We start from the raw sequence: 283057 nt of genomic DNA, 5'->3' as shown, positions 1-283057 counted from the left end.
TGTTTAAAGGAATTTACTATAGATTTCCCTTATCTCCTTGCTTTATTCGGACTTTTCCCTAGGTATGCCTTTAACTGTTGCCTCTTGCTGTCTTTGGGGTGGATCTGCTTCTCCTTCCTGGCCCCAAAGCAGTGATGCTCAGCACAGCCCTGTCTGCAGCTCCCTCTTGCAGCATAGGAGGGCAAGAGTGAGCTGCCAGGCGCCAGTCCCCAGCCTGGTGGATGCTCCTACTTCTGACAGGCTGTTTTCTTCCTTCCTATTTGCATCTGCTGTGTTTCTCCTCTGAGACAGACCTACTGTGCAACATTAAAGAGTGTTTTAAAGGAAAGGGAGGGCAAGGAGTACAGTGTGAGGTAGTTATGCTGCAGAAAGAGATGTTGCACAGGCAAAATTAGGCATGAGATTGGGGAGCACAGAGTGGCAATCCCCTTGGGGGGCACATGAGGATGTGAAATGGTAACATGGTGGCCTTGTGTGCACCCTCTTTCTGCCTCACATCATCCCCACAAGAGTTTTGTGGTGCCAATGCCTGCAGAGCATTCCCAAATACAGAGAGAGCATGTTTTATGTTTTGCGTTTTGTTGCAGTCCAGGATGGAAGGGGATTTGTTTCTCTTTATGCTACTACAAATAGCTTGCAGACTCTGTGCAAGTCTTCATGCCTTCGTTTTCCCATCCCTGAAACAGCTAGACTGAGTGTGCCCACATAGGAGAGACCCATCAGCCTCTGTATTTCACTGCGTCTTAGTGCTGGTGGCCTGTGCAAGTTGGTTGCACCAGCACATCACATGTGTCTGGGTGGCTGCTGGGGGCAGGCACCAGTGCAGATCAACCTCCTTGAGGGTGTGGTGGAGGCAGGTTGTGGTCAAATCTCTTTTTAGCTCCTGCCAGAGCAGCAGGGATACCCTGCACATGGGGGTGGTGGTGAGCACATCTTAACAGTTGGGTCTCTGATGCAGAGCAAGAGAGACACCTGGCAGTGACTCACCTGGGACAGGGTTCGGTGAGCAGCCTGATGGGATTTCTTTGCTGCAAGTCCCTGTGTCCTTCAAGGAGGGGAGCAGTACGTTCTGCACTGGTCTGTGAGCTAAGGCTGGGAGGAGTGTGGACACCTAGGAGCGGGCACCTAGTTTGGTGTGCCCGATCATTGCATTTACCCTGGTTTGTGGTGGTCTCCTGCCTCCATGTAGGTTGAGGTTTTGGCTGGTGTTACGACTCTTCTTCTGACGCTGTCTGTCTGTCCCCCTTGATCAGGTGTCTCCAGAGAAATGCCGTTTTGCCATAGGCCGAATCCTCAGTGAGGGAGATGCAAAGCCATCAGAAGAGCAAGTCAAGCGGTTCCAGAAGTATGGCTTCAAGATCTTCTCCTTTCCTGCCCCCAGCCATGTGGTCATGGCAACCTTCCCATTCACTACACCATTGTCCATCCATCTAGCAATCAACCGTGTTCACCCAGCCCTTGACACCTACATCAAGGTAAGCAAGCATGGCATGAAGAGCTCTGCATGTGTTCAGTGGACTGTCAGAAGCTTCTCATGCTGACAGCTGATGGGGCTGCTCTGACATGTCATGTCTTCATGTCTTCCCTTGGGCACTGCCATCAAGATCTCCTCCTTTTGCAATCTGGCAGGTTTTTCCCCAGCAGGGATGTCCTCCCATTCACTCCATAGGTGCAGGGGTGTCTTTTCTGATGTTTTGTGTTGACAAGAAGCAAGTTCTCATCTGATGGCTTGCTTCTTTCCTCCTTAACGCAGAGATAAAAGATGCTATTCTCCTTGAGCGTCTTACTTGTTGTTAGGATCTGGCAGGCATGTACCTCTTTGGTGTAATGCATTGTGCCAGGAGATTTCTGTTTCAAGTGCCAGCCTCACCAGTGGGGCAGCTGTTTTCTGCAGGAGTGGGAGGAAAAGTTAGAAACTTTCTGGTCCATGAGCTTAGGAAGACTTTGTTTCAAGCAATGCATTGGAATTTGTGGCCCTTGGTCGATGCTGGGCAGCTGTGGGCTGTTTACCCTTACCCTGAGCAGAGCAGGTGGCCATCCCCACTGCTTCTTGTCTTTTTGATGCCAGCTCTGCTGTTTTGCTCCAGCTGCCAGAGCAGCTGCAGCAAGGGTGTTCCCAGGCAGCACATCAGACATTGGTATCTCCAGGTCCAGGCTTTCTAGAGAGTGAGGATGGTCCTGGCCAGCTGGGCGATGCAGGGAAGGGATGTGACCATCCTTCCTAGTGGAGAGGATGCTGGGGAGGGGCCTGTGCTCAGCCCCTGGCTGATCTGGCTGTCAAGTTCTGCTGCTTTCGTTTGTTCATGTTGAAACACACTATTTATAAACTTGCTTTTCCTGGCGAAACTCCCAGCCCTGTGGGGGAACTGTGTGAATCCTGCAGCCTGTGCTGTGCCGCAGGATGACTACCCGGTGCCAACCCCAGAGCTTCAGTCAGGGACTCTTTGTCGACCCTCTTGCACACCCCAGCCTTAGGGAGCTGCCTGCTAGTAGCCCGCAGAGGCATGTTAACACTGGAAGTGGGTGGGACCTCTGCTGCTCGTGTCCCCCTAGTGCTGGAGAACTGGTGGAGAGCAGAACCAGTTCCCCATTATCTTCGTTCCATACTCTCCACGTCTCTCCCTGGAGCTCAGTTTTGGTGCAGGGGGTGTTGGGCCCTTCTGCCAGCCCTGAAGTGGATGTGTGGGAATACGGGGAAGGGGCTGGCACTAGTGGGAGCATCAGGTTGGCTGTGGGAGTGCTCGGTTTCATGGGGCTGGAACTGCCTTACTTGGGGAAAGGTCCTGGTGAGCACATCTGTCGCATGAGAGATGGGGGTTGTCGGAGCTAAAAAGGGAGCTATGGGTTGCTCTGGGAGTACCTTGGGAGGGGAGCTGATTTTGAGTTAAAATAAAGAACTGAAATCGTATGGGAATGCAGTGCCCAGGGCCATGTGCAGAGGGAGGGGACATGTTTTGATCTCTGCCTCAGTCCCTGAAGCACGTGTCAGGGTGTGTGCATCCATCCCCAAGTCCTGCAGCAGAGTGTTTCCTCTCTGCCCATGTTAGACTGACTGCGGGGTTGCCTTGCCAGTGTAGGGCAGAGGGGAGCAAGTACTGCAGGTCCCTGCACACTGCACCCTGGGGATGTTCTGGCTTCCTCTGATGTGGTGTGTGGGTCTTTGGAGGCTGTTTGCAGCTGTGCCACCAGCAACCCTGTGGCTTCTCCTCTAGGCTGGACCATCTGCATCCCTGGGGCTCTGCTGGCACTTCACAGGGCGGAGAGATGGGGAAGGAAATAGGGGGGGAAACTTTCATGGAAACAGGTGACCTATGCCCGCTTGGTGGTGGGAATGGTGGTTGCCATGGAGACAGCTTCTTCAAATAGCATCCTTCATCCCACCCCCGATGCCCGGCTCCCTTAAGCAACCCGAGACAGCAGTGAGACAGATTTGCTTTATTTATTTCATGCTGTGCCTCTTTTGAGAAGGGTGCTGTTAAAAAGAGCCACAGGTCAGGCCTACTGGGTGTCCCCCACTGCCCTCCCACCCCAGTAGCAGCAGGGAGGAAATGGGTGGGATGGCAAAAGTCAGGAGGCATGAAAGAGGACTCAGTAGCAGAAGTGGAATGCCAGCTTCAGTGGAGAGGAGTTAGCTGAAGTGGAGGGAGGATGCATGGCTGCCTGTCACAGGAAGGAGGTGTGGGAGAGCGGGATGGAGAGGGAGGAGGAGGAGGCAGGGAGAGGAGTGGAATATAGGGAGGGAGGGTGGAGAAAGCTTTGGAGATGCTGAAAAATAGGGGAGGGGAATGGGAGGAGGAGGAGGGACTGGAGGGGACCTGTGGGGTGAAAGAGTGTCCTATTTTGGACCCTTATTTTTTGACCTGTTTTCAGCTTAGAAAGTTCTCCAACATGTCACTATTGCAAATGGATGCTTTATTTCAGCAGTGTTCTTACTGCTGTGGTGTAGAGATGTCTGGTGAAGATCTTGCCCTCTGCCACAGACCCCCACCCCCCTTGTGAGTTTGGTCTGAGCCAGGTAACAGTGACTGCAAACACTTTCCACTGTCCCTTAATGGAGTTGTTGTTTCTTCATTAAAAGTGGAAAATTATAGACTCAGAATAGTTAGGGTTGGAAAGGACTTTAAGATCATACAGTTCCAACCCCCCTGCCATGGGCAGGGACACCTCACACTAAACCATATCACCCAATGCTTCATCCAACCTGGCCTTGAACACTGCCAGGGATGGAGCATTCACAGCTTCCCTGGGCAACCCATTCCAGTACCTCACCACCCTAACAGTAAAGAGCTTCCTCCTTATATCCAATCTAAACTTCCCTTGTTTAAGTTTTAACCGGTTACCCCTTGTCCTGTCACTACAGTCCCTAATGAAGAGTTCAAAATTGTACCAAGTCCTGCGTCTTCTGAATTTGAATGAACGTCAGGGATCTGGTTATCAGTCAAGCCTGCAGTCCCCACACAAATAAATCACGCTTGCCAACAGGATCTGACAGCTGTAAACATGTGTTGGTTGGCATTAATTATGTCAGTCTTTGCTTCCTGGTGATGTGGTCTGGTTGCAGCCATCCGTTTCTTTTGCCTTGGCTCTGCCTTTGCTGACCAGCCTGTGCTTGCCCGAGTCAGCTGTTTACCCATTTTAATATTGGCAAGCAAAGGCTGCTGTCTCTCCTGGGACTCTGTAGCATCTCCAGCTGGCCAGAGATCACCCTTTGACATGCAAACAGCTTGTCAACCGGGATTTCTGTGTGTTTTAAATGTGTGTTATCTTCTCATGGAAGAACAAACATTTCATCTGGATCCTCTGCCCATGTTGTCTGCCTTTGACCTAATGCTATTGCAGAAATACTCACTGAACACTCCTTCTTTCCTGGTGACACCACCAAGATTTCCCCCAGCTGATGTGGCTGAGATCTGTGCCATCCTTCAGACTGTCCTTTTCCACCCAGCAACCCAAACAGCTTCTTAATGTAAACAGCTTTCTGTCTGTAGAGGACTGGGAACCTATGCATGGTCCTTTACAGCAGCCAAGCTTTGGTGCCCAGTGCCCATGGCTACACCATGTCCTTCCCTTCCTGCTCCCCTGATCACACTGCCATGGCTGCTGGCTTTGCTCAGAGCTGTTGATCTCTCGGCTGTTATAAATGAAGGTCTGTGGAGCTGTGTTCCTGTCCCAGGTGGTTTGTACTTTAAAGGCAAAACCATGGAACAATCTTTTTGCTTGACTGTGTCGGGGGCTGGGATCAGGGATTGGCAGCCAGTAAAACAGCTGCAAAGAGGGCTCAATTACTGGGATGTTTTCCCCTTAAATTATTTCACCTGGCTGATCTAGTTTGTTTTGGGCTCTGTGCAAGCGGTCCAGCTGCAGTCTGAGTGCATGTGAGACCCTATTGCAGCAGCAGCAGCTCCAGCCCATCAGCTGCTGCCCAGGGTTTTCCTCTGGGCATGCAGGAAGTACGACAGAGACTCAGCCCTCTCTGCAGTGCTATTTTTCAACCATAGCCATGCTCATCCTCATGAACTCCTTTGGTCTCCTGTGAGCTCTGGGGAGTGCTGCCAAGGCCACTCAGAGTTCTATGTCCATCTCCCCATGGAGGGTGAGGAGCAGGATACCTTTATCCAGGACTTATATCACCACCAATTTGGGACTTTGCTTCCTTCAATGTCTCATCATGTGGGCCTTCTAGATGACCTTCTCCCTTCTTGCACCAGTGGGTCACCCTGCAGAATATGGTTGTGGCTTTCTGGGAGCTGGAGCTCTCCATCTTTCTCCTTCCCTCTTCCTATGCCCCAAGGTGACCATGGGGATCAGTCTGTGGATGCTTTAGAGAGGCTTGGGGTGTTGGCAAGAAAGGCCTTTAGTTTTAGCTCATATGCATTTGAATATAGGTCTGTAGAGTTCCCAGGAAGACTGTTAAGCAATCCTCACGAATCAAATAAAAACAGGGTGAAGGGGAAAAGAAAAGCCCTTGAGAGTCATAGAGGAGTTGTCGTGTCTAACTCGTATTGATGGCAAAGATGAGAGCAAAGCTGACAGTGTGACAGGCTGCAGTGCTGTGGGCTGGCAGGGGCTTGGGGTAAGGATATAGACTCTGGGTAAAGTGTTTTGGGAGCCCTTCTATCTTCATGGGCCCCAAGCTAGGCTGTAGGTTGGGTCATACATGGCTTCTGCACTGCAGATGGACCTCACTGGTACCTGGTGCCCACCGGTTGTGTACCTTGGGGCTACAGCAGCAGCAGGTTAGGACTGTCCCAGCAGTTGTCCCTCACATAGCTCTGGTGTGGCATAGCTGCAGACTGGTGGCATCTCCAGTAGGATGGGGATGTGGCTGATGATGGGAAGCCCTGGGGAGGGGTGGATGCTTGGGGTGGTTGGTGCAGGCTCCTGGTGGAGGGTGGGAGTGTTTCCCTTTCTAGAGTTTGGGGTTTTTTTCCACTTTTGTACAGCTTTTTTTACCTCGGCTGGTCTGACTCAGAGCAGGCGGCTGATGACAAGCCATCTCCCTGGTGTTGCCCACTCGTGATAGCCAGCCAGCAACAGGGTTTGGAAATGAGGGGGAAGGAACAAGACCCATCCTACTTGTTTTCCCCTCTTAGAAACAAAATCCAACTTAAATGCTGCTCTGGCTTGTTTTATCCCATGACCAAGGAAGCCCTGAACGGTGTTGTCTTCCTTGCCAGTCACTCATGGTCATAAGTGCTACACAGTGGATTGAATTCTCTCTTCTCCCTTAGGAACCCTGTGGAAGTGTTGGCTGTTTGCAGTCTGCTCCTCCAAAGGGCAGTGGAGCACAGCCTGATGCTTGCAGCATCTCCCTGCATCCAGGGAAACTGAGGCACAGGGGATGTCACATCCAATCTGCCACATGCTGCTGAGGTCTGGTCTTCCACCTCTCCTCATGGCCACAGGAAGAAGAGAGAGCAGAAAAGGGCACTGTCAAAGATGGCTTTGGGCAATTGTTTCTGATTGTCTGGGGGCTGGTGGGCACTGGGAAATGTGATGGTGTGCATTGAGTACATCACACTCCCTCCTCTTGCTTAGGCTTTACACACCCTGTGTCTGCTGCCAGTAAAAGAGGTGATGTAAGTAGATAAGATTTTTGCCTTATTTTAGGGGAAGACAGTTTAAGGATGGGAGTCTCAGCAAGCTAGAAGTCTCTCCTTACTCGTCCCCTGGTTGATGTAGAGGATGAGTTTTGGAGTAACTTGGCCAGCAGTGTTGGAGGATACCCATGGCTGGTGTGTGCTCTCTGCCAGGAGCCAGTGAACCTCTTGATCTTGAGCTTGGCAGGAGGAGCTGGCAGTGGGTGGCACAGCACTGCTTCGGCCTGAACCTCTCTGGAAGGTGACATGCAACTGCGGGGACCAGAGGGAGACACCAAGGTGTCTCTGCATGGGCTTGGCGCCTTAACAGACACATTCATCTCCTGTTGACCTGCACTGACAGCTGGTTTTCGGCAGTCTCTCTCCAGCAAGGCTGCCTGCTTCCTGCTGGTTGGCAACCCCCAGGTGCGTGTCACATCACATCAGTTTGCATGTTCACAGGGACTTCTGCTTGTTAAATGTTTTCAGCAACAAAACCCTCTGAAGAAGTTTCAGTGCTGCGAATGCAAGTGACCTCACAGTACATGGAGGGGAGGACAGGATGCCCACAAGGTCAGGATGGATGCTGAGCCAGGTGGAAGGGATTTTTTTGGTGGACAATGTTATTTAACTTCATAGGGACTTTTGGACTCAGCTTGGGGTTGGCTCATGCAGCAGAGTGGATCCGTTTAACCTGTGTCTGCAGGGAATCGTGCTCCTCCTGTGCTGCTAATGGAACATATGGGGATCCAGGGCTCTGCGTCATGTCTCCTGCCACTCACAGCAGGCATTCCTGCTTTCCCACTTCTCTAGAGGAATTTGGCAGCCCCAGGTCAGTACTCATCAGCTGTCAGTTTTTCCCTGGTCCTTGGGGGCTGGCGGTGACTTAGCACTGGCCATGCTTCATGCTTAGTTCTCAGCTGCCCTTATGTAGCCAGACTTGTTCTGGGTATGTCAGTGTGTGCTGGTTGGTGTGTGTGCTACCTGCTGCCCTGCTGCCCTGTGCTTCCGAGCACCTTCCTTCTTGCAAGCACATGGCTTCTGTTTCAGCTCTGCTGTTCAGCTGCATGGGGGCAGGTGTAAAACCACAGCTCTGGCGGCAGCCCTGATTTGAGCAGAAAAGAGGTTTTCTGACCTGCTTTGAGCTTCTGTAATTAAAAAGGCTCTTTCCCTCCCTCTGCAGCTTCTTTCTTGTGTGAAATCACCAGGTTTTTCCCCAACGTCTTGTTGACTGTGCAGGTGCCTGTGCCAGCAGCAGGCAGAGAAGTTCCTATCCCAGGGAATTGGTGGTGTGGGAGGCAGGCTTCCGGCCACCGTGGCCTCCCCAGTTCTAACTGTGATCAGAGAATGAGAACAGCCCAGGTTGGAAGGGACCTGGAAAGATACCTGGACCAACCCTCTGTGGGAAAGGGAGCCTGGATGAGGTTATCTAGCACCCAGTTGCATCCTGAAAGCCTCTGGCAATGGGAACTCTACCACATCCCTGGGGAAGCTGTTCCAGCTGGCAGTTCAGCCCTGGGCCTCTGCCATCGTGGGTGCTTTCCTGTGACATCCAGCATTTTGATCCTATTACCATCCCAGCTCCTTTTCCAGGAGCATTTCCAAAGGCAGCTCCTGGAAGGAGAGCAAGCTTCAAGCGTCTGCCTTCCCGTGCATGCCAAACCATGCAGGCATTCCCGATGGCTCAATGGCTAAAAGCCTGGCTCAGTGCTGCCTGCCAGCCAGGGGTCCTGCCCTCCGTCCTGGGAGTGAGTGGGAAGCCACCTTGCTCTGCTCTGGAAAACTGGGCTTTGCAGCCCGGTAACAGCTTACCCAACCTTGCAAAATTGTCAGAGATGAATCTGCTCAGGCACAAAGATTTGCTCCCTCTTCGCCTTTGCAGCGAGGATTAATGATCACTGAGGAAGCTGGGCTTCTTTCATATGGCTGTCCAAGGGAGAGAGAGAACCAGAATGGTTTGCCTTGGGCAAGGAGGGAGAGTAAAATACTACAGTGCTTTTCTGTCAGATCTCTTTATTGACTCAATCTGTACGTGTGCTCTTCCCCAATGTATTTATAGAGAATCCCAGAGGATGCAGCTGGCTCAAAAGGTTTTCTTTGTCATGTGTTGGAGATGGGTCCAGTGCTCTCAGAGACACCATCCCAAAACTTGGGGTCTTCCCTCTTTGCCACAGTCAATTAATAAGAGGATGAGATTGATCCTCCTCTTTGCAACTATTTTAGCAGGGTCCTAATGAGATTTTTCTGAGCTGGTTCTTCCCCGTAGCCCTCTGAGCCAGACCTTGCCAGCTGTGCTGGGCTTGAGAAACAGCAAAATGAACCTGATCAAATGCGAAACAGCTTCTTAAAAACACTGCTCTTTTCCAGCAAGCGCTGCTGGCCCAGTTTCCCTGGCTGTGAAGCTCCCACTTTGAAACCTGTGGAGCAGGGAGATAATACATTTGAAAGCAGTGGCATTTTTACCTCCAGAAAAAGAACCATTGTGCTATGACTAACTTGCACTTTTTCGATTCTTGTTAGATATAAAATGGGAGGAAAGGCCCTGCTTCAGGGAGGGCTGGAGAATGAAAACATAACATTTTCTCTTCTGCACTGAGTCAAAATATGGATGGATGAGTTGCGAGGTTGGGTGATGATCAGATCACAGGGATGAAAGAACAAAATTGGTTCTTGCTCCTTCCTGTGCCAAGAGCTTATGTGCTGTGGGTGAGATGCAGGCGTTGGGGCTGCATTGATGGCTGGAGCACCAGAGAGGCAGCCAAACACAGCTGTTTGCTCTAAAGCAGGGGTCATGCTTAAAGTCCTCAGGGTTTCCTCTTTTGACAGGGATATATATATATATATAAAAGATATATATAAACCCCTGCTGTCTCTGCTTGCCTGCAGCAGCTGCTGCCCTTCAGATGCTGTTCAAGTTGATGCTGCAGTGACTGGTAGCCTTGGGCAGAGGCAGCAGGATGGAGGTGTCTGAGCTGCCAGTCCTGTGACCATGGCAGGTGTGAAGGTCTGTGGGGCTGTTGACATCTTGGGGAGGCTTTCATGGGCTCAGCATGTGGTTTTCTTCTGGTCATGCTGTTGCCTGGTGGCCGGCGCTCTGCCTGCACCCATAGGGACCCACAGAGCAGACACAAGGTATGGAGAGGTACAATGGTTCGCTGCAGACTGATGTACAACTGGCACATCCCGTTCTGCTTTGAGGAGCAAACACCTGCTGCTGAACCCTGTTGTCCTGACAAGCTGCAGAAAATCATGCTGCCAAATCCTGGCCCTCTTGAACTCCTCTGGATTTACCAGGCTGGCTTCATCTTTGTGATCTCCAGCTGCCTCTGCCATTGCAGGGCTCCAGAGCAGCTTGTAGCCTGGTCTGTGAGCTCCTTGAAAACGGAAGGTCAAGCTGTGCTTAAGTCTTGGCTTAGTGGCTTTTGGAGAGTGCATGGGAGCCCTCAGCTCCAGGACTCCTTTTGTCCCGTTTCTTTTTCAGCATGTGGCAGCTTATTCCAGCCTCTGTTCAGCCAAACTGGGGAAAATCAGAGCCTTTAATAGAAACGTTAGCAGATGTAACTCCATCACTCATGCCTTGGAGCTGTCAGGGATGACTCCAGGTTAGAACTGCCTGCAGGCAGCTGATGGAGGCCTGCAGCCTGGTGGGGATGTCCAAGCTTCCTGTGCTGCTTCTGTTACACTATCCTGGGCAAGCTTCAAGCCATGGCGAGGCTCTTTGCCTTCGTGTGGGTAGTCATCTGTCACCTCTCCTCTTCACCTGATCACACAGGAGTGAGAAAAGGCATTTGTTCCCTGCTGTCAGACCACAGTGGGCTTAGGAGGAAGCAGCCCCCTGGAGAGCAGCTTAGGGATGAGTCAGTATTTGTCCTCTGTCCTCTTGAGCTGGCTTCTCTCACAGTCTGGTGCAGTGTCTGGCATTGGTAAGAGACCAAAGGTATCTCTTATCCTCAAGAGTGGATCAGCATCTGATAGACCAGTGCCTCCAGGTGTGCTAAGTCAGCATCCCATTTTTTTGTGCCCTGCCCACCTGACATTTATCTTTCCTGGGTTTCTTGATGCTCTGGTGAGTGTGAGGACATGGAGGCTCATACCTGACTTAAGTAGATGTATTTCTGCTGGGTTTGTTGGAGATACATTCTCCCTTACATAGGTCTCTCTGCCCTGCCAGGGCTGGTAGGACAGCTGCGGCTGTAATGTGAGAAAGGATGCGCCTCCAACCTGGAGGAGAGGAGCAAATGTGAAAGATGATGATGGAGAGCCCCATCTTCTGAGTAGCAATAAGAAACTAGAAAGAGGTTTCTGTGCTGACTTGGAGCAGAGCCTGGGTACAGCTTTTGGGACAGGATCAGATTCCCATGGCCACTGTGGCCACTTTCTCCAGAGCTCATCTTTTACAGGGGTTCAAAATATGGATCTCCTGGCCTGTGTGCAGAGGGGGAGCTGGGGAAGGCTTTACAAGGCCTTCAGGTTTGTGAGAGCAGCCCAGCAGCAGCAGAGAGCCTGAGCTCTACTCCAGTTTGCACCAAGGCAGCATTCAAATGGTGGCCAGTAGCCCCAGAAGAGACGGGAGTCCTGAGCTAGCACAAAGAGGGATGAGACTCACAGCCAGCTCCTCTGGCACTGGGACAGTAAAACAGGACCCTGGGTCCACAAAATGGAGTCACTGATGGCACTCGGGGTGTGTTTCTCTTCCAGGTCACTGACGTCTGGATTTTGCACATTTACATTTTGCATGGCTGTGTTCCTCCTAAAGCTCAGCGAGGCTCTGCCGCTCTGAGGCTGAACTCCAAATTAAATGACACCAAACAGTATGGCTTTACATTTCAAAGGGTCTGAGGGAGCAGAAGGATACTGGGAGTTTCTGGGGCTGTGGAGTAATTGGTGTGATTATTTTTTGGCGGCTTGTACAATGACCACCAGGTGCTTGCTCCACAGATGGACGGTTTTACTTATTCCTCTTCTGCTAATGTGAGGAATGTTAACGATGCCACAGGGATGAAGGGGGTGATGGAGCTCAGTGCACTGCCGAGAGCACGTTAGTAACCGCTCTGCATCCCTGGCTCTAGCTGCTTATCACAGTGATATCCTATGGATGGGCACATCACAAGACCCCTGGAAACTTCTGCATCTGCCCCTCCTGCCTTCCACACACCACAAACCAGAGGATTTCTCTGTAAAGCTGTTAAGAGTCCATTTCTCTTATATTTGCAGCTCTATGAGGTGGATCCTAAGGCAAAAGTGCTGTTGAAGGTCAAGGACAGACCTTTAAGGCAGCTGGGAGAGTGTCTGGGAGTCTCTGTCCCAGTGTGTGGCACTGGAGGCTGTTGCCTTTCAGATGAAACCTGAAGGGGTGTCTTGGCCCATGGGGGATGAAGAGAATGTGCTGTGGCTCTTCACAGAGCTTGCCTGTCCACAGCTGCCTGCCAGCTTCATGCATTTCCTGATGGGCTCTGTTCCCACTCTGCGGGATTGTAAGGCACCCCAGGAAGGCTGGAGGGAGGGAAACCATGGCCTCGTCCCCACTGTGGGCACTGGCATTTTCTCTCTGCTACTGAATGGCTGGTTGGCTCCTCTGGGTTTTATTTCTCTGGGAGCTGATGGCAGCTCTTTGAGATGCAGAAAGGTAGATATTTATCATCTGCTGTGGCCAGCTGCTCTTCTTTTCATGCTGTGCAGATACACAGCTTGGGGTAACGTCCGCCCAGCAGTACAGTAACCAGACCGTGAGTTAGCAAAAGCTTGTCAAGAGGTCAGTGCTGGAGAAAGACTTGCTGTGGTACTTCTCTAATGAGCAGTTCAGGAGATGAGCAAAGCAGAAGTAGCTGCTGTGGCTGCAGGAGCTGCCTGATGCTGTGGGCTTGCAGCTATCGGCCCCTGTGTTCTTGCATCCTCCTTCTCTCATGTGCATCTCTAAGTGCCATGGTCACTTGTCCCTCTCTTGCTTGGTTCCTGCCTCTTTGAGAAGCCCCTGCCTGTATCTCCCATCAGTTATCTTGCAAAGCTGTGTCTCCCAGTGGGAGCTGCTATGGGACCTGAGCATTGGCTCAGCTCTGGCTTTGTCCAAACCTCTGCTTTCCTGCTAGCCTGAACCCAGCTGCCTTCCTGGGATGGGACTACAATGGCACAGAGCAGAGTCCGCTCCCTGCCCATGATGAGCTGCAGCTGCTTGGAGAACGGTGGATGGGGACAGAGGTACAGAGATGCTTCTCCAAAGTCCTCTCCATCCTCCAGGTATTATGAGGGAGGGCACCATGGTGCTGGGAAGAGGAGGGGTGTCCTCTGAGTCTTGGGGGACACTGATGAGGATCTGGGGAAGCTCCAGTGGCTGCAGCATTGGCTGATGTGCTGCTGTTGATGATGCTGTGCAGGGCTGTAAATGGTTTGAGGTACCCAGGAGCACAGAGCAGTGGTGGAGATGGAGACATGGGTCCCTGGCAGGGAAAGGCCTGGAAAGCTGAGTGGCACCTTGTGTATCTGGAGCTTTCCCAGCTCATGCAGCACCTCTGCACACAGGACCTGGAAAGCATCTGGCTTATGGAAGGGCAGAGTCAGGCTTGGCTCCATCCTTGCCTAATTCACTTTGATTTCATCTCGTTATTGATCTGCACGGTCAAGCTCACAATCCTGTGCTGGTAGAGAAGCAGTTACCAGACTGCAAAGGTTTCTGAAAGCAGCTGCTCCCGTCCCCTGCTGCCTCTGTTGTCAGCAGAAGAGCCTGGCTTTGGAGGTGCTCGGCTCATGTCCCTGCGGCACTGCCAGCCATTGCCTCCCCAGCACACCGCAGGGCTGTGCTCAGCAGGTGTGCTCCTCTCCAGGCCAAGGTAATGAGCCCCCTGGGGCCCTGTGCTGGGGTCCCTACTGGGCTGAGGAGGAGGAGATGAAGGCTGCAGAGGAAAGGCCCTCCCCCACCTCAGCTCCCCATGGCTGCTGTGCCAGGGTGGGTGGAAAGGTAGGTCAACACATACAGCCGCTGCAATGGCATGTTCTGGCTTGAGGACATCTGGAACTGTCCTGAGGTTCTTGATGACTTTGCCTGCTGCTGCTTCTTCACTTCCCTTCCAGCTCCTTGCCTGTGCCTGTGTTTCCACCTCTTCCCGCATTGCAGACAGCCTGCCCATCATTTTGCCTTTGCTTTCTGCCCGCCAGCACTGTTAGTTTGCACTGGGGATTTCCTTGGGCGAATTGTTACTGCCGGCAGGCAGCGTGCAGTGACTGGAGGCTCCAGGGTTTCATTCACCAAGCTCACCAGTGGGAGTCATCACCACACTGGGGCTCACCAGGGTTGGAGCTCTTTGCCCTTTGCCTCGCTGCACTTCTTGGGGTAGAGGTGCAAGCTCTTGGACGTGGGGGTTTGAAGGCAGCTTTCCTGGAAGCCTGCAGGGAACTGCCTCTTGTTCGTTTGCAAAGATTCATAAAGATGCTTGTCCTGGGCTCTGGCTTCGTTTTAAAACAGAGGGTTGTTGCTTCCCAGGAAAGGGAAGGAGGAGCAGTGAACCAGGGGTGAACAGTGGTCTATGGATGAGTGTCCTGCAGTGGAGAGCCCAAGAAATACCAATGCCACCTGAAGCAAGCTTCGAGGACACAAAGCCTTTCTACACCGTGGCTTCACTTAGCTGATAGCTTGGAAGATCCTTCTGTCCTGGAAACTTGCTTTCTGCCATTAGATTTGCTGATGTGCTGTACTGGAGATACACTGATGGATGTCATGTTCATCTTTTCCATTCCTCCTCAGCAAACCAGACTGAAAACCTGCTTAGACTTCCTCTGTGCTGGCTTTCCTTGCCTTTTAAATGAGGCCAGTAAGCCCAAAAACTAAGTCCCTGTTAGTGGGGAGGGAAGGATTATTTTGTCTGGGAATCAGGCATTTGCATAGCAGCTTTGCTCCAGGCTGCTGGTGGCTTTATCTGTGTAAGTTCAGCAAGGTTACGTTCTTCAGCTTCCCTTTTCAACTTTCTCAGCTGCAAAGGGATGGTGTGAGGCTGAGTTTAGCTCATCGTGAAATATATTCCAAGCAGACTGGGAGCTGGGGGCGTTGCAGGAAGACAAGGTTGTACAAGGAGGTAGGAAGGGACAGGAGGCTGTTTATTCCACTGTGCCATTTTCTTACTGGGGGCATTAATGTGACACGTGTCCTGAATTTGTTCTGGTGATAAACATGCTGTGGAAGAGCAGCTAGAGATGCCCACGGTCCTGGGAGGATGGCTTGTGGAGGCAAAGAACAAGACAAAATGGCTGAGACTGGGGGCCCAAGATCTCCCATGTGCTGAGGGCATCAGGTACTCCTGCTCTGTCTCTGTTGATTTGATTTTACCACACAAGGGTTTCATCACAGGACCTGTTACTGGTGAGGGGGTGTGTGACAAGGTTGGGAATGACAAACCTTCACTGGACGTCCCTGTTGCAGAATGGCAAGTACTCAAGCAAGTGGTGACCTGCAGAAAAAGCCATCAGGGTGGGTTGGGAATGTCCACCTGGATGGGGAGCCCTCCAGGTTCTCAGCTATGAGTTAGCCATGGAATATCTTCCACCACAAGAAACGACCTGTTGTTGGTTGACCTAGAGAGAAGTTGTACTCCAGGTTAGGGCTTACTTTCCCTGCAAGCAGCCTAATGAAGACCCATGTTTCAAAGAGGCTTTTTTTACCTGCATAATGCCCCACATAGTGTGGGAGGCTGCAGTGTGGTGGGCTGCCTGACCAAGGTGGGATGGGCAGGAGAACATTGTGGGTGATTGCTTTCTGAAAGGCCCTTCCTTGACAAGAGGCAGAGAAATTGCTATAGCTGCTGTTCCTGGCAGCCTTGCTGAGGCAACAGAGCAGGCAAAGTGATTTAGCATTGCTCCAGCCATCCGTGATGGCAGAGATCATTGCATCAACCTCTTCAGCTTTGCGATTAATGCTGAAGAAGCATCCCCTGAGAGCTGGAAGGAGAGTGTTGGTCCCCAGAGATCCGCACTCCAAAGCAGAAGCAGCCCTCTCCAGCTGCCATCCTTCTCTCCTGCAGTCTCATCCACCTCCTTTTGTGCATGGCTGTTGACCGACACCATGGAGATCCTAGGGACAGAAACCCAGAGCTGGTTCCTCAGGGGAGGAGAGATTATGTGGGTTTACATGGATTTCTTGTCTTTTAATGAAAATCCAGTGTTTGAGCTTCTGGAGTGGTTAAAACCAAAGTCCCTTTCAGAGGGTTGGTGTGTGGCAATGATGGGGAAAAGAGGAAGGGATGTGTTTGGGGTCGGTAGGAGGAAGAGTGTGAGAATATATCACAGAGCTCTGGGAAGCTGGTTGGAACCATCTTCCCAGCTGGCTTTGTTTACCTATGGTGAGTACAGGGAGCTAGACAGAACAGGAGATGTGGAAAGCACAGAGATTTTAGGAAAATCAATGGGTTTTTGTAATGCGAAAGTTTGTTTCACTTCTGAAAGTCTCTGCTTCAGGACTAATGAGTGCCAGATAACCATGACACCAGGGGGGAACCAAGCCCCATGAATTATGTGTTTGCACCATCTGCTCCTTGTTCTGCAGGTAATGTTCCTGTAGCTGAGGGCAGTAAAATATGTCCCTGGAAGTACATGGATTAACATACCTGAGCATGTCTGGGCTGGCAGCCTTGTCCGGGGTTTGTCCTTCCCCCACGAGGCTTTGGCTGCCCCTGGCTACTTTCTGGAAGGTCTTCTTTTGCTGAGACTTGCTGTCCGCCTCATCTCTGAAGATGGGGAATGCTCTTGTATGTGCCGCAGGCTTTCTCTTTCAGCTCAAGTGGGTGCTGGAATCGGAGCAGGTCTGGAGCACATCTGCGCCTGTAGTGAGACAGGGCTGGAGCTTAGACCCTTTCACTTGAGGACAGGATGGATTCTCCATCTTCATGCCAGAGAGGAGAAAAGTGTTCATGACTCTCACAGCAGTATCCAGCAGCAACCTGGGAGCCTGTGCCTGGTCCTCATCAGCCTTTTCGGGACATTCCCACCAACCAACCTGAGTTCATTCCTTCGCCTCTGGGTTTGGCTGTGCCTGACAGCTCCTGCAGCCAGGCAACCGGGCCCGGGGAGTGCAGGCAGGCAGGAAAGGTGTAAATTGCATGGCGGGCTGCCTTAACCAAGGTGAAAATGAAAACTCGGCAGCTATCTCCCAGCCTGGCATTTCGCAGCTCCCACGGCCCAAATGTGCTCCCTCTCACCACTGTGGAGGGGATCTTGGGGGCTGCTTTACACCTGCCTGTCCTGCAGCCATGCCACTGCCATGGTGACAGGGCAGTGTCCTGGTTGCAGGCAGGATGGGGCCCACTGTGGGAAGCAGGGAATGTGCTGGTGCAGAGGGAAGGGGGTGATGTTTATGGATGCTGGAGGTGCTAATTGCTGGGCACTGTATTTTGCTATCTAGAGGATCTGCCATCTTTTGGTGAGGCTGTTGTTGCTGTATTGTTGGTTCATTTTTCCTGCTGGCTGATGGAAACAGCCTTTTCTTGCTTGCAGTAACATCACCTTCTGTTTCTGACACACCTCGCAGCCCAGAGGATTTGAAAGTAAAGTGCACGTGCGTGGGAGCAGCCTCACCATCTCTGAAATGTGAGTTTCTCCAGTCTGGGAAGCAGCAGCTGTTTTGCAGCTCGTGGCAGCCTGGTGTTCATGGCTGTGCTGTGCGCTGGAGCTGGCTCCAAGTGCTGACAGTGCCAGGACACAGGGGCTGCAGGCTCCGCATGCACCCTGCTTGGTCTGCGAGCTGAGGTGTTGGGATTTCCTTGATGCTTGAGGTATTGCTGGTGTAAAGCACATCTGCCTTCCCCTCCCTCCAAAGCTTGTCCTCCCTTCTACCCAAACTGTCTCTTGACCCGGTTGTTCCTTCTCAGCCCCTGCCTGGCTCCTGCCCCTTGGTGAGCAGCCCCCGGCACCCAGACTTCATCCCTGTCACCCGTGGTCAGGCTGCGGCTTGGCAGGGAGGACCAGAATCACAAAAGAAGTTGGGTTCAAGGGACCTTCAAAGATCATACAGCCCAAACCCCTGCCGTGGGCAGGGAAGTTGTTCGGTAGACCAGGTAGCTTAAAGCCCCATCCAGCCTAACCTTGAATGCTTCCAGGGATGTGGCATCCACAGCTTCTCTCAGCAGTGCAATCCAGTGTCTCACCATCCTCATCACAAGATACTTCTTCCCTATGTGCAATCTAAACCCACCCTTTTTTGGTTTAAAACCATTGCTCCTGTCACTGCAGGCCCTTCTAAAATCTCTGTCTTTTACAAGCCCTCTTTGAGTATTGAAAAGCTGGAATAAACTCTCCCTGGAGCCTTCTCTTCTTCAGGCTGAATAACCACAGGTCTCTCAGCCTTTCTCCATAGCAGAGGTGTTCCAGCTCTTGGACCATTTCCATGGACTCCTCTAGACCTCCTCTGACAGCTTTACAACTGTTTTGTGCTGGGGACCCCAAACCTGGGGTTTCACAAGAGCAAAGAAGAGGGGAGCATTCCTCCCTCAACCCACTGCTTGTGGTGCAGAGCAGGAGACACTTGGCTTTCTGAGCTGAGGTCCGCATTGAAACCGAGTTTGAAATCTGGGAAGGAAGAAGTGCCTTTATGGTTTTTTGCTTCTATCTGCTCGGACCTGGGGCCGAAGTGGTGTTTAACCTCAAGCTGCTGTCTGGGCAAGGAGGAATGGAAACAGGGACACCAGCAGTGGGATGGCCCAGCAAGGAGTCTGCCCCCTGGCTGAACTGGGAGAGTGTGGAGGGGAGCTGTGTGCTGTGCAAACTGAATTGCAAAGCCTCTCTGCACTTACCTAGCGCTTGTGTTCTAAGATAAGCGGAGATGACACACCGGGTGTGGAGCGTGTGTGGAAGCGAGGAGGATGTGGCACACAGTGTGCTCCCTCCGGGCCTAGCTGGTGGCTCAGTTTCAGCTCTTAATTTTAGCAACTGATTTTAGGGCCCTTCGGCACCACGCAGTTTTGTTGTTTCTTTAAAATCCATAGGAGTGAAGCGTTCGACCCCTTTACTGGGAGGAGGAGAGGATGGATGCATCTGTTTGTCTGTCTGGAAGCAAGATGTGGGGGAGTCATGTTGTCTGAGCAGGCAGGAGGTGCTGCTGGGTCCCCTGAGGGTCCCCCTCAGGCGGCACAGGGAGGTTTGTGGCTGTGAGGGTGTGATGATGCTCTGGCTGGTTGCCCTGGGGGATGCTGGTGAGACCCCTGCAAACAGCAACCCCAGCAATGGGCACAAGCCCCCTCTGTGTTCCTTCTGGTGTGGCAGCAGAATAAATGGAGACTGGGAGCCCTGGTGCAACAGGGGGATGGAGGGATGTCCCTAAGCACTCCCCATTGTTCCCCCAGGGCAGGACCCAGACACCCCTCTGTATCACCAATGTATAACAAATCATACTTGAGACTGTCAGTTCAATTCAGTAGCAGGGTGGACCTGGCTGTAACCCAGTGGTGGGCTGATCCTGCTCTCCAGCTGCCTAGAGAAAATCTCCCTGTGTGGCTTACGTCCTGCAGCGTCACAGGATGAGGATGGAGCCGGCCCTGTATGACTGGCACCCTTCTGCTTCACTGCAATGGCAGTGGCATATCCCATTGCCATAAAGGCAGAGGCAAGTGGCAGCAACAGGCATGTTGTGCTAAACTCATGTTCATATGGCCACTGATAAACAACCCATTCTCTTTGAGTCTGGGTTCCCTACTGGGGCAGGCTTGGGCCATGTGCTCATCAGTTCCCTCTGGGAAGCTGTTCTCTCAACTGGAACTGTGCAGAGAGAAGTTGAGGCTTAGGCTGAATCCTGCACCACTGCTTTCCTGGTGGCTGGCATGTTTCATCCAGTTACAGCTGTTCAGCAGCTTAACCATCACCCATGAGCCATGCCAGGAGATCTTGGTGATGGGCTGGGGGAGGCCTATGGGACCAGAGGGCTTGTGGCCAGAAGCAGAGTGAGGAGCAGCTGCCTCCCCACGGTCTTCTCAGCAACCCTAAAAGTGTTTTGGGGCTGACAGTAGGCTTGGCTGGAATCTGAGTGCCAGCATGACTGGGCACGGTGAAAATCCTGAGAGCATCAGCAAGGCTTATTTGCTTGTCTCCTAACAGGATGAATTCTTCCAGCAGTGGGAGATGAAGTAGATCAAGTTGGTGGCATTTGAATTCCTGAGCAGATGAGCCTGACAGAGTGACAAATCCAGTCCCTGCAATGCCCCAGCTTGCCTTTTGCTCCTGGCAGGCGCCAAGGGGCACAGCATGGCATGAGCATCCCAGCACCCCCTTCCATTTTGGCACAACTCTGCTGGGATTTTAATGACTGCAGACTGTATTGGAGTTGTCTTGTCGTGTGACCCACAGCCCTGGAACTGTTCTCTTGCCTGCACAGGAAAGCAGGGGCATCTTCCCTCCAGGAGGCTGTGCCCAAACTGATCCGTGGGCAGGCGATGGGGTCTGTTCCTTAACAGACAAGCAGGGAAAGTCTGAAACCCTGGTTTGGTGCATAGTCCTTGTTCTTTCTGATTCAAGAGACATGGGGATGCTCGGTTCATAGAGGGATGAGGCCAGCCTGGAGAAATTCCTGCAGGGAGTCAGGGTGGTGGTGATCTGGAAACAACCCAGGGGTGAAGACTGGGCACAGTGCTGTTTCACCTGGGAAAGAGGAGTGCAAGAGTCTTCCCCTACATAAACCCTTGTTTCCAAGAGGTTGGTGAGCAGCACCGCACCATGGCCCTCAGATAGGCCAAGAAGGAGTTGGCTTCATGGGAAGCCACGGGTCTGACATAGCAGAATTATGCTGCAGCTGCTGTGCATGTCAGGACTGAGCTGTTGGGCTCTGGATGTATTGGTCTTTGCTGTGTATGTGTAGTTTGACTGTATAGATTACATGCAATAAATCCTATGCTTTGGGTGCTTGCTGAAGAGTCCTGCATAGAAATAAGCTTTGTGTGCTGCCGCTTCTGTCTTTGCTGCCATAGGAAAGGCAGCCTTCTGGCAGAAGCTGAGAATGGAGGTGGCACAGCATGACCCTGTGAAGGAGTAAGTCCCCTTCTCTGCCCTACTTACTGAGTCCTGCTGGCCTAGCCAGAAGCCTGGCCCTGACGTTATTGGCATCCCACTGTTCACCTCTCACTGAGCTCCTCCGCCCGTGTGAGACCGCATTTGAGGATGCTCCATCCTCATTGACTGGAGGGCTCTGCCTTGCAAACTCCACATCCACCTTGCTGCTCCATCTGTTGCCTTAGCTGCACAGTGAGCAAGGGGCTTCCTTCTCAGCTGCAGAGAGATTTATTGCCTGTTGAGTGTCTGTTGGTTTGCCATGTTGTTGAGCTTTTGCTAATTTACTCTCTTTACATCTTCACCTTTGGATTCTGCTCTCCAGTCTCTCCGGGTTGTTCCTTTCCTTGCAGCAGCCTTGCAGCCTTTCTCCCCATCAGGATAACCTTAAGCCTGCTCTATCCTATGCTGACACCCACCTCTTGGTTGCACTTTGCTGCATATCTGCTTGTGCTTACCTGGCCTCTGCCTGCCTCCTGATCTCCTTTGGGATGATCACAAGGATGATCTCCCTTGCATCCGCTTTGGATTATCTCCTTATGCATTTTGTTTAATGATTCCCCCCTATCATTTTCTGTTGCCCTGGCTCCCCATCTCATCGACTCTGCCCTTTCCACAAGTCTTTATGCAGCCTCATTCCTTTGGTCCCAAACCAGATGGGACAGCATTTCCAGCTGCCACCTTGAGTGTGAAGCAGCATTGTGGAAGTCGCTATTATGACTGTGTGATTGGAAGAGGAGTTGTAGCAGCCTAGATAAATTGTGGGGAGAGGGTATGTCCCAGATCTGCTCTGTAGGAATCCCAGAGTGGACTTTGGGAAGTCAGTCCTGGAGGCCAGACTGAGCCTCCAAGAGGTTTTAAACTGGTTAGAGACCTCATATTAATTTAGTGAAGGTCTCTGCTCTAAGATCCTTTGAGTTGTCCCTGTCTGCATGAAGTGGTTGAGGGCCAGCTGGATGCATCCAGAAAACCTGCAAATCTTTGAGATGCCCGTCTCTGGTATGTGTTGCAGGAACCTAAAATAACAAACTGAGCTGAAGATTGGCTGATGGGTTGGTAGAGCAAGGGGCAGAGCAGTGTGGAGGGTTCTTGTCTGCGTTGTTGCTGCAAAAGCAGGAGTGAGATGAGCCGCCTCTGCTCTGCTGCTAAAAACAACCCAGCTTGTTTTTATTTAATACAGTTTTGATCTGTGTGTGTTAGTGTTTCACCTGCCTGCAAATGGGAATTCCAGGCTCCAAGCACCTCAGAAGCCTGCCTGTGTCCCTGTATATCTCTGTGGCACCGGGCTCACAAATGGGGCTTCTCCTTGGTTGGAGGAGGGACTCTGCTGAAATTCAGGCTCAAGGACTTTGGGACGGGTAAAGTTTCTTCTGGGGTTTGTGTTTCTGCCGCTGTGATGCCACTGGGTAAACTGGAGCCCCACAGGGACGGATCTGTAGGCTTCCCAGGGAAAATAGACCTGAAAATGGCTCACGTGGGGTTTTCTCCCTGCCTTGTGTGTGCAGCATCCTCTCAGCAAGGAGGTGGCTCTCCAGGTGGCCTGGCCAGCAGCACCAGGGGAGAGAGTTGGCATTGGCTCTTCTCTGTTGTAGATTCTGCCCAGTGCTGGCATTTGACTGGGAAATAAATAGTTCAGAATCGACTTGGTCCATTCCCAAGGGTGAAGAGGGTCAGGAATGAGCAGGTTTTTGTAAGGTCATGATTGATGTGTACATAAAGCTTGTCGTCGGAGAGGGCTCACCACTGTCTTCAGAGAGTTGTGGAGGAATGGGGACCTTGCTGAAGGATGTCTGGGCAAGCCATGCCAGGGAGGAGGATAAGGAGAGCTGTGGTAGGGAGGAGGAAAAGGAGGATAGTCAGGGCAGGGAGGAGAGGAGGATAATCAGTGTGGTTGTGGGGTTGACAGAAGCTGTCAGCGACTGGAAAAAGGGAAAGAAATAAGAAGAAATCCCCCTGAAGAGACACTGCCTTTTCACCTGGCTTATACAGCTGCCCCCCTGCCAGCAAGCAGCAAGTGGGCAGGCGGGGAGGGGGTGACACAACGGGCTCAGCTGCTCCAAAGCACAGCACTGGCACCCCGAGAGCCCCCCCAGCCCACATCTCACCGTGGGGCACACGGCCAGGGGGGATGTGCCTCCATCACAGGGCCCTGGCAGGCAGGGGAGGCTCAGTATCTTGGGGGGGGGGGGAGGGAAGGTGGAGTGAGGAGAGAGGAGGGGGAGTTGTCTGAAATGCCAGGAATTCATCTCCCACTCCCCCTGCTCTGAGAGGAGCTGCATGAGCTGTCAGCTCTGGATTATATTAATTAGCAGAGAAGTGCTACGCCTGCTCATGGGGCCGTGCTGCCAGGAAGAGCCGGACTTGGCAGGTCCATGCGAAGCAGCTGCCGGGCTCCCCAAAACCCCTCGCTGCAGCCTAAATGAGCACACCAAAACCAAAGCTGAGCCTCCCTAGGGCTTTGGCATCTCCTCCTTGAGCCCAGCTGGTTGGTCACCCCCAGGGCTGAACATTGAGGTTGTGACAGGGAGAGCAGCGCTGCAGTTTCAGAATGGGACCCACCGCTCCCCAGCGAGCCCCCTTGTCCACAGTGAAACAGATCAGCCTGCAGTGCTGCTGGTCCATGTGGTGGGGGGCTGCTGGGATGGGGAGTGATGGCACATCCCTGACCCTGCTGTCTTTCAGGAAAGGAAGCTGTGTGCCCACCCTCGAATCGAGATCTACAAGGAGGACCGCATCTACTTTGTGTGTCCCCTTGCCCGCCAAGGGGACTTCTACGTGCCTGAAATGAAAGAACTGGAGAGGAAGAGCAGGGCTGCTGCAGCTGAGGCCGAGGATGCCCAGACAGACATCACAGGTACCTGTAGCTTGCACATGTCTTGAATTGGTGTCAGCCCTCCCAAAGGTGGGGGTTCTGGTGCCCCTGGTGCTGCTGCCTGGCTGGGCAGAGAGGGGCTGACCAGCACCCACCTGGCACCCAAACACTGAGTCTTGGCACACCTCTTTCCTCACCCCAGACTGAGATAGGATCTTGTCCCTAAGGTGTCACACCACCTTGGGGAGCACTCAGACCCTCCTTCACCCTGTCAGGCGAAGGCAAGCTGCAGCGAGCTGATGGCCCACTGTTGTCAGAGCAGAGCTCGATCTCGCAGCTTTTGGTCGTAGCTGGGCTTGTTTTTCTCCTTGTCATATATGTCTTCCTGATCTCATCTTCATCTGTTACATATTGGGATTGCAAAGAGCTTAAATACCAGGTTGCTGTAGCTGGTGGTGGAGTTGCCCAATAGCATCTGCTCGGCAAGATCTGTTGGAGTCTGTATGTATTCATACAGGAAGGGACCACAATGGCTGTAGGCGCAGAACAGCAGTGCTATAGTAACCCAAAATGCTAGTTGCTGTCACCAGCCCACGTACTCACATGTCTGCAAGATGTGGGAGCCAGCTAGCCAAACATTCCCGGGCACTCAAATGGGGTGGGGGCAGCCACCTCCTCCTGCCCCATGGGTCCCCCATGCTTGTGTAACAGGCATGAAAAAACCGTGCCAGCTCTCCCTGCATCCCTGGGAGTTTGATGGTTTGTTTTAACACATCTTCAGGTTTGGGTTGCTTTAATTCTTAATTGCATGCGGCGTAAAAGCAAGTCTGGGAATCACTTTCCTGGAGCTCTGGAGTCCATTTACTGCTGCAATGAAAAGTCTTAATTGGAGCAGTTTCCCAGCGCTTTGGGATCCCGTGTTTTCATGGTGCTCACTCAGCTCTTTCCCTTTTTGTCAGCCTTCCCCTGGGATGCCACCGCCAGCATGCCTGTGATGGGGGAGTGCCCTTCCCTGCTGGAAGAAGAGCAAGGAAGGTCTTCCCAGTTTTAGACAGCAAATGATAGTGGACTTTCTCATGTACAAGACTGTGGGCTGGGTTCCCCAGTAGCAGCTCTGGGTCAGATCCTCCACCACCCCTCCTAGTCACATAGATGAGCTTCTGTCAGTGCAGCCTGATGCAGTGTCATCTGCTGAGTCTGCACAAACCAGCGTAAAATAATAACAGCTGTGAGAGGTTGGTCTTGCCTCTGAGACTAAAGAGTTGAGCTTGAATGTTGCACTGTGATCACCATTCGTACTGGGCATGGTAGCAGAACCAGGTCCTTGCTTCAGCCACTGGAGATGGCCAAGGACTCCCAGTGAGTGTCCTTGTCCCGCTGCCTCTGGCCTGCTGATGCTGGGATCTCGGTTGCCAGTGGTGCTGCTTTAGCCACAGCGATCGAGTGGCCATTGAACTTTCCCAGTTAAAGCAGCAGGGTCACAGTCAGGAGGTGAGGTGGGAGAGGATAGCTCTCCATCTTGCCACCAAAGTCCTGGGTGGGTTTTCTGAGCCTTGGTGCAAGAGGAGAAGCCAGTGGAGGGGGCAGCTGGTGGATCCCCCCTTGCCCAGCTGCTCGCTGGTGACACCTTGAAGGAGAAGCCTTGAAGATGATGCCTTATGGATTGAGACTTATCCTCCCTTCTCAGGTATTTTTTTGTGCTGGGATCTGTGCAACTATTTCTGAGCTGGAGGAAGAGAAAACCACAATCTCTTTTCACAACTTTTTTAGTCTCGAGCAAGCTCAGCTTAGCCACAGCACGATAGCCAAAAGATCTTCATGACCCAGAAGATCCTGGGGTGTCTGTGACAGCTTCCAAATTTGCTTCCATCAGATGGAAGGTGGGCACCACAATGTCCCCATCTACTTCTCAGTGCAGTCTCCCATCAAATCCAATTGCATGGATTGGCGTTATTTCTTGATCCACCTCAGCTCTGCCAGTGTTTCAAGTGGTCCTGCCCTGACAGGCTCAAGCAGTGCTGGGATGCTCCTGGGAAGAGGGGGGGTCTCCCCTGTGGCACTTGACTCCTCTGGCAGTGTCTGAGCTCTGCAAATCCAGACATGGGGCTCTGGCTCCCTGCTGTCTCACAGGGCAAGTGAGGGGACTGGGGAGGTGCTGAGCCCCTTTTTCTCTCCATGAGGCAGCTGAGGATGCTTTACATGCAGCAGCCTTGGGCTCTCACTCCTGATGTGGCAGCAGCTGGAGCCTGCTCTCCCCCTGAAATACTGAAAAAAGCTAGCACTGGGCATATGATCTCAGAGTGATCATCATCATTATCAGTGCTCCATGTGGACACAGCACCTTTCAGTCATGGCTCATGAAACTCCCTGCCAGCAGCTGTATTGTGCTTTCCTTGAGTTAAACTTCAGGGGTTCCCAGCAGAAGGCACTGCTGTTTCTTCTTGCCTGTTGTTGTGGCTGGTGCCAAACAGTACCAATATTGGGTGTGTAAGGAAAGCTTGGATTTGTTTTCTTGAGCTTCCTGACCTTGGAGTGCATCTCTCCATTCTGACTGTCACCTGCTGTCCTTGCTCCTGAGCTTACTCTGTGAGGTGCTGGGTGCCCGTGGCTCTGAGCAAAGCCAGTGGCCACAGAGGCTGCAGGACATGATCCAGGCTCTCTGCTTTCTGCTGCACACAGAGCAGGATTGTGGCAGCTCTGCTGAGGACAGAAACACTCAATACACAAGGAAAGGGCCGGGGGCTGCGGCTGCCTCCGCTCCAGTTCCATCCCTTTGCCATCATCAGGTTCATCAGAAAGACGGGAAGCGTTTTCAGAAGGCAGCTGACAGGTCTCCAGGGGGGCAGTGTCAATCGCGATTAGTTGTTTTGTACTTAATTATTTGCTGGGGCTTTGACACCAGCATGGGCTCAGCGGGCCCCTGCTCCCGGCTCGCACTCAGCACTCTGCTCTCCTGAATGACCCCACTGGGGCACATGGAAAGTGAAAGCAAACAAAATCAGCCTCTTAACATGAGCTTGCTGGCATGAACACAGATGGTTTCTAAGCACATGGCTCTGCCTGTAGTCTCAGGTGCACATTTTCTTGGAGCTGAGTCTGTCCAACAACTTTCAGGTGCAGCCAGTGGCATCACCCACTGAGCCCCTGTGCCATGGTGGGCATCTTCCCTGATGTGCTCTGCCTCATCCCCACTTGCTTCTGTCTCCAAAGAGCCCTGCCAAGGAGGGGCTCAGTGTGCAGCTCCTGCTGTGCCTTCCTGCTGTTCTGCCTGTGCCAGCCCCTCTCCTGATGGCTTATGTGAGATTCAGCAAGCACAGAGGAGCTATTCCCCTCCTGGCAGCACACTGATCTATTATTTAGGGGCAGTGGAGATTAGTATTTGATTGAACAGGGGGTAAGAAAGGCCCTGTGTGTGCCAAGAGGGGAGTGACGCTTTGGCATCACTGTCATACTGGGACAATGCAGTCCTTCTCAGGGGGATCCAGGGATGCCCATACGTGGGATGCCACAAGGCTGAGCTGTTGGCAGTGGCCAGCTCCCTGCTGGGCTTGTTAGCAGCATGGGGTGAGTGGTTCCTGTTTCACCCACCCATGGCTGCTCTTTTGGTGTTGGTTGCTTAGCTTTTCTTCCTAGGAAGCTCTGGCCTTTGGGGGCTCCTCAACACCTCTGCAGGACCACATCTCAGGCTGTGCCTCTTCTTCCCAATTAAAACTTCCCAGGTCCCACACTCCTGCTGAGTGAAGGTGAAGGGGGATGGCTGCACTGTCTTTGGGGGAGCAGAGCAGGGAAAGGGCTCCACAGGGTGGCTGGTACCTCACTACACACCAGAGGGAAGAGCCATGCTGGATCTGGCTGCTGGGCTGGCTTCTGGTGCAAGAACCGGCCTTAGAAAGTGGGATGCAGGGTTGGACAGCAGCTTGCTGATGGAGCAGGTAAGGTGCCTGGAGCAGGATGGAGAAGTGGGTGCAAGGGCTGCTGGAAATCTTTGTGCCCAGATAAGAGCTGAACCCCTGCTTATCCACAAGACACTTTCCAGTGAGGCTCTGGTTGCCCTCTTGGACCCCCACCATCATCCCTGGCCAGGCTGGGTTGGCTGTGCTAGAGCCAGCTTTGTCCGGTGTGGAGGAGAACGAGGATGCTGAAATGGACACATTTGCCAGCTGAGGCTGCTCAAACACAATCAGAAGTGACAGAGCAGTGAAAAAGTGCCTGGCTGAAAGGAAACAGGACTCGATTTATTGTCGCCCTTGGAGCAAGGGAGAGGGAGGTGGCTGTAGAGGGGAGGACAATAGTGCTTTTCTGCAGTGATGGATCAAAGCAGCGTGTAGGTCAGCTCCATCCCTGTCTTTTGCTTCCTGAGCTGCTGCTCCTCCCCTCAGGAGCATCTTTGCTTTGTGTCATGGAGTTATGTGACAGCTTACCAGCTGAAGTGGTCCCCAGGGTAACAAGGGAGGGTGATGGACAGGCAGAGCAGGGCTTGGGTGGTCAGAGTCACTCTTGTCCCAGGTTTCAGAGGGAGGCAAGATAACCGTGAATGATGTAAGCTGTCATGAAGCCATGGTGGGAATGTGCCTTTGTCACCTCAGGCCACCAATGTGGCCAAATCAGATCTTTTTCTTTTTGAGATCGCTGCCAGAGACCTTGCAAACCCTTAGTTGGCTTCAAGGATAAGGACCTTGAGGGCTCCCCTTCATCCCCTGTAGCTGTCTGCCTTCCCAGAGGCTCCCTGCTGACCCACTGCCCTGCCAAGGTCCTGCCAGGTGGAACAGCGTCTCCCACTTCTCTGCCACTCATCCAGTGGCCACCATGCCTTTCAGCAAGCACTTTGCCTGCAGTGTGCAGAACATCCTTTTTAACTTAGAGTAAATGTAGTTTCCGTGTTGAGATGCTCCCGGATGCTGCAGCAAAGACAGTGCATGTCGGTGGGTGATGGGTCTTTTCTCCTTTTTGGGGGGAATCATCAGGCATCACTTGGGTGGGTGGCCCTGGGCTTGGCTTGTGCCAACTGCTGAAGGGGTTGCATGCCATGGCCAAGGAAAGGGTACTCCTCTCCAGGTGTTCACCAGGCAGGATAAAGCCAATAGGCCATACAGGCAGGATGAAGCAGGGAGTACGCTGCTTCTGTGGGTCTTTCCCAGCTGCTCCTTGTCCTGCCACCACTACTTGGTCCTCTCTGAATGGCTGTCGCTCAGCCAGCAGGACTGTGGGATGATGCCACTCAGAGGACTGCCATTTACCAGCAGTTCTGCTGACAGCTGCCCAGGCCAGGGAAAAAAACATCAAAAAAGGGGATTTAAGGGTGTTCAGAATGAAAGTTCCCTCCCTGGTGGGTCTCCTCCAGGAGGTTGGTGGCTGCAGGAGGCTGGAGATGTCTGCAGGAGCCCTGTGCCAGTGGCTGGGGATGGAGCCATGCTGGCAGGAGTCACCTCTCCTCTCTCACTTTGGTTGTAACTATCCTCTTTGCCACCTCCTGACCCCACTGGCAACAAGCTGCTGGTCCTCCACCAGTGCTGCTGCCAACCAGGACTCCTTGTTTCCCTCCTGGTTCAGGGCATGATCCTCAGGAGGCATGTCCACCATGGATGAAGCCTCAAGGGAAGTAGAGAAGGCCAGCATCTGCTTCCCAATGGTGCAAGGCAGGCAGAGTGGAATGGGGAGGTGATGAAGGAGCCCACCCAGTGTTTACTGCCACTGTCATAATTAGCAACATGGATCTGTGATGTCATAATCAGTGATGTGGATCTGTGATGTCATAATTAACAGTGAATAATGTTTGACAGGAAGGTTTGTCTCCCAGCTGGTTGCTCTGGCAACAGCACCGAGCTGCTGGTCTCAATCTGACTCTCTCATTGTCAACTCCTTCCTTGTGTTCCCGATGGAGCTAACAAGGCCAGGAGCCAGGGAATGGGAAGGTGGGCTGAGGGCTTTGCCCGGGCAGCCCCTGGAGGGGTCAGCCATGAGAGGGGCTGTGGGTGGCAGCTGGGTGATGTGGGGAAGTGCCCAGCAGTGCCACCTGCTGCTGTCCTGCCAGCTCCCACAGTGCTGCAGGAGCTGGCGGCTGCAGGGCAGCCATGCAGGCAGCAGGAGTGGGTTGTAGGAGATGTTGAGGGCCTGTTAGGATGCCCTGGCAGGAGGCTGGACATACACTGGCCTGTGGTGAGAGCACATCTGAGGACCTGCCCATGTGCCACCATCCCCTTGGGTGCTCCAGCAGTGCTGCAGCTTCCAATCACCCTTGCAGCACAGCATCCCACTCCTTGCTTTGTTCCTAGTGCTGTGACAGGGGGAGGGTTATCATTCACCCCCCAGGCTGGGCATTCTCCCTAAGGAAGGGCTTGCCAGGTCCTCCATGTGTGCACAGAAATCAGCAGTGGGGCTGCTGCAGATCAGGGGTTGTTTGTGCCAGCTTGAAGGTGCCCTGATATCAGGGAGCTGCTTGAGTCCAGCTCCTGCTTATCTTAGTATGGTCACTTTTAGAGGCCCAGGAGGTAACAAGAGGTAGGAGCTGGTCTCCACTGTGACCTGAGGTCTTTGAGGTTTCTGGTGGTTTCAAAGGCTGTGTCACCCTATCCCAGCCTCATCTTCCCAACAGCATTCACTCCCTCCCCTTCTCTCTCCATCCCAGGGGCCGACACCCTGAGTGAGGCGAGCTCCGTCAGCATAGAGGCCACAACTGACAGCAGAGACACCTCAGTGGCCACCTCCATCCTGCTGCCATTCCCAGCCAGCCGTGGCCGGGAGGAGGCAGACAACCGCAGCGAGCACAGCTACAGTGAGTCGGGAGCCAGCGGTTCCTCCTTTGAGGAGCTGGACCTGGAGGTCACCGTGGATGGGGAAGGAGCCCCAGGCCTGCTGCCCGACGCAGGCTACGCAGGCAGCCAGGAGGCCACAGACAAGTGGACCAAGGAGCCCATCGCTGCTGAGAGAGGAGAAGAGTGATGTGGAGACCTGGCTGCCTCACCTTCCAACCGGGTCTGAGCTACTGGGAAACAGTTGCTTTTCCCATCTCCTTCCTCTCCAGCCAAGAGATTTCAGTTGCTGATTTCCTTCAAGACCCACTCTCCCTCTTTGCAGAAAGGGTGTTAGGCCATTTCAGGGATGCCGGGAGGTAGGGGGGTCTCCTGCAGTGCCTGGTGGTGCAGGGTGGGTGCAGGCTGGGGGCAGTGAAATGCATTTGCTGTTTGTGTGTCTCTAGATGCGTTGTATATTCCTTGCAGGAGTTTTGGGGGGGTGGTAATGGATGGCAGAGGTGTCCCCCAGCATCTCTGCTGGTGCCCCTCTCACCCAAAGCTTCTCTCTGCCGCACTGCCACACATTTTCTAGCACCAAAGAGCCGTGAGTAGGATTGGATTTGATCCCCTCTTCTCTTCCCCTTGCTGAAAAATGGAAACATCCTGTGTAAACCTGGTCTTCCTGACACTGCCACGGGCACTTTCTGGGGTCTGTAATAAAGTGGATGCTTTTCCTCACTGGTGGCCGGTGGCGTTGCTGACTGCCTCTTGGCCCATCATGGGGGGAGCAGGCTGTGGGTAGAGGCTGTGGTGGGTTGCACCCCACATCCTCCAGCTGAGCTGGGGAGTGTTCTGAGGGCTCTGCATCCCATGAGCAAGCATACTCACACTTGCTCCATGCATGGGCAACACAGCAGGCCCACGGGGACCATCCCCAGCTCTGCAGGCTGCAGGGTGAGCAGGGAAGAGTCCCAGTGATGAGCTGAGTTGGGCTTGAAGGAGGTGGCATCCTCGCTCCTTTTGGGAACCTGACAAAAGGAAAGCCAGTAAAGACAGGTCCTGGGCTGCTGGTGGGCCTGGCACCACTGTGCTTCTCCTGCCTGTGCAGTGCCTCCCTGGCATCCCATCTTTCTGGTCTTGCAGCCATGGGTTGCAGACAGAGGGCTGCCCAGGCTGGTCCCAAGTCTCTGTCCCACAGCTGGGGACAAAGGAGGGATGCTCACAGTGCCCTGCAGCAATGCTGGGTGCCAGAGCACTTCACCAGGCTGGCAGAGCTCAACCCCTGCTCCAGGAATCCCAGTGCCTCTTGCAACCAGATGTGGTGGCCCAAAACCAGGGGTTGGGATGGTGGTTCTAGGGACAGAGGAGGCCTGGCTGTTCCTCCATGGTGGGGACATGTCCTCCCTGGCTTGGGAAGGTCATGATTAGTCCTCAGCCAGTGATTGACATGAAATTGTTCATAAATATTTTGTGCTCTGAGTGATAAAATATTAAATTCCTCCAGCCCACATGGAAAAATATTGCTCTTCACAGTGTTTATCTTTGTTGCCAGTTATTACAAAACTGCCAAGCCCCCTGAAATATTGATGTCTGGCTGAGGCTCCAGGGGGTTGGAGCCAGGCAGCAGATCCTAATGCCACTTGTCCCCCAACCCCACCAAAAATGGGGGCCGGGGAGGCTTTGCCATCATCCTCCCTCAGCAGCCAGAGGATGCAGCCGGTGATGGGGCTCATGCCAGGTCCCATTTGGCAGGGACAAGGGGCGGCACCAGTGCAGCATCCTCCAGTGTAGCATGCCTCCAGCGCTGCCTGGCTCACTGTCCTGCCTCGGGCAGCAGTGCCGAGGTCCTCCAACCCCAGTGCCCCACTCCATCTGTGCTAAGGGTCTTGAAAGGAGATAGGATGTTGGGGTCTGGGGTCCTGGTACTATGGGACCTGGGGCACCTTGTCACAGATCAGGACTGCTGGGAGGGGCAGACTGGGTCTGACTCTTCCTGCTGTGCCGTAACCCCCAGCCTACAAGCACAGCAGCTGGCAGTGGGGAAACTGAGGCACGGGGTGGTGACCCAGAACACCCCTGACCCCTGCCCATCCCTGTGGGTTCTTGTGTCATCCCCTGTCCCATTCTTGTCCCCGAGTCAGGAGCTCTCTGGGACAGCTGGGACACCAGCACAGGGTGGACACAGCATGGTGGGATCCTGGGCAGCCAAATGGCTCCAGAGGTTTGGACAAGTGGTGGAGACCTGGGACACCTAATCCAGCCTCTGCTCCTGCCTTCAGATTGTCCATAGCCTTGTGCCCCAGCGTGGTCCTTGGGCCGATGGTGAGTGCCTGGGGACTGTGAGGAGGTCCGGTGGGCAGTGGGGTGATGCTGCAGCTTGAGGAGACTACAAGGGCTTTGGAGAACAGGGTCCGGGGGAGGGGGGTGTCAGGAGGGGGAACAGCCTCAGGGGCATCAGGTCGTGGCTGTAGAGCAGGACGAAAGTTGGGACCCCCCTTGCTGGGCTGGGACAGGGCTGAGGAAGCAGGAGCTGAGCTGAGCTGTGCTGTGCTGGCTCCTGCCTGCTCTGGCCATGCTCTGCCTCTGCCCAGCCTGGATCTGGCTGAGTTCTGTCTGTGCCCTGGCTCTGTCTGGTCATCTGTTGCCTGAATGTGGCCGTGCTTTGCCTGTACCTGCCTTCTCTGGCCGTGTCCTACCTGTGCCCTGCCCGTGCCCTGCCTCAATCCCTCTATGTCCTCCCAAGCGCCTCCAGCCTCCGGTATTACCGGTGCCTTGCCCGGCGGTGCCGGGAGCCGGCGGGGGACAGGCGGAACGGCCCCGGGGTGCCGGTACCCGGCGGGCCGGGGCGGGGCGGGGGCCGGGGCCGGGAGGAGGGCGGAGCGGCTCCGCTCAGCTGGGGCTGGCGGAGTGTCAGAGGCGGCGGCGGGAGCTGCAGCTCGGAGGCAGCCGCTGCACCGGCACCGGCACCGGCTCTGGCACCGGCTCTGGCTCTGGCTCTGGCTCTGGCTCTGGCTCTCGGCACCGGCACCGGCTCCGGCTCTCGGCACCGCGCTCGGGGCCCAGGTAAGGGCTGCGCTCCCACCCTGGCACTGCCGTGCTCTCGGGAAGTGTCGTGCCCCGGCATCCCCAGAGCGCCGCTGCCCTGGGCGACCGGCGAGCCCCGGCAGCCGTCGGGACCGCAGCCCCGGGAGCCCCGCTTCGGGCACTGGCAGCGGCGGGGCCGGGGGTGTGGGGGAACACCGAGGTGGGTCCCCGTGGCTCTCAAGACGCCGGCCCCGGGCAGGGTCTGCAGCCGTCACCGGGGAGGGAAGGGGGTTGCTGCCCTGCCCTGCCGCTGCCCTACGAGTCCCTCCTCCGGCTGATCCAGGCCGAGGAGAGCAGCGGCTTGCTGGGAGCAGCCGGACCCCCGGGAGGGTTTGGGATGGGATTTGGGGTGGGTGGGCTGAAGCCGTGAGCGGTGGGGCGCTGCAGTGGGGCAGGTTCCCCTCAGCTCCTCTCGCTTTCACCTCCCTGACTCCCCGCACTCTCACCAGAGCAGCCGAATAGCCACAGCAATGGTGGGCATTGTGACAAGCGCCCTGGGAAAGGCTGTTTGACCCACAGGGCTCGCAGGCCGTGGGGCAGAAGGGAGGAGTAGGGGTCCTGGCAGAGCTTGGTGGTAGTGGGGCTTCCGGAGACCCCCAGTGGAGGTGGTGATGGCAGCTCGTGAAGCCGGGCTCACCTAGCATCCTGCCAGCACTCTCTCCGTGCCCCATGCCACCCCTAAGGGTGCTGGTGTCAGAGGGTCAGGTCTCCTGGCAGGTGTAGGTGGGGGGCATGTAGGAGCATCGGCACATTCTCACCCATCCTACTCACCGATGCTTTCTGGAGGGGAGGCTGCCAGCAGAAGCCTTCCTGCCACAACATGGCCTTTGGGCTGGACTTCGCTGTGCCCTGCCCTGTGCTTCACTTGTCCTGATGTTCTCCAGGTGTTGCATCCTCCCCTGGTGCCATGCTAACCCAGCTGATGGCTGCAACCCTTCAGGGCTCACTCAGGGTGCGTGATGCTTTGCCCTTTTGGGAGAGCTTTACCTTTTGTCTGGCAGGTGCTGCCAGCTGCCCCAGAAGAGCTGGACCCCAAGGAGCTGGGCTCCTGGTGCTGCTGGCATCCTGTGCTGGGCTCCTGATGTGTTCCATCAATAATCCATATGCCTCCAGCCTCTTTCCTGCTTGAGGAAGCCTTGGGTCCCTCAAAAGCACTGATTGCCAGAAATAAGAAAGAGACCCTTCCGTGGTCTCTTCCCCAAACTTCAACGTGGGGGTCAGGTAGAGATTCCCTGAGCTGGATGGGGACTCACTGCAGGCAGGCAGCATCCAGGGCAGGTGCTTTGGGTCATGTAGCAGGAGGAGGTCTGTGTGCCCCTCCCCACCCACCCTGCTGTGCTCCATGTCCAATGTCTGCCCACATGCCCAGGGCATCACTGCCAGCTCCAGCTTGTGGAAGGCTCCTCCAGACAGGCATTGCCTGTCCAGGAGCAGCACAAGGCCATCGAGGGCTGTCCTGCTCCTGCTTATGCAGAGCAGCCTCAGTACCAGCTGCAGGGAGGTACAGGGAGGCAGCACCCTCCAGCATCACCCCATCTCCCACCCATGTGTTCCCATGAACACCCTCCTCTGCCAGGCTGCAGGTGAGCCCCAGGACCTGCCGTGGCACTGGCACTTTTCCATGCTGGAGCAGCCTGAGCTTTCTGGGCTGTCATGGGGTATCCTTCTCCCATGGCTCCCAAAACACCAGCTCTGTGGGATTCCAGCAGGCAGCTTCAAATGGGAAACAAACCTCTCTCGTGGCTTGGGAAAAGACAACTGCTCTCCAAGGGGACAGCATCTCCTGCCAAAACAAGGCCTGCCTGCTGCAAAAGCCTTTGATTCCCCCGCGCCTCCGTGCGTTCTGCAGAGGGAGTCAGCAAACCTGGCTCTTACTTTACTGGAATCTCTGAATTTAGTACACGGGGAAGGAAGGGGCGGTGGTGAGAGAACAGGCTCGAAGGCACCGCGGCTGCTGGAGCCCACCCTGCACATCACTGCAGGAGGATGGAGCCAGCAGCATGTCCCTGCTCTGGCCTCGGTGCCATGGCCAGCGCTGAGGTCAGTGCCAAGGCAGGTGGGCTCTGGGAATGTGGAATGGGGATTAAAATACAGCAGTGGCCAGGTGCTGGGGACACAGTGGGCTCATGGCCGGTGGCTTTTGGCTGGAGGTTGGGAGCTGTTGGCACCGCTCAGGCTGCTGCATGGGTCAGGGACTCGGCTTGGAGCTGACCCTGCTCCTGGTGATATCCCTGCCAAGGTGACCACCCTGGCTACTTACCTGCCTCGACACTGTAGGGGCCAGGAAGCTGCCCCCTGGCAGGCAGCTCAGCCCTGTGCTGCCACAGGAATCAGCTCTGTGCACCCCTGCCCATGCCAGTGCATCCCAAGCAGTGCTGTAAGGACCAGTCCCTGCGCCTCTGCTTGTCCCTGGAGTTTGTGCCACTCGAGGGTGTCCTGGGTCACTGCGGGAGCTGTCACATCCACACATCTGCTCAGCTCACCCTTCTGTGGGGGGACCCTTCCCAAGGGAAACCTGATACAGGTTCCAACCTGGACACAGGGCTGGGGGGCAAGGACAAGCCCAAGCCCTTGCTTGCACATGCAGCCCTGGCACTGTCCCTGGGGATAGGCCCAGTCCCATCTTGCAGCCTAAAGACCCAGTGCTTTTTCCTTTACGTTTCCAGGTGCTGAGGGCTGTGCTGGGCTGGCAGGACACCACCCAATGCCTGCAGACAGCCTGCCCTGTCCTTGACAGGTGACAGCGGGTTCCAACGCACCCCATGGCAGTCCCCTCGGCCGCCTGGCTGTGGCTGATGCACCTGGCCACCTGCCTGGCTGCTGGGCACGGCATGGCTGGCAAGAAGGAGATCAGCATGGATGGGGACCTGGTGATTGGGGGCCTCTTCCCTGTCCATGAGAAGGGAGTGGGGAGTGAAGACTGTGGCAAGATCAATGAGCACCGGGGCATCCAGCGCCTGGAGGCCATGCTCTTTGCTCTGGATGAGATCAACAAGGACAGGAGCATCCTGCCCGGGGTGAAGCTGGGTGCCCACATCCTCGACACATGCTCCAAGGACACCTATGCCCTTGAGCAGTCCCTCGACTTCGTCCGTGCCTCCCTCACCAAGGTGGATGGCTCTGAGCACATCTGCCCCGATGGCTCCTATGCTGTTCATGAGGACGTGCCCACTGCCATCACCGGAGTTATCGGTGGCTCCTACAGCGACGTTTCCATTCAGGTACCCTGGGAAGAGGGGCTCGGATGGGGCTGGGGGGCTGGTGGGAATGGCAGCAGGTGGGTTAGAACCCTGGTAGCAGTGCAGTGATGACACTGCAAGTGTGGCACGGGGATGCTCTCACATCCCTCGCAGTGATGCTGTGCCCCTTTCTGCAGTGGGGAAGGAATGGCAGCCTGGCACCTGAGGGGGACATTTCTCTGCTACTATGGGGGACCTGCAGCCCTGATGGTGGCCAGGATCCCCTTGGGAGCTGTGGGAAGCCCCCCATCCGCTATAAGCCATGGGAGCTAAGCTGGTGGATCTGTCTCATGTAGGGACAGGGCTTTATTTCCCTCTTGGGGTTATGGCAGCAGGCACAGCTCCTCAGCCCAGGATAACCTCAATGCTCAGGTCACAGCCCTCGGTGCCCCCATGCTGCCGCTTCCCTCGGCGCCGCCAGTGGGTTTGAATGGTGCGAGCTGCCTCCCGGCAGCGCTGGTACCGGACCCTGGCCTGCCTCATCCTGGCACAGGACTGAAGGAGGACAATGGCCTTCTCCTGCCTCACGTACTGTGCCAGCAGCCGCAGGCGCCGCTCCTCCCGCCGGCAGGTGATCGCACGGTGCCACCAGGCCTGGATGGCTGTGGCTGCACCATGGATGTCCCAGCCCCTCCTGACCGGCACAGTGCTGGGGGGAGAGTCTGCTGCGGTGTCCTGGCACCCAGGGGGTGGCTGTCCCTCGGGTCTGTTATGGGGCAGGAGCAGGGTTCGCCTCATCTCCAGTCCCTGTGTGTCCTGTCCTGTGTGGAATGGATGGATGTCTGAGTGCAGGGTATGCCCTGGCATGGCAATGGCACTCCTGATGTCAGAATGGTGCCAGGGACACTGGGGTGGGGGTGTGGGAACACTGATCCTGGCAGGCAGAGCTGCCCATTGGGAAGGGCACTGTTCCCTCTGCCCCCCAGCCCAGCCCTGCAAGGTGCAGGCAGCTGTGAGGGGCACCCTTCTGAAAGGCTCAGGCTATGGCTATGGCTATATGGCCAGAGCAGAGGGCCACCATCCTCATGTCCCCATGGGAACAGGCACCCTGGGTGGGGTGCAGCTCAGTACCCAAAACCATGGCTCTGTAGATCCAGGGCCTTTGGCAGGGAAAAGAGCATCCTCTGAGGATGCAGGCAGCCAGCAGAGCCAGCCGAGTCCTCGGGGGTGCTGCTGGGCCATGTGCTTGCTAGGATTTAACAAGTCTCCAATGCATGTCACACCATGTCTGCTGGTCCCCAGAGTCCCCACATCCTCCAGGCTGTAGGGCAAAGGAAGCTGGGGCCAGGTGATGGATGCAGTGTGCTGGTCCAGTCCATGTGGTGCATGTCCCTTCCCTTGATGGAGGACCCGGTGTGCACCCATGGCTGAGGACACCATTCTGACCGCAGGCAGGCAGGTGGTGGCATGGGCAGCCCATAGCCAGCCAGGGAGTGTGAGCAGTGCCAGGGTGGCACAGTGGGCTGGCAGATCCCATCGTGCAGCGAGGCCAGGCAGCAGCATTGCTGTGCTCGGGGCCTTCTTGCCATCAGGGGCTTCTGTCATGGAGAGCATTTGTCCATGTTCATTGAGCCACATCTGTCGCCTCAGGAGCAGTGAGATGTGGGCAGGCTCCCTGGCATGCCCAAGCCCCTTCCTTGCTGCTCTAAGAGCCTGGGTTTTTAATGGCCTCCTTAGCAGGGCTCTTTTCCCATTTGAAGCTAACAAGGACTTCTGCTAAGTAGATGGAAGGTGTCAGTCCTGCTTGGGCTCCCAAGGGGGCATGTGAAATGAGCACGTGTGAGGGCTCAGGCAGCCTTGTGAAGGTGTGTTCATCCATCTGTCTGCAAACCAGCATCTTCCAGGTGTGGGAGGCTGCTCATCAGCCCCATGGTGGTGCTTGGAAGCACCATTTGGTGTTGGGCAGGGGTCCCTCTGGTGAGAATGTCCCATGTTTTGAGGCATTCGCTTCTCCTCCCCCATGCAGGTGGCCAACCTGCTGCGGCTCTTCCAGATCCCACAGATCAGCTACGCCTCCACCAGCGCCAAGCTCAGTGACAAGTCCCGCTACGACTACTTTGCCCGCACTGTCCCTCCAGACTTCTACCAAGCCAAAGCCATGGCAGAGATCCTCCGCTTCTTCAACTGGACCTATGTCTCCACCGTGGCCTCAGAGGGTGACTATGGGGAGACAGGGATTGAGGCCTTTGAGCAAGAAGCCCGCATGCGCAACATCTGCATCGCCACCTCGGAGAAGGTGGGACGCTCCATGAACAAGAAGAGCTACGACAGTGTGGTCCGGGCTCTGCAGCAGAAGCCCAATGCCAGGGTGGTTGTGCTGTTCACCCGGAGCGAAGATGCCCGGGAGCTGCTGGCAGCTGCCCAGAGAGCCAATGTGTCCTTCATGTGGGTGGCCAGTGATGGATGGGGGGCCCTGGAGAGCGTGGTGGCTGGGAACGAAGCGGTGGCAGAGGGCGCCATCACCATTGAACTGGCAGCCTACCCCATTAAGGAGTTTGCTGCCTATTTCCGTAACCTTCACCCCTACAATAACAGCCGAAATCCCTGGTTTCGGGAGTTTTGGGAGCAGAAGTTCAAGTGCAGCTTCCACACACAGGACTGTAGCTGGTACTCCCTCAAGACAGGCAAGTTTGAGCCAGAGTCCAAGATCACATTCGTGGTCAACGCAGTCTACGCCATGGCTCACTCTCTCCACAACATGCACCAGGCACTGTGCCCCAACACCACCAAGCTCTGTGATGCCATGAAGCCTGTCAATGGCAAGAGGTTCTACAAGGACTTTATGCTCAATGTTAATTTTGATGGTGAGTCCAGAGATGGAGATGGAGTTTGGCTGCCTGACTGGAAAGGGGCAGGCTGTGGGGCAAGGAAGAGACCCAAATTTGACCCAAGACCCTCCAAGTCCTCCAGCTTTCCCCCACCTGGGGACCTCTGTGCCATGGGCTGTGATTGTCCCAGGATGACAACAGCCCACTGTCTATGCTGGGAGGCAAACCAGGCCTTCTGTCCCTGTTGTAGAGAAGTTGGTGGCCAAATCCATCATGCTTTAGCTAGGTGAGATCAGTCCCACAAGGGACCCTCTGAGAACATGGGTCCTCAGAGACTTCACTTGCAAGCATTGTGATTATTCACATTTCAGGGATTAAACTGGAGGGATACCCTTGATCAGGAACCCACACAGTTTGGGATGAACTAGAAGAGTGTCCTCTGTGACTTGGGTTGAGCCCAGCTACTCTGGTGTCACTGACAGGCCCAGAGACTGCAAATCCCCACTTTGCCCCTGCAGATCTGGCTGAGGCTGCTGAGCTGTTAGGCACATGAGGAGGCAGTTCTCCATCTTTGCTTTCCGGCTCCTAACATGTGCAAGGGCAGCAAGTATGAGAGTGAAGGCAGGGAACAGTGACCATCTCCCCTTCTCCTCCCTCTAGCTCCATTCAGGCCAGCAGACACCGAGAGTGTTGTTCGATTTGATCGCTATGGTGATGGGATCGGGCGCTACAACATCTTCAACTATCACCACATGGATGGGCGGTATCAGTACCAGAAGGTGGGCTACTGGGCTGAGGGGCTTATCCTCAACACCAGCCTCATCCCATGGGCTGAGACATCCATCCCTGTCTCCCAGTGCAGCGACCCCTGCAAGAAGAACGAGATAAAGAGCATGCAGCCCGGAGACATATGCTGCTGGATCTGCATCCCCTGCCAGCCCTATGAGTACTTGCTGGATGAGTTCACCTGCATGGATTGCGGTCTTGGTTATTGGCCCAATGAGACTCTGAATGGCTGCTATGAGTTGCCCCAAGAGTACATCCGCTGGAAAGATGCCTGGGCCATTGGTCCTGTCACTATCTCTTGCCTGGGTTTTATCTCCACACTCTTTGTTTTTGGAGTCTTCATGAAGAACAATGACACTCCCATCGTGAAGGCCTCTGGCCGGGAGCTCTGCTACATCCTCTTGACTGGGGTCCTCATGTGCTATAGCATGACCTTCATCTTCATTGCAAAGCCCTCCACTGAGGTGTGCACACTCCGGCGCCTGGGGCTGGGCACATCCTTCGCTGTCTGCTATTCAGCCCTCTTGACCAAGACAAATCGCATTGCCAGGATCTTCAGTGGGGTGAAGGAGGGGGTCCAGCGTCCCCGGTTCATAAGCCCCACATCACAGGTAGTCATCTGCATGGCCCTCATCTCTTGCCAGCTGATCATTGTCATCATCTGGCTGCTGGTGGAAACCCCTGGCACCGGCAAGGAGACGGAGCCTGACAAGAGGTACATCGTCACCCTCAAGTGCAACAACCGTGACTCCAACATGCTCATTTCGCTCACCTACAATGTCCTCTTGATTGTCCTCTGCACGGTCTATGCCTTCAAGACGCGAAAATGCCCTGAAAACTTCAATGAGGCCAAATTTATCGGGTTCACCATGTACACAACCTGCATCATCTGGCTGGCCTTCCTGCCCATCTTCTACGTGACCTCCAGCGACTATCGTGTAAGAGCCTGAGTTTTAGGGGGCTTTAACAGGGCTTGATCTAAGTGGTCATGACCACTTGGGCCCCATGGGGTTTGTGACTAGAGACTGCATGGGCCTGGAGAAGGGTCTTAAACTACAGGCTTGGTGATGGTCACCTCTGCACTGGGGAGTTTGGGACCAGGTGAAGTATGGCTGAAGGGGCAATGAGTCCTGGGGAGAAGGCACCAACCGCCCCTTGACAGACTGTTTGCTAGGGTGAGGATGGAAAATGGACCTGAGACCTCCAGAGACCCCTGACCTGACCACAGAGGAGTGATTTCCATCCTTCAGCCTTGCAACATGAGGGCATGAGAATGCCCCATGCCTGTACAAACACTCCCCTGAGCAGGGCGTGCAGGCCAGCCTCAGGGCCAGCATAGTGCCTGGGGAGCTGAGCAGGGACAGGGGAGCACAGGGCACACCATGCAGCACCTCAACCCGCCTGGCAAGGCAAGACGTGCCTGCCAAGCCTGGAGGACTTGGGGGGGGCAGCCGTAGTTGGGGGTTCTAGAGAGGACCTATGCTCCTCGGTGGGAGCGGGCACTGGGGTGGGGGTGCTGGGCTCTGGCCCTGGCCACTGCCCCAAAGCAGCTTATTGGCAGGGCAAGGGGTGCTGCTCAGGGTTCAGGGGCAGCATGACCCCATCAGGGCAGTGCCCATCCTCTGCTGTGGGTCCACCCCGATGGAAGGACTTGGTGTGGGGTGGGATTGTCCCTGTGGGGTGCAGACAGCAGCCCCTACCTGATGGGGCTGGCTGGTGCTACAGTGAAGGCTCCATCCTGCCCCTCTCTGGGCAGAGGGCTGGTGGCAGGAGCACCTGATGCCCACCCCTGTCTCCAGGTCCAGACCACCACGATGTGCATCTCAGTGAGCCTCAGCGGCACCGTGGTCCTTGGCTGCCTCTTCACCCCCAAGCTTCACATCATACTCTTCCAGCCGCAGAAGAATGTGGCCACCCACCGTGTGGGCACTGCTCGGTTCAGCGTGGCAGCCGCCAGCTCCAGCCAGTCCCAGGGTGAGCATGGTGGGGTTGGGGAAGGGCTGGGTGGCAGCACCCCCATCCTGGAGGGGGCAAGAGCACCCCAGCATGAGCCCCTGAAGGAAAGTGGGGTGCAGGGTAGGGTGTGGCTGAAAATGGGAGTGTGAAGGATGCTGTGTTCCCTATAGCGATGCGCTATAGCTCATCCCTGTCCCAGTCTCTCACCTCCCATGCCTGCAAGCCCCAAGGCTGCAGAACGTCCTGCCAGGGGGAATACTGTGCCATGGGGCCTGTCGTTGCCGTGAGGGGACATGGTCACCCCAAATACTCGCCATCCCACCCTGAGGGATGCAGATCCCCAAGCACCCATCTCCCACTGGAGTGGGATACCCTGAGGGTGGGTTGCTGGTGCCAGATCCCAACCTGCCCCTAACTGATTCCTTCATTGCCAGGCTCTGCCTCACAGTATGTGCCCACAGTGTGCAACGGCCGTGAGGTGGTGGACTCCACAACATCATCCTTGTGAAGGACAGGGGGACCAGGCCGTGGTGCGGCCACCCTGCATCCGGCTCCCTCCTCAAGGACAGCAGTGCCTGCAACACAGTACAGACTGACCAGGTGCCAGAGGCAGGCAGGAGGCTCAGCCCCTGCCCCAGCACAAGCTACGCATTCCATGTGTTGGGTCATGGTACGTGTCACCCTTCCCTTGCATTTGAACCACATTACGTGTCCCCTGCACTAAGCCATGGTGAACATCCCCAGTCTCCTGCACTGAGCCATGGAAAACATACCAAGTACTTGAACTGAACCATGATGTATGTGCCCCTGCCACTTGCACTGAGACATGGTGCACATCCCTCCAAGTTACCTGCACTGAGCCATTGTGCACCCCTACATCCCCTGCACTGAGCCATGGTGAGTGTCCCCCACATCCCTTGCACTGAGCTGTAGGGCACATCCCTGTATCTGCACCCAGCTGCGGTGCCAGCCCTGCTCCACATCCCTCGCACTGAGCCACAGTGCACAACTCAACTGTCTCTCCAAGCCCTATTGCAAGTCACACTTCCTCGGGCTGCACTTCCTGCTCCGTCCACTGCAAGCCCTGTGCTAGCGTACACTGCTCTCACCCCATCACCCACCCTGCTTTGCTGCTCCAGGACCTTATCCAGCCATGCCCCATGCCACCCTTGCCCCAGCACTTTGCAGCTTCACCTTTTCCTCCTCGCTTTTGGCCCCAGGAAAGCTGCTGAGCGCTACTGGGCTGGGCCCAAGCTCCCTCTATCCCTCCTCTCATTGTATGGGGTGCTGCTCCCGACCTTCCTGGGAGAAAAGGCAGGAGTAGGGACGAATGCCCACTGCCCCTGTACCCCCAAGAGCCACGGGGGGGCTGGCAGCAGCTGAGGACAAGTAATGGGACCCAGATATTTGAGCCCAAACAAGTTTTTAAGAGTAGATTTATTCTGTGAACAAGAGTGTGACCTTTCCTTTTGTAACTTATGTAAATAAAGTGGGTTTGTTGTTTGTTTTTTTAATGGACTCTTCCAGAGCTCAGGTATGACTGACCTGAGGGAAGAGGATAGACCCTCGCAGAGGGCAGAGCCACAGCACACTATGGGGAGCAGCAGGGTAAGGGGCTATGCGACACCCCTCTCTGACATGCTGCTGTCCCAAGGAAGGTGGCTGCATGAAGAACACAGGGCACAGCTCCAGGGACAGTGGTTTAAGGACCTGGCTCCAGCCATACTAAGAGCTGTCAGGGCCTTCTGAGCTGGGAACTGTGGTCCTCCGTTTCAGTGGGATGATGCAGATGCTGTTTTTGGCTTCTTTGATTCTCCACCACCGGCCAAGCCTACAGATGAAAGAAATGGGGGTCACCCTGAGCCAAGCACTGTAGGAAGTGGGGCTGCAGCCCTGGGTAGTGCTGGCCAGGGGAGACAGTACCGGTGCTCCTGCCCAATGCCAGCCACCAGGAAGTCACCTGCTGCGGAGAACTTGAGGCTGTTGACAAAACCCACCTGGAGGGAACAAGGCAGGTGAGGGGCTCCCACAGCCTCCTTCTGCCACTCAGGCAGGGGAACCCCCACGAGAGGACACCACTCCCCCCCAGCATCCCCAACCTCCCCATCCATACTAAGGGGATGTCCCAGAGAGGCTCCAGCTTCCGAAATCCCTCACTGCACTTCCAGAGTTTCACGCTGGTGCTGTGGGAGCCTGGGGCAGAGAGATGAGACTGTCATGCAACCCAGCTAGGCACAGGAGCAAGATGTCTCCACACACACCCTCCCCAAACCCCTGTTCCAAAGCAGCTGCCGCACACCTGTAGCCAGGAGATCACTGTTGCGCAGGGCGGCCACCGCTGAGATCCAGTATGGCTGCTGCAGGCCCTGGGCATCCTGCATGCCATGTGCCTGCCGGGCCAGGGCCAGTGGCTTCTTCTTTGTCCCACTCCACAGAGCAACAGAGCTGCCAGGAGGGCAGAGTGAGGGTGCTGAGTGGGGGCACTGCCCGCCCTGCCCTCAGCACCATCCTGGGCCTGTGCTCACCCATCATCAGCTCCCGATACCATGTGCTCCTCATTGATGAGCTGGATGCAGTCGATGGAGCCCCTGTGAACAAAAGAGGCAACTGCTATCAGTTATGAGCATGCTCTGGGATTGCATTTAGGAGACAAGGGCTCACTGGGGCATCAGCATCCCCAGTGTGCTGCTGCCTGCCCCAGACCTACTCCTGCCCCAGACCTACTGGTGCCCACAGAACACGAGCTGCGACTCCTCAGGGATCTTCCAGAGCCTCACGGTGCCATCCCGTCCCCCTGCCGTCACACAGCACTCCCGACTCAGGCTGTCCAGCCCCGTGATAACATCCTGGTGCCCAAACCTGCAGGAGATTGCAAAGAGCTGCTGGAGCATGGCCCTTTGCAGCCTTGCTTCTCCTGGGGCTGCTGGCGCATCCCAAGGCAGCAGGGTCAGTGGGGTTCCAACCCAGGTCTTACAGCGTCTCTATATAAGCATTTTCCGACACATTCCAGACCTTTACACAGCGGTCGTGGGAGGCACTGTACAGCTGGTGCGTGCCCTTCCGGAATGACAGGCCCTACAGACAGATGGATGGACATGGACATGCCAGGAAGAACACGGCTGCCCAGCCCTGCAGGGAGGGTTGTGATGCCCCTCACTCACTGAGACAGCGTCCCGGTGCCCAGTGAAGATGTGCAAGCGCTTGCAGGTAGCTGCGTCCCAGATCATGATCAGCTTGTTCCTGTCTCCTGTGGCCTGGCAGACAGCAGAGAATGCCCAATGCCTGCCTCTTGCGGACCCACAGCCCACCCCAGCCTCCATTCCTTCGCCCATGTGGCTCCCAGGGACCCACTCTTGACTCCAGTGGGCGAAGGGGCTGCTTTTACCCAGCGAAGTACATCCAGGCATAAGACACTTCCCCCCAGGACTGCAAGAGGGATGCACTCTCCACAGCCACTTTTCTGTGCCACACAGCAATGCCAGCCCCTTCTCCCCGTACCAGGTACTTGCCATCTGATGAGATGGCCATGCAGAGGACATGGGACGCGTGGCCCATGTGACGCTCCTCAGTGCCCTTCTTGCCCCCGGGCACCACGCACAGCTTCTTCCCACTCTCCACCTCCCCTGCAGGTAAGGGATCATTGTCATCCCATGGGAACCTCTCACAGAGTCCAAAGAGATACACGTGCACATCCACAGATGGGACAAGGGCCAAGCCACCTCTGTGGGCACCTATGGCCCTGCTGCTGTGGGAAGAGCCAGTCACAGCCCCAAGGGAACACTTGCATTTGATGAGGGAGCCATCCTTGGAAGCAGAGAAGATGAACCTGTCATCTGGAGAGATGACCAGGCAGGTGACGGACAGGTGGTGTCCCCGAAACACACGGATGCTGGCTGGATCCGGAGGCTGCACCTACAAGGGGAACAGGATGTAAACTGGGCTGCCCTGACCCCTTCACCAAGCACAGTACCCGAGCACGGCACCCTCCCTTCCTCAGGGTGCCAGCAGCTGGAACTGCTGGTGGGAGAAGGGCTCTGGTGCCATAGCCAGCACAGCACCTCGGGCTGCCAGCCAGGACCATGCCCAAGTGTCCCTCCAAGCCCGCATTTACACTCCGGTAACCCCGTGCTGAGCACTTACATCCTTGGCGACCAGGCGCTGCAGCCGGCCCTTCTGCTCGAGCTGCGGAATAAGCGGGAGCTCAGCGGAGGCGGCCCCGGCCCCTCAGCCATCCGTCACCGGGACGGAGGGGCCGCTCCCTGCTCACCACGTCCTCCTGCAGCCGGTCGCCGATGAGATCCTGCTGGGCCTCCTCCTCCTCCGCAAGCGCCTCTTCTGCAGCGGACACAGTCCCTATGAGCCGCACTCAGCCCCCGGGGCCGCCCGGCCGCAGCACTGACACCGCGCGGGACTCACCGTGCTGGCGGAGCTGCTCCAGGTAAAGCTTGGCCAGGCGCAGCTTCTTCTCCTGCGGCGTTTCCTCCACCTCCTCCTCCGCCTCCTCCCGCCGCCGCCGTCCGTGCAACGGGCTGCGGGGACACGCGTGAGCACCAGCACCCCCCGGCACAGCTCCCTCCTCGGCGCAGCCCTCACCCTTCCGTCTCGGAATCGCTGGACACCTCCTCGTCGAGCGGCCGCCCGCCAGCCGCCCGCGGCCTCCCCTCGGCGCCCGACACCTGCGGGTCGGAACGGGGCGATCAACGGGAGGGAGCCGGGACGGGAGCGCCGCCCCCCGCCCGGGCGGCCCCTCCGCGCCCGCCCCTCACCGCCGCCCGCGGCCGCGCTGCCGCCCCAAGCGGGGCCTTGGCTCTCCTGCCGCCCGCCGGAGCCGCCATGCTGCCGCCGCACGTGGCACCGCCGCCCCGCTGTCCACCCGCGGCCAGACCACGCCCCCGGCTGCGCGCTGGAGGCAGGCGCGCAGGAAGCGCGCAGGAAGCGCGCAGGAAGCGCGCAGCAGCGCCGGTGCCGGGCCCCCTGCAGCCCCGCCTGCCCCGGCAGCGCCGCCCCGCGGCCGCACTCCGTAGTGCTAGTGCCGAGCAGCTCCCCGGCGGTAGGCCCCTCCGGTGTGCTCCCACGGCCAAGGGACCGGCGCAAGGGAGAGCAGCCCGGTTGGCTGCGAGCGAGTTAGAACGGTCAGTGAACGGCCAGGAGCGGTCAGGAACGGCCAGGAACGGTCAGTCCCCCGCCGCGGAGCTGAGGGAGGCCAGCGCTGCCTTCTCTGCCGCCGGGACCTGCCCAGCGACAGCGCAACACAGCCCACGTACCCCACTGATGGAGGCAGTGTGGCAGGTAACTGCATGGCGCAGCCTCTGGTGCCGTCACGGAGTTTTCTCGCAGTAACTGACATCTTCTGGACTTGTTCTGCCAGTGCATTCATCTGATGGCCGACTGCATAAACAATACCTTAATACATTATATGATGGCACCGAGGGTGCTGCCAGAGGCAGAGCAGGGAGCGGGGCAGTGATGGCGTCAGTCCTGAAGCCGGTCAAGAATGGGCCCATCATTGAGGGGATGGGTGACGGGTCAGTGATGGATCAGTGATGGATCAGTGATGGGGTGGGGGCAGTGATCAGCTGGGTGATGCCGTTCAGGTTTGTGCACCTCGAGTGGGTGCAGCGTGGACTGCAGTGATGGGGGATGCAGTCTGGGTGCCGTGGCAGGGGCTGCTGACAGTAGGCCATGTCCTGCAGCGTGGCTGCCGCTCTTCCCACTGGGCAGGCTGGGGAAACTGAGGCACACGCGGCTGGATGGGCTGGGCGAGTATGGGAGGGCGCCCTGCAGTGTGCTGCTGGTGGGGTGGGCAGCCAGGTTCACGTGTTGGTGTGCCAGAAGGTGGCACAGCACAGCAGAGCACAGCACAGCACAGCAGAGCACAGCAGAGCACAGCACAGCAGAGCACAGCACAGCACAGCAGAGCACAGCACAGCACAGCAGAGCACAGCAGAGCACAGCACAGCAGAGCACAGCAGAGCACAGCACAGCAGAGCACAGCACCTCGGCAGTGCCTGACACGGGGCACGTGTCCTGCTTGCCCCTCGCAGCAATGGGCTGTGGACAGGCGGGTCCCCCACATCCCACTGCTGCTGCTGCCCTGCTGCTGTGCACTCACCGCCCCTCAGCCGGAAGCCCTTGTGCAGCAGGGAAATTGTGACATCGTCACCATCACAGGAACATGGTGGGATGATTTCCACTATTGGGGTGCTGCGGTGGATGTCTGCAGGCTCTTCAGAAGGGATAGGGAGGGAAGAAGAGGTGGTGGGGTTGTGTTGTATGTCAGGGACTGCCTCGACTGCCTCCACCTCAGTGTTGTGAGTGAGAAGGCTGAATGTTTGTGGGTGAAGATGAGGGGGAAGGCCAACCAAGCTGGTCACTGCCATAGAAGATAATAAAAAGTACTTCTACAAGTACATTAGCAATAAAAGGAGGACTCAGGAGAACCTCCATCCTCTACTGGATACCAGGAAAACTTCAATGGGTCAGTGATGGATCAGTGATGTGGGTGTTAGTGATCAGGTGGGTGATGCCGTTCAGGTTTGTGCACCTCGTGGGGGTTCACTGTGGGTTGCAGTGATGGGAGATGCAGTCTGGTTTGGGTGCTGTGGCAGGGGGTGCCATGTGGGGCTCTGAGCAGATGTGTCATTCACCCTGGGGAAGCAGAACCAGGCCCTGTGGTTGGCCATGAGCCTGGGCTACTTCCTGCCGCGCAGGCACCGAGGGTGCAGGAGCCGACAGCAGCAGGCAGGGTGAGTGTGAGCATGGGCAGCAGCAGGCAGGGTGGGCAGCAGGAAGGGAAGGCAGCCGGTAGTAGGGGCAGCAAGCAGGGTGAGTGTGAGCATGGGCAGCAGCAGGCAGGGTGGGCAGCAGGAAGGGAAGGCAGCCGGTAGTTGCGGCAGCAGGCAGGGTGAGTGTGAGCATGGGCAGCAGCAGGCAGGGTGGGCAGCAGCAGGCAGGGTGGGCAGCAGGAAGGGAAGGCAGCCGGTAGTAGGGGCAGCAGGCAGGGTGAATGTGAGCATGGGCAGCAGCAGGCAGGGTGGGCAGCCTCTGGGCTGGGGCTGGAGAGGGGCAGGCAGAGTGGGGAACTGGGCACCAGGGTGGGGGAAGCTTGGTGGGACACCACAGACAGAAGTGGCAGGAGGCCAGACATGAGGGGGGCTCCCCCTGGCACTGAAGGCCCCCCAGGGTGCAGGCGCTGCTGGTGGGGTCCCCGGTGTGGGTTTGCTGAGCAGACAAAAAGCATCCCCTGCCTGAGGGTGCTGAGGGGGTCTCTGGTGCTGCCTGGTCCCAAACCAGGCAGGATAGAGGCTGGGGTGGGAGCCAGAGTTCTTCGGCCTGGAGGGTGACTTTGGGGACATCCTGAAAGTGGGGGGGAGCAGGGCCAGGCCCTCCCCACCTCCAAGAGGGGAAGTGGAGCGGGTTGCTCATCCCCAGCTAACACAGCAGTGGGGCAGTTCCTCCTGCCCCCTGTGGCTTCTCTTTGCAAGAGGAACGACCACCAGGCTGGGAGAGGGGTTCCCACAGCACACAGGTTGTAGGAGGGGGTTTGTGACCCCTCAGAGGCTGACAGGGCCCAGCCCAGAGCCCCACATGCCACTTTCCTGCTGCAGTGCTGTCATTCACCCTCAGACCTGCCGTTAACCCCCTGAACCCATCCTGCTGTGAGCTGGGGCCAGAGTGGGCTGGGGGAAACACCCCCTCTGTCCCCTACTGCCTCTGAGCTGTGGTCTGTTGGTCTCCCACCAGTGAGAAGAATGGGCTCCGTGTCAGAGGAGCTCACCCTGGTCCCCCTGCACCGGAGGCCAGAGCTGCTGGAGGCCTGTGCTGAGCTGCTGCACGAGGAGTGGGGAAGGAGCCGGGCATCGCGGCTCCACACGCTCCAGCGCTCCTCAGACTCCTTCCCCACCTGCCTGCTGCTGCTGCGGAGCCAGGGCAGCGCCGAGGGCCCCTGCCAGCTCGTGGGCCACGTCCGGCTCTCCCGCGTGGCCACCCGGCCCCACAGCCTCTTTGTGGAGAGCGTGGTGGTGGCCAGGGCGCTGCGGGGCCAGGGCTACGGGCGGAAACTGATGGAGGCCACGGAGCAGTGGGCCCGGGCCCGGGGCTTCGGCTGCCTGCACCTCACCACCCACGACAAGCAGCACTTCTACGCACATCTGGGCTTTGTCCTGGGTGAGCCGGTGCAGAGCGTGGCCTTCCTCAGCCCCAACATACCCGCTGAGCTGCTGCGGCTCTTCTCCACCCATCCTGGTGCCGACACCAGCACCAGGCCGAGCCTGCCTCCTGCCCTTCCACCTCCCGTCTCGTCCCCCGCTGCTCCCACACCACCCGCCCCGCCGCCGAATGTGATCTGGGCAAGGGGGGTCCTGGCTGAGGGCAATGGGAGCAGCCTGCTGGAGACCCCCCACCGCGATGCCAAAGGGCTGCCCATCTTCTGGATGAAGAAGGACATTTGAGGGGCCCGGGCTCTGAGCTGGTGATTAAAGCAGTGCGAGCAGGAGCTGCCCACCCTGGTACTGCCTGGCTGCTGCTGTTCTTCAGGTCTGGCACCAGCTCCCCCAGCCTCCCCAGCACCACTGCTGGGGTGGGTGCTGGTGGGGAGGTGGTCCCACACCCTGCCCTGACTGCACATTGGTTCTGCTCCCACCAGGCCCCCAGCTCGCCTGGCTGGGGCCCTGGGACTGCCACTATGGCAAGGAGCCAGCCCCATCTGTCCTCTGAGGGTATGACCAGTCCCAACAGCTCTGCACAGTCCCACCAGTGTGTCCTGCACCCATCAGTCTCACTGTGGGGCAGCTGGGGCTGACAGTAGGCCATGTCCTGCAGCGTGGCTGCCACTCTTCCCACTGGGCAGGCTGGGGAAACACGTGGCTGGATGAGGAGTATGGGAGGGTGCCCTGCAGTGTGCTGCTGGAGGGGTGGGCAGCCAGGCCCCCCCACCCGCAGCTGGTAGCAGCAAGGGCCAGAGACATGGCATTGGAAGGTCAGCGAGCGTCTGGGCTGCGCCAGGGGATTAGCGATGTCCTTGCTGTGTCACTGGGCCTGTTCTGTGCCTAATCCCTCACCCCAGTGACTGGCCGACACTGGGCACCTCGCTCCCTCCAGCGCTGCCCTGATTCAGGGTACAGAGTTTCTGCTCTGAGTCCACCATGGTTCTTGGGGGACTCAGTCTCTCACCAGGTGCCTCGCCTGGGTAGGCTCTGCTATGAAATGGGGGAGAAGGGATCTCACTAGTTGATATAAATATCTCAAAGGTGGTGCCAGGAGGGTGGTGCCAAATCTTTGTAGTGGTCCCCAGTGACAGGACATGGAGCAATGGCCGTAAATTGAAACACAAGAAGTTTCACAAGAATTTTCAACTTGGGAAAGAACTTCTTTACATCGTGTGTGGCGAAGCACTGGAACAGGCTGCCCAGTGATGTGGAGTCTCCCTCTCTGGAGACATTCAAAACCTGCCTGGACGTACTCCTGCATAACCTGCTCTAGGTGGTACTGCCTTGGCAGGCAGTTCAGGCTGGATGACCTCCAGAGACCCTTCCAACCCCAATGATTCTGTGCCTTGCTACAGACAGGGGTATGAGCCAGCAGCGAAACTGATGTCCTGGGGTTGGTGGCTTGTATCAGAACTGCAGCTGTGGTGCAGGCAGGGCTCTGGGCACCAGGGCACAGCAGGCTGAAGTGCCCACTGGCGGCACTGAGGCAGTAGGTGTCCAAAACCCCCATGTTTCTGGGTTCCATGGGATTCTGGGGCTTGCAGCATGCCCCTGTGGGACAGCTTGGCCCATGTGGCAAATCTAGCCCACATGCCAGAGCGACAGTGTCAGCATGAGCAGGGTACTCGTGCATGGCACTGTGCCCAACTGATTTCCTTTCCCCACAGGGTGCTGGCCCAGCAGGATGGTGCTGGAGCTGGTGGTGTGGGCCTGCCTGGTGCTGGGCCCAGCAGGTGGGGAGAGCCCGGCAGCAGAGCCTGTGGTGGGTGCTCAGCCTTTCGCAGTGGTGTGGAACGTCCCCACCAGTCGCTGCCAGCACCACTTTGGCATGGGGCTGCCCCTTGGCAACTATGGAATCGTGGAGAACCAGGATGGCCGCTTTGCTGGCCAAAACATGACCATCTTCTACAAGAACAAGTTTGGCCTGTACCCCTACCTGTCGCAGCAGGGCATACCCCACAATGGGGGCATCCCCCAGCGGGTCCCCCTCAGGGTCCACCTCGCCAAGGTGGCTGGGGACATCCGTGACCTCCTGCACCCCACTTTTCATGGCCTGGCTGTGGTGGACTGGGAGGAGTGGAGGCCTCTCTGGACCCAGAACTGGGGGAACAAGCGGATGTACCGGGCAGCCTCAGAGCAGTGGGTGCAGGACCAGCATGGCCTCCTGCCGCGGCGATGGCAGCGGCGGCTGGCGCGGCGGCAGTTTGAGCGGGCAGCACAGGCTCTGATGGAGGAGACACTGCTGCTGGGCCGGACCCTGCGCCCAGGGGGGCTCTGGGGTTTCTACCGCTTCCCTGACTGCCTCAACGGCAACTGGGCCAAGGTGGCCAACTACACCGGGCAGTGCCGTGCCGCAGACGTGCAACGCAATGACCGCCTGCGCTGGCTCTGGGCTGCCTCGACCGCTCTCTACCCCAGCATCTACCTGCCACCGGCGCTGCCGCCTGCCCTGCGCCAGCGCTATGTGCACCACCGGCTGCGCGAGGCTCTGCGTGTGGCTGCCTTTGGCACCAGCGGCCTCCTGCCTGTGGTCGCCTACTCTCGCCTGTCCTTCCGCCACTCACCGCGGTTCCTGGAGCTGGTAAGCACCAAAGGGCTGGCAGGGGGTGTGCCATGGGTCCTGCTCAGCCTGTGCCCTCCAGCCCGGTCACATCTCTCTGTCCCTTGCAGGCTGACCTGGTGCACACCATTGGGGAGAGCGCAGCGCTCGGTGTGGCTGGACTGGTGCTCTGGGGAGACATGTCATATTCCCGCTCAGCTGTGAGTATGGCACCTGGCTGCTTCGGAGCTGCATGGGCTCTATGGCACAGCCACATCCCCTGTGCCCACCAGGGAGGAATGGCTACAGGGGCCTTGGTGCCAGGGTGGGTTCTCACCAGTTCTTCCCCCCCCAGGAGAGCTGTGCCAGCCTGCGCCACTACATCATGTCCACCCTGGGTCCCTATGTGGCCAATGTGACGGCAGTAGCCCGGGAGTGCAGCTACAGGCAGTGCCATGGCCACGGGCGCTGTGTGCGCCGGCAGCCCCATGACCTGGGCAGCCTCCTGCTCCTTGGCCCTGGTGCGAACCCACTGGGCTCCTTCCGCTGCCACTGCTACCGTGGGTGGGCTGGCAAGGGCTGTAACCAACGTGTCCATTCCAGCCCTGCCACCTCCTGCCCAGCGCTCACTCGTGTTCATGGCCTCTACAGGCACAATGAGCTCCCAGCCTCTGACACCTGCCTGCTGCAGGGCACATGGGGCTGGTGACAAGGGTAGGGACCTCAGTGGTCCCCTGCCCCAGCAGTGCTGCTGCCTCCTGCTTTTTATGAATGTTATTAATGTAAATAAATCCTCCTGGAACAGTGGGAATGGTCCTTGTGGGCAAAGCTGGGCGAGCTCCACGGTGCCCCCAGGATGGGCACAATCGCTATTACTTCTGAGAGGCAGCAGAGACCCCAGTTTGGGACTGGATGGACCCACCAGTGCCTCAGTTTTCCTGCGCAGGCTCTGTTTTGATCTCACAGTGAAGTGTCAGCCCCTTTACCCTAGGAAGGGTGCATGGGCACCCCCACAGGCTGCTTTCCCTTTGCCATGCTGGCACTATGTTGCTGGAGCCCTGACTGCACCACTGGGCCCCCCTCCCCACAGCTATTTTTACCTCCCCCCAACTGTGTTTCTCACTGTCCTATTTTAAGCGACACAGTTGGCACCCTGGGAACCCAGTGCCCGGCTCCCAGGGCCCCGCACCACCTCACTGCCCACTCCTGCTGCCCGGGCACAGGGAGCCATGCCCAGGGAGGCTGGAGAAGGTAGGCTGGGAGTGGGCTGGGGGGGCCCTGGCACCCGGGGGGACTCGGTGGCACCAGGTCCTGGGGTTAGGATGGAAGCAGTGGCCAAACGCTGCACTCTGCTGTGGGCATTGAGGGCAGCGATGTCTGCCTGGGCAAGAAGGGGTTCCTGGAGGGGTGCAGGCACATGGCAGCAGGGTTTGGGTTTGGGGAGACAGCAGGCAGCTGGCTGGAACACCCCCTGCACCTAACTCCCACCACCCCCTGTGCCCCTCAGTTGCAGCATGATGGGGAGACCCACAGGCCAGTCCCCAGCCAAAGGCTGGGCCCTGGGGAGGGTGTGAGGGTCCCTTGGGCACCACCTGAGCCCCCCCCCAGCTCTGACACCTGCCAGCCCCACTGGTGTCACGCAGCATCCCGACAGCAGTGGCATGGTGCCAGGCTGCCCTGCAGCACCCCACTGACCGGGAGGGACTGGAGCTGGCACAGTACACCCTGCTCTGCTGCAGGCACAGCGCCTGGCCCTGCCCAACACACAAAAACATGAGAACACATAGACAAAATCATTCCCTTCACCCCAGTGTGGGCACGGTTGTGTCTTCAGATGGTGCTGCAGCCATGCCTGCTTTGATAAAGCCAGCTTGTTCTCACAGGGGGATGGTGGGCACCAGGACCCCCAGCATAGCACACACCCTATATCCATCCATGCACCCCTAAGCAGCAAATGAGCATGGTGCCCATGGGGCAAGCCAAGCCATGCCACAGGCTGGAGCTGGCACGGTCCTAGCCCTTCTTGCCGGCTCCCAGCTGGCCCAGGAGAGCCCTGGCCAGCCCCACAATGTCTGGGCTACCAGGACTGGGGGGTGGCACATTCCTGCCCCCAAGCCAGGACCAGATTCCAGCCCCATTAACAAGGATCTGGGATCGTGGCCACCAGGCACCAGCTAACTGCTGTGATGACAGCACTGACCCGCCTGTGGCCACCACACTGTGCCATGCCACAGCACTGGCTGCCTGCCCCAGCACAGCCTCAGCTAGTGTCAGAGTGGGGTCACCTCCGGAAGAGCCTGGTCTCTGCAGGGGTGCCTGGTGCAGGCAGGGGCTGCAGGCAGGACACCCACTCACCCTCTGCCTCTGCTCCCAGCAGACAGCATGGGACGTGCCGAGGCTGGGGACCCTGAGAGCGGTGAGCCTGGAGCCATCAGCCTGCGCCCTGTGGAGTCCATCAGCGATCTGCACTGGGCCTCGGGCGGGCAGAAGGGCACTGAGGGTGAGCATGGGGCAGGGGGGGCCCACATCAACCCTGGCCATGCCCACGACTGGGCTCTTAACCATTTCTCTCCCCTGCTCACAGGCAATGGCCCAGCTGCCCCCAGCAGCCTGCATCGGCCCCCGCCTCGCCCCACACCCCCTGGCTCCCCACCGCTGCTGCCCACTCTGCGCCCTGTGCCCACCGCCAGCCTCTGCCCTGGCCAACCCCTGCTCCTGGCCCTGCTGGGGCTCCTGGCCCTGGTGAGCCTGGTCCTGGCCACACTGGCTGTATACCTGAGTGGTACGTGGTGCTGGGTACGGCGGGAGGGTCTGAGGGAGGCTGCAGGAGGGCCAGACCACCCACTCCTGGTGTGCCCCTGTCTTCTCCCCACAGTCCTGCAGAGCCAGTCCACGCAGGTGCTGGCCCGATGGCTGGAGACCCAAGAGGATGCTGTGCACCAGCTCCAGGCAGCCAACAAGCAGCTCTGGGCTCACCTCAACACAAGTGCCGAGCTCGGTGGGCACCGCTGACCTGCTCCTGGCCCCACCACAGGCACTGGGTCACCATGGAAAGGGGTACTGAAGGGCGGGAGGGGGAAGTGGGCAGCTCTACCAGCCCCACACCCCGTTCAGGCCTGGCAGCATCGCCCCATGTGGTGCAGAGTAGTAGCAGAGGCAATTCTGGCCCCTATCCTAGGCTGTGAGAGAAAGGGACATGGCTGCAAGGACTGGCACTCAGGCAGACAGCCCTTACTCCTAACAAGAAGGCAGAAGGCACTCTCCAATTAGCCTTTTAATTACCTCCTGTAATCAAAGTCTTAGAAAATCACCACCACAAATACATTCCTGAGGCAAAAGGCACTCCCAGATGGCACAGCCCCTTGCCCACGCGGGCATCAGCCCTTGAGGCTGCACAGGCACCACTAGGACTTGCCCACTATGCCATGCCCCTGTAATTCATTTCCCATAAGAGAACTATTTCATATAAAGCACTTGGCTGGAAAAGGGCTCAGAGCCTGGCAGGACTGGGCAGAGTCTGATGCCCCAGACTGCTCCGCCACCAACCTGGATGCCAGGTTGGCTGTGGAGGCAGAGGCTGTGCCCAGCATGGCAGTGGGGAACACTCGGGCCACCAGCACAGGCACTGTGCTGCCAGCTGCCCTGCATGGCTCTGCCCTCCCACCCAGCCCTTCACACTGTGCCAGGCGTCCATGAGACTGGGGAGGGGATACATGAGCTGTGCTCACTGAAAGGGGCTGCAGGAGTCCTGTGGACCCCTGCACCATGGCACACAGAGCCCCAGCCCCAGAGCAGGCACACAGCAGATGCCACCACCTCCCCCCGCTCTTCTTTCATCCTTCTTTTTGCTTTGGTTTAAAAAAATAAAAGAGGGGCAGCCCCTGGTGGGGCAGCTCCAGGTATTAAATACTTGGCTGTACATGAATATAAGGTGGGGGCACCGGCCCCTCACAGTGCTGGGTCTGCAGTCCATGTAGGTATGGGGCTCTGCCCCTCTGCCCGTCACAGCACATCTGCCCGCTTGTCCCGCATCCGGCTCCGGGCTTTCGTGCGCGCTTTGAAAGCAGCCGAGTTGTAAAGGTGCTGGTGGGGAGAGAAGGAGAGATGGGTTACTGGGTGCCCCTCTGCCCACTTCCCCTCTGGCACCCACCATGCTCAGGCACTCGGCTGGAGCCCATGGCAGCACAGAAAGGCACTGAGGACACAAATATGGGTGGCAGCACCCACCTTCTTGAAGCGGGAGACCTTGCTGGCTTTCAGAGCAGCTGCATCCAGCACCAAGGGGGGCCCAAGGCCAAAGATCTCCCGTAGCAGCTCATTGTTCTGGGGAAGCAGGGGCCTGTCAGTACTCACCAGCACTGGCCTGGCACCTCCCTGGCACCCCCCCCAGCACAACCACCCAGCCCCTACCTGGAGATGGTGGCAGATGCCAGAGGACAGCACCTCTTTGAAGACCTGGTAGGTGCGCTGGCATGCCCAGCTGTCCAGGTACATGCACTCCAGGCCAAAACGGATGGTCTCCTCCTGGTACTCGCAGCTCTGAGCAGAGAATGGGGCATCAGCAGCAACCTGGGCACCTGTGTCCCTGGCTCTCAGCAGATGGGGATCACCAGGCAGCTGGGCAGAGGCTGCACAGGCAGCTCAGCAGGAAGGGCACCACCAGCCTCCGGTACCTCAATGAAGTGCAGAATGTCCCGGAAGATGGAGCGCTGCTTCCGTCGGTCCATCTTGGCTCGATACTTGTTGCTCTCAGTAGCCAGGACCCTGAGCTGGGCACACAGGAACACCGTATCCTGGTGGCACAAGTCCACCTGCCAAAATATGGGGGTTTGGAGGGGACATGGCTCCAGACACTGCCCACCACTATCACCAGGATCACCGGAGCCAGTCCCTCTGCCAGGGCACCTACTGGTGACACCAGTCTGAAGTGTCCCAATGCCGTCAGTGCCAGCTGGGGCACAGGCAGGGGGCTGGTGCCAGCAGCTCCCTACTGCTCTGCTGCCTGCCCACCTGTACCCCAGTGTACCTCCATGTCCTGAGCCAGCTCGAAGACCAGCGCGACGGTCTCCCCAGCCAGGATGCGCAGCGCAACATTGCTGCTGGCCAGCAGCGGTGGCAGCCTCAGCCAGGCACTGGGACAGGAAGGCCGAGGGCAGTCACTGGGGCTGGGTGCTACCCCTGGGGCTCCCCCTCTGCAGCTGGCTGCCCCCACCCTACTCACTTGTCCAAGATGCTCTTGATGTGGGATGAGGGGCAGATGGTGAGGAGCAGAGACCATGACTGGAGTGCACTGCAGTGCAGAGGGCCATGCTGGGAGGGTGCTGAGCCCCCCTCAGATGTGCTGGGGGGGCTGAAGATGCTCTCCAAGCAGGACAGGCAGGAGACCAAGTCCTGGAAGGGGGAAAGCCACCTGTCAGAACACAGCTGCCACCACAGTGAAGCCACACAGCAGGGGACCAACAGGGACCCACCCTGTCCAATGGCACCAGGAGGCTCCTCCACCCAGGACACCCCATTTCTGCAAGGCAGACTTCCCCCCAGCTCAGCTCCATGCTGCTCATGGAAGGGGCCTGGGCTGTCATTGATGTCCCTGTGCCCCTTCCCCAGCTCAGCTCCAGGCTGCCCTGGCACTGTGCTCTGAGGGTTGGTGGTACAGCAAGCCCCAGGGTGCCCTCCAGCAGGGCACAGACAACACTCACGCACAGTTACCTCGAGGTCAGCAGCAGCAATGTAGCAGCACATGCCCAAGGCTGTGGCACACTGCAAGAGACATGAGGAAAAGGCAGTCAGAGGCAGCAGTGCCAAGTCAGATCCAGCAGCCAGCCAGGGGTAAGTAGGGTTGGTGTGTCCCTGCTTTACACCACTGCTTCCAATTCTGACACCCCCCTGTGACTGCAGGGACCCCCAGGGCACTGCCTGGGCTCTCCCCAGAGCTGAGGTGTCTCAGGAGGAAAGGGTCCAGCCCTTACACTCTGCCGGGCGCCAGGGCTGGCCATGCTGTCTGTCAGGACACTGACGAGCAGGGGCTTCACGCTGCGAAACACCTCTTCTGCCTCCGGGCCAGAGCCCATCTGGAGGCAGAGCAGGGCGAGGACGGCGCCTGCCAGCGCCTGTTCTTCCCCTTTACCTGCGAGCAGCACCAGAGACCTCCCTCAGACACGGGCCATGGCCCTGCCACCCCCAACCTCGGTGCCCGCCTGCGCCCAGACCTTTCTTAAGGCACTTCTCCAGCGAGTCAGTGAGCGTGAGGCGCCGCTCCAGCAGGAACTCGGAGAGGGTTCTGGAGGAGAAGGCCAAGCGCAAGCTCCGCAGTGCCGCCAGCCGCGTCTTGGCGCTGGGGGAGACCACGGAAGGTTATAGGGTGAGGTGGCCCGGGACAGGGCATGTCCCAGCCGCGGCTGACAGCGCAAACGGGGACCAGCAGCGTTCCAGGTGTGCCCCGGGGCGACAGCCGCCCGGTTACCTCTTGTCCAGGAGGTTGTCCATGTGCTCCTTCAGCCTGTCCTCCGCCTCTTCCTCCTGGCCTTTCTCCCCCGCCGCCTCGATCCCTGCCGGACTGGGACCGTGTCACGGCCGTCCCCGTGATGGGGGACACCGCAGCAGCGCGGACACCGCGGGGACACCGGCGCTCACCTGTGTGCTCCTCGGCGGGGCTGCCCCCCTCGCTGGCGCTGCTGCCGTGGCTCAGCACCTCGCTGCCGGTCTCCTCCTCGCTACCGGGAGAGCCGGCCCGGCCGCCGCCGGGGCCACCTGCGGCAGGTGGGGACGAGCCCCGGTCAGCCCGGACACACGGCGGGGCCATGAGAGCGGCACGGGGCCTGTGCGGACCCCCCCCCCCCCCCCCCCCCCAATGGGGCGGAGGAACGGTCCCGGTCCCGACCCCCCCGTGCCCCGGACCCCACTCACGGCACGTGGCTCGGCGGAACCGCGGCATAGCCTGAGCTCCCGAAGCCCCGCCCCTCCCAGGAGGCCCCGCCCCCCTGGCCCCGCCCCCTGGCCCCGCCGCGCAGCCCCCTGGGAGCGCCCACCGCCCCCTGCGCATGCGGACTGCAGCTCCTGGCGCGCGTCGCCAGGGGGCGCACCGGCAGCACGCTGCGGGACTGGTGTAACTGGTGTAACTGGTGTAACTGGTGTCCCCTCCGGTATTCCCCATGTTTCTGCCGGTATTCCCGCCCGTGTCCCTCCCCGTATCCCTACCAGTGTCCCTGCCCGTGTCCCCGTATCCCCGCTCGTGCCCCTGTCCCATTGCTGTTTCCCTGTCATTGTCCCTGCCCAATCCCTTTTGCTGCCTCTGCCTACACCTCATTAGGAAAATCTCATTCTCTAACTATTGTACCAATTAATCATTATAGTATGAAGTTGCATGAACTCTTTTAAGGCACATATATCTGCAGATTTGTGTGTACGGTTGCTAGCTACAGGACCCCAGGTCGTTGTTAGAAGGCACAAGAGGAGGGAAGAGAGCGCCACCAGAGGGATAAAGGCCACTGCAGTACCTCAGCCCCTCCAACCTACCTGTGGCCCTCCCATTACCCACCCCACAGACAGGCATTGTAGTGACTGCAGGGATACCCGGCTAAGGGAAGAAGGGTGATCCCACCCTAGGAGACCGCAGTGGCTTTGTAGAGCAGGGCTGTGGTGGGGTGAGTAGTTGATCAGACTGTGCTGTACCTCGGCATGCAAAAGGTGTGAGAGCCAAGTGTGAAAACACCTTTGGGGTGCCCCAGTTTGTCTGGGACACACGTGGGTGCAAATAAAGAATGATTCTTTCTTGCTGCTCTTGCTTTGGTGTCCCTGTCTTGCTCCTCGAGCTGCACGGGCCGGATGTTAAATGCTCATGTCACTTCTCCATGCCCACAGCCCTGCCCCTGCCTGTACCCCTGCTGCTGGTCCTCTCCTTCTCCTCTCCCTGCTCACATTCCTGCCCACATACCTGCCCCTGTCAGTATACCTGCCCATATCCCTCCTTCTGTCCTGCCCCTGCCTGTATCCCTGCACAAACACCTGCTCCTGTTCCCATTTGTATCTCTGCCCATAATAGTGCTCCTGTCCCTGCTCTTGCCCCTGCCCTCATCTCCGCCACTTCCCTTGTCCCTGCCCGTCTCTCCCCCTGCCCTGTCTGCCACCTTATCCTTGTCCCTGACTGCACCCTATGCCAACCCCATCCCTATATTTGTCCCTGCCCCTGCTGCTGCCCCATCCCTGCCCCCTCCTGCCTCCTTTCTCTACCCCCTGCCCATCTCCTGCCCATGTCCTGACCACCTTTCCCTTCCTGCTCCTGCCTCCATTCCCCATTGCCTTCCTCTCCTCATGTTCCTGCCTGTCCTGGGTGAGCTCCTGCTCTACCCTACCCTGAGTTTCCAGGCCTGAGTTTCAGACTTCTGGCTTTCCTAGTTTCCCAGAGCAGGCAAGCGGGGCTGGGGGGGAATGGAAAGGAATGGGGGGGGAATGGAAAGGAATGGGGGGGAATGGAAAGGAATGGGGGGGAATGGAAAGGAATGGGGGGGGAATGGAAAGGAATGGGGGGGCTGGAGCCTCCGAGGGCTTTCGTTTCCAGCCAGATGCACTTTCGTTTCCAGCTGGCAGAACCAGAAATCGAAAGCGGCGCAGAAACAGAAACTCCCGTTTCTCGGCTGCTGTGTCGCCGGCGCTTAAGGCAGCGCGGACAGCAGCGTCCTGCCTGTACCTCCTGCCGCTGCGTGCAGGGACACCCGGGCCCGGATGATACTGGCACCAACCACGTCCCGTTGCCCGCAGTGACACCAAGGTCTCTGTGACACTGCCACCGACCACTTCTCATTGCCCTTGGTGAACCCAGAGCTCCCCGTGACACTGGCATTGACCAAGTTCCATTGCCCACGGTGACACAGTGCTACCAGCCACGTCCCCACTCGAGCACCCGGTGTGGCACAGGCAGGCGCTGGTGCAGACCCTCGGGCAGGGTTCCCGTAGTGCAGCCAGGGGACACCCTGTGCCACGCTGTCCTGCAGCACTGCAGCCCCAGGCTCCCCCCTGGTACCGGGAGCTCCCCGGGGAGCCGGCTCATGGACAGGCGAACTCCTTGGTCCGAAGCCACCTTAACTGCTTGGTGGTGACGTCGGGGGGGGGGGGGGGGGGGGGGGGGGGGTGGCCCGGGAAGGTTTTAAAACCGGCTGCAGGGAGAGGAAGGCATCTGTCTGCAGGAGCGAGCAGAGGGGGTGACCAGACCTGGCAGCATGGAGGTGCAGCAGGAGACACCTGCCAACGGGCTGAGGACCGTGGCCAGCAACAAGCTGGACACCTGGATCATGGAGACCCTGCAGCCCAGCACGGAGTTCTGCAGGCAGGTGAAGCAGACAGTGAAGCAGATCTGTGATTTCCTGAAGGAGGACTGCTTTGACACAGACATCCGCGTACACAAGACTGTCAAGGTGAGTGCTGCCCGGCTCAGGGACCAGCCAGCACCCCTACCATCACTATTCCCTGCTGCTCCAGCTCCTGCCCTGCCGCAGGAATGGCAGCTCCAGGAATGGTGGCAGGCAGTCCCCGTGCTGAGCAGGGTGTCTTTCTGCAGGGTGGCTCAGCAGGCAAGGGCACAGCTTTGAAGAACAACTCTGATGCTGACGTGGTGCTCTTCCTTAGCTGCTTCTCTGACTACCAGCAACAGAAGCAGAAGACGAGGTCTATCCTGGATTTGATTGAGAAGAGACTTCGCGCCTGCAGGCAGAGCCGGACGTTCACCGTAAGGATCACTAAGCCCCGGTACAAGGGTCCTAGTAATAGACCGCGCTCCCTCAGCCTCACTCTCTCCTCCAAGGACACCTTGGAGTCCATCGACGTGGACATCCTGCCTGCCTATGATGCCTTGGGTAAGGGCTGCAGGTTCGTGTGGGGTTGGGTTGCAGTGTCAGCACCAGGATGGCTCTCACCCTCCTTCTCACCCCACAGGGCAGCTGAGCAAGGATGCCCCACCGGACGCAAGTGTGTACATAGGGCTCCTGAAAGCCAGCAGTGACCCTGGCGAGTTCTCCCCCTGCTTCACTGAGCTTCAGAAAAAGTTTGTGAAGCGCTACCCTACCAAGCTGAAGAACCTCCTGCGCCTGGTGAAGTACTGGTACAAAGAGGTGAGGGGCTGCCCAGCTTCCCTGGCACCCACCAGCCGCTCGCCCTGGCCAGCTCTCACCCCTGTCGCTGTCTCCTGCCCAGCTGCTGAAGCCACAGTACCCCACTGCAGACCTGCCCCCCAAGTATGCCCTGGAGCTGCTGACCATCTACGCCTGGGAGGAGGGCACAGGCTCCTCTGCCTCCTTTGTCATGGCTGAAGGCTTCCGTACAGTGCTGGAGCTGCTGTGCAGGCACCGGGAGATCTGCATCTACTGGGAGAAGTACTACTCGCTCCAGCACGACCAGATCGGTGCCCACATTAAGAGGCTGCTATGCAGTCCCTGGTGAGCCCTGTGCCCAGTGGGACCCATGCCATGTGCACCACAGTGCTGCCCAGGGCTGATAACAGTTTCCACACTCTGTTTGCAGCCCTATCATCCTGGACCCTGCTGACCCAACAGGGATCCTCGGCCAAGGCAAGAATTGGAATGTGGTGGCACAGGAAGCTGCCAAACACCGTTCCCTGCCCTGCATCAGTACTGCCCAGCCCTGGCCTGTGCAGGTAAGGCTGTCTGCCCTGCAGCATTTCACCCCCCCTCTCCCAACCCTGCAGCTTTGCCCACCTGCTCTTGCATCCCTGCAGCCAGCCCGGCTTGTGAAGATAGAGGTGAGGCAGCTGCTGGGCACCAGCCTGAGCAGGACCATCAGCCCTGGCACCACCATCCGGCAACTGAAGGAGATGATTGAGCAGGAGTGGGACATCCCTTGGTACCAGCAGCGCCTGGCACAGCAGGAGCCAGGCAGGAGTTCCATTGTCCTACAGGATGGCACGACCCTGGCCTCCCATGGCATCTTCTACAGCACCACTCTGCTGCTGCTGCAGACAAAGCCTCAGGAGATGGAAGTCTTGGTGAAGGATGACAAGAACCGGACCATCACCTACACAGTGCTGCCTACCACCACGGTCCGGCAGCTGAAGGAAGAGATCCACAGACAGCAGGGGCCTCCCGCTGACCAGCAGCGCCTGACATACAACTCCCAGGAGCTGGAGGACCGGCACATGCTGGCACACTACAATGTCCAGCCCAGGAGCACGATCTTCATGCTCCTGCGTCTCCGTGGGGGTGCAGACCCCCAGCACCCCCAGTTCCCTAACTGAGTATTGGCACTATCCTTCCTGTATCCCCAGTCCTGAGTATTGCCCCTGTACTCCCCCTTCCCTTCTGGTCATGCTGGAAATAAATGTCTCCATAAATCCTTGTGCTGTTCTCTGTTCCCAGTGGCGCAGAAGGGTGGTTAGGGGGGTTCCCATTGGAATGAGGGGGGTCCACAATGCCACCAGATGCTGGGACAGTATAGGGATACGTAGGTGTAGAGCAACAGTGCTGCCAGAGACAGTAGTGCCAGCCCAGTGCTAGCTGGTCCTCAGGAAAATAGCTCCATCCTCTACCTCCACTCTGCCTGTTTCTGCCCGCCATCCTGATTGGCTGAGGCGAAGCCGAACCCTCCCGAAGGGGCGGAGCCGCCCGAAGGGAACGAATAGGAGCCGAACCCCCCCGAAGGGATCCGAGTGGCTTGGAGGCGGCCCGAGGGGAGCTGACAGTTCCCATTGCCCCCTATTACCCTCCGCTGAGTTCCCTTACCCCCCATTATTAGGCTCTGCTCGGCACGGCTCGGCCCGCCTCGGCTGAGGCGCCTGTCAATCACTCTTAGTCCCGCCCCGCTTCGACACCGCCCCCCCTCTCCCGCGATTGGCTGTGACTCCTGCCAATCACTCCTAGTCCCGCCCCAGGTTTCACAGTGCGGTTTCTCCTCCTGCAGTACGCAGTTTTGGCCACAGGAGGGCAGCAGCTCGCATTGCTCTGAGCCACTCCTTTGCTCCCCCTCCCACATCACCAGCGGCTGCAGTACCGAGCTTTGGACACATGATGGCAGCAGCGAGCGGCGCCAGGAGCCACTCCTCCCCGCTCCCCATCTTACCACCTGCATTTGGACACATGGTGGCAGCACACCCACACGTCTTCGATACCGCAGAGGCAACGGGCTCCGAAACTCGCGCTCCCCGCCCAGTTCCTCTCCTTGGAGCAGTTCTTGATGAGGTTTTTTATCGGATTTGTTTGTTTGTTTCTTTTTGCTTGGTGGGGGAGGGGTGTGGAATAAAAACGGGGATGTGGGGAATCTGGGGACGAACGGTGTCGTTTGGAGTACCCCAGTGTCACCGGTGGGGGGGGGCGATGATTCGGCAGAGGAGTAGGTGAGTAGAGGACTGGTCCGCTGAAATGAGGGCTGGTTTGGGTTGATTCCCTCTGAAAGACCTTTCGATGACGGGCTGGGCTTGTAGAGCCGCAGCCACTGTGGTGGCCCCAAAATACCCCAAACCCCTTGATTCTGGGGCTGCGGGGGACGGTGGAGAGGACACCCCCGCAGCACTCCGTGCAGCAGGTGAGGGGTGCGTGATGTGACACCAGGCACCGCTCGCTGCTGCCATCCCTTGTCCAGAGCTCGGTACTGCAGCCCGGGCTCCGCGCATGAGCCGTGCCGCTCCCTTTGTCCCCGCTGCCGTCTCCGGAAGCAGCTGGTGCTCCGGGTTGTTGTTGGATCCCGGTGAGCAGTGGCCGCCGCTCCACGTTCAGGTGTCGGCGGGCGCGCGGGGTGCTCTCGGCCGCATCCCGGTGTTCGTGCACCGCCTCCGGTCTCTCCGCCCTCCGTTTCGGTGTCACATGCGCAGCTCCCGGGAGCAGCATGGCGGCGGGCAGGGTCCGGGTACCGGCAGCAGCAGGTAAGATCCGAGCCCACCGCGGGTCCGGGGTTACTGGGGAAGGGAGCGAGCCCGTCCGCCCGTCTGTCCGTCCGTCCGTCTCTTGAGCAGGCGCAGAGGGGATTTCCTGCTGCCCAGGGCGGGCAGCCTCACAGCGCCCGGTGCGCTGGGGTTGCGGTCTGCCGGAGACGGGCCGGGTTAGGAGACCCCAGTGCGGTTGATTCTGTCTTAATCTGCCTTGATGAATCTCAGGCGCCTCGGAGGTTCCTGTCCCGGCCTCCTGCGCCCTGCCACTGTGCTTGTCTCTCTCCCTTTGCCCTGGTTTCAGCTGCAGCAGAGTTAATTCTCTTTCTAGGACCTGGTGCAGCGCTGATTTTCGCCTTTACTCTGAGAATAACGCTGGTAACGCACCGATGTTTCAGTGGTTGCTCGGTCCCACTTACCCCGATCAAGGACTTTTCGGGCCCTTGTGCTGTGCCGGTGAGGAGGCGCACAAGAAGCTGGGAGGGAGCAGACAGGACACAGGACCTGAGCTAGGCAAAGGCGTATTCAGTACATACACATCGTGCTCGGTACTGGAAGCAGGAAAGAAAGGGGGAGTTATCCGGAGGGAGGATCTGTAATTCACACTATATCTTCATTGATGGTAAAAGGGACGAAGATAAAATTACCGTTTTGAGCAATTGTATTGTCTTCCGTTGTTATTTCCCTTATCATTATTGGTGGTAGCAGTACTGGTTTTGTATTGTACCTTAGTTACCAGACTGTTCTTATCTCAACCCATGCAAGTTAAGTTCTTTCAGTTCTCATCCCCATCCCTCGGGGAGCAGGGGGAGGAAGAAGCAGGGGGCAAGCAAGTGGCTGCATGGTTCTGAATTACCAGCTGGGCTTAAACCACAACACCTGCAAATCTGTTCCCTTGCCTGAGAATGTACTTTTTCTGTTACAGGATCCCAAAGGAAACAGAGAAACTGCGAAAGTGGAAGAACCATCCAAAAGTTCTGGTGACAGCACAGCTACTGAAACAGCGTAGAGGAAGAAGCACCCAAGCAGCAGAAGCTTGTCCATGAGATCCCTGTGGAACCGGTTGCAAATGATGTGCCTGACCTGCTGGAGGGCAAACTGAAGAGCTTGATGAAATAGGATGTTTGGAGTGGCTGTGCCGAGTTAAAGCTCCAGGTAAAGGAAGTGAATTGCTTTGGAACTGGTGGTGGCTCATGTGGCGCTGCTGTCATCAGAAGCTGATGGTATATGATGTGCTGTTCAGCTAAAGGCACTTGCAACTTTTGATTTTTGTTCTCTTTACGTGCTAGACTCCCAGAATTGATGATCAGAGATCTAGTGAAATAGGAAAGAGAGAAAATCAGCCAGCAGCTTGGAGTCATTCATCTTTGAGACCCAGGTAAGAGGGATATAAAGAAATGAGAATGCCTGGAAAGCAGTCATTCTCTCATTCCTTGCTATGCCTCCCCATCCAGCTGCCTCTCCCTTTTTCCTTTTCTCTCCTTTTGTCCTGCTCTATGACCTCTTTTCTCTCTTCTTCCCTCTCTGTCCTCTGGCCCATTTCTGCTTTTAGTTTTTCTTCTTGGTCGCTTCTTACAGATCTGACACTTTATTTCTTGATCCCTTTGTCCTCTTTTCTTTTTTTCTCTCTGTCTGCATGTCCTGTGCCTCATCACTGTCCTCATCTTTTTCTTCCTCTCCTTCTCCCCTGCCCCCACGCCCACCTCTTTATGCCCTGGTCCCACACTCTCAGTTTTCTTGCTCCATTTCTTTCACTGACCGTACCAAAGATGGTGAAAAATACTTTTTTGCTCTGCTCAGCCATAGCCTTCACAAAAAAAAATGAAGCTTTAGACTCTCGTCCAGGTTGATGGTAAAGGTTTGGGGATATTTTTTCACTTCCCAGCTGGATATCAACTGCCACCATTTCACCATGGTCACCCCTTCTTTTGCCATGGAAGGACAAAGCAGAGGGAAGAATCCATTGTGGTATGCAACACAAGGTACGTCTATGATGTGTCTGCGCTTTTCCTAAGGTGCGTGTAGTATGGCCTTTAAAGATGACATAAAGAGCATGCCCAGTCTCCTCTGTTTTATTCTACTGCAGTTTCATGAGCCTGATGCAGAGGATGGCAGAACTCACTGTAAAGGATTCGCTGGCCACAGGCAAAGGCAGTTAGTCACTCAGTGAGGCTTGCAGTTTGTTGTTGGTCAGGATGTGTTGTGGTCAGTTTGTCTCACTTTTTCATGTCTTAGCATGGGACACTTACCTTCTAAGTTGTGACTCTAGCTGAGATGTATATAGGTTTCAGTCAGTTGCAACTAATTAAATGTGCCTTCCCCTTATCTGAGAATGTCCCATACTGCAGTGAGAACTGGAGAGTATGCTCCAGGCAGGTTGGCTCTGCCAGGGGACTGACAACCACACTGCCCAAAGAGAAGAAGGTTGTCCAGGGAAACACTTCACGTATTTGCACTGTAAGTGTCTATCTTGGTGGACTTCAACTAGATCTTAAAAATCTAAATTTTTTATTTTATTTTATTTTATTTTATTTTATTTTATTTTATTTTATTTTATTTTATTTTATTTTATTTTATTTTATTTTATTTTATTTTATTTTATTTTTAGCCCAAAGTAATGTGCCTTAAGTGGCTTTGGGCCAAAGTTACGCAGTTCATCACTCGCAGAGCTTGTGGCTCTTAGGAAGGAGACCAGCAGATGGAGGTGGGTAGCAGTGCCAGTCCTTCACTATATGGGTAGTAAATATGCTGGCAAAGATTAGCTTCTGCACTGGTCCTCTACCACCATCATTACAGGGCTGTGGTACCTACAAAGGAAGATACTTCAGCGCTGTGGAGCTTCATCACTCTTATTACTACAAGGGTTTAATTCTCATTTCTCTCTGTCTGGTGCACATGGGATCTTGGTTCCTACATGCACTGAAAAATATAGAATCAAGTTCCTGCAGCCACAGCAGGGGAGGTGGACATGGCAGTGACAGGAACAGGAACATGCTCTTCTTTCATTCTTTGCTCTATCTGTACATTCTCTAACTTCTCTCTGCTGACCCCTCTTACTAATATGGCATGAGCTGGCAGAATGCATCCCAGTACCAGACACGTAAGCATCAGTTTTCCATCCTGACATTCCTTTTTTCTCAGGGAGTCAAGGAAGCTTTTGGCATCTTCTGTGTAATTACTTCACAGCCCTTTGCAGGTTTTGCTGATGGATCTCACAGTTACTAAATAGGGTTGAGATATACTGTGCTGGGCTTTTGGAAGTAGGATGCAGGCAGCTCTTAGTGTATTAAGTGGATTGGTAGTTCATGTGGAAGGGGAGAATTGGATATCCCATGCACAAGTTGAAGCATGGTCTTGAATTTGCTTCAGTGGAAAATCCCTGGGTATTTACTGCCTGTAAAATACAAACTGACTTTATTAAATGCTGCTTATGAAAGAAACTGGCAATGGAAGAGGGAATTTGTTTATCACCTGCATGTAGAAACAGGGTTTACTGAAGGCACTTCTCATAATCAGGGATAATGTGAGAAAAACAGAACCAGGAGATCTAATGGTAGCATAAGTATTATCCAAGTGCCCTGGGATGAAATGTAGCAGCTGTTTTGACACTGCTGCTACAGAACAGTTTCAGACAGAAGTGAAACCCACTGTATCCAGTAGGAATAGTCAGGGAAGGGAATCAGACAAAATACAATTATGGAGATGGAAAATTAGCCCAGTGATTGTACTTAACATGTTTCTTTTGCAAAACATGCTGAAAGATCTCCAAGGGAATAACCTGATTGAGCCACTGCACTTCCAGCCATGCTGCTTTTCCAGTTCAAGGGGGCAGAGGGAAAACACCATTTTCCAACAGTTGATGGAAAGGAACATACATCCTTTGTGAATCCACACATACTGTGAATGGATTAATTTCTGTCTTAACTAGGAACTGAACTGATGTCCTAGATGGAAAATCCCCTAATCTTAGAGGAGTCTATAATACACAGCTGGATCACAAAACTGCAGCTGTGTGTGAATAACCCTGCCTGTATTTTTCACTTGTATTGGATTATGTTTTGCAGAACAAAGTAGAGCATAAAGTAACCTCTTGAAGCTTTCATATTGCAGTGAATTTGATTACAACCTTCCTGGTTTCTTATAATGACCCTGCCTAATGCTTGACTACATTTACTGTTGCCCTCAACCACTTTCAGCAATTGCCTCAAGATGTAAACACCTTCATATATCGATGCAAAGCCATTAGATTATGAAAACAGAGGTCACTGCAAAGGGTACAATCAGCTGCTGGTCTCAGCTCTGAAAGCTCTATCCTCCATTAGTGAGTGTTCAGGGAAAGTTAACTTTCTTTAGAAGTTATCTGTGAGCCTATTTTTCCTTTAAGGATAGGCCAAATATAAGATATTAATGATGAAGTATGAAAGAACTGTACCTATGTATGGGACAAGCAATCAGTGTTTGCCAGGGAGATACTTTGTGGTGGGGTGTGGGGATGAGGGACAGGCAGTTGTTTTCATCAGCCAGCCACACTGAGCATTCCCAACTTGATCCTCAGCAGTGAAGAATTCTTCTGAATCTTGCACGTATGAAATCCAAATGCAAGCCATGATCTGGTGTTTATCAGTCAGCTTGGGACTGAGGAACACTATTCCCACTTCCCACTATACAGGTCTTCGCTGTGCTTGTCGCAGTTTCAGCTGCCCATTCTGTTAAAATTGATCCTCTCATAGCTCTTGAAAGTATAGAGCTGTGTTCAATGCTTGCTATTCTGCTATAGAACAGACATATTTGGTAACGATCAAAAAGCTGCTAGGAATGTTTAGAAGAGGAAGAAACAATGAAACAGATACCATTATTCTCACAACAAAAGCAATGCTGTAGTAACACCTTTATTATCATGGTCCTGCCCCATGTTAGAAAGTCTATAAAATAGAAAAGGTAAAGAAAGTGAGGACACCTGGTTTGTTTAATTGTTCTTTAGACAAAGTGTTCAGCTATCCTCTGATTCTAGAACAGAAGATGGGAAATGAAGCTAGAAAATACTAGACTTAAAACAGACAAAAGTGGTGCCAAAAATTGCTTCCATGCAATGCATGGTGAAGCCATAACGAGATGAAAAGTTTAAATAGATCCAAAAATTGATTCAGCACATCCATGAAATAGAAATCCATGAAAGGATTTTTAGCACAACAGTACCATTTTTGGCTACAGATGAACTATGCTGGAGAAGAATAGTTGAATACAAATGAAGAATGCTGGAGAGTGAGAGCACTCTTAAGGAGTACAGTGATAAGCTCATTGCATTCTCATACTCCCTGCTGTTCGTCTACTTTTGGCCAGCAAGACACCGAGCCATTGGTCTGATCTAGTACAACAGTTAATTATGTTCTTATGATGCTAAAGCTAAGCAAACCTTCTTCCGTGTCTTCCTAGGATGTTACAAATTTACTCACTGCATTATCTTTACTCAGGTTGTAAGAGAGAGAGAGAGAGAGGAGACAACCTGTCATTTGATCCCACCCTGTTACTTCAGAGACAAATCAGACATGAGCTGGAAACTTGAGCTCAAAGACTGAACTTCCTCTGTTTCTCTCTGCACTTTCCCTCCACTGAGTCCTGTTTACCTGATCACACACTGCTCAAATTCTGCCCCAGCACAGACTGTATGAGAAAAACATGAGTCTGCAAGTTTTGCCTCATTAGAAGCAAGCATTAAGTAAGCATAGGTAAGCCAATTAACTGAATAGTTATTAAGATTCCAGCTGTAAAAAATACACTGCTTTTCAGCTTCTAGGTTTTGTTGGGTTACCTGTGTTTGTCTGAGAATCAAATCAAATCCCTCTGAAATATCCAAACACATTTAAAAATGTCAAATAATCACTGCAAGTGTTACAGCAGCAGGGAAAAAAAAGAAAAAGAAACCAAGTAGCCTGTGAATTTTATGGGCTCCTTTATCACATCTGTGCCTAAAATAAATCACCAAAATCATAGAATCATAGAATAGTTAGGGTTGGAAAGGACCTTAAGATCATCCAGTTCCAACCCCCCTGCCATGGGCAGGGACACCTCACACTAAACCATGGCACCCAAGGCTTCATCCAACCTGGCCTTGAGCACTGCCAGGGATGGAGCATTCACAATCTCCCTGGGCAACCCATTCCAGTGCCTCAGCACCCTAACAGTAAAGAATTTCTTCCTTATATCCAGTCTAAACCTCTGCTGTTTAAATTTCAACCCGTTACCCCTTGTCCTGTCACTACAGTCCCTAAGGAGTAGTCCCTCTCCAGCATCCATGCAGGCCCCCTTCAGATACTGGAAAGCTGCTCTGAGGTCTCCATGCAGCCTTCTCTTCTCCAGGCTGAACAGCACCAACTTTCTCAGCCTGTCTTCATACAGGAGGTGCTCCAGTCCCCTGATCATCCTCGTGGCCTCCTCTGGACTTGTTCCAACAGTTCCATGTCCTTTTTATGTTGAGGACACCAGAACTGCACACAATACTCCAAGTGAGATCTCACAAGAGCAGAGTAGAGAGGCAGGATCACCTCCTTTGACTTGCTGGTCACGCTTCTTTTGATGCAGCCCAGGATACAGTTGCTTTCTGGGCTGTAAGCACACACTGAATCCGGATCATGTTCATTTTCTCATCGACCAACACCCCCAAGTCCTTCTCTGCAGGGTTGCACTGAATCTCTTCTCTGCCCAACCTGTAGCTGTGCCTGGGATTGCTCCGATCCAGGTGTAGGACCTTGCACTTGTCATGGTTAAACTCCATGAGGTTGGCATCAGCCCACCTCACAAGTGTGTCGAGGTCCCTCTGGATGGCATTCCTTCCCTCCAGCGGATCAACAGAACCACACAGCTTGGTGTCATCGGCAAACTTGCTGAGGGCACACTTAATCCCACTGTCCATGTCAGCGACAAAGATGTTAAACAAGACCGGTCCCAGCACCGATCCCTGAGGGACACCACTCGCTACTGGTCTCCAGCCGGACATTGAACCGTTGACCACAACTCTTTGAGTGCGACCATCCAGCCAGTTCTTTATCCACCAAAATAAAGGTTTTAATTCCACCTTACAGTAGTTTGTTGAGTTTATGGCTGATGGTTAAGCTTTATGAATGTTTAATATTGTATTGCTGCAAGGAAGGAAGTGCTGAGGATGGATGTTTTCAAGGAGTGATAATAGGATAATAAATTACTGCAAGGTAAAGACAAACTCTCAACACCATAGACTTATTGCTCTTATTTATGGACCAAAAATATCTTAATACAGTTGGTAATAAGTTGGCTGCAATGTCTGGCTGGTGCTGCAACAGGCAGAGGTACAGCGTACCAGCCAGTTGTTAATCCTCTGTTCATTTAGGCATAGTTCTGTACATTCAGTATGGACCAGCTGGGACAAGCAGGGATTTCGAGCAGCCTCTATGTTATGAAGCATGCCACTTCTCACAGCCACCTTCCTGCATACTAACTATTTTCCACCAGGTGAGAGGGGGAGTATGAATTCTTCTGGCAGCAGCTATGTTTTGGTACATACCACCTGGGCACATTCCTCAGCATGTCTCTGGCAGCTGCCAGCACTACACACTGCTCAATTAGCTCTCTGCCCCATAGGGATATTCTGATTTTTATGATTTTCTCGTTTCTTCCCAGGAAAGCATAAGTGAACCTATGGAGTAGAAGGTGAGGAGAACACCTCTTCGTGGGCACTGGTTTGAAGCATGAAGTTTAACTTCAGTTTAACTACACAAGATTTAACTTCATCTCAACACACTTTTGAAAAGACCTGTCAATATCACCAAACAACAACAGAGGCTGCAAGCCAGTGAAGGGCTTATTAAATCTCCTTTTCAGTTTAGGAAACAGAAACTTTCTGGGAGACATTTAACAAGCATGGGAAAAAATACAGTAGGAGCAACCAAAGCATCCTCTTTTTATGCCAGGTTCACTGCTTTTCTGTTGCTTCTTCACTTTTATAAAGTAGGTTCTATCACAAGAAAAAACAGGCGGAAAGGCTGAAAGTGCTGTTTCCAGGTGAAAATGTTTCCATATTGCAAGCCTGTAATGTCACCTCATCTTACCATGTTAAACAGTTGAACACACAATGCCACTTTAATTCAAGGCTATTGATAATGTTGGTAAAGGAGGAGGAAAACAGCAACTACAATCTGAAAACAGCACTGTGAATACCTTTGTTTCACACATGACAAAAACAGATGAAAAGGAAAGCATATTAAATCATGGTGCATGTATGAGGTGACTGTATGAGTCACATGTGCATGCTGTGTTCAGCCTGAATGTAAGAGTGTTGACTGGAGAGACACTTGGTTATCTAAAACTGGCACAGTCCTCCACACAATTTATCATATGATAACTCTGTGGTCACTGATCCTGGTTATTAGATCTCAGAATTTAGTCAGCATATTAGGCAACCAACTATTGGAGACCTGCCCTGATGATTTCTAACTGAGGGACAAAGAGGTCTCATGCCCTCTCTAACATGTGGAGAATAATGCATGGCTCAAACCAGTACCAGGAAAAAGCTTATCAAGGCAAAGGGGAATATTCCAGCTCCACAACCAGCTATAAGCCAAGCAGACAACAGGAAATAAGAAATAGTCGCTGTTGCCTGTTTTAACTGATGTGGTATTTCTCATGCTCAGGAGGGAGACTGGAAGCAGGCATTGCAAAGCCACCATTGTCACATCCTTCATTTGTTAATGAAGTTTTTAAGTGTTTGTTTTGTTGAAAAGGCACAAATTAATAATTTCTACCTTTTGCCCCTCTCCTCAAAAATTTTCAGACAAACTGGCCTTTTTCAATAGAAATCCTTTTTAGCTGAAGTGTCATGAGTAGCTGTTACTGTGAATAGAGGCATGAGAGTCCAAGCCATAGTAACAACACAAAGTGTCAACCCAAAGGCTATTACAGTCTTGAATGGAGTTTGATGCCCTCCTCAGGCACCAATGTGCAGGGGCTGGAAAAGTAGTGTTACCTCCCTGTTAAAATAATTCTGCTCTGGAATGGAGGTAGCCAGGGGTTTCCCAGAATTTCTTATCAGCATCTTGTCTGATACAAGCAACTAAGGGTCTTACCACTCCCTTTGCAGGAATAAGATAATTCATATGTGTATTCATTATTTTCTGTGCATCTTGCAAATGTATTGAGAGGAATCTAAATTTTCTCTTTAGTTGATACCTGTACTAAAGAGAATTGATCTGGAAAGCAAGGTTTAAAAATGTCTCGATTCATACAGTTCAGGGTTTTTTTCCCTCTTTTGCCGGAGGAACTTTAAAGCCAAATGCCTGATTATACTCCCACAGAGGAAGTAATACAGCATCAGTGGACTCACTCCCAGTCACAGCAACCAGCCTAGCTTGAATGTCTCATACTGGGTACTCAGAGCTGATTTTTAAGCCACAAATTGTTTTAATATTTTTTTAAAAATTGGGCAGTTTGCTATCTGCCTAAAGACTGCTTCAATTTATCATTATTCATTTCATTATTCATCGGTACATAATGCTCTGAGGCAGATTGCACATACATGCAAAGCAGAATGTAATGAAGGAAGGAATCAATGTCCTCTTGGCTCTTTGGTTTGCTACTAAACCCTGATGACAGTTCTACTTAGGCCACACACCTCATCATTTAGCTTATAAATTCATGGTTTCCACTACAATCTTGCTGGGTCTTAGCAAAGGTGTAGAAGAGTCTTGTGCTCAAGCTGAGCAGTAAATAACTGAGCTAGCAATCATGAGAACTGATGTCAACATTTCCATGGGCATTTCATAGTGCTCTGTTGAACCAAGGCATGAGATCCCTATTCTTTTGTTAGCTTTCCTGAGAGAGATATGATTGTTAATATTCATCTTCCTCTGACACGATTTGGCTTCAGAGACTCCATGGGAACCAGCCAGAATAGAATAATAAAATAACAGTAAATTGCTTGTGGCAGGAATTGTACATAAAGTCCCTCTAATACATTCAGTCTCTGGACAGTAACAAGAACATGATAATGATTTTGACTTTTAACAGGTTTTTGATGATTGATGAAGTAAATACAACCTTTAAAACAAAAAACTTCTCCCTCCCCCCGTCATGTCTGAGCTGTCATTAGAGAAATCAGGTCCACCTCTTTCATGAATTATTAGGAGAATATTATGAAATATTCTCTATTTATGCGTTGCCTTTCTCAGTGTTCCCATTTGCCACAAGCCCAGCCAACCCAGCTTATTTTGTTCTGGCATTATTAAAACTACTGTTCCCATTGCAAATGCTTCCAAGGGAGATAATAATAACAGTCTCTTACATCAGATTCTGTCAGGTCCTGGAGTGATTAATATTCCTGTCTTCAAGAAGCACTGTATAATTTAGAGAGAGCATATTGCTTGGCTCATATGCTATTCTTCATGGTCTGTGATGAGTGTATTGTGATCTGCCATTATTGCATTACTGTTTACACAGCTTGAGATGCCTCATAAAGCAGTTAGGAATGAGTCAAAATTCATATAGATTCAGATCTGGGAAATGAGAAAACCTGACACAAAGCTCTTCAGGCTATTTGTTCCTCTTCATCCCCCATGTCACATCCCCACTAACTGTTGCTGTTACCTTTTCCCTGCCTGGGATGCAGATGGCAGCTGTGTTTCTGTATGTGTGTCCAGAGAACCCAACCTTGCAAGGATGATCACAGACAAATCTGTCTCCAAAGCATCAAGGGCTCCTTACAGTTGTTTTCTATATAAATACCATCCCATGTCTGTGGGGAGCTGCTGCTCTATTTTGAGACAAGTCACTTCAACTCCTTGGCAAGAACTGTCCAGGAGGAATTAAGATAAGTTTTTATTTTCATGGAAATAGCCATAATCTGTATCTCCTAGGAAGCCTGGTGATAAACTCTCTTTTGTATAATACAGAAATGAGTGAAGCAATCCTTATTTTGAACACAAGCTGTTCATGGAGTGTATTCCTGAACACTGAAAGTTACATTCTAATTTATACAGCTTATATACAGCATGTGGGTTCAACAGCAAGTTGCCATGGCAAACCCAAGGGCAAATCTTGCTTTCAGAAAATCTGGTCTGTGCCATAAATGACGGCCACAAGTATCTGATTTTCCAGTCTGGTCTAAAACTAAAAGAATGTCTAGAAAGATCTAGAAAGATCTGTCTTCTCAACACCAAAGCCAGTTTATGGCTCCTAAATATGTTATATATATGCACATGTTGCAGATTATTTAGATCACCTTGTTTCTAAAGTGGTTTCCCCCAGAGATCTTTATGGAAATAGTCAAACCTTGCTGACATGATGGGGTCAAAGCTGCACAGGAAAGGAGTTGGGGAATCTGGAAGGATGAGTGGATTATCATTCACTGACATGCTGGATGCAGATGTTGGAGCAACAGAAATAACATTGTAATGACTAAAGAACCCACTAATTCCCTCTCTTGGATACATACCCCTATAGACAAGTGTAGGAATGCAGACGAGGCAACCTCCCCTCTAACCCTGGAGCAGAATGCAAGCCGTGACCTCTGGGTCTGTAGAATATGCAGCAGTGGAGAGGTGGCAGGAGTGCATCATGTAGTGTCAGAGCAGTTGTGATAGAGGACAGGGCTGGTGGTGTGGGAATATGGAGGAAATTAGAGACCACCTCCCCCAGTCCCCAAAGTTCTATTATAACACTGAGGAAACCCTTGGGTAGAATGCAGCTGCTGCTCCCAGGGTGGGATGTAGCTGGTGTATGTACCTGGTGATAGTTCCCCAGGCAACCTTGGGATATGCCAAGGGGAACTGACCAGAGGGTGGACCGGAGTGAAGGCTCTGTGGCCAGGCTCTGTTACAGTCCTGCAGGAGCAGGAAAATGAAGGCACCATGTCCTCATAAACCACACAGCAGCTGCCAAACAAGGAAAATAAAGCAAAGCGAGAGGATTTTACACCCATCAGTAACAGTGTGTTTGTGACTGGAGCCACTCCAGCTCCATAGGCCTGGAGGTAAAAAATGAAACTTGTGTTACTATGGAGAAGCCTGGAAAGATCCAAGGGCCTCCTACAAGGTCAACATGAACAACACTGACAAACAACTGATAGTGGGAGAGGAGGCTTTGCCCTTGTGTAGGCAGATTAGGAAATAAAGCTAAGGAATCTTTAATGAGGAGAGACTATCCTTGAAGCTTGGTAGGTCCTGGGAGGACATGGACTTCATCAACACATGCTTCACACACCAGCAAAACATGACTAGTGTGTGCTTTCAAAGGAAATGGTGTAACCTCATAGAAATTTGGTGACCGTTCCATACATGACAGGAAGGTTACAGGAAGTTACTAACCTTAATCAAATTGTATAAATATGTGAAATTAGGAAAGGGAAAGCAGGGAAGACTCCGTCATAACTTCTGGGATCAGTCAATGGGCTGAACCTGTCTTGTCCCCCATAGTGACACCCACTGGGAAAGAGCTTTATCTTCTATGTGCCAGATGACTAACTCACAGTAGCTGTTATTAGTGGTTATAGTGTGGTTGTGTATCACTTCAGGCTTGTGTTTGCCAGAAGATGCCAGTACTAAACACTCCCTTAGACATAAAAGGTTGACCGAGTCTGAGACTGGGATTGAATTCAGCCATACTCAGCCTCTCTAATATCTGAGGATCAGCTGGAAAGCAAAGGGGATCCTTTCTGAACCTTGTACTTCAACAGGAGGGTCTTCCCAATACATCTTAAGCACTGGCCTAAGGCAACCACCAATTCTGTGAAAGCTACAGAAATACTCTCTATGTCTAGGATAGGGTGGCTGTACAAGGTACACTCTAAGCCATGAAAGATGGCAAACCTACTTCCAAGATGGATATAGGAGAGGTATTCAAACAACAGGTACTTGTTATTAATCTCAGGTGCCATCCCCATTGCCAACAACTGGAGCTGGCTAATTATTTAATGTTTTGAAAATAGTGAATTAACCAAAAAGTGAAACTTCATGTGGACTAGAATTACTCAGGTCTGACAAATTCTTACAGTTTAAAATAAAGGGAAGACCTCTCTGGAACACATGAAAAAATAACTTCAATGCCTTTAAATAAACCGTACAGAAAAGTTTCTTCTAAGTGTTGCCCCAGACTGATCTTTCCAACTCCTCATTCTGAAGGAGCATTTTTGTTTTAAAATCTGTCTGAAGGTGGAAGAAGTTTTGAATACAAAATCACAGAAATAAATGAAAAATTGAAACATTTCACTGAATTTGAAATCCACTTTGGGTGCATTTTGAGATTATGTTTTCTGAGCTGGGTCTCTGTTCTTGCCCAAAATAGTCAGCTTTAGTTTAGCTTAGACTAAACCAGTCTTTCTCATATCATCTTCACAGGTTTTTTGACAAGACACTAAACTGAAAAATGGAAGTTTGCCCAACTCCACCAATGATCTCTCAAAGCAACAAAGCTCTAAAAAACATTAATCGTATGAATTTATTTAGCACCATCAGACCAAGGTTAATATTTCACCAGAACTGGTGTGGAAAAAAAGAGAAATTCAATCTTGTCTATTCATTGAAGACAGCCAATGTGACCCTGCAGTTTGCAAGTTTCCACTGCTGAGCTAGAAGCACAGAGTCAAACTTCCAGTCTGGCACACATTTTTATAGGTTCTGTAAAAGAAACACTAATGAGCCCTGAATATTCAGTGGATACAAGTCAGCACTGTCAGGAAAACCAATTAAAACTGGGAAATACATGGCCAGCAGAGATGGTCTGGTCACTGGTACAAGGCATCCACTTTGTGGCATGCAAGGACTCCAAGGGAAGCATTGCAGGAAACAGAGGCAACAGAGAAATTGAAAGCGGATTAAGGAGTTTCTTCATACCCTGCCTGGTCTCAGGGTAAGAAGGAAGGCTGAAGTTCTCACAGCCACTGTGCTTAAGCTCATCTTTCTAGCCATGAAGGCTGACTATGCTCCTTCTTCAGTCTCTGCTAGCTGTACCTATGAGGTACAGATCTTTGCATCATGCCATATTTCCTCATCTGAGGCTAAATCAAAGCCTTCAGTTTCAATATCCACACACCTGGAAGCTTCATGCTTTTTTATATATATTGGGAGTAGCTAAAAATGATGTAAAAACATAGCGGTATTTACTTAATAAATCTTATTGTTAATATATCCAACCAATGTATTTTGTTATGCTTCATACAAGCCTGTCATGAGTATAAAGGAAAATTCATGCAGCTTTGTTTATACAGAAATCTGTATCTCTGACAGCATACTCCATAGTGGTGTATTGCTTGTCATGACAGAGACATGAAAGATTATATCTCCCTGAAGATCACCATAAGCAAGCCATCCTTGTGTATGCAGGCAGGAACAGGAGTCATGCCATGGAAGCAACAGTATCTCAGACTGATACTATGTTGAGGTGACTTTCAAGTTCCTATTCAGATTTTAAACCCACTAGCTGTCACCTAGCAGCACTCCCACCTCCAGACAGTGCAAAAAGGCATTCTGACCCTGAAGAAAAGGCAAAATGGAAAATGCTCCCATTTTAACAGCGGAAGTGCATGTGCTTTCTGAGGATAAAGCAAAGAATTTGATGAACTAGTGAGTATAGAAAATGCTTCCTGAATTCACAAGTCCTTGGATACCAGTAATACTTAAGACAAGTATGGCATAAAGACTTTGCTTTTACTACAGAAGAGATTGTGAATTTTTCATATTTGTCATAGGGTAAATATACAGTATCCCCAAGGCTTGCACTGGAGCTTCCCTCCACCATAAGACATTTCAGAGCTGCAAGCAGTAAATGTCAGGCACTTAATAGTGCTCATGTTAGCGCTGCAAGGCGATAAACCATTCAGAAAAACTAGAGGAAGGGCCTCTAAATATTTAACCTGGCTGCTTATGCAGCACAGATGTTTAGTTCCAGTGAAGAACAGAGCTTCACCGACTTCAGCAGAGCTGCTGCCACTTACACTGAGAGACATTTCTCTCTATTAATTGTACATAAATTAACACAAATTTGAAATGGATAACCTCTAGTCATGGGCTTTATCCCTGATTTTTCAGCCAAGAGATGTTTAAATGCTGTACATCTCTTGGCAGTGTACCTGCATGAGGGTTCATGACATGGAGACCATGTTATGTTTTCTCCCTAAGGCACATTAATGCTTTCAGGTTGGTGCTGCAAAAAGGCAGATGGTTTTCCCTGCATCACTGCCTTCATAATGCCATAACTGTGATTGCTAAAGTAATTTAACAACAATTTATCCTTTTTTGGGGGAAGCAAACTTCCCTAAGAAGTACTTGCACAGACTACCTATGCATAGAGAACAAATGGGGTAGAAGGTTGCCGTGGTTTAATCCCAATCCGCACAGCTCGTTCACTCACTCCCCCCCATCGCTCCCCCAACTCCCGGAGAGTTAGGAGAATCCAAAGAATATAGCCCCCACAGGTTGAGATAAGAACAGTTTAATAACTAAGGTATAACACAAATAACTACTGCTACTACTACTACAAACAATAATGATAAAGCCAATAACAAGTGAAGAGAGCACAACACCTCACCAGCCACCGACCCATAACTCACCCCACCCTGCCCGACTGAGCACTGACCGATACCTCCTCCATCCCCCCAGAGCTCCAGCCCTTCCGGGTAACTCCCTGTTACATCCTGGGTATGACGTGCTATGGTATGGAATACCTCTTTGGCTAGCCTGGGTCAGGTGTCCTGTTTGCTTCCTCCCGGCCTCCCCTCCTTCCCTGGCAGAGCATGAGCTCAGAAAAGGCCTTGGACAAACCAAACATTTGAGCAGTAACTCCAAACATACTTGCTATCAGCAACCGTTCTCAGACCGAAAGTCAAAACACAGCACTGCACCAGCTACCAAGAAGGAGAAAAATGACTGCTACTGCTGAACCCAGGACAAAGGTAAGTCAGAAATGTGCAGTCTTTTTGGTTTTACTTGCTTATGCAGCAAGTAAATCCTGCACTTGGTCCAGCTTGTATGTGTGGAAGAGGACCATACTGTCCAGTACCTGACTGAAAAAAACAGCTCTGTCAAAGAGAGGAGAAAAAAAAAAAAGATAATAAAGTGTGAAATGAGAAAAAATAGAAAGACAATAGGAGGAAATTAAGTCAATGTGAAACCAATTATGTATCTCTGAATTTTGTTGAAACCAAACAGACAAGTCTCATTCTTATGGGCATATTTTGCTGTAGGAAGTGGTTTAGTTGCTTTCATAGAATCACAGAATAGTTAGGGTTGGAAAGGTCATCTAGTTCCAACCCCCCTGCCACGGGCAGGGACACCTCACACTAAAGCATGAGACAAAACCCCACCTGAAGCTATTAGAATTCAGCAGGGTGCCTGCATCTTATCAAGCTTGTTCTGAAAGGTTGCAGAAGAGCTGGTAAATAGGAAGGCTTTCTTTTATTCTATGGCTTGGCTGAATGCCTTCATTATGGAAAACAAGCCCTGTTCCAGACAGCTGTTATCATTTCATCCCCACCTCCCCATGCTTGTTTCCTTTGAAATGGAGCAGAATGTAGAGATTTCCAGAGACCAGTGTGAGCTCCCCGTACTCTTCCTTAGCTAAACAGTGTGAAGGAACAGCCTTCCTCCCCTATATAACCTTAACCACAAACCTCACAGCAACTCCAAAGCAAGCCAGAGAGTCAGACAAGAAATGTTTGTAATAGAGCAGTCAGGAAGATGCTGAGAAACCCAAGTGCCGTAGTTGGGAAAAACACATTTCAGTCCTTCACATCTGGATCTTGCAATTGATTTGGTCACCTCATGTGAGACCAGAGACACTGCTAACACACCTAGGAAGTTCACTGCTATCTTTCAAAGGTCACACTGCATGCAGCAGAATCCAAAAAGAAAACCTAACTGGAGAACAGAGCTACAGCAAATGGAGAAGAGTAATTACACCTCCTATATTTAGTTCATCCTGTCAAGGTGTAAGTTAGAAAGACAGTTTCGAGGCTCAGCTGTAAAATTCACATCTCGTTTGTGTGCTTTCTTTAAAACTGTGTTCCACAAAAACGTATGAGTCAAGTTCTTATGCAGTTTACCAAAACATCCCAACCAACCAAACACAGACGTATTTGTTCCAGGAAAACAATTCTTTTCGTCTTCTCTTTTGAAGTTTCTTTACAACAGCATATGAATGTTGTTTTCTTTAATTCTTATTTAAAAAATAATTACCAGTGTGTGCATATTTACACACAGTAATCATATATATAAATACATAGATGTATGTATGCACACAATAATCATTGTATGTGTGTAAATACATATACAAGTACATATGTAAGGTCAACTACATAATACTCAAAATCATGTCATTATGGGAGTGCAGTCCTGGGAGGAGTCTTGAAGTCAAGCATAGGACCAATTTCTCTTCTGGAGTAGTCCTCATGAGGCCATTGGTAACCTGCTGAGAATAAGCATGTGCTATTAGGACACAAAAGCTGTGTTCTTGCTCAGTGGCATGGTTCACCCCTCTGGAGGGCACCAGTTTGTCCTCCTGATCTTCCAGCAGGTTTATGGAAGGATTTATGTGAAGCTCAGGCAGATACTACCCAATTTGCCTACCACACCTGGATCCATAGTCCTTCAGGGTCAGCACCAAAACTTCATTACCGTGGTAGCAAACTTTGCAAAACTACCCAGCACCTGCTGTTCTGGAGCAGTTCTCTCTCTGTCCCTGGATCCTACTGCAAAGGACAACTTTGGTAGCCAGGCTGCTAAAAAGTTAAAACTTCCAGGAAGTGCTTTTGTGCCATTCTGCCTTCTAGGCACAGTCCACCCTAGGATCTACAAGACTGTGTTATCTTACAGCTGTTCTGCTCAGAGGGTGCTTAAAGCCAAGCCAATAGCAGCAGAAGTAATAAAAATAATGATGTTTATCAGCTTCTTGTACACTGTTACAGTTTTATTTAAGATGTCAGCTCTTCAGGCAAGAAAAATGTCTTTTTCTTCAGCATGCTTAACAAATAAGAACAGCAAGTTGTCCAACAGATCTTCAGGACACACAGTATCAGTACACATGTTCATCATTTGTTCTCCCTTAGATCTTAATTGTAGGCTTAACATAATATAAGCTATTGTCTTGCTAAATAAATCCACCTGCAGACCCATGCTATATAGATTCTATTTCAACTGATTATTTTATCACTTTTTGCACTATATGTACAAAAAAGGTTTCATGCTAATTAGTACAGATTGAGCAGATTAGGGTCTAGATATGTGTGTGCAGTGTATGTGATACAAAGATGCGATGGATAAATATGCACATATTTTCCTTTGCATTGGATTCTTTGCAAATAGCTTTCCTAAATTCTCCTTCCTGTTCATTGCAGAAATTTATTAATTTATTAATCTATATCTGGTCAAGGACAAAGGAGGGGGTAGAAAAATATCAGGAGCTTACTCCTGGTATAAAAAAGAACGGAATGTACAAATTGCCAAAAAGCTCAGCTGGGCAAGGGAGTTTTACAGGTAGATCATATAAGCTAGGGGACTTGAAAGCAGGAGAAAACCATGCAGTGAAAACCTATGGAGACAGAAATAGTGCTGAATTATGACATGAAGCAGAAGATGATGCATGAATTTGAAGAGCACAGGAGACAAGCAAGGAAGGTGATTACCAGCTTTGTGTTATGCAGGCCACAATGGGAGAACATGACTATTACTTAATCTGAAAATAAGGAGGCTACAGTAACCAGGAGAGAAAGCGCTAGGGTTTGGGTAACTTTTCTGTCTGAAAAGACAGTTAAAGAAATTCATGGAGATAAAAATTATTCTGCAAAACCGAGTCACAATTCCCTTGCAGAATTCATAAATAGCCTAAAATCTTGTTTACAGTTGTAATTGCTATTTGATGGAGTTATTGTCAAAGAGATTAGCAACTCCTTTCAGTTCAGAGACATTTAAATTTAGTAGCAGGAGAAAGAAGTTGGTGCAGTGTGGAATCCACCCCTGCTGGTCCAAAACAATCAGAAACAGGAAAAAGTAATCAAAAGGGAGTTTTAATGAGTTATAGAGCTATTGTTTACTGGGGAGGGTTGAAAGCCTGAAGCCCAAGCCTGGAGGACCTCTGTGACCCTGCACTGCCTCTTGGTGGCAAAATATTTGCTTGAAATTACGTCAAAACAACACAATGTGTGTGTCTGAAGGCCAGCGGAGGGGGGAGGACATTGAGAAAAATAGTGGAAATTCCCTGAGCCTCTGAATGTACCGAGGATTTTCCTTGAAAAACAAGGCAATAAACAGCAGCTGTATTTGTACATTCAAGCTAACACGGGCAGTGTCTCCCACAGCCCCGCAAAGGGAAAGGCAGCGCATGAGACAGGAGCAACCCTTTGCTCCCCAGCACCCAGGGCGTGCTGGGCTGAGCTTGCTGGGGCACAAGGCTGAAGTGGGTAAGTGCCCACAGGCAGAGTGGGCTGCCAGTGTGACTGGGAAGCCCAAGGCTCTCCGTGGGTAGCAGGCTCAGGGTAAAAAGATGCTGCCATTGTCTCATGAGGCTGTCAAAGTGAAAGCTTTTGTGGGGGATTAGGAAGCTCTTCTGAAGAGGGTCTGAAAACAGGAAGCTAAATTTTCCAAGGAAATTACAGAGAAGTGCTGGCGTTTTGAGAAGTGGGAACATTTGTTGCTGTTCCACAACTTTCCCTGAGGTAAAAAAGCACAACATTATCTCAGTTCGCGAAGAGCAATTGGACAGTTTCACTGTGGTGCTCACCAGCAGTTATTTAATCAGTAGCATGTGCCTGAAAGTAGCCTGCTGCACCTTGCCTGGTCAGTGCAAGAGAGCAGTCCTCTCTGCCTGTCCCTGGTGGCTTCCTGGGTGGTAAGATCTTTGCCAAAATGCTCCTGACTTGCATTTAATGCAAATCATGCTCTAGGGAATGGGTACTGACCCCGTCACCCTTTCCAAAAGCATGTGGGCAGGAGGAACTCAACAGGTATAAAAATAAGCAAAAAGATTAACATTTCCAGGGCAAATGGTCAAATTAAAACAAACAGCAGGGCTTGCCCTGGAGAAATAGCAACGAGCTCTGTGAGTGGCCCCAACAGTAGTGTTGCTGGTGACAGGGGTGCAACATGTAGGTTTCAGTTACGTATTGTGCCAGATGACCTCCTCAGCCATACACTGTGGGACCTGGAGAATCTGTTTAGCTGTTCATTAGAGTAACATTCCCAAGACAACAATCTGACTGAGTACAGTAAGTGCGATGGTCATGAGCTAGCTGGCCCTCGGAGGCATTCCTCTCAGCCTTCACAAAGTGCCCTCATGCCAGCTGGTGGCACCATGCACAGCTTTGCAGCATCCTAAGAGATTCCCCTGGCAGGTGGGAAGGGACACCTTCTGCACACCGTGGAGCTAGACAGTGAGTGATGCACAGCACATCCCAGGTTAACAGTCCCTATGCTAAATTTGGCTCTTCCCATACCCAGCTAAAAAGCAAGCTTCTACATATCACACCCTGGCCTGCATGATGCCACTAACAACCCTTAAATTTTGTCATTATTGCCACCAATAATCAACTGAAGAAGACAGTCTTTTGTCGGAGTCAAATACTATTTGACACAGTACTCAACACTTAACACATGTGTAAATTTATATTGCTTTGTACATCTGTTTCACCAGACAAACTACCAAGCCAGACCAAGTATTTTAATTTCACCAACACCTACTACACTAAAAACAGGTCTGTTAAGCCCATCTTTGTTGAAATTCCAAATAGCCATGTTTCATCTTCCCAAGGCCACTTAATTGGGCATATGCCTTTCCAAGGAAATGTAAAACCATAACTGTATTTAAAATCATATAATGTTCTATTCACTCATATCACTCCACCAATAAGCCAAAATGTTTTACTAATTAACATGTAAAGTCAGGCTCAAGTAAGAGTTTAAAAGCAGGAAACACCCATAAGGAGACTTTCAAAGCGCCCAGCAAAAGACAGATTCTTCAGCTTTTTGCAAGGCCAGTTAATGACTTTTAGCTCATTAATATCCACAGCACCTACTGCTGCCACTAGAGCTCTAGGCAGTCAGCATTTCTGCAGGTCAAGTTCAAATGAGCTGAGGCTGTACTCAACAAAATTAAAGCACTCAGGTCCACTGACTGCATCTTAACATTTCCCACACACTCAGTAATACATGCTTGTACATTTACGTGCACACACCTGATTTTCTAGAATGTGCAGGCATGAGCAATACTAAGACCTATGAAGGACCTGCACTGCAATAAATGAGCATCTATCTGCAAGTGTAGTTCCATATGATGTATCTATACTATATATATTAAACAGCTCACTTTGATGTCATGCATCTAAGTAAGATCCAAGATCACATTTGCAAATTACTCTATTAGAAGTATAATCTATAAAAAATACACTAGAAGTGAGATAATACTAAGTTTCTTGGCTTTTATGATGCTGGTAACTTGAGGTCCATTTCTGAATTCAGAATCAGGTTATGGATTTGCACAGGTACACCAACACCTGTAAGAATATTCTGCCTATATACATAACCAGAAGGCTAACTCAACCATTCTTAACATTTTTGGTGGTTATTTGTCAAAACTACAAGCCTTCACAAGCACTCATTCAGTTGTCAATCTGGAAAATGTCAGCATGTCTCAAAATGTTATTTTCAAATGAAATGAGAGCATCAGCTTGACCTTTGAACCAGAAGAATACACACACACATATATATATATTTAAGCCAGCAATACAAAATAGCTGTAATTTCCTTTCTTGATGAAGGAAAACATGTTTTGCCTTGTCTTGTATCTGTAAGCAAAACTGGATCTGGGAAAAAAAGACATATAGTAAAAGGCACAACTACCCCCGCCTTCCTCACTGCTCACTCTCTCCTGCAATTGTGTGAAGCAAGGAAATAAAAGTCCAGTAGAGACCGAAAAACATGTTTTTCTTTGAAAGTTCATCCACAGAAATATTTATTAGCTATTGGCAAAACAGACACACAAAAAATAATATTTTTTTTAAAGCCAGAAACAAATACATCCTATGTTCACTGAACATTTGAAGCCTCTGCTGTGAAAAACATGTTTTCCATTTGCTGCTTTTGTTTTGTTTTGTTTTGTTCTTTACTGCTCACTATAAGTCACTCAAGTTTTTTGCTGCTCAGGTCAGCAGTACTGGAGAGTAATTCAGTGCATTTTTGCCTCCTGGCCACAGTCTTCCTTCTCCATGAATGGCCACCAACCTGTCCATGAAGAAAAGAATCTAAAACTCCACTCATCCAGTTGCTGTAAATAATTGGCTAGTATAATGATCAGTTAAAGGTGGGTACTTAGAAACAGTCTGTGTCCACACCATTCAGAGTAGCTGGAGCAATGTGACTCCTGGCAGACACGATCTGCAAAAAGGGACTTAACTCTTCTTCTACAAACAGGTGGTGCCCAAGGAAGGAAAAAAGAGAACAAATTCCTTTTCTTTATTTTTCCACTTCATTTCCTCAGTGTCCATTATGCTGAAATTGCAGAACTTCACAAGACTGTGAAGAATCCTTCATTAGGGCAGGAAGAAGGACATTTAGAAAACATGGAGATGCAAAAATGTCCCAGAACTAGCATGACTTGAATTCTAATGACATCAGTAAAGAGGCATACAGAACACTAAAAGAAATTTAGAGGCCACTGTACCTGTATTGCAGTGATATGAAAGTAATGGGCTGAACTCACCCTGAAAAACAAGTGGTTCCATCACTGTTGCCTTAATTAAGGCATAAAAAATCCATTCTCATTCTGACCATGAAAAGGGTCTGATTCAGCCACAGCTAGAGGAAACCAAAGGTGTCCTGGAGTGATGGAAACCCAGGTAAAATATTGTCCAGCTTTATGGGGAAAAAAACCAGAAACAAACAAACAAAAAACCCCAAAATATCCTGATTTTAGGAATGCAAAGTACCTTTAACCATACTGAGAACATCTGAGCTAGTGGCTGCTCTACAATCCTGAAAAATTATGCAAGGCAGGAACATTTGGGAACGCACTGGAGTCTCCTGCTTACATGCGCTGGGAAGGGATAGAGACAATGGGAACACTGTTTGCCATTATTAGAATCAATTACGTTAATGGATATATAAGAAGAGAAAGTAAGGAGAGGCCAACTGCTTCACAGACATATGAATAATGAGGTGTTAAGTGTGCCACATCTGTTCTTACAAATCAAAACACTTAAGAAAATTAAATAGCTTCCAATAATGTTGTTTGATTAAATTGTGTCCCTCTTTTTTTCTGCTTGGATCAAAAGTGGACCCTGAGATCTCTGACCCAGCTTTAGAGGTAACATAAATACTATCACCCAGCATACACAATTAGTGTGTGTCTTGTCTCTTCAGTCTTCCATATTAAAATTACTGCAGCTGAACTTTCTCTTGATATCCTGTCACTGAAGATTTGAGTCTGGAACTGGCAGGTGGACAAGAGAGAAGAAAATAGAACATGGGAGAAGTTGCAGTATGAGCCCACTCTTTATCAGACCGTAAGGAATTCAGACAGTTTAACAGCCCAGCTGGAGGGGAGATCTTTAAATCAGACTTGAAATTATGTTGGACTTGAAAGGTGTGACACAAATTTATGAGAAGTTTTGTTAATTCCAAGGCTTCTGAAAGTACTACTAGTAAGTGAGCAGAAGATACTCTTGCTCTGCTTTCAGACACTTCTTCTTTTGTGTACACTTTCTTCCCCCAGTGGTGTCTAAAGATATTCAAAATGTATAACCAGGGATTGATTCCTTCAGGGGCAGTATTTATCTGGCAGTTGTGCCTACAGAACAAAGAAGTGCTAAGAAGGAGTGACTCACTCAAATACCTTCTACAGAGAAGGTAAAGTTTGACCCTATTGTCAAAATTAGGAATGAAAGGGACCTTTACACCCTGAAATAGCTGCAATGGCTTACAAATGATTGTTGAAGCCAAAGCAATGCCAAGCAGAAGAGAAAGATCTCAATGTTGATACTTCCAATGAGGAGCATACCTGAGTGCATTGGTTCCATAAGGCTTTCATGTGTCCCTTGTTGCTTATCCAGCAAACTGTGATCAATACCAGTGTGGCTTCTCCCCATACTAGTACCAAAGAGCAAGCTGAAAAAGTTAATTGCCTGGTTCAGTGAGAAGTGAGTCAGTATTGCAGGAATGGCTCACACCCTTCCTCACATATACTTCCACTTGAAGCACGCTGACTTGCACTGCAGACAGGCCAGGAGCCCCAGAAGCTGGAAGGCACTTATCTACTGTAGACACGGAAGAATAGTGGGAGAATCATCCTGGCTGTCTATGAGAGAGACCGAAGAAACAAGAAGGAAGATGCTCAGGATAAAAAATTTTTGGCATTTCAAATCTTCATCCCAGTTTTGGCTCCTACAGCAGAGCTGGCTCCAATGGATAGGTATATCACAAGCAGTTTATCACTCAATCCAGGGAAAAATGTATCCATCCATATAGTTTAGACCAGCTCACTGCCTTAGGGACCACATACTTCATACTGAATAAAATCCACTTGTGATATTGTTTCAAAACCTACCTGTCCTGGTCTCGATTAGGGTCCCAGTTAGGACTTGTGGTAGGTACATGAAAATTCACTATACCTGGCAACGTGCCTGCCATTATCTGTTGCTCTACTGCAGTTGGAGCCATATGAATAATAATATCCCTTTAAACCCTCTCATAAACATGATGCATAATTACCAGCCACTTGTTTACAAATATTCAAATCTATGATGGTAAAGGGAATCTTTACCATGACCATGTGTCCTGGGTTCAGCAGTAGCAGTCATCTTTTCTCCTTCTTGGTAGCTGGTGCAGTCTGTGTTTTGACTTTCAGGCTGGGAACGGTTGCTGATAGCAAGTATGTTTGGAGTTACTGCTCAAATGTTTGGTTTTGTCCAAGGCCTTTTCTGAGCTCATGCTCTGCCAGGGAGGAGGGGAGGCCGGGAGGAAGCAGAGACAGGACACCTGACCCAGGCTAGCCAAAGAGGTATTCCATACCATAGCACATCATACCCAGGATGTAACCGGGAGAGACCCGGAAGGGCTGGAGCTCTGGGGGGATGGAGGAGGTATCGGTCGGTGCTTGATCGGGCAGGGTGGGGTGAGTTATGGGTCGGTGGCTGGTGAGGTGTTGTATTCTCTTCACTTGTTATTTGCTTTATCATTATTGTTTGTAGTAGTTGCAGCAGTAGTGATTTATGTTATACATTAGTTATTAAACCGTTCTTATCTCAACCTGTGGGGGCTACATTCTTTGGACTCTCTTTCCTAACTCTTCAGGAGTTGGGGGAGCGATGGGGGGGGGAGTGAGTTGACGAGCTGTGCAGATTGGTTTAAACCACGACACCACGGCATCATTGCCCACAGCTTGTCTTAAAGATGCAATCACAATTTCCTCTTGTTTCCCTCTAGTTTGCCCTGCTGTAGGACAAAATCCTTCAGCCCCCTCTAACATGTCCCTTTCTGGTGCCTGTGCTTGTGCTTGTGCTTGATTCTCATTGTCAGCACCTTCAGCCCCATCACTTGCAATACCCCTTCTCTGTGGGGTTATTATAAAATCCAAATCCTCCTCCACATTCATCAAATGATCACACCACTTTTGTCTTACCTCTACTCGTGCAGCATAACATCACCTTCTAAGAGCTAAGTTTAGGAGTTTTTTCCCACAGAACAAGTCACAGAAACAGTGATGAACTGGAAACACTGCAGCAGCAATCCTGAGTCTTATAACATTCTTCTTCAATTTATAACTAGGCTAAACCAAGAAAAGGTATATCCAGTCTGTACTTAGCTTAAAACCTAGTTTCTTCACCTAATCTGGTGAGGGGAATGAATATGACCTTGTCTGCTTTATGATTGGCCAATATATCAGAATAAATTGCTTCTCTCAGCAAACTTTTCTTCTTTGTTTAAAAGTCACTTGTAGTGAAAGGACCCGCTCCTGGTTCTACGAAAACCAGAGGAACTTTAATGAGAAACTCTTCTGCTATAAGGCCTCTCTGTCTACTCCTGGCAAAGGCACTCAGGTGGCCCAGGTAACAGCAGTCATAAGCTACAAATACACAGCAGCTTCCCCTGTGATGCACTGCAGATTACTGTGGGTACAGACATATGTGAAATAATTAGCCTAGAGTTTGAAGGTAGGCATTCTACAATCAACAGCATAGCTTGCTGACAGGAAACTGGAGAGCCTGAGGGGATCCTCCCCTGTAGCACTCTACTCTCAGAAAGTATTTGGTGAGAAAGGAGCTGAATGCAGAGGAAAGGGTTACTGAATGTTGCTATGTCCTACTGCTCTATTTCCTTAAGCCTGAATACCAGGAAAAATACTCAGACACCCTAATGTCTCAGTTTTATGGGTGGAGCACACAGAGACAGCTCTGCAGATTCATATTTGCTGTGAAAAGGTGATTGGGTAGGTAGAATTTATGTCCAAACCAAAAATAAGAATAAGGGGTTTTCACCGTTTACCATTTTCATCTATTGTGTTTGTTTTTTCTCTGTAAGTGCACTTTAATGCCCATCAGATACAGATGACCTGCATGCTTTTTTAAAGGAACCTACCAAAATTAAACTTTAAATCCAAATTTTGAAGCAAAAAAACAACAAAAGCCCCCAAAACACAACAACTGCAAAACAAACAAAAAAACAAACCAAACCAAACCCTACATGATTCATAGATACATGATTTTCATAGATATGTTTTTGAAGATACACCATGCAAAAAACCTGAGGGTGACACCATTGCCATGGTCAGTCACCTCTTTGATGTGAAGGCTGAGGGACAATATTACAAAATGATATTCCAGAGGTGACACAGGATCAGTATTTAGTAATGAAGATGGAAAGGGTTTACAAATGCTTCCAATGGATAGGATTATCATCTGCTAATTAACCTTCAGGCAGTTTAAGGAGGCAGCAGTGTGGGCACTGAGGGGTGGGAGCAGTAGTGCACAGACAGGCACTTTCCAGCCTTCAGGGTATAAGTCTTCAGCTTGAATTATGACCTCCCACCGTATCCGTTATGGCACCCCAGTGGTTAACAAGAGCCTTCTTTGTCCAGGGGTTGCTGCAGAGAGGGTTCCTGTACCTCAGGAAGCAGGGAGAAGAGAAGTTTCCTGTTTTGAAGTAGGTTTAAGAACTATTTTCCTCCAATCAGGCAGCACATGCCTGGGCAGGAAATGGAGAACACAGCTGCCAGCCCCACTCCAGGTCAGTGGCTGTGCTAATCAATGCAGCCAAGGTTTATCCTAGCCAAAAAGGCCCCAGTGATAAGTGGGTTGCAGAGTTAAGGGGAGGACTTGTGGTGGAAGGTGCCTGGAGTAAGACTGACACTGGAGCGAGACCAAAACAAATCCAAATACTGAGAGGAAATGGGTGTTTGGCTTCCTCCCTATATGTACTTCTCACACAGCACATTGCACCCAGTATATGGCCCTGATAAAAAAGAGGTGTGTAATGAATTGTTGTGGCTCAAAACAATGCTCAGAGGCAGCAACAGTCATCCTGGTCATAACCTTTCACTGCTGAGGGAGACTTGCATGTACTGGGGGTGTCAAATGCACAGTCCCATCAAACACAGGAAACCAGTCAACATTTCTGCAGCTGGGTGGCGGCTTTCTCCCCCTTTTTCACATGAAATTTAGCAAGAGTGTTTGCTGACCTCCAGGAGTGAGATTCAGCTCTGGCCCCAGTGAAGCTAGAGCTGCTGTTGACTTCATGCCAACTCAGCCTTTTCACTTTGTGCCAAATTTTTCCTTCACTGACATCAATTGCATACCTGTGTAACATTTGACCCTCAGTGGTATTGCTCCTAATTTACACTTGCTCACCATGAGTGATGTCTGAAGCATCCACCTGCCATCCTCCAGCTCCCAATTCACAATCTGATCCCCTGTGATGTTATTTCCTCTGGTGCTTAATGAAACAGACAGCATCTCAGAGGGTGTGAAAGGCAGGAGAAAACCAAGGGTGACTGCAATAGGAAAATCCATAGTAGTGTATTTTCAGCTACTTCTGTTTGTTGCCAGAAAAGCTCTACAGGCATTTTGCAAGTATGGGCACTAGTGCTTTGCTTGCAGGATCATCACATCCTATTGAGTAAAGATAAAAATGTTTCTGGACACATCCTTGCCCAAGCTAAGTTGCATTAAACAAAGCTTTGCCTGCATAAGACATGGGCCAAAACTGATCAAGGACTTGAGAATTAGGCATCTGGGTAGCTGAGAAGCAAATATACATAGCAGTGAGGAATGAGTGGACCCAACTGTGGCATTGTATAAGCTCTGAGATTTTGTACCATTGCATACAAATTTTATGTTATTTTTATTTACAAAAATGCTAAGCAACAGAAATCTCAGAAACTTATTGCATCAGGGGAGCCTTGGTGACACCATGAGTCTGAGCCATGAGCCATGAACACATAAACCTCCTTCCTGAGAGGACTGGAGCTTTTGCTAGGGTGCCTTTATGGAAAATGCTGAGTGAAACAATCAGATGTTAATTTGATTAAGTAAGAATCAAAGATATATTTAGAGTATTTCACAGTTGTGTTCCTTTGTAAGAAATACAAATACAGACACAGGAACTGACTCCACTATCCCTCTAGCCTCCTTTTCCTAAAGCATTCCAGAGTCTGTACCCATAAATCGTCCTTCCAAATCTAGTATCTCCTGCAGTCTGTAGACTTCGGGACCAACTCCCACAAGTAGGTAATGGACAGAATGATTTCAGTGTTGGTCAGGAAAAACTGGTAATTGTAATCCCTTTTATTGAAAAAAAAACAGGTACTGCAAAAAATCCTTGCTATGAAGTAACAAACTGCTAGTACAGGAAAGAATATTCATCATCTTGTCGCTATAACTCTCCCGTTCTTCTCTTCTTCTCCACTCCCTTTGTGTTTGTCTTCACTTGTCTTCTCTTGCCTTTGACTAGGAGGTAAACTCTTCTGGGCCAAGACTGGGACATACGTTTGACAGGTCCTTTGCTATCAGTTTTGATGTAAAGAAGAGCACAGCTATAGAGTGAAGGCAGTGAGCAAACTATCCATCATAAAAGGTACACTGGTGTTCAAATATAGGAAGACATGATCTTTGCATGCCAGAAAGTATTGTACAACACTCCCTACTATTCCGACTCTGAGCCTTGGTGTGAGGTGGGCTTTTGAAGAGAGAGGAAAAAGAAACCAAGAAAATGAGGGAGAGGTGACATACCAGTCACTGCAGGATTGCAGAGTTCTACAGACACAGGAGTTTGTCTTCAGGCAGCAATGACATCAGTCTACAACTGCCCCCAGTGCTATTCCATAACAGCAAAAATAAATATCTAAAAGGTGGTTACCCACCAATATTTGCTAGATGTGGTTACTACTATACTCAGCTCATCACAGCTGCCCATATCTTACATTTAATTTCACCTGCCATTCCAAGGAATGCATGTGGTTATTAACATGCATTCACTTTTTTCCATCCTACTTTGGTAAACATTCATTTTTTGTGACATGCAGCACCAGCTTACTTTGACTAACTAAAATGCTTATGTACAGTGCAGACATTCCCCCATACATAAGCCTTTCAGACATCCCAGGCAGCCTTACAGAGATAAACACAAGGGACTAGCTGTCCTATGTCCTATGGATCTATGTGCTTGGGCTTTGGGATGAGTGCTGCTGAACCTCTCCCTCTCTCGTGGTTTCCCAGGTAGCATACTACCAGCTTGAGTGCACCGGGAAATATCAAAATACCATCACAGTAGATGATTTCTCAGGCAACTAAGACCGCAGATTTATAAGGCAATGTTGGTTTCCAAAATTGTACCTAACAGAAAACAGAAAGTTTAGTTCAATGTAATTCTGTGATTCTCCCTAACCCCCCCCCCCAATGCTGTATTCTTAGTTTGATGGCTGAAAATCTCTTTTGTTAAGGCCACTGACACCAAATAGTGAAAAAGAAACCAGAAATCACGAAACCCAAACCTAAAGATCCTAATGAAGAAGAGATAGCAGGGTAGAAGATCATGAAAAAATGCTCTGAAAGATGGCTTATAATGAAACAGACCTCACCTTGAAGAACACATCTACATAATAACATCAAGAGGCTTAAAAATAACAATTAGGATGCATAGGTAGTATCATATGATAGACAGTCTGTAGAGCTTCATTAAAATGACAGAGTGCTAGTTTATGTTACAAGGATAAAAAATAAGACTCCAACATGCTAGATAGCCTTGATCCACAGAGGTATGTGGATTAGCCCTACTTGAAACAGATTATGCACTTGCTTAGATTTTGGCATGGACTTAAAACTGGTTGGATGAGGCTAGATGAGGACCTTTAAGCCTAGAATGTTCACCTGAGTTTTAAAACAAATCAGATTTATTAAAAGGATAGTTGGATTATATTTTGAAGGAAATATTTTTTAAAAAGTCAACATTAATAAAAATTAGCTGGAATTATTTAAAAAAATCTGCTTCATTTATCTCAGTGATTGAATAATGAAGTCTGAAAAATGGTTCCTTTGCATTACCCAGATCCTCTCCCTGTTTCATCCTTTAACACCCTCTATAGTTGTCAACCTGCAGGACCCCTGAGGCTGGTGAGGTACTAGCCCAGGGTGCCCAGAGAAGCTGTGGCTGCCCCATCCCTGGCAGTGTTCAAGGCCAGGTTGGACACAGGGGTTTGAAGCAACCTGGTGTAGTGGAAGGTGTCCCTGCCCGTGGCAAGGGGTTGGGACTGGGTGAGCTTTAAGGTCCCTTCAACCCAAATCATTCTATGATTTCACTTCTAGACAAGTAAGTCACAGATTCTCCCTGGGGAAGATGATTCCTCTGTGTTGAACTCTCCTTGCTCCAAGGAGTGTTTTATGTCATATGGCCACTCTCCACTACAGTTTGCTTGCAAAAGTGGAGATTCTTCTTTTGACTGCAAAAGTTTGATTTGACTCTTTAGGTCTCCTGAACATGTTCACATGCATTCACCCTCCCATTCTTCTATTTGTAATACAGATTGTTCCCTATTATTTTTGAAGAGAGTTAGAGGATAAACTAAAAAATTTCAAGCAGTTCTTTTATGGTTCTTATTTGCATTTAGCTATAAAGCTCCTAAAGCTTTTCATCATTTCTCTATAGGAAATTATACCCTGGATTGTCTTTGACAATAAAGAGAGTGTAAGTCTTTTGCTTCCCACTTGTACTTTTGGATTTTTTGAGATATGGATCACTGCACAGATGTTTGTTTCTTTTTCCCTATTGTACCCAAATTGTAGCTTAATTGCTCATGCAGCAGAGTCTTTGGGGTCCAAAATTAGACTGAACTGCTCATTAATACCTTCCTTGGTGAAAAGCACAGGCAGGAAGCAGATGGAGAATGGGCCAAAAGGAACTTGTGAGAAGCACTCACTCCTTCCAGAGCCAGGTCACAAAACTAACTGTGGGTAGTGCCTGCCAGCAGCCAGACTCTGAGCTACTGGCGCGGTACAAGGAGCAGGAGTTGTCCCCTTGTTGCTAAGTCTGGGTTCTGCCAGAGTGTTGAGCTCCTTTCACAGAAAACAGGAAAGAGAAAAGTCCTTATCTGCTCCATGACATCTTTCACAGATTGGTTGTTTGCATCAAAACCTATGAAGTATCATAGTTCTTTGCCCTGCAGCAGACCAAAAAGGATTTTGAGTGAAGTGCACATTAGAAATAGCACAGCAACTACAAGACCACTGGATCTCTTTTACAAAGGCTTTATTTTGCTAGCATCATACTTAACTGACATTTTTCCATTATGTATCTAGTGATCAGAAAACTTTGCTATTTAAGACTATGGTTTTCAGCTTATTAGGAAAATGCCCCAAATTCTACGGTCCACATTCTCATGAAAACATGTTTCTTCACTTCCTGCTGCCCCCTCCCCTAGTGCATTAGTATTTTGCAGCAGTTTAACCAAAATGTTACTCTCCTGGAAAACATTTTTAAGGTATTTTTTTCCAAGTCAACTAAACTGTGCTTGATTTTTTTGTCATTGTGTCACATAAACCTTTTCCCACACTTTGCTGAATAGATTAAATACTATATCTATATTCCTGAAGCAACTTCAGATGATGCTTTTATTGACATAAGTTATTTCTGTTGATGGACATGAACATCAAGGCTGTAGATCACAAGAATAAATCAGGGACAAGCACACGAAGATGGGAGAAGGGCAGATGTGGGCCAGGGAAACCTATTTAGTTACATGCACCACAGCACACACCATGTATCATGCTATGACAGAATCTATAGGTGTTCCCATCTCCTCATCTACACCAGAGTACTGATGAAAGAGCTGCTACTGTGAATTTATGCATCTCCAAAACCATACAGTATTGCAAATGCTTGCTTAGAGGTGTAGTGACATAAGCAGGGTCCCCTACAGAACCAGAATCCAGCTCCATGTCTGTCTTTAACATAAGAAGAACATGGAGCTGTTGGAGCACATCCAGAGGAGGTCATAAAAGATGATAAGGGGGCTGGAGCACCTTCCATATGAAGACAGGCTGAGAAAGTTAGGGCTGTTCAGCCTGGAGAAGAGAAGCTGCATAGAGACTTCAGAGCAGCTCCCAGTTTGAAGCTACAAGATCCCATGGCTACAAGGATGCCAGAGAGGGATTCTTAATCAGGGACTGTAGTGATAGGACAAGGGGTGATGGGTTCAAACTGAAACAGGGGAAGTTCAGATTAGATATAAGGAATGAGTTCTTTACTGTGAGAGTGGTGAGACACTGGCACAGGTTGCCCAAAGAAGTGGTAAATGCTCCATCCCTGGCAGTGTTTAAGGCCAGGCTGGACCAGAGTCTTGGGTGACATGGTCTATTGTGAGATGTCCCTGCCTGTGGCAGAGGGGTTTGAACTAGATGATCTTAAGGTCCTTTCCAACCCAAACCATTCTGTGATTCTATTCCTGCATACCAGCCTCAGTGAGAGAGACTGAAGCCCACAGAAAGAAGGATTTCCTCCTTTCTTTCCCATTTCCCTCACTGCCTGCTTTCTCTCTTCAGAACTCTGTACATAATGTGCAAGGCACTCTGCACCCCATCAGTAACAGTGAGATAGTGTTGAAAGGTCAGGGAAAAAAGCTTTGGCTATACTACAGAGCATCTGCCAGCAGGATGATGTTACTTATTAGGTACTTTGCAAAAGCAGAACTAACAGCATATAAGAAGAGGCTCAGGATGGTGCTAGCAACAGTCCTGGTTTCTGTGGCATTCAGAGCGTCAAAGAAGGACCTGAGTGTTCCACACGCACCCTGCCTGGACAAGGAGCAGCTACCATGTGCTGCTTCTCCCTCTCTCCAGGCTGCGGGTGCTGGGCTCTGGGCTGGCTGCGGACCACCAGCCTGCCCTGGGGAGGAACGGCTGTTTCCTGACTAGAGAGGGACCCACGGGGACAGCTCAGTGCTCCCGGGGGTCCTCTGCCTGGGGAGGAAAATGCTCAAAGCTGCGCTTTCTTGTATGAGCGCAGAGCTCCGTGGGGAAAGGCAGCAGGGCTGTACTATGCCTCCATTGAGAGGAAGGGGGCGATCCAACCTTGCCTGGGGGCTAGAGCTGCTGCTGCCCACCCGAAAACAGGGCCCAGCCACAGGATGCTCGTGTTAACTTCACTGAGGCAGGAGCTCGCTTATGGGCGAGGCGGAAAGGCAGCAGCTTGCTGCTCTGGGTAAGAGTGGTCTGCGTGCGAGGGACCGTCCGCGGCTCCCCCGCTTGGACGCCGTTTCCAGCAGCAGGTGACCGAGGGTGGGGGAGGAGGGGGGACGACGGCTCCCGAAGCCTGGCACCCTCGGGGTTCCCGGGGCTGGCCGTAGTGACCCGTGGGGGAATGCAGCGGATGGGGGCGTGGATGCCTGGGTGAATGGATTGGGATATGGAGCGGGAGAAAGGAGGAAGAGGAGGGAAGGATGGTCAGGAGGATAAAGGTGAAGAGGGGGAAAAGGATGGAAGGAGAAAGGATGGAGGGAGGAGATATGGTGGGAGGGGAGAAGGCAGGAGGGGGAACGGAGAGAGGGGAACCGAGGAGAATTGCAGAGACGGACCAAAGGCGGTGGAAAGCGAATGAGGAACATGAGAGATGGATACGCGACAGCGGGAACGAAGGACAGGGTAGTGCGCTGCTCCCTGACACGTTCGCGCCCTTGGGCATCCGCGCTCCATCCTCGCCGCCTCTTCCCCCCGTAGGAGCCGGAGCCACCGGACTCGCTCCGCGGCAGGGGATGCCTGGACTGGACTCCACAGACCGGACCGGACCCGACCCGACCTTACCTTACCTGACCTGACCTATCCTATCCCACCCCGGCCCGGCTCGGCCCGGCCCCCAGCGCCTTTGCACTGACGCCCCCGCGCCGGCCCCGCCCGCCGCTCCGGCCCCTCTGCCCCGCCCGCGCCGCTGCGCCGCCGTGCCCCGGAGGGGCTGCAGGGCCGGGCGCGTCCGCGAGGGGCGAGGGCGGCGGCGGCCCCCCGGGACAATGCGCTGAGCGCTCGGGGCAGCGGCAAGCAAAGTTGCGGTAGAAGATGAACAACGCCGGTAAGTGCGCGGGCCCGGCGGGATGGCTCTCAGCCTCCGGGCATCTTTTCCTCTGGGCTGGCAAGCGCCGGGCGGGTTTCCTTCCTCCGGTACCGGCAACCCTCCTTCCCTTGGGCCGGCACACCCCGTCTCCAGAGCCAATACCACCGGGATGGCACACCCATCCCTCCCCGTCCGGGCACTGCTCCTCTGGGCTTGCACCCCGTCCCCGTCCCGGCATCCCTCCTTCGGGGCCGGCAGCTTCGCTAGGGTTGGCACCCCTCCTCCGCGCACCCTGTGATCGTGTTTCCCTCTACTCCTCCGGCCCGGCAGGTGCTCGCTAGCAGCCGCGGGGCTCCCCGCACCCCGGCGTTCTGTGGGCTCCATCGCTCGCCCCGCCGGCACGGGGACGAGCAGCAAGCCCTGGCGAGGCGAGGGTCCGGGGATCGGCGGATCGGGAAGGCCGCGCCTGGTGGGAGCCGCGCTCTGCGCCCACCCTTCCTTTGGGAACACTCAGCCCTTCGCAGAGCCCGTAGGAAATCTGCTGTTATCTTGTGTCTGAGTTTGGAGGAAGTAATGCTTTTTTTTTGCAGAATTTTCTCTCCATGCAAACCCAAACCCTTCCTCCACTAACTTCCCAGAACATTTCCTTGATAGAAACTAGGAAGGTGAAAGAGACAGGGTGAGAAGGGAGCAAATATCAAAGGCAAGGTGTTCAACAGTTAAAGCATTAAAGGAAACCACTGGAACATCGGGTCAAGCTTTAAATCTTTCCACAACACTTTCAGATTTTCAGGGGCGAGCCATGCGCATAAAACCCTAACAATCCAGATAACAACTGTTGCTAACTCTTGAGTCATTTGGGAAAATCTAACACTGTGTCTAGAATCAAAGAGGAAGATGAAGGGTCCCTTTTCTCTTAGTCTGAAAATTATGGTGGGCACCTCAGTTGTATTTGTACATCCTGAAGCCTCAAGATTTACCCGCTAGATACCTTTCCTTAAAACTGTCATGTGTTGGGAAACTGTGAATCATTGTTTGCTAAAGCACAGGAGCATACAGTCAGAAAGGACCTTCTGGGTCAGACCCAGCCCTCTGCTGCTGTACCACCCCTCTGCATTTAAACCGAAAGGTTCTCTTTCCCCTTCGGATTGGGGAGTGTGACACCCTCCTAACCAAAAAAGTGGTGACATTTCCATTCTATTTTCTCTTCCTGTCTGGACTGGACTCTGTCCCTCCCAGGAGACAAACTTAGTTGAACGTTAAGCGGGCCAGCCAAAAATTGCTTTAGCTGTGATGCTCCAGCCTCTCTTTCCTCAACTCTCCATTACTTAAGTCAGATCGTCTCTAATTTGATCTTGTTGTCAGAGAAAAAGCAGTGTAAGAAATATCAGATGTATCCATTTGTAGGAACTTAAATTAGCAGGTTTGGGGTTGGTTTGTTTTTTCAGGAATAGAGACTGAATGAGACTACCTTCATTACCCAAAGCAGTACCCATTGTTACAGAACATAAGGTCATGTTACTCCTTTTGTTAATTCATCAAATTATATCTTAAACCAGAACTTTTTAGATAGCTCTCTTGCTATTACTCGCACAAAACTGAGAACCGTTTACTATTGCTAGTTCTAGTTTCCAGACCAGATTCATCACTATTTATTCTTGTGATTACACTGTCCTTTCGCTTAAAAATAGTTCTTTTCCTCCTCTGGTGTTTACCTCCAGGTTGTATTTATAGAGTGCTCATATCCCTTCTCAGCCTTTGTTTTGTACATTCACACAATGCAAGGAATGTCTCTCCCATCAGTGCAAAGCAGAACTTCCTACTGAATCTGACGGAGAGGGGTATTTATTAACCGACACAACTCGGGGACCAGCATTAGCCATCTTTTTATGACAGTAAGTAATACATAGCCCCAGTACACAGAGTTGTATGTGCAGGCATATATGGAAGCCTTGATGCCATAGAAACTAAAATAATGACAAATGGAAAACAGGAAGGGAGATATGAATTATCCTCAGAGATTCAGAACTGATATGAAAAGAAAGATGAAGCAGTCCACCCAAGGTCATAGGAAATCTGTGGTATGAGGCAAGAGACAGATCCCCATCTCTCAGCCTCATAGAAGTTTCCAGCCTCTGAGTACAGATTTGTTTGCCAGGAGCTGAAATGGCACTGCCCACAGGCAGAATGTACATATGTTAGACTTCGGATTGTTCAGAGGTGTAAGCAGGCTATATATTCTCTCAGCTGCTAATGAAAGTGATACAGGAAAACCTGCCTGTCATGGTTTAAGCCCAGCCGGTAACTCAGAGCCACACAGCCACTCATTCACTCTGCCACTTCTTCCTCCTCCTGCTCCCAGAGGGATGGGGAGGAAGATTCCTTATGTACCTGTTGGAGAATTGTAACCAACATCTTTGTCTCCTAGGAAGCAATATATGAAACAACAGATGTACGTAAACTGTCTGCTTTAGTAGGAACATCCTGTTGTGAAATCACAGCCAGACTGGAGATACTACTAGCACTTACAGTTAGACAAATAAATGCCAAGATTAGAACAAGATCAGTTAGGTGTCATGTATATGTGAGCTTTCACACTCAGCCCCTTCCATCCCTCCAAAGTCTTGTATGTACTGTCTGCTGGAGACAGTGAAAATGCTTGAGAATTTTCAGGGTCAAGATTTTTTTTGTGTTGAAATTCGTCCTTTTCTTCTTGCTTTGTATTTGGACGTTTCCCCTTTCCTAGCCGTGTTTCTCTGTGGGATGTTATGCTGTTGTATTATAGTTACAGATAGTTGCAATGAAGTTACATTGTAAGAAATTTGTAAGCTATTGAGCTGATATCCCAGAGTCATAATGCACTGATCTAGTCATAGAGGATGGACTCCAGTAACTGTAAAGAACAGCATTTTATTTCTGCAGAGTGAGATGTGCTCTGACAGCCCATCTGTTAATATTTCAATTAAGATTTGTAAGAAGACAACATTCCCATGGGATAGTTACTTCTGACTACCGGTCTGCCCTCACACTAGTGGAGGGCTTGCTATACACAGAGTACTTTTGGTCACACATTTGAAGAGTATGTACTCCTAATTGAGGACAAACGTCTTTCAAAATTATCAGACTTACACAAAAGCTGAAATCACAGAATGGTTGCATAAATGTCTGAGGCATTTGGGAGCCAATCACCTGCTGGCTTTGAAGAGGACCTCAGATCTCAAGTGCTTAAAGCCCCCAGTCCTCAGAAGACGCTTGAGTATCTAATTCCTGTTCAAGTCAAATGGGACTGAGGTCCCTTTTGAAAGGAAGACTTGCACTCCTATGTCAAGAGAAAATCCTAGTCTAGATACCGTTTCCATTCTAAGTGACTCCCATGCAACCTGTTTCCATTCTTTTACGTAACTTCAGTCATTTCAAACTTTTCTCTGATATAAGTGCAAAGTAAGTGATGCATTTACATGCTGTAAAACAAAGAACTACTTTTGCAGCAAATATTGCAAAATTCATGACATCTCAGTTATTTACAGTACATTCTGGGGTCCTACCAGTGACAGCATTGGTGTTTTATGAGTTGAAACCTTTAAAGAGATTGTGCTTTCCCTGTAAATCATGCTACCTCGTCTATTTAATCTCCAGCATATTGAAGCAGGTTACACAGTTTATGCTGAGTACTTAATTCAGAATGACATTCAAATGGTTTATCTATATAGGCAGCTTAAACACACCCTCACTGCCTGACTCGGACAGCTGGCAGAATTGTAATTACAGGTTGGAACTTACAGCTTCCTGTATTGGAAGAGTAATAAATGAGTTCTAGGCAACTCTCTGCTTGGTTTGCCTTACATTCCTGGCAGCATCACTACAGGAGTTGGTGCCCATGTTCTGGCTAGGTTCAAACCCAGTGAAGCAGTATGTGCTGTTTCACTTCCAGTGAAGCTCTATGTGTTATTTTGATAGGACGCTCTGTCTACATTCCCTCAGACCAATTTCTTCTGTGAGGAGTAAGCACCATGGTCAAAATATAAACCCATGTATTAGATAAGATGAAACAGACACAGTTACAGAATTTCCCCTCTGTCCTGCTTTGTGAGAACTTGGAGTTGTTTTGGTAGCTGAGGTGTGGAAACTTCTTCATTTGACTGTACAGTGCAGTCATACTGTTTCTAGGAGTTTCTGTGTTTGTGCAGCACTTTGCACATGTGGCTCTTGTCAATGGCAGTAGTTCTTAGACAGCATTGTCATGTGTGAGAGGGAGTGTGAGCATGATGGCTGCTGGTGCAGGATAAGTTCTTTGTTGTTTCATGTCATAGAATAGAAGTAACTCCTGTCCCTCCTGGTCCAAATAATTTTTTGTGTGTCTAATAGTGTTTCAGCAAGTGACATGTACATGAATTTCTATATTTACCACTATTCTTAAGGTTGCTTACTCTCATTTTCTCAATACTGGGACTTAGCTTGCCTCAAATGGAGAATTTGATTCCAGTCTTTGGAAGAAGTTACAGATTTGCTTGATAAATGCAAAGGCACAAACTGATGGCTGTGTGGTATTTTAGCAGTGCATTCTGGTTTAAAAGGAAAGCATCCATATGGCAGAATGGGTTCATTAGGCTGAGGTCTGGCTCACTGGCAGTAGTGAATCTTTGTGGTACTTATCTCTGTAACATCATCAAAGGGTGGGATGCATAGCGCTGGGACCAGGATTACACTGTTATTGTCCAACATCTTCCTTAGTAGGAGAGCAAATAGGAAAGTATCAGCTGAAAAAGTTGACTTTGTGGTATAAAGATTGGTGAAAGGGTAATTAACAAAGTAGGCAGTGCAGTTATACAAACAGATCTGGATCATTAAGTTTGATCCATTCAAACAGTTTACACATAATTATACAGTTTAGAGACAATGAGATCATTGCAAATCAACCTGATACCGTAACAAGTTAATGGAGAATAGTGAGAACTGGACAAAAGACAGTACTGAACTCTGCAGATAACATCATCGGTACCCACTGTGGAATTCTTTCTATAGGTCTGCCCCATTAATTTTATAGGGACTATTGGAAAATTGGAAAAAATCCAAAAGAAAAGACTTCAGGAAAGGCAAAACTGTCTAACTGCAAAGATTTAATGAGTTCATTTGTTCACTTTACCAAAAAGAAGAATGTACCAAGACACAGCTGTAGGGAAGTATACATCTTCCCTAGGGAAATACTGAATAATATAAGGAGTTTTAACCCCATGGAAGAAACAATAACAAATGCTGGAGACAGAAGCCAGGCAGCACTAACTGAAAATAAGGGCTTTGTTTTAAAAATGAGCGATTCATTACAGGAATAAGATAAAGATGTTACTAAGGTATATAGTCCACTTTTTGCTGACTTCAGAACAAAGCCTTTTAGAAGACAAGTTTTAACTTTATTCTGTTACAGCAGAGTGAAATTATGCAGCTCCTGATGGGAGCTGAATGAGACTTTCTGATGTCCTTGTCTGGATATTCTCTCTCTACATCCTGTTTTTCAGGAACTTTGCATCTGTGGATTTCAATACTTTCTTTCTGGGCAGAATCAGTAACAGACAGGACCTGTTTACATTGGTTTCCACTGGAGTTCTAGGTTTGATGCACTGTTGCAATGTGGTCCCTCCACCTGCATTATCACTTCCATACAAGAGCTCTGCAGATCACTGAACTATGCAGAGCATTTCTGTCCCCAGTCCTCAATGTCTCCTGCTTCAGCACATGTCTGAGTCCAAGGCCTGAAGAAAATGCAGGTCCACAAAAGTTCATTGGTCAGAAAAAGTCACTTTCAGCATCTTAAAAGATGCCTGAACTGAGTTGTGGCACCACTCGAGGCTGGGACTAGTGTCTGGATCGCGGAGCTAAGTAATTTCTTGGGCTGCCATCAAAGACCACAAGCCTGGGACAAGTCTACAAATATCCCTGCAAATGTGAAACCTCAGTGTTTAAGTGTTCACCCCCAAACCAGCTGCCTGATGGCGGAGGGGTGGTGGTGGTAGTGAATAAGGTGTCTTATAAGCCTTAGTTAAATTGTAGGCTAATTCCTAAATTTGGACAAGATTTGAAAGTGGGTAGTTGCAGTGTTTCAGACAATATCCCACTCCAAAATGTTTCTTGTTTCAAAGAAACACTTGAACAGTGATGGCTGTACGGGCAAATTGCCAGTCCAGGAGAGCCACTAGGCGACTGTTTACTGCTAAGAAACATGGAGGGCAGGAGAGCAATGTAATTTCACACGGGCCATGGCAGGAATGAAACCATGCTGAAATGCAGGTTTGCCCAAAGGAAGGTGGGTAAGGAGAGGAAGCGGTCCTTGTCAGTACAAGGAAGTATTGAACAATAAGGGGAGGAGCAGGCTAAAGAAATTCCTATTCCCCAAGAGTTTCCTTTTAAGCACAAGGTGGGTGTGTCTCCCTCCAACATAAAACACATCCTAAAATAAACACGCACAACTATTTGCGAATATACACATTCCTTATGGTATGTGTATAGCAGAGTTGTTTTGTGTCCAGGACCTTTCAAGTGGCTCAGACAGCAAAGGAAGCAGAAACTGAAGCAGAATGAAATTGCGGTGGTAAAAGGCAAACAGCGTTGCTTTCTTTTCAGTAATTATTTGGGTTATTTTTTAAACAAACACTTGTACTCCTCCCTCCTTGTTTAAGGAACTTTGTGAAAGACAAGATCAACACACAGAGGAGTTAGGAAAAACTATGGAAGGAATCAGTAATGACCAGTAGCTGGCACAAGTGGGTAAGAGTAGGACATTGCAATGCCTGTTATTACCATACTATGAGCAGGGTCCATTACCTTAAGCTCTCTTCCACTAGCAATGAAACTGAAGGTAGCAGAAGGAAAAACTCTAGGCTACTTGACTGCTTTTGCTGTAGACATTTATCACTGAAGAGAAAGTGTGTAACTGTGTTTAACCTATACTTTTTTAAGTGGATGTCTGCATAATTATTTTACATAAAGGAAATTAGTTCAGTACATAATTTTATTTCAAATTTCTTTATAAAACAAAGTTTGGGAGACCCTGACATTCTCCACAGTCTGGTCTTCTTCTCATCACTCAGTTTGTTTCCGTACAGACACTGTCTCACAAGAACATAGATGAGGATGCAGAGGCTGTGCTCAAGCCTTGTCACATCCCAGGAATGGAACTGGTATATCCTAGAAAAAGCCAGACACTGCAGGAAGTGGTATAATACCTCCACAGTGATGTTTCTTCCTTGGAGTTAATCCTGAAACTGCCTTGTTCTGGTAGTAAGGGGTCCACTGATTTCTGGCTTGAAAGGTGTAGGGACTCAGTTTTAGTTGATTCTATGCATTTTACTAAAAGAAAGTTAGTTTAGGATGTTCAGTTGAAATTGGTTGCAATATGGACAGTGGGACTGAGTGTGCCCTCAGCAAGTTTGCCGATGACACCAAGCTGTGTGGTTCTGTTGACACACTGGAGGGAAGGAATGCCATCCAGAGGGACCTTGACACACTTGTGAGGTGGGCTGATGCCAACCTCATGGAGTTTAACCATGCCAAGTGCAAGGTCCTACACCTGGGTCAGAGCAATCCCAGGCACAGCTACAGGTTGGGCAGAGAAGAGATTCAGAGCAGTCCTGCAGAGAAGGACTTGGGGGTGTTGGTCATTGGGAAAATGAACATGAGCCGGCTTCAGTGTGCACTCACAGCCCAGAAAGCAACCGTATTCTGGGCTGCATCAAGAGGAGCGTGACCAGCAGGTCAAAGGAGGTGATCCTGCCCCTCTGCTCTGCTCTTGTGAGACCTCACTTGGAGTATTGTGTGCAGTGCTGGTGTCCTCAACATGAAAAGGACATGGAACTGTTAGAACAAGTCCAGAGGAGGCCATGAGGATGATCAGGGACTGGAGCACCTCCCGTATGAAGACAGGCTGAGAAAGTTGGGGCTGTTCAGCCTGGAGAAGAGAAGGCTGCGTGGAGACCTCTGAGCAGCTTCCAGATAACAATAAGCACCATGACAACAAATATCAAACCATCAGAGAATCATTTTTAAGCAGTTTGCAGCCAGTATTACTTCATTTCAGTATGGTGCACAGCTGAATTTTAATTGTATTCACTTCCAGATGTCGAAAGTATGCATTCCAAAATACTCAAAATATAACAGCACAGTAGCTACTCTCCTGAACCTTATACTGTGGTTTAGGATAGGTTTTCACATAGGAACCATGTCCAAATGGTGTCTCTTGAGATGATGTTCCCCTATTTCCTGTGTATAGGGAATGAAGATTTTGCACAAAGAATTGTTCCTATCTCTCTCATGGTGAAATAGTTTGTTCTGTCATTTTTTCTTACAGTGGAGAGCTTCCCCTTTTCCACTACAATGTGTTAATTAAAAATAGATAATAATTAAAGATTTTTGATGGACTAACCATGTAGTTACCTATTGATGTCTAGGAAACCTTAGAAAGAGTAACGTGTACCTCCCATATGAAGACAGGCTGAGAAAGTTGGGGCTGTTCAGCCTGGAGAAGAGAAGGCTGCATGGAGACCTCATAGCAGCCTTCCAGTATCTGAAGGGGTCCTACAGGGATGCTGGAGAGGGACTCTTCATTAGGGACTGTAGGGATAGGACAAGGGGTAATGGGTTAAAACTTAAACAGGGGAGGTTTAGATTGGATATAAGGAAGAAATTCTTTACTGTTAGGGTGGTGAGGTACTGGAATGGGTTACCCAGGGAGGTTGTGAATGCTCCATCTCTGGCAGTGTTCAAGGCCAGGTTGGATGAAGCCTTGGGTGATATGGTTTAGTGTGAGTTGTCCCTGCCCATGGCAGGGGGATTGGAACTGGATGATCTTGAGGTCCTTTCCAACCCTAACTATTCTATGATTCCATGATTTTATGCTTCTCCTTACTTCTTACCATCTGTAACCATTTGGTGTGCTGGCTTCTTCACACCACATATTTCATCTCATCTAAAATCTCATGAGGGAAGATCCCTATTGTTGCCTATTTATGTGGCTTTTCAGCATTTCATTTAGTTATTTAAAGAATATTCATTTCAGAATGAAGACAGCTAGAAATGGCTGTGGCACGTAAACTGCACTGTGAGTAAAATGGCCATATATGACTTAATTTGTCTAGCTTCAATCTAGCTTATTGTCAGTCTGCTTGAATTCCCTTGCATGAGTGTCAGCACTTTCACTAGAAATAATTTGGAGACCCTGGCTGGCCTTAATTTACAAGATAATTCACTTTTTAAACGTGTATTTTCAGAGCAGATTGTACCTGCAAGGGATCCTGACATTTACAGGAGGTTAGAGGATCTTTTCACTAAAGAAAGGATTGAAGAGGCTGTACAGTGAAAACTTAACCTAGTTACTCCATATGTTGGGTTGAGGTAATTCACCCATTGCATTACAGCTGCATAACCAGTGTAAACTAGAAGCCAAGCTTTTAGCAAATCATTTTATACCTCAGGATTATGTTGTCTGACAAACAACATGTAACTCCATATTTTGTTACCAGGGTAAAGGTAAATGGGAAGCCTGTGTCTGGGCACCATGTGTTCACTTCGGTTTGGCTGGGTTGAGTTAAACCTTGATCTGTTGGTAGAAACTGATTTTGTTCAACGATGAATTCTGCAAATGATATTTTGAAATTAAAATCATTGCTACAAAGTGTTTGTACTGTGTTATAGGAGCGGCTGCTGTGGCTGAAAGGCATTTCTTTCATTGCAGTGAAACACTTCAGCATCACTGAATCAAACTGTTCATATTAATCTTAGGGCAAGGAGATTTCTGGGGCAGAATCAAGAAGACTAATGTCATTAGTACTTCTGAGTGCAGGGGTACTGCTCATCTGTGGGTACCTGTATATGGTACCCTCTTGGTTCTGCAGCCATACATCTTTCTTTTCCCACATGTGCTAGGGCTGCATCTAGTTCAGAACAGTTCAGTTTTGGCCTTAAGCCATGTTCCCTGGAATAGCTACATGTAGTGCCACATAGAAGCACAGTGTATATGCTTCACTCTGTCAAGTCTCTTTTAAGAGCTGAACCTTTGATTGGTTGGACACCCTTGGATTTAGAAGTCACTGGTATAAGATAATGTCTACTATAGGGTATATTCTGCTGGCTTTAATAAGAAACCAAGATGACTGACATGGCTTTTCTCTCTTTTCTCCAGAAATCACAAAGCCACCACTAGCACCGAAACCAAAGATTATTGGTCATCTTTCTCCAGTAGCTGTCTCCAAATTTTCTCCTTCACTGCCAAGGGCTGATATTCTTCATAACCCAAACTCTATGTCAAGGGGTCCCAAACCACCTATCGCTCCCAAGCCAAAATTCTCAACTGACACTGAGGGCAAATCAGGTGTTTATACCAACAATAACTTAAATAAATGCTCAAATGGGAAACTGGTATGTCTTGATGGTGAGCTGTATGAAGGAAACCAATGCAATGCTGATTGCTCAGAATCTGAAGCAGATAATGAATACATTGTAGCTCCTGGAGCTCAGCTGACCAGCAAAGACTGTGATGACTTGGAACACGAGCATGATGAGAACCTAGATTCCTCTGTGGAAAATGAAGTCTTGGGAACTCCAGAAGAGCTAGACATGGAAGAGAATAACATTGGTAATGATGAGGATAACAGTGATCAAGAAGCTATTGAAGATGAGCACCATAACTCTTCAGATATTGCTGAACCAATGGAACCACACTCTGAAGAGTCAACTAGAGACTGTGACCAGTCTGAAGCAGTTTGTGAGGAGTCCTCAAATGCCCCTGATGGGGATAGTGATGCTTCCAAAAATGTAACTGATGAGGAGGAGGATGTAGGTGATTATAGTGAAACCAAAAACAAGGAGGAAACTTCTAACCACCTGGAACTGGTTAAGGACAACAGTGATTTTATGATTGACACTGATAACATTATAAATAGGGATGAGGAACTAATGGGTGATATACTTAAAGATACCACTGTAGTGCCACTACCTGCAGATGAATCAATCCCAGGTTGTGAGAAGGCAGGACAGGAGGAGGAGGAACTGCTGGAGATTTTAGAAAAGGGAGTTGGGTGTCTAGCACATGATGATGACAACAGTGCGCATGCAAAGTTCGATTTAAACACAGAAGGGGACTTAGAAAACGATGGCTGTGCAAGCCCTGACACGCTGCCTGATGAGGCCAATGAAGAAATCGCTCCTGGCATAGAACCATGTGAAGATGAACCAAGTGCTGAAAGCGGTATAGGGAAGTCCATCCATCAAGCAGTTGCTGAAGAGGAAGAAGCAGACCCAAATGAGCCCAATAATACAAACACAGGAAATGACAGTGATGGCTGCCAGATCACTGAGAGGAGTGATGAAAAGACATCAGAGGTAGCCTGTGAAGCAAGCAACAACTCTGGGAGAGGAGAAGAAACTGTGAATGCACAGAGTATGGATGATAGCTGCCAAAATGCTCCGTATGAGAATGAATGTGATGAGGAAATACCCATGGAACATTCAGATGAGAATCTTCAAACAGAAGGGATCTCTCTGGATGAAGATGGTGTGATCTCTGAAAGTCTACCTACTAGTCCAGGGATAGAGCCAGAGCTGGAAAATGTGACTGTTGAAGAGCATGGTGAAAGTATGGTGGAAAACTCTAATTCAGATAAGCTGCAACTTGAAGACAATGAGGTGGAAGCAAACAGACTCAGCCAAAGTGTCTCAAGTCCACCTCAACAGATCCCACTTGAGGAAGAGTTAGGAGTCTGTAAGCATGGCAAAATGAATGTAGAAAGTGGGACCAGACACATCTTGCATGAAAATCTAGCAGTCCCTGAAGTGATGATTGTGCCTGAAGAATCAGAGGAAAAAGAAATTAACAATGATTCCATAGATGACCCTTACGTGCTTCCCACAGAAAATGAAATTGCTTATGATGGGCAGACTGATTTAGGAGCTGATCACAATAAACAGGATGAATTAGGCATGGATGGTGAAAACAACTTGCTGCCCATTGATCGTAAAAGTATTGTCACCAGGACACGGTCGCTCTCTGGAAAAATGCCAGGCTATGTCCCAGAAACAGTGCCAGAAGAAACTGGACCTGAAACATCTTCCCACAATGGCCCTGGTACAGTTTTAAGCAATAGCTTTTTTACAGTGGAAGGAAAACCAATGGAAGCCAACAGGGCATTACGAACAAAGTCAGGGCGTTTCATTTTATATCCTCGATCTTACTCTGTTGAAGGGAGAGAGATACCTGTCTCTGTTTACAGGGAAAGTGATGGCTGTATACTGGACGATGGTAGAATAAAAAGGACAGAAGACAATTTGTCATTGCCTTGTGTCAATGGCTCCTCTGGTAGTTTTTCCCAGAGAAATCATCCTTCATCATGTGGTGTATCTACTCCATCCTCAGTTGTGGATATACCACCTCCTTTTGAACTTGCCTACATCACCAAAAAGCCAATCACTAAAAGTTCCCCTTCACTTTTGATAGAGAATGATTCACCTGATAAGCATTCCAAGAAAAAGAAGTCTTCATTTAAGAGGTTCCTCACTCTAAAATTCAAGAAAAAAGCTGAAAGTAAAGTCCATGTAGATGTTAATGTTTCCTCTTCAAGGTCCTCATCAGAGTCCAGCTATCATGGGCCTCCAAGGCTGATGGAGCTGGACAGGAGAAGCCTAAGTAACTCACCTCAACTAAAATCACATGTGGGCAAACTCCGTGCATCAGAGTCTCCCTCAGCTGTGCTTTTCTATAAGGATGGCAAAAGAAAAGGAACACCCAAGTCCTTCAGCAGGAGTGTGTCAAGGGTGGAATCTTTCGAGGACCGGACCAGACCTCCTTTCATGCCACTCCCATTAACAAAACCCAGGTCCATTTCTTTTCCCAATGCTGACACATCTGACTATGAGAACATTCCTGCTATGAGCTCTGATTATGAAAACATACAAATTCCTCCTCGAAGATCCACCAGAGCAGGAACTTTTACTGAATTTTTTGAAGATCCCAGCAGGGCAATATCTGCTGCTAATGAGAATGACGGCTATGTGGATATGAGCAGCTTCACTGGCTTTGAGAACAAGCAGCAAATCACAGACCAGGAAACAGAAAGGTACTGTAATAAGCTATTATGTAAGACCTGCTAGCCTTGACCAAACAGGCAAGGCCGCCCCTACTATGTATCATAGGCAGAACCTCCACGTTGCTTGGCCTATACCCCTCTCAGGAAATGCTTAAGAGAAAGATTGGAAGAATACAAGATAAGCCTTTGTGAGTGGGGAAAAACCAAAAAACAAAACCCAAGCAAAAAAAGCCATTTAAAAATACTTGGTTTATCTAATGGGTCTAATTCCTGTGGCTTGGGTGGGTGGGGGCAGCTTGCTTTGTTCTTCAGTAGGAAAGCTTTCTGACTTCTCGACTGAAGGAAAAGAGAGCCAATTTGCTGGAAGGGGTCCTGTTTCATTTTTTCATTACAGTCAATTTCTCAAAGCAACAATATACACATAACTTATCTTTCAACATGCATCAGTGAAGTACAGACCAGAAAATCCCTAATCATGAGCTAATCAGACTAGACAATTAATTTTAAAAGTTGCTTTAAAGCTTATGATTACTGCCCTCTGACAGAGCTGCTGATTTATAGATCACTTAAATTGCAAACAAAAAATGTCCTGCATAGGAGGAGTGCACTCCAGACTTTTGAGTTTGAATCTGTCGTCGGATTATAGCATACAATCAGTGGAGTGCAGAGATGTAAACAAGAGTGTTTGCCATTAAGTTCATGTTAAACAGGTAATGAGAAAACAAGGTGCAAAGCCAGTAAATGAAAAGGAATATCTTTAATGCAGTTGCATTCTGTTAAATGTGTGAAAAAGATAAACATCTTAGAAGCAAGGGGTTAATGTCCATTTTCATCTATCATTCTTCTAAAGATTTAATGCTTCTGTTTCTTTGCAACACTTATTTTTTCTGATCTTCTCGTCATTGTGAATGGAACAAACAATGGGCATTTCACACATCCCTCTTTTGATATTTCAGACTTGAGGAGTAAAAGAACTTTAACAACTCTGAATAAATCTTGGAAAGGATTTCTAAGCAAGAACGATGTACAGTGCTTTGTATTTCTGAGAGAGACAAGAACTGGCAGGGGTGGGAGAGGCGAGTATGGCATGGGGAACAAGGTTGCATCACTGCTTAAGCTGTGAACCCAAATGTGCCCAAAGCTGAGGGGTCTGGGATGCAGGTCTGTAGTCCAGCTGTGGAGATGTTGGCTGCTCACGGTGCTGGGAGCCCTAGTGCCAACACTGGGATGTGGTGGAGCACAGTGGAGCTCCACAGAGCACACATCTGCAGGGTAGCGCTAGGCAGAAGCTGTGCTAGCGAGCCTGTACTTCACGCTGCTTTCAGCAGTTTGCATTGTGCACAGCAGGCTGATGCTTGCGTGTGGAAAAGCTGGCCAGTCCTTTGTGTTCATGAAAAGCCGCCCATCTTAGGTAGTTCTTGAAGAACCAAGTTAAAAATACTAAAACTACGTCAATTGCTGTGACTTGGGCCCATTTATGAACTTCCTGTGGAAGCCTGTTGTTTCAAAGGGAGAGCCAATCCAAACTGGTTCAGGAAGTCTCAAGGTCAAGGCATGAACATATTTTTTCAGTCTGCTGCTTGTTGTGCATGCAGTTTTTGCTGTTTGGGGAGAAATGAAGGCTAGGCTCCTGACCAACCCCTTTATCAAAATAACCAGGGTGGAGGGAAAGAGCATCAGGCAGACAGCAATGCATACATTGCTGCTGAGATAGCTATTATTTGCTTTATTTGTCAGGATATTTTGGACAAAGACAAAGCTTTGATGAAATTAAATGGATAATATACATCCAATAACACAATATAATCGGAGAAACAACGTGTGGTTTGATCATAAAGCAAAGCAAATCCTACAACAACAAATACATTAACCTATTCATGCAAGCATATGTGATGTATAGACATGAATGTTTTATTTCCTACTAAAGCAGTTCTGCCTAAAGTATCTCTCAATAGCTTTAAGCTCTGTAATATGAATACCTATAAAACACAGCCCTACCACAATCACACAGGGATTAAAATTACTTTGAACTCCTGTCTGCTCATATCCCGAGGCATACTTCAACCATTTGAGATTACAAATGTGCTGGATTAAGCCCTTGCAATATGTGAGACTTGAGCCCATGAACTTCTCTTTGGAGCATTCACCTGCAGAGCACTAGTATTTAGTGTCTGCTGATCCCTTATGGAATTGCTACATTTTTGATGAATGGCCAAGTGCAACTCTTTCATTACATTTGAGAGAACAGAATGTGAGAGTGCTATGAAAGATTATAATAATGCAGGAACCTCCAATACCCTGTTTGACTGGGGAAGAGCAAGGTGGGAGGGGGTTTTACAGAGATTGACAGGTGAGAAGATTCACTGTTTAATTTTCTTGCTTAAAAGGAAAGCCCATGTGGAGTAGATTTAAAGCAATAATTTCTAATTAGAAGCAACCAAGTTTGTAGAAAAAGTATAATAATGAAAGTGTTCTAGAAATATATCTTAACTTAGAATTACCATTGCGAGAATAGAACTGGGAATATTATCCCCTGAAGTGCCGTTATTGAAGTGCGGTTATCCCCAACATTTAGCTATGTGGTATCAATAATTAAACTCTTATTCAGGTGTATGAGAGTATAGATCATCATTAGCCTTCTGTACAGTGTGGAAATAGTGGGACGTAAGTGGAATTGAATAAAATTCCCCTATTCTTTCTCCAGTCCAGACAGCCTGAATCAGACTCAATTTTCATTTGCTTTTCAAAAGTCACTTTCTAGCCCCTTTCCTCTGAAGAGCTGAGCTATAAAGTGCAGAGCAACACAATCAAATTGTTCTGTCTGAAAGCAAGAGACACATGTGCCCCAGCTCTGGGACAGCACGCTGTACCCTACAGCATTTCCTTGTCCCTCAGCAGCTGTAAATCGGAGCAATTTCACCAAAGTTACTGGCTAAACTTCCATCAGATGAAAGCCAGAACTGAAGTATTCTGTCATGTCTTAAAGAATAGCTTCATTAACCCAGCTTGACCTTCAGAGCATCAGCCATGCACATGGCAGTCTGATAAACCTCAAGGGTATGGGAGACACCTCAAACACTCATTCTGTAGTCTACCATAGTACCACTTCCAGTGCTTTTAAGAGAGATGGAGAGAGTCTTTTGTCAGTTTTGGTACAGTCAGGAGGATGACACAGGCTGGGTGTTTTCAGAATTTCATTCCATTGTTTTGCTTTCTACTTAGAATCCATAATATGGATTTACCAGTTTTGCCAAGTCTCAGTCATTCTTTCTGCCTGCCATAGATCATAGCCTCAGTATGCTTTCCTCATTGCCAAAACATTCTGGAGTATTTTGGAATGCTGTGGTTCACATATTCAGTCTGTCATTCAAAAAAATGCAGCTATAGTTCCAGTTCATAAAACAACTCTGTTCTCCTGTTAGAAAAGAAACCAAAACTGTTTTAAAAGGCTGGTCTGCTTTACTCAAATTCACACACTTAAGTTCATTCCAGAAGTATGAGTTGGGAAGGTTTCTGTAAAGGATATTGTGATATAGTGATCACTCGCCTCATGTGCTTTAGTCACAGACAGATGCGTTTGTAAAAGTCCATGTACGAAAATGAGTGAGAAAGAAAAAGTGCAGATAGCCTGCATGCTAGAGAATTAACTATAGAGCTCATGCCATCCAGTGTCTATGCCTGAACTACATAGCACTCAAAAGTCCTTAAAAACAAAACACAGTCTGTTTGGAAGGTTACTGTCATTAAAGCATGAACATAGAGGTGCTAATTCCCTGCTATGCTGAAGTCCTCAGTAGATGTTGGCTTTATTAGCAGCTGGACTCCATTCTGATGGCTATATTTCTGATCAGTGCAGAGAAGGAGGAGTGTTTACATGTGGGTATCTTCATGTCCTGAGGGCTTGTAAGCCAGGGTAGATTTCTTTGTCTTCTCTATTTACATTATATGAGCCAGTAATACATTTCAGTGGGGTTACACAAGAGGAGAGAGTCTGTTGTGTATTGCAGATTTACCCTGGATGACGGTTAGTAAACACAGACATGATATTGGTGTGACTTAAGCATTCCCAGCACCACACACACAAAGAAAACATGTACTGCAGACAGGGTAATGAGACTGCAGATCAGCAAGATGCAGCCTGTTTAAAATGGTCAGGTCTTTTACTGTCACCAAGTGTTACGCGCATGCCTTTCTCCTCTCCCACCCCCACCCTGAGCCTTACTGAGAAGATTTATTGAATTAGAGGTTGCACATTACAATTCTGCTGCCTTTCCAGAATCCACCGCTCAACAATATGGGAGCTATTTCTAGATTAGATTTGCGACAAAACCAGCAGAATGCTATTGCATTTTAAATGAAAATCTAAACTAGGAGTTTATGGTTTGTTGTGCCACCCAGCAAAGTTATTTATAATGTATGGCACATTTTTAATTATCCTACAAGAATTCTTTTTCTACAGGACCCAAGGGGGTTAATGTAAAAGCTGTCTTAAAGATTTGCTGGTCAGTGCCATACAACAGTTAATTTTATCTTGAGCAACCAATTAGAGTTAATGGATGGAAGAACAAATATAAGAAGCAATCTGTTTTGCCAAGACCCCTTTAAAAAGAACACTTTCACATGAGTAATTGGCTGGATTAATTAGATGGTATCCTTAAAAGGCCTGGAGCAAACAGATTTAGACCTTTCATCAGTGAACACCTTTTCGTGCTCTGTCTGGCTCATGCTACATCAGCTTTAACAGTATCACAGGAATGTCCTCAGACTTCTCCAAGGAAATACCAGTAGCTACTAAAGAACTGAGACAAGTAATAGTTGCTTGGATTCTGCAGTCTCCAGCTATTCTCAGCTGTCTCAAATTAAATACCTCTTCAGTCTGTTGAAAGTCTGTCCTTGTGTCTTGAATACATTCAGTAAATTTGTGCCAGAAACTTGGGTATTAACTCACTACATCTCTCTGTTGGGCCCTCTGGGCAGATGGACCTATTCAAGGACAGCTAGTTTGGTGTTTCTGACCCCCTTACATTCCAGGTATAGGATTCCAGGTATAGGACTGTATTCTTAGTTCTGAGAGCTGGCTACAGGAGCTCAGAAGAGTCTCCCCCTTAGCACACATGCCTTCAGAAGAACTGGACTGCATACAGTACAACATATCTTTTGTAGTCAGGTCTTCTGGATAAGGACAATATGTGAGCCAAAACTGAGCACCTCAAAATCTTTCCTTTAAACTTTCTGCCTTCACACCGTCAGGCTTAAAAAAATCTGGACAATGGCAGTGAAGAAAGAATGCATCACAGTGAATACACTCAGGGTAAAGAGCCACAGTGAGAGCAACATATAGCAAGGTGACAAAAATGTAAAAACATATTTTAAACTGTGCTAGACAAACAAGTTATCTTGCCAAGTTAACTTTGACTGCAGTTCTAGAGGAAAACACTGCTTCAGTGCCTGCAAGAGATTAAGTAACATGTGTCTGTGTAACTGAAAAGCCTAGGAAAAGAGGGGGAAGAAAAAAGGGAATTCTGTAGTTCCCAGCATTTATTCTGATTGTTTCATTTGCGGGGGTGGGGGAGTGAGGTATGGGGAAAGATAGAGATACTGAAGTAAATTCACCATAGTTTTGAATTGCAGAATTAAGTTAATTTTGATTTTCCAGAATTATTAGGGGCATCAGGATCAGAATTCATTAATAGATTAATCCCAGGGAAATGTCACAAATCAACACAATTTTTAATCATTCCAAGCCTGATTTTTCAACTAAAAAAGCCTCAGCCAAGCAAAACTGTAGCCAACTCGAATTGTAATCTGGGAACTGAAACTGACATTTCAGGAGGCAGAGGAGAGCCACGCAGAGGAGAACATTTCCACTCAGCCTCATGTACCAGCAGTTCAGCTGTTTCTCTCTCTCTGGACATATTCTGCTTAAGCACTGGGTGAACCTCTGAAATGCAGGAAAATGCAGTTCACTTGATGTTTCCCCAGAATGCCAGGGAAAAAAGTCCAGGTAGAAGGTCATGGTTAGTTTAGAATTCCAGGAGCTCCATTTGTTTTCCTGGTAAGGCTGCAGGGTAGTTGAATCTCAAATTCAGTAAGTGCTTTTAGGTCCAAAGGGAGTCCATACTGGAAGGGCAACTTTTCAGTAATACTAAGAGGTTTCTTAGTAGTATCAGTTCCTTTTCTATGTCTCTAGATCTCTGAAAACATAGGAAAGGCTGCCAAACCTCCCTGCCCTTCTGATAGGGAGGTATTTATGCATACGCAGGTTGCAGGAGCTCAAGAACTTTAAAACCCAAGAGGCTGGGCACTGCTTTGTTCAGGACTGGTCTCTGTGAGGGGGAGAGAAGCATTTCAGACACAGTTTCCCTTACACTGCCCAAGGTCACTGAATCTTTCAGCACCAGCACTAAGAACTACTATTACAATGATGCAAGAAAAAGCATTTTTCAGTGTTTTCCTACCCCATGACCAAATGGCAGGATGAGCCTATGCTGGCCTAAGAGCAACTGACAGCTCAGTTCTCAGCTTGTGTTTCAAAGGATCTACTGTCTAAACTCCTTTTCATAGTAGCAGAACTATTTTGGGGATCTTAGCCTAAGGCTAAGACACATCTAACATAAACGGCCACAGCTTCAGAAAGTCTCCGTGGGAGAGATTTAGGCCAGGACTGACCATCCATGAAACATCCCTCAAAAGTGAAGGACATTTTGGTTGATAACAATAAAGGTTGTATAATCTGTACAAATTCCTTTGTGGCTCTGGCTGCAAAATAGTTGGAGTAATGCTGACGGCAGTAAGAGAGGAGTTTCTTCAGTCTCACTCAAGTAAAAAAGTACTTTCTCCTTGTTTTTGGGTTGTTGTTTGTTGTTATTGGTTGGTTGGTTGTTTTTTTGAACAGGGAATATTACTATTGTCATCTAGACAGCTTTCCTTCTGATCCTAGCTGTACTGCATTTTACCCCTGGTTTGCTCCCAGACCTGACTGCACGGCATTGAAAAAGCAGGTGATCCTGCTATACAGGGAAATGACAACTACCCTTCCATCTTGAGTCCTGCAGAGCAGCATGGTGTTCATTATGTTGAATTTACTGTATTTTCCACAGAAAATATGAAAAAACAAGCTGGCAATAAAATGAAAACAGACCACAAAGACTCTGGTTCGAAGTTTGAGTGAATAGATTACACCGCCAAAAATAAAGAAAGAATAATCAGAAACATACCCCTGATCTCTGATCTATGATATGTGCCATTTCATCAGTTTCTTTCTGTGAAATGTACCATCTTTTTCTAATTGGAGTTGTTGTCCTGAAAACAGGGTCCATCTTCCAGTGTGCAACAACCAATTCACATACAGAGCTGAAGCATTTGTTTACCCTGAGTTTGAGCACAAAAGAGGTGTGAGGTGGTATCCCCAGAGCTGGCACCCACCCCATGCAAAATTCACAGATTTAGACAATTCAGTTCAGGTTAGTAACTCCTCAGAACCCTCTCACCACTTAAAGATCTGTCAGTTAATTTAAGTAAGATCATATCACTACTATCCTTGCTACACGTGCACAGGCAAGGGATATTTTGACCTGAAGGCATGATTTTTAGTATTATAATGAGGACAGTTGATCTGAAGGACACCCTAATCATGTTGTGCTGACATGTTGAAGTTGTATCGTGATGGTGTCCATGTGTTTCCAGAATTTGTACCTTTGAGGATCTGAGCAGCTGTTTATGATTTGGCTTTCTTCAGTGATATCCAGTGGTAGGACAAGGGGCAATGGGTGTAAACTGGAGCATAGGAGGTTCCACGTTAACATCAGGAAGAACTTCTTTACTGTGAGAGTGACAGAGCACTGGAACAGGTTGCCCAGGGGGGTTGTGGAGTCTCCTACATTGGAGATATTCGAGGCCTGCCTGGACAAGTTCCTGTGTGATATACTCTAGGTTACCCTGCTCTTGCAGGGGGGTTGGACTGGATGATCTTTTGAGGTCCCTTCCAACCCTTGGGATTCTGGGATTCTGTGATTCTGTGACTGCCCTGGTAATTCAGTCTAATACCGGAAACCGAGTGAGAGCAAACATTTTCCAAAAGGGAAAAATTCATAAAGAGTTCTATGTGGACAATAAACTGTTCTGAGAGAGTTTAATGGAAACTCCTGTATGCTGTAGCCTAAGATATAGAAAACCCAGTCTCTGCTTCCCCGAGGTCTGGTTTTCGTCCCAGATAATTTTTTCATTTAAGTGATAAGTAAATGCATTGTTTAGGGCAGAGAAGAGTGTACCTGCTGCAAAACATCTTGCTATACCATACCATATAGGGCCAGACAAGATCTTTTCAGAATGGTTAGCATTACCTCTTGACCTTTTACAACCTTTTTTGCCAGTGGCTTCAAGACCACAGTTTGTTAACTAACTCCTATCTGCAAAGGGGTTTTTGTGCGCCATCAGTGATTTCCCCATGTCAGTTATGTAGCCAACCCACTGGGAGTGTGTGCATCACTCAGGTTACCACATCCGGATCAAAACAGTATTTTTTTACTTTCCCACATTGCTTTAGCCTCTTTGATGGACTTGGCTGTTTTGTGGTAAATGTAGAATGCAGATCTTAGAGCTTGAATTTGAAAGGAACAGGCTGAAAGGTTTACAATATTTCATCCTGAAAATGTCAAATATCACCTTGGGGCCCCACCCAAATCAAAATTCTTGGGTTTAAAATTAGCACCTGGACTTCATCCCATAAATCACCTCATTATGGCTTTTTCCCCCCATAAAATTTATTTTGGGATCCATTAATAGTTCAGAATCTTAAAATCATTTATCAAACCTCAGAAAGCCCAACAGAATCTAACCAGATTATTGTTCTGATGTATTGTAAGTTGAAACCAGTACTGTATACATGTATGCAATCCTGCACAGTCGCTATTGGTTTGTTCTTCTGCAGAGTTGGTAGGCTGGGATGCAGTTTGACACCTTATGAGGATACACTGTTCCTATATCTCTCCCTTAACTCCCTTCTAACCTCAGCATGATTCTCAGCCTGAGGCACATGTCAAATGAAGAGTTTATGACAAGTTACTGTGAGGCTAATTGTCTGATCACAGGACATAAATATGTCAAGCACTGGTGAGATCTCTTTGCCAGCTGCTACTGAAGGTACTCACACTGCATACTTGGACACATTTATACTGCTGGATCTGAAAGACTGATGTTACTGCATCGAAAGGGACCCGTTAAAGCCATAGAAGCATCTTTTCCACTTTAGAAATGGCCATTACAGGTCATGGGTGTCTACTGCTCTAATACCACTTTTGAAATTCCATGTTCTGCCTTTATTTCCCCATGCGTCTGACCAACTGTTTGGTTGAAATTGAAATCAATAATGCTATGACAATGCTTAGAGATCATTTTCTTATTTGGACTCATTGGTGTATTGGTAGTGTTCCTGCTTCTTCTCCTAATTTAAGACTAAAATATGCCTCTTTAGAAGGAAGAAAAGAAAAACTGAAAACTGGCATTACCTGCTTTGGAAGCACCATTTTCTCTGTTATCTAAAGTTGTGTCTTTCCTGACACAACTCTGAACAGCTTATAAAAAAGTCCAAGGATGTTTCCCACCACAAAGCCAAGCCCTCTCTCTTCCACCAGTTCTTCTGTCTTTTGGAACTGGGTGCCAAAAATTCAGATTTCTATTAATAAGTAGATCACAAAAAAATCTGGCTGCAGCAAATGATTATTAACTCAAGTTCAGCTCTGTGTTTGCATTTCACTGACACCATTTCCAAGCTGCTATTCTCCTTTGAGTTTTCACTTCTATTACCAATCAAGAATTATGTTAAGCTGGATCTTCTGAAAGGCTTATAATGAGATGGATCCATTTGCTGCTGTAAGGATCACATTTGCCTAACTGACACCTAATCACATCTCAGTCCGGGCTAGATTCCAGAATCAGTAGTGTAGTCCCAGCTGTATCATATGTGCAAAAAGTACAGAGCGGCTGCTGTATTGTACAAATCTGAAGACACTAAGGAACAGGACTTGCCAAAATATTCTAGTTCTGTGGTTCTTAGTGTAGTCAATAACCTCCTCGTGCAGCCATGAAACACATCTAGAGCCGGGGTTTACCTATTTAAAACTTTAAACCTATATTATGGTTGTAGGACAGCAGAAGCAGTCCGCCAACACTAAGCATCACCAGGAGAGCCCACACTGCATTAGAAACATGCCTTTGTTCTGCCTAGCTCCATTTGCAAAACTCCCACATGTGATTCGTGCAGACCAGTGTCCAAAGCCCTCAGTCTTACTTGCTTTTTAAACATGACATTACTCATTTCTTTTACAGAAATGACAGCCAAAGCACAAAGTTGTTAAGAAACATGCTGAAGATAATGACAAAGAATGTGCAGTAGGGCAGGGGCTTCAGCTTTGCTTCCCAGATAGTGGTTGCTCCACAAAGGTGTACTTCTCACACTGAGAGGACTAGCTGAAGGTCACTTCTTACAGGAGAGATCTTCTCCTTATTAATGCAGTCCTATGTCCTGGCTTATTCTGTCACTGATTTATGAGAGGAATAAGTCTTTCAGGGGGGTCAGAGTGAAATGAGAGGGTCTTATTCTGCTCAAAGATCACACGTATAAATATCAAGTGACTCCACTAAAGTCAGGGTAAATTCCTCCTAGTTTTTCACCACTGTATCCAAACTCAGACTGTCACTAAGATGAATATTTTATAGAGGGCAATATAGTATAATACAGGGCAAAAGTGCTGGGCAGTTTCACTGTCAGAGGCCATTTGTGTTGTGACTAGGGGTTGCTCAGCAAATCACTTGAAACCCATCCTGATAATTAGTAGGTATTTTCTTTGCTATCTTCTGTCCCTTGACAGATGTGCAATATGGCAGTTTCAACATGATGGAGATGTATGGCCTGCACGGTCTGGGAAGGAAGAAGAGTTTCACAGCAGAAAACAGAGACTTTTGTCAGTGCCAAGCACTTGGGTTTTTTTTTGCCCCTCTCAGTTCAGGTCTCCAAGCATTGCAAGGATTCAGCATAGCAAAAGGTTGCCAGAGGTGGGGACCAGTAGTGTGCTGGAGAACAACAGGGCTGTGATTTAGCAAGGGAAAGAAGAAAAAGAGAAGCATAAGAAGAGCTGTGCTCATTCCTTAAGGAAAACTTCTGCTGGTGCTGTTGGACAGCAAAGTCCTAGGTGCCTGTGAAGCTAATGATTTAATGAAAGTAAAAGCTCTGTGGTGGCTGACATGCAATATAAATAATGTCCTCAAAGGAGTCTATAAAAGGCAGAACTACCTTTAATAACCTATTATGTATTATCCGCTGCCCCCTTGTACCTTCTGGCATGGTGGGTCACGGGGTGCAGTCCAGCCGAGCATCAGTCCCTGCTAGTTCATTGCCAGGTCATCTCTGGGGAGGAAGTGTTCCCTGTTTACAGAAAATGCAGGACAAGGGCCAGAGCACCAGGCTGAGCACAAGCTGAGGCAGCCACAGGTCATGGAGGGGGTGCCACTTGTCCAAGGCCCGAGGCCACTGTGTTGTGTTTTCAGGCATGTCCAGCTTTTACTGTTGCTTTGTTTTTCTAGTGGTTTTAAGCCACAGGGCTGGGGAGGGGAATTGTACACCCAGAGTACATGAGGCTGAGCCTGAAACATGGACTGGCTGTGCAGGTTTGCGCAGGAGCCTTAAGCAAGAGCAGCCCATCCATCTCAGCACACCTGGGACATGGCTGGTAAAAATTCACTGTCAGGCTTTCTCTTATCCCTCCTCTGCTTATCCTGACCCAGGCTGGGCCAGAAGACATTCCCTGAAAGGCAGCCCAAATCCCTGCTTGGTCCTTACTTCCTGCCTTCCCTTCCAGAGCAAGACCTGCCCCAGCTCCATTGCTCTGTGAACACCTCCAGGAACAGTGGTTGAAGGTGGGAGAGTTTTGTCTCTAAAGCTGTTGAGAACTGAGCACAAGCTTTCTGCACCTGACCAGAACTCCTAGTACCTGCTACTATATCCTGCACCACACCAATGCAAGAAAGAGCAACATTCAAATTGAAATGTTTGTGGTGTGAGGAAGAATTTTCTGGCCTTGGAAGCCTAACAGCTTTGCCTTGGAGTGTAAAACGTGATTATCCCTGTGTTACCTTGCCTTGTCAGGCTATGTATGTTACTAGCAGACATGTCTTTCGTTCCTTTTTCAGACTTCAGCTGTGATATTTGTCTTGATGATCTGCTGTAGGAAGGATCTGATTGGCTAAACTACACTGCACTAATAGGTTATTGGCTTTAAATGCATTTGGACTTTAATTTCCTTCAGTAATGAGCCTTTCTTTTGCAGAAAGACTAAAAAACCCACCCTAATTTACAAACAGATACAAGAAATAAATAATCAGTTTTAATAAAACAGGGTCATTCAGCACCCCCTGCCTCTCCCAGTTACCATCATTGCACTGAGTTCATGTGATTTTAATTTTTTTGCAATAAAAATGTCACTGTCTGAAAAAGACAGAACTTGAACACTCTGCTGGCCCTGTGACTTGAAAGAAAGCCAGGGATGGGGATATTGCATGTAGAAAAAAGATGCATTCAATCCATTTGGTCCAGTAATAGAGAGGTTTTTGGAGGGCTGTGTGTGGTCTTTTTCTCCTTCCCCTCTGGATGGAGGTGATTTTATGTACGTGGGCTTTGCATAACCCATCCGTGTTCAGGTGAGATTCTGGTCTCTCCCTTGTACCCACTATATCTATATCCACTTACAAGCTAAGATACCTATGACACAGGAATCAGAATGGGCAGAGGCTGGAGTCTGTGGATGGGAAGGTTATAGCAGCAATTTACTAGCCCTCTGTAAAATAAACATATTCAATTCTATGTGTTGATCTCATCATCACTCAGATGGCTTGAGGGAGGTTGTACTTGTAGAGGACAAACCCCACAGAGAGAAAAACTGTCGGTACCTTCCTAGGTAGTTCCTACAGACCTTTGTTGCTGACCCAGGTCAAATAATTGCCAAGACAATCACCAGCATAGACAGAAAAGTATTTAGGGTTAAAACTGACATTTGTTTCAGAGCTTTGGTGGATCTAGACCTAACTGAACTCAACACCACTGCCTCTGTCTAGCAAAGAATTGAAAGAATTGTCTTTTAGCAATATAGAACTGTGGTTTCACTAATGAACAGATGAAACATCCTAAGGAAAAAGCCTTTATATCCCCACAGAAGGCAGTGCAGAAGTGCCAAGAAACCAGACAGTTCACTTACTTCCTTTTGCCACTGTGTGAAAGCAGTGAATATGGTGAGCCATGTGTTGATAATTACTGGTAACACCAGCTTTTAATAGTAGTTGTTCCACTGTAGGAATGGGACCAAGGATGTGGTTTAGCTTCTTCTACTGCTTTCTTCATCTTGTGGTGACAGTTTGGATTAAATACTGCTTTGATCTTTACTTGCAGGCACTTTTGAAACCATAAGAAATTTCCAGGAATTAAATCAGGGGGCTCTTTGGCCCTTCAAGTATGTTGGTGGTAGATAAGTTGCATTATCTCTATCCTGGGTTCAGCAGTAGCAGTCATTTTTCTCCTTCTTAGTAGCTGGTGCAGTGCTGTGTTTTTGACTTTCTGCCTGCGAACAATGCTGATAACACCGCTGTTTTTAGTCGTTGCTCAGTAATGTTTACTCTGAGCAAGGACTTTCTCCGTGTCATGCTCTGACAGGGAGAAGAGGAAGCCAGGAGAAAGCAGAGACAGGACACCTGACCCAAACTAACCAAAGAGGTATTCCATACCACAGCATGTCATGCCCAATATATAAACTGGGGGCAGTTACCCGGAAGGGCTAGATAACTGCTCGGGTTGGGCTGGGTATCGGTCGGCAGGTGGTGAGCAGCTGTATTCTCTCCTCTTGTTATTTCCTTTATCATTATCTTTATTGGTGGTAGCAGCAGTGGTTTCGTTTTATACCTTAGTTACTGGACTGCTCTTATTTCAACCCATGGGAGTTACATTCTTTCAGTTCTCCTCTCCATCCCTAAGGGAGCAGGGGAAGGAAGGGGGGAGCCAGCAGCTGCATGGTTCTGGATTGCCAGCTAGGCTTAAACCACAACAATCTCATTTGCAGTTTGCATCAGATGCAAAGAAAAAAAATATCAGGATCTCTAGAAAGAGAAATGTTCTGTCTTTTTTTTTTTCTTTTTTTCTGTTCTCCTCCCCAGATCCTATTAAAGACAGCGTCAAATGTTCTCTCTTTCTCTGTCCTGGCAATTGCCTCTCTGGTACTCCCACCAAAGTGGAAGTGGCAGGGAGATAATCCAGTTGTCATTTACTGGTTGCTGCCACAGTGGTTATAAAACCTGAACACACTCTGGGCTCTGTTTCTGGAAGTTGTTCAGCAATATATCCTTTGCCTGACTTCTTAAGTGTTAATAGCTTGGATCATCTTTTATGCTGGATATACCTTAGGAGACAATCCTGTTTGGTTCAAATATGAACACAGCACAGGTTTCATATATGCTTGTTCATACTGTTCTTTACACTGAAAGTATTGAAGAGCTGAAACCTACTTCCAAAAGCAACCAGTGTACTCCAAGGAAGCTTATTGCAGCTGGCTTGTGATGGTGTGTTACACTCTTGTGATTACTGATAAGCCACACAGTCTTTTTCTCCAGAAAGTGCACTTTGTTATGCTGGAATTTTAGAAGTCCCCTGTCCCTGAAGGAGGTGCTTGGGAGCTGGGATGGGGGAATCTGGATGTCCACATCACACCTGCTTTGCCCTGGAGATGGCCTCAGTCACAGGAGTCTCCCACTGCCCTGCTCCCTCCCATATGATTGACATGGTGGGAACCCCTGTGGCACTAGAAGTGCATATCTGAACACTACACAACTACTTGCTGCTTCAGGAAGGTGCTGAGTTGCTCTTGACTAACCAACAAATTTCTAGCACAGTTACACTGTCTAAGTAGATTCAGCTGCATGGCAGAAATATGTTGTGTGTTACAACACACACCATCATACCTTCTAGACACTGTAATGGATCTACTCCACTGGCATTTGAAGGGACATTGCCAGCACATCTTAGCAACCTAACCAGCTGCCTTTCCGACCAGCCACTGGATGGAATGGATGGGTACTCCACTGTATCATAGAGCATAACTGAGAGTTCCAGGGATACATTAATAAAAACACCTTACAGGAAAGAGCACTCCTCCTCTCCCCTCATGATCACTGCTGGAGCCCAGGCCATGAAGCAAAAGGCAGGTGAGATTTATAAGCCTTTCTTTAGGATGCATCACTTCATGCTCAGATTCATTGAAACAAACTGCAGGTAATCTGATCCTTATCAGTGCAGAGGACTTGAGTCACGCAGTGGAATTGACAGACCTTAGGTTTAGATTTCCATATATCCAGCAACTGAGCTGTTTTGGGGCCGGTGTGTGTGTGTGTGTGTGTTGGTGTTCTTTTTTCTTTTGAGGCACTAAGGGAAGAGACAAGATGTCACCTGTGTGTGGCCAAGCAATGAGCATACAGCCAAGCGTCCTTATATGAACAAAAATACATGGTTTTCCTAGACCTTAATTATAGTAACCCTGGCTGGGTATTTCTGCCACTGTTAAATCCCCCAGTCAAACTCTTATATCTCACTAATGCTGGCTGAATAAAAATCATAAAGAATTCATGTGATCACTACCAAGGAAAGGGGGAGAATTTGCTAGGTCATTTGAAGGATAGGTGTGGAATTAAAAGAAGGGCAAGTATCTCTTTGAGAATTGCACATTCAAGCTAGATAAAATACTGTATTTGCCAGTCTGTGAGTCATGTTCTATGAGCTCTCACACCTGCTTTGTATCTCCACAGTGCTCTCTCACTTCCCATGCACAGACCCTCTGTGCTCAGGCTTGTCCAAACCTGTGCTACAGAAGGATCATACATAGTAGAGACTTGTGTCTTTATTTCATTAACAAAAAATCAACAAAATTAACAAAAAGTAGCTAGAGCTATTACAGTGGTCAGCTCAGCTTCTCTCTCCTTGATGGCTTCATCCTGTGCTCAGTAAAACATCCTTTTCCTCTGAGGTCAAATGCAAATATCACTATAGAAGCAGAATAACCAGAGAGTCTGTATATGCCAGAACACCTTTTCTGGATGCTCACAACACATGCTCACAGTGAAGGTAACTAGTAGAGCGCATCTATGCAGTTTCTCCCTACTCCATACCTATCAGCAGCTCTGCTAATTATAATGTAACTGGTGCTAAATAAAAGAGTTGCAGTTGTCATCCTGCATTTATTCAGTCCATTTAAGATTAGAAAGTCCATTGCTTCCTTTGTGGTGCTAGCTAACTCTTGGAATGATTACAGACAACTGCTGGAGGAGCAGCAGGTAATGAATATGCAATGTGCTCTCATTCAGCCATACTGTTGCTACAGGGAAGAGAATTAGCTGCAGATTACCATGTCCATTCAGGTACTGCCAACTCTGGGACTATTTCTCCCCTTATTCTCCACACCTGCACTTTTATGAGCATCTTCCATTGCATTGAAGTTTATTTCTTGCAGAAAGTTTATTTAGCAGGGCTTCTAAAGAACTAAAGAAAAATATCAATTAGCAGAATAAAATATAAGGTTTTGAATTATTTATGACTCCTATATTGCTATATATAGAGATTATATATGCATATTTATTTAATTTTGAATTATATTCTATATAACTACAATGGTTAATTCTATAGAAAATCTTAGCCTTATTGGTATAGTTTAAGGTAATGCATTTGTCATGGTTTCATCTTATTGGTGACACTATTATCTTAATAAAGCAGTTTACTTTTCTGTTCTCAAATACCTGCTCAGAAGATTTCTCCAATAGTGGCAGTTTACCAACATCAAAAGCAATCTACATAATCTCTTTCAAAGTGCCAAAACATGTCCAGGTGGTTTTCACAGGGTTCATAAGAGACTTAATGTGCGGTGATGGTAATTGCTTGGGCATACCTGAAAAGTTTGCTCTGTGGCTAAGACCTTGCCCTGCATTACTCTCTCTATCATCCTTTTATAAAATCTACCAAAACCTGTTGTGCCTCAGAAGTCATCATCTGCTACCTATCCCTCCATCCTTGTTGATTTCCTCCAGGCACCTGGCAGTGGGATTAGTGAAGACAGAGCTACCCAGGGCACTGTCACCTGGTGACCAGTTCCTGGGAACAGTTCAAGTCTTCAGGAGCTAGGAATATATGGAGACCACAAGAGTGAAGACAAAAAATGGATGAAAGGATGTGAATTCATTGGAGTAAAACATGTTGGGTATCAGGAGAGGTGTTCTGCACAGGAGCTCTAGGACAATAAGGAACAGTCCCAGAAGTGAAGACCTGAGTGCTGCTGGAGTGGCTGGAGAAGGGCAGATTGGAGTGGATGGTACAAACATGTCTGTGCCTATCCCATGTGCAAATGAGACCCATAACATTTTGGGAACTCTCTTTAAACACAAAGCAGTGCCACTGGACTGCAGGACTACTATAAATTAAGCCCATGTATCAGTTCTGCAATATTGCAGGTTTTGCTACTCTATGAGCCTTTGATAATACCATTCACAATTATTATTGCTCTTATATACGAGAAGTTCTTCCCAAATTATAATGTGTTCTTACATTAACAGAATGCAATAATTTACCAGAGAGAAAGATAAGGAGAGGGTGACTCAATTTCACATCTGGTGGGTCAAACAATTACACATTGCAGAAAGGCTGTGTAAGGAGAAAGGCTGGCTAAACTACTAATAAGCCTCCTGAGCTGCTCCTGTGTCTGCCTTGTTCTTGCTTTCACTTGTGCTGAGGTCCCTTTGCTGTTGTGGCCATGCAGGCTTCTGGAAGTGCTGTCATACTGCCTATACTGAAAACCTGCAGTTAGGAATAACGAACAAGAGCAGACACTGGTGCTCCCCAGCTCTCCACCTGGCCGCGCCAAATACACTGGCCAGCTTGTGAGAGCTCCTCACTCTGCAGGAGGGAAGCACTGGTGCCATAAAAGAAAGGCTGCAGCCCGCACCTACACGGGAGACAGAGAGACCTGTCTGTAGCTTGGGGTGAATACACATACTCAGGGAGTTCCCTCTCCTCTTTCCCTCCTTTCTCCTTTCTCCTTTCTCCTTCTTCCTTTAGCTTTTCCTTTCCTTTTCCTTTCCCTTTCCTTTCACTTTCCCTTTCCCTTTCCTTTCGCTTTCACTTTCCCTTTCCTTTCCTCTCCACTCCTCTTCTTTTCCTCTCCCTTTCCCTTTTATTTCCTTTCTCTCTTTCTTTCCTTTTCCCTTTCACTTCCAAAATCAAAAGTGAGTCTGCTCAGTGGCCCTGGGAGTCTCTGTCTTCATTGCACTCTCACTTACCTTAACCTGTCTTTGCCCAGCCTCCTGTCTCTCTAGCACTGGCTTTGAAGCTTTGTTATTTTTGTTCACATCTGGGGTCCCCAAGAGGAGATTAGATGAGACAGAGCTCCGAAAGCAAATTAATAATGTTTCAAAGGAAATGAGAACTAAAGAAATCATATTGTTTGTAACCGATTGCTACAGTATCTGTATTTCATTTTTAATGAGCACTGAGACATTAGTATGATTTTATTACATCCATTTTGAGGGGTTGACTAGGGAGAAACAAAGCAGTTATCTGGGCTTTTTTTCCTGACTAAGCCAGAATATTAATCCTTTAGAGAAGCTTGAACAAGTTCAGTTCAGTTCCCACTGCCATTGCTCCCTTCAGATCCTTCTACCTGCCTAAATGGTTGCTGTTGAACCTGGTAGAAAAAAAAAACAAAACAACAAAGCTTGAGAAATCTTGCTATCTATCCATGCCTAGCAGTTCTGCAAGGATTCCCTGCCCTCTGACTGGTTACCTCTGGGCAATTGTGCATTGCTTATTTCTGAGCAGTAGCAAGTGCTTGGGAGTAACACCAGTGAACCTGTTTGTCTCTGCAGTGCCTACACTGAGCCCTACAAGGTGTGCCCAGTCTCTGTCATATCGATGGAGGCTGTCACATCAGATGAGGAGCAGAAGAGTTCAGAAGATGAGGAGAGCAGCCCTGGTGATCCCAGCCTCATCAACAAGGTAAAAGAGCAGAAAATGGGGAACGCATGAAACCTGCAGAGGGAGAAACATTTTGCAGAAGAACCTGGATTCTCAGGTCTCTCTGCTCTTTGCCTGGTGCTTGTTTAGAAATGTCAGAGCCAGCAGCAATTTACCCCTACAGTGTGTGGCAAAGCCAAAGAACTGCTGTCCTAAGCCAGACAATGGAGGCGATGTAGCCAGCAGGGAAGGCCTGACTTGAATGTCAGGAAAACATCTCACTTGGAGTTAGCTGCAATCTTCAGAATTTTAAAACTACACTGAATGAAATATTGACAAACACATTAAATGGACCAGTTCTGCATTAGCTGAAAAATGGAATAAATAATTTAATAGGTCTCAGCCATCTCAAAATTCTCTCATCATGGGAATATGCACTCATGTTCGGGTTTATTTTACTGACTTCTGATGAATAAAACACCTCTTAAACAAATAATGGAGAAAAACACAGAAATGTGACAACAGCCTAAGATCAAACAAGGCTATTTTAACCTCCAGTAAGCAGACTAACAATTCAGTTGTTAAAGAAATGGCATGAAGTAGTTTTAGGCACAAATTTATCTTTGTTTTTCAGAGATTTTGTGTACATATTCGTAAAACCTAGCATGAGCCTAACAATCTGTGTCTGAGTACAAGCATCCAGTGCATAGTCTGTTTAGTATGCATGATACAGATGGGTATGTTCTTCTAGTCTTCCAATTTGATCACAAGGAATGAAGGCTGCATAGGCTGCCTACACATCTCTCTGGCATTCATTTTGGCCTGGTCTCTCAGAGTCAGCACAACACAGCTGTAGCTTCCTGATTGTAGACAGCTTGTGTCTGATCACAGATGTGTCAGAGCCTTCAAAAGTCTGTGCAGACAGCCCTCCGAAACCAAACTCAATGGCTACATAAGAGTCAACTCTGTCAAGGAGAAGTGGAAGTATATTGTTTTTAGACAGATTGGGTCTCTTCAGCATTTTCAGAATGTGAAGCTTTATTTAGGGGCAGGTGTAGAGAGAGTGAAGTAGAAGCTTCCCCTCACCAGGACACCAGTTCTTGAGAACACAAAAAGAAACTGCAAGTGGAATGACAGTGAAGGGCAAATGAAAATGCTGTTATCTCAGGGAGAATAGCTTCCTTTGATTTCCCTGTGTGTCATATCACTTTAGGTCTACCATGAAAGGTGCTGAGCTGCCTCTGGTACCAGTGGAAAAGACCATGGTTTGATCTCCTTGCTGACATGAAACAAATTAAACAGTTGCAAGCATTTCTTTTCTTTTTTTTCCTCTAATAGTCAGAATTTTTTTGGTTGGTTGTTTTCACACTGGTTTTGAAAGCAAAAAGTTTTTAAATTTCTGATATTCCCTGTTATTTTTTTTTTCCAGTTCTATTAGCTAACAAACCATCAGCATTTATGGAGCATACACCTGTGTGTTACCCAAGCTGGTCAGGTTTCTTAGCATCTCTTAGTTGTGATGCCCGTGGAAAAGCGACAACAAAGTTGTGACTTGAGTTCAGAAGGGAAATGCGTGCAATCACTATGCACGTGGAAGCAAATTCAACTGCTAACATTAATTTTAGTGCCTTTTTTGTAGGGTTTTACTCCCACCACTAGGAAATGATGGTTTTCTAAATGTCTCCCTTACTGCATCTCATGCATTTTGATTGTTCTGTTGTGCTGGGGTAACCACGCAGTGCAGCTATGCTGCAGAAGGCAGCAGCACTTTGAGAACAAGGATGTGCTTCAGAGTCTAGCTGGAGGTATCCCTCCCACTCTTCAGATAAACACAGATTAAATGTCTGTAAATGCCTGACAGAGAATCAGACAGGTCTGGTTTGTTGGTTGGGTTTTGCTTCCCAAGATAACTGTCAGCAAGGATCACAGTACACAGGACCAGACTTCCACAAGCTCCTCGGGAGCTGTCTTAAAACAGGCTGTATTTCCAACATGGCTGATGAACTAGTGCATGTGGCTATTTACCCTGCTGAGATGCAGGCCAGGAAAGTAGATATTATCCGATCTGCCTATTATAAATTCTGGCTGTAGGAAGATTAGCTACTCTGCAATCTACTGCGCTCTAGCTACAGACTAGAAAGATGTTGGAGGAGCAATAATTTCATCCCAAATGACAGGCTGAGAGAGCTGGGCTTGTTCAGCCTGGAGAAAAGAAGGCTCCAAGGAGACCTTAGAGCACCTCCCAGTGCTCAAGGGGGCTACAAGAAACCTGGAGAGGGCTTTGGACCAGGGCCTGTAGGGACAGGCCAAGGGGAATGGCTTTAACCTGCCAGAGGGGAGATGGAGATGAGCTCTTAGGCAGAAGCTCTTCCCTGTGAGGGTGCTGAGGCGCTGGCACAGGGTGCCCAGAGAAGCTGTGGCTGCCCCATCCCTGGCAGTGTTCAAGGCCAGGTTGGACACAGGGGCTTGGAGCAGCTGCTCCAGTGGAAGGGGTCCCTGCCCATGGCAGGGGTTGGAGCTGGAGGAGCTTTAAGGTCCCTTCCAATACAAAAGAGTCTGGGACTCTATGATTCTATGCATAAGCCATTTGCTTAGAAAGCCAAGTCAGGGATTGTATGTGGACTTGTATGTGGAACGAAGAAGAGATCTAGAGATGAGAAGTGGCACTGAGACACCTTTGTGCATATTTGTTTTTGTAGCTTCACTAGGATAAGCATCACTTTGGACAGACAAAAGGGAAAATTCCGTGAAGGGTTCTGACATGAAGGATGCAATAGATTTAACTGTTGTCTTTCACTCATGCCAGCCACAGGACAGTGACACAGGAATCTTCCAAGGTGCCATGCAGCCCACAACGGTTTTCCTACCCTACTGCTCCTGCCTTCTTTTATTGTCTTCTCATGCAAATCTTCTGGGTTCCAAGGAACCTTCAGCTGCCCTGTCAAAACCTGTCTCTAAAATGACAAAGCACAAATAACTTGTCCAGTTTCCTGATGAAGTGATGTATCCCTTGCAGCAAAATCCTCAGGACAACACAGAATGGCCATACAACATGGAAGTGTTCAGAAGCACTGTCACTTGGGGAGAACTGAAAGGCATGTTGGTCTGGATGCCAAAAATAGTACCATGGATTTTGAAATGAGCTAATCTTGTTAAAACAACTGTTGGAGGCTGACCTACTAAGAGCTGAATTTGGATTTTATCAAGACACAAACATCCACAAAAAACCCCAGAACCTTCTGGGGCTTTATGGGTTTGATTTCTAATATAAACAATAGAAACTTAGTTTCCATTTAGTTTAAATAATGGAAACTTAGTTTAAATAATGGCATGAAACAGCCTAGATGATAGAATCTCCTCCCTGTGTTCAGATATATGATTTTCATTTGCATTGAGCTGGATTCTACCTGCTGCCTTTTGCTGTCATCAATGAATTCCATGAACCCCATGAACTCCAGCATGCTTCGTTTTTTCTCAGCTGCTTTCTTCTGCTTGCTGGAGGATCACAAGGCTTGCAGCTCACAGCAGAAATCCTCTGTTTCTTTTTAAGGTCCATTTTAATATGTAAACATAATTTAAAAAATAGCTTTGTACACATATTTCCTGGTATTGTTTCAACAGCTTGTCAACTCTGAATCCCTGCCCCATGGGGACCACATTCATACGAGTGTGGAGACACTGTCAGGGCCTGCTGGAACCCCTGTTCTGTGAACAGTTCAAATCATAGCCAATAATATATGTTGAGGTGTTTTTTACATTATAGGCATTATTTTAAAGATCAAAGAGAGGCTTTCATCTCTACTGTGTCACAGGAATTTTTATTACTAAAAACCTATTTGGAATGGAGCAGGTATAAAAATGTAAAACAGGAGGTGGGTTTTGCATTTCTGCCCATATTCCACTGGCAGTGCCTAGGCCTCGGAGAAGCTGAGCATTTGTCATCAGAAGTCACCTGGTGCTTTTGGTTCTCATGTATAAGACTAACAGTGAAAATTCTTTCTTTCTGGTTAAATAAGCACTTTATTTCCTTCTCTGCAGCCTGCTGACATATAATAACAGCCCAGAGAACTCAGATGCAGGGAACACTGTAGGTTTTCTTAACCTCTGTGATTCTACTTGGTTATACTATAAAAAGCAATGGTTTTTACACTACACTTTTTTTAAATCCTGCTAAGCTAATTTAGAAGAGCTCCTGAGCCATTTCTCATTCACATGTCTTTTATATATGTTCATTTAATTAAATCCTTCCCAGCTGATCAGAAGGTGACCCCATGGCTTTTCTGTACTGGGCTCTCAAGGTTATCTGATGGCATTTGAGCTGCCTGCAGAGAGGAAAACAAACAAACAAAAACCAAACAAAAAAAAACCCCCAAACACACACACAAAAACAACAACAAAGAATAGAATTAGGGATTCCAGTGAGAAACAAAAACCTTATCTCAAATAAACCAAGGATGTTCTCTCCAAGATCTCAGCCTTCACTCACTAGACAAATACTCAAAGTCCAGGATGTAGAGCCCCAGATTTTTCCTTTCATCTTTGAACTGGATTCAAACCTGAACTCTATGACTGCTTTTTACTGCTAAACCAGATAAATCCATTTTGGACCCACCCAGCCAATGAGCATTAAAGGAATTAAAGGGGAAATGAGCTTAATAGCTCAGATTTGACTAGACACCAACTTCAAACTGAGTTCCCTTTGGCACAACATAGTTTTTGTAGCAGAATTTCCAGTTTTAAAAAGATCAGAAGTAGACAATATAATCTTGAAAGTCTACTTTTGAGAAGCTCATCTCTACAGTTTGAAATGGACTAAAATCAATGCATGCTGGTAGGTTTCACCTATTGCGTGTTATGATCTGAGTTTTTGAACTGCCCCAGTAGTTTGAGGAAGATGCTGCATATGCTGCATCATCAGCTACCCTCCATAGCTTGTGCCTCTCACTTTCGTGTCAGAATCTTCAAGCAAGAGTCTTCAGACAGTTCTTTTCTTGTAGACACTTTTTAGGACTTCTGGCCAGTTGATCCCTTTTGCCACTAACCTGCTACAATCTCCAATTGTTACAAAACTGAAGGCAGTCCCAAGACAATTCTTTTATCACACCTAATCCTCCATCTAGCAGAAGAGAAGCACCCAGCAGGGAGGAGTGAATTTAATGCTGGATCCAGAGAAGATCAAAACCTATCTGATGTAGATTAGAGATCAAACCTGTAGGCAAGGCAGAAAGCCAGGTGCTAGCCTTTAGGTTCATTGTGGGAAAATCAAGCCTTTCAAGGGATGCACAGAGATGATAGCACCAGGAATGCATTTGCCTTCCTACCACTACATTGATAGCTCCACCTGGGGAAGTAGGTTAGGCTTGGGAAAGGACAATACTGTGGGACAAACCACATCAGGGAGATGCAGCAGAGGCCCCATGGTGGTGTGAAAACTTCCTGAAGTGTACACAGAAAGGAAGTATGGGTTTTGGGACTCTGTGGGGATGAGTAAGGGCAGGAACCCATCCACCAAGTTAAGAATTCATTTCTTCCAGCATCTTGCAGAAAGCCATGCAGACAGTCCTGTAACAACACTATACAAAGTGTTGTCTTGGACTGTGCTTCAAGAGCCATTTCCATCACACTGCTTGGTTCAGACTGTGTCACACACATGCTGAAGGTATGCTGATCAAACAAAGCAACAGTCTTAAAATTAAACCTAATAGTCAGTGAAAGGCATTTAGGCTGTGATCATTGTACAGTTTGCACTACAGTGATAAAAGGCTGAGTCTTCCTTTACAGGGTGTCTCTGGAAGGAGAAAGTAGCAGCTGAGTAAATGGGGTGTTGTAGCATAGGCTATTTTATGAACTCTGTTATACGTAGCAATGGCATATAGCTACCCTACATTAAGTCAGTAGGCAGAGGAACAATTAAAAACACTCTCTTAAATGTGTCTGTAAACACAGGATGGAGTTTGAGCTGAAGAACTGAAGTGAATCTCAGAATATAAAAAAAAAAAGAATGTGATTAATCTGGGTGAATACGTGTAAGAATTATAGTCTATAAAGCACTCAGGAATTAACTAATACCAATTCTAGGACAAATTAATACAAATCCTAGCACAAGTAATACAGCCATAGCTGGAAGATAAAGACATTTCTTTCATCCAGAACACAGTTCTCTCTGCCAGTTAACTGTATGTGAGATCTGAAAGTAGAGTTTAGTCTAAACCCAGCACTGTGTTACAAGGGACTGTATGCAGACAGCATATGAGAGATGTGACCTTAGCTGATGGCAAAATGTGAAAGTCTGTAGCGAGGCAAATAGCATGGAACCAGAGCAAAATGGCATAAAAAATTCAGACCAGAATTCAGATCAGATGTGGCTGGGGTTCTGCCAGTGAAAACCCAAAGCATTCTGGCTAGTCATTTAGGACATAGGTTTAATATAGCTAATCCTATCCAGACTGGCATGAAAGGGAACTTCATACAGAAAGGATCCCTAATGTTGCTCTTGTGAGAAGACAGCAATGGGAGGTGGGATGCTTCACCCTTCTCTCAGGTAGCAAACTAACAGGCAGTGCACAAAAAGGGGGGCGACAACCCAGTATGGCAGATGGAGGGGACCTGTGCACAGAACAGAGAACATGAAGCCTATCCACAAAAAAATCTCACCACAAGCAGGGCAGCTACTGACTCGTGGCAGCAGTACATCAGCTGCCTCTGCAGCTCCTTATCCATTTTCAGTGGGTGGGCTTGGTTTCCAGACTCTATTAATCATTCTGGTTTGCAAACCTTTAACCTTTACATATTAAAACACACACACACACAAAAGAAATGTGCTGGAGTTGGGAATGACAGATTTGTGTGCCTTGAAGGAACACCTGATTCAGATGTATTTCAAGAGACAGCTCTTGATTTATATAGCCTGGGAGACAGGAGCTTTTCCTTCTCTCTGATTCGCAGAGCCAGCCTGAAAATGTCACTTGTTCTTGTAATGCCTCAGTTTGCTGTTGGCACTGCTGTGACATCACTGTGAGCTGCTACATAGTTCATAATAATTACAAAAGGGGCATTATGAAGTCACTCAGCTCGGAGACTGAAGCTTGGAAACTGCTGTAGCCCCTGTGACAGTAGTGCTCTTGTCCTGGGTACCATCCAGCTACAATGTGTCTACCCTGAGGAATCCATGAAGTAAGACACACGCATAGGAAAAGGCTTAGAGAGATGCAGTTTGTCCATGGCAGCATGGCAAGAGAGGGGCACACACAAGAACGGAGCTGCTGTCTTGATTAATTACCCTGCTTCCAAAATGCAAAACTCAAGTTACTCCCTAAGTGCTCCAGATGAGTGGCTTGCACAGTACTAATGCTCCAGTTTCACTGAAGTGTTCTGTGACCTACTTGCGCTACTGTTAGTCCATACAAACTCTGTTCCAGCCCCATGCAAGCAGATTTGCCCCCAGCCCACAGTTTTTAAAGCTGGATCAGGAAGCCATTCTGGTTCTGATCAAGGTCTTGCAAACAGCTGAGCTCAGAGGGGAGTGTCTGGCACCATCACCAAAGTACCATCTAATCAAAGCACAGCCTAGTAGGGCCCACATCAGATGCCTTGGCATTGCTCAGGACAAAGCCAGAGCATATGAATGACTCAGTATGGTGATATCATCCCTACATTAATGGGATCACTACCACACAGAGAGGGAATCCTGCACTAGTTTAGTGCCACACCAGCAAACTCAGCATGGGCCATTAGACATCTTTCTCCACTGCTCACTACTTGCACCTTCTCAGCCAGTATGTTTGTTCTATCAGGAGGCACAAAAGGGACATGGAACCTAACGTTTCTCAGTTTGAACTTCTTAAGACTAGTACTTCAGCTGTGCTCACACATGTGCTCTGTAAACAGCTGTAGGCTTTTTGGTGTTTATTGTTCTAAACAAAATCTTTCCGATCATGGTGTTCTTCATTAAACATTGGGAATCATGAGCTGTCAGAGAAGGAGAAACTATGAGCAAGTTCGGGTTGGAAAGGACCTTAAGATCATCCAGTTCCAACCCCCCTGCCATGGGCAGGGACACCTCACACTAAACCATATCACCCAAGGCTTCATCCAACCTGGTCTTGAACACTGCCAGGGATGGAGCATTCACAACCTCCCTGGGCAACCCATTCCAGTGCCTCACCACCCTAACAGTAAAGAATTTCTTCCTTATATCCAGTCTAAACCTCTGCTGTTTAAGTTTCAACCCGTTACCCCTTGTCCTATCACTACAGCGCCTAATGAATAGTCCCTCTCCAGCATCTTCAGCTCTCAGTTTTCCATCAGTAAACTTGGTATCTGTTTGGAGGAGGGGGGTAGGGCTTAGTTTTGTCAGCCAATGGAGAGATGATTGCACAGTACCACCTTTGCTTTGCAAGTTATGCTGATCACCTGAGCTGTGGCAAGCTGCAAACCTGGTTAAACTGCTTTGTGTTTGTAGCCTTGCTGGCACCACCGTGTTTTTCAGAATGTCGAGAACAGGGAGATACTTCAGTTATATATTGCAATTTCACATTGTATATCGCAAGCATTATATTAAGCATTTGGTTTTGGGAAGGCTGGGATGATAAGGCTGTGGGATGAGGAGACTCAGTGAAGCCGAAAGCCAAGGGTCCTCATATGGCTGCATGGCCTCCATCTGCTAAGCAGAGGCATGCAGTGAGGACTGGAGTGCAGTTTCTGAAATGGGAGCTGGGAAGTGACTGTGCTGCAGAGCTGGGTGCAGGCTGCAGGGAGCAAGGGTTACTAAAAAGCTTGGCAGTGTTACAGTAATCACTTGGACTTCATTTCAGAAACCTGGTGTTTGAGGGCCTGGCACCCCCTCTATCCACTATTCCCAGAAGTCTGTCTCCGGACACTGTCGTCAATCTCAGAGTTCATTTCCTGGTTAAACAAACAGCAATTAAGTAACACAAGACAGGCAACGCCTAGAGACACTGTCTCAAGCTCACCCTAGACCGGCCCTGTGACACTGGGGTCCCTGTGTTCTGGCTCTTGGCTAAGACACGTTAACAGGAGGAACTGCAGAATGTGACAATGTGTGTATGCAAGGCCTGGCTTCCTGGGGAAATGCTCTCTGCTTCCTGGCACTGCTTGTCCAGAGAGGATGAGTTGGGCACCAGCATTTGGCCAGGTGACCCCAAAAGAAACACACCCCCTTTCATTTTCATCTGATCTGCTTTGCCTGCATAGAGGAAATGGGAGAGAATAGAACTTGGTGCCTTTAGTGTGTTCCTGCAGCAGCTCGGACAATCAAGAGAAGCACATCATTACCATCCTCAAGAGGCGCTCACAAGTGGAACCAGGGGGAAGGGGGCAATCAAGTATTTGCTCCCAGAAAGAAAATGAAACTAAGGAAAACATTTTTCTAGTGCATTCTATTGAACTGTAGTGTCGTTCTCCAAAAGTAAGGGACTCAAAGCATGCTTTTGGCACCCATCAGCTAGAAGACACAAAGCACTAGGGAACATACCGTCAGACTCCTGGTGCTAAAGGAGAGATGGGTTAGACGTCTGAGACTGATTAACAGTTCATTCTCTGTATTTTGTTTGACCCTTGCAATCTTCATTTGCCTCCCAGTAAAAGTACACAGAAATAGACTAAAGATGAAAGAGAAGTCACTGTGACCATGCTTGTTTTCTATACATGAAGCCTCATTGATTTAGCTCATCATCATTGGTGTTCAAGAACTTTTCACTTGTATTCACTACTGATTGGATTGTAATCCTCCTTGGGGGTCCATCACCCCCAGCATGAAAATTCACAAAGCAGTAAGGGATCTTTAGCCTCCTCACAGAAACAGTGACCCTTCCTTTGCTCATGTGTGCAGTCAATACTTGACACCTATTTGCAACATGCTTCGACTGGTCCTTAGTTCCTATGAAATAAGCAGTGGTCAATCCACCTGTTGGTATTTCAATTCCTCATTTTTGTATGAATACCTAAAGTTACTAAAACTGAAAGAATCTTTAAAATGTAACTTCTATCACACATTCCTCTTAATTTATGTATGTTGGGCAATGAAATTGCTTTACGTCTCAGCTGGCCTTGCTACTGGATTTTTTACACTCCAAGTATTCACATGACTGTATTTCAGCTTCCAGCACTTCAGGATATGTTTCACTCTTTCCTACACTTTTTGTAGCTTATTGCAGGCAGAATGAACCATAAACTTCAAAAAGTGAAAAAAAAAAAATCCTGAAATCCAGAAGTTGATCCCTCTGTAGATACAAAAGGTACTCACCAGGATGACGGAATGGGACTTTGAGCAATTCAGATACTTATATTGTGTGCCACAATGCCTATATCCCCAGGGAACACTAATGAGAAGGCAGGACAGAGAGTAAAAAGTCTATAATGCATTCATCTTGAGATGGCTTAGACATTTTTTACTGCTCAGATCTGCTATGTAAATTTGTGTTTGGGGTCCTATCAATACTGTTTATGAGGGCTTCCAATCAAGCCTCATGTTCTCTGACCCCTCTGGCCCCCTTATGCAGAATTTTCATAAGGAAGAAATATAGCCACAAACTTCCCAACTGACTTATACCATGGGACTGCACCATATCTCAGCAAGTCCCAGTCTCTCCTGAATAGGCTTTCAGAAGTAGGATCTGTAAGCAATAGGTTTCCAGTGTACCTGGACTGGCAAACAGTGTCATGTACTCTTGCTGTTGAACTCATCTCCCCTGAGTTCACGTTGGGTCACTTGAGGGCTGCTTTTCTTTAGTACTACTAGACCACTTTTAGTTCCTTACTTCAACACTGCTAAATAAGTCAAACTTTTCCCAGTAGATTCTTTTCAATAAATATTTCCATGCTTTGGTCATTTCTTAACATAAGGTTGACTCATGAAATAGGAGCAAAATACCCTAATTAGATGCTCACACCTCAGAGCCCTACACTTTCCTTCTGTCACAGTTTTCTGTGTCTTCCAAGATGCCTACCAATGAAGTAGATGCTGTTCAGATTTCAAACAATGTTGTCTGCTGGAGTACAGAACTCTTTGCTTTCTGGAAATATATACGGCCATTTAGCTTAGACGTTTTGTGTAGCATGTAAGAAAGCCCTTTTTGCCATTTGCTTTCACATATCTCACAGCAGTGAGAACAGTCTGGAATATGACCAAGAGCTCCCTTTTCCATGTAGCTAAGAGTACTAAACACATGGTATGAGCCTCAACAGCCATGAAGCTAACCTGTTCAAAGCTAAGCACTTTCAGCCTCTCTGACAAATTCTGGACCTGTAAAAATCATCAGAAAATTTCTCTCCTTCTTCGATAAGAACATGTTTTTCAAAATCCATGTCTGCCTGAGCAGCTGGTATATCATACTATATTGCTAGAATTTGAATTGCAGAAACACCCTGTCATGGAAAGGACTCCAGGATGCCAGACACTGAACAACAAAGAATAAAAGCCTGGTTGCTATTTTTGCTGAAGGAATATGTCAGTTCAAAGTGCTCTCTAACACTGCTTTGGTTCTTGGAATGAGACATCTCTAACTGTCTCTGGTTTTTGCTGTTGACAGAAAGAAGGCCAGTCCAGAGCTTACCTCATTGCCCAGGAGCTGATGTCTTCCGAAAAAGCGTGAGTGAACTGTTACAAACCTACTTGTTGTTCTCCTGAAGCTGAAGCTATGCAATCCATCCTTCAGCAGTGGTTTGACAGTGATTAATAAAGGTTTGTCTCTTTCCCCAGATATGTGGACATGCTCCAGCTGTTATGTATGGTAAGGAAACAATTTTAATCACTGAAACCTAATTGCCTTTCTGGTTAGCTGCAATTTATAGAATCATAGAATAGTTAGGGTTGGAAAGGACCTTAAGATCACCCAGTTCCAACCCCCCTGCCATGGGCAGGGACACTTCACACTAAACCATGGCACCTAAGGCTTCATCCAGCCTGGTCTTGAACACTGCCAGGGATGGAGCATTCACAACTTCCCTGGGCAACCCATTCCAGTATCTCACCACCCTAATTTAGAAGACATAAAAGCACTGAAAGGGCTAAGATGAGTTTGAGGAGGAATGTCTTAATGTGAACCATTGCAAAGTAATATGTCTGCCACTAATCTGCTCTTGCTACAGATCCTCAAATCTAGTGCTTGTCATTCACAGAAGAGTGTTGGCCAGCAGTGCTTGCTGGGCCTCTGAGACTCGATGCTCAATAAGATGCAGAATAAGCCTAGTGCAGAGGAGATGGTGATAAACAGGGATGAACCCACCATCTTCAGAAAGACAGGAGAAGAGCTATGAATCATGGGGATTTGGTTTGAATTGATTCGGTCTGCTTCCTTTAAGCTTCTTTTTTTTCTGACAATGCAATATCAGTAATATCAAGTGTGTCCTGGATATCCTCCCTCTGACACAAGTGGTCACCATGGGCAAAATAAAGACTCTGGTGTCAGAAACTCATGAAGGAGCACACAGCAAGAATCACTTGTTCCCGACAGAGAGCTCTTGCATGGTATAAACCTACTAGTGGCTTTGTCCCAGAAGACTTTGTGCCCCTTTAACAAAACTGCCACTGCTTTCCCTGGAGACTGGTACACAGCTTAGGTAGCCTTGCTCTCAATATCTTTCTTGGCTGTTAGCTGCAAGCAGTAGGGAATAACATGCACCACACAAAGCATGCCCACTGCTGCTTGGAAAGAAACTCCCTGGGAAGACAAAAAGTACCCCCCAGTTATTCTTTGCAGGACACCCCAAACCCTAGCAGTGGGCAGGAATGCTGATGGGGAGAAAAGTAATATATTGCATTATTTGACACTACTGTACATTATTTGACACCAGCAAAGACATAGTTGTAGTCATTTACTCTCCCCTTGGCAAAGTCCTTTTGGATTTCCAAAAGTATCATCGAGGAATAAAAAAGAACAAGGAGAAAACCATCTGCCAGCTTCTGAATCAAAACAGAAGAGAAATATACATACAGGAAATTACCATGCACAGAGAGTATTAGCCACTCTGCATCTTCATTAGATCCATCTGATTAAAATATACTTAATGTATTTAATTTTCCATTTCCAAGTGCATTTGTACTTTGGTACATTATGGACAGCATGTAAATTCAGGGCTGAACTAGAGTGTGTATACAGTGCACTCTATTTAGTGGAGGTGTCTAGGAAAGGCCTCTCCTTTGCATTCTATCCTAACATTTCTCATATATCACTAGGAGATAAAAATGGCTCACTAACATGGCCTGAAAAATCCTCAATATAGATCCAAACCTGGCTGCACACCCTCCCAGCTGCTGTAGCATGGTACTCTCAGGCTGCCTTGCCTATGCTGTTGCTGGGCCAGGAAAGGGATGCTTTAGGACTTTCTCAGTTCCTTCAGGACTTACTCTGCCATTTCCTCTTTCCTCTGGTAAAACCCTGTGCTGTGAATTTGGCTCTGAGGCTACACGTGTAGATGAGTAATTTATACATTTTTACAATAATTCAATTTGAAAGGAATAAGAAATGTCATTTTGGTGCTCTTTTCCAAGTTGACAACATTAACATGGGACAGGGGTTCTGGTTTATATTGTGCTAAGTTTTTCTGGTTTTAAAACACTTATGGATGCAAGTGTTGGACTCCAGCTGGATGGACTCCAAACTGCTGGTAATCCCTAATAAAAAGAATCTTCATAAAAATTGCAGCTCATAGATTAGTCAGTGAAAACCTCTGCTTGACTGCTAAATTTATCTGCCTCAGTGCTCCAGAGTTGGCTCAAGCTACCAGGGAATGAAAACAGTTTTTTCCTGGCTTGATTAAAAAATGCAACTACTCCCTGCTCTCCTGTTGGGGAACTCAGACGCTCTGAGCAGCAATGTGTTTACTACAGAAAATAAGTGTCATTACCTGGAGCATGGCCTGCCAGTCCTGGAATTAAAGTGTTGAGGCAAGAGGGAAATTTGGTCTGTTTTAATCATACTTAATCATTAGGTTTGCATCAGCTGATTAATTTATCAGAGAAAAGATACCAGTAATAGCACTTCTATAACTGGGCAAGTTCTTCTGTTTCTGCCAGTCATCAATTTTATTTGGAAGCATTTTTTGGATTTTATGTATGTTTCACTCCTGCAACAGAATTTTTCACTGAATCCTATTTTGCTGGGATTTGTTACCCTGCCTGTCCATCCCACTGGAACAGAGGGATCTTACGAATGTTTTGCACATGCTCGTGATTTCATTAATTACAAAAGTCAGAGCACCAAAAGAGGAGTTAGAATTTCAAATTAAAATAAGAGACAGAGATAAACTAAACCCTTGAGTGAATGCATTGGTTTGCAAAGTTAATCCACTTCTAAGTTGTGAAATACCAAATCACTGTAACCATACATGTTTCACTTGCCCTGTCTCAGTCCTCATTGTCTCAAGTTAGAAAGTTCAGAAAGATCTGCATCAATCTGAGGATGAAGTTTTGGTGCATAACTTTGATTAATGATTTTCTTCTGCAGTGGAAAAGTATCCTTCTTGCCCCAGCACACACTCCTTTAGGGTTCCTTAAGGGTTTTTTCAGCATACTCAATAAGCAATTTTCTCAAATAAGATTTAATTGTTACTATGAGCTGGTTTTCAAAGTAGTGAGGAAGTATGAATTGCACCTGGGTTGGAAACTGAGAGGAAAGAGCAACAGCCAGTCTGTTTTCACACTACTGCTAGTTCAGACACTCCTTAGTTTAGAAGAGGTCAAAAATCTTTATGGCAACAGGATCAGAGGGTTCATGTCTGTGTAGAAAGCCACAGTCCCACACTGTTACCTTTTCCACTCCAACTGCTGTTGCATCTTTATATTCAGCTGTTCCCCAGTGCATTACTCAAGAAATCTAGAGAAACCATTACCAATTTTACGTTGAAATCCTTCACACTACAGGGGTATTACTGCCTAGCTGAGGCTTTTCAAGACTATCATAGTGCAAAAAAGTTACAATGAATCAACTGCTCCTTTTCTGCATATTTGAATAGCCTTTGGAATAGTCACATCAATAAAAAACTGTGCACTGGCTGTTGACACAGGTCCCACTGGCAGATGTCACAAGCAATCACAGTGACCAACAAAACTGCCCTCAAGGTACAACACCCCATTCATGGCCAGTTAGGACCAAAGGCTTCCTCAACAGCATATCTCAGCTCAGGCAAACATTTCTCTCTGTTTCTTATCGCCAAGTTTCTCAAGAGAACAGTTTCTAGATGTTTATATTCAAGTCTTGAGTCTCATCTTTTATAAATCTATGTGCTGGTAAGAAAGGCACAGAACTACACCGCTGCTTTCAGAAATGAAAATAAAAGGCTTTTCTTAAGCCTGCAGCAAAAGCAGTTTCCCATCTAATTCCCAGGCTTGGCTGGAGCTGCTATTCATTCAATGTAACAGAATCTGTTTGCCCTTTCAGTGGAGACTTTAATAAATTGATTGATTGCCAGAACGATGACATTTCCATCCACCCACTCTGCTATTGAACTGAAAGAGTGGAAACATTGTGTTAGCTCACAAACCCAGTATCAGTTGGTGTGGTAGTAGTGATAATAATCTAAAGGGTTAGCTGTTATTTGCCCTAATCAGAGGTAACGTGATTCTCTGGAGCAGAGAGTTTAGAACTCATTCTGGACTGAGCAGACGGGACTGTCAGGGCCTTGCAGTTCAAGTCCCTGATGTCTTGGTACTCACTGTTTAGTTTTCAAGAATTAATTAGCCTTTGCGTTTTCTTCAGGATCATTTAATCCTCAGACTTTGCCATTCTTTTCTCCCATTTTTCTCCCATTCTTTTCTCCCATTACTCCCTAGTAATGCAGGCTGCACTTGTCATCTCTTTCTTAGTGCCTGCTCCTAAACAAAAATGCTGCAAATTGCTTTCTCAGCCTAATGTTTCACACATCACCTCTTAGAACCAAGAGTTAGGTGTATTTGCTTCTCTTCAGCCAGTCTGTTTTAAATTACTTCACTAGAAGAACAGAAATCAAACTGTGTGTGAGTGACTGACTGCCTCAGGATCCCAGTCTGTACAGGATCAGTCATTTGCTTGATAGGGTACTGAATTCACATTTCTTTTGTCTTTGGCTGTTGTATATAAAATCACCATTTTTGCTCATAAACCCCTTTGAAGTATTTTTTACTTCACTCCAAGGCATTTAGTGAATTAAGGTACCTAAAAGGACAGTTCTGCACTGAAAAACCATCAGCCCCAACACCTCCCAGTTCAAAGAAAGTTGATCCTGTTCCCTGGTTTGCATTTTCCTCATAACAATAGGCCACAATTCTTAGAAACACCTAGACCCAGATTTATCCTTCCTCAGCATTTGAAGATGTAGATAAGAATATGATATGAATAGACATAACATGTGCTGGTTGCCTTTGCAGCAGCTTGGGATCCAACCTTGTGCTGGACTGAAGAGTGTATCTTAGGAAATAAAAAAGAACAAATCATCTTAGTGCTCAAGTCCCTAACCCAAAGATACCTAAATGCAGATGACCATGAAGTCAGGCTCGCTGGTTTAACGCTATACTTTCACAAATCTTGTGGGCAGCACATCCTCAAGAACAAAAAATAAACATCTAATTTAGGAGCCACTATTACACATCAGACAAAACAGAACTCCATCTTTCGGATTATTTACACTTGCAGGGAATGACTGCCTGAGCCTTTTTTGCTACTGTTTCTTGGATGATGTTAAAAGTTCTGCTGGACCAATCAAGTCATTACTTTCCTAATGAAACACTTTAGTGACTGGAGCACACTGGCTAAATAAGGGGTAGCTGGCTGTTAGACCCTCTGAAGCTCTTATCAAAGCCTCAAGACACACTGCTACAAGAGAACAGCCTGCCCTCACTTACAGTAGGTTTTGTCCTATTTTATTTATTCATTGCTGTCTCCATCAACAGTGGGAAAACAGGTCTGTATTGGCCAGGCAGCTTCTGCAGTGGGAATGCTGAGCCAAAATAGCGTTCAGATAATCTGCATATCTCTTAAAAGGAGAGGGAAGACACCCTAGCACATTTGGCATCAGGAAAATTCCTTGTAACAAGCACCACTGATACAGTATTTGCAATGCATACTCTGCACCTTGCCAGTTCTAAAACTCGTTTGCAGTGTTTTGAATGAATCTGTGTATTTGTCTGCCTGTGAGTGTGTGCTGAGGTCAGGGCTCCTGACCCATATTGTGCCCTGCAATGGCAGGATAAGAGACTAATTGTGTCTGCTGCGATAGTAATTTCTGCTGTTCATCTAGCATCATTTCTGCTGAGCTCAGCAAGGAGAGATTTGGGAAGATCACTGCTCAGTACAGATCAGGGGTCGCTCACACTGCTACATGAGATGTGCCACTTTCTAATTCAGGGGTTCCACTTTGACTTTCTCTATCAGAGAGGCTGCTGGCCCTAATGAAGATACCTCCAAGAACCACCTATGAGTCAGACTTGGCTCACAGCATACTCTACAGCACCTCATTCCTGCAGTCAGCTTCAAGATGGAGACTCTCTTCTTGCCCTTTGAACTCTTCACCATCCCCTCAGGTGTAATGCCTAGATGTCCAGAAGAGCCCTGGACCCTTGCAATATGCAGTATCTGTTGAATCCACCTTAATTTTAGAACTGAAAGTTAAAGCCTGCGCCATTTTACATGGCCAGTGAAGATTTCAGTCTAATAAAGTTCGGGCTGCAGTAAGATTTCCTGTTGTCCTCCCTGGCCCACTCACAGAGGCTCAAATATGCTTGCTTCACAACATTACCAGTTCATTAAAATGTCAGTGTGACTCAGGAAGCAATTACAATTCTAGATATACATGCAAAATGGTTTTGGATGTAGGCTTTTTTATTTACTGAAGGGTATGGAAGTACAGATACCAAGGGGAGTTGTGTGCACAAGGTAAACGGTGTGCACAAGGTAAACGGTGTGTACAGACCTGATGTCTGCAGCTGAAGAAGTGCCAACATCCACACATGGGGACTGAGGCAGGAAAATGGCCATAATTTTCCACTAATGCATCTGTTCTGCACATGCCCTTTATCTGTGTGTATATATATATATAGGCATATAGATACAGGCAGTTTTTTCTCCTGGGTAAACCACGTGCCTGATGCAGTGGTTTAGCTGACAAGAGATTAGTTTTCACTCTTTTCACTAGGGTCCTGCAAAGTTAAATATTTTTAGGCTAATAAAGGCTAACTGGCAGCAGAGCTGAAATGCAGAAAGGACCACAATACATATGGGATGTATCCGTCCTGCAAAATGGTTGTTGATGTGCATACAGTATTCTGACAACTGAATTTTGCAGCTGGAGTCAAAGCATATTCAGCCCTATTACTGGAGAGATTTAATACACAACTTCACTGTTTCTGTATCTGCTCGTAAATTCCAGGAAGCAAAACCCAGGACTAACTTTGTCCCATTACCTACCCCTTTTGCCTTTGTATTAGAACATCAAATTTCACACAGATGTTCAATCTCAGACATGTTAGGGATTTGGCCACTGGATGCCTGTGTAGGACTTATTTATGGGTGTCTAAAATGTAATGAAAAGTTTAATGCTTCAAAAATGCATTTTTATACCACAACCTTCTCTGTCACTCAGTAGCTTGAGTTATGCTTTCACATGCACACACAAACTGGTGCACGTAGACTAGTGCAGGTGTAGACATAGGACAGGAGTCCGATCATAGGCTCATACACCCTTGGATGAGGCTGAGCTCTGTAACCATCATGCCAGAGCCTTGAACTGAACAGCTTCAATTCATGCTGCTGTTCTAAACAAGTTTTGACCTAGCAGGGAATGATGCAGACCCAGTGTTTGGTACCTTCTGTGCTTGGATGTGTGGCTTGGGTGACAGACTTGAGGACCTTCAAGTACCATGACTGATTACAGTTAATGACACTGCAAAAGCACTTTGTGTTTGATTTACGATTTCCCAGGCACTCAGCATTTTCAATAGTGACACCATTCTTATTTTTCTAATGGACATTTATAATGATTCCTGTCATGCTGCAGGGTGTTGGTAATCATTAGGAAGGTGGCTATCCAGGCAAGTGGAATGAAATCATTTGTCTGAGAATTAACTATAGTGAAAGGCACAGGCAAGTAATGACTAATTCAATTCACTGAGATGCTGTGGGAAAGGAGTATTAATCTTGTTGCTCAGCTATGGTGAGAAGTGGATAGACTCAGAGCTGTTCCATGTTCATTTGGAAAAGAATACATTTCTGTAACATAATAGGTTACCTAAGCACACCAGTAGTGAACTTGGTACATCTATTCACTTCTCTAGGCACAATAAGCTGTAAGCCCCCTTTGGATTCTTTCCCCTTCCCCAGTCTTGATTAATTGTGATAACTGAGGACTTCGAAAGATTGCGGGTTCCTTTGACTTAGGAAAAGCATCCAGAAGATGGATTGACTGGCTTACTTGGGTGAAAAGCCTCTGGAGTGTACACTGGCTGAAGCAGGTAGTTGGATAGGCTCACTCACACATCAGAAAAGAACATGGGAGCTGGAATAGCACAACATTGGGTTTATTTATGGTGCTGGGGCAGGATACGTGGAAATCAGACCCAGATGATTAGGAAACACAATATGCTTTCAGAAATGTTTATGATCTTGTTTTATCCAGTATATAGCTATTCAAAACCAAAATTGTCACCATGATCTTTTTTTTTAACCTAGTTCTAGTGGCTTTCAGCAAAAAAATGCTTCCTCTCTCATTGTTGCTAAAAACCCCACAGGATATGTGTGACTTTCCTTTGGCTAGTATCTATCAGATATTCCAGTCATTCTGAGCCATAGTGAGCCACTGTGTACATTGCTGTTGACAGTGTTACAACAGAAAATCCAGGACTGAATCTGAGGAGACTAAAAACTGCTCTTGCCTGGAGTCAGTTCCTACTGGTGAGGTGAGAGAAATGTTGAAGATCTTTGCCCAGAACCTCTCCTGCTCCTGACAGAACCTTTCAGCATGACTACAATCATACCAACCAGACCCCGAGCCTACTGAAATCAGTACAGCTACCTTCACTTAATAAAACTAAAGTGGACCATCTAATGTAAGATATGGATCCCCAGTGAATCATACTCCGTTGAGTTGCTCATACCTGTAATATCAGCAAATTTCATGGAAATTATTTTCTTCAGACTCCTCTTTAATTACTCCATATATAATACTTTACTAGACAGAAGAAAAAGTCATGGGAAATGCCATGGTAAATTCCAATATGGCCCAGAGAACTTTGTAAGATTGTCCCTAAAAGTTCAGGGAATAGAATCTGACTTTTTGGCAATAGTTTTCATGATCACTAGATCCTGACAGAGGAAGATAATCAACCTATCCTGTCCTGGTTCCGGGCCAGATGAAAGCAGCTTGGCATCTTTCAATGAGCTGTGCAACCTTAGAAGTTTTGTTTTTATCAAGCCCCTGCTTCCTGTCACAGCACATGTGGCCACATCACATACAGTGGGGTAGAGGCCAGGAAATAGTCTCTGGGTGGAACAATCCAGCTGTCATTTCTATTACCTCATGCAGCAGCATCACCTCAGTGACTGTTAAAGCAGCTGCATTTTTTTTTCTTCTGATTAATTGGCTCCTATGGACTCACAGAGAGTGTTTTAATGTACCTTTGAAAGAACATCGGTTTGAATGATAATGCACTGTTTGCAGAGTAGCACGTGGAAAAATACATTCAAAGCATGGATTTGGCCAGACTGGTCAGACACTAAAGCTTTTCCTCACTCTGGTTCCGGGGCTGAAGTAGAGCTCAGTGTGAACCTGCTGGAAGAACAACTCCTGGTGTGATGGCTTTTGGCTGACAGGATGCAACCAGGGTTTTAACACCAGCTCTGCTGTGACTAGATGCTCGTCAGGAGCTTTCAACCCTTATAGTTAATGTGGCCTCTCCACTGAGCTGCTGTTTTGATTATTTACTAGTTTTCACTCTCACGTCTTTTTTCCTCATCTTTTGCAATAAACTCTGTACACTTCATAGCTTACTGGAATGCAGAATAAGTTTGGAAAAGGCACTCACAGAATCTGTTTCTAAGCAATTGTATATGAACGCCTGGTTTCTGCTCTCATCACAAACAGGGATGTACTTGTTTTGCATGGAAAGCATTTGCTGGCTGTTGGTGGTATGATTTTCTAATGCCTGGTGTCTAATACAAATTATCAGTGCAGTTTCCTCACTTCTGAGTCAAAGCTGCAGAAACATTTAAGCATTCTTCAACAGCTGCCCTATTATGTATCAAGCTGGCTACATTTTAACACAGAGGAAATTACAACTGTGCCCACATAAGCTATAAATCACTTCAGGATCAAAACCATTTCAAAGATGAGGAAAAAATGTCTGAATTACATTTCATGGGAAAAACCATTTGTTCCATAGCTTAAATTCATAGGTTCTTCCTCTCTTTAAGTTCAGATTTGGAGACAAGAGTTGCAAATCTTAGACAAGACATGTTTTTCATGTCAAGCTGTTGGACCCAAGGAAGTGACAGGAGAATCTCAACCTTTTTTTAAAAAAAACATGTTTCTGGTTAAAAAACACTATAAAAATTAGACCAATTACACCCCAAAAAGCATTTATAAAAAAGGCAGGGCAACAAAAAGATATCAAACTCATTGTATGCATAAAGGACTGATGGCTTGGTCAGCTGGAATGTTCAAATTTAGGTTGACAGCATCATGGAGTTCAGCTGAAAATGTGAATGAACTAATGGATGGAAAAAACATACGCTGTGACATTCTTGCTATATTGAGCCCACTCTATCATTATTGTTGTCATATCTTTTAGTTTCTAGAAAGCACAGATTAGGAGTCAAGAAATAGTAATGATAATTTCAGAGAAGAGACTTGAAGTCTGCCTAATTTCTGTATTGTTGTTCACAGAATTTCTATGAAGGTATCTTGAAAGTGCTTGAAGGAGAAGATGAAAATGAACAGGAAGAAGTTAAACTCAAGCAGGGCTTAAGTGAGCTCCCTGAAATCTATGAATTACACCAAGACATCTTGGGAGAATTGGAGGACAGAGTCCTTAAATGGTAAGTATGCAATAGCATAGTTTGATGGCCGTAACATACCCTCCGCAACATGCGGGTGAACTCACCAGTGTTCCTTTGACCCTGCTAGCAGGGAAGCTGGGACTCCAGCAGAGGTGAAATGAATAGAACCTGAACTACTCTGGCAGATTTTGCCTGCAGGCAGGAAGGCAGTAAATGTAGATGCTGCCAGTCTAAGAAACCAAATACTGAAACATTTATGCAGCACCCAGCCCACGGCTCTGAAACAGCCAGTGTGTGGACAGCCTGCATATGTATTGTCCTCTGATGCCAGTTTCATGGTCATCGCCAAGTGGCTTCACACTCATGGCCTAAAGGTCGTACTGTGGGAGGCAGGAACAACAGACATGAGAATTGATCATAAAGAAGATCATCTGCTTACAGAAATCTACACAGCAACTGTGAAGCTCTCAGCAAAGGGCATCCCTTGTCCCCGGCACCAAGGCTCTGCATGGGCTAGGCTTCCATGTCAAAAAGACACTGCCAGCCTGCTGAGGGCCTCCACCTAAACCAAACACCCTTACAGGGCCAAGTCTTTCCATGAGGGAATAAGACCATGCCTAGGACAGATAAAGCTCGAGAACTCATTCAGTTAAGGAGACCTGTGACTTAAGCCAGGCTGACAGGCCCTAATCTATCAAACTGGTGGAATGTCTAAGATTACATCTGCAGACCCAAGCTGACTAAACCTACATCAGCCAGCATAGCCCCTGGCCTGGCCTGAGCAACTGTGGCTCTGACAGCTTATGACTGACACACCTCCAGCCCCACACCTCCACACTCCTGGACTGCAGGAGACACTGATCACAGAATGGCTGATCTTATCCCAGCATTGCCACTGAGCAGTTAAGGAAGTCCATTAGATCAGGAGAACTTTTCAGTAACAATCCTAAATGTAGGGCACAGCTCTCCTTGTCAGCCCTGCACTTTCAAGTCAAAGCACGCAACGAAAGAAAAGGTTAAAAGAACTGTATATTGTTTCATGTCCACCAAGGAGCTGTTACAAATGTCAGAAAGACTTGAAAAATTTCATCAATGGTTTCTGAGTTATACGCTCCTAACACAAACAGAAGTGGTGTTTTCCAGCTGGGATCTAAGATGACTTGTGTCCTAAAGAAGTCACAGCCCTACTTCATCAGTATGCTGCCTGTTCCCTAAGATAAAAAGGGGACAACTGGAAATGCCCAAAGATTCTGTCCAGAACTACTCTGTGGCAGTGAGGCAAACAGAAGGCTGCACTGCAAATGCTGCCAACACAACAGCATGACATAGGGTATGCGGCTGTGCTCATACAGGTTCCCAGGTCACCATCACCCCTGAAACTTCCAGTAAGTCCTTCCCTGTGCCTGTGCTCCTCCAGACACTCTGTTGCTCTGACATCCCCAGAAACTTGTGTTCCTCTCTAACATATGATGTCTCCTTTGTCTAGTTCTCTCCTTGTACATGATTCATAAATATTTCAATACTGTGCAACCCAGTGCTGAGACAGATGACAGTGGGATAGTGCTGACAAGGGGGCAATGAAGGAGAGCCAAAGGTATGATATTACAGCTGAAGATGTTATATTATTCTCAAAACATTGCAGCACCTGGAAGGTCTGTTCAAAGAATCTGAAGCTGTGTCCAGAGAGGAGACATTCTACATGGTGCTGCTGTGGCAAAGGCCCAGCCCAAGGCTCAACCCCTTATGGTGCCCATTCTACAGCCCCCCATTTTGTTGCCCAGTATGTCAGCCAAGCACTCCCTTTTTCCTGCCATTTAGCCTAAATTTTAGCAGCACAATGCCCTTAGCCATTGTGGGTCTGATACGGTGAGAAAGAAGTAACAGCTCTTCTTTGCTTTTTATTTACATATTTACTTATTTGCTGGTTCTTTTCTTTCTGTGGCCCTAGGGAAGAACACCAGAAAGTTGCTGATGTTTTTCTCTCCAGAAAATCAAGGCTGAATCACCACACAGCATACATTATGCAGTTTGATAAGAATTTGGCTTTGCTGGATGAAACCTGCGCTAAATGTTCCCAACTGGCTGCCATAATTCAGGAGTTTGAGGTAAGGCTCCCATGGTTTTTTACCTGCACTCACGCATGGTTGTGCCACAGGGCTTACTCAAAGACATTTTTTTCTGCAACTCTACCAGTGTTCACACTGAATAGGAGAACAGCTCTCTTCACACATTCCGGGTGCTAAAAGTGCGATGTTCACATGCTCATGATGTGTTTGTATGTCTGCTGCCCACACAGCCATGTCTGTGCATAGAGAATGTATGTTTGTGAATCTTCAGTTCTGAGTATATTTGGTGAAATATATGCACATAGTGGAGTAGTTTCTCGGTCACATATTAACTTAGTAAGGTCTTTGAGGATGTGTTAAGAGTTAATATTATTATTACAATTTCTTTATATCTCCTCTGCTTTCATGGCATTTTCCATCCTTTCTTTTGTAGTCTAGCCAGGTTGAAGTTAGGGTTAGCCTGTATAGGTGCTTGGCTGCTGGCGATGATCAACCCACATCTTTACAATTGCACTTCTCTGCATTTTCAGTGCCTGCTAACTGCTTCCTCTGTTTACAGAGGATGTTGTGACAGGTAATACTGAACTGCACAGCAAGACACAAACTCCACTGGCCAGTCACATACAGGGTTCTTTTCACCTGCACTCCCTGAATGATCTGTAACCTCTAGTCCTATAACCTCTGGCCCTGTAGGAAGAAACACACATTCTTCAGTTGTGTTAACTCAGTCATCCATGTAGAATAACTGAAAAACACCATCAAGATACTTGTTACAAATTCCATGATTCTTCATTACAGTTTAAAGTACTGGCAATGTAACCACATAATTTCAAAAGCATAAACCCACATGTGGATGGAAGGCTCAGCTGGGCTACACTGACTCTATGCAGCTAAAATGGTTAAAAGCTATGCTGCTTTATTGTTGTCTATAAACCCTGTTTCTTATTATCTCTATCTGGTAAGAGAAGCAACAATGTTTACTTGAGTGGCAGGTGGTCTGTAGGGATAAATCAGTGATCAGACCTTAAAGGTTATTTATAACGCCAGCTCTGTGGGGCATGGATTGTGTTTTTCTCTGCAGCACATGTAAAATATTAAAGATAACAATTAATTCCAAAAGACATTTGGAAGCTAGCACTTACAGACAGACACTTTGCAGTCACCACAATGATTTCCGGTTATCAGCTGAGCAGAGCTCTGAGGGCTTACACTGCTCTGAACAAGAACCTGGCAAATACAGGCTCTCTACTGAGGGCCTGTGTTCACAGCATCCCTCCCAGCCACATACCTAACTATTAACCTTGAGAATTAGCTTTTATTTCTAAGAAAGCAGATGAGGCTTTTCCTAGGATGAGATCAGCAGGATTTAGCTCTAGAATCAGTGGGCTCTAATTTCTTGCCCTCTTGCACACATGCATGCACACACAAATGGGGTGGGGTGAGTCTCAAGACTTTCCTATTGCATTTTTTTAAAGCATGACCACCATCAGATTTCCAGTCTAACAATACAGAATTTAGGCCCTCATCCTTTTTTTTGCTGGCACCTCTGACCTGAGTATGGGGGACTGGGAATACTTAGCAAAACCCTGAATGCACATTTGTTGAGATTAGCCAGCCAGTTAGGGGAGTAATACAGTAAAATGCAACATCTCTTCTGCCTTGGAAAATGCTCTCTTGCTGACTGGGCCTGATACATGGCAGCAGTAAAAGTAAAGAACAAAATGCTACTTCTTTTCCATGTGTGTGTTAAAGCAGATCACAACCTCGTATTATTTCTTGTAAAAACTTTCTGGATATTGAGTTCTAACTCAATCACAGGGAGATGCTTTGCTGTATTTTGCTCAATTCTATGTCTTGAAATAAGGCTGAAGAAAACTTCCAGTTCAAAAAAGGAATGATGACAAGCTTCATTAGGATCTGATACCTCCTGTCTCCAAATGCTAAAATCCTAAAATCTTTACCCAACCTTTACCTTCTAAACGATATTTGGTTTCCTCCCATTTCCGTCTGAGTCCAAACTATTTCTGAATAATGCCATATGAAATGAGGTGTTTATAGGACTTCTTTATAGTCACAAAGCAACCTGGGTAAATTAGAATGGTTCAGTAGAATTTGTGTATGCAACTGGTAGTATATTTTCACAGTACACATGAGGTGGAAATGACAGTTTGCTGCTGAGCTCAGACATCCCTGATCTTGTGTTTCCTTTTCCTTTCCATTGAGGACAGCATAGCTCTGGTGGCAGCCCTCAGAGTGTGAAACACCAGCTTTTGAAAGTAGTGCAGCGTGTCTTCCAGTACCGTGTGCTGCTCACAGGTCAGTAAATTCACTCTCAAAGGCACTCAGTGGAAACCCTCCCATGACGTTCTATACCTCCATTGTGCCACAAGTTGATGCCAAGACATCTAAAATAGGGCTGAAGCAGTGTGGGATTTCCTGGGAACTTCAATATGCTTAATACAGGATTCAGGAAATGTCAGGAAGACTTGGAAGGAGCAGGAACATCAGCACAACCATACTGAAAGGTCACAAAAAATTGTCAAATCAGGTGCTTTCAGACATTCCTTCTTGTCTTTTTCCTTCTGTGAATTAGGAGATACAGAGTTCAGCCTCACTGCCAGCAAATGGCTTTGATGTTATTTGTCAAGGGCAATTATCAGAGACAGTAGAGGACAGCAGTCCCCAGGCAAGGGATCTCTGCACTGCATCCTGGATGACAGTGGCAAGCACCATCTCTTTCTACTCCATCAACAAAGCAGTTGTGTCCAGTACTGCACCCTAAGTCCTATGTGCAGTACACCTAGTGCTAGTGATGATTTAAGTGAAAATCCCAGTCCAATTTCTCCACACTGTAGTAAGCAGAGATCCAAACCTACATTAAGAGTACACTTACAGATCTTACATTTATACTAACACCATTTACATTCAGGACCATCCCTATCCCTTCCACCTGGAGTCTCTCTGAGGGGGTTGTATTCCCTCTGGTGGCTTGTTCTCTGCAAGCCACAGCAAATCTAGCAAGTCTGAGCCTGAGAGGAGCAAGCTTTCTGAAGCAGGATGTGAGCCCTAGAAAGAACTGTGAAGTTTAGGTGTGTGACTAATGAACATGTCTTGGGAAAAGAAATAGTGAAATGTAACAATGAGTCTCAGTGTTGTTATGTGATTTAGTCAGGTCAGAACCCAAAAGAGCAAGGATCCGTAGACATAAAGATGAAGAAACGCTTTGGGAGTATGTACATATGCGGATGAAGACGAGTTATACGTGGGACAGTAAAAAGGAAGCCACAAACCCTGTCCATACTCAGCAGCCAATGAAGGGCACAGCATATTAGCAAGGACTCCTATAAATGCAGCAGAACAAAGTGACCATATGAAATGTTTACTCACAGCAGATTAGCAGCAGTTTCATCTTGCACCAGATGCTTTCATCAAGGATGCAACTCATTATTCACAGCTGCTTTTGTTTTGTTTTGTTTAGTATGAGCAATACAAATGAACACTGAATGTCAATAGCAGGACTTTTGTTCTGGGCATGTCTCTATTGAAGCCCTTCTCCAAGCAGTACCTCACAGGCTCACACCAGACTTACAATGGATTTAGTGCAGGCACACGAATACTGCATCTATGAAAAAGGACTTGATGTGTCCCTGTCAGAAACAGCTCCACTATGCTCCATTTTCTCTGCCTATCTCTGTGGTCCAACAGAGGTTTGCTTGCAAACATCAAGCATGGTATTTTGTGACAGAGGTGGAAGGGTTTCAGTGCAGCTCCATTGATTGGATTTCACCTTTGTTTGAAGCAACTTGAGCTCCTCTTTGTCCCTAGCACTGGCACTAACTGGGAAAATGAAAGCTTTTGTATGTAGTAAGGTCTGCTGGAGTAAGATTTTCCAGGAAATAGGTTTAGTGCTTGAATTCTTCACCTCAGGAAACCAAGCCCCTCTTTGCCTCCTAGGATAGAGTGGATCTGAAGCTACAATCCTTCAGATTCTCTAAACAACATAAAAAATTTCAGATGTGCAAGTATGTTTATGTGTCCATAACAGTTTCTACCAGAGAAAGAAGGGTATTTTATGAGGATATCGGTTGCCAGTTACTGCACTTCAGCCAAGAGGAGTTGCCCACTCAGTTAAACGTCCATAGTCAAGGACAGAGCTTACAACTGTGAAAACGAATGCTAAATATTGCCTAGTAACATCAGCAACCCCTTCCTGCCTGCCTGAGTAGAGGCAGATGCTTTCCTGAACAGCATGTAAAAGCCAGGTAGATTTCAGGATGCTAGGGAGGACACAGCACTAGAAAGTCTACGGATAGGATATTCAAGGGAATATGGATATGGTATATGGACAGGATATTCAAGGGAATGGCTTTCCATGCACAGCACTATTCTCAGCACATTTTAGATCCAGTACTTGGATGCAGAATTTAGGAGCCTGGATTCACCATCTGCTTCTGGCAGGAGGGTGCTTGTTCCTCAAGTATTCACCAGTACTTGTGAAGGTGGGAGGATGGAAGTTGGACCCCTAATCTTTCCTTGCTGAAGCAGTCATGGTCAGGCATTTGTAAAGTCAGCTCAGAAATGAATAGATGAGAAGGCTGCTTTGGATGGGGCCTGAAACAACTTGGTCTAATGGAAGGTGGCCCTGCCCATGGCAGGGGGTTGAAAGTGTAGGAGCCTTAAGAAACCTTCAACCCAAACCAGTCTGGGATTCTGTAATTAAGATGGATTATGTTTTAGCTAAAAACAATAGAAATTATGTGGATCAGTATTCTGATTACTGGATGTTTGTGTGTCTGATTATTTTCTACAGATTACTTGAATAATCTTTGCCCTGATTCTACAGAGTATGAAGCCACACAAGGTAAAAAGACATGAGTAGCGCAAGAATTCCGCTTTGCTAACTCTGCTTCTAAAGAGGTACAGGATCTATACTGGCAGTATATGGAAGAGGATATTTTTAAGATTTTGTGGTAATATGTTAGCTATAAGATCTATAAGAACTGATCACTAATTCAGAAAAATTATTCAGGGCAAGAACCTCATATTTTTTTCATTGAAACCTGGGCTTCCTGTGGTTTTGGCATGATGAACTTGTACAAGAAATAATCATCTGTACAAGCATAGTGCAGATGTAGTTCAGTAGTAGCTTAGTCATTGGGGAAATCCTGGTCCTTTTTGGCTCCATCTGTATTTGGCCTGGTCATTGTAAAGTCGACTGGGATGGTTCCACCTGGTTGGTTGTGGTATGCCCGCTGTGAGAAACCCAGGAGGTTTTAAATGTGTATCTGTATTCTGATTTCTTAAGCCTAAGTAAACTTGAAAGACATTGCACAAAAATCAGTTCTGCACAATCGAGAACAAATCCAGATGTTCAGCTGCTAACACCATCCTTTCCACACGTATGATGGATAAAATAGAAGTCTGTTACTCCCACTGAAGTCAAAGCAAGGTTTAGCTGTGGCCTCACTGGGAGTATTTTCCAGGCTGGAGTAAACAGGAATAACATTGTATTAATGAAACCAGTTCACCTGTGTTACACTGAGTTTAAATCCAAACCAACTCATGCTAATAAGGTCTGCTGCTGACTGAAGGTCAATCTTTTCTGCCCAAGAGTCATCTTATGCACAATTTAGGGCCCTGGTCACTGATGGTGGGACTACACCCACACTAGTAGTTTAAACAAGGCCAGGGCGGATGCTCAAGCCCTGTGGCCACCATTGCATATCTTGTTTGTGGTTATCAAATGATGGTGAGCATGCTCCCAGATTACACCCAGAAATGGACAGGATGCCGTTCTACAGGGGAAGAGTTGTGAGACAAAGATCTGAGCCATGTTATGCCACTACGCTCAGGGCTATCTGTCATGCCCTGGCCTAGGTCATTTGCCAGTGGAGAAGCCAAGTGTTAATTCAAATCACCACTTCATACACACTTTTATCAGAAATGGATGACCTGTCCTCTCCTCCTCTCCCTTGGCAGTCAGGGGAAACAGATCACCTTAGACTGTCATGCTTTTGGATGGCCGAAGGTAGGTTACATGAATGTCTCCCTGCTATAAGCTCCAACAGTCAAAAATCTTGCAACTAGAAAACATCACAAAAAGATTTTGTGCCATGCTAGGTGCTTAAAAAGGGACCTCATGAGCTTTCTTGGTCGGCACAAGTATGATTGCAGAGTTTCACACAAGAGAATGGTAATAGGGAATGGGAGATGACAGCACTCTGCTGTATCTGAAATTTGCTCAGCAGTTTCATTCTAAAGGTGCCAAAGAAGTTAAAGCAGCTGCTTCTGGGGATGTTGTTTCCTTCTAATAAAAAAGATGCCCTTGCAAACAGAAGGTATTTGGGTTATTTTCCTACTCTTTTATGTGATTTACGGTGTTTGTTTTGCTTCATCCCTCAGCTGCTTTATTCATCATTTCTGAGATCACAGACAGAGCCAATGACAGCATGCTCCAAGCGGTGAGTGCCACTAAGACACAAGCTCTCCTGATTGCTAGTGTCTTTTCTGCACATCTGCTGAAGTGAATACATATCTCTGCTAAATTCTGAAGCCTCCTCCAGGGTGATACTCAAGGGCTTATACAGATCTGGTTTACAGTACTGCAGACACGGAGTGGGTCTGTGCCCTGCAGTGCCCCTGTGCAAGATATAAGTCACCACAGCAAACAGCACAAAATTTTTTCCCTCTTGGGGTTGCTGGAATGGTATACAGAGCAATGAAGTGAGAGATGGGAATTTTTAGGGTTCTGTTTCTAGCCTGGGTTGGTTTTAGATATGAATTGTTGAAGATGTCACAAATGTACTGTCAAAAGATATTCTGAGCTCATTTACATGATTCTTCCACAATTCTGGAATCCAGCATTCAGAAGAATAGGTCACGGTTTATAGTCTTGCAAATGATCACATAATTGAATAGACTGGCCAAGACTTTTGTAGGTTAGAACTCATGTCTAAATACAGATTTAGGTGTATAAGCAAGTTACATAACTTTCCAAAGTAATGAACAGTTTCTGTAGGGTCACTGTGATTCATGAATATCACTTATGTGATATTAGAGTCCTAATTTACTGGCAAAGGCTGCCCGCATGTAGCTGGTCTTACGATTTGTTTACAAGGATCTAGGTCTGGTTTGTGTCTAAGATGATACAAGTTTTCTATTGACATAAGGAAGCGGTGTTGGGAGGCACAGGAGGCAGCAGAGAAACTCAGACACAGGATCCAGAAGGTTTCAGAGGAATTCAACTTGGTGGACCTCTGGGTAATAACTAAAGGCAGTGCTTTTCTTTCTGTCATACCAGCCACCCACCTCAACAGCTAAATTCTCTCCTGAGAGCCACGTTTGCATTACCTGCACAGACCCTGCATTCACTTCAAGTAGTTAGGAAGAAGTACCTACAGTCTTTACAGTCTAATGAAATGTCACTCAGTTTCAGAGCAATTCTGTAGAGTGGCCAGATTACATTTCTTTTCTGTGATAAAACTCTAGGCTTGCTAGACCAACGAAATAGTCACAACACAGCCCCAAATTTCAACAAATGCCATTTTTAAGCACTTCTTTTTAAGGCATATTTATCACCAAGGAGATGTGCAGATGCTAAGGAAGATCTTGACCATTAGGTGGTTTGTGTTCAACAGCATTCTTGTTAGAGAACAAAGCTCCTCATTCCAGACATCCTCCATTTCATCCAGTAGTGAGTGGTTACACTGAAGTGTTTCTTCTCAAAAGGTGTCTCATCTAAAGTATTTCGTCATTGCATTGGGTCATAGGGATTTCAAGTGATTTGTAATGTATCATATTTTTGGGGAAGCATCACATTTTACTTTTCATTTGAACACTGCTGAATTTAGCACCTTGCACTGGGATTTTGCTATACCTTTGCTAAATTATATTGCAAACATCCTTCTCTATGGTTAGTATCAACTCACTTCATCATTTCATTTACTGAACAGAGAGAGGGTTGTTAATAATCCCTCAGGCATCAAAACACTGGGCATCATTGCAGACAAAGGGAAGAAACTAAGTAGTAACCTTCTTATTAAGAGTTTTTTTTCAAGTAAGACTTTAGGTTAGAAGACTGAATACACAGGAATTGTTAGGGAGGTCACTACAACTAGGGTGGAGGGCCCTACAGCACTGCTGGCTCAGCATATTCCCTTCAATGCCTTTGCCCTCTGACTGCAGGGGAATGGAAGCACAGGGTGACACAGTGAATTCCGATTGTGACATGCTAAAAACTAGATTAAAGATATCTTCTGCAACAGCTTAGGAGATAAGAAAGTTTCAAACCTCAAGGTGCCCCTCATCTGTTAAAATCAGAGCTTTCATGCTCTGTTCAGAGAAATTGAAACACTCTGCTTGCATCAAATGAATCCAAGAGCCAAGAAGGTTAACATCTGAATATCTTTGCTGCTCAGGTTTAAAAGTCATGTCTCTGATACATGTGCCAAGGTCAAAAATTGAGCTTGTGTGTTTATGGCGTGTTTCAGAACACCACATTCAGCGATGATCTTCTCATGGCCAGTGACAGACAAAACCCAAGCTTTCTAATATTTGTATCAAAGGGATAATTGTAGTTTAAAAAAAACCCACTATTTCCTGAAGACAGAAACCTGTCTTCATGGATCTGCCTCCTTCCCCAGCTGATAGCTGGAAATTGAGATGAAGGCTCTGAACCTGCTTCTCCTGCAATTAGTGGCAAAATTACCACAGATCCGCATGAAGTCCAACCAGTGGGTTTCTGGTTTTGTGCAGAGATGTCCTCAAGCCATGACAATTGACCCAAGATTTTGAGCATCCTGAAGTTCAAGGTTTTTAAGGTCAAAACTTATAATTCAGATCTCTTTTTTCACTCGGTGCAAACGTTAAAAAGCTTGTATCTGTTTATTTGCTTTAAGTCCATTTCTGCTTTTCTGCTCCAAGCTTTTCCACCTCCAACCCTATCCTGGCACACCTACCTCACAGAACACATTCCTCCTTCATACAATAACATCAGCTCACTTGCTGCGTTGCTGTGGCTTTGTGACAACCCAAAATATTCAAACCTTCATTATAAAGACAGAACTTTTTCTATTGCTCCTGACTGCTGAGGAGAAGTTCCGATCATGAATCATGTGTAAACAAAGCAGCACACTCTGCTTCAGCAAGCAGACAGCCTGAACACCTCTGCTGAATATAAACTATCAGCTGTGCTGATCTCTTTGGTTCCTTATGCTCAGCTTTATTTAAAGATACTTTGGTTACCAGCACAAACTATTTTATCACAGCCATTATACCAAACAGGATGGGGGCAAAAGTTGGGATGGAGGCATTTACAGATTAAATGGTAGTTGCGTTACAGCCAAATGTAATGGTGAAGCAGGAGAAGGGAAAAGAAAAAAGCAAAAAGCATGACAGAAAAGCAAGTACATAGAAATGATGATGTAACTACAGACTAATTCTGAGTGATGTTCAGCACTGACAGCAATAACTAGTAGTTAATTGCTACATAAACACTATTCTGTTACCAAGACAAATTAACAGATGTAGACTGCAGGGAGGATGTGATATAACAAGACTGGAGTTTTATCATAAAGAAAAATGTCATCTGGGCTCTCTACAGAATGACTCTGAAACTACACTTACCGAGGAAAGTTTTCAACAGGGTTGATTCCGAGATTTTCCTTCCCCTCAGGCAAAGAATTTATAATCCTACTTTTCCATTATTAAGCATTCTTTGTATGAAAATAGTACATATTTCATTATAAACCTGAGATCTCTTCCACAATTATCTCAGAACTTTAGGGATACCTGTATTAGAGGCTGAGAACTGTAAGAGCTCAGTTCTTAACAGATCAAGGTTACACATCTTCTGTGACATCTCTGCTTCCTTAGATTTCACTCAGATTTATGGGAGACCTGTACAAACACTTTTCTGAAGTTAGCAGTATACTCCAGTGGCCAAAATCACATTTGCTGTGTTGCATTACTATGCAATGATTTTAACCATTCAAAAAAGTCACAATCAGTTCTTTTCTTTCTCTCAGATTTAAAAAAAAAATGCAAAGAACTTAAGAAGTAGCTCTACTTCCAGAACAGACTGAACAATGCCACTTGAGAGAGGGCTTTAAGACCTTGTCATGTATCTGGTTGAAGTTCTAAGCAGTAATTTAGACTTGGCATGTACCTGGAAGGAGGAAGATTTCTGCTGCCACTTATCAACTCATCAAACTACACCCCTAGAATCTGACAGGAGCATTGAATTATGCTGTACTTTTCTACAGAATATCAGTGATTCATGATTAGCTGGTTTGTTTTATGAGAGTAATACTCCAACAGTTTTTCCCTGGCAACTATTAACTCAGGATTTTCAGACACATTATGATATGAACTATCTCCATGGCATTTTCATCAAGTAAAATACTATTCACAATTTTCACTTGTGCCAACAGAGAGTAAGGTATACCGTCACCACATAGCATTGTCTATCTGTAACTCTAGGAGACATTCACTACTAGAACTAAGGAGGGCTTGTATTGCTTTCTGAACTTCTTCAATCTGTTAGAGGCCCTTAGATGCTCACAGCTATAAATCATTGTTGGCATTAACAGCTGGAAAATTCCTTGGGGAGGTGCTCCTCCTACATGGACATAATGATAATAGGATGGAGGCTGCAGTTCCCTGCTAAAATGGCCTGAGGATTTCAGCCACCCACATCTGCAGTACCAGCTGGGCAAAGCTTTGCTTTTGTTTTTTAATCAAAGAATATTTGAAAGGAGAATTATGATAGTTTTAAGAAGAATGAAGAAAACTGTCTAAACAGGGAATTTAGGGGTTACTGTAAAGACATTATACACCCCCTCTGCTGCCTAAATTCTCAGATAAATGACTGTCCTTCACATGTGACGGCTGTTTGACTTCCTACAGGAAATTAGTTGGTTACAACTCTGTCCATTTCCTGGTGAACATGTGTCCACACCGCAAACGTCAGCATTACAGCAGGCGCCTCTGCCAGCAGCCCTAAGAAAAGCTGAGGTGTATCTGAGCTGCAGCAACTTCTCCCTCTTATAGAAACCCCAATGCTAGCATTGGCCATGAGAACAATGCTCACAGGAAAGCGTTGCTTTTTCTGTGGCTGAAGGACAGGTTTCCATTGTCGAAGTTATCAATGTCACAAGTTTTGCTAGGGCTAAAATACCCTTTAGTGATGGGAAAGTCCTTTGCAAATGTCTTTTGCAAATGTCAGCTGCCCTGGTCCCTAGTAGAAATGTCCTATTAGTTTACACATTCTGTTTCCATTTTGCTAGCCTATAGTATTTTAAAAGTGACCTGAAAATTTCCATTTGTTACTTCCTGAATTGCAAAATAGATACTTGATGGCTGAAATTCTTGAAAATGTGTCAATCACCAGTTATACTGCATGGTCATAATGCAGTCTTGTGCTGTTCAAAGCTTGTGTTTCCATCTGCTTGATATATGGTTACTGATCAAGAACTAAACTTAGCATCATGCTAAAGAAGTGTTATATTTCACCAGGGCAGTAACATACTGAGGCATTTCAGAATTACTTGGAAAAGCAAGCTGCGATAGGTACATGAATTGTGTTACCTGAAATCCAGGGTAAATCTGCTTACTAGTTAACCTTCTAAATCCCTTATTGCAAAACCATTAATCCCTTATCACAGAATATAAATCTCCTGGTTATCCGTGTCATGCCACTAATGCACAGGCCTTTGGAGTGGATATCGTACTTAGTCCCTGCTTCCAGCTTATTAGTTCCCAGAGCAACAGAGTCAGCAAAGAGGCCAATGTATAAATACAGTATGGAGTTAGCAAGCTGCTTTGAAGGTGAACTGAGGTATCAGAGGTAACAGGACTGTCGAAGACCACAGCGGATGTGAATGCAGGTAATGAGGTTTTATAAAACCTGTAAGGCTGGAAGCAGACTTTCTGGGCATAAAATCCCTGGGCTCAGTTCTCCCTGAAACTGAATTCTGTGATATAATTTTCAAGGAAATGAAGTGGCAAGGAGGGGTGAGGGGAGGGTTGCCACCATGCCCTTTTCTAAGCACTATTTCTCTCCCCCCCAGGAAAACTTGCAGAAGCTGATACACATTGAGCACAGTGTGAGAGGGCAGAGCGGCCTCCTCCAGCCAGGAAGGGTGAGTGCTGCAGGCAGACCTATGCTGAAAAGGGCATTGTTTACAGCCAGCTGTATCTCTGGTGTGTGGAAGGCCAGACTTCAGACATCTAGAGGTATTGTTTAATGAGCTACTGTGATAAGGGTCAGAGCTCTGCTTTGTGTAAAAAGCCATCACTCTGGCAGTGCACAGAGGTGTGCTGAGAGCCTTAGGCTGGGAAAGACGTGTATTGGCCGTGCCTTCACACAGAGCAGCATTTCACTTTCCACTCCAGCCGTCCTCAGCCACCCCACGTGTAGTGTGTTTTGATGGAGCTGCTGTTTTTTCTCCCTATATACTCCTGTTAAAAGGTTGCAACATGAGCAGGAATCTCTTGCAGCCTGGAAAGACTTGGGAGTTTTATTTGGCTGGTTAAGAGCCTTAAACAAGGGGAAATTACTTGTTTTAAAATTTTTATTCCCCCCTTTCCCCAGTGGTGCTCTTAATGCATGACACTGTTTAGAAGCCACACATGAGAGTGCATATCTCCATCTTGCCATCCACACCAAATGCACATTTCTTCTCGTGGCTTTTAAACCTGTTGTCTCCTCAGCTCCAGCCTGCCTCTACACTTCAAAAGATTTCTTTCTCAAGTTCTGCAACTCTGACTTTCTCTTCAGTCCACCAATATCTTTAGCAAAAGTCATGAAGTGATTTTCAAGGCATGTATACTCAGAGTATAAGAATCCTCATCAGCCAAATACTGCAGTCAGCTTCTGGTTTTTTGACTCTGACATCAGTATTTTCACCTGTCCTAGCCAGGTAATGCTTAAACAAATTCTGCAAAGCCCAGCACACAGAATTTGCAGGATTGGTCTCTCTGACTGTAAACTGTTGTAGAGTGGAAAACTAAGGCCAGATTCTGCTCTCCATCCAAAAAGAGGAGGTGGCTGTTAATCCACTGATGTAGTTCAGTTATTCTAGATCTTTTCAAATGTTACTGCAATCAAGTTATAGTATGTTGGTTTAGCTGCTTACATACATAGTCCTATCTACATACAGAGTAAGAGCATGGACCAACAAAGTATTGTTTGCAAGTATGTACAGACTATGTAGGCAGGCATAGTTATGTGGATGTAGTGTGTTGAAACCCAAGGTCTCAGGTTTTCTTTTTGGTCTGTTTATTTTAGTGGATTTTTAAGGACAAGGGTTATTTTCTGAAGCCCATTACATGTCAGCTTTGCAGTCTGTGACAGTTACCTCCAAGCGCTGTCCACAGTAAAGAAGCAGTGGACTGAGACTAGTGGGTTTCTGTCCAACTCAGTACTGATACATGTGCAAGCCATGAAGAGCAGAAGGGCTAACTCAGGCAAAGACGAGTAAGGCTAGAAGCAAGTGCTGAGCTATTTACTTCTTCCTGTGCTGATGAAAACAGTGAGAGTACCTCTTTCCCCAGGAGGAATATTTTCTTTTCTCAGTAAGATTCAGAATGAGAAGTCTCAGGATTACAGTCTGCTGTTTTCTCCTTCAGATCTTTGTTAAAGAGGGAACACTGATGAAAGTCTCTGGCAAACACAGACACCCTCGGCACTTGTTCTTGGTAAGACTGCTTTTATATTTTTACTGCTTCATATTTTCTCCTGCACTTATGTGCAGCCCTGAACCCTGGCAGAAAACTTTCATGCTGCAAGTCATTTAACCACCAGCAGAGATGTGCTGAGTCAGTTTTTGTTGCTAATAGGGCTGTAGGGAAAGTGGCCATCCCACAGTCTCCAGGAGCTAGTTTTAAGAAACAGTGATCTTGGCAGTAGTACCTCTGAAGCCTACTGATGAGTACTTCCTAACAGATGGTACTTGCTTCCATGCTGATCTCTCAAACACTCACCTCTGCTAGTATTAGAAAAACATCCTGGAGCTGTGGCTAAAGCTGGGACCAAATTCCAAGTTGTTACCATTTTGTCTCTTGGTGTGTTTGTAACTGCCATCATAATCCACTACCTATGGCAAATACTGAAATGTCAGAAACCTAGTTATTATAACTGATATAGAGAATTTAAAAGGGAGATCAGATATCTGGTTGGTAAAACACATTGAAATGAAATTCATTTAAACTTGGGATAAACTGAGATACGTTTCAAGTAGTTCAAAATGGTTCTATCAGCTTAAAGGTCACAAGAGGCTGTAAGTATTACAGGAACAAAGACAGCACAGAAGTGAGTTTCTGGTACTTTCTAGATTAGAAACTATTTTTAATTCCTGGGAAGAGTTCAGCTGCTCAAACACAGATGTTAACTGCAAAGAGAGAAGTTTCTCTTGGAAGCTGGAGACATTACAGTAGCCACTGCCCTGTTGCTAATAGATGCTCTCAGTATTCAGAAGCAGCGTTTCCTTCTTTCTTTCAGTCAGAAAGGCAAGCTGTGGCAAAACGTGCTGTCATGCAAAATAAGTGGTGAAGCTAGACTAAACCCTAGTAGCCACTTTCAAGAATAAGGGGCACATAACACTTGCTTCTTTCCTGCTTTAACACATAAAAGTTGCAACCACTTCTGGCTTCCTGTGTTATGCCTCCTGTTGTGGTGGAGGTGATTTGAGCTTGGAAACAGCTGCAAACTTACTGGCAAATGCCTGCACTTAGGTTCAATGATTTTTTTACTCACAGAATCACAGAATCCCAAGGGTTGGAAGGGACCTCGAAAGATCATCCAGTCCAACCCCCCTGCAAGAGCAGGGTAACCTAGAGTACATCACACAGGAACTTGTCCAGGCAGGCCTTAAATATCTCCAACATAGGAGACTCCACAACCCCCCTGGGCAACCTGTTCCAGTGCTCTGGCACTCTTACAGTAAAGAAGTTCTTCCTGATGTTAACTTGGAACCTCCTATGCTCCAGTTTACACCCATTGCCCCTTGTCCTACCACTGGATATCACTGAAAAAAGCCTAGCTCCATCATCCTGACACCCACCCTTTACATATTTGTAAACACTGATGAGGTCACCCCTCAGTCTCCTCCAAGCTAAAGAGACCCAGCTCCCTCAGCCTCTCCTCATAAGGGAGGTGTTCCACTCCCTTCATCATCTTTGTGGCTCTGCGCTGGACTCTTTCAAGCAATTCTCTGTCCTTCTTGAACAGAGGGGCCCAGAACTGGATGCAATATTCCAGATGCAGCCTCACCAAGGCAGAGTAGAGGGGGAGGAAAACCTCTCTTGCCCTACTAACCACCCCCTTTCTAATGCATCCTAGGATGCCATTTGCCTTCTTGGCCACAAGGGCACATTGCTGGCTCATGGTCATCCTCCTATCCTCCAGGACCCCCAGGTCCCTTTCCCCTTCACTCCTTTCCAGCAGGTCAACCCCCAACCTGTACTGGTACATGGGGTTGTTCTTCCCCAAATGCAAGACTCTACACTTGCTCTTGTTGAATTTCATCAAGTTTCTCCCCTCCCAACTCTCCAGCTTGTCCAGGTCACGCTGAATGGCAACACAGCCTTCTGGTTGTACTCCTGAAGCTCCTCAGGAGTATGGCAAAATTGCTGGAAAGCCAGTCACTGTGGAATATGGTAATTCCTGCATTAACACCTCAATGGTTTTGCATTATCTGCTTGTCACTGCTAATGCTGTGGATTCTCTGTTGTGCCACCACCACTCATGCATACTTTAATGTGGATACATTAAGACAACTATTGCATAGTTATGGCAACGTATTTTCATCTTGACATGTAGTATCTTCACTGCATCAGTCTTAAGGCCCTACTAATCGCTGCCAATACCTTTTTGTAACAGCCAAGGCCTGCATGAACACACCCTTCCAGCAGTGTATCTAGCCCAGCTGATGTACTGTCTTGGTTCTGATGCCTGGGGAGACTGTGTGGTTAAAACCCCCAAAAACATAAACCCCAAAGACTAGAATAATCTCCTAAACACCATCTCTTAAACCCCACATTTACTTGAAGCCCTTTTCTTCTAAGGACTGTATGATAACCCTTTGCAGCCACTGCCAGATCTGGTGGAAATTTGTCCCAATGTAGTAATAAAAAAACCTCTTGCAGAACTGCCTTATTTTTTTTTTTGATCCTTCACATGTGAGCTGCCACTCACAGAGCTCAGACAAAACACTTGCACAGGTGGAGGCTGGTGTAGCTTGGCTGAAATAAGTGGATTTGCCTTGGCTATCCACTTGGCCAAGCTAGATTTACATAAACAGCAATCCCTGAAGTTCTTAGCAATGAACTTCCTCTAACTGAAGCTAAATCAAGCTCAGGACCTGGAGAGAATTTCAGTGGAGAAGCATACACTGTAGGATAACCCTGAGAATGTAACCCTGACACATCCAGGAGAAGAGCACACCAAACTAAAGCTGTAGCTGGAATATGCCACAGAAATTAGCTGTGTCCCAGACTCTTACTTGGCATGTGTGTTCAGGGTGTGCTTTGGTGCTGTGTGTGCTTGTGCTCTGATATATGCTCATAAGGAGCGATCTATGTCTGTGCAAAGCCCACATAGGCATGAGTGTGTAGGACACACATTTAGGGGCTTTTGATGTGCATGTGTTTCTGTGGGTGTATGTTGTATCACAAGGTTACTTGAGCTGGCTGTTCTGTCCATGCTGCTGGTATTGTTGAATCTGGTGCTTCCTGGCAGGATGTTTGCTATGTGCCTGTTTCCTGAGTCCAGTCTCTGTTTACAAGGATGCTGGGGCCTCTTTGCAGCACAGTATGGGCTGCTGACACTGGCAGGCTCCCTAACTGCCCCCCAAACACAGGCCCTAGCAACTCAGACACTGTCTCTTATCTCACCCTCCCAAGAATTTCTCTACAAAGGCTGCTTATGTTGCAAGTGGAGTGCAGGAAGCTGCTATCAAATGGGAGACTGTTCAGTGCTCTAACTGGTGGGGCTGAAGTACAGGAGGCTTTGGAGTCAGAGTTTGGAAAATGCAGCCCCAGCACACATTCAAGCTGCTTTGCTGACACTCGGGGGATGTTTTAACACAGACTTGAATAGAACACCACAGGGTTCATAATGAATTACTGTTTAAAACATTCATAAAAGACAAACATGTGGTAGAAGCTTTTAGAGAGTGCATTACATATGGATGCCAGCAGTTCAGGAGGGCATAGATAAGCTTGGTGGGATCAATAAATTTGGACACTGTAAGTTAGAAAACTTGCACTGCTCTCTATTATTGCTGTGATGATTATTGACAAATCATTCTTTAGTCTTCTCCCTCCTTTGCATCTCTCTGTCACAGCTTTCCTTCCAAAATATAGTATTACCATCCAATTGGTTGTATTTTAATAACTTTGTCACAGTGGAATCCAAATGAAGCTGGTTTTCATCTACTTCTTAATTTCTTGAGAATTTCTGGCATCACAAAGTGATCACTGTGCCTTGGTTTTACGTTGCCTTGCACATCTTTGCTCACAGAATCCCAGTACAGTGATCAGGGGGCTGACTGAGTTTATGCATATTGATACTGTTGTGAGAGGCCCGGGAAAGACAACAAGAGAACATGACCTGTCCATTCAAGGAAAGCAGAGAATGCATACACACGAGCATTACTTTGGCAATGTTAAGGTTCACTGATACTGCTATTCCTGCTAGTAGTAAGGGGAGGAGAGGCCAGCAAAGACCTACAAGGTACACTTCTGCTGTTTCATAGACACGCACTGGTTTGGGTTGGAAGGGACCTTAAAGTTCATCCAGCTCCAACCCCCTGCCATGGGCAGGGACACCTTCCACTGTATCAGGTTGCTCCAAGCCTCGTCCACCCTGGCCTCATGTATTTGTTGGCACAAAGGTGAAATGCTGCAGTAATGTCTAACTAATAAAGTTAGGCAGACAGCAGAGAAGAACTTACCCCATTTAGAATGAAGCTGTTTGAAAAATATGCGTTCTGCAAGGAGCTGTGAGAATTATGTAAATATCTGGGATGTTAAGATACAGATTTTTTTTTCCACATAAAATGAAAAGAAGTTTCTCCATTTTGCCCTTCCATGGTCTCAGCTGCAGGCCACAGACTCAGCAGAGCTGTCAGATGTCTAGGAAAGTTTTGCCAGCAGTGAAGTAGTTACTGCTTTCAAAATACACAAACAATTCCTTCTTAAATCAGTCCTCCAGACTGCAGCACCTCTCCTCACTTCCACTTCCTTTTTGCCTCATCACCTCTTCACCTTCGGAGGAGGGACCTCTCGAGAGCCAGAGCTGCAACATCCTGGGCAGTTGGTTGATATTGCCAGGTAGTAAATGTAGAGCCTGCTTTTGCATCTTGGATGAAGCACTGCCCTGAAAACAAGCAGCTGTTTCACCCAAGATGAATAAAAAAGAGCTGATTATCTACTTGCTTAGGCAATAGCGACAGTCAAAAATGGGAAGAAGTGCTCGATGCAGACTCCCCAGAGTTTTGTGGAAATGCAGGTCTTGAGCTAAGCTGTGTGGCTTAGTAACAGTCCTAGCAGTTAAGCTACTGCTTGTTCTGGGTATCCCCTGCAAGAGTAATGCACAGGCCTGCAAGCCATATTGCAAATTACTGATTTAGTGTTTTTCTTCATATAGATGAACGATGTTCTGCTGTACACATATCCCCAGAAGGATGGCAAATACCGACTGAAAAAGACCTTCACTGTGTCAGGCATGAAGGTAATACCTCATCTGTATTACAGGCTGGAATTAAAGTTCTGTAGTGGGCTGCTAATGCTTTGCTGGTTTATGTCTCATATCCAGCAAGAGGAAAGAAAGGATGGACCTGTTATCAGGGTATTCCCTTGCCTCTCACAGCAGATAGATAGAAGGAAAAATAATATAAAGCAAACATATAAAAGATTAGCCATAAGGCTGTGACTTAGTATGACTGCCATAATGGTACAACAGGCTGCATAAATAAGGCAAGCTAAAATCAGATTTACCATCTGATCATGAAACTGGAGAGAGAAAAAATTTATTATCCCATTTTGTCCATTCCTATCTTCATGTCTCCAGCCAGTGCATGGCTGTTCCCTACAAGATACTCATTAGGGCTTAATCCGCCTGGTTTTAAACTCCTGCCACTCGAAATTTACATAAGCTTTCATGTGCCTGGTTTTCATGTGTCCTTCAACTGTTTTCACCAAAAACATTAATGGGTTCAAAAAATGATCAGCCAACTTTATGGGGAAAAGGTGTAATGGGAGCTATTACATGCAATGACATAAGCACAGTCTCTTCCTTCGGCAAATTTCTAAATTGCACATTACAGAAACTGGACACAATTGTGCCGGTTTTACACTCCCTAAGCATTCATTGGCTAGTATCACTAGTACCATGAAGCTGTGTTTCTCCTTAGTGTCTGTTGCTACTAGTAGGCAACTAATACACTACATGGCAGGGAGAACGTTTTAGCTGAGCTGTAGCTTTTAAGTGTTTGTTTTGCTCTTGCAGAGCCTTGTGGAGACTGGCATTCACTGCAGTGCTTCACTGTATAATGCCTGCATGTCAGGAAGAAAGTTATTTCCATTCATTCCAGAACAGCCAAAACTTCTGCCCAAAATGCTCTGACACTTGTCAGTCAGACTAAACCTCTCCCAAGCTTGTTGCATTAAAATTGAACCCTGTCTGGTACTTTATCTTTACTTTTCTAGCTGGATTAAATTATTTTTTTCCCTTTAGCACTACCACCATACTGAAGTAGAGAGCATTTCTTATTACACCAGCAATGCAAGACAGAAAACCCTACCTGCCCATCTCTTTGCACTGAAATATTAAACAGATGGCTGGGACATCACAGATCCATACGCACTGAAACTCCTGTGGTGTACTGCTTATAGACAGTTTAACTCATGTACACACTCATGTTTATGGCATTTGTTTCTAGGTCAGCCGTCCAGTGACAGAAAAGGCCCAAAACGTCCTGAAGATCGAATGTGATGAATACTGCCTGACCCTGTCCGCAAGGTACTGCTCCCAAACAGTCATGGCAGAACACGTTACATTCTAGAGCTGTCTCTCTCCATTAGTCTAACCAATATCTAAGACTTAACTAGTGCCTCATTCTTTTTTGACTCAATTTCAGTCTGTGCTGTTGTGACAGACAATGACTGAGTGCTTGATTATGCCATGAAGGTATTCATTATAAACGCAAAGAAGCCCATGAACTGTAACTAATTCAATTCATCTACTGAGTAAAGACTAGCAGTTGGGTCTTCAGAACATCTTACAGGAAAGAGAAGAAAGTCTGTTACTAAGAAGCCTAACTGCTTTCCATTATCTTTCATACTTTTCCCCTGTGACATTAAGAGTATGTTTTAATTCCTTTTTATATAGTTCACTTGTTACCTCATATCACTAGGGTTGCAAAACTGTTGGCAAAAATGGTTACTAGGTAATACCATGTAACAGATATAAAATAATTTAATTGTGCTTCAATGACAAAGCCAAACTTAACCTTACTGGCAACCTCATGGGTTCCTCAAAAGGAATTCCACTAATGAGTTTGTGTAGTGCTCATACTGATTGCAACTGGGAGTCAGGATCCCTGGCCTGGAATCACAAGCTAATGTCAGAAAGAAATTGTAGGTCAGCTTCTGATCAGAATACAGCAGTGTACTGTATTTTTTCATGCTTCTAGCCCAAAATTATCATGCCAATTTACTTACAGCTATAGCAGAAGGGTTGACTTGATTTTCAGCTGTAGTTCACTACAAAATACTAGCAGTGATACTAAAATTAAGTCTTCACTGCTTTTAAGTACTGACTTTTCCACCATCAGCCTCCAATTACAGCATGGCTGGAACCACAACAGACTTCCCTGAATTACACAGTGCAATAGAAAGACAGGGAGGGTACTTAATTACTCAGAATTTGGAGCTCTCAGGTTTCCCAGAGCACTTGCCATCTGTGGGCAGTACTCAGATACCTGTCAAAGCCTTTGTATTCATTTCCTTTTATAACCAGCAAATGAGAAGACATCTGAGATTTTCTTAGAACTGTACACTCATCAAACCCCTCAGAACATACACAGTACTTCTGAAGTACCTGCTGTCAGTTACAAAAGCAGGATATGTACAATCCTTCTGTACTGGAGAAGGGAAGTAACTGCTGGATGCTCCATTTATTCAGGCAGCTGAGGTTGGCATCCCTAGGGAGAAGCTTGGGATGTTCTGCTTGAAGTGCTATGTTGTTTCTTGGCCTTTTGTACTCATATCAAGTCTGTGCTTAGTAAGCCTAAACAAAGTATTTTTAGGCCAAAGGCCACTATGAGCTGTGTTTCTTTGGTAGCAGACAGAATCAGGGCCTAAGGCTGCCCTTTTGATGAGAGCCAGACAGTGACTGCTTCTCACCAGAGCAGATAGAGCCCCCTTCCCTTCCTTGTGCTGCTCATTCTGGGACCAAGCTGCTGTAAAAGTCACCCATGAACATTTTTTCCCCTCCTTTTGTACTGGCTGGCAGAGCTGGTGAGACACCAGTGGGACAGCATGCTCTTCCTAACCCCACTGCACAACATCCTTGGCCTGCTACCCTCATCAAAAGGAGCAGAATGACAGTGATAGCATGGCAACAAAATCCCATCCCAGTCTGGTTTCTGTGTTCCATGGATGTCTCCTACTATCCAGGAGACTGCAGTGACAATTTGACCCTCTATTTGCTTAAGGAAGAATATATGAGCCAACAGAGATATGACAGCTCAGCACAAAAGATGCAGCCAAAAAATCACAGAAGGACCCAATGAGTCAATGGTGAATCAACGTCTGAGCTTCTCTGAGCATCAGAGGTTAAGTAAAAATCCCTTTGAGCCTTCATGCAAGCAGTAAAATCGCTGATTAAGAACAGGCTGGTGTCAATTGAGATCATTTATCTTACTCACCAGCAGACAGGTGTTATTCCCACATTTAGACACTAATAACCTATGATTACTGCCTACAGATGTTTAAGGAAGTAGAGAAGAGGCTAAAGGGGCCAGTTAGGTATCAGACTTTTAATACCAGATTGTCCCTTTTACCTGTCTTTCCCAAAGAGGTTTTAATTTACAGCACTATATTGGCCATGATTTCCTCTGGGTTTTTTAAATCATATCTTCATTCTCAAGTGAAAAGAATTTCCAGAAAGGCATCAGCAAGAAAAAGTTAAAGCCAAAACTTCTTTTAGTGTTTTCCATGCTGCAAACATGATTTGTCTGGAAAATAGAGACATCTTCAGGTTTCTTAGAAAGGGTAATTTGACAGGACTTTTGGTAGTAAAGAGGACTGACTAGTAGTGTGGCTCTTGCCAGAGATGATCTCCTGTAACACAGGCCTGTGGCTTGCAGAGGTTAACCTATATGCAGTAGTTACACTGGCTCAGAGTTTCTGTTCCAGGCTTCTTGAAATTTATAGAGGCTGGTGTTTTTCAGACAAGGGCTTATGCTCAAAGTACAGAGGGATGCTGAGTCAGAGATCCTCGATAAATCTGGCATTTCCTCTCTTTTTGTGTCACATGTCCCCACCCCCATCCCCCAGGATTTTTTTAAGACCACAACAGACAAATTGTTCTCAGATGTCTGGTTTGGTGCCTTCATGAGGACAGTGTGAGGAAATCCCAGCTGAAAAGCAGCTGGCAATTATGCCACTGTTCATTTTTACAGCAAAGTCTAGGTAGCTTTAACATGAGTGGCTGGCATGGCTTAGGGGGGAGACCATGCTGAATTGCATTGCCTCCGTTACTGATGCTGGGAGCAGCTAAAGTTGTACACAGTATTAGGTGGACAGGAAGCATGCAGTTTGAAGTCACAGCAGGAAAAACAGCTAATGCAGGCAAGACAGCTTATGGCTGTAACAGAACAAAAGCATCTGGGAAGTAACAGGCAACGTTAGAGTCCTGCTGCATTTCTGGGACAGCTGGACTGGTAGGGAAGTACGATGTGCTCACTTGTTTTGCGTTGTGCAAAGGGGGCATCTAGGGGCCAGTCTGGAGAACTACTGGCCTCCCCGCAGAACAGCAGAGGGAGAGAACGCAGAACTCCCTCCCCAAATTATTGTCCTGGCCTCTTGCCACGAGACTGGAGATTGTCTGTGATGGAGCCAGATGAAAATGAAAGCGTTCCCATCTCCATCATGAATTCTGTATTTCCCAACATGAAGATCATCTGAGCATCCCATTGTAGAGATGAGCATAAACACGCTTACTTTGAGCAACCCATGCCAACAATACATGCCTTGAGTGCCTAAAAGCTAGGGCAGACATGAAAAAAGACATTACATATTATCCTATGTGATCCAGGATTGAGCAGCTTATAGTAAAGTCAGAGACTACTTGGAAAAAAAATCTGGGCATTTAGTTTCTTCTCAGTGACAGTCCTAACCATGGGTCTACACTAATCATTCTGCTGAATGTGTCAAAGAGTCAATTTTATTTCTGGTCAGAAAACAACCAGTTAAATGCAGTAGTGGGGGAAAACAAACATTCATAAAACAAAGCTTTTCTCCTCTGACCCAGAAACTCCCTGTTTCAGTCCCTGCTGTGCATAGCATTGACTGGTCTGCTGTATTTCATTCCACAGCTCTTGCTCCGAAAGGGATGACTGGTACAGCTGCATAAGCAGACACATCCCAGATGACTACAAAGCTCACAACGCTTCCACTTTTCACAGCAGCGTGGAGGTAAAAGGAGGCCAAGTCTTTCAATGCTGGAAAGGAGAAGAGAGATGAGAGAGACAGAGAGAGGAAAGGAGGAGGGTTATAAAATTCAGAGTTCCTAGTGGCAAGATGTTCTTAATTTAATTTAGACCAGTATGCCAGACTTAAACAACAACGTTCATGGGTCACCAGTGAAATGTTAATCACACACTATACTCTGTGGGCTTTGCTTAAATAGGAATTTTGGAGGAAGATTATTCTGTCCTAAAGGGTAATTAGTTTAGATGAACTAAAAATGCCTATAAACTTTTTAAAGTTTAAGAAAACAAACCTACCCAGTAGTTACACTAATGTCATACACACAGTAGCCATTGCCATTGCAAAACCCACCAACAACAGTCTAATTGCACCAGCACAATTCATATATATGACTGATATGGCAGCAATTTCAGTTGTACTGCTCCCAGTTAAGGACACTAAAAATGCATCTGACAAATAGTAAAAATGCTATTTTAGGTTAGGTAGAACCTCAGTTTTACTACATAAAACTAACCGAGTTAAAAAGGCTGATGACAAGACCACAGCTGGAGTGCTGCATTCAGTGATGAGCTTCTCAGTACGTGAGAGACATGGAAACCTTGGAAAGAATTCAACAAAGGGCCAGAAAGACAATTAAGGGAATGAAGCATCTCTTCATCAGCCATCTTGAGGAAAGGTTGAGAGCTGGGACTGTTCAGCCTGGAGAAGGGAAGGTTCAGGGGGATCATATCAATGTGTACATGTACCTGAAGGGCTGCTACAAAGAAGGTGGAGTCAGGCTCTTCTCAGTGGTGCCAAGTGACAGGAAAGACCTGAGGTTCCCTCAAACATCAGGAAACACTTTTTCACTCCAAAGGTGACTGAGAGTTGGCACAGGTTCCCCAGGGAGATTGTGGAGTCTCCATCCTTGGAGATATTCAAAAGTGCTAGATACGGTCCTGGCCAACTGGCTCTAGGTGGCCCTGCCTGAACCGGGGGCTTGGACTAAATGACTTTCAAGGGCCCTTTTTGACTGAAAGATGAGAGCTTTTTATGGATATTACTTCAAAGGCTGCTAATAAAAGGGTGGCTTTAACTTAACGTTCTTACCTGCAATTTGTATAAACAATGAATCAGATCCTTGTCTGATGTGGAAGTGTCAGTGACTGGCCAATAATAGATCTATGTAAATTTTTACCTGTTGTGACTCTGGCTATACATCACCGTGTACTGACTGGCCACACTCTTTCAGTGCTGAAGCAGCTCTCATTTACAAGGTGCATTAGGAATTAGAAAACTTAGGTATCTTAGCAGGTAAAGGTAGACATAAATGAGAGAATTGTGTGTGACAGAGCAGGGCTGACTATGTGGACTTTGTAAGTGCAGATGCTTCATTTGTTCTTTTTTGAATTTAAGCTAAGGGAAAGGCTTGGAATACCCTTGGGTGAGAGGCCTCCTACTCTGGTACCTGTGTCCCATGTCATGATGTGCATGAACTGTGGCTGTGACTTTACCCTCACTTTGAGACGACATCATTGCCATTCATGTGGGAAGGTAAGAGCTGTACAAGCTTCTCAAGGTTTTATGCACACCTCTAGGACACTGGCTGCCACTCTGTAACTGCTGCAAACTTGTAGCAACATCAAGACCAGAATTTGCTTTCTCACTGAACTTGCTCTAAGAACTTGGTCTTCAGAACTAAGCTCTTAGAGCAAGTTCTTTGCTCTAAGAACTAAATTAGGTTTCCAATGATTTTAGTAGGAACAACAGTAACCTTCCCTTGAGGATCAAATTAACCCCCAAAGGCCAGTAGTTGAAGGCTGCTGAGTCCAGCTGTTATACCTGATACACAGTAGTCCATGTCCTGTCCCTAATAGCAGCTGCTAAAATTCTCTTCCAAGAAGAGTGAAAAAACTCAGCAGCGGAACATGGTTTGATCAGTGACCAAAGGGAAAGTTTCCTCTATGCTCCATTGAAGAGCTGCTGCCTTTTGTTCTAAAGTCAAAAGGATCTAAGCTTTCTTGGTTTTGTCCCTTTATCACTGACTCTTAGGGATTTGTTCCTACACATAAACCTGCAGTCCTGTTTTAAGCCATGGCTGTATTTTTTAATCTTTTTTCTAATTCCACAGAGAAAAATTAACCTGTACAGGGATAGCAGGAATGTGCAAGCTTACTTAAAACCACCAATATTACTAACAAACCTATGAAAGCAGGAGTAATATTAAAGTGGTCTTTCTGTGATTCACTAGTACGGAAGGTGTAAATTCCTGGAAAGAGGTGTACAGCAATGATGTGCAACCAAATACAGTGATCAATTCTGCTTGGTTTACAACAGCTTACCTCTACAGCAATCACATTTCAGTCAGACTTACCCCAATTGCCACATTTTTAGGAGAGAGTCATATTTGGTCCCCTATCCATCTTCCTCTCCCAGCCAGCTCAGAGGATTTGTTTTGTACCTGCATATATATCCATTTAAATTATATTTATGTGCATCTCCCCTTGCTGGAACAGATTGTATGTCGAAATTGTTCAAGAAACAAGTACCCTATGAAGTACCTCAAAGATCAAGCAGCCAAAGTCTGTGATAACTGCTATGGGGAACTTAAGAAAAGAGGTAAGATTCCTTCATTCTTGGTAAAACTGACACAATTTCCTGTCTGTATGATGGGGAGGCTTTAGGATCTGCCTACCATGTTCTGTTCAAGCATGAGGCATGTGTATTGAGGTCCCATGAGTGCCAGGCTGTATGACAGCTAAAACTGTTTTAGCAAGGCAGGTTCTCTGAGGGCCTTTGATGAACCAGAATAACAATAAAAACTATGTCCTGCAAGGAGCTGCTGAGGACACAGGGTTTGGAGAAAAGGAGGCTGAGGGGTGACCTCATTGCTCTCCATAGCTTCCTAAGCAGGAGAAGTAGAGACAGAGCTGCTGATCTCTCTTTCCTGGTATCAAGTGACAGAACACATGCAAATGATTCAAAGCTTTGTCAGGGGAGGTCCTGACTTGACATGAGGAAACATTACCCAGAGGGTGGTTAAACACTGGAACAGGCTTTCTAGAGAGGTGGTCAATGCATCATGACTGTCAACATTTATGAAGCACTAGGACAATGCCCTTAATAACATCCTTTAACTTTTGGGCAGCCCTGAGGTTCCTTCCAACTGAACTGTTCTATTCTGTGACGTAATTATAGGTGATAACTTTTCTCCATAATTTCTAATGAATTATCCATTTAAATAAAACAATGGCTTTAAAGTTGCTCCCTGTCCTCATCCATGTAGTAGCTTTTATAAAAAGCAATACTGAGGTAAACTGCAGAGTCACTAAGTGCTTTCCACACAGAGAGTTAATCTGTCTACAGATGAAAGCCTGAATTCAAAAAGAGTTAGTGCCTAACCAGAACTCCATATAATTATCCTACTATACACATCCCTTCTCCAGTTTAAATAGACATCCAAATCAAAGATAAAAGGGGGAGCATGGGTTACATACATATGAACAGAGAACAACCATGAAATAACATTCTTGCACAGCTATTCATGTAGAGTCTCTAAAAGGAGGCACACTATACAGGCAAGGATAAAAAGGTGGAGGAGACAGATGAATTTTTTTTCTCTATCATGATTTAAGAAATTCAGCACTAGCTAAGCAAACATGTGAACAGATATTGTCACAACAGACAAAATAGCATCCCCAAGCCACTGTGTGTCCAAGAAGTGGTAACTCAGAGTTGTGCTAAAACAATGTTGTGCTTTACTAAGAGCTTCCAAATAGTGTGCATTGCCAGAAGCAAGATCATGAAAATAAGAACTCAGAGAAGTGGGATTAATGGAGATTGGCAGGATAGCTCTCTCCCATGCAGAACTCAGAATAGTTCATACAGAAAGTATGTCCAATTAGTGAATCTATCCTGCAAAAGTGTTACAGAACACAGACAGATGGAAAAGTCATTTGCTTAAAGCCAATTTTAAATTAGAAGAAAACAAGCTGTGTTTTGTGTTTTGTTAGCTTTCTTGCAGGCTTCATTTAAGTAGCTGCAGGTTATTACCATTAACCTAGGGTGACACAAAATCTACCGAGATAATCATACCTTTTTAAAGGGGCAATTTGAAAGAAAAGCTAAGATAAAAACTAGGTATGGAGTAACACTTGCATCTTCCTTAGTCACTTGCATTAGCATGTGTTTCTTAGCCCTAATCTGATATGTACCAATTCATCCATTTCCCCCTTCCATTTCTCAATTTTCTTAACCTTGCAGAGCGGCCACTGAGTGTGAGCTTCCCCCCAACTTCATCCAGGTGTTCAAGCAGTGGCTTCTCCTCTGTCTTCCACAATATGCATTATTCATCTTTTAAGAAACAGAAGAAAATCCCTTCAGCTCTTATGGAGGTAAGACCAGGCAGCCTGAGAAAGGCAAGGAACTGTAGAAAACTGTGCTCGTAGTTCAGCTCTGTCCACAATCTATTCTGTGTGCAGTGGTCTCAGCCCATGCCCTGGTCTACTTTCATCATGCAATTACTTTTATCCTTTTTCACAACAGTGTTTCCCCAGCTATTCAGAAACAAGGTACCAATCACCTTGATGTAGTCTAGGTAGATACCAGCAGGTATTTGTTGTTGTATCAAAGAGAAAAGGGTGGCAAATATCTTGCTGAACTCATTATACAGCCCAGGCACTGGAATTTCTTGAGGTTTGTTTATGCTGAGGTGAAACTGAGCAAGGATACAAGCATGCAATACAAACACACTGATGGAATACTGAAAGAATGGGCATTAAAGCATTGCCTATTTCCAAGGAGGCAGCATGTGTTTATCAGCAGGAACTGTCTCACAATGGTATCGCCCCACAACTTTTTCCAGCTTGCTTTACCCAGGTCTTGGAACATTTCTGTTCTGCTGCTAAACATACTTCCCAATTTCTCCTACCCTGCTCCAGTCTTCTCTTCTGACAGTGCTACAAAAGCTGGTTTTGACCCTCTGTATGTTGTTTCCAAATCCAGTACTATCACAGTTTACTACTGTAACTAATGACATACACTGCATTGTGTGTGTGCGTGTAGTCCATCTACTCAAAACCAGGATCTTTAAGAACATTAAGTGCTTAGATCTCACTTCTGAGAGAGTTAACTCTTCTCAGAAATATTATTTCACAAATGAAACCAAGTCATAGTCAAGTGGTTAACATAAACTGATATAAAACCATTGCAATGTCCTAGATAAGCCCACATCTTTGAAAGTGTTCAGCTACAAGACTGTAATCCCCTTTCTGAAGTAGGTACTTTCACTACATTAAAAAAAAAAACCCAAACAAAACCAATAACCAGAACTAAGAAAGGGGACAAGTTTGGCTCCTCAGAACACAGCTGTAAACTTGCTGAACTCAATAGCAACATGACTGCATATTTTCCAGAGTCACCAAGAAGTAAGTTTAACCAGAAATCTTCAAACAGTTAAAAAGATTTGTAATACTATGCTTGCATCTTTTATGTCTCAATATTTTTAATAGTCTACTTATTTTTAATAGTCTACTTATTTTTAATAGTCTACTTATTTTTAATAGTCTACCTACAGTTTAACAGACATATACCTGGTTGTCTAGTGTGAGGCAAACACTCATAATTGGGAGGGGAAAAATTTTTGCTGTTATAAATCCTGATTTCTCCTATGATGCTCCAGGTGGCAGCCTCAGGAGAAGGAGCTACCATCAGCGGTTACCTCAGCAGATCTAAGAGAGGCAAAAGACAATGGAAGAAACGATGGTTTGTTATCAAAGGCAAAGTCCTCTACACCTACATAGCAAATGAGGTACTGTGCAATCTGACTTGAAATAGTTTCCTGTGTTCTCTTCTTTGCTCCCTGCAGGCAGCACAAATAAATGTGAAAGGTATAAATGGCAGTTGTCACAACTAAATGACTTCTGAGCCCTGGTGCTAACAGACCGAGTCCCCAGGGAGCCGTCCAGCTGGACCTTGGCAACCCTCCTCACAAACTGCTCTTCATTATTTGACTTCTTGCTATTTATGCTACTATAAACTGTGAAGCTTCATCTACACATTTACACCTAAAGACTTCAGGGTCCTTCCACATTCTCTGGTTACTTGGTAACTCCCACATATTTTGAAAATAGATGGTGCTATGATCCATTTCTGGTGCAGAAGAGAATCTTGTAGCTCTGCAACTGAAAACAGAACATTTGTCCCACTAGTACTAACAGGGAAAGATAGGAAGCAGTCTGCAGAGGTGAGAGTAATGCCTTGTGTATTGACCTGTAAGCTCTTCCTTACAGCTAATGAGGCTGGATATTAGCTAGATAATTTTTATGTATTTTGTCTCCTCCCAGTCCCTTATTTTGATTTCGTCTCCTTTGTGAATAGCTGCAAAACAAACTTCAAGGAGGTATGATATAAAGTCTGATGATAACTGTCAGATTTCATAAACAGAAGCATAAAAATTCATTGTGCTGAACAAAAGACACAGAATGCAAGAACTGCTGTAGTAGCAATATTTTGTACTTTAAGCCTTCAAAATACTTCGCAAACATTATTTATTTACACTTCCATCACCATTGTGACAGTTGCATGAAACAACATTATCTCCTTTAAACAGATGAGGAGAATGAGGAACAAAAGAGTTCATTACTGAGCCAGCAGTTAAGACCATTATCATCAAAAACTATCTGATTCATTTCTCTTACCTCTGCTAACCTTAAGAGTGACAATTTCTGGTTCAACAATAGGGAAAAAGCAACAGATGGTCCATTACACTTTACATTCCCAGTTTTCAATTTAGCTTCTAAAAGCAGAGGCAAAGGCAACATACACAAAAAGAAGACATTACCTAAATACAGTGACCAAACCTGCAGCTGTCAATAACAGCTAGATTGCAGTTGGAGTAAGTATTATTGTTTTCTTTACTTTGTACAAAGCAGTGTCTGGCAAGCAAAATTTTAATGGATATTTCTTGGGAGTAAGTTATTTGCATTACCAGTGTAGAAATTTCAAAGCAGCATTTTGGAAAAGCCAGTGTGCTGTCAGAGACAGTGCAGATCTCTAAAAAAGCTGCCAGTGCTATGAAAGGAAATGACAAGGTATCAGAAAGACTATTACTTGTACTTACAGTAAAAATGGTTAAAAGGAACCTAACTGCACGTGGGTTTCAGACTGTCGGAAGTGTTGCTGCCCTGTCCAGTACTCTCAGTAACCTCTAGTTCACCTCCTGGACCATTATGTCAAAGTGATTAAAGGAATGGTTAATTTGGCCTTCATAGTCATATGGATCATCACAAAGAAATGGACTTTAAGACATAGCATTCAAGTTCAGGACCAAGACTAGATAAACACATGCCATACACACACACTGCTCCTGGTTAGGTAAGAGCCATAAGTCCAGCAGAAGATTCACACTACTGCTTTTGCAGCCATGTCAAAGAGGGGTTGTATCCTTACTTGTTTTCAGATAGAGCCCTAAGACTGTTACAAGCCTTCTCTGAATTTTGGTTCACTTCTTGTTTGCTTTCAGGACAAAGTTGCCACAGAAAGTTTGCCTTTGTTGGGTTTCACCATCACCCCAGAAAAGGAGGAAGGAAATACAGATACAGTTTTCCATCTCTACCACAAGCAGACTCTCTTTTATAGCTTCCGAGCAGAGGACAGCAATTCAGCACAGAGGTAAGGGGGTGGACTTCCACACTAGTGGAAGCCAGTGCACAGGTCCAAAAGCTTATTATGTAGGGCTCTTTCCTCTCCTTCACTTTAGAATGCTTTCATAACAGAAAAAACAAACAGCTTTCAGAGTGCTGATTAAGTCCAATCATGTGACTGGCATGGATGACATTAAAAACCCACCTGGTGTTTTTCAGTTCCTTCAGGAACGAGAATTTGATCCTTGGTATAGGTAAAAGAGGAGGCTTAGTCTCAAGAGTCATGCCTAAAAGCCTGCCACATATGTTTACTTACATAAACTTCTCTATCTGTTCTATTTATCCATCTCTTAGCTTCCTCATCAACAAATAATGGTTTAGATTTCCTACTCTAATGCTACTGCTTCCACACAATAAAATTTATTATAACATTAGTAATAAAAATGCTAGCACCCCAAGACACACAGTGAAAGAAGTGAATCTATGAGAGCTTTTTTTTTTTTGCTTTTACACTTACTTCAGTGGTTTCACCTTTCCTATTCGAAGACAGCATTTGTACTGTTCTTGTGATTTTACAATAAACTATTGGTAAAGATTGTACTGGAACACAAGAGTCCCAGTACCCAGTTCCCCGCTTTAATCACAAAACTACAACTCCTCATTAGAGCTGGGATAGGAGATCCAGTCCTCTTCAGGCTTTATTTTCCTAAAACATGTATTGTTTGAATATAAAAATACTTATTTAAGTATTAAATATAAATTTTATATTTAATAATTATATTTAAATACATAATTAAAATAGAATTACTTCTACTTAATATATTTAATATAAATATTAAATATAGGAATGTTTTCCTTAAAATATGTATTTTCACTGTAATGCATATAATTTTATATGTATCATTCTTTCTTTCCTGCCCTTTTTAGGTGGATTGAAGCCATGGAAGAAGCATCCATATTATAGCAGCTATCACTCAATGAACTTGGAATAAATTCTCAGATTTCTGTAAGTTTCCAGCAACACTCCCTAGCTTACAAAACTGAACAGTGTATTTCAGGCAAACTGGCTATGTACACTGGATATGAACTGTTTCCAGATTGCTCCTTTTACTTCCTCCTTCTTACATTCGCATAGATAATATTTATGGTGATTTTTATAACTGTGCAAGTTCAACCTTTACTATAAGCTTCTTCTCCAATTCCATAGTAAACTAAGTCTAACATCAAGACAAGAAAATACATGGAAATACTGACTACAGTAAGTAACAGGCTTAGTTTTACTCACTCTAGAGCACTGTCATATTTCATTGGATTGGTTGATGTCTACCACGAAATGAGAGACAGTGTAGTAAACAACAAATGCTCATTTAAAGCACTTTATTTTTATTGAACTATAACTTCAGTTTTTCATGTTTTGAAGGAGTTTTGTGGCCCAACTTATTACTCATCCAGTAGCAAGTGCCAGTGTGAAATTATGCCCAGTGTATGCTAAAATGCTTCCACAGAAAATGAACACCACATTCAATTCACCTGGTCTATCAACGCTTCACTGGCTATGACCCAGGATAATCACTTGCAATCAAGCTATGATTTTACAAAGACCACTGTTAATTTATATTGAAGGGTTTAATTTCATACCACTGCAGTACTTTGAAATGCACTCTAGTAGCTCTACAAATCCAAACATTGTATTATATCTCTTCTCCCTAGATACTGCATCAGACTCAAACCCAAAGGTTATTTTTAATTTATTAGAAAGATACAGACAGTTTTTATTTAACACTAGTCTACCTAGTAGTGTTAAGATTTTTACTATCATCTATTTAAATAGTCTATCCTTGTTTCCAAACCTCCTGTTGTTTCTGCTGTTCTTGTTATAAAAAGTGTCATCAAAAGTTTAAACCATATAACCAGCACACCATTCGCAATATGCTGGTGGGCTGAAATGCACTTGTCTGAACCCACTCTACTGGAGTGCTTGGAACTTCTGTGGCTAAATGCATCTTCCATCAGACTGCTGTCATGCACTACGTCTCCAGGGCTGGATTCTCAGCAGCCAAGTGTCTGTGACTTCAAAGATGCTGTGCTGCTTTATAACAGCTGAGGATATAGACCTCTGGAGTTGGGGGGGTTGAATTTTTGTTTGTTTTGGGTTTGTCTTTTCTTTTAAATTTTATTTTATTTTGGGGGGGGGGGTTGTGTTTCGTTGGATTTTTTTTTTTACAAAGAAGGTTGAGAAGTTGTGTTTTAACCATTACAATAAAATGGTTTTATGTCCTATATTTGTCATAATATTTGACTGAGGAATAGAACTGCATTTATGATTAAAATATATCTTTGTATAAAAATACCATGTTCAAGAATTTACTTATATTAAAATATATTCGGGGGTGGATTTTTATTACTTTTTTACCTTTCTTCGAGAAGCTTAATGGGTATCTGAATTTCTGACCCTAACAAACTGTTTAGAATTGTCTGAATTTTTAAAGGTCTATAATATGTATTGAAATTATAAAGGTCGTTCAATTTATCACCTGGAAAAATAAGCTTAAAACCCCCAAATGCCTACCACTAAATAAAAATATAGTTGTTTTGGGGTTGATACATCTGAGTCTGTTAGTTTCATAAAGCAAACAGAAACCAAGTATGAGAAAAGTAAAACTTTTGTATTTAGTTAATAGATGAAAACCAATGTTCATCAATGAACACTTTGTTTCATGTTATCATGGCCTTGCTACCAATACACTGTAAATGTTTATCCTCCCCTAAAAATATTTTGCACTGGGGGAAAAATAAAGAAAGAAAAAGAGACAATGTTGACTACAGACTGAAATCTCTAACCATGGTCCCAAAAAAAAGAAAACTGCACTACAGAACAACAGTATTATGAAGATTTAGGTGCTGACATTTAGTGACTGTCATATGACATTTTCAGTTATAAGCAGGAAGTTAATACATGAAATTATTTTGTTGTAAAAAATAAGATACAGTGCTATTAAACATTGTTTCAAGTAATGTGGAAAAATAAAAGAGCAAAACATAAATGCAGTTCTACAGGCTTTTCCTTTATACTATTTTTACCTTCTTTAATTCCAGCTTTGGCGTTCTTGTTGCTGTCAACAGACACTTACCTTTTAACCAATTCTCTGGCAAACTAAGAAAGAGCATCAAATAATAATATGGTAATGGAGGCCTTCTGGTAGAAGCAGTATTTAGACCTAATTGCTACAATGGCATATTTCAGTCCAGGCTGCATTTACCTCCCGTAGAGCTTGCCTACCAATCAACTCTACTTCAGTTACAGATACAAATGGTTTCAATACAGCACAAAGAAAGAGGAAAAAAACCTTGAAGTATTCTCACCACTTCAGTCCAACTGTTAATCTAATTTGAGCAAAGCCAAGTACCAGACAGAAATTATCTTCATTTCAGAGTTAATCACCTTTTAGAAAATTTTAACACCTTAGAGATCTATACTCAGTTTACCAGATGCCATTTACTTACAAACAGCTCCTTCTTCTTAAGCCGTAGCTAGTATTACTCTTTCAAAACAAAGATTTAGTTCCATGCCTTCACAAATGTTACAAAAAGCAGACCTGTAGTAAGTCACAATGTACTAGCTACTCAGTCAATAGCTCAGGCACAAGCTGATCTCATTTGTTTGAGATCTCATTTTCTGCTTACTTTGCCGCTCATGGAAAAGTATTAAATTTATTAGCCATTAACTACTATTAATAATTAGGTCTATCTTACAGTATATGCCTACTTAAAACGTTTGGGTTTTTTTCATCAGCTACATTATTTCTCCAAACAAAGTTCAAGTCACTCTAGAGCTGGAGAGCACTCAGACAGGGTAAGACCCCATGCCAGGCACACAAGCACCCCTGGTCTAGCCCTGGACTACACCAGTACCCTTCCTGAGCCAATGCTGTGTTGCTAGCACAGACAAGCCCACTTACAGAGATCCAAGGGCAAAAAGCCCACAAAATGGAGGCCACCAGCTTCCCTCAGCCCTGCCGGACGTGTACAAACCCAAAAACAAGGCACAAAGACTCATACTTCAAAAGTCATCTAGCAACACCTAAAGATTTAAATTTGAATGTGGCAATACCAAGGCTGTACAAGTTTATACCATTAAAACCTTCTCAGTCACTTGTAGCTGTGGAATTCTTCCACGCTAGATACCAGCTTTGCTCTTTAAATTTACCTCAAAAGTTTCAGGAAAATTATATGAAGATTTTAAGCACCTGAAACAACAACTTAAAACAAGCAAAACCAACAAACCAAACCAAACAAAAAGCCCAACAAAAACCAAAGTAAAACAAACAAACCCCACCAAAATCCAACAACAAAAAACCCAGCCCAAGAGAGCTCTACCATACTGTCAATCTCAAACATTAAAACCACATGAATAACAATAAATCCTGCTTTTATTTTGTGTTTCTTGGCCTGCCCTTTTGACCCTCTCTTAGTCCATTACGTACTTGTACCACCAACACCATCACCACAACCAAAGGATTCCTGGCCTAAGCAGTTACATAGCCCACCTTTGCATCAAAGCACCTCTCTGCTTCCACATCTAAACCATCCTTCCATCCCTGTAAGCATGCACATCTCCCATCTTACCTCTGGTCTGTGATGAATTCAATCTGCTCTCCTGGGTGATGAGAACGTCCACAGCGTCTCTTCCTCACATGGCAGCTTTGCACAGCATTTTTTTCTTACGAGGCAGCTATCGCAGAAGGGAACAGTCAAAGGGCCCCTGTGACCAGCAGAACAGTCTGGAAAAAGCCATCACTAAACTCCTCTCTGAACCACGGCTGACGGGAACGGCTGCCTGTGGAGGGGAGCTCTCACGGCTACAGGTGCAACACGTTAAGGAGGCCCTGACTGAAACCCGTATCGCCCATGCACCACCGTGAGGGTGGGAGCGGAAGGGCAAGGCAGAGAGGCTCGGGGGGAAGGAGTGAAACAGAGCCCGGCAGAAAGGGTCAGCAGGGCAAGGTGGTAGTTATGTTGTTTTTTTCCCCATCCGAATCCATTTGAACTGGTAATTAGTTAAATTCACTTTCCCCAAGTCAAGTCTGTTTTGCCCATGACAGTACCTGGCAAGTGACCTGTCTTTCTCTCAACCTGCAATGTTTTCATCCCATTTTCTTCCTCTCTTGTTTACAAGGGGAAAGTGAGTGGCTGGGTCACCATCTGGCTGCAATCCAAGGTCAGCTCACCACAGTGTGGTAGACAGACTTCATTATTTTCTTTGCTGCCAATCAAGTTCTTAACATTTACTTCTAGAGTGTCCCAGTTCTTTCTGATCTTTCTAACCTCCAGCATCTTATATTGATCATATTCTCTCCAGCCACAGCTAAAGCCAAAAAGAGGATATACAAGCATGGTTTACTAATGCTCTTTTAGAAGTTTGTTATATATATTTAGCAAATTTCAGAGTTATCTAATACTATATTCCTTATTAAATCAGTTAAGGGCGTGCATGTTCTGTATTTCACTGAAGTTATTGCAAGAGTTACAGAAAAATTAGTCAAGAGTCCTGAAGCAGCGTCTTCACTGCCCTTGTTGCCAACCTCAGCACACATAGTGGAGCTGCACAGCAAGCAGGACTGCACTCTGCATCAGAACTCAAGAGTAAAACTGCTGCAAGGCCTTCTCTTGGGTGGCAGACACATGGAAGAACAAGGAGATAACTCCTGTCCTCCAGACCTTTCCTTAGCTTGCTGAGCAGGAAGCAGAGAGGGCAAAAGCAGCACGTCATCTCTGATTTTAGCATTTTTCCATTCTTTCAGTCAGAGACTTGCCAGCAAGTGGAACGAGGAGTTTATGAAAAAGGAATGAAAGAAGATGGGACAGCAAATGAAAGATAGGCTAAAGAATCTATAACCACTTGTTACATTTAATTTGGCGTAACACACAGAATTTTGGAGTTACAGTATTTTTTAGCTCTTAACTAACTTTAAATAAGCCATCAGACAAGACATTTGTCTCACTAGGGCACAGGTAGTATGTTTTGTCACCTACTTCTAGAGGCATCCCAAAAAATAATGACAATAATAGAAATAAGAGCCTCCCACTATTACATTAACTACCTGTGAGATGCAAATTCAGTATTTCCAAAATTTCAAGCAGTTTAGAACAACACTACATAACAGAATTCAGAATTTGCTCACTATTTTTAAACACAAGAAACAAACTAAATCACACACTCAGAAGTTATGACACACCAGTACTTTTATTTCAATAAAGTCATTAATACTATGAAAGCATATCATTTTAACTCAGGATCACCTCCCCCAGTCCTCACAACTATCCATGCATATACACCTTGGAACATTTCTGCAAGGTAACACTAAGCAATCATACTTAGTTTGTTATTCAAATGAGCAAAACATCCAGTAGGGTATCTGCAGATTTTGCCTAAGAAGATACACAATTCTCATCACTGTATTTTCATTTCCAGTACCACCCAGAGGAAAAATACACCTTTAAAGCATTTCTGTTTGTCTTCCAGCAGTCAGCAGCCAGTTTATTAATCTGCAATATTCAAAACAAACCAGAATTACTACAATGTTCAAGCTTACAGAATTGTGCTTTAACAGTCTAGACCACTGGTATAAGTGGAATACCCTACTTTCCAAAATACCTAAGAATTTGGGCTTTAACAAAGAAATAAAATGTGTATGCTCAAAAGCATGGTGACATAAACAGATAAACCCACCTTTTCTCTAGACTGCTAGATCAGTTAGGCTCTAAAGTGAGCAATCTTCAGTGTTATGTCCTCCCACAGCAAAATTCTCACAATGCACAAGCCTCTAGGAGGGGAAGCCCTGCTGAAACAGGCTGTACACTCAGTTACACATCCAGTGGGGTGATGATACAACATGCCTGGAAATTATCATCAGCACACATCTGTTTTATAGGCTTAGCATCCCAGTGATTGCTGGCCTTTTCTGTTCTCCTATTTCATTATGCTACAGCAATCCTTTCACAAGCACACATATATCTGGTTGATAATATATACTGTATTATCAAGAAAATCCTTCAGAAACTAACACCAGTTTATAGACACAAATGTTTCCATTTTCTCTTGAGTTACCAAATATTATTAATACATCTTGAAAGGATAGTGCAGATCTTTAATTGTGCAGGTTTATGTAAGAATCCTTGACAGCACTTCTGGGCCTTCAGACATGCATGCTTTTATTTCCAGTCTTTTCTCAGACAAATACCAAAGTTACTTCAACAAGAATTCTGTTCATATTAAAAACAAACAAACAAAAAACAACAAAAAGCAAGCAGTGACAAGTCAGAGGTACATTCTTAAACACAACACTGAGGCAGAACACTTGAAAAGGCCAAGAAACAACAGCAGCAGTTACACAGGCAAGAGAAGCAGCCTTCCAAGCCAGGACACCTGATGGACTGCTGTACAGCAGAATGGCACAGGGTACACAAGGCTACTGCTGCAGTGCCTGAGTGCAGAATCACATCAGTTTTCAGTATATAAAGCCAGAAGAAAAACAACCTATGGCAAAAGAGGTTACAACACAACTGTAAGAACAGATGGAGGTGAGCAAACCAGTAAGCTGCACTACAGAGTTCACCCCTCTAATTTATCAAGAGCTAAGGCAATCGGTACATTTTCTGATGCACCAAAACCACTGGCAAAGCTTTGTCATGACAGCTTACACGCCTTTGCCCAAGCCAGTCAAAAAAATGAACACAGGCACACCCACCCCCCTCCAAGGATACTCTTGCACACTTCTGAACGTGGAGTAGTGAAAAGGACTGAGAAGACCTACTGAAGGAAAATTACTTGTAAGCAATTATAGAGCAACAACTGCAGAAAAGTGAACTGGCAAAACACAAACATGTAGCAAGTCACTGAAAAGTCCTGGCTCTCTCTATCCATCAGCTGAAAAGCTGAAAATTTCAACCTACTCCAAATACTGGCAGAGATCAGAGAAGTAGAAACAAACAGGTTAGCAGTCAAAAGCTACAGAAATGCTAGCCCTCCCTTTTAAGGGGTAAAGGGAAGAGAATCTGCTAGTTAGCAAAAAAAAATTAATTACCAAGGAAAAAAATAACACATTATTTCCCTGAAGAGCTCAAAATAAGATCTCTATATAAAGCAGAAATTTAATTGAAAGTATCCTAGTCTACTTGCTCCCCATTCTATATATTCTGATATTTCTGCTCGTAACTCTCAAAATCAAAAGCATCTTTATTCACAGTTGGACTCTCCTCTCATTTATTCAGCAAATGACAACCATTCACTGAAGAGTGCACAACTTAAGATAACCATTGTCAATACTATGCCTTGTTAGAGAATTCTCCGACCACAAGACTGAAATACTTTTCTACCTATGAACACACAACTGTTGTGAAAAAAGTAATTAAAATGTTAAAAAAGAAAAAAAAGAAAAAGGTTAAAATTCTGATAAAAACATTTTAGGATAGCAAATAAAGAATAAAACTAAAGATTCGGTTTAAATTCACTTACAACTATGATCCAACAGATGCATATCACACAGCTTAAAGCCAGACTAACAGTTTATTCCCTTATTTCACTTTTAAAATGTGAGTTTCTTTTTGAAATCCTCTATTTAAAAAATATGCTGTACTCATACAAGCTGCTCCACAAGTCATTGTCCTGGATTTATAACAAGAAAACACATTCTTACCCAAACATCTAACCTACTTATACAGTAAGGCTGTTACAAGAATTCTGAAAATCCCTAAACTTATCTGTGTTACAGAAACATGCTTACACTTTAATACTATGTTTTCTGAAGTAAAAAAAAATTTGCTTTTAAAGGGATGTGCATATCTGTGTTTTGAGAATTTGAAGATTCTTCATATATTTAACATTGCAGTAGTGAACACCCAAGACATTTTTTAAACATTATCCTTTATTCATGTATTGCAAACACACGTTCTTGAATGTTAACTCCAGTTTTGTAACAGCAAGACTGCAATTCATATACATCATTCTTCATTTCTCATCTCCTTGCTCCAAAGGGGCCGTTCTAACAAAACCAACCAAAAACAAAACAAAAAAACCCAAACAAATTAGGCTGCTAGTCGAACAGAAACTCCTGTTTCAGCGATTGCTACATTCAGCTGCTTTCTCCTGCGTGTTTTTCATTTCAGGAGTTACTATCACTTCAGATATTCAAGGGTTTTTTCATCTGATCACTACTTATGTTAGCTTCTGCCAAAATAACTAGACTTAACAGAAACTTAGTAGAAGGCCCAAGATCATTCTGATAAGGGCAAGTTAAGAAATAGCTACACACAGCTACAACAGCAACCCGGGTCACGGGCCAACATCCAACGGCCCCAGGAAGAGACGACAAGCACCGGGAGGTGGTAGGTAAGGTCCTGAACCACCTGAGCCACATCTGCTCATGCCTACAGTTACTCACTCGGAAGCGCAACACGTTTTTCCCCCAAGCCAGCTCCGGTGGGAGAGCCCCCATCAACAACACCGACCTTAGGGAAGGCAAGAAAACCCCAGGACAGCCTGACGCCAACCCCTGTGCCAGCATCAACTGCAAGAGCAACTTCAGCTGAGCAACTCTCGGGAGATCCAACACACACGTGGGCACCAGCACCCATCCCGCACTCAATCACCGCCTCCGCTTGTCACCTCCAGCCTTGGACCGAGCTGTGGAGGGCTGCTCTGAGCAGGGAAGCGCCGTCCCATCGCGTTCCATAGCGGGGCGCGGATCAGGATCGTCCAGGCTCAGGTGGCCGCCCTGCGTCCTCTTCCGCCGGCAGCTGCCGCGGCCCAGCACCAGCCTCCGAGGCCCGGAGCCTCCTCTATCTCCCCACACTCCAGCGCCACTGCCAGCCCGACGGAGCGGTCCCGCGCTGCCCGGCGGAGCGTTCCCGGCGAGGCTCGGAGAGGCCCAGGTAGCCCCTCCCCGCCGCCGTCCCCAGCCCCGCCCCGCGAGGGGGATGAAGGGGCCGCGGCCGGCCTAGCGCGGGGACGAGGAAGCGGGGACACGCTCTCAGGCGGCGGCAGCGGCGGGCGGGGTCACGAACTCTGACCTTTCACAGGGCACGGCACACAAACCAAAACATACCCCCCGCACAGCAGCCCCGCAGCACAGCCCCGGCCCCCCCGCACCCCGATAGCCCCTTCACCACCGCCGCCGCCCTGCCGGGGTAGGGCCACCGCCGGGCATCGCTGCCCAACACCGGCCCGCCGGGGCCCGGGTCAGGGTCACCGCCAGGGCACGTTTGGCGCCAGTTCCTGAGGTAAAAAAAAACAAACGGTTTTTAAAATTGAGGCGGCCCGGCGGGTTTGTCCCGTTGGGGTCAGGAGGAGGGATGGGGTGCGGGGGGTGAGCACCGGGACCCTGCTCGGGGCACCCCCGCGAGCGGCAAAGGGGATGGGTGGCGCTCGGTTTAAGGGGAGGGGGTATGCGAAGACTCCGGTATTTCGCTGGTAAGGGAGAGCCAGCTGTGCCGTTCGCTGGCCTGCAGCTCCTGGCGGGAGAGGGAGGACCATTGTGAGGTGCTGGGCCGATCCGGTGCGTAAGTCCCGTTGCGGAGCCGGCGGGCTGGAATGCGGGCCGCCTGAGCTCACAGCCGGTCCGGTCTCGGTGAGAGCAGCCTGCTGTCCGGGGGGTGGCGGCGATGACGAGCTCGGGACGCGGACACTGAGAGAGAAGATGGAGTCTGAGCGGGCGGAGGCGGCGGCTTGAACCCGACCCTTTTACCTTTGCCACCGGGAGGGCGGAGGGGAGGGGGCGGCGGGTACTTTGCATACGGGGCTGAGACCGCCGCCATCTTACCGGCCGTTCCCCTGCTGCTATGCCCGGGCCCCTTACAGCCTGACATGAGGATGTACCGGCGGGGAGGGGGAGGGGGCCTAATGGCGGCCACAGCAGCCCCGCCTGAGCCTTGGCGGCCAGCCAGCTCCGCCATCTTGTGCTTAGTCGCGTCCCTCGGGTGTTTTCCTCCTTGCTCGAGAGGCGGGGCCGCGGCTCTTACGGGCGGCTGCCGCGGCCAATGGGCGGCGTGTGGGGGAGCGCTGCGTCCTCAGTGAGGTCATTGGCTGGAGCGGGAGGGGTGGGGTTTCACGGCGGCCACAGCCAATGGGGGCAGGCGTCGGCGCGGCGGGAAGGACGCGGCCGTCAGGTGGGGCGGGAGGAGCGGCTGCGTGTGGGGCTGGGGCTCGGGCTCCCTCCTCGGTCCCGGTACCGTGTCCGTTCCCGCACGGAGTTCTCCCCTCCCGGGCTCCTGCACGGGGACAGGGAGCGGGGGTGCCCGGCGGAGCCGAGCCTGCGCGACCCGCCCTTCCTGACCGGTTTTCCAGACCGCAGCTGATGCAGCCAGGCAGGCAGTGTGAACACCTCGTTCCCTCAAGACAGTGAGCCCGAGTTCGGCCTTTGCCATGTCATCCTCCCAGGGGCATACCCGCAGAATGTCCCAGACCCAGGGTATAACTTTCTGCTGAGGGTCACTGCAGATTGGGCAGAATTTAATGGGTGTTTGCCGCATGGGACAGCAGCGTGTCTAAATATGCTGAGGCGGCCACTCTCTTACACTGAAAAATACTGTCCAGCTGCCTTGCAATATCGGGCTTCACTGGTTTTGTTGGCTTGCTTTGGGGTTTGTGGGTTGTTTTATTTTGTTTTCCCTTGATGGCCTCTGCTGCTCAGGGGGTTGCTAGGAAGCTGATTTTGCTTTGTGTCACGTTCTAGACATGAGCATCACTAACAAGCTTACTCGGTGTGGCTGTGTACAGTCTCTGGGCTTCCAGTTGGTTTGATCTGATAGCCTCAGCTTATCACTGTTTTGGGAAGGTCGAAAGTACAAAAGTCCTTCATGGATAACAACACCAACAACAAATCTGCCGGAGCCTTACCACAACAAAAACTTCATTGTGTCTTAGAAGGGTATTCTTATGAACAAAATATCTCATCTTTAGAGCTTCCTGCATCTTAAAACACTACGAAAAACACATGTTACAAGCATATGGTAATCTTCCTTGCTGAACATAAAAAATGAATTTAAAATAGGAGAAAACACTGAAAGGAATTACTGAACCACTGAGAAACCATCCACAAGCTGCAATATTAAATGGGTTTGGTGGAAATGCTTCATGGCACAAATTGAAACCACTTGAAGAAAAATGAGAAGCTGCATGAAAAACCAGCCTAAATATGATTTCCATAGGCAAATCTCAATTTTGATTATGCATTGTTAAGAATAGTTTGACATATACAAAATAATTTTCACATTTCGTTTACCACAATATGATTTAATCTTTTAAATGGAATTAATTTTGACATTTCAACATCATGAATGTTGTAGAAGTTGCATTTGAACTGGGGGCAGAAGGGGTGTGCTGGAGACATGGATGCATTCTTCCGTTACATATTTTGCTGGTGTTCATCTTTTTTTGCATGTTATGCTAAATGACTGCTTTCCAAGTACCGCCAGAAGGTTTTCAATAAAACATTGAATGAGCCATCATTCAGGCTGCCTTTTCATTTCCTACGCCTGGGTCAGAATATGAACTCTGGCTCTGTAATGAGCAAGTCACAGTTAAAAACTGGATGCATGAATTTGTAATCTGAATTAAATTTATCCTTGGAGAAACACAACCCTAATAATGGTCATTAAAAATATATTGGAAATGTGGGGTTCTTTTGTTTCTTCCTTTTTTCTATTCACTTTGTGGCATTTTCTATAACCCTGAAGAGTGTGAAGTTGAAGGTGCAGGCGCTCAAAATAGGATTAAATGATTCTGCAGTATTTTCTCCTGAGAGTGATAATACTATCACATTATAATAAAAATAGTTTAGATAATAGAAAATACATTTTAGATGTGAAAGTTTATTTCCCCCATTGAGCAAGAAGATGGCAGTTTTATAGAATGACTCAATAAAAATTTGCTCAAAAAAGCAGTCTTAGATTGCTGTTTCCTTGTTCTGTGTGTAGTGTAAAAGCAGTTTAGGGTTTCTCTTCCCTTGTGTTGAGGAAAGCAGCTTAGAGATCTGTTGACAGTTGACACTCAAATTAATCCTTTCTAATTTATGAAACTAGCATCTCTTCTCTGCAGCTGAATTAATAAAAATAGTATATTAGAGCCTTTGTAAAGTAAAAGGATAACGATGTGCCTCAGCTTTTTGAACAGTATCATTCCAGTATGCATGTACTGTACATATACATGTGTATATATGTGTGCACATGCATGCATCCATGGCATATTTTCTTATATGTCAAACAGCATTGTAAATGATCAAAAAGAGCTTTCTTTAATAATAATAAGAAACCTAATTTTGTGCCTGATGGAAGTTGCTGGCATCTTTTCAAACAGGTTCTCTAATGATCTTGTTTCACCATGGCAACCAATGTGGAGGTGCTGGCTCAGCAGGTAGTGGAGACTCAGCGGGTGGCTGAGGTGAGTGACAGATGATATCACAACAGTTGGTATCTGAGCTTTTGAAATTAAAATCATATTGGGCAGCCCAAAATTGCTGTTTACAATTAAGCATAAATGGGACAGAAAATCTTTATAGAACAATATTGCTTTATATTTGGGGACAAACAAGAAACCAGCACAACCTGTATATGGTCTGTTTACCTTACTTCATTCTGGTGGCCTCCTTATTAGGAATGCAAGTAGGAAATTCAACATGCATTATCAAGAAACTTGCCTTTACTATGGATTGTTTAAAAACTAATTCAACAAAGTTTCTGGTCATTTGGTGACTAGCTTCACCATTTTGGAAAATTAATGGTTTCTGCTCATCTCTTGAGTTGTCATCTAAATCCAGAATAGTGTTTGAAGTTCACTTAGATTGAATATACTGTAGGGTGATTAATTTAAATCAGGCTTTATATTTTCTGCCTACAAATATGATGAAAAAGCACAAAATCTAGTTGTTATTAAGTAATGTCTTGATGTATATTTACTGAAGTGTGGATGCTCAACAACTAAAATGTCTGTATCAACTTATAAATGCTGAAACTGCATGTGATCATGGCAATAGAAAATAACCTGTTTATTTCCTTCAGTTTGCAAACTTCAGTCAAAAAACAAAATAGATTTTTTTGTCTATTTAAAACTACTTGGTTTAATATCCTTCAAATTTACTCCCATTTATCACATGATTACACAATTAATGGACTTCATAAAGAATTAAGGGCAAATAGGGTAAGAGACCTGTAGTGAAGGCCACTTTTTAGACATTAGTTTTGGGTTTTTACTGACCTGCTGAGCTAACCTTACTTCTGGATATTAAAAAATATTTTTAGTTCAAGAAGCAGCCTTGTTTCTGAAGGAAATGTGTGTCATTGTGCTTCCAAAGATGGATTTGAGACTCCTTACAGCATTTTTCTCTAAAAAAAATAAAATTTGTATCTACGAAATATATAAAAAAATTATTTTGATATAGTGTGGAAAATGGCTTCCTGAGGAACCTGGAAGGAGTCTAAGGAGTCAGTGCATTTTCACTCTAGTTTGCTGGGCCAGGTATCAATTTGGCAAGCCACAGTTTTTGAAAACGCTGCCAAACAAACTTGGAAATAAAACCCTGTGGAAACACTGGCAAACCTTAGATTTTTGTGATAGAACTTGAGCACCATAACCACATCTGAGGCACATAAACTATGTGTCATTTGTAATTCCTTGTGCAGGAAATGCACCATTGTAACACAGTGTGATGAGTTTATCTTGCCACTGGAGAGATTGCTCCATCTCAAGAATATATGAAGCTCTGTGATTTCTTCCTGGCATCTTTTTCACCTCCTTCTTAAATTAAATCCGCTGCAGAGCTCATGGAAAAACAGTTATAAGCAGCATTATCTCATTAGGAATTAATTAATGCTATGATTGTATTAACATTGTACCTTTCTTTATGAATGGCTGTTTGCCTGCTATGTGTGTCTTCACTCAGGTACAGTTCTTAACACAGTCAAATACATTTCTAGGTTTTTTGAGGTATGCTAAAATTCTATGTTTGTGCTCATTTTTTCAGAGAAAATGTAATGTGGATCTTGGCACTAGACTTAAAAAATTAGGCTTTTTCAGAGTATCGTATTTTTCATTGAGGAAAATTAAATGCAAGGAGAAAAAGAATCATGCACTGAATTTTACATTATCAGTGATGAGAGACAAGTTGCAAACAAGGCAAATATTGGCAATTTTAGTTATATCTGCATGATTTTTTTCAAGATAATTGCTATGTCTTTAGTGCATGGTTTTATTAAAAACTATGATACCAAGCACCAAATCACTGTCATGCAGGTAGGCCATATGTTGTTTTTCTTCCTCAAGCAAGGTTCATCAGGTTTGTTTTCTGTGGAACTGAATATATCACAGAAGTTACTGAACATGCTCTAGTATTGCATATATGTTTGTACTTAGTCTATTGTTAGGACCTTGTAAAATTGTCCTTGTAATGCTTTCAAAAGGTTTCATTGCTGTTACATGCTTCTGCTTTGTAGCGTGTTACTTGTTGCATTTCTGAACATATTGGGTGAGAGAGTTACATTTTTAGTGTCTGCAGTTGCCTTTGCTTGCTGTTTGTGTGATCAGAGAACAGAGAGGAGCCAGGGGATTCAGAGGGAATTTTAGCAATTCCTCCTTATCCTGAGTAGCTTTTGAAAAGCACAAATAATACTTTAGCCTTAATGCAAAAATAAGTAAGGCTGGAGATGCTCTACAGGGAATGTGGTGGATTTTCCTTTTAATTTTGCTGATTTGAAATTAATTGAAGATACAGGCCAGCTTTTTCTCAGATTTCATTTTGCTCTCTTAGAGTTCACAGAGACTAAGCAAATTGAGGGGCTTAAGAACAGAGAATAGGAGGAAGGGAAAGTTCGGTAACCCAGGACTGTCTTCCCCAGATTAAATTAATCTTACTATTAGACACACTCCTTCAGCAGCTGCCAAAACAGCAGGAACACATCAACTCTGCTTCCTTGGTTACAGGGAACCATAGTGCACTTGACCTTCAGAGGAACAGGGTCACAGAGAGGGCATTTTAAAGCTTTCTGTGCTTGGAATACTCAGCAGTGGAGACTGGATGAAAATATCTGTGGTCTGACTAAAAGTGACCTTGACATTTGTCTCAGATTGTTGTGCCCTCAGAGGTTTGCTGAGGAAAAATGTAAATAAGACTGCAGGAAGAGCTCGACACTGTAAGTACTAGGGTCTGTACAGTGTACAGCTAGGGAGCTCCAGGAAGAAAACAGTACTATGCATATTAAAGCAGATTATTTTTCCCATCTCTTAAAATGTGTTTTGTGTAGGGAAATTGGTGGGGTTTGAGCTATCTTACATCATATGTATTATTTTCTGACTATTGTCTAATTCACAGTGTTAGTGGTTATTTTTAAAAGATTATTTATTAAGCCTATGTCAAATGTGGTGCATTGAAGTTTTCTATGGCATATGGCCTACTTTGTTTCTTTCCTCATCTCTTGAAGATGAAGTCTTACTCAAGACTCTTTCCTGTCTTAAAGAAATGGAACTGTATTTAATTCTTAAAAATATATTTTAGAATTACAGAAACATCCCATCACTGACACTGGGGGACGAGGTCCTTGCATGTACAGCTCCCAGTGCAGCTGCTTTAAGCATAATACAGGTTTTGAGGTATCGTGTTTCTTCTGAACAAGAGAACAGAATAGTCATTGTTACATTTAATACTGAAAGTGGACCTAATAGAATGCTAAACTGTATTATCTTCCTGACAGAAGTACTTACAAGCCATTTGCTTTCAGAATACATTTGATTCAATTTATCTGGGGGTCTAATTAATGATAACTTATTTTTTCCCATAGTATTTGAGCTGTCTGAAGTTAACCTTGTAAATGTCTCATAAAGATTTTTTAGAGCATTGCATATTCTTGAACTACTGTTCCTCCTTTTTTTTTTTTAATTGCCCTTTTTTAATATGTATGTTTTTGCCTAAGACATCAGATTTGGTGCAGTTGACTGGGTAGGACCATAGTAAAGCATTGCATATTTATCCATTCTGATCTGTTGTACATGTATGATAATGCTCAAGGTAGAAATTTAGCTGTTGAACAGAATGACAGAAGATTTTCTTGTGTTTTTTTTTCCCCTCATTCTTGTAAATTGTTTATTTCAAAAAAGATGTTCCTTTTTTGCATTTGATTTGGTTTATTTTAGCATGGTGGTCATTCTGTGTCAACCAATGGCATGTGTATTCAGTCTGGAAAATAAATCTGAGATTTTTAGTAGCCAGCTGAAATTGACAGTTGTTCTTATTCCTGAGTATTAAGTAGTCAAGCCTACAAAGAAGGTAAAATTGTGCATTTCAGAGTCCTATACCATGATGAGTATCTGTGCATGTTAATAAGAGTATAAAGTGTATGTGCACTAAAGCATTGATATTAGACAAATTATTCTCCATTTGTGCACCATATCTTCTCAACCAAGAGAAGCTTAAAATATTGTTTGCAGTTTAATAAATATAGGTACTTGAATATTTAAACATCACAAACTCACTGTTCTGTATGTTGAACAGGAAAGCTTACATAATCAAGATTTTTCCACGCAGTGACTAAATTGACACTACCCTGTTGTCCAGCTATCAAGGTTTTATAAATCATTCCAAGATGGCTTAAAAGAGGATTTAATAAAAACAGCTCATGATATTCCTAGTTTTGGCCACATGTCACCACAGATCATAGAATCATGGAAATGGTTGGAAGGGACCTTAAAGCTCATCCAGTTCCAACTCTGCCAAGGGCAGGGACACCTTCCACTAGAGCAGCTTGCTTCAAGCCCCTGTGTCCAACCTGGCCTTGAACACTGCCAGGGATGGGGCAGCCACAGCTTCTCTGGGCACCCTGTGCCAGTGTTCCACCACCCTCATACCAGGAACTTCTTCCTTACATATAATCTAAATCTAGCCTGTAGCTGGTCAAGCTGCTGGGGATGCAGCCCAGGGCATGGTTATTTCCTGAGCTGTGAGTGCACACTGGTGCGTCATGGGGAGCTTCCTTTTCAAAATAAAGTCACTGTTTTCTCCAAGTGAGCTGTACATACACCACACTTTCAGAAGATTTCATAGATGAAATGAGGTCAGAGACATTAAAACTAAAAGCCAGATTGGTCAGATAGGAGTTCTGTGCACTTTTCCAGCAGGTTCTGTGTATCTCTTATAACATATATGTTCCTGGGCTTGAGAACATTCTTTATTTAGGGGCATAGAGAAAGGTTTTCTGAAAGTGGGCTACTTGAAAATTTAAAATGTTTTTCATAAAATACTGTAAAATCATTAAAAGGTGAAATGTTTAGTATTATACCTTATTGTATATATGGTGCATTTTGATTTTACAGAAGCAAAAAATTAGACAAATATGTAATCAAAAGTTGATAAACGTATTTCTGCATTTCAGTGAGCTGAAGGATCACATAGCAATTATCCAGTGATTTATTTTGGGGGAGTGGGGACTGGTGGTGGTTGGTTTTGTGGTTTTGATCATCCATCAGATTCATTCTGTTGCCAAAAAAAAAAACCCCAATATACTGATAATTCATTAAAAACAAATCCAAGTTGGTTTAGTGACTGTAACCTTTCTGATAAATTTTGATTCCATTCTATAGGGCCATCTGATCTTTATTAAGTATATGTATTTTTAAAAGCATTCAGTACTGTAACAGCAAATTACAATTCTGTGCATTTTTTACAGGTGCAGACTGTTCAGACTTCACTCTCTGAATCTCCAGTGATGACCAGTCCTTCCCAGCGTATCCAGATAATTTCCACAGACTCCTCTGTAGCTTCACCACAACGCATTCAGGTAAAACCCCATTGATTACGTAACTATTACATCTTCTGGTTTTTAATCCTCCTTCCACTTAGGTTTATATGAAAGCATGTTAAGGTCTATGGAAGACTTCTTTAAATTTGGCAGGAGCAGATCCCTCTTAATGCAAACTAGGATTATTTTCCTCCCTCAGCATATATTTGGTGATGACTAGTTGGCTGTATTAGGTGTATTGATGATGTGCTCAGTGAGGAATATTTCCAGAGATTAAATTTAGCCTACCTGTACAAATATCCTGATCTTTAGCCATAGTGAATGGCTAGATATTGTCAGTGCAGCATCTAAGATCATCTCCAAGGGCATTCCTCTCTCCCTCTCTCTGCCATATTTAGGAGCTTGTTTAGGGTAAAGTTAGCCTTTGAGAATGCTGCACAGTAGGTCCTTGTTACTGATAGATAATAGAAGGATACCATTAATGTATCACAATGTATGCAGTGACAAATGATGCGAGAATTGTTAAGCATTAATGTTACCAAAGTGTTGCAGTATTGCAATACTTAGCTTTTGCCTTCCTTTACCTTGTTCTGTGCCGGTACAATAGTCCCATGTACTTCTGACAGAAGTGGTGCTGGAGAAAAAGGTCTTGTACTTAGGGCATTTGGATCACTCCTGGCAATGCAGACCACATCACAGCATGGATTTTTCTTTGGATGTGTCTTGATCAGGGTGGGTGGGTACTGCCCATTTTTAAATGATTTAGGCATTGTCATTATACTTAGTAGACATGATACATTTTCTTCTGTAATGTTATTTTCAAAGATTCAAATTGCAGCATGCATAATGACATACATCATTAGTTTTTCTTACGAACCTAAATATACTGATATCTAAATATATCTAAACCTAAATATCATTCAATTCTTATTCAGCCAGTTTTTTTCTCTTAATTATTTATCATCATCAGTACTTATATCTGATCCATGTAAAATTGCAAGAAGTCTTTGTGATTTTTCTTTATAGATAGCACCTGAGAGATGTTCTTCAGTTATCAACAACATTTAGCTATGCATTTTATCTAAGATATTATTCCTTAAATTTATCACCAAAAGCTGGAATCAGTCAGCCTTATTGTTTCACATGCTGATTCTTAAGATTCTGTTATGATGGAAGTTTTCTAATTTTGATACAGTTGTCAGATAGTGTACCCATATCAGTATATAGCAATATTTCATTGCAAGGTGAATGTTCTCACAACCTGTATAACTGAAACATAATGAATAATCAGCATTTGTAAGGTAAGCATTCACACTGCAACTTTTGTTGAATTCTGCAAAATAATCTGCCTCCTTACATCACTGATAATTCTGAAGAGAGCATACAACTCCAAGATGAAGGAGAATACTAGTTTGAACAAGAAACTTTTCGGAGAGAAACTGAATATGGCCCAGCTTCCCTGTGTGCCTGCAGCCCAGAAACCAACCATATCCTGGCCTGCATCAAAAGCAGTGTGAGCAGCAGGTTGAAGGAGGTGATCCTTCCCCTCTGCTCTCATGAGACCCCCACTTGCAGCACTGTGTGCATCTCTGGTGTCCTCAACATAAGAAGTATGTGGAGCTCTTGGAGCAAGTCCAGAGGAGGTCATAAAGATGATAAGGGGACTCAAGCGTCTCCCATATAAAGGTGGGCTGAGAAAGCTGGGGCTCTTCAGCCTGGAGAAAAGAAGACCTCAGCGCAGCTTCCAGTGTCTGAAGGGGGCTTATAAGGATGCCAGAGAGGGACTCTTCATCAGGGACTGTAGTGATACGACGAGGGGGTTGATGGGTTCAAACTGAAACAGGGGACATTCTGGTTAGATATAAGGAAGGAGTTCTTTACTGTGAGGGTGATGAGACACTGGCACATTTTGTTCAAAGAAGTGGTAAATGCTCCGTCCTAGGCAGTGTTCAAGGCCAGGTTGGACAGAGCCCTGGGTGACGTGGTCTAGTGTGAGGTGTCCCTGCACATGGCAGGGGGTTTGGAACTAGATGATCTTCAGTTCCTTTCCAGCCCTAGCCATTCTGTGATTCTATGATTCTATGAAAAAAAGAGTATTCCTGCTTCCTTAAAACAAATACAGGCAGTATTATAGTGGTGTCATTCATAGTCCAAGATTAGATTTCACTTTGGATTGTCCCTTTAGTTAAAATCTGTATGAAAATAATGAAGGCTGAAGAACTCTTAACAGGGAGAAGAAATCTCTGGGGAGCTTAACATTTTAAGTCTTCAAACAATGAGACCAAGAGGTAATGGTTGTACTTAAACCTTTAAGCTTCTTTGGAGCTTTATGTTTGTAGACTCTGTATACTTACGCACTGAATTGTTTCTGCATACAAGTTGTAAAATGGCTTATTCTATTCTGTAAATATAAGAATCTAAATAGTCTAAGTTCTGTCTAGTCCAGAATTCAATAGTAGGCTAGCCTCACTCCAGCTTTGAGTACTATTTCCTTTGTGTGGGTTTATAGTCACAAAATGAGATGAATCTTTCCCAAAGAGTTTCTGTAATCCAGAAAAATCATCAGCTCTGTAATTCAGCTCCTGCTTAGGGTTGTTTTAATGCCTTGTTAAGGCATTCTAGCTTCATAAAACCATTAGCATCATGTTCCCATTTATATATTAGCGTATGTCTTACTTTCTGTAATTCTGCAACTTCATCAAAGGGGGCAGAGGAGTAGGGGGGTGCTGATCTCCTCTGGTGACCAGCAGTAGGACACAAGGGAATGGAATGGAGCTGTGTCAGGAGAAATTCATGTTACACATCAGGGAAAGGTTCTTCACAGAGAGGATGGTTGGTCCTGGAGCACGCTCCCCACGGAATGGTCACAGAACTCCACAGCACAGCCTGTTGGAGTTCAGGGAGTGTCTAGACGATGTTCTCAGTCACATGATTTACTGTTGGGTAGTCATATGAGGAGCAGGGTGTTGAGCTTAATGATCCTTATTGGGTTCTTTACAACTCAAGATATTCTATGATTCTCTGCAATGTCTGTACTGCTGTCTCATTGAGCAGAGTGTACCCTGCATATATACCTGCCACTTATCAGCTCCAGTCCTTCATATTGCATTTTGTGTATTCTGTCTGGGATCCACTATATCTAAATCCATTTGCACAGTTAAATGTGCAAGATCTCCACATATCTCTTCATTATTAACAATAGCAGACTCACGCTTTTCACAACTCTGTGTAGTATTTTCCCTCTATGCAGTAGGTGTATAGATACACATACTTTTATCATAGAATCATAGAATAGTTAGAGTTGGAAAGGACCTTAAGATCATCCAGTTCCAACCCCCCTGCCATGGGCAGGGACACCTCACACTAAACCATATCACCCAAGTCTTTGTCTAACCTGGCCTTGAACACTGCCAGGGATGGAGCATTCACAAACTCCCTGGGCAACCCATTCCAGTGCCTCACCACCCTCACAGTAAAGAATTTCTTCCTTATATCCAAGCTAAACCTCTGCTGTTTAAGGTTTGAACCCCTTACCCCTTGTCCTGTTATTACAGTCCCTAATGAATAGTCCCTCACCAGCATCCCTATAGGCCCCCTTCAGATACTGGAAGGCTGCTATGAGGTCTGTATACATACATACATATGTATTTGGTTTGATTTTACTGTTTTGTACTTACGTAGATAGCTGCAATAACTTTGCACCAATGTAATAAATGAAGTAGCAAAATAATAAATAACAAGGATAACTGTCATTCTAAGACAGAATGAAAGGTTTTAAAACATAAGGTTTACTGTGGCTCATAAATTTCTTCAATATTTTTTACAGATTGTGACAGATCAGCAAACAGGTCAAAAAATCCAAATAGTGACAGCAGTGGACTCAGCTGTGTCTCCAAAGCAACAGTTTATTTTAGCCAGTCCAGATGGAACTGGTGCAGGAAAGGTGATACTGGCAACACCTGAGACATCTAATGCCAAACAGCTTATCTTTACCACCACAGACAACATCATGCCAGGCAGAATTCAGGTAAATGTAGTAATTGAGATAGACCACAGATTTTTGTTTTTCAGTTACTGGTTTTTAGGTTATTTAAGTCTAATTGCTTTAAGACAAATAGCAATAGTTCCATAAAAATCTACTGACATGGATTAGACCATACTAATCGTAGGCCACATTATTCCCTGTCTTCACATTCCTCATGCATTCCATTTTACTCATCACCCCTTGTGGGGTGTTCTCATTAAAATTCCGAAGAGATAAGCAAGTACTTAAGATGGTGCTTGTGAGGAGTGCCCAGGATTTCAAATGGTCTGTTCAAGACTTACAGATACACAGAGATACAACTTACCTGAGCAAACTAATTATGGTCACAATATATCAATGTATCAAGAGACTGCAATAGAAGCTCTTTGGAGCAGAAACTGTCCTCTGCTGTAGTTGTTTGTGGGTCTTGAGCATAATAGACCAATGGGAGCTTTGCAAAACAAATTCCATAAACAATAATATCTCTAGTGAAATTTGAGATTTCTTCCTAGTAGTTTTTAAAAAGAAATAAAAAGCACCTTATCCCTACTGCTACTCTTGCAATGGAGAATATTTGACAAATATAATTCTTACATAATTATAGGAAAAAATGTATCAACAATCTTTGAAAATGGTTTTCACTATGTTAAATGGGTTACTTGATGTTGCAGAGGGGTAATTTATTGCTTGTGGATTTTAGGCGTTTGGGGTTTTTTAATTTTTCTGTGGTATGTTCTGAACAGATGCTTTGAAATCCAAGGCCTTTGGAAGCTGAACTGTTTTTATAATGGATCTCAGCTTCAGGCTATCCCCTCTGAACCATACACCCGTAATAGCTACAGAAGAGATAGATGGGAACTACATCTGAAGTACAACCATCTTTGGCTAAAATATAGCATCTGTTTGAGAGTAATTAAAAGAATGGAAGAATATTGTTGACTGCACAAGTGAGGAAACTTGTACTGAGCAAAGCTAGGGAGGTTTATTTGGAATTTGCTTTGCTCTGACCGTTCCAACAGTCTCACTGTTGACAGTAGAAACTTTCATTAACTTGCAAATTATACTACTTTATTTCATTCCATATGTCATTCTCAAACCCAGCCACCTCTTCTCAGTTGATAAACTGTTCTGTAGGCAAAGCTTGTTTTGTGTCCGAAGAAAATATTGGCTAATTCCCTTTTTTTGTTTGGAATTTTGTTTTAGATAGTGACAGACTCTGCTTCAGTGGAACGTTTGCTGGGAAAAGCTGATGTTCAGCGGCCCCAGGTAGTAGAATATTGTGTGGTCTGTGGCGATAAAGCATCAGGTAAGGATGTATAGGAAGTAGTATTCAAGAAACTTGGTAGAAAGGATGACTGGGATGAAGGGAGGAAGTTTTATGTATTTTAACTGATTCTAGCCATGCTGATTGGAAAAACAATTGAAACTAAAATGGAAAAAGCTAACAGTGTACTTTGTATCTGTACACACAGAATATTTAAACTCTGCTTGGAAGAATATTAGTTTATACTTCAACTGGACTGTGATAAATTGGCATGTTCTGAAAGACAGTGATGATTTAATAGATCTTGGTAACTGAGACTACTTGAAGCGTTTAGTTAGGTAGAACAACCACAGGTATGAACAACCATGCAATAAGAGCATGGTACCTAGAAAAGTCTACCTGCTCCAGGAAAACACTTCTTAGTGCTCCCCAGCAAACTTAAGACTTCCTAGTAGATTTTGGTCTTTTACTATCAGAGAAAAAGGCAAGTAGAGATCAAGGGAGTCCTCAGTGTTTCAGATCCATCTACATGGATCTGAAAAGGAGCCTATGAGGTAAAATTTCTACATTAGCCAAGGAAGCAGACTCTGCTTTTATGCTATGGAGAAGACACCTTTTTGTCTCTGTCTCACTTCTATTTTTATAAGTGTTTATGTAATTAAAACAATGCCAGAATTTATATGTGTAGGAGGTTTCAATAAAGATTGCATTTGAAATTTTATTGTAAAATTGCTGGTATTCTAAAACTACTTAGACTCAGCCTGTAGGTTCTTTTAATGTATTATATGATCTGTAACAGCAGATAGAATTGCATCTGTATTTGTCCAGAATGAGAACTACTGCTTCACAGGCCTCTCATTCAGAAATCGGCTTAGCCTTTCTCTCATCTCTCCACTTCCCACTAAAAAGCCCTGACAACAGATAAACAAGAAACATCCTGTAAGACTTTAACAGTGCTTTCATGGTCCAAAATGATGGTAAGAATATAAAATAAATGGTGAATTTTACAATGTTTTACTTGCTTAAGGTAAATATGTCTGTGCTAAAATATAAGTAATTTCCACCTGATAACAATATATATGTTTCCTAGGTCGTCACTATGGTGCTGTCAGTTGTGAGGGATGCAAAGGTTTCTTTAAAAGGAGTGTGAGGAAGAATTTGACCTACAGTTGTCGTAGCAACCAGGACTGTATCATCAATAAACACCATCGGAATCGCTGCCAGTTTTGTAGGCTTAGAAAATGTCTAGAGATGGGCATGAAAATGGAATGTGAGTGTTAAGTACCCAATGTGACACTGTGCCTACCAAATAATAAATATGTGGATTACTACTTTTTAGTGTGTTCTCTCCATTTCAGTGTATGTTGCTTGAAGGAAACAACTTTCGGCAGCCAGATCGTCTACTATACCTTTCTTTTATTACTATTTTATGTCTGAGTTGCAGTAGTGATTTGCTTTGAACCATGTCTCATACTACTGCAATCTTCAAGGAGCCCAGTTAAAACTTCTCTTAGAATGCATGTTGCAAACACAGTTTATACTTATAATGCAAAATATTTTGACATGGATGGACATAAATGTGAGTCTAATGTTCTACGTTCAGAATCTGCTTTCCTTGTAGTTTATCTTTGCTGCTTTTTCAACCAGTGATAGAAAGTAGTTGATGTCATTTTTCGTTTAAAATTTTGATGCAAGTCGTTTGTGCGTATTGTATTATGAGGCATTGTAGAAAGTGCCATATTTAAACGAATATGCTTTCCTGTTTGTATGCAGTGCTTTGTACAATTCAAGTGCTAGCATCCAAACACCTCTTTCAATGTATTTTGTTTCCAGTTTATAGAACCTCTGTCTGCTTCTTCAGTCCAACACTTCATGAAGCCTTTTATCTGGTTGTTTTGTGATAGCTTTTTGGAGAATTTAAGGTGAAGCAACAAATACTTTTCTTTTTCTACTCTTACCTAGGCAGGGTAAGTTCCAGTCACTGAGTTCAAGGGAGGCAGAACTTTAAGTTGTAAATAGGAATATCATTGTTGCATTTGCACTCTGGAACTCCAGACCTGCAGTGATGGTTGTGCTTTGCACACAGTGTGCTGAGTGTAGGGGGGTACATTTGTACAAGAGGGGGCTGGAGCACCTCCCGTATGAAGATAGGCTGAGAAAGTTGGGGCTGTTCAGCCTGGAGAAGAGAAGGCTGCGTGGAGACCTCCTAGCAGCCTTCCAGTATCTGAAGGGAGCCTATAAGGATGCTGGGGAGGGACTCTTCATTAGGGACTGTAGTGATAGGATGAGGAGTGAAGGGTTCAAACTGAAACAGAGGAAGTTCAGGTTAGATCTGAGGAGGAAGTTCTTTACTGTTAGGGTGCTGAGGCACTGGAATGGGTTGCCCAAGGACGTTGAGAATGCTCTATCCCTGGCGGTGTTCAAGGCCAGGTTGGACAGAACCCTGGATGACGTGGTTTACTGGGAGATGTCCCTGCCCATGGCAGAGGGGCTGGAACTAGATGATCTGAAGGTCCTTTCCAACCCTAACCTATGATTCTTAAGAGAAACTGCTGCATTTCCTGAAGCTAAACTTTGTTATCCCAGTATGATTAGAATATATGCTCACTGACTTCACTGGGGTTTGAGTCAGATTTTTCATTAATATTTATGTAACTACCGAGCCAACAAAATGAATATACCTCTGTTTAAGCCCCTAGATTTTGCTGGCAGTAACAGGATTAACAAAAATAAAATCTGGAACTAAATAATGCTTGCTAGTTATGAGGTCAGAGAGAGACATATCCATGTATTTTGCTGTTACATTCAAAAGGGCTATGGGGGAGGGTTGAATTCTTTTGTTTGCTTGTTACTAATGTTAATCTTCTAGAACAATAACTGCTGTATGATAAATTGGTACAATGAATAGTGCAGAAATATTGTCTCCATTTATATTATGCCTTACACTGGCAAAGTGTTGTGAGAATTAAAATTAGTAGAACACACTTAAAAATTCTTTTTCTTATCCTCATAGTGTTTTATTCATTTTATTATCCTCATTTTCCAATTAAAAATTGATGCAGTTGAATGTTATGCCAAGCTATAGAGGAGTTTGTAAAGTTCAGCCACTTAGATTCCAGATAACTTTCTGTAATCTAATAACAATACCTTAACATTATAAAGATGCATTTTTCAGTTCCTTTGACATTACAAAGTTACAGTTTCTTACTATTTTCATGACAAGATTTTCTACACTTGCTTGGCGTAGTGGAGACTGAGCTTATTTCTTTCCAGTTGTCAAGCAGAAGTATTTTGAATTCTGCAGAGGTTGGTTTTGAAACCGTTTTCCCTGGGATGAATGGGTGGGAGCAAACTTCCTATCATGGAGAAGCTCATCTCCCATGGAATTAACTTGCATCACTCATGTAGCTTGCCTGTCTTGACTTTTTTTTGGGGGGGGTAGTTCTGGGTTTACATTGTTCTAAGTCACACAGAGTATGACTGCATCTACCTAACATTTAGGTACAGGTTTACCTGTAAAAATAAATAAACAATTTGAAAACACACTTTTTGGAATGTTCTCTTATTAAATGCCAATGAAATAGCAAGCTTTGACTCCAGTTCAGCAGAACTTAGAGCAAATGATCGACCTGGGACTACTTTGGTTAAAAATGTACATAATCATAGGTATAGTAAAATTGGAGCCTGTGTTTCTTCGATCTTCATATTAAATTTCCAGTTTGGCACTGAGCTGATAAACAATCATAACTGTGCAAGCTGAAATTCTACCGTGGGAATTTTACTTTCTTGTATTTTGCAGTTGAATTATTTCCTTTCAAATCAATATGTTTCTGTCTTTATGTAGCGGTTCAAAGTGAAAGAAAACCTTTTGATGTGCAGCGTGAAAAACCAACCAACTGTGCAGCTTCCACTGAGAAAATCTATATCAGGAAAGATCTTCGAAGCCCTCTAATAGCAACTCCAACGTTTGTGGCAGATAAAGATGGGACGCGGTGAGTATCTCAGCGTCACAGATCTAGTTTAAGGTTTGTGCGTATGACTTTGCAGGCACACCTGTACTGCTCCCTGCCCTGCTCTAAGAACTGGACAGAAAAGAGCTCCAATTCACAAATATGTATTCCCATTCCCAACACCAACCTAGACTGTTCTGCTTCTCATTAAGGTTTTTATGTCTGAGTAAAGGGGTGGTTTTCAGTTTAGAGCTGGCTCTTGTCCAGCCAGGTCAAAGCACAGGTATGGCAGATATGTGACATTCAGGCAAAAAGCATGTGGGTTTACCATATGATGCATTCAGGTTCTCACTGCTCTGAAACCAGTTCTGCAAATGGCAGACTCTATCTTCCTTCTCCTAAAGATCTAGAAAACAGACTGCAGTGACTTATTCTTGAGATCCAGGTCCCAAGAGACCAATTTCAGTAACAGCAGCTTCATTTTACTATATAGAAGATACTGCAAGACAGTTCCTCTGCTCTCAGTTGTCTCCATAGGCAGTGATTGTGGAAATACATATCATAATAAACAGAAGCAAGATTTGTCTTTTTCTGACTAGAATAAAAAAGAATTCAAGATTAAATACCATGGTTTAGAAACTGTAGTTTATGAGTGGATAATAGCCACCTGAAGATACCAGATTTCAGTATTCAGTTTATATATATAAATATTGAATTTGGTATATATATATATCTTTTGTTGAACAAATAACACTGCTGTTTGTTAAAAAGATTGGTTTGCAAATTTCCTGGAGAACTGGTTTTCAGTGTTCTTGTTTGCAAGTCATATTGTTCAAAAGTACTGCTCACAGACACATTTGCTTCTTTGAGATTTCCTTGTGCTACAGATCCCTTACAGTCCTATAAACAATATTAGAGACATCAAATGTGACTCTATTATTTGTGTAGAATTCAGATTCACATAACACATGATGATTTGCTGCCTGCAGTAGTTCACAATGTTAGTTGTTAGCGTCACACCCCTTAAACTATAAACTCCCTGCAGCCTGAACCTGTCATGCCTGCATTTGCATTGGGTTATGCAGACTTGGAGTATTATATGAGTAATAAACTTATCCTTGCTGACTTCAAAGACTTTCCTCTCCATCCCTAAGTTAGATGGAGCAGCAGGAAAGGATGTTTAGTCAAAAAGTAACTGAAAACAGAAGTAAAGGCAGCAGAAGTTTTATGCAGACCTTGATTACATGACTGTTTATGACTGCATCTTGGAATATAAAATACATTTTCTTGACATAACTTTTTATGTCAGCATAATTTATTTCTTAACAAGCAAATGGAAGGATATCTATTTGGGAAGTTGTCATTGCTTTTGCAGAGGAAAGGGAAACATATTCTAGTCTTTGTCTTTCAAGCTTCTTTTTGGAAACGGTTTCAGAAAGGCTTAAGTCTGGATGAATAAACTCTGAGTTTCATTAAATTCTTAAATTGAAAAAAACTGGTAATCCTTTTTATTCTGACATAGGTTGTTACATATACTTGTTATTAATGTAAAATGCTATTGACTGTCAGATGCCTTATGCTTTTGAATAGGTCAGCAGGTCTTCTTGATCCAGGAATGCTTGTGAATATTCAGCAGCCTTTGATCAGGGATGATGGCACAGTCCTCCTAGCTGCTGACTCCAAGGTATTATTCTTTCAGTTAAGTTCCAAACATATATATTAATTTGTTCAGATTATGGATTATTTTAGCTGTGTACATAGAGACAAATAATACTGCTCTTGAGAAGATAAAGTTGGGATTAAGTGTGAAGATGTGTACAAAAGGAGGTGATCAGCTGATTAACAGGAACAGGTTTTCTTTTCACGGGCATATTTCTGCAGAAGGTCAGCCACATGTAGTTCCCCACATGGTATGTCATCTGAGACTAGGATTGATGATTACAAAAGGGTCTAAAGATCATTGTGAGCGATTGTTCTTCCTTTAGGTGTTCAGGGGGAAAGAAAAGGTACATAAGGGAAAAAGGTACAAAAATGAAAAAACCCAGAAAGATTAAAAATGGGCAAAATTTATGTATGATACCTATAATGTTGATGTACTAATATGGTTCTTCCTTTTTAGGGTGAAACAAGCCAGGGTGCTTTAGGAACATTAGCAAATGTTGTAACATCTCTTGCTAATCTCAGTGAGTCACTAAATAATGGAGATACTTCTGAAATTCAACAAGAAGAGCAATCTGCAAGTGAGATTACACGGTATGCATTTATATTTGCATCTTATTTAGCAGTTTCTATTTTGTATGGTGTATACTTACCTTCATTGAAGTAAATGAGCACCATGACACCAACCACAGTAGAGATTTCCCCTACTTTGAAACACGAACCCAATTCTTTAGAAACCCAGGTTTGACTCTTGTCCTCCTTTAGAAAACCGTCCCCGGTGTTATCAAGGTCACATTCTGGAGCTAAAGCAGATTTTGTACTCAGAAAAATAATAAATGACTAGTTTGTGACCTTGAGAGTCTTCGGGATAGCAACACTTCAGTACTGTTTTATTTGATAGGCTTGTGATATGGAAGCTTTTCCTGCAGAATGCCCTTAGCCCTCCTCTTTCAGGGTCTGTATCACTGCAGATTTCATTTTGAGATTGTGCTGCCGTAATACCTGCTGGTAATGTGGGGAAAAATGTTGAACTAAGATGAATAAACTTATTTTTATTTTTTGATGTTTAGAAAGAGTTTAAAGTCTTCTTTAGTGATGAGTTAAATGGAGAAAAGGCACATGGAATCTTAATATTTTCAGCAGAGATTGAGATTTTTACAGTTGTAGTTTTTTTTGAGGGGGTTTGAAGGACAATATAGATCTGCAGTATAGTGAAAGAAGAAAAATATTTGGCCTCAAAGCTGTCCATTGTTTCTCAAGTAGAAGGTTTTTTTTAAGAGGAGCTTAACTTCAGGCTCCTAAGTCTTTTATTTAAACTCTTCAAGCAAGTGAACAGGTATTCACAAATCCCTGACGCTGCAGCTTGGAGTTAACAGCCACTTGGAACTCTTTCTTTAAAGCAGAAAAAAAAAATTCCAAAAACCCCTCCCCATAACATCTTGACGAAAATATTGGCAAAACAGCACTATACCAATACTGTTCACTGGTCTGAAGCTGGAGCACAAAATTCTTCTTCAAATCTAAGCTCTTGTTACCCTAAGAAGGGAATGTACACTGCTTTATTTCAGCAATGGCCAGCTACAGTTTGAGTATAAAGCTGCCCAGGGACTAGTCTCTCTTCTGTTACTGTTATAAGGTTTCTAAAGCTCTGTTTGTACTGTGAGATCAGGAGTGTGTGGCCACACCTCATCTTAAGGGAAAGGAAATTCAGGCATGTTGCATAGAAGAGAACCACTCTATTCTCCACTCTTCCAAGAAATTGGACATCAAGGACAGGGACCGCAGGGTGTTCCGAGTGCATGTGGTCTATAATCACCATTTAATCAGTTAAACATTCCAAGGTGAGAAGGAGGAGATAGTGAATGGCAAGTGCAAGAGACTGCTTCACTAGTATAAATATTAGCATAAGACATTCAGAGCAGGATATACTGTAGTAAAAAGTTCCCCCCTTACAGAGGACATTTCTTACCAGCTATATATGGGCAGATCCGTTCCTTTTGTTAATGACCATACACTACAGAGGGGCCAGACTGTAATGAAAAGTCTGACCTTTTCTTAGCATAAACAGTTCCTGTATAGGTTACCTCTTGGTGAGAATGCTCTCAGTTATTTTGGGGTACAAGGAAGCACTCTTTCATTGTTTATTACTTTTTTTTTTTCTTCAGGGCATTTGATACTTTGGCTAAAGCACTTAATACCACAGATGGTACAGCAGCTCATAACTTGGCAGATGGGATGGATCCTACAGGAGGAGGGAATATTCATGTAATCAGTAGAGATCAGTCAACACCAATTATTGAAGTGGAAGGACCCCTACTTACAGATACACATGTCACATTTAAGGTACGTGCTTTAAATGTCTTACTAAACAAACTAACACTTAAGACATAACCCAAAATTAAGTCACTGTTTTCTTATTTCTTATATTTTTTGGCAATATAATCTAAGGGAACATCTGTTGTCTTCTAATACAATTTTTACTCTTGCATGCTGTATCTAAAGAGGATAGGTGGTGTTTCGTAAGACCTTTCCATACACAAGAGGGTGCTTTAAAACTCATTTCACTTTCCAGTGCTGTTGATAATAATTTTTGATATCATCCCTATGTCTTGCTTAATTCACTTGTAATTCTAGGTAGTGTAAAACTTTCATCTAAATGTTCCTCATGTAAACAGAGGTTACAGTGCCTTCTTAGATCTAGCTCTGGTTAGACCACTGAAAAAGGTCTTGCATTTTAGCAATGCTTCAGCTTCCATTGAATACAAACACACACATATTATAGACTCATAGAATATTTAGGGTTGGAAAGGACCTTAAGATCATCTAGTTCCAACCTCCCTACCATGGGCAGGGACACCTCACACTAAACCATGCCACACAAGGCTCTGTCCAACCTGGCCTTGAACACCACCAGGTGTTTCACGAAGTCCCTGGGCAGCCCATTCCAGTACCTCACCACCCTAACAGTAAAGAATTTCTTCCTTATATCCAATCTAAACTTCCCCTGTTTAAGTTTTAACCCATTACCCCTTGTCTTATCACTACAGTTCCTAATGAATAGTCCATCCCCAGCATCCCTATAGCCCCCTTAATAAACAATGTGTGAGAAACAATAAGGGTGCTCATCTTCCTATAGCAAAGTTGCACTGTTTCAAGAGATACAAAGATCATTACTGAAATACATGATACTTAATGTAGGCAAACTTTTGTCATAATCTGCTTATTGCCTTTAATGGTGTTTTGTGATTGTAGATTCCTATTACATGACTTTCCCATTTGAGATACTTAGATTTTAGATTTTATTTTGCTTCTTTTTTAAAAGTCGTAAAGGATGTTTTACAGCACTGTGAAAAGGGCCAACGCTTCACAGAGCAATGAGACATATAGATTTATTATTAAAATAATATAAAAACATTTAAAAAGTAAACATTTGAGCACTCTCCCACATAAATTCTTGTCTTCTATTCTCATTTTACATTTATTGCCAATTCTAGTGAGTTAGTTACACGGTTTTCTTGTGACAGTTTCTTGTCATACAGTTGCTTATCTGACAGACTGTGAGAGTAGTTTGAATGTTTTCACTCGTTATGTCTCGATAATCAAAATGGGCTTATATCTGAACTATATATATTGTGTATACTGTCATGTTTTGCAGCTGACAATGCCCAGTCCAATGCCGGAATACCTTAATGTACACTACATCTGTGAGTCAGCATCACGACTACTTTTCCTCTCTATGCACTGGGCTAGGTCCATACCTGCATTTCAAGCTCTTGGGTAAATGTATATATTCCATTGAGTAATTTGCTTCCTAATGAGTTTTAAACACCGATAGGAACACTTTTCAGCTATTTTGATTTTTTTAAAATTATTATAATGTTTAATTTCAATTAGTTCTTTAAAATGTGTAAAGACTCTGCAATATTCTCCTTTTTGGAGACTAAAATAGAAGATGGCAGAGGAGAAGATAACTACAATATCTGATGTTACTGCAATTACAGCAGCTAAAACTGAACCAAAAGCAAGCATTTAATTTGTAGAAATATACTTTGGTAAAGAACTGGTGAGCCCCATTTTACAGATAACCTGAAATGGTTTTCTGTAGTTAGCCTATCGCTGCTTTTTGCATTTTGAAATACTTGTGATATGCTAATATATGCCTTTCAGTAAAGCGGTTTGCAATACATTAATCCCTATTATTGTTATTATTAACATAATTACACATGGGGTAGCACTAACCTGATAGGAAAATTACCTACAGTTGTCTGATGTTCTGTTGTTTGTAGGCAGGACTGTAATACAAGCCTCGTGCGTGCCTGCTGGAATGAGCTATTTACCTTAGGCCTGGCACAGTGTGCACAGGTGATGAGTCTGTCTACTATCCTGGCAGCTATTGTCAACCATCTCCAGAACAGCATACAAGAAGGTATGTTTTCAGTGTGTGATCCTTACACATGTTCAGTGCTGTCAACACTAGAGGGACATTTGTATGACATGTCTCATGTGTTTCCTAATTGGTGGCAGAATTGTTCCCCAAGATCCAGAGGAAGGAGAAACCTTCTCTTGCATAATTGCCTTTCCTCTGGTGATCTACAGCTTCTGTTGAACTGTTCCATCACCTTTCCAGGGATGGAGGTGAGGCTGACTCGTCTGCTTCCTGGGTTTCCTAAGGCTTCCTGGGTTTTCCTTCTTGCCTTTTTTGAAGACTGGAGTGACATGTGCTTTCCTCTGGTCCCCAGGCACATATCCTGTTCTCTATGACCATTTAAAGATGATGGAGAATGGCTTAGCAATAACATCTGCCAGCTTCCCCAGCAATCATGGGTGCATTCCATCAGGGCCCATGCATTTGTGGGTCTCAGTTTTGCCTAAATGATCTCCAGTCCTCTTCAACCAGGGGAAAGTCTTCCTTTCTACAGACTTTCTGTCTTGCCTCCAGGGTTTGGGATTCCTGAGGGCTGGCCTGGGCAGTAAAGACTGAAGCAAAGGCAGCATTCGGTAACTCTGCCTTCTCTGTATCGTTCATCACCATGGCACTCACCTCATTCAGCAGCAGTCCCACATTTTCCCTAGTCTTCCTTTTTCTACTGAGGTACTTGAAGAAGCTCGTTGTCCTTGACATCCTTTCCCAGATTTAATTCCAGATGCATGTTAGTCTTCGTTGTCACATCCGTGAATACTGTGACAACATTCCCATATTCCTTCCAAGTGGCCCATCCCTTTTTCCACATTCCATAAATTTCCTTCTGCAGGATTTCTGCCAAAAGTTCCTTGCTCATTCATGCAGGTCTCCTGCACCCTTTGCTTGATTTGTAACTCACAGGATGCACCGATCTTGAGCTTGGAAGAAGTGATGCTTAAATATTAACTAGCTCTCTTGAACTCCCTTACCTTCTAGAGCCCTAACCCATAGTATTCCTCCAAGTTGGACCTTGAAGAGGCCACAGTTAGCTTTCCTGAAGTCCAGGGTTGTAATCCTACTTATTGCCCTGCCTCCTCCACACAGGATCCTGAACTTCACCATCTCATGGTCACTGCAGCCAAGGCTGCCCCCAACCTTCATATACCCAGTCAGTCCTTCTTTCTTTGTTAGTACAAGGTCCAGCAGCACACCTCTCCTGGTTGGCTTCTCCATCATCTGTGTTAAAACATTATCATCAGTGGTTTGCAGGAGCCTCTTGGACTGTGTGTACTTCGCTGTTTGTCTTTCCAGCAGGTACCAGGGAGGTATCCCCCATGAGATGAGGTATGCCCCCAGTCCCCCATGAGAACCAGAGCCTGTGACTGTGAGGCTCCTTCCACCTGCCTGCACAAGGCCTCATCAACTTCCTAATTAGGTGGCCTGTAGTAGACATGCACAACAGTGCCACCCATTTTAGCCTGCAACTTAGTTCTTACCCCTAAGCGCTCAACTTGTTCTTCATCCACCCTGAGCAGAGCTCACTAACTCCAGTTGCTTTCTTACATAAAGAACAACTCCACCACCTTGCCTTGCTGGCCTGACTTTCCTACTTACTATGTAGCATCTAAGACAGCATTCCAGTCATGTGAGCTATCCCACCATGTCTCTGCAATTACCATGAGATCATGGCCCTGTGCTCGTACACAGCTCTCTAATTCTCCGTTTATTCCCCGTTCTGCGTGCATTGGTGTACAGGCAATTCAGAGAGGTTACTGAGCATGCAGGTTTCCCAGGAGGGTTGCAAGAGGATCCACTGTGGTCATACACACCCTTGAGGTGGTTGGCCTGCTGGTTCTCATCTTGGGAGGCAGCTAAGGAACATCTGTAGCTGCTGTGGTGGACCTGTCTTGTTCCCCAGTTGGATGCGATGGTGTGAGCAACAAGCATATTCTTGCAGGTATAATAGTTTTGGATACTGCTGTAATATGCAGTAATGACTAATTTATTCTGAAGTACCCTCTGAAGCATTAAACAGCATATTTTCTTGACACTCTTTAAACTTACGTGATTTTATATTTTAATTCAGTGTTGGCCTGTTGATGACTGTATCTGGAATGCATTACAACCTCTTATAGTTGCTTTTTTTCGTTCTTTTCTCCCAAGCACTATGATTGATTACATGAAAATAACATTCCATTTTTAATAGGAGGAAAAAAACACTAGCAGGTTTAAGCTCTGCAAACACAGCATATTATACAAAAGCTAGATATATTTAAATGTGAGTTAAAAATAGTTAAGAATACTATTGGGTACCAATTTGTTTGATGATTTTGGTGGTGCCGTTATTGTGCACACAGCAAAAATTGGAAGAGAAGCTTTTACTGAAGAGAGTAAAACTTGCTTGTAGAACTATAAAATGTGCAAAAGTAGATAATCAAAAAATACCCTTCAGTCCCGGTAAAGGACTTTTGGTTTAATCTACTTTATTGGCTTCATTATGATAAATTAGAAAATTAATTCCTAAATTGATAATATACTTTCATAGTGGATATGAGGGGTTGGTTTGGGAGTTTGTGTGTGTTTGGGTTTGTTTTTTTTAATTTAAGACAGCCTGGACAGCCCACAAAGTACAATAAACTGATGCTTCTCTCCTGCACCGAGAGAGACGCAAGAGTTTAAAAGACCGATAGGGAAACATGCACATTGTATGTTCTGCACAGAATTAGGCTTTTAATAATCTCAGAGTTGTCTGTTCCGCCTACACCCCAAGCAGAGGGTTTTGGAGGAGGAAGTGATGGGGCTGTTCCAGCCTTAAGCTGGCTCCACTTTGTTTCCCATGTCTCAAGAATGAAAAAATGACATTTGTTCTTCAAGCCATACTTGCAGTCATACCATGCTCCTGAGCCCCGCCACAAGGAGAGGAGGATCTGTTTTATCATGAGTGCTTGAGGATTTGATTTTTCTATTGTTTTTTTTGTTTGATTTGTTATCTATTTTGAAAAATTACCATTATATTGTGTATTATAACTGGCAAAATCATGCAGAAGAGTTAACATCCTGTTTGCCAGCCCTGTGCCTGACTCAGCTTTGTAAATCTTTAATTCCATAATCATTCAGATCATCCTTACATGTTGAGTGGTTTTAATATAGCAAATGACATGAAATGCTGTAAAATGTCACTTGTTTTATAAGAGGATATTGGTTAATATATTAGATGTACTTGAGCTCATATGACATAGAAAGCAATATCTTTTTTGTAGATAAACTTTCTGGAGACAGAATAAAGCAAGTCATGGAACACATCTGGAAACTTCAGGAGTTCTGTAACAGCATGGCCAAGCTTGATATTGATGGATATGAATATGCATACCTTAAAGCTATAGTCCTCTTTAGCCCTGGTAAGATATTTAGTAACATAAACAATCATATGTTAATGTTTTAGCAGTTTTTCTAATGAGGTTAATACCTTGCTATGAGTCTGATCTGTCAAATGCAAGTAAAGTGGTTGTTCCATAATGATTTATCACAAACAATATGTGTTATAAAAATAACTTTGGAACAACACATCCATGTTATTTACAGTTCCAATATATCAGGTGTTTCCTGTACACCCACTTTAGCAGACTAGACTCTCAACTACCTTCAGCTGAGAATCTATGAGTAGTAAGCTATCTGGGATATGTACTAGCAATATTAGTGAAGTAAATGGCAGGAAGGATTAGAGGAAGTACATTCTCACAGTGACAAAACGAAACTGGCTTCAATTTCAACATTTTTAAATACACTTCTAAGAGGGACGGCTGAAATAGGAGCAGAAATACAACTGTATTTTATATGGAACTTCCCAACATCTCCAAAACTAAATGTAAACAGATTGTCCTTCATTTGTTACCCCCAAAAGTTACAACAGAATGCTAAAGCATGATCAATAGTGTATATGAGATAAGAGGATTTACTTAAAGATGACACTTGTGATTTTCTGGAATGATAAGGCAGGGACATTAAAGAAATGGGAAGTGACAGTATGTTTATCAAAGGTGGCGAAATTTTCCTAGAACACACAAAGGTTAATTTAGAACTGAGTGAAAGGTAAATTCTTGCTCATAAATGTGAATTATTTACTTTAATTCAAAGGTGTGTACCACTTTGCATTTAACAAAATACAAAGGAAAAGAGTGTCTTGTAATCAGGGGTTGGAGGTTTTTCGGGTTGGTGGGGTTTCTTTAGTTGGTATGATTTTTCTCTTTGCAGTAAAGCTTACAGCTTGTTTTAATGAGAAGGTATTGCTGTCCTGAAATTTGCTTTTGAAACTTTTTTGCAGATTGTACCATTAGGGTTGGGTTTATTAGGGTTTTTATACAAGCTGGAGGAGCAAGAAGCTCTCCAAACTCAAGCTAGCTCTGTCCCATTCAAGGGAAGAGCAGTTTGAACCCAACACTGAAGATACTTGGGCATAGTCAGGTATGTGGTATTTTCCGGGATCTTCTGATCATGTGACTGTCTTTGAGGAGCTGAGCTAGCTGGAATTAAAACATGAGACAGACTCAGGAACGTTAACAAATTGATCTATGAAGGAAACAACCCAAGATACTGCTCAATCAGCCTAGGCAAAGTCAGAGGCAACGTATTTAAAACAGCAATATAAACAAGGAGTGTCACAGCCTGGTACATACTTATAGGCTTAATCTCTTTCCACTTTCTTGTGTATACACACAGCTATAGAGAGAAAAATGAGCAAGCTGATTCTGAAGTCAGGAAGTGAATGCTCAACTGAGTGGTTTCCTTTATAGAGCTAACACGTTAAACATCACAGTACAAGAGAAATACTTAAATGAAATTAAATGCAAGAATCTTATAACTACATATATTTCATAATGTATAGGGAAACAATCGACATACAGAAATGTTTTGTTTCTTTAGATCACCCTGGTCTGACCAGTTCAACCCAAATAGAAAAATTCCAGGAGAAGGCACAGATGGAATTACAGGACTATGTACAAAAATCCTATCCAGAAGATACTTATAGGTATTTATTGTCTATAGTACCCAAAGTAATGTTGTGGGCCATAGCTGGCAAAAGTACAAAATAACATCACTGATGTAAAAATTGTCTTTTTGACATCTGTTCTTCTTTGACTGCTGATGAGAAAGAGCTAGAACCTTGTTCACAAAAGCGTGCAGGTTTGTGTAACACTAACTAGAAACAAGAACAGCTGCCTTGCTTCTTCCAGGGAAATGAAACTTGACTACTTTCCTTTGCTGGTTTTTTGTTGTTCTTTTTTTTTTGAGAGAGTCTCATTGCCATGTTTAGAAGAGTAAACAGAAGTCTCAAGAATTAACTGCCTCAGACTTCTTCAGTTCAAGCTGCCCCTTTTTCATGTTAGTTGTCAACTTTGGCAAGTTACTTATGCAGAAAAGTATTAGAACTATCAGTTTTTAAACCTTGAAAAAACAAAGATTACATGTGGGGAACAATAACCAACTCTTAAGCTTCTGTTTATAAGACATACCCACATCCTACTTATTTTCTCCTTTGATTTTTTTGGAATTTCCGGTGACTTCTATTTGAAAATACCTTGTTTTTTTTGCACATCTCAACTGTTCCCATTTCTTACTTCCTAGAAATAATTCTCCTATTTCTAATAGTTTCCATCAAAACTATTTTAAATTTCATCAACATAATGCTTCTCTGCACTACAAAGGAAATTCTAACTAACTTCTGTCTAGCAATATATCCTAGAACATACCCTCTTTTACTGTGAAAAGTATCCTCACATAAAGAAGCACAATCCCATACATTTAAGAAAGGTCTGAGGTGAGTGTAACCTTAAAAAAGCAGACAAAAAAAGCTCTCATCTCAGAGACTGGTTTCTGCACTCATTTTACAGAGTTAATGTCCTCTAGGCAATAGAAAGGACATCAAGATTCCCAGTTAGGTGTAGTGAAGATGGGATCCTCTACTTCAGAAATATCCTCAAATCCCACATTCTTCTTCTGTGTGCAATTAATTATTCTGATTTGACGTGTGAGAGCTGGATACCTGCCATAAAAAGAAATACAGAACTTGTTCCATATACTTACTTCTCTTAATAGTGGCTCAAGGAAGAGAATCAGAGTTTTCCAATACAGGGCATTTTCCAAAGTCCTGTATTTTAATTGAGACTGTTTGTAGCCCTATACTAACCTATAAATAAGTTTATAGTACAAATGTGATTATTTTTGAGCAACTGAATGCTGGCACAAATTGAGATAGAAGCATAAGTGTTAAATTTTCACAAAACCAGCAGCATAGCTTGAATCTTGTTGCAATTTTGCAATTAAGTTTATAATATATTAGCAGAATGGACCATATAGTTCCTCCACAGGTATTCAAGCATTTTCCAGAGGCCTGTGTTCAGTGCTGCCTAAGGTTTGCTATTACATGGCTATGGTTCAGAAAATGTATTTATTTTGGCATTCATGTTAAATGTCTGCCATACAAGCACAGCATATACACTTTCATTACTGTCCTAAATTGCAAACACATTGACAGTCCAGCAAATTGATCTAATCACTTCATTGTACTCAATCTCTGTTAACATCCTGGTACATAAAAACCCACAGCATTTGGCAGTATGTATGAGTAACAACACATCCCTCCAAATTCCTGTTCTCATCAGAAGCAGATTCTCCTGTCTTATGCATATCCAGTGCCATTCTTGCTGTCTGCTTTGGCATTAATTTGCTGAGTAAATGAGGAATCCTGTGCTTATGGTTTAATTCTAATTAGATTTACTTCTAAAATTCTGTGCAAATGTTCTCACCCAGTCAGTGAGCATTGTCCTGAAATGCTTTGAGAGCTGGGAGTTTCAAAAGCAGACCAGGACTGTGTGTCTGTACATTCACATTGTATCTACAAAGGCCATTAATATCCTTTTCTTTGGAAAGCCACAGAGAAAAATGGTGGCTTTTCATTTCACTTGCAGGATAGAAAGGCAACCATTCTTTTTAAGATAGCTCAATTAGCTTTTATTGCCTCTTTACTCCCATTCGTGAGTTATGGTAATAATAAAAACAGATCCAGCTCTTCAGCCACAAAGTATTTTAAACTAGTATTACATGTGTTTATAATCCACTGAACTTCTTTTTCAGGCTAGCCCGGATTCTAGTTCGCCTGCCAGCACTTCGGCTGATGAACTCTAGCATCACCGAGGAACTGTTTTTTACTGGTCTCATTGGAAATGTTCCCATTGACAGCATAATACCTTACATTCTTAAAATGGAAACCGCAGAATATAATGGTCAAATAACTGGCACGTCTGCATAGTGGGAACAACGCAATGAGATGGATGAGAGTAGTTTTCACAAAAACGTAGAATTATGAAGTTAAAAGAATAGCATTTTGGTATGTACAACTGTTTTCAACTTGTTACCAGTTTCCTGTCAGGTTTCTCCTTGTCTGTTTGCTGACATTGACAACATTTAAGCAGCTATTGAAAGACCTGCTATAGGACCTTTTCTGCCACAAGGAATATTTTTGATGCCTTTCATTTAAAAGGCTATAGATTACTGAACATACTTTTCACATGCTTTGTATTTAGAAATTAGTGGTGGTTAAAGAGAGTTTTATAATATCAGAGATTAATAGTAAAATTACTTTAAAAAAAGAACAGTATGTATATATTTAAAAGTATCCTTGGAATTAATATCTAATAAATGCCAGGGAATAATATTAGCACTTTGTAATCACTTCTTGTCAAAGTGACATCATCAACATCCTGCTTATGAGTATGGAAAATGAAAAAACCTGCTTATGTCTTTAGTGAGAATGCCAGTGATTTCAATGAAAATGTAGAATGCTACAGGAGACAATCATTTATTCTACAAAAAAATCACTTGCTCTTATGTTATGCAGGAGATAGTAATGTGGATTCTGAACTCAGATATCCACATTATATGAAACCATTAAATCAGCACAGCTGTAATGCACAGTATGATGCAGTCATAGTGACTATTACGTGCTACAGGAATTACCCAAACTAAGAGAAAAGAGTGTGTTTCTTGCCACGGTAATGATGAAATATTCAAGTTTTTTAAAGTTTCTATTCAGACCAACACAGTTATGTCAAATGGTATTCTGTGGGGAGAATCAGTCATTAACTGGAAGAACGGTCATTTTCAAGTACAGCTATGTGATGTCTTTGAGTATGCTCTTTGTATTTCCAAGTTTAGTCCTCTGTACCCCTTAAACACCCTCATTATCAATCCAGTTTAAAACCTGAGATGTGTAGAACCTCTGGCTACCGTTACATTACAAAGTTCTCTTACTTTTATTTCTGCACACCCCCCCCCCTTCCCTGACTCAACACTCCCATTTTTTGAGTGCTCTCAGCTTTCCTACGGCTGTCCTGGGTTCAGCAGTAACAGTAATTTTTACTCCTTCTTAGTAGCTGGTGCAGTGCTGTTTTTGACTTTCTGCCTGGGAACAATGCTGATAACACCAGTGTTTTAGTTGTTGCTAATGTTTACTGTGACCAAGGACTTTCTCAGTCTCATGCTCTGCCAGGGAGGAAGGGCACGGGAAGCTGGGAGGAAGCAGAGCCAGGACCCCTGGCCCAAACTAGATAAAAGTGTATTCCATCCCACAGCATGTCCTGCCCAGTACAGAAACTGGTCGGAGTCACTCAGAAGGCCCAGATCACTGCTCAGGTCAGGCTGGGTATCAGTCGGCAGGTGGTGAGCAATTGTATTCTCTGCCTTTATTATTTCCCATATCATTATTATTACTGGTGGTAGCAGTAGTGATTTGTGTTATACGTTAGCTACTGGACTGCTCTTATCTCAACCCATGGGAGTTACATTCTTTCCATTCTCCTCCCCATCCTTCTGGTAGTGGGGGAAGGAAGAAGAGGGGGAGTGAGCAAGCGGCTGCGTGGTTCTGAGTTACCAGCTGGGCTTAAACCACGACAATGACTTAGTTTGAAACTAAAATAGTGTTTACAGTCATGATATACCACTGCAGTTAATGACTGATATTCCATGGAGTTATAAAATGAACTACTTTTTGTCTAGAGGGATGAGCCATCCACATGTTTTCCATATTGGCCATTAGCTGCTAGCACTGCTTCAATTTAGTATTATTTATTATGATTACTTGCATAAAATATTTTAAACAAAGGGGTTTCTTTGCTTTTTTTAAAGTCATGGCAGTTAATACCTGTATCTGCTCCTGGCTCAGCAGCTGCACACATCAGCTGAATTATTTGCATGGAAGAGGCATTTTATACTTTTGTAGTTTTATGTGACAAAAATCTAGCTCAGCACTTTTTTTGTTCATTCTGAGGTTTGTTTCAGCTCCCCTGCCAGTAACCAGCAGATGTAACAAGCGCATCTTCTGAGCCTTACTTTAAGATCAGTTTCATTTTGTTTCTTCTTTGCAAGTGCAAACGTTAGCTTACGAATATGGGACAGGAGAGTTTTTTTATTATTATAACAATTACTGAAAAGCTATTTCTTCATTTTTATGTCTGGAATTAGCTTGTTTTCATAAAGGCCAAATTTCAATGCCAAACTTGTGTTGGTTCACAGTCTGAAAGAGATTCTAAGAAAAGTGACATCTCACTGAAGCTCTATTTAGTGCCTAAAATTCACTCTCCAGAATTTTCAAGGTCCTGTTTCTGCTTCTCTTGAAATGAAAACATTTTAACTCGGTAGAAATATAGCGATAAACCGATTAGATCTTTCTGACCTTCCGTACATGTGTGTACTGGTAATTATTGCTTCACACAAATGTTAGAATTCTGTACTGACTGAAGCTGGGGCATACAGGGAACAATAAGGAGACAGTTATGGCCATTCTTCATGCGCTTCAATGTTTTTTCTGCTCTGTTTTGAGAAGGAACTGGATTTGAATCTTGTAGGTAAAAGAACCCTGACCAAGAACGGTGTAGGAGCATTCTGAGTTAGCTTGAGAATAATAATGAATTTTACTTCATTTGTGACAAGAGCAAGAAGCTTTACTACTTTTCTTCCTTTAATTTACTTACAGTGGACTAAAGAAACACAGAACTAAGACCATGTGCCACAGTCATCTTTCTCTGCCTACTTACGCTGATTTTAAATCAGATACAATGCTGCTGGTGCCGGTGGAGCTCTCTGACATGAAACTGGTAGAAAAGAAAAGAAAAATCTCCAAGGAGAGATTTTTCAAAGAGAGCATACAGATCACACAGGCGTTTGTTTTAGCTGCCTTGAAATGGCCAATTATTAAGGAGGCTGACTCAGAACACCCTGAGGCAAGAAACTGTTGTTGGTCACCACCGAGTAGTTGGTACCATTTACAGCGCCACTTTCGGCCATCAGTCTGAAGACTGTGGCCCCCAGGGCAGCCATAATGCCTCCAGGGAACAGCACAGAATGCTGTGCTGATTACAGCTAGCTTCCCTTACCCCTGCTGTACCCTTTGGCAAAGGGCCTATTATGAGGTGTGATAGGGAAAACAAGTCAGGGAGGAAGTTTCTAGGAGAAAGCAGTATTCTGACTGTTCCTTGCAGAGACTATAAAAAAACTTGAGCGTTTTCATTGTGTGCATCAAACAGGGCTTTCACGGATTTCCTGAATGAGTTCATCCAAGATGCTGAAGATACCAGAACAGGTACCTGCTCACTAAAATTCAGAGGGTAGTTAGGACTCCTCCTTCATTATCTACCATTTAGTTACTAATGGATAATTTTTAAAAGCACCAAATAGCGTGAATAGCAAGGTTGTCAGGAATACAGTTTAGCCAGGAAAAGGAAACTGGAAATTATCAGGCTCAGGATACTGCCAAAGAAGCAGGGATTAAAGCAGCTTTTTGCATTAACAGCACAAGGTGCAGCCCTGTTTGACTTGGATGGTGTGAGCAGCAGGGCTGGCAGCTCAGTCAGGTGCACCAGCAAATACCTACAGGATCCTGGATAGAAAAACACTTTAAATGTTGATTTGCTGTTTGAAATCCCTCTCCTTTGGTTACAAGTAAGGTAGCTTGGTTCTTTTGCCTCTAATCTTGCTTATAATAGTAAAAGGAGAAATACCAGGCAAACAAGTGTTGTGGCAAACTATCTGTCCCAGTAGTTTACCACACTTGACATACCACAACAGAAGAGCCGCTGCAGTGGTTTGCTCAGATGGTAAGCATGGGCCTGCTGTGAGAGCAGCACGCAATATCTGCAGTCCTAATGCCTCCAGATGTCCATGGAGAATCAACAAAATGAGGCCATGTTCACCCTACAGAGCAAAGTAAGGGGCAGACAGATGAAGGACAAACTGCCAGTGTCTACTGCATACTGAATGACACAAAATTAGTTTAAAAAACAGCCTTACATGAAAGATTCTCAAGAGGGCATGGCAAAGAGGAGAAAATGAAAACATTTACTTTTTGCACCCTCTGATTCTAAAGTTGCTGAGGCATTTTAACAGTAAAGTCTCCTGAACTAAGTTCAAGCTTATTGTTTGATGAAAAATGCCATAACCCCTCTTGTTAGATAATGCTACAGTTCTGCTTCTGCTGCAGTCAATGGTATCAGCATTATATGGGATATAATGTGGAAAAAAAAGAACATTATTTATCCTGAGGTTGCAGATTAAAGTGAAATTCTTTGTAAAGTTTAAATGCTCTAAGTCTGAATACATACTGGACTTGGAAAACATCAAACCCCTGAGTTACTTTATTCATAGAATCATAGAATGGTTACTGAGCTTTATGTTACGAAGTCATGTAAGTTCATCACAGATAATACCATCGTAATTCTCACAGTCTTTTATCCTCCAGGTTACATGAATGCTTTGGAAATGGCTTATAATTGTTACATTCATGCCTATCTTCCTTCTTTTTAGAGGATTTGATGAGTTTTTACATCCCTTTATTTTGTGCCTCCCACCACTGTGCATTTCTGCATGTTGAATTCTGAACCTCACTTGAGCAGCTAATGCATATGTACATAGTTGTATGTCTGTGTGTATGAAAGTATATGTTTATACCTGTCTAAATATTATGTACAGTGTATAGATCGTGTGTAGTGTATGTATATATGTACAGATATGTAGCCATTTATTCACATCATTCTATCTGTTAAAGCTTTTAATTCATTTGCTAATCCAGAGCTTCCTAGTTTTTATTTCTTAGCCCAAACTGAGCCTCACTTAAGCAAGTGAATCCTCCTGAATTTCAGAGATTTGCACCTTTTTCTAAACCCAGCCTGATTTTAGGATTTTCTGCTCAGAACTAGCAAATATATTACATGAATTTTCTGGCTTTTTCTGTTACTCCTTTCACCTTTTTTTTAACTGAGGTGTAGAAGTCTGCCAGTAAATAGTTAATAGAATATATACTATAAATACATAACTACACTTATAAAAAAGCCCTCCCTGTTTCCAAGCCATACTCATTGTCCTGCAGCCTTCTGAGAGACTTTCTGTAAGTTTTATTTGCAGTGACACTTGGAAGAGATTGTTTTTAAGTCTTCAGCAGTGGCTAATTGGAAGAAAACCAAGCTGCCCCTTATCACTGAGCTGTAGCACACAGAACAGGATGCAATGGATGCTGTTTAAAAATACTCATGAGGCCATAATGATAACATGAAACTAAACCATTAAACCAAGGTTCTGCTCAGTGAAACAATGACAGTTCAGTTGCAGCAGTAATTAAATTGCAGCTAGTTTCTTTCTCAGCAAGCATCAAGATTTTTCACAATGCATTTCAGTTGTATATTCACTTTCCAAAGTTACTCTCGTTATTGTCTAGCTTAACCTGAACAAAGCTGGTTAGTTCATTTAGTTGTCGAACTAATGTCCATGTTCATGTTCTATCCTTTCCTGACACTATCATCTCTGTAGATCTTGCACTCTGTGTGTGGTTTCCATTCTTCGCATGAGAGGTGGGCACATGCAGCATTTGTGAGATCAGAGTTAGTTACTCATAGGGAGTATTCAAACATTTCAATTATCAAAACATAAGTAGTTCTTTGGCCTTCTGATGACTTAAGTTGCAACAGAAACCTTCTGTAAAGCAATTCTATTAACTTTGTTTCTTTAAAAAAGCATTTCACAGACCACATTGGGGAGTAGTTCACCAAGTCTCTTTTCTGTTGTATTAAAAAGGTAAAGAGGAGTTTTCTGGGCATTTATCGCCATCTTCAATGTGTCAAAGACTTGGGTAGATGAGCAGACACCAATTAAAACAAAGTGAGCTTCTTGTGTGCTTGAAGTAAACACAGACCTCTGAGAGTCAGGCCCTCTGCTTGTAAAGCCTTTGCTCTGCAAAGTGCTAAGAATGTTCTCCCTTTCTTGCTTATCTTTTAGTATGTGTTTGTAAACTTGTTTCAAATACAGAAAAAATGTTAAAACATCCATTCTAATGTTTCAAACTTTATTATTGAGATTTTCTACAGGAAAATTATTTAAATTAATGGCAGGAATTCCTGTGACAGATGGTCCTTCATTGGTGTCTTGACAATCAATCTGTGCTGTTCCAATAATGTTTGCTTTCCTCTTTAAAGGCTGAATGGAAACCTGAATGTCTGTTAACATCACTGAACTGCAGGAACATTTTTAAAGTTTAAGAAGCCAGTTGGGGTATTGATCAGGATTTAATCCATTTTAAAAGATCAATTGAGAACTTAGAAAAAAGCATACTTTAAAATTGTGAACTTTTTTATATACACTTTTGAATTGTTTGTATTCTGAAGGACAAAATGCACTCACATGTAAGTGGCAACAGAGGCTCTGTTGTAATGCTCTGTGGAAACTGGAATGTGAAATTAGTTTTTTCTGGTCACAGAGAGCAAAACTCTGAGAAGCACATCTGCCAGTCTCTAACACCCCATAATAACTGGCTTCTTGTGCGTTTTTCTGATCATCCTAGATAAGGCAAGGCACAGGTCCATTTCAAAATCCTTTCAATGACTGTGGGTTGAAAGCAGGTCTGAAGACATTTCAAATTAAAAGGATGCATTTTGAGAAGGCAGCAGGTCACTTGGCACTTCTCACACATGGAGTCAACAGTGAACGTGGGAATCTTTTTAGTAATTACTCTCTACTACAGAATACTTTGCAGGCCTGTGTTCAGCTTCCTAGCTGGCAACCTGCACATTGTGTATGTGTTGCGTCTATTTGGCATACTGAAGATTTCTGAGCTCCTACAAGAACAGCAGTGTTTTGTAAAAGGAATAATCTAATTCCTTGGGATATTTTCTGGAAGTCTTTGTTCATGATAATATAGAAAATTATTGTTTATGTTACTGTATTCCAAGTTAAAAATCCTGCAGGAGTTGTTAAATTTCTCACAGCTTCCTTTGTGAAGTCAGCACTATGTGCAACAGCATTCAAAAATAACAGCATGTTCTTTTTTAATCTGAATTTTGTATCTGATCAGTGTCTTCAGTCATGAAGAGGGATCTGCATTGTTGTGTTTGTATATAGAGTATTGCGGTGCATGATTTAGCTTATGCATTTTATTAAATGCTGTTTAATAAATGTTTAATGTAATGTGGCATTATATTGTTGTGGCTTAATATTACTACCTACTTGAGGTTTACCATTAAAGCGAATTACAAATATAAATGTGTCCTTGAGTTTTATTATTAAGTTCAATTAATTTCTTTTTAAAAATTAAGTGTCTAAGCCAAATACATAATTTATTATCTTTTAGGAGGAAACTTATTTTCCCTTTACTACTGTGATTATGAGAGATTTAACTGGTTTTAAGACGGAAGGTAAGTCCCATGAACCCTCCTGACACCAGGGAACCACCTGAAGAAGAAGGACCTTTTCCCCAGGGTTTTAATTCATCCTCTTCGGCCTTCTGTTTTTCTCCGGGTTCTGGAGGAGGCCGTTGGCTGTTAACAGCGCTTCACGTTCTCTTTGTACCTGGCAGCTCCTTCCTGTTCCCAGTTCTCGAGTGAAGGTGATGCGATGGGTCTCTGTTCAGCTCCTTCACGCACACTTTGTAACGGAGGTAACGGGCTCGGGCTCTATTCCAAACAGCGGATGAACTCCTGCGTCCAGCCGGGCACGTCTTCCTCGGGCACAAAACGCGGGTTTGCATTTGACAGAGCGGTCGGGCACGTTACAGACAGAAACGTGCGCTTGCTCATGCCAAGTGCCCCATCGGGGTGAGCAACCTCCGTGTTCCGCTTCCGCGGAACTAACAACGGAGGCAATGAGCACGGCGCCATCTCACAGGCACAGTCCCGCCATTTCCGGCCCTCGCCCCGCCACTTCCGGCTCCTGCCACTTCCGGACTCGCCACTTCCGGCTCCCGCCACTTCCGGCCGCCACCATGCCGATGAAGGGCCGGTTCCCCATCCGGCGCACGCTGCAGTACCTCAGCCAGGGCGACATCGTCTTCAAAAGCTCGGTGAAGGTGATGACCGTGAACTACAACACGTCGGGAGAGCTCAGCGAGGGGGCGAGGTGAGCGCGGGCGCGGCGGGGCTCAGGGCCCTCTTCAGCGGCATCTGGGCTTGCGGAGACAGCCCGGCTGGCGCCTGTGTTCTTCTTCCTTCCAGAAAGTTTGTGTTTTTCAACATCCCGCAGATCCAGTACAAGAACCCCTGGGTGCAGATCATGCTCTTCAAGAACATGACCCCCTCGCCCTTCCTCCGGTTCTACCTGGGTAGGTCCCGCCGGCCTTGACCTGAGAGCAGCCTCGGTTGCAGCGGCGGCTTCCGTGCTGGAAGCGGGGTCTGAACCGGCCGCGGCCTGAGCTGCGGAAGGAGGGAGCGGGTGTAGGGGAGCAGCTCCACGGGTTAGTAAAGCCCCTACAACCCTCTGCCTCCCCCCGAGTCATGCTCTTTTCCTGTTTAAACGTTACACTGTACCCAACAGCGGCAGAGAGGCTGATGTCTTAGTTCTGAGTGTTTAAAACACTTTGTTTTTCAGCTATTGTGAAAGTTTATTGTAGGGAAAGGAACCCTTACATATGTGATTACAAATCTGTCTTGACAGACAATGGAGAACAAGTTTTGGTTGACGTGGAAGATAAAACCAACAAAGAGATTACTGAGCACATTAAGAAAATCCTGGGGAAAAGCAAGTGAGTGACACTTAATCACCCCCTGTACCCTCTTGCATACATCATAATAGAATTCCTGCAAACTGTCAGGTATACAGAGAGAAATGCACCTTCTCCCAGATACATTTAGCATGAGCTAGGAACTGTAAATCTGTCCTTCTGGTAAACTGGGGCCGGGGAAGGAGAGGAAATGTCACCATTCAGGCTTCTGATAATAACAAACAGATCTTGTTTCTAGAGAAACACTTGAAAAAGAGGAGAGGGAAAAGAAAAAACTGTCACATCCGGCAACATTTGGGCCCAAGAAATACCATCTGCGAGAATGCATGTGTGAAATTGAAGGCCAGGTTCCCTGCCCTGCTTTTGTGCCACTGCCCAAAGAGATGAGGGGAAAATACAAAGCAGCAATGAAAAATGAAGCATCAGACTGAAAGCTCAAGCTATGCAGTTGTTTTTCCTCTGGGCTGGATAATCAAGATACTTCAGTGGGAAAAAGAGGTAAAAGATCCTGGAAACAGGAACAAACAACTTCATACAACACATGGGAGACAAAGTTTTCTCAGAGCTGTAATGAGAATAATTAAAGTGAAAAATAAATAGAAGTTGAAAGCCAGGTTTTTTTGGTACCAGTTTTACAAAGCATTACAGTAAACACTGCAGAGAAGGCAAACAGAACAAGGGAAGCAATGCCTGTATCCTACTTGTGCCTGCATGTATAAAGTTGTATAACCAGGTCATGGTTGCTTTGGATAGAGACTAGACTAAAAGTCTTTTCTGAATCAGCATAGCTTCTGCCTTACCAAACAGTCACACAATACCTCTAATAGCAGATAAACATATGATTGTACTGTATCCTGTGGAATTTGGTAATTCCATATACCTTCCACTCAGGCTCTCAGAGCAGCTGACTGTGGAGCTAAACTTCACATCAGTTCACATGTCCTATAAGAACTGTCCAGACCAGACACAGCACAAAATAAACATGTTGGTTTATTTCATCTCTTTACAAAGTTCCCACACAGAGCAGTGCATGCAGTTTTAACAAAATTCAGTGCTAGTCATTTACTGAGCTTTATGGATGTCTTCATTCCCCTGTGCCTTGTGAGCCTCACAACAGCCCAAATGTCAGCATAAAGTCTTCACTTTGGAGATTACTTTAGGTATGAGTTGTCTAGTCTTGTCACATTAACACTGACAAAAGATGAGGTATGCTAGTCAGTTATCTGCTTGTAAAAATACATGTACAATAAGGCTACTGTAATTATTATAGTGTATTAGACTGAAAATACAAACAAGGCAGGATAGCTGCAACAAGGAAAAACCACTTTTAAAATGTGGAAGCTGAATCCACTGATACTTTATTTTTAATGTTGGTTCCAAAACAGCTCTGAGTTACAGTGCAGGGCATGGTCCTCCTGACCAGCAAACAGCCTTAAATATCTACCTCACACTGCTTCTGTTAAAACAGTTCCAGGGGTTACGGTTCCCTGTCTTAACATCTCTTTTCTGCTACCTTTGTAAATTTTGTGCCACAGGGCACATTTTATTAGCTTATGACCTTTGAGAATCCTGTGCACCTTTCACCTGGTGCAAAGTAGCACTCAGGAACTAAAAATCAACTCTAATAAAACATCTTGGTATAAAAACTTCATGGTTTTGCTCTGCACACCTTTCAACTTCAGATTTAGGCTACAGTAAGATCAGGTGTCTTTAACAGGCGACTCATACATTATTTTGATTAGTTACTAGTGCTGTTAAATGAGGAAGTGGCTTGGTTTTTTTAAACAAGATTTCTGCAAGTCCCTTCCTCCGTCAATTTATAGCAAGCTAAAACCAGAGTCCCTGCTTTTCAGGTAGTGCAATTATTTGTGTCTCTACACTGTTATACAATGCTTGGGTTACAGCTGTGCTAATTAATATGTATTGTCAGAGACTTAGTTAACACATATCTCATTCCATTAAAGTTTACACTTCTGAGTAAGTCCGCTATTAGTGCTATGCAGGGTGATCTGTATGATTTCCTTTATTTCAGCTTTAAATAAATACATCTTGTAGATTAACTTCTCCCTTCCGCCCTTTCATACACCGATGCCTGATGATGGACCTCTGCCAAAGATAAAAACCCAAGCAGCTCAGACTCCCATCTCTTGGAAAGACACAGGCTGACCTAACCCAGAAAGTGATCCCACATTTCTGATACCAGCCTTCAGAGCCCAGCTCTAAACCCTCCTGCATTACCAGTGCTGGCCATCTCCCAGGCATCCCTTGGACCACAGGATCCCAAGATCACTCCAATTTGGAGCTTCTTACTTAAAACAGACATGCCTTCAAAAGCGAATTGAATATGAAACAAAATTGCTATTTGACCCTACTGCAACCACAGACTGTCTCCCAGCCTTCACAGAATTCCAGTTCAGTGGCACTTCAGCTCTCCATTGTAAACAAGATTTCTGTTCCTTGAATTCTACAAAAAGAGAGTTCCAGTCTCACAAATGACACACATGATCATTCGATCACCCAGAGAAGGAATGTGCAGATTCCATAAGATAATTAGGAACTGGAGGATCACTCCTACTGTAGTCTGAATGGTGCCAGCCTGATGCTCTTCTCCCTGGAAACAAGTAGGTACTTGTTCTCTCAAGCATGGCTCTGAAGTCAACCGAGCATGCACTATTATTGTAGTTTGTGCTCAGAGCAAACAAGGAAACTAAAGGTGATGAAAACACAGAATCCAGGTTTTTATAAACACATTAAAAAGTTACTCATGTTAAGATCAGTTAGAAAGTTCTCAGTCTTAAAATCCCTTTTACATATTAGCATTGCACAAAATTGATCTGTATAGTCTGCACCTCGGAGAGCCACAGTAGCCTTTTAAGAGCGCTTTCTGCTAACACCATCAGGCACTGAAACACTGCACCGTAACATTACTGGGGTGCAGAACTTGAAAAGTTTTTGTCTCTCTTTAGTTAAAGCCCCACTTGAAGGGCCAATACTGTTGTAACAGAAAGGGGGAAAGAGAACAACCAACATTGCAACCATTTCCAAGTCACAGTTCCCTTTTAGCACTTAGCCACTTTGACCAAAATAAACACACAAGACCAGGCAGCAGAGTGTTGTAACAAGTCATTCCAGAATTCCTTAACGCAAGTGTCTGGGACCAGCAGCATACCTCAGTGATTCTTTCAAGACTGAGTAGTAGTGGAAATGCCTAGCCAAAAGTGCATGAAAGTCAAGACTTCCCCAATTCCCTCTTGTGATCTGTACTCCTCTTTGTAAGTATCTGCTCTACCTTCCCATATTTAACAGCAGATTTAAAATAATGGTTACCAAGCCCTGTTGTTTCAGCAGCTGGATTTCTCCTTCTGCTTTGCTAGTGTGCGCTTCAATTCCTTTAAGTTCTCTGTCAGTACCTCCACCTCATCCATTCGTCCACTATGTTTGGCATCAAATATATAAGCTTTGATATTATCTATCTGTTGAAGAAGCAGTTCTTCCTCTATAGCCTCCTCTACAGAATTCTCACTGTCATCCTCCATTTCAAAGGGATTGGTAGAAGATCCCTCTTCAAATGGATTCCCAGAATTCCTGCTGCCCCCTGGTTTTTGAAATGGATTTTCATCCTCTTCAAAAGGATTTGAAGTACTGCCAGGTGCTCCATTAGTCTGTTCCTCCTCCTCCTCATTTTCAAATGGATTATATTCCTTTTTATCACTTTGCAGAGCTGTGTTTGAGAAAGAAACCATTGGAGAAGTGTCTTTGGCAAATGGGTTAGCAGGATCTTCCTCTAACTGAGGGGTATCTGCTTCATCTTCAAAGGGATTTAGACCAGCTTGCTGATCTTGGGCTCTGTCACACTGTGGGACATTCTGGGGTGCAAGTGTGAAGACCAAGTGATCTTTAGCTGGCAGCTGCTCAACAGCAGGAGTTTCAAACCCTGGATCCCCTCTGATGTGAGTAATATCCAAATCCAGTGCACACACTGTCAAGTTACGGTTCTCATTTACAGCTCCCTGCTGATGCTGCTTGACTTCTCTGAAGTCTAAGGAGCATGTCCTTGAATGCTGAGACATGAGTTTGTGGTGCTCTCTTTCCCACTCTTTTTCACAAAGCACCTGAAGTTCCTCCCTCTGCATCTCTTCCTCTTCTGCCTGTTTTTTTGAAAGCTCAATAGCTTTCAGAGTTTGTTGTTGATCATACTCATCCTGAAGCTGCCTCAGGTTCTCTTGCAACATATGGACCTCATCTATCTTATTCGCAGCCTTTGCTTGCTTAATAAAGGATGTAATATTGTCAATCTGCTGAAGAAGAGGGTCTGCTATCTCACTCTCATGTGATATGCTAGATGTAGGTAACCAGCCTTCAGATTTCCTGACTGTTTCTTTTTTCAGGTGAGTTGCATCACCATTAACTGCAGCTGCAGATCTGGAGATGAAATCTTTCTGCTTTTCTTCTTGCTTTCCTTGTGTTTCAAGAGCCACCTAAAGTGAAGAACACATAGTAAAAGAACACCATGACCATGAAAAATCCTGTTCTAAACATCTGTATGTACAAGCAACTCACTGATCTTAGACATTGTTGGCTGCCACTGAATCAGCTGCATTTCTGGTGACTTTGCAGAGAAAACTTATTTTCATAATACTACCCAAATGCTTCCCTTCAGTTTGTTTGTGATGATATTGAGCAAAATCCCATGACTTTTGCCTCTACAAACTTAAAGGCAAGCAGAAGCAGTGACAGTACTTTAGAGCAAGAAATGCTGAATGCAGCTGTGCAAAGAGTGCTCTACAACTCATTTGGACAGCAACTATATCACACCTGACTACAGCAAACATCTGTAACAGAGCATCTTGTGTTGAAGGCCACCCGTATCATTAGCTTTTGGAGTGCAACAATTCTTATGTCTCAACTTCTACCTCAAGATAAAGCTGCTTCAGTTTACAATTAGTGATATCTTCCCTCCTAACCAAAAAAATCCTTTCTCTCAAGAAGCATCCTTATTCCCATATATCCTTTTTCACTACCAAAAGCAGCCTCCAAATTCTACTTGTGCAAATGAACTCCAGAACACAATCTGAAAACCCATGTAAACCAACACACATAGTTTAGGGCTGCAGAAACAGCACATGCCACCAAGTCACTGCTGCTTTCTGGAGGTGTTCAGCTGCTCACTACACACCTGCTTATGTTCTGGATGACACAGTAACTGTCTTACATGGGGCATGGAACAATCTGCATTAAAAAAAAATTAAAAACTGAAATCCAACTACGCCTATGAGGTTTAAGCTTTTGAAGGAGCCCCTGATGCATGATGTAGCGGATCTTAACCTGTCTTACCATATGCAGTCTTCTCTTCTTCAGTTCTTCATACTGATCTTTGGTTGGCAGTGACATCAGGCCAAGCAGTTTCTCCTGGCAAAAATTGAAACATTTACATTGTTGCTTGCAGGCATTCAGCCAGTTTTCAAGTACTTGAAAAGAGAGATGCCACCAACAGAACATCCCACAAACAAAGAAAAAGTACATCTACACTGCAGTCACTGCTGCAAACCTGAGCAGGTTTTTGCTGCCAGAGCTATCCTGCTAGCTGGACATCTCAGCAAGAGACAAAGGCAAGATTCACACATTCTCTTAGGTCACTAAACTGCACTGTCTGTATTCAAGCTACCTCACTTTTGGCTGCCGTAAGTCATTAGGAGAAGCAATGACTATGCAGTAGTACATACAGACTATATGGGGAACTAATGACTATACAGAAAATGTCTAGAACTAAACCTCCTGTCAAAATCATTGCAAGCCACAGGGATGCCTGGCAAAGAAGAGAACACTACATAAAATCTACATTCAACTCATAACATATGCTCCATTACCTGAACAAAAAGCGTAGCTGAGTATCTTATCATTCTCTGCAGTTGTAGTGTTTTAGGATGAGGCTGGGGATCTTCATGCAAGCCTAGACTCAAAATCTTCTTACTGCATCAAACCAAAGCCTCATCAGTTCAGAAACAAGGGTGAGCAAAAGCGCAACAGAAGGGGAGTGAGACAACACTGGATGAAAATTCCCCATGTTTTTAGGTAAAGCATTTTGGAGGTTACAAGTTGTAAGACTTCCCACTCACTTTAAAAAAAAAAAAACCAAACCAAAACCAAACAAAAACCAAAACCCAAACAAGAAAAAAAAACCTGTGCCTCTATTTGTTTCCTCTGTGCTTAGTTATTTGCACTGCAGAGAAATGCATGATTTTTAAGGCTGGAAAAGGAAGTAGAAATTGATGGTGCAAAAGAGAACAGCATCTACCTTTTCACACACTCTTTACAGCTGAACAAACTGATTGTCCATACCAATAAGCAGGTATGTGATACACAAGTAGAGACACCAATAGTTGGGAAAACTACAGAGAAGTCAAATAGACACACATGCTGGGGGAGGGGGAAAAGGAGAGATCTTTTACCTTAAGGCATCTATAAGTTCGTATACTTTTTGAATCTCCACCCTCAAGTCATTAGCATTGTCAAGACTGTAGGTTGTCTCCCCAGCACTAAGAAATAAATACAACTTTAGTGTAAGTCATGCTTCCAGCTAACAATACACACAGCACTAGAAGTTATCCCAAGATGACTAAGATTTAACAAGAGGCAACTCTAAAGGGGTTAAAGGATGACACATAGAAGTATGACAGTAGGAAGTGGCAATGTTACCATCCACAGTTAACTCAGTGCTACTCTGAAGAGCGGCCAGAAGATAACAGATAATCTAACACTGCTTTTCTAATAAATTACACACTCTTCAAGGTTTGGCACAGTTCCTCAGTCCTTACGCTTCTGGGGAAGTACATACATACATACATTCATAAACAAACTCAGCAAATAGGGCTTACTTCAGTGATTCTGCCATCCTTATATACTCTGGTGCCTTCTGGTCAACCTTCTCCATGCAGAATCGGAGTTTCTTGTTTAAAACAAAATATATGAAAGAAGAACTTCCATTAAACACGCAAGTACATGCTGACATAAACCCTGCACACTGTATGTGCACATTCAAAGTTAACCATGAGAAAAGCCATTTAATTATTCACGATGACAACAAGACCCTCCAGTCATTTTTCCAACACAAACGGCATAGTCAGGAACAGGGAAAGACTCCCTGAATTTCTGCAAGATGAATTTTGCATTCAAAAGCTGTTACAATGCATGGCTTGGACAACTTCTAGCCTTAAATCTCTTCACAAAGAGCACCAACTCCCACTAAGGTGGGGGGGTTGTGGACTCAAAAGATACCTAATGATTGTCAGTACCTGCTTTCAATGCAGAGCTGAACAGTGTTCCAACCATACACTCTTGACTGATCTCACTAGTTTAAAAAAACATTTGCCATGAGTGTGATGACAGTGCTGACAATATTGAGTCCTGTAGTGCCAGTGCAGCCCAAAGTGCACAGCATATCATTGGTTTAAACAAGAGCTGTTCTGAGTAATCCCAGCTGACACAGTTCACAATTTTGAGAGGTGCATCTCAGAACTATCAGTTTTAGAGTATGAGAGTGAAGATGCATCTTAAAGTGGTGCTATCATGAGATACTGCATGGCAATTAGCTCCATTTCAGACGTATCTTTGTTACATGGCATAAGCACAAAGTAGAATCTATTCTAAAACGAGTGTTAAATCATCAAGTGCTTGGACATGAGATAACAAGCCTGAAGTAGTGACAACCACAGGCAGATACACTTAGGATGGAAGCAGCAAAGACTCTGATTTACCTCATAGAGTTTCACAATCTCTGGAGTGTGCTCTTTCTCATCAATCTGTTGTTCTCTTTTCAACAAGGTATCTTTGCAGTGCCGACAACATCGGATTCGGTCATCATCCTTCTCATCTAGAACTGAGCTCACACTGCTTATGCTGCTAATGCTGCCACGGCGGGAGCCATGGACACTATTAGGTGAGGAGTTCGGGCTCGTATGAGAACCCAAGGCCTCTCTGCTGGCACTAGTGAGTTTGCCTAAAAATTACACACAGTAAGTTTTACAGCAACTGAAGAAGCCAACACATTTTACGGACACAAATGAACTGCACTTTAACAGAAACTTTACATTCAGGTCGTATTACAAAACCATATTACAAAATCTGCTGAAAAAGACACACAGGGAACCTATGACAACGAGGCTGCAAGTCAGAATTTGGGTCTTCACTGTAAACCTGCTCCATCCTAGAAGGAGCTAGAGAGCAGACTGTTGAGAAGCACCTGCTTGCTTGTGCCTAGAAGCATTCTCACGTTGGAGCTTGCACAGTTATAGCACAGCATGTGCAACAACAGGTACCTTATGCTGCCCATGTTTTGTGCTTAGCTGAGCTGTTTGGAGACTTCACCTTATTTATTTCAACAGAAAACATGGTCTCCTTGCCAATGTGCTGGATGAGGAAATTAAAGTTTGAAGGGTTTCTTAAAGGCCTGTGGCTGAATTTCTTTAATGTCAGCATGTGGACAACCACGGCAAAGACTGGAAATACGTGCAATAGTTTCAAGTGTCAAGAACCTTGGCAGTTTTAATTCCTAGAGCTTATAGCTTCATAATTATGGTACCTGGTAGACTCAAATACTAAATATTAATTGTATTTACTAGTAGTATATACTACTACTACTTCTAGTAACTTTTTTAGGGTTATGTAACACTCCCAAACCTGAAGAATGAATGGAGACAATTGATAAATCATTTTTACTCTGTTTCACAGACAAGTGGCTGCATGATGCTGAATGACACACTAAGGACCAAGTTTTCCACACAGATAGAATGTTACCAGCAGCTTTTTTTTTCTAATGGCAGAAAGGCAGGACAGAGTTAGCACTAAGTGAGGTAAGGAGAGGAGGAATTAACATTACACACTGTACTTACTTGCCAAAGGAAGACCAACAAGTTCCATGCACTTCTTGCACATAATAGACCCACAGAGGCGGCAGTGGTGACGTCGGTTTCGAATACCAAACTTATTGCCGCAGTCTGGGCAGAAGGGAACATCCTGGTCACTGACCCAAGGCACAACAGACTTCTCTATAGCTGTGACAGGGCAAGAGCAGGGAGAAATACACACAATGTAACATATTAATTCAATTAATTCCTCAGCTGGTTAGACTACAAGAACAAATAGTCTGAGGTAAGCTCATACCAACCTCTTATTTTGGCTGACTCGGTGTTTGCTCTGTCAAACGATGTAAGCTAGTAGGAGATAAACAACACATTCAAGAAAATGGTACTTTTGCAAGAAAAAACCCCAATACAGTCCAGCCTAGTAAGAAAAAGAAACCTATAGGTTTGAAGAGACAGGAATCTCAGCCTGTTCTGCACCTGATTTCTGCAACTTCCCTATGTATTTCTAATGCAATATTCATAAAGTAGTTCCAAACAATGACATCAAACCTCTAAAATCAGAGCATTCTGGACATAATCCTTACAGCATCCAACATTATCTGAGGCAAAACGCAAGTAAACCATTGGTAGATTTTGAAGAATGGGAATCTGGAAGAATCATGACAAATAAATCAAGGAGAAATTTAGCAAAAGATGAATATACAGGGAAATAAACAGTTCCTGAAGCAGGTGGATATAGTATCTTGAAACTAGTGCACAAAACAGAAGTCAAATGCACAGGACGGGTTTGAACCAAGCACAGTACTCAAAGATAAAAAAGGAAAACAGTAATGTGTGAACAGAGTATTAGTTTAGTATCCTTTATAAAGGTGGCTGCTAGATAAATGAGCACACTTCCTACTAAAGATATATTAAATATTAAAAAAATTATTAGCATCAAATTTACCTTTTCTAACCTGATTATTAACTTATTGACTTCTACTACATAGTGATCAATCCTGGCTGCTCGGTGTTTCTTGAAATCAGAAAGATGGCTTCTCATAGCACCTGGAGAGATAGCAAAAACGTATTCACAGTCACCCAGGTGTTCTGAATGGATTTAAATGCCCCTTGAAAGACAGCTCTCCACTACCTATGTCTCATGTTTAAATTTAATTTTAAAGACACATTAGAACCCTATATTTTCATGGTGCTGCCCTAAATAGAACATGCAGGTTAAAGCCCAACCTCCAGGCTAGCAATAAAACAGTATTTTCTTTCTCCTACAGAAAACAACAGGCGCCATGTTGAAGACAACATCTGTAACAGTTTTTTCCGCTCTTCATCCCTCAGTTACATCTGGCAAGCAATTATCAGCTAGTAATGTTCTCACAGCCAACTCTACACAATTCCATGCAGCATCAGCAATACTGTAGCACTGTAGATTAAAGAAAAATCCCTGCTGTGTATCACTTTCGAGCTCTCCTACCGACTTCCTGGGGCTCCCACATGTATGGATCTACTCCACCATAGCTGAACGACTCATATCGTTCCTGAGATCCAGAATCAGTTCTGTCATCTCCTTCTCGTTTCAGCAATTTCTTCTTCGCTCTTTTGGCCTTCTGGACTAGATCTGAAAAGGATAAACCCAAGTTACCAAACATGGCAGGTAGTCACATGAGGTTTCTCATCTTTTAGCACAGATTGTTTTCCTTGATGACAGTTTTATCCTCAACATATTCTGCTTAGAACCAGAATGTGGATCAGGGAATCACAGATGACTTCAAATCCTCTTTGTTATCTATCACAAAGTGGCACTATGTTCCTAATGACAAACCAGTAGTTTTAGACACTCCATTCAGGGACTTCACTGTAAAGAAGTAAGCTGTCTTTAACTATGGGACCCATTTCACAGCATTCGGGACCTCATGCAGATAATATCTTCATTCTCTTAATTCCTGATGACTTTCTTCAGTTTCAAGGATGTTCAACATTGTCTTGTACGAACTACAAACTAAGAATTTCAGTGTGCTTGTACACATAAATACTTTCATAAGCACTAAACAGCCACAATCTCCTGTCAATGTTGACAAGAGGAGGGCAGTCTCCTGAGGCTTGAAACTCGAGCTTCTGCAGCTACGCTCTTCTCTGTACACTAAGGAGAAGCTGAGGGCTCTACTCTTCTTGCCAGACACATTCAGCTGTGGAAGTTATGCTACCTCACAAAATGACAGTCAGTGATATAAAACCCACTTCTCAACAAAGCTGTCAGGGATTTCTCCTCCACCCACCTACTCTCAAGCCAGCACAGCAAACACCAGCTAGACCCTGCAGTTCAAGTTTACACCACCTAAATAGAAAACAGATTTGCACCTGAGACCTCAAAAGCCTGATATACTCAAAAAGAAGCAGGGATGCTTCATGGCTTTGTCACACACGCAAAATCTTTTCAAGCGATCCTCATAATTTTGTTTCCCATGAAGTCCAACTTAACCACCTCAATATGACACAACTGAATCAGTACAGTGATTTGTAAGCATTTCCAGAACTCCAGTTAGAGTAGTTGGAGTTGAGCACAGTCCCTACAATAGGCAATTTAAATCAGTGGTTCTCCTGGCCTTCCTTCCAGAAGGGACCTCATTGGATAGACCTTGACATGAAAACCTAGGACAGAAAGTAAGCAGACAAAACCAGCATCCTTTATGCAAGAACATGTATGAAAGATGGCCTGAGAAGTCACAGTACACTAGTTTAGATTAAAAGAACAGAGAGGACAAAATCAAAGCACAGGTGTTTTGTATTAAATAAAAGCATTTTGGAAATCTTGCCAACCCAAGTTGTTACTTTCTTTCCTCTTATCCCTGGAAAAACCACGTTGTTATTTTGGTTTAAATGCTCCATGGAAGCACATGTGATTCAGCTTTTTGCAGCACTGTACAGACGTGAGAACACAGCTGCAGTACTGAGCACTCTGCCTTCACTGTCCAAGAGCAGCACAGTGCCAGGAGCCAGGAAGCAGCCACACTGATGGAAAGCAACTTAAAGATTTGTGAAATATTCTGTGCTGCCTTGAGATAGACTTGTTAAAACCACAACATTTTCACTGAGGAAAGAGGCCTTTGAAGTAACAGTCATCAACCTCAGGGGAAAAAAAAACAAGAGGCCAAGTAAAGATTCAAGGAGGCCAGGCCACCCTCTCTCATATAATAAACACAAAGGGCTTTTCCAGGGAACACACCACTTTATCACCAGGTTTGGCACATTTTTCTCTCAGTGCAAGATGATGCCGAGTACACAAAGGGGATAAAAGGGTAAATATTTTACTTAAACAGAATTCAAAGGGGTTTAAAGACCACAGCAGCAGTCAGTAATCCACAGCACAAACCTGGGACGTTCCCAGCAGCTACTGCCAGCTCCACTCACAGTCTTCTTTTTTTCCTCAACAACCTTTCTGAACTTCACGCACTTTAACTACAACTGCACTTTTACCTACTGTCTGACCACGGGATTAATAACTCGCTACCTGTCAAGTACCAGAGATTCCTTTTATTCGGCAAGGCCTTCAAGTAAAGCTCAGGAATTCATCTGGGTTGCAGTATAAATTAAGAGTTTTCAGATAAAAACAAAGCAACCCAAAGGGCCAATAATGTCACGCACAGAAACAGACACTTGAAGAGTGATGGTTTTTAGCGGCTGCTTCCGAATATTTTTATCGAAAGTATGGGAAATAACGTAAAACTTCTGCCTGGGCCTGAGGTACCGCGCCTGGCAGAACCGAACGCCCTAAAATGCCGGTGGCGGCTCTTACTTTTGAGTTGTGCTTTGACATCCCTGTCCTCGCGGGAGTGCTCCTCCTCGTAATGCGTCTGGAGCTGGTAGAACGACTGCAGGTCCTTCAGGCAGAGCGGGCACAGGAACCCTTCCCGCATCTCGGCCGGGTCCCCGAAGGGCGGCGGGCAGCCGGCCGCCATGGTGCCGGCCGCAGGCGGGCCGCGATCGCTCTCTAGGCTCAGCAGCAGCGGAGGGGCAGAGCAAGGCGCGGCCGCCCCGCAGGGCCGAAGCGCGGGGTCGGCATCGTCCTTGGCGGCTTTCTGGAAGAGACGCGGGCAGTGGCGTCAGGCGGGCGGCTGACGGCTTCCCCTCCCGCTCCACAGCGGTGCCGGAGAGGCTGAGGCCTGCTGGGCCGCGGCGGGGCCAAGCTGCGACCGCTGAGGCGAGGCCCGGCCCGGCGCTGGCGGCGCACTAAGCAGGACACACGTACCCTGTACCCACCGCGGGAGGGCGCGCAGGGAACAGGGCAGGGCCCAGCGCTCTCGCCCACCGGCAGAAGGGCAGCCGGTACAGGCCCCAGCCCGCCCGAGGGGCCGGAACTCGGGGGCGCGGACGGGGCTCACCTCGGGCCTGGCTGGAGGCACGTGTCAGCAGCGATACCGGTACCGCACACACACCGGTAGGCCCCCGGCTGCCCGGGAGCGGTAAGGAGCGACGGCGAGTTGGGTGTGCACCGAGATATCGATGGGCGGAAAGGGTGGGGACAAGCAGGGCTTATCCGGGGCCGGCGGAAGACGCTGGGCCTACCTAAGGCATGCGCTGCCGAGCGCAGAGCTATGGATGGAGGGTGGGGCGATGGCGGCGGTGTAGGGCCGGGCTCGGGCCGGGACCTCCCCTGATGGGTGTGAGGTGGTCTCTCCGCTGTTTTCACCCTGTTCCCGGTGCCTGCTGCAGCATCGTGGGGCTTGCAGGTGTGTATGAGAGAGGCTGTGTGCCATCGTGGCGACAGAATCCTGTCAGGAGTGGGGGTCCCGAGGCCTCCCGCTGCTTGGAGACGTCCCATAACTAGTTTCGTGCCAGCTGCCGGTGGGTTTGTGCCGCGAGCCTTACACCTGAGCGGGCCTGGGAGCGGCGTGGTTAACGGGGACAAGCACAGTGTGTCCTTCCTGAGCCTGCCAAGGGCTGGCGGAGCCGCGGGGAAGCGGGAACCCACCAGCACCTGGCGAACCGCTGTGGCAATGGCAGGCGCTTCTCGATAGCCCATGTGTGAGGCCAGGTTCTGTTCAGTCTCAGGGACAGAAAACTGCTGCTCCGCGTTCCCTTGTATGGAGGAAGTAACCGCAGCGTGGAGCCTGCTGCTGCTTCACCTGTTAGATTACAGGCTTTTGGAGGCAGTGGGTATCTCCTGTGACAATGCTATTTACACTTGAGTCCTGGACATTGAAAGTGGTTTTTCATTGCACTTTAATGCTTGAAGTTAAGTCCTTTAAATCATTAAAGGGTGGGAGTGTTTTCCAAGGCATGAATTATAACTAGATGCCCAACTTCTCAGGACTTCAGATCCCAGCTGAAGGTTATAGGGTGTTCTCAGACGGGTTGAGGGATTTTTACTAGTCATTCTCATTCCTGCAATCTTGCCCTTGTGCGCTGACTGTTACATGCACCTTGTCACATCACCAGTGAATTTCATCTGGTTTGTGTTTATTGTTCCATCATCCAGCAAAAGTATAATGGGAAACCGAAGTCCTAAATGTGAATTGGAGATTTAACCATAGCCGTGAATGAATGTTAGAAACAATCAAACTCCGCTTTTTTACATGTACAGTTTGCTGTTAAGAACCATTATGGTCTGGTTTTCAAAACTGTGCAGTCTTGATTCAGTTATGAGTAGAGAAACAGACGCTGTGGAAATAGTGTGGCACCCAGTCACAGTCTCCCCTCTGTTCAGCATGCAAAACAGAACCAGTTTCACTGGTTGAAAACCAGTAAGGGTTATGCTGTAAAAGCTGCCCTTGCTGGATACTGTCTCTGCGGCGCACTCGGGTACATTATAAAACGTTGAATTTTTGTTGGTTTTTTTTTTAGAAGGTACGATTCTGCTTTTATATTATTTATTTGACAAGTGAAGGGGCTCTTGGAGCCCCGAGCATTTCTTGTTCAATGTAGGGAAGAGACCAGTGAAGTGGGTGATGGAAGCCGTGCCTGTCACTAGGTGTCACACCGAGCGCGGCTGAGCCCACGCAGATCTGCGGGGCCCTGCGGTGAATCCTGCGCCCAGGCTGGTTGCTTGAAAGGCTTTTCCAGCAGGATGGTCCCGGCCGTTGGCAGCCCGGTCCTCTCCTGTCATTCAGAAGCCGAAAGGATCAGGTGTAAGGAAAAGGGAGGCTGTACTGAACAACAAGCTCTTTTCTTAAGCCTGTGCTTCTCTACAGCTTCGGTGACCGCTCATTTTCAAAAGGAAAGGCGTAAAGGCTTACTAAATGATAAAGACAACTGAAGTCTAGTAGCCTACTGCTGGGACACAAACAGTACAGTGGGAAGGGCAGCTTACAGCTGGTTGTGACAAGGATGATAATGTGCTGGGATGTGCACTAGAAATCAACCATTTCATTGAATATTTAGTTAGTTAGTTGTGCTCTTTTGTATAATCTGGATTTGACCACAGACTGGGAGAACATCTCCCACCAAGTGAATCTTTCTGAATTGCTGATAAAACACCATGTTGTGTTCATTCTTGAAAAGATAAATTTAATTAAAGATTTTGAAAGAAAAGTGCCATTTATTTGCATGTTTCTGAATTTAAACAGTGTTCAGCACTTTCTGAGGAACTCTTTCCCCATTAAGTGACTGCACTGTTTAGGATGATCTGAATCCTTATGAGAGTATTAGACTCTGGTTGGGAGACTCCCAGAGAGAATTATAGAAGTGATAATACAGCGTTAGCCTTCCAGGTGTAGTGTTGTGTTGAATGGTGTCTGTGCACTCCCAAAGGGAAATGTGGGCTCCTGTGTCTCTGAGGGCCCCATGTCTTTTTACAGAGGAGCACAATCTAGGTTTGTGCTGGTGTAAATGAGGACAGATTTTGGCTGCTTGTCGCTTAGTCATGCTCATCACACTTTCCCACACAGAGAATGTTCACAAAATTAAAAACTCCAGGTCAGTCTAAAGCAATCCAGTTTACATTTCTTCAAACATGAATTTTTTTCATCCAGCTAGTTGCAATAGGAAGAGAGGTGTTTAGGGACAAGTTAAACCTTACTGAAATGCTACAGTGGGAATACAGCTGAGAAGGGGGACAGGCAGCCCTGTAGCCATGGCACAGTCCTGTCAGAAATGTCTTCCAGTTATGTTCACATGTATTCTCCAACTTGTAATATCTCCAGCGCTATTTGAAATGTTAAATAATGGAATATGATCCCAGCACGGGAGAGATAAATGTAGACTAGAAGTAATTCTTGGTGATGCCCATCTATTTCTCAAGGAATGCAGTGGGACATTTTTGTACAAGTACGGCTTACTCACTGTAAAAAATGTGGTCAATATCTGAAAGTTGTGTTGAGTTCAACATAGACTTTGGGGTGGAAGCAGAGTGGAAAATCAGAATGTTCTTTGGGAAATCAGAGTGTGCTTCCTAAACCAAGTGGCCAGTTAATTTTCAGTGGCGCTGCGTATAAAATTGGCCTAAATTAACTTTTGTAATTTAATGATATTTAAAAAAAATAATATTGAATCCCCTAACATTGAAAGGGATTAGCATGAAATTCTTCCTACAGTGTTGATTTGAATTTATTTGCGAAAAATTTATTGTTCATTTAGGTAGATCTCAACCAACATCTTCTGTATTTTTCATTTTGGTCATAGAGCTGAATTGAGGAACACAAAGGAACACATGGCTGTAGCTTTTAACAAAGCTTATATATTCAATGTACTCCAGTTGCTTGGGGTAAACATTTTGATACAAACCAAATCCGTCTAAGTAGTCTGTGCAGAGAGAACAGTTCTATTTCCATGCTAAACCATGGCTTTTCCTGTGTTTGCAGACTGCACAATCAAAACTGGCAGGTGGTGATTTGTAAGAGCTGCAGCTGACAGCTTGTTGAGCCCCATTTGTCTGATTTGCCTATTAACTGCTTCAGCACTGTCAGGCCAGTCATCTGTGTAAGTTTATCTGGTCCTTACTGCTGCTGAAGAATCTGGGATGTTGGGCCTGAATGCTGGGGAGTGATACTACTTGTACATAGGGTAGGTGAATTATAAAGGGCAGTAAGAAAGATTCAGAATTCCTTTGTGTTTGCATTCTATTTAATGTTTTAACTTACGATCCATATGCCACAATGTCTAGATTATGTTCAGGGCTCATTTCAGATTTCAAGCACCTCTATATTTGAGTGCTGCCTCCTGTAGCCTCTCTTGTTTTCTATTTCCCCTATAAATTTGTACAGTAACCGGTTCCCTTCTTGAAAGCATCTCTAAAATCAGTAAGCAGATACCCTCAACAGTAGGTGTTCAATAGTGAATGATTTATGACTTTTTGCAGGGTTATGTTCCTGTCTTCTTCAACAGCACCTGCCTGTTTAAAGAGCTTACTTTTTGTCTTGACTGCTTTGGCTCAGAGAACCTTCCGTATAGTTTTACTATATCTTTAATTTGTCTTTGCTTTTCTCTCTCCTCCTCCTCTTCTCTTTTTACAGTAGCTCCTTCAGACACCCCACACAGCAGCAGCTTCAGGATCAGGAAGAAACTTAGCCTGGAAACATACGCTTCTCTGTGAAAATCAGTTTAAAACAGCAGTCATATTTTAGGCACCCTCTTAAAGCACGCCACTTTCCCTAGTTTTCTCCGACATAATTTCACATTTTTTCCTATACCAGTCAGCTACTGAAGTCTCTAGGCTGTGTCATACTCAATTGCATTCAGGTAGGATATACATTATAGAGAGAAGATGGCAATGAAATCGCTTCCTTTGATATGGCAAGTTGAATCCTGGTTTACCTCCATTTGATTTTGCAAGAGTGTTTGCTTGATTTACTAAGTCCAGATTTCTCCTCTTTCCAGTTCATGTGAACTTGAGGATGGTGCAGTGTATGTTAGCTGTGAGTGAATGAGGCTGAAAATAAACTTAAGAGCTATCTTTGCCTTTTGCCTAGGATTGTTCCATTACATTAGTATCTAACACACCCTGTCTCTGTCAGGAATCAGTATCATGCTCCAGCATACCAGTGCAATTTGTGATCCAATTGGATTCTGGTTCTTGGGGGAGGCTTTACCCTCCTTCAGCCTGTGCTCCTTCATCTCATGTAAGCAGACAGATTGAATTGGTAGATAACTGATAAATGTCCTTTTCTTGGTTTCCTTCTTAGGTCTTCAAAGCTGCAGTGTTTTCATCAAGGAAAACAAAGGACAAATGTCTTCACAGAGGTATAAAAGTAATCTCAAGGCAGGAAGATAATTCCGTTTTCTCAAGGAACTTTCCCATCAGAGGTCTTTGTGTTCAACCTGAGTCCTTCCTCATGACTGTTGTAGGACTGCAGAGTTCATGCTTTTCTTACTGGGAGGGAAGTGGGACTTCATCCACTTATTCATTTGCTAAAACTAGAAGGATTCCTCTGTCTGCATCTTTTGTGCCATGTCTCTGTACAGTCTGGAGTTTGCCCAGACTCATCCCTTGTGCAGTGCTTCTCCATGTACCTGATTTTTATCATAGTTATTGTTCACAGCAATGTCCTGACCAATGCTTTGAATGTGCAGCTGGCTGTTTAATGCTAGCCGAGTGAGTTACCAGGCAAGCAGTGACTCTACTTCAGCCATGGTGATGATGTTGTCAAATTTTCTCCAACTAATGAAAGTTGGAGAAAATTAAAAGTAGTAATAAAGGGGTTTATTGGGGCCACATGTCTTTTGGAAACTCTCAACTCATGCTAATTACAGTGGGTTAGCAAAGTGGTCAAGGCTGGTAAGTGTGTGGGAGCAGGCACAGAACAGCAGTTGCAGACAGTTGCAGGAAATGTTGATTATACAACTTGTTCACATCAGCTTTTCCTTCCACTGGGGGAAAACAAGATAAAAAAAAATGTTCATTTTGAACGTACTTGTAAAAGTTGTGCTTTAGGACTCAAATTCCCCTGTCACAATAAGTGGTAACATGCCAGAAATGTAAACCTGTGGTAAATAAAGAACTCATCTGTGCATGGTTGGTTTAGTCTCAGTGAAAGATGGAAATAAGATTTTGCATGACTGGTGCAGTGTTAGGGAGAGTGCATAACTTTGGGTTTAATGCTTCTCTCCCTTTCCCACCTTGGCTTTCTTGTAGCAGCCACAGCAGCCTCCTTGTCTTGCAGAACTGTGATGCATTTTTGCTGTTGCCCATGTTTACCCACCTGATAACTTTTTCTTTCCTGTTTTTCACTTATTTGGGAAATTTTATAGCAGTGGTGGTCTTGTGTAATAGCATTCCCTGAGGTGTGAGCATCATTCCTTCACTGCTGGAAATAGTATGTGAAATTATATTCTTTAGAGACATCCTTTTTTCCTTATAAAATGAAAAATGAACATTTTAGAAGGCATCCCATACAGAGAGTGTGCTGAAGGAATATGAAGTGCATGGAACCTTCCCAGCTGCCTCCTCTGAGGATTTCTTTAGCACTTGTGAATTAAAAAGCCCCCATCAATAGAAGAGCTCTGTCTGTCCTGTACATAGACTGTGTTAAGAAGCGCTGAACAGCCTGGGGGTGTTAATGTCAGGAAAGCTCACTGAGATGATCAAGGTAACTAAACTGTATGGCAAAAGGAACTTCTATATCTGAGGAAATGCTCTGAGGTCCTGAGTGAGGAAGCAAACAGTCATATCTAGAAGGAACACTCAAAGCACTAATGTGTCATGATAGTATTGAGAAGGATGAATGACAGTGGTAGACATACTAATTTGTTTATAGAAACATAGCATTTTATGGAAATATAGACAAGAAGTGATGTTATGAATAATTCAGTGCACTCAGTAACCATGTATTAATTACAAAACCCTGTAAATCTGTTTTTTAGACTTGTGAACAGGAAATCAGACTTCTGGTAAAGTTCCCTGTGAACAAGTTAAGAAGGTTACTGTGGATTTAGCCCAGATGCATAATTTTGTGTGTCATACAGGTAGCAGATTTAAAAAGAATATCTATCTATAGGTAAATCATCCTTCCACTTCACAGCAAAACAGTTTTATGTATGAACATGTGCTGACCACCAGCATGCAAGAAGATTGTGCCTAGAAAAATACTCTGATGTTTATATTCATTTAGCTTGGGTTGGGTTTCTGTTTTTCACTCTATTACAGCATGTTTGCACAACAATAAGGACACCCAAAGTTGATTACTGATGTTTATTGAATGATTCATTTCAAATAACCACTTTGGGGAATCTGACCACAAAAGTAAAAGCATTCATGTGAGAGGAGAGACATCAGAAATCCTTCTTGGAAGAGAAGGATGTCTGCTAGATTAATTTTTAAATGTCTGAGGAGAAGGCATGATTTCAGGTGGCATGACTCAAGTGTGGACACTCCAGGGAGGGAGTTCTGCTATATGGTGCACAGTCAGGTTCACAACTTACGACTGAGGTGCTCTGGGGTGCATTAATGCTTTACACTGTCCAGCCTCTTAGGTGAAAACGGGTTTTTATATGCCAGTTCCAAGTCAAACTATAAAGTCAGTCATCTATTCTGTTCAAGTTGAAACAGTTCCTATCTCCGTGCTTTCTGTCTAGACAGATTGTAGCATACGAGGGTTCAGGTCTCATTAATGTATCATTTTGAGTTGAAAAGCTATTCAATTTAATTTTGAAACAATTCATGTATGTTGTTCTTTTTTTCTCCCTCTCCATTAATTTACTGATTTCACTAGTGTGAGAAGAAACCATATAATTATTCAATTTTAGCAGCAGCAGAACAGATATTTAATAACCTGTTTTAGTAAATTGGAAACAGAAAATTGAACACATAGTAGTATTTTTCTGGGGTCTGGGCCCCTAAGGAAATAAGCAATTTTATCTTTCTGGAGCGGGTGAGTTGGAGACTCTCAGTACTTGCCTGACCAATGCAACTGTCCCCCTCAGTCCCTTTATTTTGTGTGACAAAGCCATTAATGCACTGAAAGATGGGCGCAGAGGTCAGCAGCAGGAAGCAGAAAGGGAGTGAACAGAATTTTTTAGCAATCTGGCAGCTTACTTCAATGCAAAGGATACACAATGATATTCTCATTCTTCTGTTTCACCCTCCCATGCTGATCTCTTTCCTGGGTGCTGGCGTTTTTCTTTGCCAACATTTTCTACTAGATCAAGCAACAAGCTGCCTTTGTTACAGGTGAAGGACTCCTGAAAGTTGCAGGGTCCTGCATCATCTGGGCTGTTGAAATTCCAGTGCTTTTTTCCAGGGTTCTGGTGTTTCTCACCATATCGATCATTTAAGTTTACCTCATCATTCCAGCCTCTCTTGCTAGGATGCTGGTGCTTGTAGATCAGATACCTTCTGCCCGGATGCTGTCTTTTGGATAACTCATTCAAGTAGGCCAGCTGTAAACTAGGGTTGTCAGCATCCTGTGCCAACAGTGACCTTCTGCCAGGATGCTGTCGCTTTTTCAGCTCCAGAGAGCTGTTAAGGTCATCTTCTATCTCTCTTTTCCCTGGATGCTGCCTCTTCTGGATGTCTCCATAAGATGTGTCTTCCTCAACATCTCTTTTCCCAGGATGCTGTCTCTTCTCCAGCTCACTCAAGTACTTTTTCCCAAGGTGTTGTCTTTTGGAAAGCCATTCTGGCAGAGGCACATTTGATTCTGTCCATGGAAAAGAATAATGTTAATGAGCCCACATAGGCCTCACTAAGGTAGTTGAAAAGGGAATTTGTGTGGTTGTATGGTGCAGGACCATTATCTGTTGCTCATTATGCCCATTTAATTGCACAGGTAACTGCAAGTGTGGTCTTGAATTTGATCACTCCAGATGGCATCTGTTAAAACAGTTCTGGTACATTTTTAGCAGGGATGATTGACACACTAGGAACGAGCTGCAGCCAAATGGAAAGACATGAAATAATCAAGCCTAATGTGTTGATACAGGTAAATGTGTCAGATTCAGATAAAGGGAGATGAGTAAAAGATGCGGAGCAGCTGGAAGAAATCAGCTGCAGAGGGTGCATATTTTGAAGAGCTTGAAATCAGCATGAGGCAAGGAAAAGATAGGTCTGAGACACAAGTAGAAGCAGGGGTGTGGACATCTGAAAGCCAGCTCAGTATTTCCAGCTACCAGTCATAATGCCATTAGTATCTCATGCTCATTCTTAAGCTCTTCTTAACATTTCAGGTCTTGGACCAACATAATCAATTTTCAGCATTCACATGAAGAGGGAAGAAGGCTTTTTCTATGGACAAATGAGCCAGCTTGTTTTTCCACAAGGAGCTTTGTGCTCCTTAGTGGCAGGAACCTCTGTGCTGCTTCTTGCAGTCTGATTTGTTTCTGCTGCAGTGACTAGTGAGAGCAGAGCATCTGCAGACTAGGAGGAGCAGCTTCTGCATTCCCAGCCATGGAAAAGCCCACCTCTGCTGGGGTGTAGGAACCAGTGGGTTGAGGTAGTCAGGGAATGGTAGCACTCCCACCTCCAAATAAAATTAGCTGTGGGGTCCACAACTGGGGAATGTCCTCCATATGTTCTCTTAGAGCTTCCCCAGGAAAGTACTTACCAGACAAGCAAGTTTTCTGTGATGGGCTTCTACCTTTTTATTATGCAGCAATTGCTTAGTGATGGTACAGCATTGCCTAAGCAGGGAGATCTTAGAGAAGAGTGGCTTTTGGGAACTCTGTGTCAGTGTATTGCAGCAGATCTCTTATCCTTCCCTTTCCCTTAGAGTAAGATATATATACATCAGAACCTGGGAACTATAAATTGAATCTAATTATCTCAGTAAAGTACTATGCCAGCAAAACTAGATGAGTGTCCCCAGTATAATACATACCTTTATTAATCTCTCCTTCCTTTTCAGCTTTCTTGAAGACAGACTGGAGAATGAGGCTGTCAGATCTCTGCAGGATCTCGTCCAGGGGACTTCTTCCCATGTTCTCACTTCCCTCTGGAAAGGGTGGCCTCTCCTTGAGGCACACACCACACAAGGTCAGGCAGAGGAGCAACAGTGGCAGCTGAATAGATGGCATTGTGGGGTTGAGGGTTCCTACAACTTTAATGGGAGAGAGAGCAACAGGGGAAGACGATGAAGCAAAGAAACCTAGCAATAACAGCAGTATTTCCAAACACTGAAAAAGAAACACGGCACTGCTGTAGGGATTCAAGGCTTATGAGGGTCCTTCCTCAGTTCTGTTACTAACTTCTCAGATTGTTTTATATTCTTCAAAAAATCTGTAAATTCATCACAATTAAAACCAGGCACTGGTTGTTTTTCTGGCTGAATAAATATGGACATTTTAAACACTGAGCTTCCTGATCCACACACAGCTCTGAAAACCAGTGATTGTGCTTTGCCTTCTGCCACAAGGCAAAATAATTTCCTTCTTGAACTCTGCATTACCCGTTGCCCTGCACGAGTGAGGTACACACACATGTATCTGCACTAACAATCTCCACCAGGCAATTCCCTTTGCTAAGGGTTCAGTTTAACCAATACTGGGATTTGCAGCACTTTCATTCTGCCTCTAGCTAAAGCCCAGCTTTAATAGTCACTTAGTTTTTTATATCTGTTTCTGTGTATTTAAAGGAGCTGCATGTCTGTGTATTTGTCAGTATTGTAAGAGCTACACTCTGTCAGTCAGGGAGATTCCTTGCTTTGAGGAAGCACCTCATTTTTTTCAGAGACATAATGATACCCTCCATTACCCCTTGCCCAGATAGCAAATGTTTTTCTATTTTGTCTAGCTAGCACTGGACTTCCTAATGCACTCATGGATTTATTTTCCAGTAAGCAGAGTTCCTTCAGTAGAATGGAATATGTTTTTAATACTAGTATAGCTGTCATTGAGCTTAATTGTATTTCAGAATGTAAAAGAAATGCACAATCTTATAAAGTTCTAAAAATTTTTGGAATAGAGAATTAATTTATTACCTCTCTTGGTGGCAGGTTTCTATCATTTCTGATGAAGTCCTTCAATAAAAGCCCTAAGAATATCACATAGGCTATTTGGCTCAGAGCAGTTCTTTAGACAGAAAGTTAGAATCAGCTAAAAAGGAAATGATTTGGTAAATTACCTGGTCTGTAGTTTCAGATTTTTGCTTGATGCATCTGCCAAGAAGAGGTTGCTTAGTCCCTTAAAGCTGTTTGCACATCTGAGCTCCAGACTTGCCCTTTTTCTGCTACAGACACACACAGTATCCAATAGAACTGTTGCTAAGTTCTCTTTGGATAGCTTGTGTCTCTGTTCTTATACTGTACTGCCTCTGGACCCTTATGCAAATAGCTGTGAGGTAATTTGATGTGATGTGCTGTTTTCAGGGGGTTTTGCTGATGTCAGAGATCTGGATTTTGAATGCATTTTAAAATTCTGATAGTTATTTGCTGAGCCCTGTATACCAATGCTGCAATCCCAGAAATGCTATTTTTTCTGTTCTCTAAAGAGATTATGTTGAATTGTCGATAATACAGCATAGAGAAAAGGTGGTTTTTCTCTTAACTGAAAGAAGCTTGTATATCCTCTAGTAAGGAAGCACTGTGGAGTAAATGCAGAGAGGCAGGCAATTTATTAAGGGAGAAAACCAACGAAAAATTTTATTTACGTAAGTTTATACCACTGGTTCTTATTCTGAATGACAGGTTTTGGCTCACAATTCTGTATTTTCTTAGCACAGACTTCCATAAACACTACATTAGACTATGGGGTGCAAAGCATTAGATATTAAAATATAGTTATGTTGCTGCTATGTGTTTCAAAAAGCATTATACTATTGTAACTAGAAATAAGACTCCTTCTCTTTAACCTGTCTATTTAAGATATTCTTCCACACAGTACTACTAAAAACAGACCATGCAGGGGGCACAGATAAAGAGCTAGTGATTCTTTGATAATCTTAGTGGTCCTGATGGCAATATGAAGGACTAAAACGGGAGTACAGATTACTCACAGTATTGCAGCAATTTGGGGCTTTTTATTGTTGCTGCACGGAAGGTTTGAGCCAAGTGGAGTCAGTGGTTTTCTGCTTTCCCATTTACTACCATTGTCATAAACACAAAACCACCTTTGTATGTCCCTCTCATCACTGCCTTCAAAGTCTTTCAGTTAAAATTTGTGGTCAGCAGTAACTAGTGACAAAACCCAACAACTTGCCACCATGGCTTGAGAACACCTTTCTTGGCAGGACACTGGTGTGTTTGCAGCTCTCTGGAGTGCTGTGCCACAGCCTGAGACAGAAGGCATCGGGGGGATACACTTGAAAGCTCTGCATTTTTTTTTTTTGCTTGGGCAGACTTCTGAGTGTCTGGCCCCTGGTCAGAACAGCAGCAGTAGCTCCAAACTGGCCTCTAGACATTGTAGATGAGTTCCTGGTTACCAGTATGGGTGTTCTACATAGCATAAAAATGCATGCAGATTCCTCATTCCAACAGGTAGGGGCTAGGGATTCCTCTTCTCTTAGGGATACTCACTATGCCAGAATGAGTAAGAGTGAATAGGAATTAATCCAATGCTAGGTCAGATATCCTACACTGCTCAAGGATTCCTTTCCCCTAGGAGACAACTCTAAGGGAATGTTTTCTGAGCATTTTGGATCCGAAAGTCAGGCTCAGTAAAATACTGCAGGGTGTAATTTGGCTTGTGTTCTCATTCATTTTACAACCATAATTTAATCAAAGAAGTTTCCTTATCTGTTGGCAGAAACAGAGTGCCAAAGATTACTCATGGAAGCACGAGAGGTCAGTCTCTTTCCATTCTCATTAAAATCTGCTTCTTGACACCTTTGGGCTGAGGACTTCAAGAACAGGGATGAAATCCTGTCTTACAAACTACATCTCTGTGGAAAGCTTCTTAGTAGGTGCAAAGTTACATCCACAGTGCAATGGACAGAACTTTCAGCCAAACATCTGGCACTTTGCTCACTTATTCCTGTTCTATTTTGAACTGATTTAGTAGCTCTTTAATGCTTTGTTTAAACGGAGAAAGTTAAATTTAAGCACCTCAGAGAGTCTTTTGTCTTATGAACAATAGCCCTTTCCTGTTTCACAGCTGGAAAACTGTCTCTGTTTAATGTTATCTTTCTTTTTAGAATTCTTTTTGGCTTTTTTGGCCACATTTTTCCGGTTTCATTTTCCCTGCAGGCAATTTTTCTATTTGAAAGATTTCTGGAGGTTTATTTTAGAAGTGTTAATGTCCTTTCTTCCCACTCACTACACAATTACTCATGACACAGAGTTGAATTCATGGTTAGGAGGGAGAGTTTCTTTTCTCAAATTCCAGAACCATCTTCCAAGATGTACTTTCCTGTCTGCCACAAACCCACTGCCACCCCAAACTTGCCCAGAGCTTCTCTCAGCACAGGGTTTGGCTCCCAGCACACATCTGTCTGTTGCTGATTCTAGAATTGCACAGAGGTGTCCAACTATCATACTTCACCCCAAAATACTTAAATATATTTCAGTAGCTCTATGATCCACAACCCCTTTGCCCAGCCACTGTTTTTTATCACGGGTGCTTGAAGTCCCTTGAGCTTCTTTTTCAATTCTGTTGACGAAATTCCTTATTTTTCTTTACAACATTCTCAAGGGCACCCCAGCTTCTGAAAGGGCTTCTAAATGGAGAAACCAAGAGACAGACAACTCGTCCAAACCCAGAGCCAGAGCCTTTTGTGTGAGCTCTGAGGGTTGAGGTTTGTGTTCCTCCTCTTCCAGCCTGCATGTTGCTTGGATTGATAGCTCAGCTTGCTCCCCACAAGTGCAGGAGCTGGTCTTCTACTTGTTCTGAGTACTTGTCTGGCTCAGAGTCAGTGCTCCTAACACTTTGCCTAATGTCTGTCACTAGGCACAAAATCCTTGGTCCCTAAAATCTTGAAGGTGAATAATGAGAAAATCTGCTGCTAACCCGAGCCTGATCTCTGTTTTAAGGAATATAAAGACTTGTGTTTTGTGCAGTCAGTCAACTATGACAGTCTGGAGTTAGGCAGAAAGTTCTCCCTGGCAGATTTCTGCATTTTTGTGTCTTCCTTGGGACACCTTGCTGTGGTCATGGTCAGAAATGGGAAACTGAAGTACATTGCTCTTCCTCAGTATAGTCATCCCTCTAGGAATCATGGAATGTAGGAGTTGTTATGGAAACTGTTCTTGTTTTCTTGAGCTATAGGATAAAAAATATTGTTTTGTGAAATGAATGTGCCTCCTGCCATCGTATTTGTTAACAGTTTCATTGAGAGGTGCTGAACGTTTGAGTGCCTTTGCTCTGGGTCACAGAGCTGTAGTGGCAGGGTCAGGAAGGGAGACCAGAATCCATTCATTTTTCTTCCACTCACTTAGCTTTCCCTTATTAAAAGAGCATGTTTTTTTTGGTAATATGTCACAAGACACATCTTTCTCATTTAAAAGATTGCCTCTGTTGCATTATTTCTGTGTGCAAGGCTAAGAGAAATATCTCTACCCGGTACTTAAAGCATCCTGTTAATTCTTATTAAGAGTCCACTGTCCCTGGGACTATTGTTTCCAGCATCTCCTCTCTTTAACCAATTTTAGCCTCTTGATTATTTCCTGAATACTGGTTTCTGCAAGGACTGCAGATCTCAGCTGTTCTGTCTGAACTTCTTCTTGTAAATAGTGTTGTTGTAAATAAGGAAGGATTTGTTTGCTAACAGAAATGAGAGGCAAATCAGCTCTTCTGTTTTCTTGGGAAAATCTAACATCACAGCTTATTTATGCCGCTCCTCCCACTTCATTCCTTGAATTGAACTAATCAGGAAGAAAATAAGGGAGATGGGTATCAGTAATAGATGGACAACTCTCTTTCTGTGTGATAATTTCTAAAATGCAGCTTCTCATGCATCAGAATATGTAAATAGTTTCCCCTGCAGGAGGACATACTGTATTTTAGTGAGAGGTAAAATTCCTGCTTCTTTTCATATTGATTTTAATAACATCAGAATGCCAGAGTGGGCAGAGCCACAATGATCTTTATATAGTCCCTATTATTAGACCAATAGTATAATTTTGCAAAGCAGGGAAGCTTTCAGGAGCACAGATCTTTCTTAACACTGAGGAGAGGCATTTGTGTCTGAAAGTTTGTTTCTCAGGACTAAAAAAGAGCTTGCAATGCCCCAGAATTTTCAACTTTTTGCATGATAGAAGTGACTATAATAAAAGGTGTATTTTAGTAAATATTAATCATTGCTGGGGGCAGGGTTCCAAACAACTTGTATCTGCCTAGTCCTCAAATTTTGTTTGCTAAGTAAATGGGCCTAGATAGTGTTTAGTGGGTTTAATGACACATGAACTCAGTTTGGAAGTGCAGCTGCTGTAATCACAGCCAGCACTAGCGTACATGAGCCCCTTTGTGGCTGACATCCCAGAGAGAGGAGCTTCACATAGCCAGCAGCATAGCTTGTCACAGCCCATGTGGCCTGTTGTGATTCATCAAAACCCCAAACTGTTGAGGACTAATAGCACTTTTTTTCCACTCATTTTCAGTCATTGGTTATATACAATCCAGGAGGGGAAATGAAGGCAACTCCTGCCCTGTGCTCTCTGTTTCTTCCAGCACTGAGCCCCAGCTGTGGTGCTTCTGGTGTTGCCTACTGCAAGCACCTGTGGTGGGAAATACTTGTGTCTGATGTGAGCTCTGAGGCCTTTTGGGAGTAGCTGCTAGTTAAAGCCAGGTGAATGAGCTGGCCTAGAGAATGGGTTTGAAATCATGAGGAGCCCTGCTGGCTAATGCTGAACATCACTTGAAACATGACCTGAAAATGCTTATGATCAACAGTTAAGGGGCTCTTTTGAAGACTCTAACTTCCAGTTGAAGACTCTAACTTCCAGAAAAGGCAAAACCTTCTTCTCTAACTGTAAACCCCACAGCTCTGTAGTTTTGCAAACACAGACTTGTTGAAGCTTAATCTTTTGAATTTGTTTAAACTAATAGAAAATCCTTTGAGGAAACTTAATGTAGGAAGAGATTAAGTCTTCTGTTTTAAATAATGAATAGGATGAGTATTGAATGAGATGAGAACATTAGTTTCTGTGCAGGGAAGCTCTTAATAGAATTACTGATTAAATTCCACATGGAATGCACACAGCTTCCATCACCAGTTTAAATCCATAAAGGCCAGGGAAGGCTATTAAATTAGAGGGAAGAGGAAGTATCCCACATAGCATTAAAACTTGCCAAAAGTATAACATGTTGCTTATAACAGCTGAATTGTTTTATAGTTTCATGCGGAAGCAAAGCCAAAGCATTATGACAATAATCCCACATACTGGTTAACTGACAGACTTTTCAATATTAAACAGCATATTATGGAGCCAAAACTTGACAAACTAAATTGTATACTTAAGAGTCAGTCTAACTCACAGTTTGTTCCTTCTGGAATGGTGGCAGTTTGAAATTAAAGATCTCAATGGGTTCACAGTAATGTTTCTTTATTTTGTCATTATCTCTGCAGTGTTTATACAGGGTTATTTCTAGAGCTTTCTAGTCAGGAGAGCCCTGCAATTTGGGAATAAAGTGGCCATCTTCAGAGAGATTACCACTGTGCCTGGTCTCTTGTTTCAGGCACAGTCCAGGGTTTTTCAAACCAAATAATGTCACTTAATGAAACAAGCAAGACCCTGTGCCTCCAGGCACCAGAACACCCCAGTTGCTCAGCCTGTTGTTATTTCCCAGCTGATGACAGCACTCAGGAGATTCTTGTTCACTTCCAACAGGGAATTAGTCATTGGACAAAGCAAATTTACAGTTTAATATACCTTGCAAAAATACTTGTGCTAAGCTGGGGCAAGTTTCATGATGCAGCAAGAAGATATTCAGGGAAATTTGATTTGGTATGATAGAAATGGTGGTCATCCAGCTTCCTTTTAAGAAGTAAGTCTGATTCATGCTGTCATGTACCTTGCAAAGTCAGTTGGAGGTTTGTAAATAGGAAGTCACTACTTCCCATAGCAATTAAAGGGATAACATGATAATTTGTTCCCTCTTTGCTGTTTCTTTGCCTTTGCTGCTAACACATCCTCATTATGATAGAAAAGCCATAACTGGGTGTGAAAGGGAACAAACTTGTGTGAGTGAGAGAAGAGCTGATAAGAGATTTAGTGTTTGGTGCATTTGAAAATGCTACTTTGGAATTTGAAGTCACCAGTCCTCAGCTTGCAGCTAGTTTTCCTGTCAGGTTCATTGGGAGCAATCAGCACAAAGCACATTTGAAACCCCCACCTGCCAGTCCCTGCTTGTTCAAAAGTCAAAGGTACAAGGCTCAGAAGCTCCTGAAGGCTTGACATACATAGTGCTTGCCCAATGGTCAGAGACCACTGTGGGAGCACAAATAAGATGGAGTAAAGGCAGCGTAAGAAGTTCCAGAATTGGCCCCTGTGGCTGGCTGTAGAATATCTTCTTGAAATTCAGATGTTTCTATTACAGCTTTTAAAATGTAAGAATTTTATTTATTGTTGCTTTCAGTTGCTGTAAAAGACAGCTGTTCATCTGTATAAATTATTCAGTAAAGTGACCACAAGCCTTGCTTTAAGGATGCAGTGTAAATGTGATTTGCCTTCAAGTTGTCGTCTTGGTCTGAAAAGAGAGGGAACTGTGGCCAGTGGCAGGACCGTGCCAGGGAGGCAGCTGCATCAGTGCCTACCTATACACAGCAGCCAAGAGCAGCTGTTCTTAATGGGGGTGCCACCTGCAATCAGATGTAGAGAGGAATTCTGAATAGGGATCTGGTGTTACTAACAAAGTTAATCTCAGGTGCCAGTCGTATCAGCTTCTCTGGTTGAAACAGGTAACATTTACTTCAAGTGTTCCCCTCTGTTATTTCTCTGTACCTGTGACTATGCATATGCACTTTGTGAGTGCTTTTTACGAATGAACTGTTCCTGACATTTTCATGTGGCTTTATTGTTCTTAGTGGTTACTAAGTTATTTGGTCAGCTACTTTTATGAGGGGTTAAATTTCTTACCCTGTGGTATTCTTCCTGCAGTAAGATTAGTCATTTTATTTTTTAGGCTACCAGCTTTTAAAGAATCCTGCAGCATATCAATGGTCAAGGTCAGAATCCCATTATGGTAAGTACTATAAAGAAGTAGAACTGAAACTGTCCATCCCAAGAGAGTTAGAGTAAAGTGCAGCTATGTACATACATCTATATATGTGTATATACATACACCTTCATAGACCTACACCTACTAAACACATGTGGTTGTATGAACTGATTGAGCAACTGAGAGGATGGAGTAATTATGTCAGTTGTGTTGAACATAAATATCTTATTTCAAGAGCTTTGGTAGCTGTGGATCATTGTCAAACTCATCAGGGCTAGGTTACAATGGATTTGTAAGCTTTGATGCAGTGTTTCAAAGGGACTTAGAAGAAAGAAGACAGTCATTTTATCCTGGTATTTCTTCCCCTGTGTAAGGACAAGCTTATAAGAAAGCTGGTCACTTGGCATTACCGGCAGGATGAAAACACCTGAAGCTTTTGCTCTTCTGATTCCAGCATGGACCATTTATGGAAAGGTCTTAGCAAACAATAGTGATACAGTACCAGAAACTGTAGACTGTCTGTTAATCCCACTGTCTCTACAAGGCATTTAGCAAAGAGAATAGTTAGGGTCTTTTTATTTCTTTCACTTGCACTCATCACTAATGGCACCAGTGAATGTGGAACCTGTTATATAAATCCAAGCCTTCACCGTATCAAAGGTATGGATTAGTGGCTAGAAATCAACTAGGAAATTCTACAGTTTGTACTTGGTTAATCACAGAAGCCACCAGAGATCTAATGCAGTGCTGAAATGTGCACATTATGTAGTGCACAGTAGATCAGCAAGTCTCTTCTTTGGAGGGTTGAGTGAATTACCTGGTTAATGAGGGAACTTCAGAGTCCTCAGTTTAGAACTGTTCCCCTGCCCATCATGCATAGTCATTTTCATGAAGCTTTAGACACAACAGAGGCATTAGAGGGAGGAAGACGATCACCACAACCAGTCGTTCAAGTAAGATGATTTTCCTGTTATGCTACTAGCTACATAATGACAAAGACCTTTATGTTATTTGCATCTTTATAACTTTCATAGTCATTGTAATACCAATAGGCTTCTCCACTGGTGCTTAAGGGTTCATTTAAAGGAAACAATACTGAGAATCAGTGGGTATTCAGATGTCATTTGGGGGCAGAGATTAAAATTAAAGGTGTTTGATAGGCCAGATGTTGGATATCATGCTTTATGGGACAGTAAAGACACATACATGTCTGGTGAGGTATATGCTGAGACCAGGAGTAGTACTGGCTTTTAGAAGGGTTCTGTGATCTTCTCATGGCTTCTTCACATCTGCCCAGCTGGCACACTGTGCATCCCCAGGGAAGCTGAGTGAATGAGCATGTAGCACTGGAGTAAAAGTTTCTTGAGTCATTTGATACCTGCTTCTACTGAGAAGACTGTGAGGCACAAAGTCTCCGTGCTTCTCAACTCTTCTGTCACCCCATTCCCTGTGGGCCTTTTCAGCAGAGCCTGTATATGAACAAAGATACATATTAAAACAGTTAGATAATGGTTTACAGATGCAAACTGAAGCAGCTGGTGTATTTTTATAAGCTCCAAGCTGAGAGGCCACATGGTCATTTGGTTAGAATGGAGTCTGAGAATTGGGACAACTGTATTCTATTTCTGTCTCTCCCAGTGAATTGCTCTGTGTCTCTTAATGGTGCATTAATGCAGAATTCCAGCTGTAGTTAAAGTGAGACTTTTCATACATGGTATCTGAAATTAGGTGGACCCTTGAATACTTGAGGTTTGTGTTCTCTATCCACAAATAAGTGCCAGTGGTATACTACAGTGACTTTATATGCTTGTGACATGTTTTGGAAGTCTCGGGTCGTGACAAAAGAAGTCAAAAGTGTTTTTAATAGTTGGGTTGGAGTTTTTTTAGGAAGCAAGTGGAATTCACCAAGCCCAGTGGGCCTGGCATGCAAATTTAAGTCAAAAAAATGGTAAGTAGAAAAGTTGTGTTTGGTTGGACTCCAGTGAAGCTTTGGTGTGACTGTTTGTAGTATGAGCACTTTTCTTCACCCACAAATGATGATGTTATTGCCCCTCCTGTTAAATGAGCAATTTCACATGATTCTTTCTACAAACCAATAATAAGCAGTTTTCTCCTCCAGGTGTCTTAATTTCCTTGTCTATAGCTGTAACCAGATTTGAAACATTCTGTGTTGGCACCTATATGGTATGATGGAATTTTTGAATGCATTCCTGGAATGACTAGTGATGGTCTTAATATCCTTGAATGCACAGATAGCTATTGGTGATTTTCAACTTGTGGTACAAGACAATGCAGGGTTTAGAACAACTTCAAAGGGAAAAGTCATTAATGAAAGCAATCCCTTTGTTAAATTTGCTCCGTGATGATCTGTAGGTTACCTAGAAGATGCTTGTGGATCTAGAAACAGTTACAAAAGAAGTAAAGCAACTATAAAAAGTAACAAATATTCTTTGAAGTTTTTTAGACCTTCATTTCCATGACTGATTCAAAGGCATCATGGGAGATGTGGAGTTAAACGTTTCATAGCACTACATCTTTGTAGCTATTATAAAAAAATGTGAGCCACCATTTTGGCATTTGAAATGGCTTATCAAGAACAAGATGCGAATAGACTGTTCTTAAAATCCTTTCTGGAAGATCTCAGCAATAATCTGTAATTCTTTGTGAGCCTCCGCGGCTCATGTTGAGTGAGTGAAGCTGAAGTCTTATTGCACAGAGAAATGATGGAAATGCCAAGGATTGCCTGATAAACATAGTGCCATTGATCACCAGCTGTACTTTATAAACACAGTACCTTTGTCACTTGAATAACAAATGATCTCTAAGCCAACACCACAGTAAATCTTATTGACCTTTTACAACTACTTGTGCTTTATTGACAAACAGGAGCTCCATCTTCATTAGAATCACTTTCATTTCTGTATGATGCCAGATACTGAGCAAAGTAGTTGTATAAATACATGCTTGCATAGGAAGGAAGAAGGCATGTAGCACTTTACTTGAAGGTACATAGATAGCACTGGTCAGTACCCAAAAACAGTGCTAAACTGATACCAACTTAACGATACCCACATCTGTGACTGTGTTGCATAGTTCAGCTGGAACTGGGTTATATTAAGCATCTCATCTCCAGCAGAAGTTTGCGTCTATCGGTGATGGGAACCTCTGAGGTAAACCAGTATCTGATCACACAGGAAATCATAGCAGACTTAAATTGCAAAGTCATGAAGTCTTACTCTCTGGTAGGTGCAGACCACTTAGTGACAAGGTCAGTGATAGACTGTAGTAGAGAGTTTGGGGACCTCATAAGGTAAACCAGCATCTGATCACACAATAAATCACGGCTTATTTGGGCTTCCTGCTTCAGAATTGTGACTACATTGTGTTATTGTTTGGACCTTCCTAGTATAATACTTTAGCTGTGTGCAGGACAACAGCTTTGTTACCACTGATTTCTATTGTTCAGAGTTTGCAACTGCCTGGCAAATTGACAACATAAAAAATTGAAAACAGATTAATGACCACGAATTGACAGTTATGTCATGAAGTTTTCAATGGTTTATCTTTCCCATCTAGATACAGACAAAGTAGCCAGGTTTGCTGAAGTACTCATTGTCTTGGCACTTTTGTCTTTTGGAGATCTGACAATGTATGTAACAGTGTCAGCCTCTAGGTGCCAGGTATGTCTGAACAATGGTCCCCTCTTTCTCGGTGTGAGAGCGGAAACAGTCCTATTACAGCATGTGAATCAGCTTCAGCCCTTGAGGAAGTACAGAACTAGAGTAAGCCCGTGATTTTATCAGAGTTTAGGTGCTATCTCCATGAAACTCAAGTGAAAAGATCAAGTTAAATGAGTGATGTTGTATTATCTTGTTTGATAGCACTAGAGGTTGCTAAAGGTCTTTGGTTATTTAATGTTTTTCTGCTTCAGAAAACACATTAAGTCCTTGATCACATCTGTGCTTCAAAGGCATTGAGATAAACAAATGACTTACGAGGGGCTGCCTGTTATTTTTTTCTGCAATACAGGAGCTAAAAAATGAAGTCGACATTTAGGCTGAAAAGAAAGTTTCGTTATAGTGGTGCTAATAGACTAACAGTTTTGTGAAGTTTTGAAGATTCTGGAAGAAGTTTCCTCACAAAGAAATCTCATTGAGGCATGTTCAGTGGATGCTACAGCAGTTGATAAATCTTCTGTTTTAAATTGGCACCAGCAATGTTTGATAGCCTAGCAGAACTAAATTTCACCCTGTCAAAATTCCCTTGATTTACAGTTCAAGACTGAATCAGGGTTGGAGTTGAGGCAATAATTTCAGTGGAGTTATAGTATGGATGAATTTACCTATTTTTTTTTTTAATGAAGATATAAGATTAAATAGGGTGTTACTAGAAGATTAGGGGGGTTGGTTTGGGTGTTCTGTTTTGTTTTTTGCTTATGACTAGGAAATAGTCTATTAATACTTTCTGGGCCAGTTGAGTAAATTTTCTATCTGATCGACAACAGCAGCTCCTCTGTTCATTGGCATTTCTTCTCAGGATCTGGCCACCAGGTCACAGTCATCAGGCAAGACCATTAAGCAGGTGTTAAAAACTGATTATTAGGTTCATCCAAATAGTAATAATTCAGTCTGAATAAAACTGTGAGAAATTAGTAAGATGCAAAATAAAATGGCAGTCAAATGTGAATTTAACCAGCCTTACCACTTAAAAGATGTTTTACAGATTACTGCTAAAAGGACACTCTTTATGAGTGTGTGCAGTGTCACACATATCTTCTTACCAAGCAAAGGGATTCAGCGATCCTGGATGTTTCCCTGTAGCACAGCTCCTGCCTGGCAGGGCAGTCAAATTGCATCTCCGTTCACAAGGCTCAACCTGAGACCTGTGAATGTGTATTTAATATTTAATCACTGAGCACTTATCACAGCTATCACTTAAAAAGAACTACCAAAATAAATGTACTTAGCATGGTTTTGGGGATGCTAAGGCAATTTGCTATAATTTACAGTTTATAATTTAAAATTATCAAAATATTTGCCAAATATGTCACCGTACATGGAAGCTAAGGATTAATATTTGGTTCATTGCCTCAAGAGTAAATGCTCCTTTTACCTGCATTACTGTAGACCAGCCTTGCAGTTTCTGCTTTGCAGTTATACTTAGACAAACATCCAGGAGTAGGAATCTGCATGAACAGCCCATTTATGTGCTGTACACCAGCCTCCAGTCAGGGGATCAACACAGCTGCACGAAAGCATCAGCGTTATTCCTGTGCTGCCTGTCTCAAGGAATGGGGGATGTGGGCAGCATAGAAGTGTGTTTATACAAATGCTGGCTGTGAGTGGAAAACAGCTCTTAACACTTCTGTCCTGTTCTAATGACACTATGACCATCTTAATGTTCACTCTTTTCAGGACCTAATTACTTCTGCATAATATATTCATTTGAGGATTTAATTTGCTTTTAGATTCCAGTGATGGGAGCAGCATTTCTGAAGTCACCTTCCAGAGACACTTAGGTTTCAACCTAATGTTGGCAACCTAATGTCAACCAAATGTTGGCATAATGATGGTTTTCTGCCCATAAAGATGTAAGGGGCTTTTACAGGTCTCTGCAGCCAATCTATGGAGCTATTGTTAAATGTCCATACATGAGGATATTCTCTAAGGTGATTATTCTCCAGGGTCTTTGCAGATGCTTCTAACTAAGCAAAGTGACTGGGCCTGCACTTCATCTCAATTCAGGGCAATCCTCCTGGTTCTCAGGAACCATTTTAGGCTTGACTTCTTCCAACTCTTATTTTTTATTCTAGCAATGTTGACACAAGTCCTGCAGCCTGTCTAGCAGCAGGGACAGAGCAGAAATAACAAGCACTTTCTGCTTTTAAATTCACAGACTCACGCATCCAACTAAGGAAAAACAATCAATGACTATTTAGGTGTTTCTGCCTGAACAAGATGTCTTTAAATTAAGTCTTGCTACTTCTCATACGAGACTTGAAAATAAGAACACTCTGACTTCCTAATTTAGCCACTAAACAGCAAAGAACGAAATTTTATTGGGTTGTTTGGCCAGGTGAGAGGACTTATATTTCCACCAGGGTTCTTTGTCAGCGAAGTATTTTTCCTTAGGGTATCTGTCACAGTGAACAAACTACCTTTAGGGAGCATAGGGACTGAGGAGAAAATTAAAATACTCTATTTATGACCTTGTAATTAAGAAGCAGTTAATGATAATTCTCAGATTTCTATCTTGGTTCAAGAAACTCATTAGTTTTACAACTAATAGCTGGTACAAGGGACAGAGCAGAGTCACACGGCTGGAGGCAGATGGAGGGTAGAATTGGGGCAGCCTGGTTTTAGACCAGCGTCAACTGGGTGACTATTAAGCATAGTCAGATCTAACTGCAAGTAATCACAGAAAAATATAGTCTCCTTCCTCTTTTTTCCTACCCATGCCATATTCTTGCTTGCATAAATTGTAGGGATTGCCCCAGTGGATCTAACTCGGCATACTGATCAGATGGATCAAGAAGTGTCAGAACTTCTTGCCGCAGGGTTAGACATTCCTAGGACAAAGACTGAAATATTTACTCTGCCTTCATCCTGATGTGGTAAGACCTGCTTCTTAGTGCCAGTACTTGTAGAATTGCAGCAAATTGTGCTGTTGATCTTTGCTTATGTTGCCAAGGGTCAGGGCTACTGTAACCTGCTTATTTAGAAAATAAATATCCCAAACATTTCTTTAATTACTACTTGCCAGAGAGAATTCCAAGACCTCTCTGGCCACTCTGTGACATTGCTCTTCACAGGATGCTTCCAGGTAGAATTGGAACACAACTCAATTAGGTTTAACTATGACGAGGTAGTGGAGTGTGTAGTAAATATTATTGTTTCATTAGCAGCTCTGCATTTAATTTAGATAGCAATTTCTACCCAAATGAGAAACTGTTGCAGTTGTTAATGATAGCACCACCCCATGGAATAACTGTACACCCACGCCAGACACCGACTGTGTGGATGAGCCTTGCAGAGTGCTCAGCCCCTGAGGCAAGGGGGAAGGCAGAATGAAACATGCATTGGGAGCACATCTCAGCCAGCCTTCAGGTGTTTGTTGGCAGCAGGAAGTATGATTTCTGATTCTCTCTTTGGCATAGGTCACAGCACCTGCGGGCAGTTTGTAGCCAGACTTCTGCCTGCTCTCTCATGCTCCTCATCCACAAAGTGATGACCAAGCAAGGCCAGTGACTGTTGAGCCAGAACTCTGTATTGGAAGGAGACGGTTACCTTTCAAACTGGAGTGCCTTTGCTTTTTCTGTACTTAGTTCAGTCTGGGAGCTGCCTCTTCTGAGTTGATAAACTCCCTCTTGAAGCTGTTGTATCAGGCATCTGAAAACATCATACCGATTGCCATTTAGCAATCACACCGATTGCCATTTAGCAATCTTTGTTTTATCAGAAGAAACTCTAAATTCTCTTCATGCACTGCTTTTTCTGCTTTGATAACAACACCCCATTTGCAATTATAGGGTGGTTCAGGCAAAGAATTTCAGAGAGCAGAAAGACTGTCACAAATCTTACAGAATCATGGACACAGAAACAAAAATGTCAGCTTTGCAGTAACTTTGTTATGTGAAATTCACCCCTAGGGAATAAACCAGTACTTTCCACTTTCTCCTCTGGTGGGTCAAATGCCTGTTTCTTTTAGGTTTTAATTAAAAGTTGCTTTATTAATCAAGCTGTTATTGTGTTGTGCTGTTGATAATTGTTGAACAGAGGATGACAGGCATAGGAATTCACTTGTGTGTAGGGAGATTACAGAACAATTTGTAGGGATGCCACTGGCAATCTCAGCAGCTCACAGCACAGTTTGCCATACAGTACTGTCTTAGACCAGTGGTCCATCAAATCCAATCCCTTGCCTCTAACACTGCACAAGATGCGTGGTGTACTTTACTCTGCTCAAAACCATTAACACCCTTCAACAAAAATGTCTTAGAAGAGAGAAATTAAAACAGCCATAGTGGCAATACATGATAACATCTATTTCTCTCCTACTCAAATGGAATTCTCTAGTCAATAGACTTAGTAAAAACTTCTCTTCATCCCAATGCCTATCCTCGTACCCTTTGGCTTCCTTTGAACATCTGTTGAAACAGATGTCTCCTGGACCATAACCAGCCAGATACATGGACTGTGGTCCCAAAGACTGAGCATAATTAAAAGGTGAACATGTGAATATCCTCGCAGTAGGTTTCTTTCTTCTACTTTTATCCTAATAGTGATGGTGGTTGTAGTGAAATAATGTGGGGGTAGAAGTGACTTCTTAACAGGAATGGAAGAAATGAGTTGGGCTTTATATACCAAAGTCTTACTGTTGTAATACTTGTATACTCATGCAGTGAGAGAGGAAATGGTGAAACTATACGTTACCCACTTACATTGTGTGGGTCACATTTTCAGCATGGCTTCATCCAGTCTTTTTTGCTTGGGTGTCTCATTATAGCTACTGTTTCTGAACTGAAATAAACCATAAGCACTAGTAGTAGTAATTAAAAGCCTTAAAAAAAATCTCTTGGACCTCTTACTCATTTGAGCCACAAAAAAGTTGCTGCCAAATTGCTCTCATAAATATCGAAAACTTAAATCTGGTATGGAAATAAGAGCCTGAGTGATTAAGAATTGATTTGCAAAGCAAGGATTACAAACTTGTTTGTTTTCTCACACCTGCTCTCCACTTCAGCAGCACAATGAAGCAAGGCGTATCCAATGCATCTTTTCCTAATTGGATAATGCACTCAAGGGAATATGATCAACTGAGGCTTTTAGGATCACACCACCATTTGCCCAATTATACCTAATGACAACACATTGTTCCTGCAAAATGCGTCTTTATTCCTTGATAGGTTACATTTCCTTTCAGCCTTTTGCCTATTGATACAACAGTACCTCATGCAGAACAAACTTCTCTGCTGGCAAGTCTTGCTTAATGAGATCAGAAAAATCTTCTGTGTCATCTTCTTAACGTCTGACCAAGTCAGTGAGGAAAAAAGTTTGTTGTATGAGGCATGAAAAATGTTAGCTATCTTTGTAAAACAAAGCAATAAACAGAATCAAAAGGAGTGTGACCAGCACGTTGAAGGAGGTGATCCTGCCCCTCTACTCTGCTCTCATGAGACCTCACTTGGAGACTGTGTGCAGTGCTGGTGTCCTCAACATAAAAAGGACATGGAACTGTTAGAACAAGTCCAGAGGAGGCCACGAGGATGATCAGGGGACTGGAGCACCTCCCGTATGAAGACAGGCTGAGAAAGTTGGGGCTGTTCAGCCTGGAGAAGAGAAGGCTGCGTGGAGACCTCAGAGCAGCTTTCCAGTATCGGCAGGGGGCCTACAGGGATGCTGGTGAAGGACTATTCATTAGGGACTGTAGTGATAGGACAAGGGGTAATGGGTTAAAACTTAAACAGGGGAAGTTTAGATTGGATATAAGGAAAAAATTCTTTACTGTTAGGGTGGTGAGGCACTGGAATGGGTTGCCCAGGGAGACTGTGAATGCTCCATCCCTGGCAGTGTTCAAGACCAGGTTGGATGAAGCCTTGGGTGATATGGTTTAGTGTGAGGTGTCCCTGCCCATGGCAGGGGGGTTGGAACTAGATGATCTTAAGGTCCTTTCCAACCCTAACTATTCTATGATTCCATGATTCTATGAATGGTTTGGGCTATACCGGTAATATATGTTCTGTGTTAATTATTTCTTTGTGTACTTGCTGCTTTGATTTCATAAAGCATCTTCAATTATGTGAAGGTGCCTGCACTACATAGCACTTGGAGTAAATGATAGTTTTAATCTGGGACTCCAAGTACATGTATGTGTACATGTATATATATATGTACTCCATTACAGAAAATGACATTCTTGCTGAGCAAAGCTGCAGCATCATGAAGCTTGAGGTGTATTTACTGCACTCTTTGTTTTGTGGAAGTGAAAGGGCTTGGAGAAACCTGATGAAATGAAAGTAACCCTGATCTATGGCCAACCCTAACTGCCATATAGTTCCACTGCTAAGGGAATAGTTTCAGTATTACACAATACACTACTTCTGTTTCCAGCAGTTCCCTCAAAAGCCTGCCATGGAACATGAGCCTGTGTCACCCATGTGTTGATCTTTTGTCCCTTTTCCCAACTCTCCCCATGGGATAACTGGAGCTCATTCTATTGACTTGAGGGATTTTATTAGGTCTCTTTAACTAGATGAACTTCAAGACTAAGCAACACATCCAGCCAGTAAGTCTTGCAGTCAGTTATTTCTCGGAGCCTGTACTGGTGTAGTTGAGATCAACATCTCGCCTAGTAGGACTTAGAGCTGCCCAGAATGAGCATTGGTAGGAGCTGGGTTTGGAGGAGTGAAGAGCAGTTCTGACTGTGCCATGTATATATTAGTTCCTGACTGCTTCACCTCAAACAGCCCAGCGTGCATGCCACTTTATCAGGCTTTGAATGTACTCTGCAGTGTAGGCTGGCATGTGCAAATGTCTTGCAAGCCTTGCTCAAGATCCTGTAGGAGCTCATTGACAGAGTGGATTAATGTCAAACAGCAATTCCCTTCAGTTGGAACTACTTTTTGCTACTTATATACTGATCTGGCAGAAGGAAACATTCTTAAATCAAAAAAGAGTTAGTTAATGACACTTCACACAAACCCCCAGCACAAGCAGAAATTACAGATTTTATTGCTGCTTTCAGCTTCTATCTGTGTTTGCATTTCCTTGTTTCTTATGACATACACTGATCTAGAATAAAAGGTCTGACAAACCTCAGTTTCTCAATATGTCCCATGAAATAGGTAATCTTACACTACTCAATTTAGTCTTTAAAATTTACAACCTTGCCGCGGAATGGACTCAGTCAGAGACCAATATGATCAGACAAAAAGCCATTTATTGCAAAGCATTAACTCCTTATATCCTATTGCTTACACACACCTACAGCAATTTGGCATATCATGATTGGATACTTGTCTTGAAGACCCTTAGTGACTAACATAGAATTGGTTAAGCACAGGTGTGAGAACGTGACCTCGAACGCTTGCCAACAGTCCACAGTTCTCATCACTCAGTGAATTACAGCTTCTTCTTATCTTGCTTGCTTAAGCTTCCTTGGGCCTCTCGCAGCCTTGCTGTATCCCTTGGAGTTATTCAGAGCATATGTACCAAATACCCATTCTCCTGTGAGAACACTGTCTCCACACAACCTCCTCATTATTGTCCTTTCTTCCAGCATTTCGCCTGAAGTGCTCCATGTACAGTGGGCTGCTTCTTGTGAGAACTTTCAAAATGATCTCATAAAGGTTTTTAGCAGTAAATAGAGCTGGGGAAATATACATGGGCTTTGTACTTTCCTTGTGAATCCTGAAAGCACTGAGTCTCTGAGAAACACAACGGAGAACACTGTGCTCACCTGCTTGAAACCATTTTGTCTCCTCCACAGACTTGATTTTCTGCATGAATCCTCAGAATGATGCAAACCCTGCAAGTTTTACTTACATTGAAAAATGTCAGAAGCATGGTTTCTTCTCTCCCAGTGTGTGGAACTGGGAGTTTAGCACTCATTGTCACAGAGAGAAACTAATTATGCCACTGAATCATTCCTCCCAAGCTGGCTGGCTGAGTATTGATCCCTTGTTCCTGAGTAAGTAAACCCTGTCGTTGATCATAATTATTCTGGAACATCTTATTCCAGTGACTGGATCAATAATGTCTTCCACGGCATCCTGCCATGTGTTCCTGTCATGCCTGGGCACCTCCGCATCACCTGCTGTTCATCAGGAGACCAATGGAATAATTAGCTGTGATGGTGGGAATGCCATCAGCCACTTCACACTCATGTAGGTCTCAGCCAGGCCACAAGGTGAAGCGTTGGATGCACAGCATCTGTGATTAGAATTTTGGTGTCAACTGATACCCAAACAGCTGTTGTTCTAAATATATTTCTCCTCCATATGTATGTATTTCTGATGGCATTCATCAGTTTTCTTATTACGATGTCTTGGCTGTGGCAGACAAGCTGTCAGCAGCACCTCATTCTAGGCAGTTTCCTGCCTGCTCTCCAGTTTGCCCAGGTCCTCAAGAGTGGACTTCAGGAAACAGGTCTCTTGCGTGATAATCCTGCCTGGAAAGAGCAGGAACTGCAGCACACTCATTAAGTTCTGACCCATTTCTGTGAAATAAAACAGCAAAGGCAGAAGTCTGTGTTTCTCTGCCTCCAAAATGAACCATACTTTGCCAACACAGGAGCAACATTTTAAGATATGCTTTAAAAACATTGCAAGTAGATTTGTGTTACATGACTTACCTGTGAGTCAAGAATTGTGCTTGATCCAGCACACTGATCCCATCCTCTGTTTGTGTGATGTTATTTTACCAGTTACAGCACTGGTTACCAAATTGGAGTACGTCAAAGGTAATAGGACCCTGTTAAGTGTTCTAAAATTTGGTGCATCCCTAAAACTTGGTGCTGTAAACTGAGTGAGGCTGAAAATGGGGTGGACAGCTTTTAAAAAGAGGGTTCTGAGCACGTCTTTATTTAGCCTAGAAATGCTGTTGGAACAACCACTGGTGGTTCCCTAAAGCCTTTATATGAGGACCTTGTCTTTTACAAAAGGAAATGTTGTTACTGCTGCTTGCAGACACAGAGTTGCAGCAAGGTGCCCTGAGCTCACCCTATCTGCAGGATGTCATTTTAATTCTGGCTTAAAATAACCGCAAATTCAGGTGTTTCCACCAAGATCTGTACTCTGTAATCTGCATTCATCACCAAGTCCAGCTCACCTCAGACCATCTTTCAGTTCAGTATCTTTCAGACACTTCAGGGTACACAGTGTGCACAATGCTGTTCTCAAGCCAGTCTGACTGCCTTGTCTTCTCTCATAGGCGCAGTTAAAATAGAAGATGGGGGGAAAGCAGAAAACAAGGACTTCCTGCGTTCTTGCATTTCTTTTTTTTCCCGACCTGATCTGTGCTTATAGGCAGGTTGTGAATATTCAGCTTGCTCAGTACAGCCAAAGCAGAGCCTGCACCCAGCAGTCTCTCAAGGAGAATGTGCTCTATTCAGGTCTGCAGTTCAGTCTGTTCCTGGACCACTCGTGCGGTATCTGCGAGTCCGTAGGGCAGGTTTGCTGGTTTCTAACTGAGGAGGCATGGGGCGCTGTGCCCGCTGCTCACAGCAGACGGGGCCCGGCCCTCACGCGTGCTCCGTCAGCAGGTGCCTGCTGCAGGAGGGTTTCAGCGCATCCAGCCGCCCTCACGGGCCGTGGGCGAGAGAACGGGCCTGCTGCGGTGTCTGTGGCGCGGAGCAAGTGCGCCCCCTACGGGTGTGGGGAGCCACCGACCGGCTGCACCGGTGTCACCGGCCGTTGTCAGTGTGAGCCGCTGGGATTGGAATACCGGAGTGTCCCTAGGGTTTGAGACCTCGGAGCAGCTCCAGTGCCTGAAGGGGTGACAAGAAACATGGAGAGGGGCTTTGGACAAGGGATGAAGGGACAGGCCAAGGGAGGCAATGGTTCTATGCTGAAAGGGAGTAGATTGAGATGAGCTCTTAGGCAGAAGCTCTTCCCTGTGAGGGTGCTGAGGCGCTGGCACAGGGTGCCCAGAGAAGCTGTGGCTGCCCCATCCCTGGCAGTGTTCAAGGCCAGGTTGGACACAGGGGCTTGGAGCAGCTGCTCCAGTGGAAGGGGTCCCTGCCTGTGGCAGGGGTTGGAGCTGGAGGAGCTTTAAGGTCTTTTCCGGCACAAACCAGTCTGGGCTTCTGTGTGTCTATGTTCAGATGGGTTCAGTCGAACTTTGTGGTGGCCCCATAGCTTTAAGGTCTCTCCAACACAAACCACTCTGTGGTTCTGTGAATTTGTTCTGCCTGAACGCCAGCAGCGTGCAGGTCACAGTGCAGCATCTGCCTGTTGGCTCCAGGGTTTGGCTTTCCCCAGGCACACGCTCGCTGGTGCTGCGGGCTCAGCACCGGCACGGAGGGCTCCTCGGCGGTGGGCGCTCGCAGTCTCCTGC

General features: G+C 45.4%; 12 protein-coding genes and 3 long non-coding RNA genes across 23 annotated transcripts in view; 10 read left to right on the top strand and 5 right to left on the bottom strand.

Moving 5' to 3' along the window:
* The window catches only part of TEX264 (testis expressed 264, ER-phagy receptor), a 45778-nt gene extending 14408 nt beyond the window's left edge, over nt 1-31370 (top strand). For all 3 annotated transcript variants that reach the window (XM_005145806.4, XM_034066455.1, XM_034066454.1), the window contains 3 exons: nt 1254-1475; nt 23772-23943; nt 30527-31370. In XM_005145806.4, the coding sequence (XP_005145863.1) occupies nt 1254-1475; nt 23772-23943; nt 30527-30840 (708 nt within the window). In that variant the 3' untranslated portion in view covers nt 30841-31370. The remainder of the gene's footprint in view (nt 1-1253; nt 1476-23771; nt 23944-30526) is intronic.
* A 5099-nt stretch (nt 31371-36469) lies between these two features.
* GRM2 (glutamate metabotropic receptor 2) lies at nt 36470-43433 on the top strand. 2 transcript variants are annotated; one of them, XM_005145805.3, is made up of 5 exons: nt 36470-36937; nt 38922-39759; nt 40384-41447; nt 42309-42483; nt 42900-43433. In XM_005145805.3, the coding sequence occupies exons 1-5, from the start codon at nt 36479-36481 to the stop codon at nt 42971-42973; spliced, it is 2610 nt and encodes an 869-aa protein (XP_005145862.2). In that variant the 5' UTR covers nt 36470-36478; the 3' UTR covers nt 42974-43433. The 2 variants fall into 2 exon arrangements, with proteins under 2 accessions (XP_005145862.2, XP_012983669.2); XM_013128215.3 differs by having other exon boundaries at nt 36566-36937; nt 42309-42492.
* A 450-nt stretch (nt 43434-43883) lies between these two features.
* On the bottom strand, nt 43884-47764 carry RRP9 (ribosomal RNA processing 9, U3 small nucleolar RNA binding protein). Its single transcript, XM_034066552.1, has 16 exons — nt 47730-47764; nt 47232-47578; nt 47059-47164; nt 46882-46994; nt 46733-46800; nt 46606-46647; nt 46251-46377; nt 45964-46088; nt 45627-45719; nt 45440-45540; nt 45190-45324; nt 44991-45053; nt 44765-44910; nt 44579-44658; nt 44389-44462; nt 43884-44296 (listed from the first exon to the last, which is right to left on the bottom strand). Exons 1-16 carry the CDS (start codon nt 47762-47764, stop codon nt 44191-44193), a joined length of 1761 nt encoding a protein of 586 aa, XP_033922443.1. The 3' UTR covers nt 43884-44190.
* NAA80 (N-alpha-acetyltransferase 80, NatH catalytic subunit) lies at nt 47625-50932 on the top strand. The gene is made up of 2 exons (XM_034066507.1): nt 47625-47754; nt 50209-50932. The coding sequence occupies exon 2, from the start codon at nt 50217-50219 to the stop codon at nt 50913-50915; it is 699 nt and encodes a 232-aa protein (XP_033922398.1). The 5' UTR covers nt 47625-47754; nt 50209-50216; the 3' UTR covers nt 50916-50932.
* Nucleotides 47634-56224, top strand: HYAL3 (hyaluronidase 3). 2 transcript variants are annotated; one of them, XM_034066505.1, is made up of 5 exons: nt 52329-53253; nt 53343-53432; nt 55586-55711; nt 55796-55993; nt 56087-56224. In XM_034066505.1, exons 1-4 carry the CDS (start codon nt 52357-52359, stop codon nt 55955-55957), a joined length of 1275 nt encoding a protein of 424 aa, XP_033922396.1. In that variant the 5' UTR covers nt 52329-52356; the 3' UTR covers nt 55958-55993; nt 56087-56224. The 2 variants fall into 2 exon arrangements, with proteins under 2 accessions (XP_033922395.1, XP_033922396.1); XM_034066504.1 differs by lacking the exons at nt 55586-55711; nt 55796-55993; nt 56087-56224 and adding exons at nt 47634-47754; nt 53567-54008 and having other exon boundaries at nt 52340-53253.
* Nucleotides 56225-56472: 248 nt separating this feature from the next.
* On the bottom strand, nt 56473-60163 carry IFRD2 (interferon related developmental regulator 2). The gene is made up of 12 exons (XM_034066506.1): nt 60118-60163; nt 59845-59961; nt 59675-59759; nt 59421-59545; nt 59181-59338; nt 58921-58971; nt 58433-58602; nt 58238-58343; nt 57885-58022; nt 57622-57750; nt 57439-57534; nt 56473-57294 (listed from the first exon to the last, which is right to left on the bottom strand). The coding sequence occupies exons 1-12, from the start codon at nt 60143-60145 to the stop codon at nt 57214-57216; spliced, it is 1284 nt and encodes a 427-aa protein (XP_033922397.1). The 5' UTR covers nt 60146-60163; the 3' UTR covers nt 56473-57213.
* Nucleotides 60164-62395: 2232 nt separating this feature from the next.
* On the top strand, nt 62396-64554 carry LOC101870487 (2'-5'-oligoadenylate synthase-like protein 2). Of its 2 annotated transcripts, XM_034066197.1 has the most exons (7): nt 62396-62621; nt 62765-62932; nt 63008-63059; nt 63139-63314; nt 63397-63638; nt 63724-63856; nt 63938-64554. In XM_034066197.1, exons 1-7 carry the CDS (start codon nt 62427-62429, stop codon nt 64451-64453), a joined length of 1482 nt encoding a protein of 493 aa, XP_033922088.1. In that variant the 5' UTR covers nt 62396-62426; the 3' UTR covers nt 64454-64554. The 2 variants fall into 2 exon arrangements, with proteins under 2 accessions (XP_033922088.1, XP_005145904.2); XM_005145847.3 differs by having other exon boundaries at nt 62765-63059.
* Nucleotides 64555-65839: 1285 nt separating this feature from the next.
* On the top strand, nt 65840-79912 carry LOC115945979 (uncharacterized). Of its 4 annotated transcripts, XR_004080144.2 has the most exons (7): nt 65840-66073; nt 66408-66532; nt 67002-67231; nt 67366-67454; nt 67962-68058; nt 71548-71802; nt 73730-79912. It is a non-coding gene; the product is annotated as an uncharacterized lncRNA (long non-coding RNA). The 4 variants fall into 4 exon arrangements; XR_004080141.2 differs by lacking the exon at nt 71548-71802 and having other exon boundaries at nt 65842-66073; XR_004080143.2 differs by lacking the exon at nt 73730-79912 and having other exon boundaries at nt 65842-66073; nt 71548-72148.
* A 20605-nt stretch (nt 79913-100517) lies between these two features.
* Nucleotides 100518-190268, top strand: FGD5 (FYVE, RhoGEF and PH domain containing 5). The gene is made up of 21 exons (XM_034066430.1): nt 100518-100623; nt 110774-113702; nt 132612-132741; nt 144249-144307; nt 144419-144449; nt 154570-154721; nt 156631-156787; nt 158977-159064; nt 161559-161609; nt 163151-163209; nt 168817-168888; nt 170378-170446; nt 175398-175481; nt 176692-176771; nt 180352-180451; nt 181862-181999; nt 182962-183064; nt 184709-184839; nt 186126-186254; nt 187968-188116; nt 189016-190268. Exons 1-21 carry the CDS (start codon nt 100611-100613, stop codon nt 189050-189052), a joined length of 4761 nt encoding a protein of 1586 aa, XP_033922321.1. The 5' UTR covers nt 100518-100610; the 3' UTR covers nt 189053-190268.
* A 4048-nt stretch (nt 190269-194316) lies between these two features.
* LOC115945977 (uncharacterized) lies at nt 194317-199082 on the bottom strand. The gene is made up of 2 exons (XR_004080140.2): nt 198906-199082; nt 194317-198770 (listed from the first exon to the last, which is right to left on the bottom strand). It is a non-coding gene; the product is annotated as an uncharacterized lncRNA (long non-coding RNA).
* Nucleotides 198210-229809, top strand: NR2C2 (nuclear receptor subfamily 2 group C member 2). The gene is made up of 15 exons (XM_005145803.4): nt 198210-198366; nt 201440-201523; nt 206794-206904; nt 210692-210892; nt 212093-212195; nt 213244-213423; nt 215998-216145; nt 217694-217787; nt 218223-218356; nt 219928-220105; nt 221418-221539; nt 222049-222188; nt 225425-225562; nt 227085-227190; nt 229296-229809. Exons 2-15 carry the CDS (start codon nt 201464-201466, stop codon nt 229468-229470), a joined length of 1890 nt encoding a protein of 629 aa, XP_005145860.1. The 5' UTR covers nt 198210-198366; nt 201440-201463; the 3' UTR covers nt 229471-229809.
* A 7646-nt stretch (nt 229810-237455) lies between these two features.
* Nucleotides 237456-238807, top strand: MRPS25 (mitochondrial ribosomal protein S25). The gene is made up of 4 exons (XM_005145802.4): nt 237456-237593; nt 237689-237795; nt 238128-238215; nt 238433-238807. The coding sequence occupies exons 1-4, from the start codon at nt 237460-237462 to the stop codon at nt 238623-238625; spliced, it is 522 nt and encodes a 173-aa protein (XP_005145859.1). The 5' UTR covers nt 237456-237459; the 3' UTR covers nt 238626-238807.
* A 354-nt stretch (nt 238808-239161) lies between these two features.
* On the bottom strand, nt 239162-251532 carry RBSN (rabenosyn, RAB effector). The gene is made up of 12 exons (XM_005145801.3): nt 251429-251532; nt 250843-251125; nt 248524-248667; nt 248002-248102; nt 247358-247403; nt 247083-247244; nt 245949-246190; nt 245070-245140; nt 244644-244730; nt 244062-244164; nt 243529-243603; nt 239162-242672 (listed from the first exon to the last, which is right to left on the bottom strand). The coding sequence occupies exons 2-12, from the start codon at nt 251003-251005 to the stop codon at nt 241536-241538; spliced, it is 2331 nt and encodes a 776-aa protein (XP_005145858.2). The 5' UTR covers nt 251006-251125; nt 251429-251532; the 3' UTR covers nt 239162-241535.
* A 125-nt stretch (nt 251533-251657) lies between these two features.
* On the top strand, nt 251658-281010 carry LOC117436692 (uncharacterized). The gene is made up of 4 exons (XR_004550033.1): nt 251658-251776; nt 260822-260949; nt 268968-269027; nt 280491-281010. It is a non-coding gene; the product is annotated as an uncharacterized lncRNA (long non-coding RNA).
* On the bottom strand, nt 259044-261005 carry TRH (thyrotropin releasing hormone). The gene is made up of 2 exons (XM_005145800.3): nt 260795-261005; nt 259044-259618 (listed from the first exon to the last, which is right to left on the bottom strand). The coding sequence occupies exons 1-2, from the start codon at nt 260988-260990 to the stop codon at nt 259044-259046; spliced, it is 771 nt and encodes a 256-aa protein (XP_005145857.2). The 5' UTR covers nt 260991-261005.
* Nucleotides 281011-283057: the final 2047 nt, after the last annotated feature.

This window comes from Melopsittacus undulatus, chromosome 9 (assembly GCF_012275295.1).
Source record: "Melopsittacus undulatus isolate bMelUnd1 chromosome 9, bMelUnd1.mat.Z, whole genome shotgun sequence".
Lineage (NCBI taxonomy): Eukaryota > Metazoa > Chordata > Aves > Psittaciformes > Psittaculidae > Melopsittacus > Melopsittacus undulatus.
This window is presented reverse-complemented; position numbering and strand designations above follow the sequence as displayed.

What these genes read in the sequence shown, in the direction of transcription:
- GRM2 (XM_005145805.3), top strand. Translation starts at nt 36,479, where the DNA reads ATGGCAGTCCCCTCGGCCGCCTGGCTGTGGCTGATGCACCTGGCCACC. An exon ending in ACAGCGACGTTTCCATTCAG is followed by an intron (nt 36,938 to 38,921) that starts GTACCCTGGGAA and finishes TCCCCCATGCAG; the next exon opens with GTGGCCAACCTGCTGCGGCT. An exon ending in TGACCTCCAGCGACTATCGT is followed by an intron (nt 41,448 to 42,308) that starts GTAAGAGCCTGA and finishes CCCTGTCTCCAG; the next exon opens with GTCCAGACCACCACGATGTG.
- RRP9 (XM_034066552.1), bottom strand. Translation starts at nt 47,764, where the DNA reads ATGCAGTTACCTGCCACACTGCCTCCATCAGTGGG. An exon ending in AGCGCCTGGTCGCCAAGGAT is followed by an intron (nt 46,378 to 46,605) that starts GTAAGTGCTCAG and finishes TTCCCCTTGTAG; the next exon opens with GTGCAGCCTCCGGATCCAGC. An exon ending in CTCTCTGGGACATCCCCTTA is followed by an intron (nt 44,463 to 44,578) that starts GTATGGATGGGG and finishes TGTTCCCTCCAG; the next exon opens with GTGGGTTTTGTCAACAGCCT.
- NAA80 (XM_034066507.1), top strand. Translation starts at nt 50,217, where the DNA reads ATGGGCTCCGTGTCAGAGGAGCTCACCCTGGTCCCCCTGCACCGGAGG.
- HYAL3 (XM_034066504.1), top strand. Translation starts at nt 52,357, where the DNA reads ATGGTGCTGGAGCTGGTGGTGTGGGCCTGCCTGGTGCTGGGCCCAGCA. An exon ending in CACCGCGGTTCCTGGAGCTG is followed by an intron (nt 53,254 to 53,342) that starts GTAAGCACCAAA and finishes TGTCCCTTGCAG; the next exon opens with GCTGACCTGGTGCACACCAT. An exon ending in TGTCATATTCCCGCTCAGCT is followed by an intron (nt 53,433 to 53,566) that starts GTGAGTATGGCA and finishes TTCCCCCCCCAG; the next exon opens with GAGAGCTGTGCCAGCCTGCG.
- IFRD2 (XM_034066506.1), bottom strand. Translation starts at nt 60,145, where the DNA reads ATGCCGCGGTTCCGCCGAGCCACGTGCC. An exon ending in CCCCGCCGAGGAGCACACAG is followed by an intron (nt 59,760 to 59,844) that starts GTGAGCGCCGGT and finishes CCAGTCCGGCAG; the next exon opens with GGATCGAGGCGGCGGGGGAG. An exon ending in AGGTCTCCCGCTTCAAGAAG is followed by an intron (nt 57,295 to 57,438) that starts GTGGGTGCTGCC and finishes TCTCCCCACCAG; the next exon opens with CACCTTTACAACTCGGCTGC.
- LOC101870487 (XM_005145847.3), top strand. Translation starts at nt 62,427, where the DNA reads ATGGAGGTGCAGCAGGAGACACCTGCCAACGGGCTGAGGACCGTGGCC. An exon ending in GCGTACACAAGACTGTCAAG is followed by an intron (nt 62,622 to 62,764) that starts GTGAGTGCTGCC and finishes GTCTTTCTGCAG; the next exon opens with GGTGGCTCAGCAGGCAAGGG. An exon ending in AGGCTGCTATGCAGTCCCTG is followed by an intron (nt 63,639 to 63,723) that starts GTGAGCCCTGTG and finishes CTCTGTTTGCAG; the next exon opens with CCCTATCATCCTGGACCCTG.
- FGD5 (XM_034066430.1), top strand. An exon ending in ACAGACCAGGAAACAGAAAG is followed by an intron (nt 113,703 to 132,611) that starts GTACTGTAATAA and finishes TTGTCTCTGCAG; the next exon opens with TGCCTACACTGAGCCCTACA. An exon ending in GTACCGTGTGCTGCTCACAG is followed by an intron (nt 159,065 to 161,558) that starts GTCAGTAAATTC and finishes TATTTTCTACAG; the next exon opens with ATTACTTGAATAATCTTTGC.
- NR2C2 (XM_005145803.4), top strand. Translation starts at nt 201,464, where the DNA reads ATGGCAACCAATGTGGAGGTGCTGGCTCAGCAGGTAGTGGAGACTCAG. An exon ending in ATACACATGTCACATTTAAG is followed by an intron (nt 220,106 to 221,417) that starts GTACGTGCTTTA and finishes CATGTTTTGCAG; the next exon opens with CTGACAATGCCCAGTCCAAT. An exon ending in TATCCAGAAGATACTTATAG is followed by an intron (nt 227,191 to 229,295) that starts GTATTTATTGTC and finishes CTTCTTTTTCAG; the next exon opens with GCTAGCCCGGATTCTAGTTC.
- MRPS25 (XM_005145802.4), top strand. Translation starts at nt 237,460, where the DNA reads ATGCCGATGAAGGGCCGGTTCCCCATCCGGCGCACGCTGCAGTACCTC. An exon ending in GAGCTCAGCGAGGGGGCGAG is followed by an intron (nt 237,594 to 237,688) that starts GTGAGCGCGGGC and finishes TCTTCCTTCCAG; the next exon opens with AAAGTTTGTGTTTTTCAACA. An exon ending in CTTCCTCCGGTTCTACCTGG is followed by an intron (nt 237,796 to 238,127) that starts GTAGGTCCCGCC and finishes CTGTCTTGACAG; the next exon opens with ACAATGGAGAACAAGTTTTG.
- RBSN (XM_005145801.3), bottom strand. Translation starts at nt 251,005, where the DNA reads ATGGCGGCCGGCTGCCCGCCGCCCTTCGGGGACCCGGCCGAGATGCGG. An exon ending in TGTCAAAGCACAACTCAAAA is followed by an intron (nt 248,668 to 250,842) that starts GTAAGAGCCGCC and finishes TATCCTTTTCAG; the next exon opens with ATCTAGTCCAGAAGGCCAAA. An exon ending in TGTTGGTCTTCCTTTGGCAA is followed by an intron (nt 246,191 to 247,082) that starts GTAAGTACAGTG and finishes TGTAATTTTTAG; the next exon opens with GCAAACTCACTAGTGCCAGC.
- TRH (XM_005145800.3), bottom strand. Translation starts at nt 260,990, where the DNA reads ATGCCATCTATTCAGCTGCCACTGTTGCTCCTCTGCCTGACCTTGTGT. An exon ending in GGAAGGAGAGATTAATAAAG is followed by an intron (nt 259,619 to 260,794) that starts GTATGTATTATA and finishes TTCCATGGACAG; the next exon opens with AATCAAATGTGCCTCTGCCA.